Raw genomic sequence first — 219,883 nt, 5'->3', positions numbered from 1 at the left:
CCAGAAAGCAAAGCTCTTGATTTACCGGTCGATCTACGTCCCAATCCTCATGAGCTTTGGGTAACGACCGAAAAGAATGAGATCGCGGATACAATCAGCTGAAATGAGTTTTCTCCATAGGGTTAGCATGTGCAGCCTTAGAGATAAGTTGAGGAGCTAGGATATTCGGTAGGAACTCACGAGTAGAACCGCTGCTCTTCCACATCGAAAGAAGCCAGTTAAGGTGGTTCAGTCATCTGGTCAGGATGTCTCATGGACGTCTCCCTGGAGAGGTGTTTCGGGCATGTCCTGCCGGCAGGAGGCCCCCGGGTTGACCCACAACACGTTGGAGAAATTACATGTCCAATCTAGTCTGGAAACGCCTTGGGGTCCTGCTGGTGGAGGTGGCTGGGGAGAGGGCTGTCTGGGATTCTATACTTGGAATGCTGCCCCCGCGACACGGACCCGGATAAGCAGAGGAGGACGACAACGATGACAAAAAAAAAAATCTATTTCAGCAACAAAGAAAATTAGATATGTTTTGTACCTTGTGCATTTACTTGTGTGAAACGTTTACTCTGTGCTTTTTCAAAGCATCGGAATCAGGCAAAATTTAATTAGCCGTTAGACAAGAAGTTTAATGTTCCAAACGCCAACACAGTATTCCAAAAACTGAACAATGGTTTCGTCTCCACTGTTTGTTGAAAGACAACAGCACGTACTATTGCTCTGCAACAAGCACTTTTTTTTCCTCCACTAGATGCTTTTTGCAGATGATGTGGTCCTCCTAGCTTCATCAGGCTCTGACCTCCAGCTCTTGCTGGGTAGATTCTTAGCTGAGTGTGAAGCGGCTGGGATGAGGATCAGCACCTCCAAATCTGAAACCATGGTTCTTGACTTGAAAAGGGTGGCTTGCCAACTCAGGGTCGGGACAGAGGTCCTGCCTCAAGTGGAGGAGTTTAAGTATCTTGGTGTCCTGTTCACGGATAAAGGAGGAAGGGAGCAGGAAATCAACAGGCGGATTGGGGCAGCGTCTACAGTGATGCGGATATTGAACGATCTGTCGTGGTGAAGAGGGAGCTGAGCCAGAAAGCAAAGCTTTTGATTTACCGGTCGATCTATGTCCCAATCCTCATGAGCTTTGGGTAAAGACAACAGCACATACTATTGCTCTGCAACAAGCACTTTTTTTTCCTCCACTAGATGGCACTAACTATAATTTGGACTGGATTTGTCCTTTTTTTTGTCCTTTTTTAGTGCCACCAGATTGTTTATAAGGCTGGTAGTAGCCTAGTGGGTAACACTACTCGCATATGAACCAGAAGACCCAGGTTCAAATCCCTTTTACTACCATTGTGTCCCTGAGCAAGACACTGAAACCCAAGTTTCTCCAGGGGGGACTGTCCCTGTAACTACTGATTGTAAGTCGCTCTGGATAAGGGTGTCTGATAAATGCCGTAAATGTAAATGTGTCAAAAAATCCTTTTTAACACAACACAACACAATGCAATTTTCGACCTGTATATGCAATGTCAGAGTAACAAGGAGTTTTTCAGCACCATTTAGTGTTCAGGACACAGTTATGAGAATCTAGTGTCTCTCTCCAGGAAAAAAATATGGAACGCTTCACGAATTTGCGTGTCATCCTTGCGCAGGGGCCATGCTAATCTTCTCTGTATCGTTCCAATTTTAGTATATGTGCTGCCGAAGCAAGCACGAATGTGACCAGAAGAACGGTGGTATTTAACCGGGGCTTCTGGGTACTCGGTCACATGGACGGTGTAGACTGTGCATTCATTTAAAATGCTGTTTCTTCTATGATACCTTTTTAAACGTTTTATAACCTGTTACATGAATGTTTTTTTATATATATTTTATTACAGGGCTGTAATGAGTTGTTTATCTACACAATATTAAAAGTAAAACACACTACTGTACAAATGTGTCCCTTGAGCAGAGCACCATGGGAAGTTCTGATTGGGCAGCCTTGCAAGCCCCACCCATGTCTACATGCCCCCCCCCCCCTCTGCATTTAACTTCCTGTAAGACACTCTCCCAATGAAGCTTTGTCCAGCAAAAGCTTGCTCTTAGCTTCTAGCTGAAACAGAACTCAATTAAAGAGAGAAGACGACAAAGATTATGATGAAAAAATGAGTTAGTAGCTGCTCTCAGTCTAAATCTTGGAAAATGCCGCAGGCTCAATCTCTGTACAAAAGAATGCTAATATGCTAACAGCTAAATTGGTTTTGTGTTTGCAGTGTTCAGTGTTTTCGCTGTTTCTTTTTAATAGTTTGTTTATACAGACAATGTGTTCGTAATCATCACTACATGGCTCCTAAATTCCACCAATGCACATTCCGAGGAGGAACCAGAGCCGGGATAGCTGGGTATGGAGTGTCCAATCTCGGGGCAGAAGAGTGCTGAGGTAGTCAAACAGCTACATAGCAGCGGAGCCTTGGGGTGGATGAAATCCGTCCTTGGTATCTCATGGCTATGGGTGTTGTAGGGCTGTCGTGGTTGACACGTCTCTGCAACAATGCGTGGACATCGGGGGCAGTTCCGATGGAGTAGCAGACTGGGGTGGTGGTCTCCGTTTTTAAGAAGGGGGACAAGAGGGTGTGTTCCAACTATAGAGGGATCACTCTCCTCAGCCTCCCTGGAAAGGTCTACTCCAAGGTACTGGAAAGGAGGGTCCGGTCGATAGTTGAAACTCAGATTGAGGAGGAGCAATGTTATCTTGTCCTAGCCTTGGAACTGTGGACCAGCTCTTTACTCTTGCTAGGGTGATGGAGGGAACACGGGAGTTCACCCAACCAATCCACATGTGTTTTGTGGATTTGGAGAAGGCTTATGACCGTGTCCCTAGGGGCAACCTATTGGGGGAGCTCCAGGAGTATGCGGAGGATGGCCCTTTGTTAAGGGTCATCAGAGGAGAGTGAGCTTGGTCCGCATAGCCGGCAGTAAGTCTGACCTGTTCCCAGTGAGGGTTCGTGACCTATATGAACAGAATTTCTAGGCACAGCTGTGGTGTGAAGGGCGTCAAGTTTGGTGGCAGGAGAATCTCATCTGCTTTTTGCTTTTTGCAGATGATGTGGTCCTCCTAGCTTCATCAGGCTCTGACCTCCAGCTCTTGCTGGGTAGATTCTTAGCTGAGTGTGAAGCGGCTGGGATGAGGATAAGCACCTCCAAATCTGAAACCATGGTTCTTGACTTGAAAAGGGTGGCTTGCCAACTCAGGGTCGGGACAGAGGTCCTGCCTCAAGTGGAGGAGTTTAAGTATCTTGGTGTCCTGTTCACGGATAAAGGAGGAAGGGAGCAGGAAATCAACAGGCGGATTGGGGCAGCGTCTACAGTGATGCGGATATTGAACGATCTGTCGTGGTGAAGAGGGAGCTGAGCCAGAAAGCAAAGCTCTTGATTTACCGGTCGATCTACGTCCCAATCCTCATGAGCTTTGGGTAACGACCGAAAGAATGAGATTGCGGATACAATCAGCTGAAATGAGTTTTCTCCATAGGGTTAGCATGTGCAGCCTTAGAGATAAGTTGAGGAGCTAGGATATTCGGTAGGAACTCACGAGTAGAACCGCTGCTCTTCCACATCGAAAGAAGTCAGTTAAGGTGGTTCAGTCATCTGGTCAGGATGTCTCATGGACGTCTCCCTGGAGAGGTGTTTCGGGCATGTCCTGCCGGCAGGAGGCCCCCGGGTTGACCCACAACACGTTGGAGAAATTACATGTCCAATCTAGTCTGGAAACGCCTTAGGGTCCTGCTGGTGGAGGTGGCTGGGGAGAGGGCTGTCTGGGATTCTATACTTGGAATGCTGCCCCCGCGACACGGACCCGGATAAGCAGAGGAGGACGACAACGACGACAAAAAAAAAAATCTATTTCAGCAACAAATAAAATTAGATATGTTTTGTACCTTGTGCATTTACTTGTGTGAAACGTTTACTCTGTGCTTTTTCAAAGCATCGGAATCAGGCAAAATTTAATTAGCCGTTAGACAAGAAGTTTAATGTTCCAAACGCCAACACAGTATTCCAAAAACTGAACAATGGTTTCGTCTCCACTGTTTGTTGAAAGACAACAGCACGTACTATTGCTCTGCAACAAGCCCTTTTTTTTCCTCCACTAGATGCTTTTTGCAGATGATGTGGTCCTCCTAGCTTCATCAGGCTCTGACCTCCAGCTCTTGCTGGGTAGATTCTTAGCTGAGTGTGAAGCGGCTGGGATGAGGATCAGCACCTCCAAATCTGAAACCATGGTTCTTGACTTGAAAAGGGTGGCTTGCCAACTCAGGGTCGGGACAGAGGTCCTGCCTCAAGTGGAGGAGTTTAAGTATCTTGGTGTCCTGTTCACGGATAAAGGAGGAAGGGAGCAGGAAATCAACAGGCGGATTGGGGCAGCGTCTACAGTGATGCGGATATTGAACGATCTGTCGTGGTGAAGAGGGAGCTGAGCCAGAAAGCAAAGCTTTTGATTTACCGGTCGATCTATGTCCCAATCCTCATGAGCTTTGGGTAAAGACAACAGCACATACTATTGCTCTGCAACAAGCACTTTTTTTTCCTCCACTAGATGGCACTAACTATAATTTGGACTGGATTTGTCCTTTTTTTTGTCCTTTTTTAGTGCCACCAGATTGTTTATAAGGCTGGTAGTAGCCTAGTGGGTAACACTACTCGCATATGAACCAGAAGACCCAGGTTCAAATCCCTTTTACTACCATTGTGTCCCTGAGCAAGACACTGAAACCCAAGTTTCTCCAGGGGGGACTGTCCCTGTAACTACTGATTGTAAGTCGCTCTGGATAAGGGTGTCTGATAAATGCCGTAAATGTAAATGTGTCAAAAAATCCTTTTTAACACAACACAACACAATGCAATTTTCGACCTGTATATGCAATGTCAGAGTAACAAGGAGTTTTTCAGCACCATTTAGTGTTCAGGACACAGTTATGAGAATCTAGTGTCTCTCTCCAGGAAAAAAATATGGAACGCTTCACGAATTTGCGTGTCATCCTTGCGCAGGGGCCATGCTAATCTTCTCTGTATCGTTCCAATTTTAGTATATGTGCTGCCGAAGCAAGCACGAATGTGACCAGAAAAACAGTGGTATTTAACCGGGGCTTCTGGGTACTCGGTCACATGGACGGTGTAGAATGTGCATTCATTTAAAATGCTGTTTCTTCTATGATACCTTTTTAAACGTTTTATAACCTGTTACATGAATGTTTTTTTATATATATTTTATTACAGGGCTGTAATGAATTGTTTATCTACACAATATTAAAAGTAAAACACACTACTGTACAAATGTGTCCCTTGAGCAGAGCACCATGGGAAGTTCTGATTGGGCAGCCTTGCAAGCCCCACCCATGTCTACATGCACCCCCCCCCCCCCCCCCTCTGCATTTCACTTCCTGTAAGACACTCTCCCAATGAAGCTTTGTCCAGCAAAAGCTTGCTCTTAGCTTCTAGCTGAAACAGAACTCAATTAAAGAGAGAAGACGACAAAGATTATGATGAAAAAATGAGTTAGTAGCTGCTCTCAGTCTAAATCTTGGAAAATGCCGCAGGCTCAATCTCTGTACAAAAGAATGCTAATATGCTAACAGCTAAATTAGTTTTGTGTTTGCAGTGTTCAGTGTTTTCGCTGTTTCTTTTTAATAGTTTGTTTATACAGACAATGTGTTCGTAATCATCACTACATGGCTCCTCAATTCCACCAATGCACATTCCGAGGAGGAACCAGAGCCGGGATAGCTGGGTATGGAGTGTCCAATCTCGGGGCAGAAGGTGCTGAGGTAGTCAAACAGCTACACAGCAGCGGAGCCTTGGGGTGGATGAAATCCGTCCTTGGTATGTCATGGCTATGGGTGTTGTAGGGCTGTCGTGGTTGACACGTCTCTGCAACAATGCGTGGACATCGGGGGCAGTTCCGATGGAGTAGCAGACTGGGGTGGTGGTCTCCGTTTTTAAGAAGGGGGACAAGAGGGTGTGTTCCAACTATAAAGGGATCACTCTCCTCAGCCTCCCTGGAAAGTTCTACTCCAAGGTACTGGAAAGGAGGGTCCGGTCGATAGTTGAAACTCAGATTGAGGAGGAGCAATGTTATCTTGTCCTAGCCTTGGAACTGTGGACCAGCTCTTTACTCTTGCTAGGGTGATGGAGGGAACATGGGAGTTTACCAAACCAATCCACATGTGTTTTGTGGATTTGGAGAAGGCTTATGACCCTGTCCCTAGGGGCAACCTATTGGGGGAGCTCCAGGAGTATGCGGAGGATGGCCCTTTGTTAAGGGTCATCAGAGGAGAGTGAGCTTGGTCCGCATAGCCGGCAGTAAGTCTGACCTGTTCCCAGTGAGGGTTCGTGACCTATATGAACAGAATTTCTAGGCACAGCTGTGGTGTGAAGGGCGTCAAGTTTGGTGGCAGGAGAATCTCGTCTGCTTTTTGCTTTTTGCAGATGATGTGGTCCTCCTAGCTTCATCAGGCTCTGACCTCCAGCTCTTGCTGGGTAGATTCTTAGCTGAGTGTGAAGCGGCTGGGATGAGGATAAGCACCTCCAAATCTGAAACCATGGTTCTTGACTTGAAAAGGGTGGCTTGCCAACTCAGGGTCGGGACAGAGGTCCTGCCTCAAGCGGAGGAGTTTAAGTATCTTGGTGTCCTGTTCACGGATAAAGGAAGAAGGGAGCAGGAAATCAACAGGCGGATTGGGGCAGCGTCTACAGTGATGCGGATATTGAACGATCTGTCGTGGTGAAGAGGGAGCTGAGCCAGAAAGCAAAGCTCTTGATTTACCGGTCGATCTACGTCCCAATCCTCATGAGCTTTGGGTAACGACCGAAAGAATGAGATCGCGGATACAATCAGCTGAAATGAGTTTTCTCCATAGGGTTAGCATGTGCAGCCTTAGAGATAAGTTGAGGAGCTAGGATATTCGGTAGGAACTCACGAGTAGAACCGCTGCTCTTCCACATCGAAAGAAGCCAGTTAAGGTGGTTCAGTCATCTGGTCAGGATGTCTCATGGACGTCTCCCTGGAGAGGTGTTTCGGGCATGTCCTGCCGGCAGGAGGCCCCCGGGTTGACCCACAACACGTTGGAGAAATTACATGTCCAATCTAGTCTGGAAACGCCTTGGGGTCCTGCTGGTGGAGGTGGCTGGGGAGAGGGCTGTCTGGGATTCTATACTTGGAATGCTGCCCCCGCGACACGGACCCGGATAAGCAGAGGAGGACGACAACGATGACAAAAAAAAAAATCTATTTCAGCAACAAAGAAAATTAGATATGTTTTGTACCTTGTGCATTTACTTGTGTGAAACGTTTACTCTGTGCTTTTTCAAAGCATCGGAATCAGGCAAAATTTAATTAGCCGTTAGACAAGAAGTTTAATGTTCCAAACGCCAACACAGTATTCCAAAAACTGAACAATGGTTTCATCTCCACTGTTTGTTGAAAGACAACAGCACGTACTATTGCTCTGCAACAAGCACTTTTTTTTCCTCCACTAGATGCTTTTTGCAGATGATGTGGTCCTCCTAGCTTCATCAGGCTCTGACCTCCAGCTCTTGCTGGGTAGATTCTTAGCTGAGTGTGAAGCGGCTGGGATGAGGATCAGCACCTCCAAATCTGAAACCATGGTTCTTGACTTGAAAAGGGTGGCTTGCCAACTCAGGGTCGGGACAGAGGTCCTGCCTCAAGTGGAGGAGTTTAAGTATCTTGGTGTCCTGTTCACGGATAAAGGAGGAAGGGAGCAGGAAATCAACAGGCGGATTGGGGCAGCGTCTACAGTGATGCGGATATTGAACGATCTGTCGTGGTGAAGAGGGAGCTGAGCCAGAAAGCAAAGCTTTTGATTTACCGGTCGATCTATGTCCCAATCCTCATGAGCTTTGGGTAAAGACAACAGCACATACTATTGCTCTGCAACAAGCACTTTTTTTTCCTCCACTAGATGGCACTAACTATAATTTGGACTGGATTTGTCCTTTTTTTTGTCCTTTTTTAGTGCCACCAGATTGTTTATAAGGCTGGTAGTAGCCTAGTGGGTAACACTACTCGCATATGAACCAGAAGACCCAGGTTCAAATCCCTTTTACTACCATTGTGTCCCTGAGCAAGACACTGAAACCCAAGTTTCTCCAGGGGGGACTGTCCCTGTAACTACTGATTGTAAGTCGCTCTGGATAAGGGTGTCTGATAAATGCCGTAAATGTAAATGTGTCCAAAAATCCTTTTTAACACAACACAACACAATGCAATTTTCGACCTGTATATGCAATGTCAGAGTAACAAGGAGTTTTTCAGCACCATTTAGTGTTCAGGACACAGTTATGAGAATCTAGTGTCTCTCTCCAGGAAAAAAATATGGAACGCTTCACGAATTTGCGTGTCATCCTTGCGCAGGGGCCATGCTAATCTTCTCTGTATCGTTCCAATTTTAGTATATGTGCTGCCGAAGCAAGCACGAATGTGACCAGAAAAACAGTGGTATTTAACCGGGGCTTCTGGGTACTCGGTCACATGGACGGTGTAGAATGTGCATTCATTTAAAATGCTGTTTCTTCTATGATACCTTTTTAAACGTTTTATAACCTGTTACATGAATGTTTTTTTATATATATTTTATTACAGGGCTGTAATGAATTGTTTATCTACACAATATTAAAAGTAAAACACACTACTGTACAAATGTGTCCCTTGAGCAGAGCACCATGGGAAGTTCTGATTGGGCAGCCTTGCAAGCCCCACCCATGTCTACATGCACCCCCCCCCCCCCCTCTGCATTTCACTTCCTGTAAGACACTCTCCCAATGAAGCTTTGTCCAGCAAAAGCTTGCTCTTAGCTTCTAGCTGAAACAGAACTCAATTAAAGAGAGAAGACGACAAAGATTATGATGAAAAAATGAGTTAGTAGCTGCTCTCAGTCTAAATCTTGGAAAATGCCGCAGGCTCAATCTCTGTACAAAAGAATGCTAATATGCTAACAGCTAAATTAGTTTTGTGTTTGCAGTGTTCAGTGTTTTCGCTGTTTCTTTTTAATAGTTTGTTTATACAGACAATGTGTTCGTAATCATCACTACATGGCTCCTCAATTCCACCAATGCACATTCCGAGGAGGAACCAGAGCCGGGATAGCTGGGTATGGAGTGTCCAATCTCGGGGCAGAAGGTGCTGAGGTAGTCAAACAGCTACACAGCAGCGGAGCCTTGGGGTGGATGAAATCCGTCCTTGGTATGTCATGGCTATGGGTGTTGTAGGGCTGTCGTGGTTGACACGTCTCTGCAACAATGCGTGGACATCGGGGGCAGTTCCGATGGAGTAGCAGACTGGGGTGGTGGTCTCCGTTTTTAAGAAGGGGGACAAGAGGGTGTGTTCCAACTATAAAGGGATCACTCTCCTCAGCCTCCCTGGAAAGTTCTACTCCAAGGTACTGGAAAGGAGGGTCCGGTCGATAGTTGAAACTCAGATTGAGGAGGAGCAATGTTATCTTGTCCTAGCCTTGGAACTGTGGACCAGCTCTTTACTCTTGCTAGGGTGATGGAGGGAACATGGGAGTTTACCAAACCAATCCACATGTGTTTTGTGGATTTGGAGAAGGCTTATGACCCTGTCCCTAGGGGCAACCTATTGGGGGAGCTCCAGGAGTATGCGGAGGATGGCCCTTTGTTAAGGGTCATCAGAGGAGAGTGAGCTTGGTCCGCATAGCCGGCAGTAAGTCTGACCTGTTCCCAGTGAGGGTTCGTGACCTATATGAACAGAATTTCTAGGCACAGCTGTGGTGTGAAGGGCGTCAAGTTTGGTGGCAGGAGAATCTCGTCTGCTTTTTGCTTTTTGCAGATGATGTGGTCCTCCTAGCTTCATCAGGCTCTGACCTCCAGCTCTTGCTGGGTAGATTCTTAGCTGAGTGTGAAGCGGCTGGGATGAGGATAAGCACCTCCAAATCTGAAACCATGGTTCTTGACTTGAAAAGGGTGGCTTGCCAACTCAGGGTCGGGACAGAGGTCCTGCCTCAAGCGGAGGAGTTTAAGTATCTTGGTGTCCTGTTCACGGATAAAGGAAGAAGGGAGCAGGAAATCAACAGGCGGATTGGGGCAGCGTCTACAGTGATGCGGATATTGAACGATCTGTCGTGGTGAAGAGGGAGCTGAGCCAGAAAGCAAAGCTCTTGATTTACCGGTCGATCTACGTCCCAATCCTCATGAGCTTTGGGTAACGACCGAAAGAATGAGATCGCGGATACAATCAGCTGAAATGAGTTTTCTCCATAGGGTTAGCATGTGCAGCCTTAGAGATAAGTTGAGGAGCTAGGATATTCGGTAGGAACTCACGAGTAGAACCGCTGCTCTTCCACATCGAAAGAAGCCAGTTAAGGTGGTTCAGTCATCTGGTCAGGATGTCTCATGGACGTCTCCCTGGAGAGGTGTTTCGGGCATGTCCTGCCGGCAGGAGGCCCCCGGGTTGACCCACAACACGTTGGAGAAATTACATGTCCAATCTAGTCTGGAAACGCCTTGGGGTCCTGCTGGTGGAGGTGGCTGGGGAGAGGGCTGTCTGGGATTCTATACTTGGAATGCTGCCCCCGCGACACGGACCCGGATAAGCAGAGGAGGACGACAACGATGACAAAAAAAAAAATCTATTTCAGCAACAAAGAAAATTAGATATGTTTTGTACCTTGTGCATTTACTTGTGTGAAACGTTTACTCTGTGCTTTTTCAAAGCATCGGAATCAGGCAAAATTTAATTAGCCGTTAGACAAGAAGTTTAATGTTCCAAACGCCAACACAGTATTCCAAAAACTGAACAATGGTTTCGTCTCCACTGTTTGTTGAAAGACAACAGCACGTACTATTGCTCTGCAACAAGCACTTTTTTTTCCTCCACTAGATGCTTTTTGCAGATGATGTGGTCCTCCTAGCTTCATCAGGCTCTGACCTCCAGCTCTTGCTGGGTAGATTCTTAGCTGAGTGTGAAGCGGCTGGGATGAGGATCAGCACCTCCAAATCTGAAACCATGGTTCTTGACTTGAAAAGGGTGGCTTGCCAACTCAGGGTCGGGACAGAGGTCCTGCCTCAAGTGGAGGAGTTTAAGTATCTTGGTGTCCTGTTCACGGATAAAGGAGGAAGGGAGCAGGAAATCAACAGGCGGATTGGGGCAGCGTCTACAGTGATGCGGATATTGAACGATCTGTCGTGGTGAAGAGGGAGCTGAGCCAGAAAGCAAAGCTTTTGATTTACCGGTCGATCTATGTCCCAATCCTCATGAGCTTTGGGTAAAGACAACAGCACATACTATTGCTCTGCAACAAGCACTTTTTTTTCCTCCACTAGATGGCACTAACTATAATTTGGACTGGATTTGTCCTTTTTTTTGTCCTTTTTTAGTGCCACCAGATTGTTTATAAGGCTGGTAGTAGCCTAGTGGGTAACACTACTCGCATATGAACCAGAAGACCCAGGTTCAAATCCCTTTTACTACCATTGTGTCCCTGAGCAAGACACTGAAACCCAAGTTTCTCCAGGGGGGACTGTCCCTGTAACTACTGATTGTAAGTCGCTCTGGATAAGGGTGTCTGATAAATGCCGTAAATGTAAATGTGTCAAAAAATCCTTTTTAACACAACACAACACAATGCAATTTTCGACCTGTATATGCAATGTCAGAGTAACAAGGAGTTTTTCAGCACCATTTAGTGTTCAGGACACAGTTATGAGAATCTAGTGTCTCTCTCCAGGAAAAAAATATGGAACGCTTCACGAATTTGCGTGTCATCCTTGCGCAGGGGCCATGCTAATCTTCTCTGTATCGTTCCAATTTTAGTATATGTGCTGCCGAAGCAAGCACGAATGTGACCAGAAGAACGGTGGTATTTAACCGGGGCTTCTGGGTACTCGGTCACATGGACGGTGTAGACTGTGCATTCATTTAAAATGCTGTTTCTTCTATGATACCTTTTTAAACGTTTTATAACCTGTTACATGAATGTTTTTTTATATATATTTTATTACAGGGCTGTAATGAGTTGTTTATCTACACAATATTAAAAGTAAAACACACTACTGTACAAATGTGTCCCTTGAGCAGAGCACCATGGGAAGTTCTGATTGGGCAGCCTTGCAAGCCCCACCCATGTCTACATGCCCCCCCCCCCTCTGCATTTAACTTCCTGTAAGACACTCTCCCAATGAAGCTTTGTCCAGCAAAAGCTTGCTCTTAGCTTCTAGCTGAAACAGAACTCAATTAAAGAGAGAAGACGACAAAGATTATGATGAAAAAATGAGTTAGTAGCTGCTCTCAGTCTAAATCTTGGAAAATGCCGCAGGCTCAATCTCTGTACAAAAGAATGCTAATATGCTAACAGCTAAATTGGTTTTGTGTTTGCAGTGTTCAGTGTTTTCGCTGTTTCTTTTTAATAGTTTGTTTATACAGACAATGTGTTAGTAATCATCACTACATGGCTCCTAAATTCCACCAATGCACATTCCGAGGAGGAACCAGAGCCGGGATAGCTGGGTATGGAGTGTCCAATCTCGGGGCAGAAGAGTGCTGAGGTAGTCAAACAGCTACATAGCAGCGGAGCCTTGGGGTGGATGAAATCCGTCCTTGGTATCTCATGGCTATGGGTGTTGTAGGGCTGTCGTGGTTGACACGTCTCTGCAACAATGCGTGGACATCGGGGGCAGTTCCGATGGAGTAGCAGACTGGGGTGGTGGTCTCCGTTTTTAAGAAGGGGGACAAGAGGGTGTGTTCCAACTATAGAGGGATCACTCTCCTCAGCCTCCCTGGAAAGGTCTACTCCAAGGTACTGGAAAGGAGGGTCCGGTCGATAGTTGAAACTCAGATTGAGGAGGAGCAATGTTATCTTGTCCTAGCCTTGGAACTGTGGACCAGCTCTTTACTCTTGCTAGGGTGATGGAGGGAACACGGGAGTTCACCCAACCAATCCACATGTGTTTTGTGGATTTGGAGAAGGCTTATGACCGTGTCCCTAGGGGCAACCTATTGGGGGAGCTCCAGGAGTATGCGGAGGATGGCCCTTTGTTAAGGGTCATCAGAGGAGAGTGAGCTTGGTCCGCATAGCCGGCAGTAAGTCTGACCTGTTCCCAGTGAGGGTTCGTGACCTATATGAACAGAATTTCTAGGCACAGCTGTGGTGTGAAGGGCGTCAAGTTTGGTGGCAGGAGAATCTCATCTGCTTTTTGCTTTTTGCAGATGATGTGGTCCTCCTAGCTTCATCAGGCTCTGACCTCCAGCTCTTGCTGGGTAGATTCTTAGCTGAGTGTGAAGCGGCTGGGATGAGGATAAGCACCTCCAAATCTGAAACCATGGTTCTTGACTTGAAAAGGGTGGCTTGCCAACTCAGGGTCGGGACAGAGGTCCTGCCTCAAGTGGAGGAGTTTAAGTATCTTGGTGTCCTGTTCACGGATAAAGGAGGAAGGGAGCAGGAAATCAACAGGCGGATTGGGGCAGCGTCTACAGTGATGCGGATATTGAACGATCTGTCGTGGTGAAGAGGGAGCTGAGCCAGAAAGCAAAGCTCTTGATTTACCGGTCGATCTACGTCCCAATCCTCATGAGCTTTGGGTAACGACCGAAAGAATGAGATTGCGGATACAATCAGCTGAAATGAGTTTTCTCCATAGGGTTAGCATGTGCAGCCTTAGAGATAAGTTGAGGAGCTAGGATATTCGGTAGGAACTCACGAGTAGAACCGCTGCTCTTCCACATCGAAAGAAGTCAGTTAAGGTGGTTCAGTCATCTGGTCAGGATGTCTCATGGACGTCTCCCTGGAGAGGTGTTTCGGGCATGTCCTGCCGGCAGGAGGCCCCCGGGTTGACCCACAACACGTTGGAGAAATTACATGTCCAATCTAGTCTGGAAACGCCTTAGGGTCCTGCTGGTGGAGGTGGCTGGGGAGAGGGCTGTCTGGGATTCTATACTTGGAATGCTGCCCCCGCGACACGGACCCGGATAAGCAGAGGAGGACGACAACGACGACAAAAAAAAAATCTATTTCAGCAACAAAGAAAATTAGATATGTTTTGTACCTTGTGCATTTACTTGTGTGAAACGTTTACTCTGTGCTTTTTCAAAGCATCGGAATCAGGCAAAATTTAATTAGCCGTTAGACAAGAAGTTTAATGTTCCAAACGCCAACAGAGTATTCCAAAAACTGAACAATGGTTTCGTCTCCACTGTTTGTTGAAAGACAACAGCACGTACTATTGCTCTGCAACAAGCCCTTTTTTTTCCTCCACTAGATGCTTTTTGCAGATGATGTGGTCCTCCTAGCTTCATCAGGCTCTGACCTCCAGCTCTTGCTGGGTAGATTCTTAGCTGAGTGTGAAGCGGCTGGGATGAGGATCAGCACCTCCAAATCTGAAACCATGGTTCTTGACTTGAAAAGGGTGGCTTGCCAACTCAGGGTCGGGACAGAGGTCCTGCCTCAAGTGGAGGAGTTTAAGTATCTTGGTGTCCTGTTCACGGATAAAGGAGGAAGGGAGCAGGAAATCAACAGGCGGATTGGGGCAGCGTCTACAGTGATGCGGATATTGAACGATCTGTCGTGGTGAAGAGGGAGCTGAGCCAGAAAGCAAAGCTTTTGATTTACCGGTCGATCTATGTCCCAATCCTCATGAGCTTTGGGTAAAGACAACAGCACATACTATTGCTCTGCAACAAGCACTTTTTTTTCCTCCACTAGATGGCACTAACTATAATTTGGACTGGATTTGTCCTTTTTTTTGTCCTTTTTTAGTGCCACCAGATTGTTTATAAGGCTGGTAGTAGCCTAGTGGGTAACACTACTCGCATATGAACCAGAAGACCCAGGTTCAAATCCCTTTTACTACCATTGTGTCCCTGAGCAAGACACTGAAACCCAAGTTTCTCCAGGGGGGACTGTCCCTGTAACTACTGATTGTAAGTCGCTCTGGATAAGGGTGTCTGATAAATGCCGTAAATGTAAATGTGTCCAAAAATCCTTTTTAACACAACACAACACAATGCAATTTTCGACCTGTATATGCAATGTCAGAGTAACAAGGAGTTTTTCAGCACCATTTAGTGTTCAGGACACAGTTATGAGAATCTAGTGTCTCTCTCCAGGAAAAAAATATGGAACGCTTCACGAATTTGCGTGTCATCCTTGCGCAGGGGCCATGCTAATCTTCTCTGTATCGTTCCAATTTTAGTATATGTGCTGCCGAAGCAAGCACGAATGTGACCAGAAAAACAGTGGTATTTAACCGGGGCTTCTGGGTACTCGGTCACATGGACGGTGTAGAATGTGCATTCATTTAAAATGCTGTTTCTTCTATGATACCTTTTTAAACGTTTTATAACCTGTTACATGAATGTTTTTTTATATATATTTTATTACAGGGCTGTAATGAATTGTTTATCTACACAATATTAAAAGTAAAACACACTACTGTACAAATGTGTCCCTTGAGCAGAGCACCATGGGAAGTTCTGATTGGGCAGCCTTGCAAGCCCCACCCATGTCTACATGCACCCCCCCCCCCCCTCTGCATTTCACTTCCTGTAAGACACTCTCCCAATGAAGCTTTGTCCAGCAAAAGCTTGCTCTTAGCTTCTAGCTGAAACAGAACTCAATTAAAGAGAGAAGACGACAAAGATTATGATGAAAAAATGAGTTAGTAGCTGCTCTCAGTCTAAATCTTGGAAAATGCCGCAGGCTCAATCTCTGTACAAAAGAATGCTAATATGCTAACAGCTAAATTAGTTTTGTGTTTGCAGTGTTCAGTGTTTTCGCTGTTTCTTTTTAATAGTTTGTTTATACAGACAATGTGTTCGTAATCATCACTACATGGCTCCTCAATTCCACCAATGCACATTCCGAGGAGGAACCAGAGCCGGGATAGCTGGGTATGGAGTGTCCAATCTCGGGGCAGAAGGTGCTGAGGTAGTCAAACAGCTACACAGCAGCGGAGCCTTGGGGTGGATGAAATCCGTCCTTGGTATGTCATGGCTATGGGTGTTGTAGGGCTGTCGTGGTTGACACGTCTCTGCAACAATGCGTGGACATCGGGGGCAGTTCCGATGGAGTAGCAGACTGGGGTGGTGGTCTCCGTTTTTAAGAAGGGGGACAAGAGGGTGTGTTCCAACTATAAAGGGATCACTCTCCTCAGCCTCCCTGGAAAGTTCTACTCCAAGGTACTGGAAAGGAGGGTCCGGTCGATAGTTGAAACTCAGATTGAGGAGGAGCAATGTTATCTTGTCCTAGCCTTGGAACTGTGGACCAGCTCTTTACTCTTGCTAGGGTGATGGAGGGAACATGGGAGTTTACCAAACCAATCCACATGTGTTTTGTGGATTTGGAGAAGGCTTATGACCCTGTCCCTAGGGGCAACCTATTGGGGGAGCTCCAGGAGTATGCGGAGGATGGCCCTTTGTTAAGGGTCATCAGAGGAGAGTGAGCTTGGTCCGCATAGCCGGCAGTAAGTCTGACCTGTTCCCAGTGAGGGTTCGTGACCTATATGAACAGAATTTCTAGGCACAGCTGTGGTGTGAAGGGCGTCAAGTTTGGTGGCAGGAGAATCTCGTCTGCTTTTTGCTTTTTGCAGATGATGTGGTCCTCCTAGCTTCATCAGGCTCTGACCTCCAGCTCTTGCTGGGTAGATTCTTAGCTGAGTGTGAAGCGGCTGGGATGAGGATAAGCACCTCCAAATCTGAAACCATGGTTCTTGACTTGAAAAGGGTGGCTTGCCAACTCAGGGTCGGGACAGAGGTCCTGCCTCAAGCGGAGGAGTTTAAGTATCTTGGTGTCCTGTTCACGGATAAAGGAAGAAGGGAGCAGGAAATCAACAGGCGGATTGGGGCAGCGTCTACAGTGATGCGGATATTGAACGATCTGTCGTGGTGAAGAGGGAGCTGAGCCAGAAAGCAAAGCTCTTGATTTACCGGTCGATCTACGTCCCAATCCTCATGAGCTTTGGGTAACGACCGAAAGAATGAGATCGCGGATACAATCAGCTGAAATGAGTTTTCTCCATAGGGTTAGCATGTGCAGCCTTAGAGATAAGTTGAGGAGCTAGGATATTCGGTAGGAACTCACGAGTAGAACCGCTGCTCTTCCACATCGAAAGAAGCCAGTTAAGGTGGTTCAGTCATCTGGTCAGGATGTCTCATGGACGTCTCCCTGGAGAGGTGTTTCGGGCATTTCCTGCCGGCAGGAGGCCCCCGGGTTGACCCACAACACGTTGGAGAAATTACATGTCCAATCTAGTCTGGAAACGCCTTGGGGTCCTGCTGGTGGAGGTGGCTGGGGAGAGGGCTGTCTGGGATTCTATACTTGGAATGCTGCCCCCGCGACACGGACCCGGATAAGCAGAGGAGGACGACAACGACGACAAAAAAAAAATCTATTTCAGCAACAAAGAAAATTAGATATGTTTTGTACCTTGTGCATTTACTTGTGTGAAACGTTTACTCTGTGCTTTTTCAAAGCATCGGAATCAGGCAAAATTTAATTAGCCGTTAGACAAGAAGTTTAATGTTCCAAACGCCAACAGAGTATTCCAAAAACTGAACAATGGTTTCATCTCCACTGTTTGTTGAAAGACAACAGCACGTACTATTGCTCTGCAACAAGCACTTTTTTTTCCTCCACTAGATGCTTTTTGCAGATGATGTGGTCCTCCTAGCTTCATCAGGCTCTGACCTCCAGCTCTTGCTGGGTAGATTCTTAGCTGAGTGTGAAGCGGCTGGGATGAGGATCAGCACCTCCAAATCTGAAACCATGGTTCTTGACTTGAAAAGGGTGGCTTGCCAACTCAGGGTCGGGACAGAGGTCCTGCCTCAAGTGGAGGAGTTTAAGTATCTTGGTGTCCTGTTCACGGATAAAGGAGGAAGGGAGCAGGAAATCAACAGGCGGATTGGGGCAGCGTCTACAGTGATGCGGATATTGAACGATCTGTCGTGGTGAAGAGGGAGCTGAGCCAGAAAGCAAAGCTTTTGATTTACCGGTCGATCTATGTCCCAATCCTCATGAGCTTTGGGTAAAGACAACAGCACATACTATTGCTCTGCAACAAGCACTTTTTTTTCCTCCACTAGATGGCACTAACTATAATTTGGACTGGATTTGTCCTTTTTTTTGTCCTTTTTTAGTGCCACCAGATTGTTTATAAGGCTGGTAGTAGCCTAGTGGGTAACACTACTCGCATATGAACCAGAAGACCCAGGTTCAAATCCCTTTTACTACCATTGTGTCCCTGAGCAAGACACTGAAACCCAAGTTTCTCCAGGGGGGACTGTCCCTGTAACTACTGATTGTAAGTCGCTCTGGATAAGGGTGTCTGATAAATGCCGTAAATGTAAATGTGTCCAAAAATCCTTTTTAACACAACACAACACAATGCAATTTTCGACCTGTATATGCAATGTCAGAGTAACAAGGAGTTTTTCAGCACCATTTAGTGTTCAGGACACAGTTATGAGAATCTAGTGTCTCTCTCCAGGAAAAAAATATGGAACGCTTCACGAATTTGCGTGTCATCCTTGCGCAGGGGCCATGCTAATCTTCTCTGTATCGTTCCAATTTTAGTATATGTGCTGCCGAAGCAAGCACGAATGTGACCAGAAGAACGGTGGTATTTAACCGGGGCTTCTGGGTACTCGGTCAGATGGACGGTGTAGACTGTGCATTCATTTAAAATGCTGTTTCTTCTATGATACCTTTTTAAACGTTTTATAACCTGTTACATGAATGTTTTTTTATATATATTTTATTACAGGGCTGTAATGAGTTGTTTATCTACACAATATTAAAAGTAAAACACACTACTGTACAAATGTGTCCCTTGAGCAGAGCACCATGGGAAGTTCTGATTGGGCAGCCTTGCAAGCCCCACCCATGTCTACATGCCCCCCCCCCCCCCCCTGCATTTAACTTCCTGTAAGACACTCTCCCAATGAAGCTTTGTCCAGCAAAAGCTTGCTCTTAGCTTCTAGCTGAAACAGAACTCAATTAAAGAGAGAAGACGACAAAGATTATGATGAAAAAATGAGTTAGTAGCTGCTCTCAGTCTAAATCTTGGAAAATGCCGCAGGCTCAATCTCTGTACAAAAGAATGCTAATATGCTAACAGCTAAATTGGTTTTGTGTTTGCAGTGTTCAGTGTTTTCGCTGTTTCTTTTTAGTAGTTTGTTTATACAGACAATGTGTTCGTAATCATCACTACATGGCTCCTAAATTCCACCAATGCACATTCCGAGGAGGAACCAGAGCCGGGATAGCTGGGTATGGAGTGTCCAATCTCGGGGCAGAAGAGTGCTGAGGTAGTCAAACAGCTACATAGCAGCGGAGCCTTGGGGTGGATGATATCCGTCCTTGGTATCTCATGGCTATGGGTGTTGTAGGGCTGTCGTAGTTGACACGTCTCTGCAACAATGCGTGGACATCGGGGGCAGTTCCGATGGAGTAGCAGACTGGGGTGGTGGTCTCCGTTTTTAAGAAGGGGGACACGAGGGTGTGTTCCAACTATAGAGGGATCACTCTCCTCAGCCTCCCTGGAAAGGTCTACTCCAAGGTACTGGAAAGGAGGGTCCGGTCGATAGTTGAAACTCAGATTGAGGAGGAGCAATGTTATCTTGTCCTAGCCTTGGAACTGTGGACCAGCTCTTTACTCTTGCTAGGGTGATGGAGGGAACACGGGAGTTCACCCAACCAATCCACATGTGTTTTGTGGATTTGGAGAAGGCTTATGACCGTGTCCCTAGGGGCAACCTATTGGGGGAGCTCCAGGAGTATGCGGAGGATGGCCCTTTGTTAAGGGTCATCAGAGGAGAGTGAGCTTGGTCCGCATAGCCGGCAGTAAGTCTGACCTGTTCCCAGTGAGGGTTCGTGACCTATATGAACAGAATTTCTAGGCACAGCTGTGGTGTGAAGGGCGTCAAGTTTGGTGGCAGGAGAATCTCATCTGCTTTTTGCTTTTTGCAGATGATGTGGTCCTCCTAGCTTCATCAGGCTCTGACCTCCAGCTCTTGCTGGGTAGATTCTTAGCTGAGTGTGAAGCGGCTGGGATGAGGATAAGCACCTCCAAATCTGAAACCATGGTTCTTGACTTGAAAAGGGTGGCTTGCCAACTCAGGGTCGGGACAGAGGTCCTGCCTCAAGCGGAGGAGTTTAAGTATCTTGGTGTCCTGTTCACGGATAAAGGAGGAAGGGAGCAGGAAATCAACAGGCGGATTGGGGCAGCGTCTACAGTGATGCGGATATTGAACGATCTGTCGTGGTGAAGAGGGAGCTGAGCCAGAAAGCAAAGCTCTTGATTTACCGGTCGATCTACGTCCCAATCCTCATGAGCTTTGGGTAACGACCGAAAGAATGAGATCGCGGATACAATCAGCTGAAATGAGTTTTCTCCATAGGGTTAGCATGTGCAGCCTTAGAGATAAGTTGAGGAGCTAGGATATTCGGTAGGAACTCACGAGTAGAACCGCTGCTCTTTCACATCGAAAGAAGCCAGTTAAGGTGGTTCAGTCATCTGGTCAGGATGTCTCATGGACGTCTCCCTTGTTACGAACCGGTCTAGGGGCTCCGGCCCGTAACAAAAGAAAGGACACAAACGTAAACCTACTAAGACGAAACGGATAGTTTTAACAAGTATTTTATTAACTACTAAATTTATAAATAAAGAAGAAATACATACAAAACGAATTACAACGAATAACAGCAAACAAAACAGGAAAACAGAGAAAAACAGACAAACACCGAAGCAGGCCGACACAACAAGTTGCGTCGCCTCCTAGGGGAAGCGCAGGGGAAACCGGAAGTGATGTCAAAGGGAAAGGGTAGGAAGGCAGGTGGGTGGATGGCACGGCAAGCGCAGCCCCGAAAAAGGAGACTGAGGCTCCTTTTATTCTCTCTGTCCCACAGCAGGTACAGGTGGGCTCAATTTACAATCACCAGGCACCTGCAAACAGCACAAAACACAGAACAGAAACACACCCAAATTAACAGGACGTAACACCCCCACCACTAAAAATCAACATTTACTGTTGATCAAAAACATTTATTGGTAGGAGCGTGACAAGGTGTCCACCAAAACATTATCAGAGCCCCTTTTGTACCTGATCTCCAAATTAAACCCTTGTAGATATAAAGACCAGCGCATAAGACGCTGATTGGCGTTTTTCATCCTGGTGAGGAAGACAAGAGGGTTATGATCAATAAACACTTTAACTGGAATGGAAGTTGATCCCACATAAACTTCGAAATGTTGCAGTGACAGCAACAACGCCAAGGCTTCCTTCTCGATGGTACTGTAGTTCAGTTGATGTTTCAAGAATTTCTTAGAAAAATAACAAACGGGGTGATCAAATCCATTTGCATCTTCTTGTAAAAGTACAGCACCTGCTCCAGTAGCACTTGCATCCACCTCTAGTATGAATGGAACATTAAAGTTTGGAGCAGCAAGAACTGGAGAACTACAAAGCAATGCTTTGGCATGTTCAAATGCCTTCTGGCAATCTGCAGACCAAACAAAGACAGTGTTTTTACGGAGCAGATTCGTCAGTGGCAACACTACATCAGAGAAGTTTTTACAAAAACTACGGTAGTACCCAATCATCCCAAGGAACCTACGCAGCTCTCGCTGAGTGGTTGGTACGGGAAAGTCAAAGATGGCTACTACTTTAGCTGCAAGGGGACGAACTTGTCCCTGACCAACTTGTTTACCCAAATAACTCACAGTTGCTTTCGCAAACTCACACTTCGCCAAGTTTAGGGTGAGCGAAGCTTTACACAAGCGGTCAAACACAGTGTGGAGTGACTGCACATGGTCAGACCAGGTAGACGAATGAATGACTACATCATCGAGGTACGCCTCACAATTTGGCACTCCTGCCAACACTGTAGTCATAAGACGCTGAAAGGTTGCTGGTGCATTCCGCAACCCGAATGCCATTACAGAATACTGCATAAAACTATCTGGCGTCACGAATGCTGAGACCTCAGCAGCTCTAGGTGTCAGTGGCACCTGCCAATAGCCTTTCAACAAGTCCACCTTACTGACAAAGCTAGCTGAGCCCACACGGTCGACGCAATCCTCCATACGAGGCAGTGGAAACGAGTCAGGTCGTGTGACTGCATTCACTTTACGATAGTCAGTGCAGAACCGATGAGTGCCATCTGGTTTAGGAACCAGAATGCACGGAGAACTCCAGGCACTAGAACTGGGCACTGCTAATCCATGATCAGCAAGATAGGCCACCTCAGCTGCCATCGCGGCCCTCCTTGTGGGATTGAGGCGGTATGCATGCTGCTTTATGGGAGCATGGTCACCCACGTCAATGTCATGGCACAGGACATTACAACAAGATGGCACATCTGAAAACAAAGAAGGAAAGAGACCTATTAAAGTTTTAATCTCACAAGCATGCTGATCAGAGAGATGTGACAGAAACGAGTCCAGATCAGACATGATCTCAGAATTCTGGAGACGGGCACAAGTCACAGGAACGTCTCGCAGAGTAAGGCCATCCTCCTCAGGACTGTAACAGGGAATCACCGCAGTGGATATGGCTGCGACTGGAACGGCTCCAGCAGCTACTTTCTCCACATCCCTGGTAACATAAGACTTGAGCATATTAATGTGACACACTCTAGTTTTACGCCGTCTATCAGGCATACGAATGACATAATCTGTTTCACTCAGTTTAGACACAACTTCATAAGGGCCAGAAAACCTTGCTTGTAACGCAGATCCTACAACAGGCAAGAGCACAAGCACTTTTTCACCAGGCTGGAACTCCCGACTCACAGCCTTACGGTCATAACGCCCCTTCATCTTTAACTGAGATTTTTCTAAAGCGTTGCGTGCACACTCACATGCTCGATGCAAACGCTCACGAAATGAACTCACAAAATCAAGAATGTTCCGTGAATTCTCTTTGCCCTGAGATCCCCACTTCTCACGCAAAAGTTTCAATGGGCCCCGGATGGTGTGGCCAAAGATCAAATCCGCAGGACTAAAACCAAGTGACTCTTGGGGTGTTTCACGAACAGCGAACAATAAGAGTGGCAACCCATCATCCCACTCGTTAGTGTCATCACTGTACGTACGAAACATGGTCTTCAGCGTCTGATGAAATCTTTCCAAGGCTCCTTGAGACTCTGGATGATAAGCACTAGACACCACATGCTTAATGGACAACTCACTCAACACTTCCTTAAACAGGCGTGATAGAAAGTTAGAGCCCTGATCTGTCTGTACTACCTTTGGCAGTCCAAACGTAGAAAAGAACCGGATCAGTGCGCGTAAAACAGGTTTAGCTTTGAGTGAACGTAATGGGACTGCTTCAGGATAGCGTGTTGCAGCACACATAATAGTCAACAAATATCGATGCCCAGACTTTGTCGTAGGCAATGGGCCTACACAATCTAAAATAATTATCTCAAATGGCTCAGAAATTACTGGGATGGGACGGAGCGGAGCAGGGGGAATCACCTGATTTGGTTTTCCTGCTATTTGACAGCGATGGCATGACCGGCAGTATTTAACCACATCAGATTTTAAACCTGGCCAAAAGAAGTGACGTAAAATACGGTGGTATGTCTTATTTACCCCCAAATGACCAGCAAAGTCATGGTCGTGCCCGACGGCCAGTACCTGACCTCTAAATTTAGCAGGAACCACAAGCTGAATAACCGCATTCCACCCCAAATCTTCACTGTGTGGTGGAATCCACTTCCGCATTAAAAATCCATCTTCCCAGTAAAATGACGCTGATGTGTTAACTACACCTCTTTCTCTGGCAGCAGTACGGCACCGGGCCAGAGAAGGATCAGTCTTCTGTTCACCAGCAATCAACACTTTATCTACGCTCAGCCACACGTCATCAGCAGCTGCAGCATCACCGCATGTGGACATCTCCTCAGATACATGCGCAGAAATCACAGGCGAAGGGTCGAACGACATAAAAGTATCAGATAACCCAACTTCATCTTGATACCTACGAGCTTGCGCTCGCGTAACGACACACGCAGGGTAGACTGAAGCCAGACTTGAGTCCACATCCATAACCAACATCGGTACGTCTACAACCTCCGGAACTGGAAGGACTTTTCCTCCAGCGACATCATTTCCCAAAAGAAAGGAAACCCCTTTCACTGGAAGCTGAGAACAAACCGCAATCCTAAAAACACCCGAGACCAATTCACTTTTTAAGTGCAGAGTGTGCAATGGGACTCTCGCGAACCCCATTTCAATTCCCTGCACCAGCACATCGGAATCGCAACAACTCTCCGTAGAGAATGGGAGAACCGAATCTAAAATGAACGATTGTGCAGCACCAGTATCACGCAGAATTTTAATAGCAACATCATCTTCCACACGACCAGTAAGAGATACCGTTCCATTTAATACAAATGGCTCATAGCCAGGATCAACCTCATCGATAATGTTCTCCGAAGTGAACGTGTGCACCAGCCCAACTTTCTTTGGGAGTGATTTGGACGATGCTAGATTCTTTTTCTGCAACCGAGGACATGAAGCAATTAAATGACCGGCTCATGACAGTAAAAACACCCACGAGGGTCTTTGGGGGGTGAAGATTTTCTGGAATTCCTCCAGCTCTGTTTTGGGCTGGAAGGTGGCGAGCGAATGCAGCGTGAGGGAGACGAAGAGAAAGGGACGAAGACATTTTTATGTGTCAGAGCATACTGATCAGCACAAACAGCAGCTTGAGCCAAGGTGGTAACCTGTCTATCATGCAGATAGGTAGCGACAGAATCAGGAACACAGTTTTTAAACTCCTCCAACAGTATTAACTCTCTCAACTGTTCGCGGGATGTAACGTGCTCTGATGTACACCAGCGGTCGAACAGGTTCTCCTTCTCACGTGCAAATTCAACATATGTAATTCGGTCAGTTTTACTCAGTCGACGGAATTTTTGTCTGTATGCTTCAGGTACTAGTTCATATGCGTTTAAAATCGCAGTTTTAACAGTACTGTAGTTTGAACTCTGCTCAACTGTGAGGGCAGAGTAAACTTCCTGAGCTTTACCAGACAACACACACTGTAATAAAAGACTCCATGGCTAAAATACTTCTCGACCTCCCGTTCGTTGAACGGAGGGACGAGACGAATATTACGGGACACATCAAACCCATAATCACCTGTATCAGAAGAAGTCTGGTCCACAGGAGGGACGTGAGGAGGAGACACAGAGCCAGGAGGTAACAGCGACACGGGAGGAACAGAGGCCACCGCCGGAACTACGGCGTCTTTTCTAGCAGACAATTCTAATTCTAATTTCTTTAAAGCAAAATCCCGCTCTTCCCTTTCGCGCTGACTTTCATATTCCCGGTTCCGCTCTCTCTCGCGTTCCTCACACTCGAGTCGTTTTACTTCTAATTCGATTTCCATTTTACGAATCTGCAACTCCTTCTCAATTTCCTTCTCCCGCACAGCACGGCTGTCACGTTCAGATCTCCACTTCGCTGCTTCGTATTGCATCTGCCGCTCCCGAAAAGAATATTCGCGCATCTTTAATTCCATTTCAGAGACGCTACCGGCTGCAGATTGCGGGGACGCCGGACCCTCGGTCCCGCGCCGCAAGTACATTACTGCCCAATAAAGCGCGTTCTACGGCTTTAAAAAGAGATTCCTTCAACGTTTTATCTTCGCTTGTTAATTCAATCTCGTAGTTTTCTGCAATGTGCAACAAATTTTCTTTAGTGCAACGCGACAGGAGTTCGTACGAAGGGCTCTGAATAAACTCGTCTGCCAACGACATGTTGCCAAGAGACACGAGATGCAGCACCACAAAAAAAATTCCGACTGCGAACGGAGCGAAACGTGCGATTTCTCCACCGCAACAACGTATTCGTGAGGGAACTCTGATCCCTAAACCTGCCTAACTCTCCCACTAAATAAACCTTCGCTTCTTCAAAGAGCGTTACCAATTGAAGGTTCGTGGTCAGTCAGGAGACAAACCGCGAAGCTCCTCCCGGGGTTGCTCTTCAAAACACCACCCAAATAAAATCCCCAAACACAAACCAACAAAACAACAAATGCGCTCCGATGGAGGGATTACGAAAATCCGGCTGGAGACGCCTAACTTACCAGAGTTCCAAACGAACGTCGAACGCGAGTCTTCCCCAAAAATACAGATGTCCCGAAGATAAATCAAATTTGTCCTGAGAGAAAAAAAAACAGAACAAATCCCGGACGAAGCCACCAATTTTGTTACGAACCGGTCTAGGGGCTCCGGCCCGTAACAAAAGAAAGGACACAAACGTAAACCTACTAAGACGAAACGGATAGTTTTAACAAGTATTTTATTAACTACTAAATATATAAATAAAGAAGAAATACATACAAAACGAATTACAACGAATAACAGCAAACAAAACAGGAAAACAGAGAAAAACAGACAAACACCGAAGCAGGCCGACACAACAAGTTGCGTCGCCTCCTAGGGGAAGCGCAGGGGAAACCGGAAGTGATGTCAAAGGGAAAGGGTAGGAAGGCAGGTGGGTGGATGGCACGGCAAGCGCAGCCCCGAAAAAAGAAAACTGAGGCTCCTTTTATTCTCTCTGTCCCACAGCAGGTACAGGTGGGCTCAATTTACAATCACCAGGCACCTGCAAACAGCACAAAACACAGAACAGAAACACACCCAAATTAACAGGACGTAACACCCTGGAGAGGTGTTTCGGGCATGTCCTGCCGGCAGGAGGCCCCCGGGTTGACCCACAACACGTTGGAGAAATTACATGTCCAATCTAGTCTGGAAACGCCTTGGGGTCCTGCTGGTGGAGGTGGCTGGGGAGAGGGCTGTCTGGGATTCTATACTTGGAATGCTGCCCCCGCGACACGGACCCGGATAAGCAGAGGAGGACGACAACGACGACAAAAAAAAAAAATCTATTTCAGCAACAAAGAAAATTAGATATGTTTTGTACCTTGTGCATTTACTTGTGTGAAACGTTTACTCTGTGCTTTTTCAAAGCATCGGAATCAGGCAAAATTTAATTAGCCGTTAGACAAGAAGTTTAATGTTCCAAACGCCAACACAGTATTCCAAAAACTGAACAATGGTTTCATCTCCACTGTTTGTTGAAAGACAACAGCACGTACTATTGCTCTGCAACAAGCCCTTTTTTTTCCTCCACTAGATGCTTTTTGCAGATGATGTGGTCCTCCTAGCTTCATCAGGCTCTGACCTCCAGCTCTTGCTGGGTAGATTCTTAGCTGAGTGTGAAGCGGCTGGGATGAGGATCAGCACCTCCAAATCTGAAACCATGGTTCTTGACTTGAAAAGGGTGGCTTGCCAACTCAGGGTCGGGACAGAGGTCCTGCCTCAAGTGGAGGAGTTTAAGTATCTTGGTGTCCTGTTCACGGATAAAGGAGGAAGGGAGCAGGAAATCAACAGGCGGATTGGGGCAGCGTCTACAGTGATGCGGATATTGAACGATCTGTCGTGGTGAAGAGGGAGCTGAGCCAGAAAGCAAAGCTTTTGATTTACCGGTCGATCTATGTCCCAATCCTCATGAGCTTTGGGTAAAGACAACAGCACATACTATTGCTCTGCAACAAGCACTTTTTTTTCCTCCACTAGATGGCACTAACTATAATTTGGACTGGATTTGTCCTTTTTTAGTGCCACCAGATTGTTTATAAGGCTGGTAGTAGCCTAGTGGGTAACACTACTCGCATATGAACCAGAAGACCCAGGTTCAAATCCCTTTTACTACCATTGTGTCCCTGAGCAAGACACTGAAACCCAAGTTTCTCCAGGGGGGACTGTCCCTGTAACTACTGATTGTAAGTCGCTCTGGATAAGGGTGTCTGATAAATGCCGTAAATGTAAATGTGTCCAAAAATCCTTTTTAACACAACACAACACAATGCAATTTTCGACCTGTATATGCAATGTCAGAGTAACAAGGAGTTTTTCAGCACCATTTAGTGTTCAGGACACAGTTATGAGAATCTAGTGTCTCTCTCCAGGAAAAAAATATGGAACGCTTCACGAATTTGCGTGTCATCCTTGCGCAGGGGCCATGCTAATCTTCTCTGTATCGTTCCAATTTTAGTATATGTGCTGCCGAAGCAAGCACGAATGTGACCAGAAAAACAGTGGTATTTAACCGGGGCTTCTGGGTACTCGGTCACATGGACGGTGTAGAATGTGCATTCATTTAAAATGCTGTTTCTTCTATGATACCTTTTTAAACGTTTTATAACCTGTTACATGAATGTTTTTTTTATATATTTTATTACAGGTCTGTAATGAGTTGTTTATCTGCACAATATTAAAAGTAAAACACACTACTGTACAAATGTGTCCCTTGAGCAGAGGACCATGGGAAGTTCTGATTGGGCAGCCTTGCAAGGCCCCACCCATGTCTACATGCACCCCCCCCCTCTGCATTTCACTTCCTGTAAGACACTCTCCCAATGAAGCTTTGTCCAGCAAAAGCTTGCTCTTAGCTTCTAGCTGAAACAGAACTCAATTAAAGAGAGAAGACGACAAAGATTATGATGAAAAAATGAGTTAGTAGCTGCTCTCAGTCTAAATCTTGGAAAATGCCGCAGGCTCAATCTCTGTACAAAAGAATGCTAATATGCTAACAGCTAAATTAGTTTTGTGTTTGCAGTGTTCAGTGTTTTCGCTGTTTCTTTTTAATAGTTTGTTTATACAGACAATGTGTTCGTAATCATCACTACATGGCTCCTCAATTCCACCAATGCACATTCCGAGGAGGAACCAGAGCCGGGATAGCTGGGTATGGAGTGTCCAATCTCGGGGCAGAAGGTGCTGAGGTAGTCAAACAGCTACACAGCATCAGAGGAGAGTGAGCTTGGTCCGCATAGCCGGCAGTAAGTCTGACCTGTTCCCAGTGAGGGTTCGTGACCTATATGAACAGAATTTCTAGGCACAGCTGTGGTGTGAAGGGCGTCAAGTTTGGTGGCAGGAGAATCTCGTCTGCTTTTTGCTTTTTGCAGATGATGTGGTCCTCCTAGCTTCATCAGGCTCTGACCTCCAGCTCTTGCTGGGTAGATTCTTAGCTGAGTGTGAAGCGGCTGGGATGAGGATAAGCACCTCCAAATCTGAAACCATGGTTCTTGACTTGAAAAGGGTGGCTTGCCAACTCAGGGTCGGGACAGAGGTCCTGCCTCAAGCGGAGGAGTTTAAGTATCTTGGTGTCCTGTTCACGGATAAAGGAGGAAGGGAGCAGGAAATCAACAGGCGGATTGGGGCAGCGTCTACAGTGATGCGGATATTGAACGATCTGTCGTGGTGAAGAGGGAGCTGAGCCAGAAAGCAAAGCTCTTGATTTACCGGTCGATCTACGTCCCAATCCTCATGAGCTTTGGGTAACGACCGAAAGAATGAGATCGCGGATACAATCAGCTGAAATGAGTTTTCTCCATAGGGTTAGCATGTGCAGCCTTAGAGATAAGTTGAGGAGCTAGGATATTCGGTAGGAACTCACGAGTAGAACCGCTGCTCTTCCACATCGAAAGAAGCCAGTTAAGGTGGTTCAGTCATCTGGTCAGGATGTCTCATGGACGTCTCCCTGGAGAGGTGTTTCGGGCATGTCCTGCCGGCAGGAGGCCCCCGGGTTGACCCACAACACGTTGGAGAAATTACATGTCCAATCTAGTCTGGAAACGCCTTGGGGTCCTGCTGGTGGAGGTGGCTGGGGAGAGGGCTGTCTGGGATTCTATACTTGGAATGCTGCCCCCGCGACACGGACCCGGATAAGCAGAGGAGGACGACAACGACGGAAAAAAAAAAAATCTATTTCAGCAACAAAGAAAATTAGATATGTTTTGTACCTTGTGCATTTACTTGTGTGAAACGTTTACTCTGTGCTTTTTCAAAGCATCGGAATCAGGCAAAATTTAATTAGCCGTTAGACAAGAAGTTTAATGTTCCAAACGCCAACACAGTATTCCAAAAACTGAACAATGGTTTCATCTCCACTGTTTGTTGAAAGACAACAGCACGTACTATTGCTCTGCAACAAGCACTTTTTTTTCCTCCACTAGATGCTTTTTGCAGATGATGTGGTCCTCCTAGCTTCATCAGGCTCTGACCTCCAGCTCTTGCTGGGTAGATTCTTAGCTAAGTGTGAAGCGGCTGGGATGAGGATCAGCACCTCCAAATCTGAAACCATGGTTCTTGACTTGAAAAGGGTGGCTTGCCAACTCAGGGTCGGGACAGAGGTCCTGCCTCAAGTGGAGGAGTTTAAGTATCTTGGTGTCCTGTTCACGGATAAAGGAGGAAGGGAGCAGGAAATCAACAGGCGGATTGGGGCAGCGTCTACAGTGATGCGGATATTGAACGATCTGTCGTGGTGAAGAGGGAGCTGAGCCAGAAAGCAAAGCTTTTGATTTACCGGTCGATCTATGTCCCAATCCTCATGAGCTTTGGGTAAAGACAACAGCACATACTATTGCTCTGCAACAAGCACTTTTTTTTTCTCCACTAGATGGCACTAACTATAATTTGGACTGGATTTGTCCTTTTTTTTGTCCTTTTTTAGTGCCACCAGATTGTTTATAAGGCTGGTAGTAGCCTAGTGGGTAACACTACTCGCATATGAACCAGAAGACCCAGGTTCAAATCCCTTTTACTACCATTGTGTCCCTGAGCAAGACACTGAAACCCAAGTTTCTCCAGGGGGGACTGTCCCTGTAACTACTGATTGTAAGTCGCTCTGGATAAGGGTGTCTGATAAATGCCGTAAATGTAAATGTGTCCAAAAATCCTTTTTAACACAACACAATGCAATTTTCGACCTGTATATGCAATGTCAGAGTAACAAGGAGTTTTTCAGCACCATTTAGTGTTCAGGACACAGTTATGAGAATCTAGTGTCTCTCTCCAGGAAAAAAATATGGAACGCTTCACGAATTTGCGTGTCATCCTTGCGCAGGGGCCATGCTAATCTTCTCTGTATCGTTCCAATTTTAGTATATGTGCTGCCGAAGCAAGCACGAATGTGACCAGAAAAACAGTGGTATTTAACCGGGGCTTCTGGGTACTCGGTCACATGGACGGTGTAGAATGTGCATTCATTTAAAATGCTGTTTCTTCTATGATACCTTTTTAAACGTTTTATAACCTGTTACATGAATGTTTTTTTTATATATTTTATTACAGGTCTGTAATGAGTTGTTTATCTGCACAATATTAAGAGTAAAACACACTACTGTACAAATGTGTCCCTTGAGCAGAGCACCATGGGAAGTTCTGATTGGGCAGCCTTGCAAGGCCCCACCCATGTCTACATGCACCCCCCCCCCCCCCTCTGCATTTCACTTCCTGTAAGACACTCTCCCAATGAAGCTTTGTCCAGCAAAAGCTTGCTCTTAGCTTCTAGCTGAAACAGAACTCAATTAAAGAGAGAAGACGACAAAGATTATGATGAAAAAATGAGTTAGTAGCTGCTCTCAGTCTAAATCTTGGAAAATGCCGCAGGCTCAAACTCTGTACAAAGGAATGCTAATATGCTAACAGCTAAATTGGTTTTGTGTTTGCAGTGTTCAGTGTTTTTGCTGTTTCTTTTTAATAGTTTGTTTATACAGACAATGTGTTCGTAATCATCACTACATGGCTCCTCAATTCCACCAATGCACATTCCGAGGAGGAACCAGAGCCGGGATAGCTGGGTATGGAGTGTCCAATCTCGGGGCAGAAGGTGCTGAGGTAGTCAAACAGCTACACTGCAGCGGAGCCTTGGGGTGGATGATATCCGTCCTTGGTATCTCATGGCTATGGGTGTTGTAGGGCTGTCGTGGTTGACACGTCTCTGCAACAATGCGTGGACATCGGGGGCAGTTCCGATGGAGTAGCAGACTGGGGTGGTGGTCTCCGTTTTTAAGAAGGGGGACAAGAGGGTGTGTTCCAACTATAGAGGGATCACTCTCCTCAGCCTCCCTGGAAAGGTCTACTCCAAGGTACAGGAAAGGAGGGTCCGGTCGATAGTTGAAACTCAGACTGAGGAGGAGCAATGTTATCTTGTCCTAGCCTTGGAACTGTGGACCAGCTCTTTACTCTTGCTAGGGTTATGGAGGGAACATGGGACCCAACCAATCCACATGTGTTTTGTGGATTTGGAGAAGGCTTATGACCGTGTCCCTAGAGGCAACCTATTGGGGGAGCTCCAGGAGTATGCGGAGGATGGTCCTTTGTTAAGGGTCATCAGAGGAGAGAGAGCTTGGTCCGCATAGCCGGCAGTAAGTCTGACACAACACAATGCAATTTTCGACCTGTATATGCAAGGTCAGAGTAACAAGGAGTTTTTCAGCACCATTTAGTGTTCAGGACACAGCTGTAATCTTTCTCGCACGGTTCTCTGTAGAGGTGAGGGAATAAACTTTGACTCTGTCCTGGCTTAGCTGTTTTTTAAGAAGACGTGACGTGAATAGGCGAGCTAAGTTAATGTATTAGCTTTCGCTATTGTTATTGTTGTCAATCGGCGTCAGTTTCACCCGAACTAGATACACGCCCACTCTTGTGTAGTTGTGAAACAGGTGTAGTTAGCGGCACTTCAGGAGACTGGATAAAAAGCGGCTACCTGCAACAGTGACTTCAGCCACAGTCAACTCCACTACGTGTGGACCGCACCTGTAGCCACTTACAATTTGACCTGTACTTCTGGTACTACTCTCGCGCTACCGCGTCATTTCTGCTTTTGCAACAGAACGAAACCTCCAAGTACTCGCACTGACTGAGACCTGGATCCGCCCCCACGACTCCGCTACACCTGCAGCCCTTTCCACAGACTTCTACTTCTCTCATACCCCCCGCCCCACTGGCAGGGGAGGGGGCACAGGCTTGCTCAAGTGAAAATTCACTCCCGTTTCTGCTACTCAAACAACCAGTTTTGAATTCCATGCAGTAAATATTACACACCCAGTAAAAATGTCCATGGTTGCTGTATATCGTCCTCCAGGTCCGCTGGGGAACTTTGTAGAGGAACTAGACACAACTCTCTCCACCATTATAGATGAGGAACTGCCCCTTGTGCTACTAGGAGAGTTCAACCTCGATCTCCTCAAGCCACAAACAACTGACTTCCAACACTTAATCTCTGCTTCCAACTTCACACTTCTCTGCACGCCCGCAACGCACAGAGCTGGAAAATAACTAGATCTCGTACTTACACGCAAATGCTCCACAGCCAACACATCTGTCATTTCTCTACATCTATCCGATCACTCTTTTATTCACTTCAGACTATCCCCCCTGGCACGCACCACACCCACCTCACACTTAACACAATTTCGCCGTAATCTCCGCACCCTCTGCCCTACTCGACTGTCTTCTGCTGTTTCCTCTGAGCTCTCCCCCCTAGACATCCTCTCTATTCAGGACCCTAACTGTGCTACAGACATCCTCTGCTCCCCACTAACATCTTGCCTCAAGAGACTCTGCCCTCTAACCTCAAAACTGACACGTGCGACTCCACCCTCGGCGTGGATCTCTGACGAGGTTCGCCGCCACAGGACCCATCTTAGAGCAGCTGAAAGGCAGTGGAGGAAATCCAAGTGCCTGCTTCAAGTTAGTAAGTATCAATCTCTCCTGAAATCCTTCTCTGCTGCTGTCACTACAGCAAAGACCAGATACTTCCAGGACAAAGTAAGCAACTGCAATGACTCTCGCAAACTATTCTCTACTTTTAACCGCCTCCTGAATCCCCCCCCTCCCCCCTCCACTTCTCTCATCTGAAGACTTTGCTACCTTCTTCACAGAGAAGGTGGCTGACATTAGCAAACAATTCTCACCGCCTAACCCCAGACCCCGTCCTGCTGTTACCTCTGAAACCAGGACACTGTCTTCCTTTACTCCCCTCTCTGAATCGGACGTGTCTAAACTTCTCCAGTCTAGTCACCCCACCACCTGCTCCCTGGATCCAATCCCCTCACACCTCCTTCAGTCCATACAGCCCACCATAGTATCTGCTCTGACACACGTCTTAAACTCCTCACTCACAACAGGAACATTTCCCACTGCTTTCAAACAGGCTGTCATTGCTCCCCTGCTCAAAAAACCCACATTAAACCTGTCTCTACTGGATAGCTACTGCCCAATCCCCAACCTTCCTTTTCTTTCAAAAATTCTTGAAAGAGCAGTCCTGGCTCAACTTTCCTTTTCTCCACGAGCATGATCTTCTCGACCCTTTTCAGTCTGGTTTCAGGAAAGGGCATTCAACTGAAACCTCCCTCCTGGCAATGATGGGTGACCTTCGTGCTGCAAGAGCTGCCCGCAGATCATCTGTCCTTATCCTACTTGATCTATCTGCTGCCTTCGACACAGTTAACCATGAAATTCTTCTCACCTCACTCTCTGATTTAGGAGTTACAGTAACCGTACTAGATTGGTTCACCTCTTATCTTCAGGACAGGACTTTCAAGGTATCATGGGGAGGTGAGACATCTGTTGTCTCTAGGGTAACCACAGGGGTTGCACAAGGCTCTGTCCTTGGCCCCCTTCCATTCTCAATATACACTCGCTCACTTGGTCACATCATCCAATCACATGGCTTCTCCTATCACTCTTATTCTGATGACACCCAGCTCTATCTGTCATTCCCACCAGAAGATGCTACTATAGCAACAAAATTTCTGCCTGTCTCTCAGACATATCGGAATGGATGTCTGAGCGACACCTCCAACTCAACCTATCCAAAACCGAGATTCTGATCTTTCCGGGCAACAATTCCCCAAAACCTTTCAATTCAAATTGACTCGCTACTGTTAACACCCACGGCATCTGCAAAAAGCCTTGGAGTTTGACAAACTCTCCTGGCTGGAGCCTCTGCAGTCACCATAAAACACTCCAGATTATCCAAAATATGGCAGCCTGTCTCATCTTCAATCAGTCAAAATACACCTATGTTACACCTCTTCTTACCTCTCTCCACTGGCTCCCGGTAGCTGCTCGCATTGAGTTCAAATTCTTGATGCTTGCTTACAGGGCTGTAAATGGAACTGCACCCTCCTACATCAATACAATACTACCTAGCTACACTCCTGCACACTCTCTAAGATTAGCAAATGAAATGAGACTAAAAATTCCTTCTTCACGGGGTCTTCGATTCCAATCATCTCTGTTCTCCGTTGTTGTCCCTGGCTGGTGGAACAACCTGCCCTCCTCCACACGACTAGCCAAGACTATCACCACCTTTAAGAAGCAGGTGAAAACCCTCTTGTTCAAAAAGTATTACAGACAAATCTAACACTTACACACGCAAATGCATACACATTGCACAAAACAATACAAAAATGTATATATACATTATCATTTTTCTTCGTCTTGCACTTAACAATCTCTTCGCTGACAAGTTGAGCCCTATCAGGGCTCTTAGTTTGTAAACTCAATATTCTATAGAAATCGAACGAGAATTGCTGGTGTCTTCCTCTTGTAAGTCGCTTTGGATAAATAAAGGGAGACGTCCATGAGGCATCCTGACCAGATGCCTGAACCACCTCAACTGGCTCCTTTCGATGTGGAAGAGCAGCGGTTCTACTCTGCTAAATAAAGTAAAGTAAAGTAAAGTAAAGTAAAGTAAAGTAAAGTAAACAGTTATGAGAATCTAGTGTCCCTCTCCAGGAAAAAAAAATATGGAACGCTTCACGAATTTGCGTGTCATCCTTGCGCAGGGGCCATGCTAATCTTCTCTGTATCGTTCCAATTTTAGTATATGTGCTGCCGAAGCAAGCACGAATGTGACCAGAAAAACGGTGGTATTTAACCGGGGCTTCTGGGTACTCGGTCACATGGACGGCGTAGACTGTGCATTCGTTTAAAATGCTGTTTCTTTTATGATAAATTTTTTGATAAATTTTTTAACGTTTTATATCCTGTTACATGAATGTTTTTTTAATAAATTTTATTACAGGGCTGTAATGAGTTGTTTATCTGCACAATATTAACAGTAAAACAAACTACTGTATAAATGTGTCCCTTGAGCAGAGCACCATGGGAAGTTCTGATTGGGCAGCCTTGCAAGCCCCACCCATGTCCCCATGCACCCCCCCCCCCCCCCCCCCCCCCCCCGCATTTCACTTCCTGTAAGGCACTCTCCCAATGAAGCTTTGTCCAGCAAAAGCTTGCTCTTAGCTTCCAGCTGAAACAGAATTCACTAAAAGAGAGAAGACAATGAATATGATGATGATGAAGTGAGGTAGTAGCTGCTCTCAGTCTAGACCCAAAACCCTGTACAAAAGAATGCTAATGTGCTAATATTCTGTGTGTGCAGCGTTCAGTGTTTTCGCTGTTTCTATTTTATAGCTTGCTTATACAGATAATGTGTTCTGGATCGCCACATAACTCAGAAAAAGGCTTGTGTCATTTTTCAAAGTGTGTTTGTGTGCGAGGTCTTGTATTTTCTTAACAGAAGTAATGCACCCAAAATGTAGAGCATTAAAACCTAAAGCATGAAGGAAGTGTTTAATAGATTGTATTACAAACTTACAATCACAAAACATATAATTTTGTTTAGGAGTAAATACCCATGAGTTGTTCTTGTACGTTTTTTGTAGATAATGTAATTTACTTTTGTAATTAAATAAACATATCATGTAGTAAAACAATTAGATCTGATTAGACTTGTACTGTTCATATGAAATAAACAAGTCTGTTACATTTGACTTTTTATATAGCTTTATCTTTGAACCTTGAAAGTGGGAGCAGTATGAGCATGATGTCCTGGGAATGTGCTGTTGTCCAGGACAAGGTGGCAGCTAAGCAGCAGAATCAGAGGGACAGTTGCTACCTTGGAGTGCTGCTGCTGGGATGGAACAGGGGACTAAAGTAACAGAGGCAGAGGAAGGGTTTGGTTGCTCCTCACCTGGGCTGAGAAAGAAGTCTCCTCGGGGATATACCAGAATATGCCAGTTCCCTGCTCCAGGGCAAACTCACAACAGACCTGAAACACACAGATAAAGTGATTTAAATCACAAGACGAACCTCATGCATCGTATACTATATCTTAACAACTGCAACCAGGTCTCTAGGTCTGTCTCGAGGTGCTCCACACCACCTCCAATGGCTACGTAGTCCCTGAGTTTAGTCCGAGAATCCAGCTGAGAGATGAGCCGGCTTAAAACCTGGTTAAAACTTTCCTTCAAATGAGCACGGTGGCATTAGAAACTGTTTATTGTGAGTCTTATTCTCTTCCCCTTCACTGCCTCTCCTGCAATCTGGGATGGTAAATGACCCATTGGCCAGCTTCAGGACATGCTGGTATCCTGGTATTTCATCTGGACCCAGCAATTTCTCCTGATGAGAAGGGAGGCAGGTGGACAACCATTCAATAAATAAAGTGGGTGAGCAGCACATTTGATTTGTAATTAATTAAGGGTCTGAAGTGGGCTGGAGTGATTTTCATTGTGAAGCACAGCACATGGTGACACAAAGACATGGTCACCCTTAGTGAGCAGAGGGCAGCCATGACAGGCGCCCGGGAAGCAGGGCGTGGGGACTGTGCTTTGGTGCTTCGGGAATCGATCCTGCAACCTTCCCTTTATAAACCTGCATCCTTACCTGCTAGGCCACCACTGGCAATATGAATAATATGTATAGCGTAAACTGCAAATATGTACAGTATACATTGTATAAAAATATCTCTACTGATGACTGTACCTTTTATATGCATATAGGCCACCTACATTTGATACATTTCACATTTTAAAATGATTAAATGTACATTGTATAGATATATTAATCATATTTTTGAAGTTAGACATATATATATGAATACATTTATTATAATGCATTTATTTATTGCCTATAATATTATAATACATACTTTTATTTATTACTTTACCCCCTTGTTTTTTTGTACTTTGTCTGCACACACTGCACCCATCCATTATTGTGCTAATGCTGTACAGTAGTTTACAGTGATATATCCTATAATATAAATATTTTTAGTATATAATGCCTGTAGTTATACAATGTCTTATGCCTGTAATTTTAATACACTACCATGTGTATTAAAGAGAGGTGAGGTGACCAATTGCAAATGATTATTTTGTGACTGAAATTGTGAAACTGCAGCACAGCAGCACACTGCAACGAAATGTATCCTCAGCTTTTAACCCATCACCCTGGGTGGGCAGTGGGCAGCCATGACAGGCGTTCGGGGAGCAGTGAGTGGGGATGGTGCTTTGCTCAGTGGCCACTATGGGTCCGCTTCCTTACCCACTAGGCCATTCACTGCTACTCAAGCAATATATAGTGCATAAAAGTGTTTAAAATAATATGTGTAAAATATAGTGTGTGTATATATATTCCTTTATATACACCTTTATATTGTTCTATACACACACTTATTCTTTTTCTCCTTCCACTCATATGAGCAATTCAGCTGTATTTTACCGGTACATTCACTCATTATTGATGTTCCAGGAGTGTTATCCCACTCATGTGAGTGATGAGTGATTCAGATTTGGCTGCATGAGGAGCAAAATCTTTCATATTGTCAGCTGATAGCAATCACATAATGTGTAGAATCAGTTGAAACGTGAAGTGCTGTTTGGGGTGGCCAGGATTAAGCAGCCCCAGCCACTGCCCAGGAGACTGAGAACCGATCAGCTGCTGGAAGCCACCAGGACACCACGGGCCACCCCTGCTGGACAGTAAGAGAAAGAAGAGAGAGCAACAACGGACAGTGCAGACCAGCTGAGCCTAGAGATACTGGAGTACAAGTGGCAAGGTTTGACAACACATTATTTTGTGCCAAGGATGTGAGGAGTGGAAGGCCCAGCTAGAAAACCGTAGAGAACTGAATTATGTTTCTTAATTAAGCAGCCTGTGTCAATTTGTATGTTTTATTTGTTCATTTATTTATTTTTGAATACAGAAATTGAATACAGCACTTAAAAAATACTATTTTGTGTCATGAGGTGATCAAGTGACAATTGTTCAACTTTTCAAAGGTTCACAGCAAAAAAAAAAAAAAACAGACCACAGTTTGATCAGATTTAATGCTGTGCACATACATTTTGGTTCCTGTGGTTCTCAGGCTTCGTATACAATATTATATAAAATGCAATCTCAAGGTACTAAATATTTATATTGTCACTCCAAAGTTTCAGTGTCTTTTTGGGAGATGGCTACTTGCATGTCCTGTTTCCTGAGGTGAAATTGCAAGAGAAAAGGAATAATGTAAGAATTCCTCAAGGGCAACATGTAGCAGTTAAGGCCCCATAATCTGAAGGTTGCCACATTTCGTTGTGCCACCGTGTGCTGTGCTGCAGCGTTTCACTACACTTGGCAGGGTCCCATTGTGTGGACAAGATCTATTATTACTCCACAATGGGCTGCCTAAATCAATAAGGTTCCTTCTTAATTCAGGAATAAATCTTCATTTATTAGTGATTGTAATTGTGAGAGGCAACTGAAAGTGCTGAGGCTTTCTCTCCGAGATGATTATTAAAAACCTATTCACAAAGAGGGTCGGCACTAGAATCAATTTTGGGGAATGTTTAAGGAACAATATATATATAAAGTGATGTGGCAGATGCACTACCTTGTTGCTGAAGCTTTTTAAAAATGTTAATAATGAATTGACATTTAATACGCACCGTACTCTAGGACTTCTGCCTTCTGGCCGTGTCACGAGTTCAAAATCACCTGTAATAAATCTTACACTTGAGGACTCTGGGCATGAGGCGTTTTAAAACCATGCATGGGCCTAAAATTTCATTAACTATCAACAACTTGTTCTACAAAAAAAAAAAAAAAAAAAAGTCCCTGAGTGCTTTTTATCCGGCCAGCCGGCGCCCGCTTCTGCGTTGCCCCGTGATGATGGTTCTCCGACCCGAGCGGCCGCAGCGCCCCGCGTCCGCCATTTTCAGCCGTGTGCGAGCAGGTAGAGCGAAAAAAACCAAACCAAACAAACCGCGCACCGTGCCGGTCCGAACAGCAGCAGGTAAGTAGGACTGCGCCCCGCCACCTCCTCTCTGTGGTCCGTCACGCCGGGACGTGTGTAGGAGATCGTGTCGGCGGCTCCTCACGCCATCTCTCCATCTCCACTCCGTCCACCGGGTCAGAAAGGCGACATCAAACGAATATACGTTTTAAAGTTAAGCCTCTTTATATTTATTCTCGTCGTGATTAATACCACCTATCAGGTATACATCTGGTGTTTGTTTCTCTTCAACGCCAAGTCCTCTCCGTCGTCCTGTCCTCCGAGCCGCTGGCGAACTTGTACCTGTTCTGCGGGGACGGAGAGCCGGTGTCCTGACCAGCCTCCTCCGTGGGTTCCGTGGGATTTCGCCGGACGGTGAAGATTCTGGCGAATACATTTACGGGACAGTCCCCCCCCCCCATAATAGCGAATAGTTTCTCAACCAGAAGGCACAGCTTCCTTAGCTTTATGTTGCAATTGATATAACTGAAAACTGATCATATAAACGAATATATATTTATTTTATGACAAATTCTGATATTACAGACTGGTGTGGTCATGGAGGACAGAAGGACAACACGTGTGACCACAAGCCTCCATAGGAGAGCAGCCGATAATCACATCAGACCTTTAATACATTCCAACATTTTCCTGGAAGTAGTGTTAAGATGAGAAGTGATGGACATAGTAATGTTTTTTTGTTTTGTTCAAGTTTCAAGACTTTGGCACTGCCGGTTGTCGTATTTTATTTTGGGGCAGTGGTGGCCTAGCGGATAAGGAAGCGGCCCTGTAATCAGAAGGTTGCCGGTTCAAATTCAGGATTCCTGATCCACCAAGGTGCCACTGAGCAACCACACACTGCTCCCCGGGCGCCAGTCATGGCTGCCCACTGGTCGCCAAGGGCGATGGTTAAAAGCAGAGGACACATTTCATTGTGTCACCGTGTGCTGTGCTGCAGTGTTTCACAGTGACGACCACTTCACTTCCCCTTTTTCACTTTCGTTATATATTCTATTACCGTATTGACACTTTTTCAGACTCTTCCACCGCTGTAGACAGTTTATGCATGGTGCATGCTACACACTACGCATTCATAAGTAGTCACCTTCAAACCTAACAAAGTCTACGTCTGGTTCTGTTAGAAGGGGGGTCTGGGGAACAAACGTGTCTGCTTAAATATTAATGTCTGCTTTTGTTTTACTGAAGGCTTTTGAGCCAGTTAAAGAAATATTCGATGCGCTGGCTGGTTTCGTGTAAATTTGTCTGTGCAATTGAAGGCAAGTATTAAACGTAATCTCTGGATCACGGCTGAGAGAATGACTGCAATACCCCGGGTAACAGAGAACAGAAGAAGTGTTGGTACAGTCATCTGGGTGTAATCCATTGTCTTTGTGGGCTGGGCACAAGTTACAGGTAGCTGTTTTTTGTTTTTTTGCCTGAGGGCTGCCAGACAAAGCATCGTATTCAAGTTACGCCACTAGATCTTCTGTCCTTCTGCATGAGAGGGGAAAAATAGCAACATCCGTTCAAACACAGATGACACTAATTCTGTATGGCTAAATATTGTGTTTGAAGTGCAAATAATTCTGCAGTGCACAAATAATCTGGCATATTTTGTACGTTGCCTGAATCTAAAATGACCTAGAGCCTAGTTCTGAGCATTGGCTGTAGTTTCACAACGCCGAAAACAGTATATAACAGATCTATTTCTTTTTCAAAGTTTTATTGCCACAACGTAGAACGATTGGACTGTTGAATGCTTTCTTTAACAGGAAGGATATGTTTGTAGGAACTGATGGACGTGTCAGGAGCTACACTGGAAACCCTGGATGATATCCCACCACATGTGTGGAAGGGTCTGCCCGAGGACATGATGCTCAGGCCATCGGCTGTTGATGGAAACCGTATAGGTGAGTACATGTAAGGTTCAAATGCTAATATAATAATCATAGATCACCATTTAAAATTTGAAGTACTTAATGCTTTTGACCGTTGTAGAAAGTGTGCAAATTAAGTTTTGTTAAATTTAACATGGCTGGCCCCCGAAATCCATCGTTCAATTATGTGTATACATGAAGAGAAGTGAGGATTGAGGGTGTGAAGCATTTAGAGTCAAGGAGCATCCTAAAGCAATCCTGTTTGCAGTGTTTTGTGAAAACAGAAATAGTTGCCCTGGAGACTGCCGACAATCTGGCAAATACTGAGCATTAATGGTCAATTATGATGTATAGCTGTATATGCAGTTGTGATTCATTTATATAATCTTATATAGAAAGAATTCTTCATCATTTGCCAATATAATGTATTATAGTGAAATAAATTTTTGTATAGAGGAGGAAACAAATAGGAAGTTTACATTTTAATGAGTTCCATCCATGGATGTTGCAGCATTTCCTATGCACTACTTGAATTCCTCTTCTTTGGTGCTTTTTATTAATTCAGAAGGGTTGAAAATCTAGATTATTCACACACAGGACATGCTTTAAACTGCCTCTGAATTCATGGAACTGACTTCTGCGTGGAATAACTATCATTATTTCAGCACTGCTCATGATGTCTGCTGTGGTGTCCACTCAGGTGTCTGGGCTTCGAGAATCATTCCCAAGGGTAAAAGGTTTGGTCCTTTCATAGGCGAGAGGAAGAAGCGTTCCCAGGTGACCAGCAATGTATACATGTGGGAGGTAAGGCGGTAGATCTGAATTTCATATGAAAGATTAACAATTCTTCAATGTTATCAGGTTGTAGCTGGTAGGTGACGTTCAAAAAATGACATCTTAATGCTTTGAGTGAGTTCGCATGCTGCAATATACTGAATATGTCATTTGTGACTATGCTTTCTGCTTGTGATAGGTGTATTTTCCAACAAGGGGATGGATGTGCATTGATGCGACGGACCCTATGAAGGGAAATTGGTTGCGCTATGTCAACTGGGCTCGGTCTTCTCAAGAACAGAATTTGTTCCCCTTGGAGATCAACAGGGCCATTTACTACAAAGTGCTACGGGTAGTTTACTAACTGTTTTTAACTTTTTTTTTTTGTCAAACTAATTCTCCTAGTCTTTGTAAATGAAAAATGTAATGCTTTTTAATTTTTTTTTGCTTTTATTCACTGCTTTTATTCGAAACACCGAGACTGTATTCGCACCTTGTTTCTGTAATGTTGCATACGGCGTCCCATCTGTTTGCCACGCCCAACTTTTGCTAGCCGTCGTTAAACCCTTTACTGTCAAGGCAGCAGCTGTGGGAAGAACATTGTCGGGGTGGTGGACCACCCTCAACCCAGAGGTGACAACAGTATGTGCTTTTTTTTTTTTTTAAACGCTTAAGAATTTCTCAAGCACGCCTGGATTGTCCTTGAATTTGTTCCATTTCAGGATGTGCACAATGTCCTGGTATTCAAGGATATTATACACATCAGTTTTGGCCCTGAAGTGTAGACCACTGCTAGTGCAAAAAATATGGGGTCCAAAAAGCCCAAGGTTATGCGCGACACTGTGAATCGTTTGTCTAATAGAACTTTTTCCCATTTTATTTACTGTCGCCGCCTGCTGGCTCTCCCGAGTAGTTACTCTCCGGTGTCAGTACACGTTTTCCTCGTTCTTCCCATTTTTGACACACTGAACATTGATCAGCTCGGACCTCATTCTTCGGGCCGTTTAAACGCACGCGCAGTGCAGGCCGGTTTAAAACGACCTTTTCCCCAGCACGCCAGAATCGTAAATCTCAAAGTGTTCCGCAGGACTCCGGTGTGACTGAAGCAGGAAAAGGCCCGAGCGCTTCTTCCTCGCTCGTCCCAGCAAGGCCGCTTCCGATTGGTCCCTCACCCTTTTCCTCGCTCGTTGCAGCCAATCGGAGCCGGGGAAGAGCTGCTGGCCTGGTACAATGGGGAAGACGACCCAGAGATAGCAGCTGCATTAGAGGAAGAGCGAGCGAGCAGTTCGAGTAGGAAAAGTTCCCCGCGGGCCAAACGAGGTAAACGCGGTCGTTAGTTGTTTTTGCTCGTTTTGTTTTGCCCACAGCCGCGTATCAACGTTCGTCGTGCTCGTTAAGTGCGCCGGGACCGCCGCCTCTGCTAACGTTGCAGCCTGTGCGTGTGAAGCCGATTAGCCTCCAGTCGACATTCGCCGACGTCGCCGCTGCGCCTTCGAATGGAAGCGCGGCGTGCTGTCAGGCGGCCCGTTCGCGAAGTTGACTCTGCAGTTTACGGGCGTCTCCGACGCGTAAAAACAACTCGCAAGCTGGACGGGGGCTGCGCGTCTCTTTGCTAGGTGGCTAATGAGCCGAGTTGTGCTGGAGCGAGTGACCTTTCCAGGCTGCTGCTCGGTCGGCTCCATCGACTCGACTCGACCCGATCGCCGCGACCATTGCACCATTCGTCGTCTTTATTCCGCGGGAGAGCTTCGCCCAGCTCGGGCCGTCGGTGTGCGCCGAGTTGCCCTCGGCCAGCCACATCGGCAGCACCGTTTCGCCCATGTTGGGGAAGACGCCTCAGCCCCATGTTTGAAAAGTCTGCCAGATTGCGGGTTGACTAGATCCAATATGCGCAGTGTACATCCACCGGTGTGGTTTGGTACGAGATATTTACCCAGATATTTTATCATCAGTTAATGTTACAGGACAAGGAGCTGAAGCGACGCGCTTTCACCTTGCGGCTCGCTAGTCGGGGTTCCACCAGCCACACAACTAGCCAGCTTCACTCGTCACGCCTGTTACTGGAGAACTCGGGACTCGTTTCTTCTAAATACTCGGGCTCAAGGGTTTATAACTGGCCAAGTAATCTTTTATGCAGCGATTCTGCTCGCTCCGGTTTCTCGTTTCAATGCTCCATGTAAGTTTACACCAAGTCCTGTCTAAATAAAACACAGCTTTAGGCGCCGTTCGTCCCGTCGGGAAGCTCGGCCGCAGGTTTGACAGTAGAGGACACGATGCCATACATGTGACGGAATGTTTTTTTTTTTTTCTTTCTTCAGAATCCATGTTGAAAATGAACATAAAAATCTGTTAATTGTTTCTCTTTTAGCTGCTTAAAAATGTATAATTTGAGCTCTAGTCAATGCATCATATAATGTAACACGAGCAGATAATACTCTGACCTCATCCCTTCCTCTTATAGGAAATTCTTTAGCTAGACTGACAGACCGTTTTGAATATCTTTTCTAAGGTGGGTTTTCGTCAAGAAAATGGGCCATGGAGGGGATTTTTCTCTGTTGTAGCCTGTGTTTGAGTGTGCCAAAGTCATGTGTTTGTGCCATGAATCAGGCTTTGTAGAAGATGCTTCCGATGACCTTATTCCAGAGACACTAACTGACACACACGCATATATATATTTATGATCAGAAAAATCTAACTTTACATCACATCTTCATGGCTCAAATTCTTGTTGCTGCAGGGTTTCATTGTCACTTATGTTAAACACATGGAGAAGCAGGTCAAGTCAGTTTTTTAAGGCAGACTAGCAGGTAGCAGCACTTTTTGCAAAATTTGCAAAAGCTGTCAGTTTAGTTTTCTTTGTATTATTCCTATTGTCTAACTGTATTCCAGTATAGACAGAATGTTGTATTGACAACTGTTGCTTCTCCTTCTTTAAGGTTACTCTGTTTCTACACATCTATTCATTTTAGATCAGAATGTCAGCTGCATATGTACGTCAAAATGTGCACATGTACTGACAGCCTATTGACAAGGTTATTGTGGATGGGAGTGCTGCTTGTTACAAAGCTCTGTGAAAAGAACTGGGAAGGACTTGAAATAACCTTGTCTCTCTTCCCAAAGCCAGGAGGAAGTTGCTGGAAAAAGCCAGACAGGCTGGTTTGGGTGGAATCTGGTGTCCCAAGCAGACAGGTGGACCTAAACACACAGAGATGAGAGATTCTGAAGAAGGTGTGAATAGAGCAGTATTCAAATTAAAATAGTGCATTTTCACATAGGGCTGGGGCAATATGGCAAAAATTATATATATATATATATATAGTTTTTAAATCAGTTTAATCATGAATCACGTTGCTTCTATATTCCAGTACCTTAGCAGCCCAGACATCCAAAAATGCAAACCTTCAGTCTGAGGTGAAATGCATTTTATATTTTAGTTTTTGGGGTACTTTCCCTCTGCCATGCTCAGAAGTTTGGTTCTCGAGATGTTAAAAGCCTGCCCGCACTAAAATCTGATTTTTTTTTTTATATATATAAATCTTATTGTGCTAAGCAAAGAAATCAGGATTCTCTCTTTCTAGCACAGGCTACATGAACAGGCAACACACGTGCTAGTTTTCGCGATATTTTATTCAATTTGAGGGAGCTGTCATCAATATGTGGGAGATCCCTGGAACTTCTTGTCTTCATTTAAAATGAATTTAAATACTATAAATTTCTGCCATTATTATTGATCATGAAAAATGCCTAAACTGATCAAAGAATGATCATGCTAATATTAATCTCATCGATTGAGATTGTTATTGCCCAGCCCTACTATCACAGAGTCAGTATCAGTTGTTGAAATTTGGCGTCTGAGGTGAAGGAAAAAGTACTCTATGGCTAGGTTTAGATTTTCATAAATAATGATTTTTTTCTAAAGAGTTACTTTAATAGCAATGTACTTGTAGCTGCTTTTGCGTTCAGCTTTATATTGTATTTTTGTTTCTACTCTGCAGGGGTGAATGAGGAAGACGACAGGCCTGCTTCCTCTCTGGGGCTTGTGCAGGAGATTGCTTCTGCAGTGCATAAAGATCCCAAGGACTTTAAGTCACTCCCTGTTGAAGTTGAGGTGAACCAGGGACACACAGAGCAGTCCTGTGTCCAGCAAATCTCAGACCATCCCACTGACATGGAGAAGAATGAACCACCATTAAGAATCAGTACCCTTGATGAGGGCCCTGTTAGCCCTCCGTGTGATACTGAAAGTGCATCTCCTGCACTGAAGACTGACATTGATGCTGAACTTGATCCTGAGGTTGATGGCGACACTTTAGGACAGAACTATCCCTGTGAGCACTGTGAACGTCACTTCTCCACCAAACAAGGCCTAGAGCGTCATATTCACATACACAGCACAAGTCAACAGACCCACATCTTTAAATGCTGTTATTGTGGGAAATCCTTTGGTTCTCAGGTCGGCCGGCGCAGACATGAGCGAAGACACGAAAACGTGAAGAAAAAGCCTGGGTCTCTTGCTGGAACTGCTTGCTTGCATAGCCCTGTACAGGCAAAGGATGCATCTAGCCTTGACAGAGTTACTAGTCCACTACAAAACGGTGGGCCCTCCCAAAGCGCTGAAGCTCAGAGAAGGGATGCCACAGCCGAGACTGATCGGCTTATTGCTGATGAGAATGGGGAACCTAAAGACCTTCATATTTGCAAATATTGCAACAAGGCGTTTGGTTCTCACACAAATATGCGCAGACACCAACGCAGGATCCATGAGCGGCATCTCCTTCCAAAAGGTGTTCGTAGGAAAGAAATGCTGTTACCTGAAACACAGACTATACAACAGGGCCAACCAGCAGCGCTCCAGGAAGGCTCTCCAAGTCAAAGTCCTCCTACAGTGTATGTTCCCAGTGTGGATACAGAAGATGAGGGTGAGCGGGATGATTATATGGTGGACATCTCCAGCAACATTTCTGAGAACCTCAGTCTTTACATAGATGGGAAGATATTACCTACAAACACTGTCAGTAGCTGTGACGTGATTGAAGTTGATTCCAGCTCTGCGGCCTTATTTGGTCTTAATCCTGTAATAATCAGTCCTGAGCAAATCAACCAAGCTTTTAAATCAGAAATTCCCTCGTCTGCTGTGAAACTGGTTTCAAGCGTAAACCAAGCTGTTGGTAAGAGGAGAACTTCAACACCACCACTTTTACCAAATATAAAAACAGAATCCGATGTGTCTTTGTCATCTTCCTCTTCTGTCCTAGTTGGAAATCTGTTACCACAATCCACAGAGACACTAGCTTTTCAAAAGGAGAGAAATATTTACCTTTCTCCAAAGCTTAAACAGCTTCTGCAAACCCAAGACAGTCAGAAGCCTGCCGTTTCACTAATTGCAAACAGTCATCGATTGGCTCCTCCCCTATCAGTAACTACGCTACCTGGAGCATCTGGAAAGTATAAAAGAAGAACTGGGTCCCCACCCACCTCGCCACAGCAAAACCCAGGTCCAGACTCTGAAAATTTGAGGAGTGAATCGGTTGCCCCATTCATCCTAAAGGTGCCAAAGCTGGAAAAGCTTTCTGTGTCTCCTACCTGCAGTCCTTCTAGCCATGATGAGAAGGATGTCTTGGGTAAAGACTCATTCAAAAATTGGTCCGCTTCAAGGAGCGGCGGAAACTCGTGCAATCAGCAGCCTCTTGACCTGTCAAATTCAATCGGTCAGAAGAGCCCCAGTGTTAGCAAAGGACCTGGAGAATCTGTGTTGGACTTGAGTGTCCATCGGCAGAGCACAGCTGACCTTGACGGAAAGGGAAGCCTGACACTACAGTCTGCCACCAAGAAAAGGAAACCCAACACCAGCATGCTGGAGAAGGTGTTGATGAGCGAATATGCTGGCCTAAATCCAGTAGGGGAGGAGGCTCTAGGAAGCCCTGACACCAGTGCTTCACCAGCTAGTATCACTGGCACCTGTCCCACTAGCCCAGTTTCAAATTCTGAAAGGCTTCCTCCAGAGTCAGCACATCCGTCTCCACCTTCTTTGACCCCCATGACTCTAAACCCATCTTCTCCTTGTTCATCTATCTTAGCATCTCCTACGCCGCCACCACCTGTTCTGCCCACAGTTCCATCACCCCCTACTTTCCCCCATTACCAACAGTCAGATTGTCCATTGCTGTCGCCAAAAATGTCACCTAGGCCCACTGAGTATGAGGAAGTGGAGAGCTCGCCGAGTCAGCCACTGAGCACTCATGATGTAAACTCTTCAAGGGATCCCAGTCCCATCACAGAAGATTCCTTGTCAAATTCAGAAACGCTAGCCAGGCTTGTTTCCCTAACCTCTGAATCAGTTCTCTCTCTGACAGCAGAATTAGAGACCGATTCTGGTGGAGGTCCACAGTGTGTTGGTGACTTAGACTGTCTTTCTAAGAAAAGCCAAAGTGCTTCCACAGATGAAACAAGAAGTCAAGATCTGGTGCCATCAGAACGGAGCGTGAGTGACCACTCCCCTCATTCTCCTGTATCAAAACCTCAAAATGCAGAATGTTCTGTGGCTGACCCCTCAGGCTTATCGGATCAATCCTTTAAACTGAGGCAATCATTACTCAAAATTGAAAAAGAGGTTTGGAAAGTAGAAGAGGACCAAACACCTGTTTCTGTGGTTAATTCTGCATCCAACCCTCCTCCTCAGGATAATTGTTCCAAAGAGGTAGAAACTGATCAGGAGACATTTGCTAAGAATTTTGTTTGCAATGTCTGCCAGGACCTTTTCCACTCAATTAAGGAGCTTAGTTGTCACATCCCATTGCATGCTGAAGAGTGGCCATTTAAGTGTGAATTCTGCGTTCAGTTGTTCGGGAATGCCACTGCGTTGTTGGAACATCGCTCCTCTCTCCATGGTGTTGGTAGGATCTTTGTTTGTTCTGTGTGTAGCAAAGAATTTGCATTTCTCTGCAACCTCCAGCAGCATCAGAGGGACCTGCATCCAAAACAGTCATGCTCACATGCGGTTGTTGAAAATGGTAAGTTGAGGCCGCAGAACTACACCAACCCAGCTATGGCAGATGTGGAGACCAGCCCTTCAAACACGGCCTCTGATCCATGTGCGGAAGAGTCTCCTCAAGATTCTCCCATGACTAATAAGGATGATGGTATTCGTAATGAAGAAGAAATTGAGGAGCAGGAAGATCCCACTGAAGAACTGTACACTACAATAAAAATCATGGCTTCAGAAGCAGGCAAGCCCAGAGGTCCAGATGTACGTCTTGGCATTAATCAGCATTACCCCAGCTTCAAGCCCCCTCCATTCCCATACCATAACCGAACACCAGCGGGAACTGTGGCCTCTGCCACCAACTTCACAACTCATAATATCCCACAGACATTCAGCACAGCCATCCGTTGCACCAAGTGTGGCAATAGCTTTGACAACATGCCGGAGCTCCATAAGCACATACTGGCTTGTGCTAATGCGAGTGACAAGAAGCGCTACACTCCTAAGAAGAATCCAATTCCACTCCGGCAGATCGTGAAACCACAGAATGGACTAATTTCACCGGCATCTGGAGCCAGCTCAGGCCAGAATGCTTTCCGTCGAATGGGACAACCCAAGAGACTCAACTTTAACCAAGAGGCTACATCCAAAGTCAAGTTGAATGCACTTAAAAAGAAAAACCAATTAGTCCAGAGGGCTATATACCACAAGAACAAGTCTGCGTCCTCAGCCAAGAAAGTCCTTATTAAGAAGGAAGAGGAACAAGAAGTCCATGTATGTCCACACTGTAGCCGTGAGTTCACATACCCTGCAAGCCTCAGCAAGCACATAGCAGTCAGTTGCCCAATGAAACCTGTTCCAAAGAAAGGCAAAAAAGGGCCACCAGAAGTATTGGCTTCTCATGACAAAAATATGAACCTTCGTAGAAGAGCTGCAGAAGCTGAGATTAAGCAAGAGCTGGACCCTGGACCAAAGGCTCTTGGGAAAACGAGGGCTCGTAGCTCAGAGCTGTTGGAAGGCGATGCCTCTCTCACTGGTAAAGGAAAAGTTGGTAACTCACACATGCATGCCAAGAGGTCTGCCTCTCAGGCCCTTGTTACTGCACCCCCCATGAAAAAAGGCAAAAGGAGTGCGGGTCCATCTCCAACCCAACCCTCTGTTCTCACAGCAGAGGATGCTGCAGAACGTTCCTCTGTGAAAATGCAGCGAATGGGCCGTGACCCTCCACCTAAGAAACCAGCGGAGATGAAGGCTCAACTGCAGCCGCATCCCCAGGCTTTTTCTAAGAAAGAGGAGCGCATGAGGACTCGTGAAAGGGTTGGGGGACCAGTCACAAGAAGTCTCCAGATGTCCTGCTCTGTGGATCCAGTTGAAGTAAAGACGGAGGATCTCGCCAGTCAGGAATCAAGGGAATTGCAGGTAGATTTCATAGTGCAAAATTTTCACACATCCAGGAATGCTTTTGCACAGCAGTTTGCAGTAATGTATAGTTTTTTTTGTTTGTTTTTATTTCTCTAACAGGACTCAAAGTTATCCAGGTAAAATTATGTGGATACCTTGTTGGCCGGGGAAGCAACCTATCTCATGACGATCCTATGGATTCAGCACGCATGTGAAAAGGATTTGCTGTTGGACTAAAAAAGGACAAGACTGTCTGGACTGACACCATTTGGGAGCTTTTACCTCCGTTTAATTTGGGCTATTCTCTTAATGCACTTTGATAAACGAGCCTATGTTTGACATGTGCATCACTTAAACGGAACTGTAGATGATTAATAAATATGAATATATATATTCAAAGTAATTGATAATATTCACTAGGGTTCTGTTGTAGCTGTTGTATTGCAAGTGGCAATCATTTGAGTCATTACAGCAACTAGCATGGTTGTTTTTTTGTTTTTTTTCCTTCCCCTTCTTCACCCATTTTTTTCTGTTATGAGGACTTTAAAATGCATGTGTTGAGCATCAGCACACTGAGCCTTTTCCTGTTTTCATTTTTGTCTACCACTTTCTACAAACGTGTTGATTTTGAAAGAGAATAACGGTATTTAATTTATGATTTAAATAATCATGTAACATTTTTTTTCCTTTTTTAAAATAAACAATATTACATGTATAGTGGCTTGTCCGTAATGGAACAAACGTGAAAACGGTGAGCATGTGCGGCATGACCGTTTCCTTGTCTTAATCTGCCAGACATTAAGCCATGCCCTCCCCTATTTTTTATTTTTTTTTGAAAGCATTAATGTAAGACTACATGCCTTTAGTGCACGGACCTCTGTAGCACATGCTTCAAGTAAAAAAAAGAAAAAAAAATACATTATCACTCACAGAAGCATTGTCATAAACACTGATTGCAGGGACAAAACCTATGTTAATACATCTTCATAGTTAAATTGAAAACCTTGACTGAAAGCACTTTAACCATTTTGAAATTACATTTGGAGACATAACAAGGTTTTGGCGCTTTTATTGGAATTCATGTACACTGTTTCTGATTTATTTTTTATTTTTCCACAACATTCCATGGTTTAGTCCAAATGCGCTGTTTTCTTTGGACAAATAATGTAAATTGCTGCGTATTTTGAGTCCTTGATTGTCCAACACAGTGCCTGAAGGGAATATGATGGCTTACTATAGTTGCCATAACACTCATGTATTAACAAATAAATCATCACCGTTCAAAGAGTTTTGGAACCCTCACTGTTAAGCTCCGCAAATAAATGTCAAAATTGCAATAATGTGTTTCAAAGATTCATGGTCATGACAATGTAAGAACTGAAAACCAATTAATATAACATTTTCCTCTGCTGTGTTGTAAATTAATTGGATCATGGTAAGCAGCATATCTTATACAAAATGCCATTTCCTTTGTTATTATTGATTTAACTTTTTATCTGTTGAATTCCAACTAGCTTAAGGGCACAGATCATCTGTTTAGTCACTGGACAAAATTACAAATGAGAGTACATTCGTTATAACGTTGCAGTAAAACTGACATTTAATCTGCCGACAAGTGTCGTGGCATCTGTGTTGGAATTGGTCCACAAAACTAGGTTTTATGATCAGATTCAGTCTGTTCAGTAGTTGGCTGCTCAAAGTTCAATTCTATTGAATTGACAGTTTAAGTCCTTGAGAGCATACATATGGTGATATATATATATAAACATGAATTATAGTTCTATGAATATTGAATACAATTCAAAAGGAATTATATGCAATTATCATTGCTCAGTGGTATTTAGTGCATAGGGGGACATTATGTTTAATGCCAAGCGATGTTATTTAGAAATTCTATGAATAAAGTTAATCCACATGCAAAATTAATTCACATTCCACATGCAATTCTATGAATAAAGTTAATCCACAATCAGATCCATAAACTTAAATATAAACTCCTAGATGCACATGGACTGTTCTGAAAGATCTGCTTATATTACCAAGCCAGCAAACAGGGGGAGCACAGTGGGCCTTTTTGGTAATGGAGTTGATGTTGGTGGTCCAAGTGAGATCGTCTGAGATGTGGACTCCCAGGAACTTGGTGTCTTTTACAGTCTCAACCGTGGAGCCATGGATGCTGAGTGGGGTGTGTGTGGGGCGAGTTCTCCTGAAGTTGACGATCATTTCCTTTGTTTTGTCCACATTCAGCGACAGGTTGTTCTCACTGCACCAGGCAGCCAGCTGCTGTACCTCATCTCTGTAAGCCGACTCATCGTTGTTACTGATGAGCCCCACCACGGGCGTGTCGTCGGCGAATTTGATGATGTGGTTCGAGCTGTGCAGGGCGGTGCAGTCGTGAGTCAGGAGTGTGAACAGAAGTGGACTGAGAACGCAGCCCTGAGGGGCTCCGGTACTCAGCTTGATGGTGCTGGAAACGTTCTCGCCGATTCGGACGGACTGAGGTCTCTCTGACAGGAAATCCAGTATCCAATTACAGAGTGAGGTACTCAGTCCCAGCTCGGTCAGTTTCACACACAGTCTCTGGGGGATGATGGTGTTGAATGCTGAACTAAAGTCTATGAACAGCAATCTAACATAAGAGTCTTTATTGTCCAAGTGTGAGAGGGAAAGGTGAAGTGCAGTGGATATCGTGTCCTCAGTTGACCTGTTTGTGCGATAAGCAAACTGCAGAGGGTCCTTTTGGTGCTTTTCACCTGTGCCATGACAAGTCTCTCAAAGCACTTCATGGTGATGGGGGTCAGAGCGATGATTCTCATCTCTGCTGACCGATCTAAAGAAAACTAAATTTATACACAAAAACATATATATATATTTGATGTCCCTGTATTGATACAATATCACCACGTAAAAATATTGCTATATGTTGCTGTATCGATATTTCCCTAGTGTGTGTGTGTGTGTATGTGTGTGTGTGTGTGTGTGTGTGTATGTATGTATGTGTGTGTGTGTGTGTGTATATATATATATATATATATATATATATATATATATATATATATATATATATATATATATACACACACATATATATGCACACACATATATATACACACACGCGCACACACACACACACACACACACACATATATACACAGTTTGAGTAACATTAGTGTGTAAGTTACTTGACATAGTGTCAGTGTCATGTAAAGAGTTGTGTTCTACAACATTGCACACGATGAGGTGACAGAATGTTTATTGGCCAGAGGAAGAGTAGAAAAGCCTATCTTGTTACTGTGTGTTGAATAGTCTTACAGCACTGTGCCTGTGTGCATTGCCAGATGGCTCAAAAGTGACAGCGCATGATGCGCTTTGTCTTTCTGAGACATTGCGTGGCACAAATGTCCTTTATTGCAGAGAGTGGTGTGCCGATGATCCTCTTGGCCTTTTCTGCGCTGGAGGCGCAGAACCCATGTCATGGTAAAAAAAAAGATTTATAGTGAAAACACCAATGGAAACAAAAACCTGGAAGAATAAGAGGAACCAAAACAAACCCTAAGGCTTGAGACATATAAGATAAATTAAGATGATCATATTATCAGTCTCACAAGTGACAAACTATACAATACACGTCTGGATGGGAACAAACACAAGGTAAGTCTTCGTCCACATTAATGCGGCAGCGTTTTCGCTCCTCTCTTTTTTCAGGACGCTGGTCACTGGCTCCTTATCAGTGGCAGCGGTGCTTGATCATGGCCCTGTTTTCAGGCTCACAGGCGCTGGCTGTGCACCCAGCAGCAGCACTTGTAAACATTTTAAACATACAGCGTGTCTGGAATTCCATATTAATGTGCTGTTTAGTACACTTAAATATTTTTATATGTCTGAGATTTAAGTATGTACTGGACACTACGATGGTTTCAGCATTCCGCAGTGGAATGTAGTTGTGACAAGGACAGACAGAGGCCTTCGCGAAATGTTGTAGTGACAGGTCATTTACACAGACACAAAACACGCTCAATACATGATACACATGTGGAGTACGGTGTTACCATATGCTATTACACATGCACAGACTGTGTTGAGACATTTGGTTTGGTTGGGTTAGACCAGGGGTCAGCAACACACGGCTCTTTCATCCTTACAGTGCGACTACCTGTATCTTTGGGAAAAAACAATAATTGTTTTTTTTCAGTTGTAGTTTGAAATGTGAAGGTTACTGTGATCTTGTAACATTAAAATACAATGTGTTTAAGTTTTTTATCTCAAAATATGCCTCAGAAATGCCGTATGTGCGTATACACCCGCCACTACGCCTGGCCAAATATGACGCCTCTTGGGGTGAGTAAACAGTTGTTGTGTTTAATGATTTGCAAATATGTTGACTTTAAGTTGATAAGTAAGTTGTGTAGCAATGCTTTGCGCTTTTGGGTTTTTACAATAGTCTGGGTGATTAAACAATCATCGTGTCCTCTGAGTCTGCATGCATGTTCGTGTTCTAGTGAAAAAAAAAAAAACACGTGTTCTGGCAGCGTCTCCCCTGTGCAGACACGTGCAATCACCCCTCCGCCTATCAGAGTAGCAGAGATCAGACAACGCAATGGGCGAGTGACTGGTTAGGTCCTGTAGTCCTAGTTATGACTTTAGCACTTTTCAAAGCAGCATCCATGCATGCACACAACAGATCAAAAGTTTAGGGTCATTTAGTAATGTCATTTTTTTAGATGGTAAACTAGATTGTTTGCTATGAAAGTAATCAAAGACATCAAATGTGTCAAATACTGCAGTCCAGACATTGTTGATGGTGTAAATGACTTTGTTAGGTGTCAATCTCTGTTAGTGATGGAATATATGTGTACATGTAGATAGGATCTATAGAGAGCAACTACTATTCAAGGGTCAGTGGTGGCCCAGCAGTTAAGGAAGCGGCCCCGTAATCAGAAATCCCAATCCGTCCCCACACACTGCTCCCCCGGGCGCCTGTCATGGCAGCCCACTGCTCACCAAGGGTGATGGTTACAAGCACAGGACACATTTCGTTGTGGCACTATGTGCTGTGCTGCAGTGTTTCACAATGACAATCACTTCACTTTTCACTCTAAATCTTTTAAATCTTTTTTTAGTATAAACTGATTATCAAAGCAATAAATATGGCAAAATGTTACACTACAGTATCTCTAGTACATCAGCAGATATGGGTTTGTCATTTGTCAATGGAGATTTATCACCCTTTTGTCATTTTTCTATTCAATGTTAATTTTTTACATTTACATTTATGGCATTTATCAGACACCCTTATCCAGAGCGACTTACAATCAGTAGTTACAGGGACAGTCCCCCCCTGGAGACACTTAGGGTTTAGTGTCTTGCTTAGGGACACAATGGTAGTAAGCAGGATTTGAACCTGGGACTTCTGGTTCAAAGGTGTGTTAACCACTAGGCTACTACCACCCACATTTTTAAAATTTTTGAATGGTAGTGTATAACCAACTAAATTACTGGTCTGAGTGATCATGGTGATACGGCCTGAATTCTTCTATCTGACTTTTCTTTTATCAATTGCTTTATTTAAAACAGTTTACCAAAGTGCTTGCTGTGGCATTGCAGCTACACTATGCATTACAAATGACTTAAGCCCAGTCCTTGGGTGTGTGAGGGAGACAAGCTTTTCTGCAGTGCCTATTTTCAGAATGTCATACTTCAAAGTGCATTTGATGCATGTCACCTCAAAGTTGCAGGCACATTCCATTCGCCTACATATTGGGGATATTTACTTAGGCTCGAACAAATTGGAAGATTGTTCTTTCTGGTCCTCTCTTGTGAGGTGGCGGCTGTCACAGGCTGTGACAAACACGTCCCCTACTGACATCACTCTTGCAACTGATTTTTTGTTATCCTGAAAGATTCGGAATGTGGTGTTTATGGAAAAGCTACACGTTATATAACTTCGATTTTATTTTTAGGTGTGTCAGTGTGATGTGCCTATCCTGATTTGAGAGTATGCTGGTGTGGGTTGGATGTAAAATTGTTTTCAGCGTATGCAGTGTGCTCTGTAAAGGGTGTCGTAAGTGACTCACAGCAAGTCACAATATGCTTCTCTGACACTGAAGCGAGGTAACAGTCGTTGTCTGAAGTAATCCTTCAGATCTCACATCAGCTCAGGCTGTCTGAAAAATGACCTCTGATGTCCATCATTGCGACACTCACACTGTGCACTAGTGAACTCACTGTTCCTTCTGCTCTTTTGAGAAAGTGTCTTTCTCAGAGTGACAGCCATGGTTTCACCTTTTAAGAGTGACATGGGAGTGAATTGAATGTGCAAATAATCGACAGACAATCTTTACTGATTATGTTTTCACAGTGTGAGTGGAATGGGTCAAGCATGGTCTTCTAGACAATTTCATTCAACTGTTGGAAACCAAATACTCTAATACATTGTTCTCAGTTCGTTTAATCTATCAGATGTTTCCATGAATAACATTTTTCTGTGGTCTTGCTTGAGGCCTAGATTTAACTTGGCATGGAAGAACCTGGAGATTAGAATACATTATCATACTCCTTAGCACCAGGAGCACTGCTCTGCTTCAGTAATCCAAAATATGTTTGCTGTGCTGGTAGAGCTGTGTGCAGCCACAGCACATGCACTGCAAAATTGAATTACGGATGTGCATCTGATTTGGTGGAAAGGAAAGGGGTCTTTATACTGGGAAATTACCTGACTCTGTTACGCTTCCTTTATTTCACACTTCAGGTCCTGGTTCCTAAATGAAACATTTGTGTTTGTAAGGCCATGCACTCATTTTTTGTGAGTGTGTGTGTGTGTGTGTGTGTGTGTGTGTGTGTGTGTGTGTGTGTATGTATGTGAGTGTACCTAAACTAGCTCCCATTAGCTTCTCTGCTGCATCTCGGTTTATTTAATGCTGGAACCGACCACAGACCTGCATGGCACTGCATTTTTATTAATAGGGCTGTGGCACCTTGCACAGCAATTAAGTGCAGTGATATTTCATCCTGACAGTTTGAGCATGGCATGGTGCTCTCATAATGTTTGTGCACACACACACATACTAACACACATTCAATCTTCAATGCTGTGAATCACTTTGGAGATAGAACCTAACTTTATCTCACTGCTCCAGCTGCTGAGTTTCGTCACTTGAGTTAGTTCTTTAAATGAGGATGCTGACAGCAACAGTTTTTTATCAGGTTACTGGATTAGTTTGTTGTAGGACACCCTATGAAATCCTGTGTGTTTTGTAATATTCATGGACATAGGGATATTTCATCTCAATTTTTGTACAATACTGGGAGATTGGCAAAAAATGCAAGAAATTGGAGGGACATGATGGAAGTAAATTTCCACAGATTGGCTGTTGCCCTGGTGATTTTATATTGTATTACAGGTATTTACCACTTTACATTTTGAAGATGTAGCGTTATTACATCTTGAAAACAATATTCTGATGCATGGGAGTCACCAAAGACAGATGAGAAAACACCGAAGGTGGCGTGCATTTATCATATGAAAGTGAAAAAAACTGAAAACACTGAAATTTACCCATTAATGACTGCTCTCAAGTCATGTGACAGTGTTTGGTCCTGTTTTGGTGTGGTACACATTCTCACCAGATGGACCACACCAGAGTTTGTGATTTGTGAACACCTCTTTTACTGGGTCTCTGTGTGGTTCTTTTGGTGCATTGGTGCAAAAAAAAAAATGTCAGGGACTGGTAGAAAAACCTGGATTAGTCTTGGAATATGAAAAGAGAATTTTCCAGATCTTGAAAAGTTTTGGAATAAAAAATAAAAATATAAAGTTATGGAAATGTTATTGCACTCTGATTGATACATAAATGCAAAGTACATAGTTCCTGTAAGACTGGGTGAGAAATGTTTTTCTGCGTTTACAACTAGCGTAGGTCTACAGCAAGTTTGTTAGCTTTACCACGTCACAGTACCACAGTACAATGGCAGTGAACCATGTCATGTGGTGCTGTGTGCGTGGCTTTCATATTCCAGCACCTCCGCAGCCACGTGTGTCCCTTTAAAAGTCATAGAAATTACATCTGAAATCTTTGCCTAAAACTGATGGTGCCCATTTTACTCGTACTCAAGTTTGCGCAGTAAATGAGCGGTCACGTAATGTGTTATAAGTAGCAATGGAAACATGTATACTAATTGGGAGAGAAGGAGGCTTTGGTTGCATTAAGTGGTAATGATCAATACATGATACATATATGTGTGTGCTTGTGTGTGTACACACACAAACACACACACACACATCAAAATAAAAATAATTGAAAAGTCATGGAAATTCTTTTGCAAAAATGTTTAAAAATAGGATTCCTAATTTTTTCTTGTGATTGTATTTCACATGTATTCCTCTCCAGTGGTGTGGCGCCCCACCCAGCACATTAAACTGCGACCCAAATCTGTGTGCTGCATTTATGGATTGTGGTGGGTATGTGTATGGATATGGGATAGGCTATGGATAGGGTGGTAGTAGCCTAGTGGGTGACACACTCACCTATAAACCAGAAGTGTCCCTACCATTGTGTCCCGGAGTAAGACACTGTCCCTGTAAGTACTATTTGTAAGTCACATCAGAATTTTTCTCGTAAATATATTTATTTATATCAGAAATAAATATATTAAACATATATATATAAATATCACCATAAATATAAATGTAAAATGGATAGTGAGCAAGTGTGTAACAGTTGAAGGTGTGAGGGGTACCTTTAAGACTCTGTGTTATGTGGTGGAGTGGAGCTATCAGCCTTGTGTGTCCTAATTTGTCTTATGAATGGACAGATAGAAATGTTCCTCCAAGGGATAGTAAGCTTGAAAGTCAATAACTGAAGTAAGATGGAAATCACCAGCATCTGCGTGAGTTTGCCTTCTTCTCTCCATGCTCTCCAAAAACTACTTCAATCGGAATATTTGACAATTGAACTGTTTCAAGTGACATGGAGGTTTTTGTTCAGATGGACTGGAAGTCTGTCTGGCATGAGTTTCATGTACTGTGGGTGTTTTTATGAAGAGGGCTGGATATTTTTTGTCACTGTACAGCATTGATGTGTCATTATGTCTAGAGAAGTCTGAGACTATTCTCCCTTGTAGTTAATTAGCACCTCCATTTCAGACTGTGGTGCAGTCCAAATTTTATTTGCCTTATTATTTGAATTCAGTTGAGTTCATTTATAAAATGTTAGATCTGGGTAGTTATTTGATATATTTTTTGAAACTCTGCTTGCTCCCCATTCACAGAAGGACCTGCACAGTGGTGTTCAGCAGAACCCAGATCTCTCTTTCTCTGGTGACAGTATGCTGTCGCCACCGCTCAAAAGGAATAATATTAAAGTACGTGTGTATTTGGGAGGGTAATTAATTCCAGCGGGCCGCTCTGATGGGCATCTCGAGCTGTCAGTTGAAAGCCGCTTGCATTGTGCTGCTGCTGTCATGGACACGGTGATGTTGCTAAGAACCTTCTTCACGCTCCTTAAAAAAAACAATGTTGCTTTCCTGATTTTCTACTGCATGTGACTGTGGCTCATGGAGCCTTTAGGCACCTTTTTTCTCAAACTGGGGGGTTGCAAGATAGCGATGTTGAATCAGTCTTAAACATTAAGAGGATATATCATGGACCACACGGTGGCATGGCAGCAAGCATGGTCTGACAAGGTTGTTTGAAGCTGATATGAGGATATATGTCCTGTTTTGCAATGATCATCAATATGAAATACTTTTTTCATGGGGATATACTACAAATTGGCACATTGTGTTGAATTTATGAATGAACACTAAAACTGTCTAAGAAAGCGGAACAAAATCAAAGTATTTCCTAAACAGGAAGATTTTTATCTTGCATCTTAAGTGACTCATCTGTTTAAACATCCAATGGAAGTTCATTCCACCACCTAGGAGCCAGTTTAGATGAATGGTTTCCAGGTTCCTTGAGTGATGGTGGCACCAGTTGAGCAGTGCTGGAGGATCGGAAAGATCAAGGTACAAAGGGAGTAGTGATGAGAGATCTGAGGTAGGAGGGTGCTTGGCTCTGTAGGCAATCATCAGTATTTTGAACCTGATGCAGCCTGTGGAGGGAACATAGTTGTATGGGACAATTATTGGTTAATCAATTTGGGGATAATTGAATAAAAAGTGTTCAAAATTGTTAAGATAGTTTTGTGAGATTATATGTGTATTACCGGTAAATTATCTATATGTACATGTTCTTCAGTTACTATAGTTACCATCTGCATTATTTGGGTGAGTATGGTTTCAGTTTGACTCTTTACGTGTATTTTTAATGTCAGGTGATAAGTAAAGTGACTAATATCACATAATATTCTTTAATATCATGTAAATGAAGGGTTCAGGAAGACCAGGGCAACTCCTGAACACCACTTCTGTCTAATTATGTACATGACCCCTTCCAAGATGTCTTTTATGTAAATTGTACAAATGTACAGACCAAAGCAATAGCTAAATAATTTAGCTATGCCTAATAATTTAGTATTGTTGGTATGGAGTCTAGATTTTACCCAGAATTTAACAGATTCTGGATAATTCCACTGATGAGATTGTTACTCAAAAGAGCTGTCAGCTCCACCACCACCACAGCCTTCTTTCGTGGAATCGGTAAGGAGGTAGTGTACTCCGCAGTTCTATCTCCCCCGGGGGCCTTGCAGGTGAGAGGTACAAGGCAGAAAAAGAGCGGGCAGGATGACAGTGACAAGCAAAGTGCCTGGAAAAAGTTCTGCTAATGAGGAAAGTAAAGCTGTTAAAGTAGGAAACAGAGTTAGTACATCCTGCCTGGGGTCAAACGTAGAGGAGTCTAGTTTGCATGGAAATTGTTTTGTGCATCTGTGTCATCAACATTTTATTGGGTTTGTGAGTTCCCATGCCAGGTCATACAGCAACCAACTGCAAGATGGCTTTATTCCCCTACGTAAAATCAGTTCTAAACCGATAAATTCATACAAGGAGTGCAGAATTATTAGGCAAATGAGTATTTTGTCCACATCATCCTCTTCATGCATGTTGTCTTACTCCAAGCTGTATAGGCTTGAAAACCTACTACCAATTAAGCATATTAGGTGATGTGCATCTCTGTAATGAGAAGGGGTGTGGTCTAATGACATCAACACCCTATATCAGGTGTGCATAATTATTAGGCAACTTCCTTTCCTTTGGCAAAATGGGTCCAAAGAAGGACTTGACAGGCTCAGAAAAGTCAAAAATAGTGAGATATCTTGCAGAGGGATGCAGCACTCTTAAAATTGCAAAGCTTCTGAATCGTGATCATCGAACAATCAAGCGTTTCATTCAAAATAGTCAACAGGGTCGCAAGAAGCGTGTGGAAAAACCAAGGCGCAAAATAACTGCCCATGAACTGAGAAAAGTCAAGCGTGCAGCTGCCAAGATGCCACTTGCCACCAGTTTGGCCATATTTCAGAGCTGCAACATCACTGGAGTGCCCAAAAGCACAAGGTGTGCAATACTCAGAGACATGGCCAAGGTAAGAAAGGCTGAAAGATGACCACCACTGAACAAGACACACAAGCTGAAACGTCAAGACTGGGCCAAGAAATATCTCAAGACTGATGAAATGAGAGTGAGTCTTGATGGGCCAGATGGATGGGCCCGTGGCTGGATTGGTAAAGGGCAGAGAGCTCCAGTCCGACTCAGACACCAGCAAGGTGGAGGTGGAGTACTGGTTTGGGCTGGTATCATCAAAGATGAGCTTGTGGGGCCTTTTCGGGTTGAGAATGGAGTCAAGCTCAACTTCCAGTCCTACTGCCAGTTTCTGGAAGACACCTTCTTCAAGCAGTGGTACAGGAAGAAGTCTGCATCCTTCAAGAAAAACATGATTTTCATGCAGGACAATGCTCCATCACACGCATCCAAGTACTCCACAGCATGGCTGGCAAGAAAGGGTAAAAAGAAGAAAAACTAATGACATGGCCTCCTTGTTCACCTGATCTGAACCCCATTGAGAACCTGTGGTCTATCATCAAATGTGAGATTTACAAGGAGGGAAAACAGTACACCTCTCTGAACAGTGTCTGGGAGGCTGTGGTTGCTGCTGCACGCAATGTTGCTGGTGAACAGATCAAAACACTGACAGAATCCATGGATGGCAGGCTTTTGAGTGTCCTTGCAAAGACACTCGATGATTTGTTTTTGTTTTGTTTTTGAATGCCAGAAATGTATATTTGTGAATGTGGAGATGTTATATTTCATTGGTAAAAATAAATAATTGAAATGGGTATATATTTGTTTTTTGTTAAGTTGCCTAATAATTATGCACAGTAATAGTCACCTGCACACACAGATATCCCCCTAAAATAGCTAAAAATAAAAACAAACTAAAAACTACTTCCAAAAACATTCAGCTTTGATATTAATGAGTTTTTTGGGTTCATTGAGAACATGGTTGTTGTACAATAATAAAATTATTCCTCAAAAATACAACTTGCCTAATAATTCTGCACTCCCTGTATGCGTTGATGGGACTTACTCTTCAGGCAGGCTTTACGATGAATGGGGGGTGAATGTTAGAACTGGTGTTTTCACCAACCTCATCCAGAGCTCTCCTTGCCTGGTGGGAGGGGCGGTGAGATGGAGGAAAAGCTGGAGTTGCAGAAAATGATTTCCCTGCAGCGGCTCCTGCTCAGAGATGGATGGCAGGGGTTTTGCACACAGTGAGAACCAGGCGGAGAGAGACGGAGAGAGAGAGAGAGAGAGCAAGGTTGCCACTCAACCACGGCGAATGAGGGCAAGGAGAGAGGGGAACGTGGAGGAGTGTCTCTGAAGCGGAGGGTGGAGAAGACAGGGCATTCTCAACAGACCAGAGAACGACACTCAACGACACTGCGCCCCGCGCCCGAGGGACGCAGAGACTCCTCGCTCTCTGTCAGGAACTGAGAGAAAGAGAGAGAGAGAGAGAGAGAAAGAAGCTGTTATACCTGCCTGAACCACCAGCATCAGCCTCACCCACCAATCGTGCTGGAGTCTGCAGAGGGGGCTCCGGCGCAGCATCGCAGATCGCTGCTGAAACGGCGGGAAGCCCTCCTTTCCACCCACAAGCACACGCTTCTCCTATTTTCTTCCTCGCACACATGCGCCACATCAGACACACGTTCCTGAGCTTTGAAGACATTTCTTCCCTTTTCTTACACACACATGCACTGTCTCTCTGCACGCCTGTGGACATGCTCGCACACCCCCTCATTATCAGCCTGGTCTCCCTTTTGTGAGTGAGTCTTCATCAGCAGCGGCCACCCGGGGGCATCTGTCTACAGGAGCAGAGAACTTGTCGCCAGGACTCTGGGTCTCGTCTGCACGCTCCCTCTCTGCGTCCCAGAGGCGTCGCTACCCGACCTTCAGCTCTGTCGCACTGTGGGGCTCCGGCGGGACGGCCATGGAGGACACGCTCACCTGCAGCCCCGCCACCTTCTCCCAGGTGTTCGGCCGACAGGGGCAACTGATGCAAGCCAGTGAGTATCAGCGGCGGCTGCACGGTGTCTCCGGCACACAAATGATTATGAATTCATCCCTTTTAATGGCCCTTTCTCTCAAAAGGGACTCGCGTGCCTCCGCTTACCTCGTTCCTCTCTTTCCTTATATGGCATGATACTGTGTTTTCACAGCTGTTAGATATGAATTAAGCACAGACTGTTCTGGAATCATCTGGTGTGTGTGTGTGTGTGTGTGTGTGAGTTTGAAAAGGCACTATATTCTGTGGGGGAAGTGGGCTCCTGTATAGGACTCCTCAACTGCACACAGGGATCAAACACACTGGCACACAACACAGCATGCAGCAGTATATATTGAACACTGATCCTGTGCAGAGTTTCAAATATGTGAGCGTAACTTTTGTTATAAATTTTCTTCTGGTTAGAACAAACACTGAACATCACGCAACGGTATATTAAACATAGATTACCAGATTAACTCCACCCCACCCCTGAGTACGAGAGAAGACGCTTCCGCAGCCATGTCTTTTTATCGGATCGACCGCGTTCTGGCCCAGAGGAGACATATTTTCAGGCTCGTTGCCGAACTTGTTTCACCATCTTGCATCAGGAAACGCACTTGGTGGAGTTCTGCTTACTAACGTGTGCACCCCGCATGGTCCTTTGAGGCGAACCTCTACGCACGTTGCTGTAAACTGACCATTCGCACACAGGTTTAGTGCCGAGAGCTTCAGAAGAAGGTGACAGCCAGTCACATCTCTAAAGCCTCCCCCCTCTTGTAGTCCACTTTCCCAGCTGTGACAAACAAGTGACGAAAACCTCCAACCGTCTCCGATGGGAGCATCGTTCGTTTTTTTCCGTCTGCTTTCTTCCAACCTACCCTCTACATTGCCAGCGCGGAGAAGTTTCATCTGAAGGAGGAGTATAAATAATGCTCTTTGTTTGACTGGCTCCACGGACTCATTAGCCTCCCCGCGGTATTTGCTGAGCGGGAGTGTGTCAGTGTCTGCCGAGTGTGACATGACTGGTTAATATTCCGCATGTGGCTTTCGGTGGAGAGAAAGCCTCTTCGCTAAATGTGTGTTTTCCAAGAGCGCGAGACGAGGCTGCGTTGCCCTATCTTTGAGGGTGCTGTGAAACGTGCATTTGCATGCAATGTGTTGAAGTGTCGCCCTGTTTTTCCTTCTCCCTCCCACGACCTCGAAATTATAGAGATAGTTCAGTTTCAAATTCACAAATAAATATCACACCATTCACAAATATATTTCTCGATTAAGCAACGAATGTAATTTACATTACAATTTACAATTTATGACTTAATACAATTTAATACAATTTATGACTTAAATATAAATGTAACACCATTCACAAATGCATTTCTTGACACACATTTTTTTTACGTGATGCCCAAATCTCAGTGCAGTTACATTTATTCACAAACCTGCATTTACAAACCACCGTATATATTTGTGAATACCCTTACATGTATTTGTGGATTTTTGAAACGTCCCTGACAAGAGAAAAAGAGTCCGCCGTCAGGGAAGTTTCAAAAATCTATAAATGAACGTAAGGTAGCCACAGTGGTAGCGGCCCCATGATCAGAAGGTTGGTGGTTCGAATCCCGGTCCTGTCATGGCTGCCCACTGCTCACCAAGGGTGATGGTTAAAAGCAGAGTGCACCGTGTGATGTACTGCAGTGTATCACAATGACTTTCACTTCACAGTCACTACCAGCACTACTAACTAGAATGTTTATGCCACCGCCAGAAAATCACAAAGCAATGTTGTTATGATAAAATCGATGATGTTCTGCACTGCATTGATGCAGAATTGTCCACGTCTGCATCGCCATGCATGGATTATGAGATTCATTTCAACACCCCTAGTCCCCAGTGGCAGGGTTGGTGCTATAGCACCCTGTACTAAAACAAAAACACCAACGACCTTAGCGTTCCCTTGACGATTTCAGGATCCTTCTTTCCCTTTTCTTCAAGGGATGAATATGCTTGTGTAATTTTATTTCCTCCTGACTGCTTAGTGTTGGCGGTGCAGCAGGCAGAGAGTAAATCCAGGTTTAAGTGGACGTCACCGAGAGCATCGTTTGCAGCTTTGCTCACACACTGGCTCAGCTGGGAGGTGCAGGTGCGAGCCATTTTTGCTTTTTAAAGAGGAAAAATCTCAGTTATCCTTTTTCTTTGCCCATTACTGCAGCTGAGCTCTTTGCTCTGGGGATATTTTTGTGTGCATGAGAAAAGCCACCCCTATGTGCATTCACAGAAAATAATATATACCTCTTCGCTATTACATTCTAACAGGCTCTGTTTAAAGTTTGATACGTCCCCCTGACAGCGGAACTGCAGCCTCAACGTTCCACCGGATTTACTGCAGCAGAAAAATAGGATCAGCAATTTTCTTTTTTTCTCTTTGCCTTGTGCCCACCGGTCTGATGTGAGTCCCGTGGATGAGTAGCTGACAGGGTCCCTGCTAACCTGCCCACGATGTCCACTCAGCTTACTGCACATCCTCTACAGATGTCTGCCACAACATTATAACTACCTGTCTAATATTGTAGCAGGTCCTTTTTATTCACGATTTTGAGAGTGGTTTTGAGGTTACAAATGGCCACGGATCAAAATCCCAGATCAGAGGCAAATCAGCAGATGATTGCTGATTTTCAGTCTGTTAAGGTGAATGTGGTCAAAGATGCTTGGTGGTAAGGACTTGTTAAGGACCGCTTACTACCATTGTGTCCCTGATCAAGACACTTAACCCTAAGTTAATGAAGGGGGACTGTCCCTGTAACTACTGATTTTAAGTCGCTCTGGATAATGCCGTCTGAAAAATGCCATAAATGTAAATTACAGTCCATACTGCCACTGTGTGCCAAACCATTTATGGTCTCATAGTCAGTTACTTTCCAGTCCATGTGGTATTTCATCCATTTTTAAATTCCAGAGGGTTCTGTTCAGACCCGTCAGGGATGAAAGACTGTGTAGTGTGTGATCCACTCCATCACCAGTTGCTCGTGTGGTATAAGTCAGAGGGTTATGTACTGTGAATTGTACAGAGATCTCCCGACTTTGTAGTCTGTCCTGAAGCCTGTATTTTGTGAGTTGTAAGTCAACTGCTTTACTTACAATTTAAATCAAATTTTCAAAGACCACTGTCAAGAGTCTTCATGCCATTGGACCAGAAGAGCAAGCTCAACGGTCATTGTCACAAAAACAGAAATTCGGGTCTGAAGCCCAAAACATCAGTTGCAGTGACAGTAATTGACAGTGTCAGTGGTTCTTGACAATCTTCATCTTGTATAGTTTTGGCGATCCCATCAAATTACGATTTGACAGAATCATCTTCTATTGCTGTCACCCATTTTCTTGTTATGCTTCAGAAATGCCCTAGAGCATAACTTGCAGTCTTGTGGAAAACATCATCTCCATTTTTTCCAGCCTGCAGAACTGAAGCGGAACTTTGTTTTGCCACAGAATTCTCTGTAGCCCTAAACTCTGTGTGTGTGAGCATCTGAGAAGGTCAGCAGTTGATGAGATGCTGCAACTGTGTCTGGGAACAATAATCATTCTACTGTCAATGTCAATTTAATTGATGTTTGCGATTTATCTTTTACCAATTTTTCCGTAGCTTCTCTCCTTGCTACAAAAAAGAATCCCTAAATCATGATGCTGACACCATTGCGCTTCACAGTAGGGATGGCGTTTTCAGTATGATGCGCTGTGTACTCAAGCATAAAAGTTAAAGTGGTCTCATCAGACCACGCATTCATCTTGCAAATTGTTCTGTCTCTCACGTCAGATTTGAAAATGAGCTTTTTTTCTCTTCCTTTTTGTCACCCATCTGTTCACGTCACATGTGTTTGTGCTATTGTTGTCTGCCACCCTCATAACAGAGGACTGTATGTCTTTCTGAGTTGCTAAAGGCCTCACGGTAGCCTCTTTACCATGGCTCTCCTTGCCTGGGCACTCAGTTTTGAAGAACAGTCGGTTCAGATTCACTGTTTCTCCTCATTGTTAAAGTTAAACTTTACTCTTTTCCAAGCAATGGAGACTCTTACACTTTCTCCCTGCCTTATATTCGGTTTTCCAGGAACCCTGTCTGAGATCTGCTTGAAATAATCATTAGGCACCATGATGTTCAAACGAAGCTGTCAGACATTGGAGCATTCATTCCAAGGTCACATACTAAAAAAAAATAAAAATACAGTACAGAATAATTACATCATTGTTGATGCTAAGTGATTAATGCAGATGTTTCTCAACAAAAGGGGCATGCTGTTTTCTGATCCTGCCTCAGCTTATCTAAATTGTCTTATTGATCAGATTTACTGGAAATGATCGGATTTACTGGAGTCGAATTTACTGGAGTCAATATACTCCTAATTTAGGAGTATAATTTCACAATGAAGCAGAATTTGAGTCTGTTTTATCCTTGAGTGCTCCTCATTTCTCTATGTCTTAACTTCTACAGAACTAAGTGGTGGTACAGGGCGAATAGGGTCCTGTCTCACCTCTTCACTCCGATCAATAATCCAGTGAAGACACAACGGCTCAAACTGTTTCCAGACAGGCTCATGGGTGCGATGCTCCATGCTGACAAGAAAATCAACTAACCCAACGGTTTAACAGATAGGAAAAGAGGCTCTAACTGGAGACTGAGCAGACCTGCTGACATAAGGTCATGGAGTGATGGGCAGGAGGACCTCAGAGTGAGTCAGCACTGATGGGTATCATTAGAGATGAGAAACTCTTCATGCTAACATGAACTTGGAAAAAAAAAGAACTTTATGATGAGCCTAAATGAACCTCATTCTTAAATAGTGAAATATAGATTTATGGATCTACGAACAGAGAAAGACTAATTTGTGCGCCACTTGAGAGGGGTGAATTTTTTTATTTAATACTTTGTGTCTTTCAACCTCTATCTGTTTGGATCCTTGTAAGGAAAGAGATGCTTGGGGTTGCATCGCTCGCTTTCATTGCTACTTAGGGACAGTGATGCAAGAGAATATGAATATAAGTGATCTGTTGGGTGCTTGTTTTAAATTAATATGACACACTGACAATAAATCACAGAGCCATGCTGAGCATTATCACTCCTCCACCACATACGTTTTTATTTCATTTATCAATTGTGGTATTTACCAGATCCACTAACCCACAGGGACAGTCCCCCCTGGAGCAACTCTGACTTTGTGGTTTTCTGGTTCATAGGCAAGTGTGTTACCTAATAGTCTACTAATAATTTATTATTGTTACATATAATTTATGTTTAAAAACATACATTTGTAATATTTGTTTATATTTGCAATATTTGTAATATTGAGGTCAATAGCATTTTAGTGCATATCATACCATATATGACTGTGTACGTGACAAATAGAATTTGAATTTAACACTCCATACTGAATGATATGCTGCATACATACAACTTCATCAGATTCCATCTAAGAAAACCCTGGATTTTACCGAGCAGTCAACATTTTTACAGTTACAATTCTCGCCCCTCTACATTCTTGCAGACTGCAGCTTGTCATGAGATGAAATTGAAGTGTTTGTTGATTTATTTTACCACTGTTTCGAATAGGCCGAGCATGGCCTCTGTGCAAAAGCATCTCATTGAAAGTGAAAAGTGAATGTGAAGTGATTGTGATACACTGCAGCACAGCACACAGTTACACAACAAAATGTGTCCTCTGCTTTTAACCATCACCCTTAGTGAGCAGTTGGAAGCCATGACAGGCGCCCGGGGAGCAGTGCGTGGGGACGGTGCTTTGCTCAGTGGCACCTCGGCAGCTCGGGATTCGAACCTTCTGATTACTGCTAGGCCTCCACTGAGCATTGTGAACACCCTCACTGCATGTTCCCAATTTTTTCCATGAGAACATAAATGGACTAATATCTGCTGCTACAGAACGACACCCAGAGCATTGTGTTCTTCATTTGAATGTCGGCTATGTGGGCGGCAAATAGTGCTGTCAGACGTTAATGAAATTACGGCAACAGAACCCAACGGCGCTGTAAAAAAATTCGGGCTGTGTTGCTTTTTTATTTGGAGTTAACACTGTGCTAACACATTAGAGTGAGAGGTCTTTATCCATCATGGCACTTGTTTTGTTGCGGGTTAACCATATGCTTTTGTTTATTAAACATAATTTATCATTTTTTACATGAATGTTTCTGCCGGGAGAGGCAGACTCGTTTAAGCTGTCATTAGATTTTCATACAGATACACGCACACTCTCTGCGTTCCCATCTGAGTTCGGCTTGTGACTTGAATATTAAGAGGCTGCGTTGTGGATCATTTGCAGTACCCATGTTCCACAACATCAGAGACGCTAAGCTCCTGGCGAGTGTGCCGTCACCCACATTAGCCGTACTTTTGCTTTTCCTCTTTGTTCTGTTCTGTTTGGGAAAACTGCACCCTCACCATGTTTCTTTGCTTGTTGTTTTAGCCTCAAAGCTCCCTGAATATTTAATGGGCACGCCGCTTGAGTTTTCTTCAACTTTTTCCCTCCTCTTCTCCTCTTGTGCAGCTCCATTCAAGGTGGATCTGTGGAGCTGTCATTTGCGAGGGGAATGCCACGGCTTAGCAAACAATTCCGCTCGCATCCTCCGAGGGGATTGAGCCGCGCGGAACAACAAAAGGACAGGGATTTATTTTTGGTCAGATTAAGTGCGAACGAGGACGCTGCTATGGGCTGGCGTGACTTTTTTTAAAAATAAATTTTACAAACAGTTTCACACTGTGACACATCAGCAGTTAGACCTTCACGGGAAGAAGCGTATTACCAATTAGTCACACTTTGTAACCTCTCCAGGCAGTGCTCCATTTAGAAATTATTTGCAGGGTCGGAGCTGGCGGACATTTTAGAATGGGGGTTTTAGGCCTGGACACAGGCGTTGCTTTCGCACTTTGCTTTTCGCAAGTTGATTTGTGAAATGCAAGCAACAATCGCAAGTGCGTGAGTTTGCTGATCCAGAGAATAAAATGTCCACAGCACCATTTTACTGTATCTACACCAAAACCTCTATACATCTACATAATGCTTCATATATAGGTCCAAGACAAGGGGTTTCCAAATTATGGCCCGCATGCCAACTGCGGCCTGTGATTCATTTTTAATTGGCCTGCAGCTAATTCCAAAAATATAATGAAATATGGCTCACACATATAATTTGTTCTCAATAGTATTGCATTTCTTAGTTTCAACATAGGGTGGCGCTATTTAGGGGTGCTATGGAAGCATCAGCGTGCGCAAACTGGGAGTGGGGCTGAATGTACAGAACAGCAAAGCAGCCGCAGTTCACCACTTAATATGTCTTTTTTACAATTAAATGGCATAAATCAGGCAGTGATCAGGCATATAGGAAGTCCATGACGTGATGAATATTAAATCACAAAACACCTCAAGAAGGGGGGTGAGTAACATTACCTGATTATTAAACATGCTATTATGTTGTGGCAAATGAGATTAATGTAAAATTAGAAAATTAGAAATGGATGATAATTAAAATATTTATTTAGCAGAATTACCTAGTAGGAACAGGACCAGGATGGGTTTGGGAAAGGGGTTGTGAGACACACAAATGCTCAGCAGTAGGTGGATGGCGTGGATCTCCTCCCACCATGGCAGCCTAAAAGAGACACACAAACACAGGTGGAAGCATACAGCTCGACAACACTGGGACATAACAAACCCTTCACGTTTAGTGGGTGGCCCAGCCTTTCATATATTTTTCTATATGTGGCCCTCATTGGAAAAAGTTTGACACCCCCAATACAGACTATAAGGAAAGTAGTGTTTCATCCTGTGCTTCCTGCAAAAAACAATATAAATGTACTACTACTGCATTAGGGCCTAGTGGGTAAGGAAACAGACGTAATCAGAACCACTGAGCAAAGCACCGTCCCCACACACTGCTCCCCGGGCACCTGTCATGGCTGCCCACTGCTCACTAAGGGTGATGGTTAAAAGCAGAGGACACATTTCATTGTGTCATCGTGTGCTGTGCTGCAGTGTTTCACAGTGACAATCACTTCACTCATTACTTCAATCATTACAGTGTATTATTTTAACAATTTTCAAATAATCTGTGTTTTAATAAATTGTGATTTAAAACCTTTCATTATACGGAAGTTCCTCAGTTTAGACCAAAAAAAAGATTTTTCATGCCCAAAGATTTTTCATTTTTCGTACTCCTTGCCATGCTTGTATTATGTTCTATTTAATGTTGATTTACATTGGAATGACTCCTCCCTCGGAGTTAAGTGAGTTAAATAGCAGGTTGTTAGCTGACCTGAGTGATACATCAGGAACAGACTTGACAATGTCACTGAATTCGAAATCCTAAAGGACAATCCACTTGAAGAAAATAACTAGATTTTTCTGCTTCAAAGTCAAGACCTGTTCAGATTTTGAGGCTCACTCAGCAAGACATTTAAAAGAGTAGCACTTCAAAGCTGTTGGCCTTCAGCTCGTGTGGCACGGAGGAGAGGATTAAATATTCCTCCAGTGTATTGATGTCATTGCTGCTAACAGGTGTTCCAAGTCTGAATTGTGCAGTGTACTTCTCGCATTGCACTGTGAAGTGTTTCCGTCGCAATTCCTTTGACAACTCTAATATATACATATTTAAGGTTTTTTAAAATACTGACATAAATGTGACCAGATTCAAATATTTACTATTTTAATATTTTTATTTACTGCCAGTGTTTGTGGGGTCATCATCTCCTTGTCACTCCCCATTTGAGCCTTTTCCCCCACACTTTTAAAAATATAAAAAAATGCATTGTAGCAAACTGAAGTCTTAAGAATGAATCCTGATTAAGCATGATAAATTTGTTGCAAAATGTATGATTAATTAGCTTAGTTGACATATATATTGTAGCATAATGTGTGGTCTTGAAATTACATTTACAGAATTTACCAGACGCCCTATCCAGAGCGACTTACAATCAGTAGTTACAGGGACAGTCCCCCCTGGAGACACTCAGGGTTTAGTGTCTTGCTCCGGGACACAATGGTAGTAAGTGGGATTCAAACCCGGGTCTTCTGGGTCATAGGCGAGTGTGTTACCCGCTAGGCTACTACCACCCTAATTCTAAGTGAACTGTCAGCATACTCTTTCATGATAGACTATCACAATATAAATTCATGATTTTTTAAAAAATGTTTTTAGAGCGTATAGAGAAATTATTTGTTAGGCCGATAGATTGAACTATTTACTCAGAATGTTGTGCTCATTCAAAAATGCAGTGCAATCATTTCACCTTTTGAACAATTATATTCCTCCTGTAAGTCACTTTGGATAAAAGAGTCGGAAAAATAAAGTAAAGTAAAGTAAAGTATAGTTATTTTGTTTTCACAGTGCAGAAATGTGTCAATAATAAGACGTGTTATTCAATTCACATGTACATGATTTTGATATTGTGGCTGATTAGTATATGTGTAGTGCATAGTAATGTGGAGTCAGAATGCTGCAGTATTGTCAGCCACAGGAGTTCAGAAGACTGCAAGACTTTGTGCAGTAGGCATTGAAAACAGGAATTCATGTGAATAATTTAGAAGGTTTAGTTGTTAGACCCATTTTTATGGCTGCAGCCCATAGATCCCTACCCCATTCAGTCTGATCAATATGAGGCTCACATCTATACTCTGGCATGTGAGTGCAAGCTAGAGGGAAGTGAGAGAGAAGGCAGCAGAAAAGATGAAACGAAACAGACCCTCGTTTTGTCCCGGATGAGTGGCCCATTATATAATTGGGATCCTGGAACAGGGCACCTCGGCTGGCATTTGCTCCATCTCCCCCCCAACTCACTCGCCCGTCTTCCTCTGCCCTCTGATCAGGAGCCTCTGAAGTTCAGACAGGCAGAGCTTCGGCGAGACTCCGTCCGGGGTACCTGAAGACGCTCGAGCAGCACCAGACGTCAGACATCGCCCCTCAGTGCCGGTCTGAGCCTCAACATTAGGAGGCATGTAGAAGTGGAGACGTGACGGGCTCGTTCGCCCCTGATGATCCCAGTTCTAAAGACTACGCTGCGTCTTCCCTCTCCCTGGAATCATGATGGACCTGCTTAGGAATCAGCCTTCATTTTTTAACTAGTCATGTTATAGAGCTGTGCTCTTTCCCTGAGGCCTTATTTGTGAAAGCTGAAGGATTTTGGTGGGGCTGCTTTATTTCGACGGAGGTGCGGATGAGTACTGACCCACTTTCCTCCCTGAAGAAGACAGGCATTGGCATTTGCACACAAACACGTTTAATTGGCTGCAACCTTGTCACCACTTTTATTTTTTGCCCCCCCCATGTCCTCGCTCACTTAAAGCAACATCATCAAGGCATTACATTTGGCATACCAAGTGTCAGCTGTAAAGTGCCGTGGGGAATCTTTTAACAAGCAGATTGTTCCCCGGCTCCTTCAGAAAATCCCCTCCTTCTACATCAAGTGCTAAACTTGCAGACTGTGTGTGCGAGTGTGTTTATTTTTGTCACCTGTGCTTCCGGACACTGCATTCGCACTAGATTTGCAGAGGAGCCTTGGTCCCAAGTCAATTCTGGATCGCTGAACCCTTCGCACCCCCTGTCACAGCACCTTTTTCAGATACCCACCCGCCGAATTAAACGTTTCGCCTTCGGCTTCCGCTGCAATCAAGGCAATTAATTGAAAATCTTCTCAGTGTCTGTGTGTCTGTGTGTATTTGTAATGATATTCAAAGGCAGTGAATCAACCCGCGACTGTAGGTCCAAGGCAAATTATCAAAGGGTCATAGGAGGCTTTTATCTTCAAAAGCAGCATCGAAGGCTCAGTTTGAAATCTGTTTTCCAAAGGCTTAAACTGAACGAGACATCCCAGAGCTCCCAAAGCCTCTTTCAAAAGCCTCGCTAGGTGGCAGACTGATCAAAGATGTTACCTGAGGTTCACACTCTTTTTCTCCACACCTGCTAATAGACTGAGCAAACACTCTGTTTAATCTGTTTGAGTATTTATGGGATGTCTGGGATGTCTCACTCTCAGGGGTTTAATGATCTAATTATATAATTACATTACAGATTTTTAAACAAAGAATCAAGCTCTAATTAATAAGCACATCCTTATTATGAATGTTAACATTTATACATAATTGGTATTCTATTTCAGTAATATAAACTTTGATCATGCATTGTATTGAATTTTTATATACAATTTGAACAATAATGTGAATATAATATACATGCAGGGCTGATAGCATTCAGGTGCCACGCCGGATCTCCAGTGTACCAACGTGGCCCTAAAAAAATCAGGTTCGCCCCCTGATCTGACACTAGATCTGAGAGGCGCAGATCAGAACGCAGCTTTCACTCTCAAAATGTGTTTTGTGTTTCCCATACTGGAAATCTACACCGTAGTTAATGGACAGCGGAAGACAGCAAATATATCCTTAAAGGCATAAGGAATAATTGGCCCTTTGGAAGCTGGTGCCAAAAGCTCCAGCAACCAGGAGCAGGGTTGTGCACTCTGTGCACAAGGAAGCTGCTAAATGGAACTAGCCGTAAAAAAGTGCTGTCACAGGAACGATTTAGGCCCTAGTCATAAAGCAGCCGTCTGAGCCACTAGTGCTGTCACTGAACGTCTCTTTAAGCTGTACTAAAATGTCTCTTTGTTGACGAACACCTCACTCTCATTTAATTATTTTTATGCAGTATTTGTGTTTCCTCAATGTGACATTAATTTGATTTCAAGATACTTATGATGGGTGAACAGAACAGAGAAAATGATGAAGTGATGCACTTGCTTTATAAAGAAATTGAAAATGAAACAGAACACGTGGTTGCTAAACATGGAACACATGTAGTTTTTGTCTATTCTACTACAGTAGGTACTTGTACTATATTGACTGGGTTAAATAGAGTTAACCCAAACAACTATACAAGCAAAACTGGACTTTGACTCATAACACTAATGCACTTAGTGCACTTAGAGCGGAGGCTCAGGTCTTTTGGAGTACAGGGGCCACTCCTAAAGACTCTGACTCTGTAGTGGCATCAGCCATCTTTCACGGTGTGGTCTGCTGGGGTAGCAGCATCTCCGCTGGGGACAGGATGGGGACAGGAAGAGGCTGAACAGGCTGATCCGGAAGGCCAGCTCTGTTCTAGGATGCCCTCTGGACCCAGTGGAGGTGGTGAGTGACAGGAGAATGGTGGCTAAGCTGTCATCCCTGTTGGACAACATCTCCCACCCCATGCAGGAAACTCTGACAGCACTGAGCAGCTCCTTCAGTGGCAGACTACTGCACCCACGATGTGGGAAGGAGAGGTTCAGAAGGTCTTTTCTCCCAACCGCTGTCAGACTCTATAACAAAGACCTCACAGCTGACCACACATACACAGACAAACACACACACTTTGGCACATTCTGTTAAATACTTAACTGTTTAAATTGTAAATTTGTACATATATACAGATACATATTCATCTTATTTTTTGTGCTGCTATTACCTCTGTTTTTGCTGCTATTACCTTCTGCTTCTATCCACTTTCTGCCGTGACAAGTGCAATTTCACATTTGTGGGACTAATAAAGGTTTATCTTATCTTATCTTATCTTATAACACAACACACCTCACGTTTAGTGGGGGCAACAGCTATGGCAGATATTCCACCATTAATGACCGATTGTGTCACCCTCAGTGACATTCATACATCTGTCTGTCTCGATATAATGTGCACAATGTCTGACTAAGAAACTAAAGAATGTTATGTTGACACTCGTTATTGATGAGGCCATGGAGAAAAGTATGAATAACATTTTTGGAAAAAAGTTCAGGCTCAGCTATTTTTTTCATGATCAGCCCTGTATATGTATATTAAGAATTAAAAAAACGTTCCTGTTCTTGGCTTGTTACCTCCTGTGGAACCAGGTGGTGGCAGTGTTGTTATTTATTATTATTAATTTTTAAACGTGAGACCATGTTCACTCGTTTGATTTCAATACACTGATACATTGTTAGATCTTCAAGACGATAACGTCTGAGGAATTAATATTGGAATACACTAGAAAACAATTTATTATAATTTGTGAAGAAAAATTCTTATAGAAAATATATAGAGTAAAAATTCTTAATATACTCACCAGAACTGATCATGATTTGGACACAACCCTTAACAATTTACAAAAATAAATAATTCACTTCCTTAACCGCCAGGCCCCAGTGTATACTGATTGATAATAATTGTGCAGCGTAACTTCTACTATCTTCTACTGACCTTATGTCTGCGTCTGGTGCACTGACATGAAGCCTCTAGGCCCTGTCTCGATTGCTGCTGTCTGCAGATGATCCGAATCCTACTCCACAAAAGGTGAAGAGCTGACATTTACTAAATACCAAAACAAACACATTTCCCCAAAACTCATTTAGAAATGGCTGATTTCTTTAATAAGCTCTCAATATGATGCTGATTTCTCCATGGCTCACATTCAGGGTTTAATGTAATCTGAATATTTAAAAAACAAAACAGTGCTTGCATGGGCTAAGCATTGAGGCATTTCATTATTCCATTAGTATCCTGTTAAAAGTGATGCTTGATTATCCATGGTTATTTTTCAGATATTGTGCAGATCATGCATCACATTTCTTTCCCAGATGTCAGGAGAACTGCAGCAGAGCTGCCGGTTTACCAGATTGACTTCACTTCATTTCTTTATGTCACGAACTGTGGTTATGGGTCTTTAGCATAATCCCAGGATTACTCTCTTCCACCACAGGAAGCTGCTATCTTCTCTGCCCATGGTATGACACACTTGAAAAGTATAAAAGTGATTCACCTTACAGTGCCACTGTGTTGTACGAAACAGCGTGTTTTAAGTCACTGATGGTAAATGGAAAACCCTTCAATGTGAAAGTGATTAGTTGTTACATGTGACATAGCACCCAGTGCACACTGTGAAATGTGTCCTCTGCATTTAATCCATCCCCTGAGGTGCCCAGGTAGCAGTATGTGGGGATGGTGCTTGGGCTCAGAGGCACCTTGGAGGCTCGGGATTCGAACTGGCAAACGGGTCCATTTCCTTACCCGCTAGGCCATGTGTGACATTATGGCAGATCTCAGAAGGGAGAAGGAGTTCGGTAACAATCACCTTGGCAACCACCTTCAAGATGTACCAAGTTTAACCTTTCTTTACAAATGTAGGGATTTTGAACTTTTTTGATACTCTGTTTGAGAATTTATTCTTTCTCAGTATCTTCGGTTATATTTACATTTACAAGGCATTTGGCAGACACCCTTATCCAGAGCGACTTACAATTAGCCAGACATCCCCAATAAAGGCGTGGTTCTACAGGTGGTGACCACAGACCACTTCTCAGTTCTCATGCTTTCTGGCTGATATTTTGGTCACTTTTGAATGCTGGCGGTGCCTTCACTCTAATGGTATCATGATACTACAACCCACACAAGTGGCTTGTAGGAGGAGCACTGCCAGAACCATGTAAAATTACCTCCAGCCGGCCACAATTGTGCCTGTTTCTTCTCAACGATCATAAACAGACTCCGTGAGGGTGGTATGAGGGCCCGATGTACACAGGTGGGGGTTGTGCTTACAGCCAAACACCGTGCAGCACGTTTGCCATTTGCCAGAGAACACCAATATTGGCAAATTCGCCACTGGTACGCTGTGTTCTTCACAGATGAAAGCAATGAGCACATGTGACAAAGTCTGGAGACACTGTGGAGAACATTCTATTGCAACATCCTCCAGCATGACCAGTTTGGTAGTGGGTCAGTAATGATGTAGAGTGACATTTCTTTTGGGGGGATGCACAGCCCTCCATGTGCTCACCAGAGGTAGCCCGACTGCCATTAGGCACAGAGATGAGATCCTGAGACCCCCTGTGAGACCAAATATTGGTGCGGTTGGCCCTGGGTTCCTCCTAATGCAAGACAATGCTAGACCTCATGTGGCTGGATTGTGTCAGCATTTCCTGCAACACGAAGGCATTGATGCTATGGAATGGCCAGCCCGTTCCTCAGACCGGAATTCATTCTCCATCCACCAACGCCACGTTGCACCACAGACTGTGCAGGCATTGCTTTAGTCCAGGTCTGGGAGGAGCTCCCTCAGGAGACCATCCGCCACCTCATCAGGAGCATGACCAGGCATTGTAGGGAGGTCAAAAGGAGGCCACACACTCATTCAATATGAACCTTATATTGACTTCTTTTAAGGACATTACATCAAAGTTGGATCAATATGTAGTGTGTTTTTCCACTCTAATTTTGAGTGTGACTCCAAATCCAGACCTCCATGGGTTGATAAACTTTAATTTTCATCAATCATTTTGTGTAAAGAACAAAGTATTTAATAAGACTATTTCATTCATCTTGGATGTCTTATTTTTGTGTTCCCTTTTTTGAGCAATGTATATATAAGTGTGTATCAGAAAATATGAAAATATGCACTTTGCATGTCTGCCCACTGCTCACCAAGGGTGATTGGTTAAAAGCAGAGGACACATTTCATTGTGTGCACCGTGTGCCGTGCTGCAGCATATGACAAGTGACAATCACTTCACTTAGTATATTTTTTAAGAGTTCAACATTCTTTGACAAATAAGAATATGAATAAGCAATTTACCATTTGCACTCACTATCATTAAAAAATAAAAATATTCTGAGCATACATGGATGGTTTTTTTAAATGCAAGCCTCAGACTATTTTCCCACCCCATGACTGTTTGCATTCTGATAACGTGCTCAATGAATTGAGACTGTATTGTCAGTTGGCTGACTTAATTGAAGCAAGTGCATCTCAGGCACTGAAAATGTAACAGAAGTTGTTTCTGGAGGAGGTAAACGAGCAATAAAATAGTTCTTTTGTAGAAATTGATTTCAGTTTTATCAAGTTCAATTTCAGGGAGCTCTGGTAGAAAGTGAGGAGGTGGAGAAGCCAAAGAGATCCATCTTTGTTTCGTTCAGAGTGTTTATTGATTCCTTATGGCTTTTCACTTTATCCCACAATCTAACTTAGAGCAAGAATGACAGTGAGATCTCCTAATCCTGTTTTGTGGTCTCCAATTTGTCATCATGGGAATATCGTTTTGGACTTCTAACTCTGAATGAACAACTTATCACACTGTAGAGGAGCATAATTTCAAATTTGAAAGTAAATTATTTGGTTCATCCAGATGAAACAAAATGTTCCACTGAGGTCCCCTCAATTACATCGATACATGGCCCCATTCCATTTTTCCATGTGCCCATTGTAGGAGCTTAATATGGTGAACAGGGGTCAACAAGGTGCTCCGTAGATGCACAGTGGCCCAGTACCCATGTTCATTAAAAGGATTTTTTCAGTCCTACTGACCTACCATTGAACCAGACAGATATCAATGAATTCTTGTGTGCCCATGACCCTGTTCACCAGTTGATCCTTTTGCACAAACCACCCCACATAACCAGTCTGTTGCTCGTATGCAACCACATTCATTTTCAGGCAGTTAAGAAATTACTCATCTGTCTGTCATCTGTCTGTGGTTTTAATGCTGTGGCTGCCTGGATGTGTTGTGTATAGCATTTATACACAGTCTGTTAGATATGCAGGTACTCACTGGTGTGAGCGATACCTTAAAGCTGAGGCGCTGAGTGAGAAAGGTGTTAAATTATGCTGGAGAACAACAACTGAGAGACAATCAAGGATTAAATTGTGCGTTCCTCCGAATACCTTCACTTTACAGCATGTACACAACAAAATAGCAGGCTCCTGTGCCATCTCACAAATGCTAAGCAGTACTGTGTAATCACATGCAAAGCAAAACTTCACTGAACTACAATAGTAAGTAATCTGTGGTTCGAACAGCAATGCAATTATCATTATAGTTGCATTTATTCCAAAGCCCAGAGAATGTTCTAGCTCATTTTAATCACCTCTCAATTTTCCTGTGTCCTCAGTAGGATTCGTCTCTGCTTTGTTTTGAGCCACTGTTATTTTGTTCCTAGTGACTCTGTAATCGGGAGACCCTGAATGCGTTCCTGAGTGCTTTTAGACGCTCTTAAAGACCATTTATTCATCTAGCTCTGTTCATCATTTTTTAAGTGCAAAGTCTTTGGAACATCCTCAGATTTCACAGGCATACAGGATGCTTACAGTGACTCCTGGCATCCAGCGGCTTTCAAAGTCTCAAAGTGCTCCATCACCAGCCTTAATTTTGTTTTTGATGAAGCCTTAGTCATCAGTCTTAATTGTATGATGTGTATTAAAAACCTGATTAAGTGGAATTTTCAGTTTGACATACATTTGACATTCATTCATCTAATAAAATTTGATATATAACAAATTAACAAAATGCCTAATGTGATAATGTTGACTGTAATTTAACCATGACAAACATTTAGCATTTCTGTGTATAATCTGTGTCACACATGAAATATGGGAAATAAAATAATGTGTATCTGATATGTGGAGTTATTATCCATCTCATAGATCTCCTATACTATTCATTTATGTTTAATTTCTTCTTTCCCTTAAGCAACAATCTTGTATCACCCCCCATTCACCTTATTCTTGTTCACATGCACCCCTGGGACACTGCTAGACATTTTGGGCACTAAAAAAGAATATAAAATTTAACTAGAATTGGAATATAATACTGATTTCTAATGGCACCTACCAGTGCAGGGGCCATTGATGTGTAGTAAACCCCTCTCCCCCAGTCCACTTCATAATCTTTACTTCTGAGGTTTGCAGTTATGCACTGATACAGAACAAAAAGACCCACATTGGAAGCATTTTACAATTGTATTGATTTTTATTGACTGGGCTCATATACAGTGCTGTACTCCTCATTTGCATTTTATTTTTTTTTCTGATTAAATCTGTCATTGCTGTGGGAGGTTTTGATGCATAATCATAAAATAAATAATAATGCCACTGCAAATATATTTCAGCTATACGTGCTTATGGCCAGCAATAAATAAAAATTCTATGGATGCCTTCATTTCTAACCTGGGCTGACTGGTTAGAATTCTTTTCACTGGGTCCTTGGGAGAGATGAAATGTTTTGCCCAATCATACTGTGACTGTCACCACCATAACAGTGTGCAGAATTCCAATATTGTTTCAGACAAAGCTGACAGTATGTAACTACTTAGGTAGAACAAATTTGCTATGATTTGTCAGAACCTTTTCATTTTAAAATATCATTTCAAACTCCAATGTGCCCATATAACTTAACTTCAGCACTCCGGATCCACACAGGTTGCTTTCAAGGTAATGAGATGCAAAACCACATTAAGTGCATGTGCTGTATAACATCAGCATAGGTTTTCTGTGTGTGAAAATGAGAAATGGTCTCATAGATGGCCCGTATAAATCTCTGTGACTTTAATCCTGATGGATCAAAGGCCTCCATGACTAAAGCATGAGTCTCAGGACAAAGTATTAACTGTCAATATTACATTTAGAGGGATGTGGGCAGAGTAGATCGAAGGACGATCTGAGATTGGCACACTCTGTGACAGACCTGTTACTCACACAGAGACGGTTTCACACAGAAGGCGGTGAGCTCCTGTCTGGCTTCTGACATTCATTTCCTTGGGGTTTTGAAATTCCGTCTTCACTGGTTCATTCTTCCTTTGGTGGAGGGTGCGCTTTCATTTGCATGTTAATCTGCTCCTTGTGCTGTGCTATGCGGATGAACAGACATGCTGATGTTCACCAATCTTAGACTTGAAGACTATTCAGCTATTTTAAAATCTAATATTATATATTCTCCATATTGGGAAAGTTTTAGGCAGTAGTGAAACTAATTACATTTTTTTCATCTTCCCAACAGTAACTGTTCAGGACGGGACTATATGAAAGTGTAAAAAACTGGAGGTTGGTCTCTACCCAACAAATTAGCGATCTCCTACGAGCAAAAGTCTACATATGAACAATATTGTACTACTGCTCAGACAATCAATAGGATAACAGAGTCCTGATTAACGGGTCCTGATACCTTCAAGCTGATGCCAATTCATTTTGACACAGGTTTGCCTTCGGGTTGCTTTTTGTTTCTTCCCTTATTCCTGTTCTTTTTGGCCGTGGTTCCTTGTTTTGTTTCTCTTTAATAAAAACCCTATTCTCATGATGTCCCACCTCTGTGCATCATTTTCCCTATGACCCCAAGATGTGACAAGAAAAAAAAGCAGCTTAGATTGACAGTGGTTCTGTTTTCTCCGTTTTTTTGATGGTGCCAGTACCATGTGTGTCTATACATACAGCACAGGCCAAAAGTTTGGACACACCTTCTCATTCAATGTGTTTTCTTTATTTATGAGCATTTACATTGGTAGATTCTCACTGAAGGCATCAAAACTATGAATGAAGACATATGGAGTTATGTACTTAACAAAAAAAGGTGAAATAACTGAAAACATGTTTTATATTCTAGTTTCTTCAAAATAGCCGCCCTTTGCTCTGATTACTGCTTTGCACACTCTTGGCATTCTCTCAATGAGCTTCAAGAAGTTGTCATTTGAGATGGTTTTCCAACAGTCTTGAAGGAGTTCCCAGAGGTGTTTAGTACTTGTTGGTCCCTTTGCCTTCACTCTGTGGTCCAGCTCACTCCAAACCATCTCAACTGGGTTCAGGTCCGGTGACTGTGGAGACCAGGTCTCCACTTTGTGTTAAGTACATAACTCCACATGTGTTCATTCATAGTTTTGATGCCTTCAGTGAGAATCTACCAATGTAAATGATCATGACAATAAAGAAAACACATTGACTGAGAAGGTGTGTCCAAACTTTTGGCCTGTACTGTATATAAGTAAGTTTTGTGAACATTCACATTTGGACAGTGTAAATGTACTTTATTTGCTGTCCAATTCCAATTTTGGTCACTGATGGTGGGCCTAGTATCCCTGTTTCCTGATGGTTACACAGCATGTGAAAATGCTGGAAATGCCATAGCTCAGAGTGCAAGTATAAAAAAAAAAGCTTAGACAGGGGAAATTCATGTTAATTACAACCAGAACATGATTGGGCTTGACAGATCTTCTGTTATCCATTTGGAAGAACATATGATGGCAGTTTACATTGACCAGAATCTGATTGTCCCTTTGAAGTTGTGCAGCCATGGTGGTGAAATTGTTCATACTCTGAACCTTCCGGGAGCAATTGGCTGCATTTGTACAAGAGTTGATGTGTGATGCAACACCTTTGAAATCCCAGAGAAGTGACGGCAAACCTGATGTTTGTACCTCAGTTCCAATTAACCATTCCACATATATTTGTAAAACTTGCAAAACTTGTAAACAAGGTAAAGGACTGTTTTTCATCCGGATTGCATGAACTGCACAAAAAATAAAGTACACCAGCGCAGTTCTGTCACATTTCTTGCAAGAACTCTGTCCTCCCACATGAGGACAGGGTGCATTATTGTATTGTAACAGGCTGTCACATTTCATGTTTTCAAGTGACTGTTGATACATGGAACTGTGCAATTGAGGATTTTAGATTTCGTCACGTCAGCACACTGTGACTGGATTGTTACTGAATTACCTTAAAGAAATTGCTGCTCGGTGATGGCCATGCTACACTGCTGCATTGAGCCTGCGAATGAAAATTTAAAAACGCAGCAGAAGGTGGGTCTGACAGCCTGTCAATTTTAGCGTGATTTTCATTATCCACAGCTTTGTGTCTGATGATATTCACCGTAAAGCTACACCTTTTATTTTTGCCCTTACTTTCATCTGAAACCCACTGCAGTGAGCTGCGATCATAAATTGCTCCTTTGCACAATATGGGATGCTGTGACAGACCGGATGCCTGCCCCAAAGCAGTAGCCGTAAATCTCCTGCAGCAGCACACTGAGGTTGACCTTGATGCTTACCCACAGTTTTATGCAGCAACTCACATCTTATTATTTTTCTCACCTGGAGCACTAATAGTTCAGGGTTGCTCAGTCTAGGTCCTGCAGGTCCCCCTACCAGGAAGTTTGCCTTTTCATGTTGCCTTTTAATGAATGTGGCTTCTGGAAGGTTGTCCCATAATACCATGACTGATTTGTTAGAAGACATAGTCATCATCATTATCATCGTCATAAATCTGTCATTTGGGGGCAATGGTTGCTTAGCGGTTAAGGAAGCGGCCTCATGATCAAAAGGTTGCCGGTTCGAATGCCGATCTGCCAAAGTGCTACTGAGGTGACACTGAGCAAAATAATAAAATGAAGTGATTGTCACATGTGATACACAGCAGTACAGCACACGGTGAACACAGTGAAATTTGTCCTCCGCATTTAACCCATCACCCTGAGTGAGCAGTGGGCAGCCATGACAGGCGCCCGGGGAGCAGTGTGTGGGGATGGTGTGGGGATTGCAGTGATTCAATGGACACAAATGTGAGTGAAACAGAAATGGGTTTATTGACAAAGACAGATGTATATGGGACCAGCAGAAGGAACAGGCAAACAAGACCCTAAAGCAGGGGTGTCAAACTTGCGGCCTGTGGGGCCACATCCCATGAGATAACTTATATAAATCTATTAATATGTCCCAGCAATATGAAGTGCTGATAACACATAAACTGTAGATCCCAAAATGCAGTACTTCAGTTGCCTTGCTGAATGCAATCTTTAAACTGAAGCTGAATCTGCACAGCAGTTCCCACATTGACAGCTAATGGGTTGTGAAGCTGCTTCAAAGTCACCAAAGTTTTCAGCAAATTGCGCTGTGCATTATGGGATCTGTAGTTTGTGAGTTATCAGCGCTCCATATTGCCGGGCCATGATAATAGATCTATATAAAGTGATCTCATGGGATGTGGCCTAAAGCATCAGGCAATGGGGTGGATGATCCTGGGAGCTCTCACTGTTTGAAACCCTTGCTAACAATAGTTTCATTTTCTTTCTCAGACAACAGTGAACAGACTGAAGAACAATGTGATTTTCTCTGATTCACAGGCCAAAATTCATGTGACCTGAGTCCAGTTTTAGGACGCCTGCTTGAAATAACGAATAAGTAAAATGAATAAAAGTAGTTTTTTAATGATTCACTAAAAGTGCAGTGGTTTTATTTTATGTAGCAGATACCTAAGCAGAAGTATTTTATAGTGCACACGAAACACCACTTTTGCAGAAATGTCCATTCTCTCTGAAGGTGTTGAATATATTTCCATACTTAATGGTAATTAAAAAATACACATTGATTGTTTGATTGTTGTACTCAGCTGCTAAGACTAGATGTTTCTTTAATAAGGATAATAAGGAAACAACGGGGTTCCTGGCCCACAACTGCTGTATTGCCCTGTCAGCAAGAGCGCAGCAGAAATTCAGGCCTTTCCTGTAATGTGATTCGTTGCACAGGAAGAATCTTTCCAGCATGCTGTCCACAATGCTCGGTGGACTCTGGTGTACATGTGTGTGACACTTGGTAATGTGAAGAACACAACAAAAACTGTGTCTGCAAAACGTCTCTTTTCATTGAGGTCACGAACTGACACAGAACAAGACTTTAAGACTTTAATTTTGTCTTAAACAATAACATCGCCAATTTATTTCTAGATTAATAATACACCAAAAATACACAATTCAACAAAAAACCCTATTATACACCGGATTAAAATACTTCAATGTTTGCTGTGTAATTGTAAGAAAACCTGAAGACATAGAATTTCATCATTGAATGCCTTAAGTGTCTAGAACACACAGTAAAATTAAACAGTCTGACAGAGGACAAAAAACAGCAAATGTCAGTGGCAAGCACTGTATTGAAAAGATCTAGAACACCAGGCATATAAACTCAGTTTGAAAATGCAAAGAAATAAAAGCTTTCATGAGGATTGTTGAAGCTGTCATTCAGAGAACTTTACATTAAAAGCCAATGTTACATTAAAGAGCAAAACACTTTACCTAGAAAAAATATAATGATATGCTTCACAAAGCTGTGTGCTCAGCACAAATGAGCACAGAAAACTGAATCTCAAAGATAAAACACAAAAGGAAAAAAAAAACAGAAATGTAACCAAAAGCCTTGCTTTCTTATTTTAATGTGTTTGTATAACCTTAGCCCTGTGGATCCCTGAAAAGATCATCTGCACATACATCAAGAGTTTTATTACATACAAAGGCACCAGTTGAAGTACAGCAAATACAAATGCTCTAGAGAATATTGACACAAAAATGTTTCTGTTCATCTCAAGCAAGTTTTACTGTCACAGATGCTACTTTATTAATCATAATAAAACTGAGTGCCACCACACCTGTACATTTTGTTGTTATTTTGTTCAGACACTTTCATATTCATATATATAGAGCTCTCCAAAACGTCTTGCAATAGGAAGTGAACAAAATAGTGTACAAAGATGGTAGCATATGGCCCCATTGGTGTGGAAAATTAAGAGATCTGGAACGATAGTTTTCCATATGTCACTTAATGGATTTGTGATGAGCCTTTGCATGTTATTATAACTATCTTTTTAATGTTGCATTAGCTGTGAGCATTCAGACATATTGTGTGCTACTTTCAACCCACATATTACTTATTCCACGCCAGTTACAGCAGGTGACACAAACAGGGCAGTACAGTAACATGACTGTACTTCATATGTTTGTCCACTGATAATGTATTTTCTCTCCCTTCCCATAATATACTGAGTTTATAGTTTAGGACTCTAGGTCTAATAATTCCATTTGACTTTTGCCTGATTACAACATTACATCATCATGTCTCAAAAGACCAACATTTCACCATGTGTTATTATTATGTGAAACTTGGTGGTGCCTGGTGTTTGCTTATTGTACCATGGGTTGCCTTATAAACTTGAATTTAACTTTAATGAGAGTAACATGCTGGCAACTTGCTTTTCACTAACATGTCATGTAATTTAATTGAATACAAATTCATTAGATCAACATCTGTTTTTTAGTTAACATTTCAAAAGTAATCAGAACTGATATAATCACACAGAGTTTTAATGCAATGCGAGTTTAACAAATGCAGGCCTCATTTGAACCACAGAGTATTGGAAGGGAGCGGCCTGATGTTTTTCATTTGCAGAATGTGAATAGCCACGAGTGTGTGTATTGATGACCTGGGGAACGCATGGCACCAGGATGAAATATTGGAATTAGACAAGCTGTTGGAAGTTGTATGAAGCTTCAATGTCAGAAAACCTTGGGTGCTGCCAATCGTGTGAATGCCCATTGTACCTAAAGATTGTTGCTGACCAAGTATGCCCCTTCATGGAAACGATGTCCAATGATATCAAGATAATCCTGCAGAAATTGTTTGCAATTGATTAACAGTCCTGGAGGCACAAGCATGGTGATGTTTAACACAGGCTGCTGATGAAACATGCTTAATTGCTTACATTTTTTAAAGGTACAAATTTGTGGACTTCAGTAGTGGTAATGGAATGATTATGGTACTTCTGGGAGGATTAATGGTAAATGGAGGCATTCTGAGAGAACGGTGAGTGCTCATGGGATGAGGATTAGAGGAACGCCGGCCTCCTGCCAATGTGGGAAAATATGTGGCGGAAATGCTGGGCACATTGTTGGGTAACACAGCCACGCATAAACAGCTACTTCAGTTCATGAGCACCAGATGGGAATAATTCGCTTATTGACATTTTAAGAGAAACATTTATGAGGCTTTTAAAACCTCGTTTAAACATGCATAATACCTAACACCCTGCTTGTCCTGTTTGATTGAATATTTTTGGCAGAACACAGCGGGATGAATCATTGTATGAGCTTTTCAGATGAAGTGAGAATCTCCCTGTGGTGTATTTAAGTATTTTGTGGCATAAGCTTGGCATAAACTATGGAAACGCAACCCTCCACAGGGTTCTCTTTCTGTTGGAATTGAATATAAACTTTGCAATGCAGAAATCAGTTTTCTCGCTAAAGGTACTTCAAGTAACATCAAGGGCACATTATGGGTCTTCTGTGAATTAGCATAGCAAACCCGTCAGCTGTATCTATGGGTTTTTTTTGTGCCCCTAAAATTAATAAGAAATTCATCTTTTTCTTGCTTGCTTGACATTCTACAGAAAAAAAACATTAAATGAGTTTGAAAATGTTACTGAATTAATAAGTAGTCACTGAACAATGTGAAAAACTGAATGTGTTGTTGATTCTGTGCCATACACTGAACCAGTTGAGAAGAAGGTCAGTTTTCATTGCTTCTTTAATTGGTGCTGTTTTCAGCTGCACTAAGGCAATTGCGGAAGGGTTTTCTTGTAAGCTTTTATTGTCACAGACTTCATTTGTGCAGATATTAAATTCATTAACAGTTATTTTCAACTTGTCAAAAACAAGGGCATTTCTAAATATGCTTGTAAAACACTGAATTTGTTTATTTTAGCAACTGCCATGCTAGCAAACGTGTGCTAAATTGACATAGCCTGTTTGCTTGTATTTTATGCCTTACTTAAATGCATACTTTTGACTGACAGGCTGCTGCTGTGTTTTTACCCCCTACAGCGGTGCAGTCCCTGAACAGCCTGAACGACCAGATTGCCCATTTCATGGTAAACCGGCCCAACTCCCTGACCCATGCTGAAGAAGCTTTCTTGCCCACTGAGAAGGACACCCTGAAGCAGTCCATGGCTCTGATGAGGCATCTGCTCATGGACGCCCAGGTAGGCCTGTCAGTCACCTAGCACTATCGATTCTGGCACGTGATGACTGCAAGATGCTAATTATACCTGCAGACATACTAGCAGATGGTGCGGCTCATTCTCTGAAAACAAGAGAACGATGTATCTGCCTGTATAACAGGTTTCAGGGGTGATTTGATAATCTTTTGGACCAAATGGACCAAAGGTCCATTCTGGAGCACCCATTCAATGTGCATACAGATAAGAAAACAGCTCATTTCTACACCTGCCCTCTGAATTTGAAAGCGTTACATAATTTTGGAGGTAGCGTTTGACCTATGGTACACATTGTAATTATCTGAGCATCCACAGAAGAATCAGAAGGCCGAAGATCATTCAGGTCACCTCGATGTGAAAGAGGGGGCAGCCAAAAGAGTCTCGGCTTATTTCTTTATTCCACCATTTAATGCCATCGTCAGATAATGTAGGGTTACAGAGCTGTGTCTCTGGGTCGCTTGCGTTCTTCCTTCCTCTCTCATTTTCTGTTTTGCTGCCCCTCGTTCCCACATCCACAGGGGTAACAGCTACAGGTTCAGTGTACGCAGCACATGGTACGCAGGACCAGTTTTAAATGTCGGCATTTGAATAATTGAATGTCACCTCGTTCAAAGAAGAGTATAAATAATTTAATGTGTTTCATCCCTCTGAAGCTCTCGATTAAAATGAACTGTTCAAAACCATTAGCCGGATCCCCTGCCTTGACAACATGAGCGCTGCAGTCATGGGCATTATGTTGCTGGAAGTCGGGCTCTGAATAGAATATTCACAGGCGCAGGTCTCACTTTTCTGAGCAGGAACGCAGGGATGCGGGATACTGTAGCGAAAAACATAAAAATTCTCTCAACCATTACCTTTCTGTTCTGTTGTTCTGGAGGAATGCATGGTCCTCCTCTTGTGGAATCACTGAATCGTTTCCTCTCTTCATTCCCAGGATGTATGTTAAGGAAATGCCAGATCCCAACACAATGGCTGTCACTGCCTTTTTAAAAAGGCCGCTTCCTGAGCTCTGTAATCTGCCCTCTTGGTCTTCTGGAAATGTTTATGGGCTCGTACAGTATCTGACTGGCGAAAGACAGAGTGTTGTTGAAGACACGTTATTACAAAAAATCCCATGAGCCAGCCCAAGCGTTGCATTTGACAGATGAACATTTGCCTCAGCGCGCTTATACCTTATACCTGCTCTTTTTCTGTATTCTGATAAATGTTTGCGAGGCCATGTCACGGTGATGGATTGGGCTAATCAATTAACTGCATCATGATCCTGTGTGATTGATAAGGGCTCTTTCCCTCATTTTCCTGCAGATATTGTCTGAGTGGCGTCACCATTGATTAAAGTTGGAGCGATTCAGTGAGAGGCCTTTGCCTTCAGCTGTGCTAGAACATATGCAAAGCTGCACTGAAAGATTGTTAGCCTCCAGTCCGTCTGTTTTCAGGCAGGAAATGGTAAAAGTGTGATGATGGATGAGCAGACGTTTCCACTGCGACTCAACTTGTTAGACAACACTCTTTAAAGCAAAAAATGTCCAACGTGCAGGGGACATGCCAAGTCTTCAGCCTCCCACTCTGCTGGTGTAATAATTTCTATAATTAAATATTTTTCAGGGAGGGTTTCACTGATTTCACGATTTTCAGACAACAGATCGTATCCAAACTAAACACAAAAATTCACAATAGACAATAGTTGTGCAGCACTACACACTAACAATAGTGGTTTGTTCACTAGTGTAAGGTTAAAGGGTTCCTCAGGATCTACAGAAATAGATAAAAGCACCACGTATTACAGTTCAGGCCAGTATGATTAGCCCCCAGGAATTATTAACCATTTTCCTAAACTTCTTACCAGTGTTTGCAGCATTGATGAAACTTTCCACAGTGCTATTTCGTGGGTTTTGTTATATATAAACTCATTTTTAGGCTTGCTTTCTATCAAATATAGTGACAAAATGGGTTGGTGAAAAATACTTGCCCAATCTGAATGTTTGCTTCCTAAATACACCTACAGTAATTAACAAATCAGCATTGAAACCACACCTATGAAGTCAATTGGCTTCCTAACAACGTTCAATCAGCTTAAAAAGACTCCAAGGAAAAGGCGTGAGAGGGACGACTGTTACTCACCATGCCAAAGACAAAGGAAACCAGTTCCTGTGCCAACCTAGTAAAGAACTACTCTGAGAAACTAGTGTCAGTTTTGAGTCAGAAAGGTTACACTATTGATTACTAATGGCCAGGGAGCTAATAATTTGGGATGTCTCAATTTTGCCCTTTCTTTTTTCAACTCGGTGTAACAATCAAATATGCTAATTAAAATTAGTGGACATTGTTATTTGTTTTTTCTTCAAAACACTTATTGTTAATGGTCATTCTCATGGAGAAATTATCTAATTGGGTTGTCAAATTTCATAAGGGGGATAATAATTTTGGTGTAGAAGAGAAACTACCTTTGTTGTTGGTGTGTACTTCTTTCATCCACACTTTAATGCAAGTTCTGTCACCTCAGAAATCCATATTTACCATATTTAACAGCATACTGCTGAAAAAGGTCATTTTGTGTTTCCATTACACAGCAAAACAGATGTGACTTTTCTTCTGTGACCTTCACACACATGGCCAGTTGTTCAGCTTCACAATGACTGAATCCCTTGTTCAAGGTTGCATTTGCAAACTCTGTCCTCTGTACACTATTGTCAGGGATTTCGCTAATGTCTTGCTCTGTTGATGAATGTAGAAGGGGGTCTACATTCATATGTGATTTAGAATAGTTAATATCAGAAAACATTTTAAAGACCCCCCTGTACCGAGCGGCCATTTCTTTCTCTTCACCAGCTCTGCCCACTTACTTTGTGAAGAAAAGAGAGAAGCGAGTCTTTGCATCTGCCAGTCACTTTGAAGTGGCCCAACTGGATTTGCATCTGCAAGGGCCTGCAGCTTACTGCTCATGGTATTGTACCAACATGATTTATGTAAATGGAATACATTTTGACTTGCTTAAGTGAGAAAGTGAGCAATATCTGCTGCTGCTGCTATCTATGCTCATATGGGATTCTGCTGTTACACAACTTGAGGGCAACCACAACAGGAACAGGTCCTCTTTATGCCAGTCATCAAGCCATGGGCTCCTTACTGTAACAGCAAGGATTGGGGGTGCACTAAACAAATGAAACAGGTCTGTGCAATCAGCGAAGGCAAGTTGTTTAATCGAATAAGGCTGTTTGATACATATGTTCTTAGTGAATACTGAACTTGAGCTTGATTTACTTCATGAAAAAGATTGTTATTGCAATATGAAATTTTCGACATTAAATATATTTCTGAAATTGTGTGATCCTTACTAGAATGGGATTTTAATATGTATATATGTGTGTGTGTGTGTGTGTGTGTGTGTGTGTGTGTGTGTATATATATATATATATATATATATATATATATATATATATGTTGGTTCCATCTGTAATTAACCTGATGGTGCCTTGATTTTAGAATCTGTGTAATTGAAATTCAACCTCTTCTTCGAGCGGGGAAGCGAGGCTCGGAGGCTCTCTGTCCTTGGGTTGCACAGAGTGCGTGGAAAGCCAGTGCTCTCAGTGCTGGCTGAGTGTGATGTCATCTCCCAGCAGTGAGCATCACATGCAGATCAAAGACTACTTGGCCTGCCTTATCACCATGGCAGCGGGTGTCCATGTATAGAACAGAGGCGATGCCTCCGAGTCATGCAGGCACACAGTGGTGGAACAGGAAGCTGGGCCAAAAGACAGATGGAAGACCCTTTAGCTAAGCTGCTAGGATGCGGTCCCACGAATGCAAAGAGACTGAAATAGCCGATAGAACAAATTTAATTGGCTAGCTTATGTTCACTTGCCCATTGCACTGCACAAAATTATTCATAAAGTTAAAACATATATATATATATATATGAATTTCAATTACACAGATTCTAAAATCAAGGCACCATCAGGTTAATTACAGATGGAACCAACCGAACTGTCATGTCTATATGAATATTAACAAACTTCCAGAATCAAGAATCTCATATGAAAAGTTTTTCATGTCAGGCAGAAGATGGATAATGCTTTGGTATAATGTGAAAAAAAACATCATGAGCGTGCAATTTGGTTTCCACTGTTGCACAAGCTGATTTTGTGAGGAATTATTCAGTGCAAATTTTGTCAGGGATGAAAAACACTGAGGAAGTAATTCTGTTGACCATATTGTTCATCATTAATTGAAACAGTGTTGACAACCACTTTGCGGAATGAAATTGGTTTTCTTGGTTGCTGAGGGTCTGAATAAAGCAGTAATGTGCAAAATGGCTTCAAACAACAGGACATTAGCCAGCTATTTACTGAATAATTAAATTTATTTAGTACTAAATTATACTCTAATCAAAATTCCAGTTCTCATTACAAGCTGGAGAGGAGTCAAGTCATAGAAATAGTCCAGTCATAGGGGGTCGGCATGAAATCAAAGCAATGGAGGTAAGGCTTACAGCAAACATGAGACAAATCAGCGAATGAGTTTGCACTTGTTTCTGTCTTGTTCTGCCATTTTATACTGCCTGGTGATGTGGGTGTGGCGCTCTTCCAGTTTGTCCAGGGCGTGGTTCTCCGTGAGACCTCTGGTGGGCCGGAGGTCAGGTGGTGGCCATGACATATAGTTATACCTAATGACTATTTTAATATCATAATTGCCAAGGTTTACGGTTTTTCTCAGTTGCTTGTGCGCATTTATCGCATCAGAATTGCAGTTTTCAAAACAATTCCCACAGCCTTTAGTCATTGTGCACATGGCAGACCATCCGACCTTCCACCTCACTGGCCTCGGCAGGGTTCTTCTTTGTCTATAAGAAGGATGGTGTGTTAATAAAATCACTGTCAAAAAATTGACAATTTTGCCCCTCACCAACACCGCCCTCTTGAGCTCTTAGCGGTGGCATTGTGGCCCCTCACCACGACGCTCAAGCAGCTCCAATTTCTATCGTCGCTTCATCCATGACTACAGTGCATTTGCAGCCCTGCTCTTTGCTTTCACAAAGACCTCTGCATGCCCCTTCCACATGACTCTCACTGCCATCCAAGCCTTCCAGTCCTTGTGTCATCGTTTCACCACTCCACCCATTATGCAACACTTGGATCCTGCACTCCCATCTGTCATGGAAGTGGTTGCGTCAAATGTGGCCGCTGGTTATGTCCTATCCCAACGTGGTCCAGATCTGAAACTAGAACCATGCTGTTTCTTGTACTGACTCCACTCCAGGGGCCTTCGGGGGTCGGCCCTGGAGGGGCCACCGCCAGTGTCTTTATTTGCCTTCACCAGCATCCTACATACTAGTAAGACTGTTCCTGTTTTTTCCTTCATGCTTCTCTGCCTGCTTGTGTTGCCTTTCCCTCATCTCAAGATTCAAGAAAATTGTATATTTCAAACGGGACACAAGACAACACAAACATGGGCAAAATAAACATATTGAGGAGTTCTACCTTGGAGGTGGAAGGTATACACAAAGGACACTGCTTGCTGGCATGGAAGCTGCATGTGGGGATATAACACCAGAGGGTGTAGAAAGCATTGAAATATTTTTTTTGCAATTAATAAAATATTCTTCTCCCTCAATTAGTGTTTTGTATTTTTATATTTCCTGCCTTTGTCATTCAGATGTTTTGTGCATCAGAAAACTATTGGATTGTGGCAATTTTATATTGATAACATGACATTATGGCTGTCATGTCCATTGACGATGATTGATGGACCTGGCATTTTGATGGCACTGACATATTCGGCAATGTAAATACTTGCTTTTGAGGCATGGACAAATGATTTTGAAGAGGCTACTTGCTTTTGCTTGTCATCCATGATGTTTTTCCATTTGCATTAAGTATACCAAAAGAAATGCACCAAAGCAACTGAGAAAAACTGTAATAAAACAGATTAAGAATGCTAATTCTATCATTTCAATTAAAAAAGCTTGGGAAGAATATCTGCTTTAATTAGTTATTGACCTATCAAGATTAAAAAGAACTTTGTGAGACAAGGTCTGATGATTGAATAGATTGTACGGTCTTGATATTGATCTGGTGGGGTTTGAATTGCATCCTGCTTCCTCTGGGGCAGCTTGGCAGTACAGAGGAAACACCGGGGACTGTGTATCCAGAAATCTGCTAAATAAATCTATTTCATTATTATTTCTCCTGAAAATGTTATAAATTAGTATTTTAGAAAATGTGGAGGTGGGTAGAAGACTTCATTGGCTTGCATGTCTTGTTACAACTCTGTGACACTCCAGAAGAAATGCATTTCTGATCAAACCCTGCCATGCTTTCTTATTTAAGTCATGAGTCAGACAACCTGTTCATGCTGAATAATTTTGCCAACCAGCAAGGGGAAAATGGATCAATTCACAGCAGAAACCAATGAAGCTCATTAGCTTTTGCACAGCTGGATGCTGCTGCCGGGACGAGTTAGATGCTGTTGATGTAATAATGGTAGAATCCAAAGACATATTGTTTGAGACCCAAGTGACTGTCTGCTGCATTTACTACAAATTAAATCACTACGAATCCAACAAATTAACTTGCTCATCCATTTGTTTTCATTTACAAGCATTCCTACTACTTAATTAGGACAAGAACAGATAGAAACAGTGTGTTGTGCCATGCGTGGCTGAGGTGAGGGAGATGCAAAAACTTGACATTTTGAGCTAAATTGAGCTAAGTGTTATATGGAAAAAGAAACAGTGTCAGATCCACAATGAAACAGTGTCAGATCCCCAATGCATGACAAAGGCGGGCAGTACACAGTCTTACAATAACCCTGTGGGTGATTAGGACTCATGTGAATAGATGCCAGGGCACCGAGGCATCACACAGTGTACTGAACTGCATTTTAGCTGTTCAACTCCAATCCTTGGGCACATTGGCAATGTGGGTCTCTGGTTTGTGGATGTTTTTTGTTGTTTACAAATTTGTCATCTTGATTTTATTTACAGAGAAGTTGTTAATGATGGTTTTAGCATTTTTTGCTCTGTCCACCGTGTGTTCCAAGGAATCGTTTTAAACTGCGAATATTATACATGTGGAAAAAAAATTAGGCATGGCATATTTCAGGCTAAAGAATCATGGAAATGTTGTACTGATCCTGCTATTCATTCACTGTTTCTGGCCTAATTGAAGTTTTCAGATTGAGTGCACTAGTCAATCACACCTGGGTAAAGATAAGTGGAGAAATAATTAGTTCCTTGAATCTTTTCACTTTTCCTCTTTTCAGTCTTCCTTGCCACGATCAAGTCAATTTTCCAGACACGGAACCAATTCACAGGAGAATTCCTGAAGACCGGGGAGATTGGTGTTCGAGTGCATCACCCCCAGAACTTTCCCTTGACCCCACGGTGGGCTACAAAGTACTTCCTGCTGTCAGTCAGAAACAGCAAATGACACTCCCCCTCGATCAGATTCCCAGACAGAAGCAATCTGTTTAGGAGGCCAACCAGGCAGAGTCTAGCCTGAGGCGCTTCAATCTGAAGTGTACTCCTTTATCTGGAAATTATTCTGCTGAGGATGGCTGCGGACAACCAACTGATAAAAGTTTAATAGAAAGCTGTTTCCCTGTCCTCAGCCAGGCACTTGAGGAGTTTGTCAAACTATGTGTGAATCGGTTTGACAAATTTGTCTGCCATTTGCTCTGAAGGTATATCTTAATTGTGGCTGTTGGTAAAAATTTCTTTTAAATGGATTCATCATCCACAGTGTGGAGCTTTCGCTCATTTCTAGTACCTTGTATGCATAACCTCCATAGCTCTAGATGCCACCCACAAGTATCTAAATACCTTATCACACCCTCAACCATTTCAAAACAGTTTTTCCTTTTGCATATTTATATGCTGAATATGTAGCTTGGCATGAATATAAACCATTATATGCGCTACTTTTAATGAAGTTTATCAATGCACTGTACAAAATTTATATGGTGCAGTGGTGGCCTAGTGGTTAATGAAAGCGGCCCGTAATCAGAAAGTTGCCCGTTCGAATTCTGAACCGCCAAGGTGCCACTGAGGTGCCACTGAGCAAAGAACCGTCCCCACACACTGCTCCCCGGGCGCCTGTCATGACCTCCAACTGCTCACTAAAGTGATGGGTTAAAATCAGAGGACACATTTGTGTGCACTGTGTGCTGTGCTGCTGTGCATCATAATGGCAATCTCTTCACTTTCACTTAAAAAAAAGAAGGAATGCAGAACTGAGAAGAGTAGGATCAATGAAGACTCAGTCACAATAAACTTGTCTTTTTAAATCCAGTACATACACTCATTGAAATACAACTTGATGAATGGTCAAATATCTAAATTAAATTGATTATGTTTGTGCAGGTTTCCTCAAGGTTCTCTGGTTTCCTCCTGCCATCCAAAGGCAAGCACACTAGGTGAATTGGGAAGTCTAAATTGACAGTAGGTGTGAGTGTGTGAGCTGAGCTGAGTAACAGGACTAAGCAGTTAAGGATTGTGAGTTAGTGAGTGAATGAGGGATATATTAATATTTTTGACATAAATTGTGCATATAGATGAAAGCAAAACATGCACAATGTTGTTTGCAGTATTCGGTATATGCACTTCTAAACCATCATTTCAGCACCACTTTTGTCTTTATTGTGGAATTAATCGTCGGAACAGCAATCACACGTTTCATTTTTAATCAGTGGCCCCCATTCTCACTTCATCAAGGCTACTGGTTCTGCATATCGGAGGACTGACAGTGGAATTAAATATGCCTGCTCTTCCCTTAAGGCTGTGCTGTTAAGGACATGGGTGGTGTACTTTGTAATTTAATTTTTCAAAGACACTGTGCCCTGGAATATGAAATGAGCTCATGTGACTACACAAGGCAGTAAGTCCCAATGCCCTGGGGACAAATTTAATACGTTGCACTGAATCTTCACTTCTTCAGTCCATTAATACCTGCTGATGTTTTATCTCAGAGGGCTCATTTGCATAAACAGATAACCGGTGGTGAGATAAAAACAAAACGAGGAAATTTGTGCAATATCTTTTATAGCTCAGATTAGTGTAGAAATATTTTGTAATAATATAATTCAACAGAATGTCCAATTTGGGCATTCTTTGAAACTGACTTTAGTTGGGCCTAAGGCCTCCACTTCCGTCCTCGAATTGAGGCGTTGGCCAGTTAACCCAGACAACCTTTTATGTTGTGAATGCAACGTCATTCTCTTATTTTTACGGATGTTTTAAAATATTGCTCCCGGCAGCAGTAGTTAAATCTAGTTTTCCTTTCTTAATAACAGAGCTAATGATATAGAACCAAAGTACTCTTAGCAGTGTCTAATCTCCAGGGTTACTGTAATGGTTACTTCATAACTGCAATTGTTCCCTTCTGTTTCTAGTGTTTTGTTCATTTGCTTTTATTTTTAAGATCCAGTATAGGCTACTGGGTTGTAGTAGCCTAGAATGTAACAAACCTGCCCTTGGTCCAGAAGAATCAGGTTCAAACCCCACTTAGTACCTTTGTGTCCCTGAGGGGGACTCCAGGTGGATTGTCCCTGTAAATACTCATTGTAAGCTGCTCTGGATAAGGGCATCTGATTAATTCTGTAAATGTTCCAATACCCTATTTGCTACTGTATGACTTTACTGCAGTCTTACATTTCAGAGCACAATGGTCTGTAAGGTTATGCAACAGAGTTACAACACATTTCAATACACAGCAACTGAGCAAGCTGGAGTAATGATTGCATTCCTTGGTATTCTCATGTGCTTTGTTGCATTGGCTCAATACAAACCTTGTGCAGATAGTGTTTTATCTGGGTGTTTAGCCTTATCGGTCTACAATTCCTAATTATACATTCCTTATTGTGGTGCTTGTTTGTGCTGATAGCTTTTGGCTATCTTTCTTTTTATTTTTTTCAGTTCACATTAAAATGCAACCTTAATTGCAGGTTACATCACATTTGCATAGCACAAGCTCATCCAGGATGACCGGAACATTTCTTATGCTAGTGTCAAAAGCCGGTGGAAGGAGTCATGCTCCCTTTTTAGACAAACTACCTCATTAAACCGCTGTATTATTATGTTAACTGTATTTGCATATGACCAATTAACCTGGAGAGGAGTAAAGAGAAAATGATTCCAGAGGTACTGGAGCATCCAGGTTGGCTGTAATTTAAGCCTGTTATTACCTTTAATATTTAAAAGTCTATTTCCGACAGGTTCATGCTATTCCACTGCTTTTAACCTTTAGTCCAAGAGAACCTAATGTTCATAAAGAAATACAAATCAGTTTTGGCCAAGAGAAAGGTTGAAACTAAGCATATAAAATATACAACCTAGAAGTGGTATCCGATTATCATGCTCAATTAATGCCAAGGGATGGGGCACATGCAGCATTATATTTTTTTTACAGTTTTTAAAGTAGGATAATACTGGGTAAAACTTTTTGCTTAAACCCAGCCAGTGCAAAAAATGTGCAAATATTGTCTCTTCTTGGACCTTTCAGGAAATCTAGCATAAATCTTTAACCTCCAAAATATAAAAATATTACTGAATGAAGTTATGCGTATCTGAACTGAAAGAAGATTTATCTTTAATAGAAAAGTGCATTCCCACCAAGCAGGGAGTTGAATTGGCCCTGAATTGGTCAGGTAGGAGGCTGTGCAGGAACTCCTCGGCTGCTCCAAATCCCTGCTCTCATCCATCGACTGACAGACACACTGGTTACCCTGGAAGCCGACTGAGTGCAGTAGATCCGTAGGTGGTTCAGGACGAACTGGTCTCTATAATTCAGACGACACACACTACACTGCCTTTTACAGGCTAGCCTGACAGAAACCACACCCCACAAATCCACTCACCTCTGTATCAGAGCCATGCAGGTATATGAAATATTTGAAGCCTGTGTAGTTTACTGTCATGAAGTGAAGTGATTGTCATTGTGAAACACTGCACAGCACATGGTGCACACAACAAAATGTGTACTCTGCTTTTAATTCGTTACCCTTGGTGAGCAGGCATTTGGTGAGCGGGGACGGTGCTTTGCTCAGTGGCACCTTGGCAGTTCTGGATTCAATCTAGCAACCTTATGATTACGGGTCTGTTTCCTTACACGTAAACGATTGTGCAAAAAAATAAAAATGCGATTCACATCTCTGTCAATTTTTAATCAATGAATGTGTTCCAAAAATACTCAGTTACATTTTTAATACTCAAAAATACAGTTTTATAATGGCACAACTTTATTTATCCTGATTCCTTCAGCTCCGCTATCCTATAGACTGTATGAGTGGAATTATTCAGAAAGAATACAGCATGTGCTGAGTGCAGCATTTTATGATGCTTTCAGACTAAAAAGATGCACAACCTGGTTACATCAAAACCAAACGTACTGATGTGTTTTGTTTGGGTTTTTTTCTTCATTTTTTGTCTGTGAAAGTGTTTTTTGTTGTCACACCTTGCCTGCATATTAATGTGATATGGAGCGATTATTTCATTTACTAATGCTGTAGTCACAGGGCAAACAGATGCAATGTAGGAACAACATAATAATAAAAAGGCACAGGCCATTCAATAATGTATGGCATTATGCTTATAGCAGCAGCATTCTAAAATGATAAATAGTTTTTTTTTTTTTACTAAATTCAAAATAAACCTTTTGGGAGACAACAGGGTGAGCACCCATGGTGGTCAGCTCAAGACTCAAACTAACTGATTTTCCCTAATAAACAGTAAGTCAGCAGAATATTTACTATCCACCTGCTCATCTTAGGCTGGCTTTGCAGCAGGGTATACTTGACACATCATTCATTTATATCAGATTATATCAGATACATAGATTGATGTCTAGTTTTCCAACTGAAACACATTTACTACATGATATTAGACTTCTACCAAATTAGATACTTGCACAGCGTGTATCTTTTTTCTTCTTCTTCAGTGGCCTTCACTGCCACATCAATTACACGCAACTGTCTTCCAATTCATGCGCTGCGGGTACACTGGTGCATTAGTTGAGCCCTTACGCAGCTTGAATAGAAAGTGTGGGCCACAGCCCCCATGGTGAGATGTGAATATCATGCAGATGAGCCATTACAGAAATTAAATATTCCTTGCTAGCAAAAAAGATATTCATTTAGGAGAAATGTATATGCCTCTAAAAGTGATTCATCAGAAGATCAAAATGGTTAGACTAGGTGAAATATTTTTTTCTACAATCCAGTGTTCATTTCAATACAAACTAGTTCTACAGAGTGTTAAATGTATATGAATTATGTGAATGAATGACTCATTTACTCTACATTCTATTGACGAAAAACCGGATATAATGGTCTTGAGCAATACGTCATCTTAGCCATCATCTTACTCACAGGTGGCAGGTGAATATCAGCATTCAGCAAAATGGCCTGCAACATTTGTGATGTTGTGAATGGCTGCATTAGATTCTAGGCATCAGGCATAATGTGTGATCATTGTTATTCTTGTATCAATAATTTTTATTTAAGCTTTTGTTTCAAAATTAATTTTTTCTTACTGCTGAGCTCTTCTGACCAACTCTTCTGAGCTCTTCTCACTCTTCTGACCAAATTGACATCATGCCGCTCCACCCTGTAGTGAGACAGGCAAGAGCAGCTTTGTTGATTAGTTAATAAAAAAAATATATAAGTAATAAATCAAACTGGAAGGCTTTGTTACAGTATGGCAACGTTGAGCTCAGATTGATCATGGCTGGTCTCATGGGGAGGAGGGAGAGAATGACTCACCTCACATCAAGCAGAACTGATAGGATGATCATTAAAAATATCCTCGGAGATATCCACAGGGGTAATTGCCATTTATCCTTACTCCTTGCCCCTGACTGGTGCAGTAAATGATCCTTTCATCAGAGCAGACATCCCAGCAAATATACCAAAGAAGGCAGAATCTGATAAATGAGAGGAGCGGGAAGAAGCATCGGATGCTTATGGATGTTTTCAGTTGTGTTGCAATGCGGTATGACAGGGGAAGAGCAACAAGGTGCTCCGAAGTATTTCTGTTCCTTCTGGGGAAAAATTGATTTGATTCAGAGCTGGCTTTCATCAGCTGGTTCAGGGGGACAGGGTCTGGGGGCACTTTGATTTCCTGTATTAGTGGAAAGGAGGTGGACAGCCCTGCAGTCTTTGTTTTCAGACTAAGGAAAAAATGGTTAAAGAAATTGAGGGACAAATAAAACTGCCAGATTCAACAATTGTCTCTAATTTAGGTGTTTTTGTTCAAATGAACTGTAATATTCTTGGCAAATCCCTTCATCCATCTCTCTTTTGAAAGCTGGTGTCCGCAACCAGGATTCTTGCTGTACTAGTATCTATTCAGTATGGGGCTGAGGGGGGATAGATCAATGAGGGAAGCAAGAAAATCAATTAAACATTCCAGAGAAGGCTGAGTGGGCGTGGCGACACGTGCAGCTGGTGGCAACACCACTCACGATTGCTTCGGGACTCCGTCATTCTTAAACATCGCCTGTTGCTGTGACACGTGCTGACTGAGAAATAGAAAGTGGCAGTAGAAAGATGACGGGGGAAAATAGCCTGAGACTGATGGCTGAATGAAGGGTTTCGTGATGGGTGATCCAGCAGGGGGCAGTAAAAAGTGCCACCCCGCAGTACTCCTGCCTTGTAGAGTGTGTGCAATGTGTGTGTGTTTGCATCTGAACATGACTGCAGGGCTACACAAAGGGAATCTGCAGTGCAGTGAATTTCAGCATCGTCCACTAGTCCTCCCTTCACAGCTGAGCTTGAAAGTGTAGAAGCACTCATTGTACAGAACTTTGTGTTCTTTGTGCAGAAAGTGTTTATATACAGTACAGGCCAAAAGTTTGGACACACCTTCTCATTCAATGTGTTTTCTTTATTTTCATGACATTGGTAGATTCTCACTGTAGGCATCAAAACTATGAACTATATATATGAACTATATACATATAATTGCTCATTGGCACTGATCAGCCAATCACATGGTGGCAACTCCATTCATATAGGCATGTTGACATGGTCAAGAAAAACCGTTGCAGTTGAAACCAAGCTTCAGAATGGGAATGTGATTTAAGTGACTTTGAACGTGGCATGGTTGTCTGTGCCAGACTGGCTGGTCTGAATATTTCAGAAACTGCTGATCTTCTGAGATTGTCATGCAAAACCATCTCTGGGGTTTACAGAGAATGGTGCGAAAAAGGGAAATTATCCAGTGAGCGGCGGTTCTGTGGGCAAAAATGCCTTGTTGATGCCAGAGGTCAGAGGAGAACGGCCAGAGTGGTTCAAGCTGATAGAAAGGCAACAGTAACTCAAATAACCTCTCGTTACAACCAAGGTATGCAGAAGCATCTCTGAACGCACAATACGTCGAACCTTGAGGCAGATGGGCTACAGCAGCAGAAGACCACAACGGGTGCCACTCCTGTCAGCTAAGAACAGGAAACTGAGGCTACAGTTCACACAGGCTCACCAAAATTGGACAATAGAAGATTGGAAAAATGTTGCCTGGTCTGATGAGTCTCGATTTCTGCTGTGACAGGGTCAGAATTTGGCATCAACAACATGAAAGCATGGATCCATCCTGCCCCCCACATTTTCTTGGCACACTTTGGGCCCTTTGGTACTAATTGATCATCGTTGCAATGCCACAGTCTACCGGAGTATTGTTGCTGACCATGTCCGTCCCTTTATGACCCAGAGAGCACCAGACCAGCCAGAGAGATGACGACCCGGAAGCGGAAATGAGAGAGATTCTACATCGAGACCACGACCTTCGCCTCCCATTGACATTGAGTTTGCCTGCCCCTTTTGCCAAGACGATCTCCCCGCTACCCCCCACGAAGCCCGAGTTCCCTCCCTGCCGCGCTGCGGCGTGTCCATGGCTACAATCCCATCCCATCCCAACTCACCTCCGGCCTCCCTCTCCTCGACCAAACGCCTCCGGTCCTCCTCCCCAGCGCCTCCAGTGTCTACTCCCCGTGTGACGACTTGTCCCCTTGCTCCAAGCATGCCTGCAAATACGTCCCCAAAATCCTCCAGTGACACATTGTTATTCTTGTATTAATAGAATTATTATTTTTATTTAAGCTTTTGTTTCAAAAGTCATGAAAACCTCATTGTGGACTTTTGCATTATAAATCATTTTTTTCATTGTATCTATCATTTTTTAATAATTTCAAATTCTACATTGCTAAATTTTATTATAAATCAGCCATGGTCATCAAAATTAACTGCATATAAATTACCTTTTGCGCACCGAACAACTAATTCTTTGCACCGAACAACTAATTTCCCAGTCTTTTTAGCTCATTGCACAGCTCTTAGATGTATTGCTGGAATCAGACATATACCAGTCCATTTCCTTCCTTTAATGGTCCTCAGTGGAGGTCACAGATGTTCAGATGTCTGACTGTGAACTTTGTCCTCTTGAATCACCGGCTCTGAGCGCATCCCGTTGCCATCGGCGAGGGTCTTTTCACAGTATTGATTTTTTTTCTGTAAACCCACAGTTTACAATTCACACAAGTTTTAATAGAGCTATCCATACACACAATGCCACTGAGGAGACAGTTCTCATTCTGTGAGGGAAGGTTATCTTTAGGTCGTCTTGATGGAACATTTGAAATATTTTCTGCGGGGTGTGGGTTTCTTTTGTCTGCCACACAGCACTTATATTTCTTTTATTAATATCGGACGTCAGTTAGCATCAGCCCTCTGAAAATGGTTCCACCGGATAAGTGTGGAGAACCACGTGCAGCAGCTGTAAATTCTCTCTGCCTTTTCTGCTGGTATCTTGTCATCTTGTTGTCAGTAGCAGCCACACATCTCGCACATCTCAATTGAGCAATTACACCGCGGCAGCGACCATAATAAGACTGAGGATCTATTGCTGACATGTCCTTGTTACCACACCTACACCAGCATAGCAAATGCACCATTATAGCCCATTATTCTCAACCTGCTCCCTGTGCCATACATCTGACAGACAGACAGAGAGAATAATGTGAGAAGGCAAGGGCTGAGTCTTGTTCAAAATTTGTAGACAACCGTTCCTTTTTTATAAACTATTATGTTTTAAAATAAATTACGTGAAATGGCTGAAATTCATCATTTCAACACAACAGCTCCATGCCAGATTCAGGTTCTAGAAATACGTCAGTTCCCATGGTGAAAGGAGAACAAGCTCAAGTGTTCTCCTTCTTCATTACCTCACATGCAGTTCTGCTTTATCTTAATCCTCATCGAAGCCTCCGGTCTTTCCCTTGGTGGCAGCACCTGTTATCGGTGGTGGAGAGGCCGTGTCACCGGTGTGGTGATATCTGACGCTCTGCCCAGGATGTGTGAAAAATGTGGGAATGTGGAAAGAGAGGATAGTCTGAGGCGACAGATCCTTGGGGGGAAGAAGCTATTATCTCCTGTCAGGCTGAAGCGCTTATCAGAGTCAACATTGAGCTCCTGCTTTGAAGTTGTGTTTATCTGTGTCTGAGTGGAAGCTGCGCTGTCGGGGAGACGGGTGTTTCGTTTGATGCATCAATACCCCGTCGATGATGTTTGCTCGTGGTATGAAACCACAGGCCCTCCTGGATTTGGGTATGGACTATGTCCATGATGATGGGATGACTGCGTATACAGTAACTAAGGAACCATTCACGCATCTCCTCACAACTGTCATTCCTGTCTAAATGAGATAAATGGTGAGTTCTTACACACCTGAAACACAAACTAATGAATGAATGGACTTGGAATTCCCATCAACCCTTGATGGTCACTTTGGCCCACTCTTTGTTACTTGTGTGTGTTATTTTAAGAATTATGTCATTGGGGTGGAGGGAAACAGGGCCAGAAGAGAGAAATGAAGAATTGGAGCCCAGTTTCTGTCCTCCATCCCTTCCTCATCCTTCCATTGGCCAGTGTTTCTCCATCAATGCTCCTCTGTCTGCCTCTGTATTTCCTCGGGCCATGGGAACCAAACAACAGCCTCCCCCCACCCGTGCTGTACATTATATCCCCGACAAGCGCAGGCCTCTGCAGAGAAATCTCAATGAATTCTTGTTCTGCATGGAGGGAGTTTCCTGCCGAAAGCTCTGTTTAATAAAAGCATCAGTCTTCACTGTTTGAATGCAGATGTGCACTCATGGGAATTGGCATGAATGGGGTCAATGAGTTCCCTTGGACTATGGTTTACTTTTTGTACTCACACTGTAGAAGCTGTAAGAGTAACATTTTACACCCATAGCAGCATTTTCTTAGATGCAAATAACAGCTCATCTGAGACGATTATCTGGCAGAAGAAAGTGCTCCTCAACCAACTCCCCCATTTTTATCATGAGTGTTAGCAAGATGATCAGAGGCACCAACTAGTGTGTTCAAATCTGGGGTCAGGCTTTGTGTGTGTTGAGTTTGCATGCTCTTCCCATGTTGGCATAGGTTTCCTCTGGGTTCTCTGGTTTCCTGCCACTCTAAGGGATGCACACTTGATGGATTGGTGACCATATATTGGCCATAGGTACTAACACTCCCACTTATGCACTTGCTGGGGAAAGGGCTGCAGTTGGATTTTCTCAGGCAGACCATATTAGAGTTGGTATAAACAGAGGACCACACTGGTACATCACGTAGCCATTTGGGAAGGAAGGGGGGGGTTGGTGTTCTGGAGAGGAGTCAATATTCAATTAACTTAGCCAGACGGTTATGGTGACTGTTTATCAATACTCCTTTCTAACTGCACACATTTCTGGCAAATTTAATTACATTTTCCATTAATAACACCTAAAAAAAATATCTAAACAAAAAGTAATAGAAGAATCGGGAAAGGTAGAGCATGTGCTCTGAGCAGATATGAACTCTGTAACAAAAAAAACGGCTGTTCAAAATATATGCTGTTTATTGTTTGATTTTTATTCTACAATCAGTTTTTTTGGTGTCATTATTTCTGAAATCCCTGAAGATGAACTGGAGGTGATGCTAGAGAACTATATAGTGAATAAACCATTATTTGGCTTGGAATATGTAGTGAACAAGTGAATGTTTTTAAAAGAAAATGATAAAAGTCAGTATGTTAAATAAATTTTTTTGCAGTGTTAGAAATTAACAATAAGCCAGCTGTGAGGCAAGTCACATCACAAAATGTATTGCCACACTGCCCCCATTGGCTGTCCATCTTCAGCGCGTTTGTCTTGTGCTGGGGGGCATCTTCCTCCACTCTGAAAGGGGGTGGTGTGTCCTGCTCAGAAGACAAGAGTCCCAGTGGCTTTTTCTGTGCCCTCTGATAACATGGCATCCCAACCACAAAACTTCTTACGTACCCCCACCCTCTCTAGCCGCCCCACCCTGCTCTTTTACAGAGAGCGCACTGGCGCAGGGAGGGATGAGAAGACAAGGGAAGAAAGAGAGCAGGGTGATGCAGGCATGTATATCCACCATTCTCCTTGCTGCAGTGTGAAGGTGGGTCGCTGTACCACTGGCGGTGTGTAAGATTCTCCCATTTTAAGACCTTTCAGCTCTGTCTGTGCAAGTATGTGAAAAAGGCCAATTATGGTGCTCTGTAATGCAGGAAGGTTGAAAGGTAGCAGCCCATTAGATCCAGTCTGATCTACACAATGTTAAACGTCAACAGCAGAACCAGAAGACCAGAAGTCACAGGTTCAAATCCCACTTACTACCATTGTGTCCCTGAGCAAGACACTTAACCCTGAGTGTCTCCAGGGGGGACTGCCCCTGCAACTGCAAGTCGCTCTGGAAAAGGGCATCCGATAAATGCCATAGATGTAAATGTTTTTTGTTCATTGAAGTAAAATGTTTCGATCCGCCTTTGTAATTTTGAAAAGATGTGTCTTCACAAAGATCCATTATCTGCGTGTTTTTATTTAGTTCTGGGGGAAAAAATTAATAAATGAAAGTAGAAACAGACTTGACATTCATGGTGCGATATTGATTCCCCCTCTGGTCATACAGTCGCTGGAAAGCCGCACGCACCCGTGACCCCAAGCTCATTGATTAGCTCCATTCTAGTTCAAGTTCCCATTTCCTGTTGGTCCGGCTAACAGAGTGCCGCTGTGTGCGCTGCAAAGTTGAGCTGTCCACGCTGCAGCATTCCCCCCTCCCTACCTCTGCGCTGAGATGTGCCATCCCCCAATCCCCGGCCTCTGGTGTGGAGGGGGGGGGGAGCTTTCTAGGGACAAAGGGATGAATATGTAATTAAGAGAATTGGGGGAACTAGGTGGGACAGTGAAGGACAGGGAGAGAGAAGCACAGATTTTCTGTTAAGATCTTCCAGCCACACCAGTAGAATTACAGAACCGGACTGTGGGCCCTGGGAATGAGAAGACCCGGATTCCGCACTCATTACGAACCTCATCGGGAGTCTGGGGTGTACGAAGCTGAGAGTTTTGGAGAGAGCTGCACTCTGCTACTCACTCCCCATGCTCCCCCACAGTCTCACAGCACATGGTACGTTCCGTTTAAAAGGGTCCATGTCATCTCTCAATGCACTGTGTCCTTTCTAGGAGCAGCTGCATCGAGCACACTTTTTTTCTCTCTCTCTCCTGCAGGCGCACTCTCACTTTCCCCTTCTCCCCGCTGGGCTTCTCTCTCTCTCTCTGTAGAACTGTTTCACACGCTCTGTCCTCTGCTCGCTCTCTCTCTCTCTCTCTCTCCCCCCTCTCTTCCTCACTTATGCTGAAACATTTAGGCAGGCGGCACTTTATCTCCAGTCGGCTGAAACAGTTGCGGCGTTAGACAACAGGTTGATCTCCAGCCCTCCGGACGGAACCAAGAGGAACTAACAGCTGGGAGTTTACTTTACAGAGAGATTTCATTTATATGTTTCACGGAAACTGGGACAGAGGAGGTGGAGAGAAACAAACTGGGGAAGGGGGGGAAGAGCCAGAGAGTTTCTTCCTCTTTCCCCTTTTGACGGCCCACTTGACACCATGCTGCTCTGTGTGGATTTGGTCCTCAGGGGAAAATCCTTAAAATGATGGAAGACAACAAGCAGCTGGCTCAGCGGATCGATGGGGCCATCCAGTCTGCCAGCCAGGAGGTGACCAACCTGCGCTCCGAGCTGTCCGCCACCAGCCGCAGGCTGGCCGAACTGGGCGCCAACCACCCCCCTCTCCTGGAGAACAACCAGCACAACCATCACGGTGAGGGCCGCACTGCTGCAACGTGTGTGTGTGTGTGTGTTATCAAAACAGAGTCTGGGAAAGTGTGTGTGTGCTTGCACTGGAACAATGAAAGTAGTCATTTAGAACAGAGGGGACCAACGCTGTGGACGACAGGGGGAGAGGGCTTTTTTAAGGGGTGTCCTGCTGCTTGTTCTGTTTCCCAGGCAGCTTGAACACTTCCTCTCTCTGTGCCTCTGTAGTGGCGGGAGAGAGAGGGCTGTCGTCACAGCGAAGCCACTTAATGATTTGCAGGAAGAGATGTGAGAAGCACGTGTTGATGTTGCACACATTTCTCCTCAATTAGTGGTCTGGTGTTGGTGGAAAGTGGTGGCCTAGCGGTTAAGGAAACGGCCCTGTAATCAGAAGGTTGCCGGTTCGAATCCCGATCCGCCAAGGTGCCACTGAGGTGCCACCGAGCAAAGCACCGTCCCGACACACTGCTCCCCGGGTGCCTGTCATGGCTGCCCACTGCTCACCAAGGGTGATGGTTAAATGCAGAGGACACATATCTTTGTGTACTGTGTGCTGTGCTGTGCTTCTGTGTTTCAATTTCACTACAAGTCAATATGTCATCATGACACATAGTTTTAGGGGTAATCCTGTCACTCTAGAGCTGGGTGACAGTAACTTGTTTGCTAATCACAGCTTAGGGTGGCTTCTGCTAATTCGCTTTGGGGCACCTGAGGGCACTGAAGCTGTGTCAGTGCCAGAGCTCTTGAGTCAGCAGGTGACCTCCACTGCCTTCGACTGACCTCGCAGGTTAAGGGGACAGTGTGAAGTGCTCAAGCCTCCCTAAGGAAGCCACCTTATTTGAACAGGTGTCGTTAGCACCGGCGCGCTAAAGTGGAGGCGGCGGAGGCTGTTGGGCAGATGTGGTCACAGTTCCAACAGTGATGTAATGCCACCTCACCCTCGCCAGCTGGTCATGTGACACGAGCACACGCTGTGACAGAGACTGAACGGGGAGAATGCAATCACACGCACATTCCTGTGCCCTGCGGGGTGAGGGGGAGCGGCCGTGGGACCGTTTACAAAGTCAGTTCCTCTGGGTTCAGACCAGCATTCCAGAGAGTGTGGTTGAGATTTATTTTCTCCATTTCAGCTGTGTGTGTGTGTGTGTGTTGCATCAAAGTGACTCAGTATGTTTCCCAAAATTTGATAAACATGCAAATTGGTGAAACATTTTAAATGAAAAATTAAGTTATTTGTGGAGCGTCTCTGATGCCGTGGTTTGGATCCAGTTGTCCCACACATTTCTATCTGGGTGGGTTTGTGTCTTTTAGGGTGACATCCAAAGACGCAATTATGAAAATAATGCAATTCATATGTCCCTGCAGACCAAGTTTAATAGACATATGTTGAATGTTGTCCATGGTGCGACAACTCAGACTTTAACCAACATGCACGTTAGAAAACAGGATCAGCAGGATCATGCCTCCCCAGCTGGCTCTAATACAAGAGCTGCACAAACAAGAAGAGGGTCAGGAAACACACGCCAGGGACCTTCTAATCAGTCTAACTGTGCCAGCCTCTGCACCAGAGCAGCAAACTTCTCCTGTGTGCGCAAACAGTCCCAATAGGCAACTTTTAGAGAATGAGCGATCGATAGAGATGCAATCAGTTATTTACACTGCTCAGTGTAAAACACTTGCATTTTGCTGTTCATCTCTGGTTAAAAAAATTACATAACGTTGCATCAGTCTATAATGCATGGGGTCTGTTTTGCAAAGGTCTGCATTTTTGGCAATTGTCCATTCATTGTCCATGCTACATGATTTATGAATGACTTCCCAGTAACAGTCCAAGGCCGGCCTTTGCCCTTGTTTGACTGCCCTGTATGTATAAAGTCACTCCAATAAATGCCCTGTACCACAGTGTGGTGCGTTTTACTGTGTTTTACCTCTGCTGAACGACAGAACCACCCCTCTCCCATTGACAAATGTCCTGTGTAAAAGCAGTGCCTGTTGGATGCCTGAAGGTAATTGTTTGCTGGTAGTCTAAAGACTTTCTCTCATTTTGTCCTTTGGCCTGTATTTGTCCTATGTTCAGAGAACAATGGTGGTTGTACAGAACAGTCATACCCAGCAGAGAACAGAAACCCGAGGGAAAGTGACATGTCTGATGAGCTCCTGCGCCTCCGCTCCTTGAACTTATTGACATTCACAGACGAAGCGATGACATCATCACACTTGCCAACCACTTAGTCCATCGCTTTACAACGCCTTAGCATTTCTAAATGCTGCTGATGTGCCTTTCCTCAACGGACTACATTACAGTCATCCTTAACATGTTTAGATAATGGTGAAGGTGGGGTAGACAAGCTGAAATATTCTTTCCCCCTTTAGAATAAAAACATTTTGCTCTCTAAGATCAATGCTCTCAAAGCCTGTTAAATTATTTATGACTCTGAATTATCGGCATCCAAGTGCCATTCAGATGGGTTTGGTTTAACATATGAAAATAGACTCCTTCCAGCAATGTTAAGCAATGAGATTGCAGACTTTTGTAGGAGAACATCACAACACAACATCCTCGTATTGTGTTTCTAACCAATGAATCTTTCACTTTTGCTTAGCTAATGGAGGCTTTTACTTTGGTAAAAGTAACAAAAGTGGTTCTATCTACAGGGGTTTCCCTATCCATTTCTGTTTTTGATGTATGACATTCACTAGCTGCCTATAAATAGCAGGAGAGAGATTCTAGGCCCAGTCACAGATGCATCTGTGGTTCTTGCTTAGAAATGCTGTGTTTTTTTTTTAATATATTTCTTTTTATTGTTAACATGAAAGTCCCCCAAAATATTAAGAGATAATTTTTTCCATTATTGTACACATTCATAACCCAATCGAGATTGATGAAGGAACATATTGGAAAGACATATAATTAATCAGTTGTTTTGCTTCCATCTCATTTTGCATTTGTTCTTAATTATGTGCTGCATGTTATCATATGCAGATTTACTATTGTTTGTATTTGATAAATACTTTTTTTGGTGTAAAATGGCCAATTTTAGCAAAAATTAGCAGCTCAATAATAAATAGCTCAGTAAATGGTCATCATTGTTGACTCACATCAACAGATGCCATCTGGAGAGCGCTGGGATCTAATGGGCAAATCACTATTCTACAAACGACTTTGGGAATGTGTATTACTTGGCCACTAGTAAACACAATAAACAGTGTTTATAAAAAGAAGACGTGATTTACACGACTTACTGTATACCCCTCGAAATACATTTAAAAGCCCTTCAGAATGCATTTAACATTAAAGACACAGAGCCACAGTCCAGCTCCCATCCAGAGTTTATCTTGAGTGATGGGTGCTGGCACATTACCACGGCAAGAGCTCCTCAGAAAACGGTGGCGCCCTGGCAAAGGTTTCCTGGAGAGAGACCCCCTCAGACGGTGAAATGAGAAAACTCTGAAGCGCAGACATCTGTGCCCTCTTCTCTCATTCGTGGTGATAGGCACAATAGATTAAGCTGGGCTTTGTGAGTGCCTGCATTTGCGACTCGTCCAGATACCGCTGTGTGGCGGTGGGCTAGAAACCACTTTACAGTTAAATATAGGGTGGGTGGTGGAGAGACCAAAGCAGAGAGATGGGTGAGATGAGGATATCTGAACCAGTGACGACTCTACTCTACAGGCCACATTATATGAGGACTTCTCCAGCATTTTAGAGCCTGAGATAAAATAAATAAAAAATAGATAAAGATGATAAAGTAAGCATTTCATAGGATAACATTTCAAGAATATGAGCCAAAAACATTATAGTAATTGTATAGTATGGCCTGGTGGGCCAATTTTGTGAAGATCTTCCTCCATCATACTGTGTTTTGTGCAAAAAATCTTTACAGTGTCTGGACACTAATAAAAACTTGGCACCAATGTGCCAGGATATGAAGCATTTCTTTCTTGAATTTAAAGTATAATGTCAGCAAATCTTCAATGAAAACAGGTTGGCTTTGCCATTTTCTTATCCCTATTTAGTAGAAAACGGTCAGAGCGGGAAGGAATGGACGCAACTGTACGACTAACAAACAAAAGATTTAATGAAACTCAACAGACCAAGACACAGAATTGGTTAAACAGGGACAGAGCAGGTGTAAAACAATTAATGACCAGACACGGACATGGCACAGCAGGATACATTTATACTCATAAACACAGACACAAACAATCAGGGAATTGGGCCAACATTAGAGGAACACGGACCTGTGGCACACCATGAAGTCAGGATCATAACAAAACAATTTCAGTTTTAATTGAATGAACGCAATGTTTGCTTGTGAAATACAGTTTTATATTTTCATTATCTTTATAATCAAGAAGTTGATGCAGACATGGTAATTTTGGAACCTTCAGAATCCTAATTAAGAGCTTCTGAAAGCAGCTCACTTTGCACAGAGGATATAAAATATTACCCAATTTCTAAAATATGAATGCATATTATACCACTGCCACTCAGTTTGAAACTGCAGAGCAGTCCACAGAGCGAAGGTGAAGAATGACTTTTCTTCAGACAGATGCTCAAAGCACACAGCCTCTGAAGGCTTCATTAATGCTTTCTCCTGAACAGACGATTGATCTAACACCACAGACAGAAAAATGTGATTTCTGTCACATATTTGTGTTTAAAATCTGTATGCCTAACCTTATGGTCACACCCGAGGTGTGGAGGGAGACGATAGAGACCAAAAAAAATTTACAAAGTTAAAGTTTGGGGTTACAAGACTGCAGAAATAATCCACCATGCCTATGCATTGAAGAGAGTACTCGGTTGAATCCCAACAATTGTTCTTAGATCGTGAATCCTCCCGACTCACCAGTAGCAAGGCAGCCCTGGACACAGCAGAAGTCACACACGGTCCTGTATGGCACAGAGGCACATAGGCAACTCCGGTATCGTGAGGGAGAACAGCTCTGATGATCTCCGGATCGTGCAACAGGTCGCACCTGACATTTGTTACACAGTAAGGATCCCTATCCGTGCCGCAGGATACTATGGAGGAAATGTGATTCGGGGCGCCTTGGTATTTCCACACGCTTCTTGCGACCCTGTTGACTATTTTGAATGAAACGCTTGATTGTTCGATGATCACGCTTCAGAAGCTTTGCAATTTTAAGAGTGCTGCATCCCTCTGCAAGATATCTCACTATTTCTGAGCCTGTCAAGTCCTTCTTTTGACCCCTTTTGCCAAAGGAAAGGAAGTTGCCTAATAATTATGCACACCTGATATAGGGTGTTGATGTCATTAGACCACACCCCTTCTCATTACAGAGATGCACATCACCTAATATGTTTAATTGGTAGTAGGCTTTCGAGCTTATACAGCTTGGAGTAAGACAACATGCATGAAGAGGATGATGTGGACAAAATACTCATTTGCCTAATAATTCTGCACTCCCTATATTCTCTACATATCTACATCTACATTTACAGCATTTATCAGACGCCCTTATCCAGAGCGACTTACAATCAGTAGTTACAGGGACAGTCCCCCCCTGGAGCAACTTAGGGTTAAGTGTCTTGCTCAGGGACACAAAGGTAGTAAATGGGATTTGAACCTGGGCCTTCTGGTTCATAGGCAAGTGTGTTACCCACTAGGCTACTACCACCCACCATTACCTATCATTCTCATTTACGAAGACACTTAACAAGCTAATCTGGTATTAAATACAGTCCAGAAAGGCCTTGACAAGGGGGCGTACATATTAACATGAGGAAATTCAGTGTAGCCCAGGGGTGTTCTGTCTGTCATGGCAGCGGGGAGGTGTCTCTGCAGTGCCCTTATGATTTATGCAAATGCTGGCAGGACCTGTGGAGGCTGGCACTTGGAAAATGCGATGAAGGGGGTAGGACCTCTCAGCCGAGCACCTGAGGCCAGAGGTACATTTGTAAACGTGTGCAGTTTTAAATATGTAATTTTTCAAATTGATCTTGTATTGCTCTGACCTACTTTTACTCTATGGTCTTTCTAGGACCATAGAAAATCACCCACTTTGACCTCTCTATTAGCCTCCCGTCCCTTTCTTCCCGTCTCCCAGAACCTCCCTCATTTTGTCACGTATCCACTACAAGGAAAAAGTATGTGCTCGGCCCAAGTGGAGCCACCCCTCACCCCCAATGCCTTCAGTCCCCTCTTCCAAAACCGCAGCTTGGCCTCATCACACCACGCCCTGTCTGCAGCCAATGCGGCGTGAGAGGAACTGTGTCCAGACAATAGCCCCAGGCAGGCCTCTCACTCTCCAAGCGAAGAGCAGTAACCCGGAAAAAAAAAAAAAAAGACCTCGGGGGTGTCCGTTACAAACCCCCAAACAGACTCACATTCCCTCCTCCACACATTCCTAAACTCCTTTCTTAATGAACTTGAATAGAACAGTAGAACTGTATCTGCCTGCTGTCCGTGTTTTCAGGACCTGTACGTGAGGGACTGTAAAGACTGAGTCGTGTAGTACAGTACGAGGCTCTGACAGGGCCAAGCCATAGCCGGTGTCGGAAGGGACATGCATAATTAATCCATTGTTTGCCGCCTCGGCCCACTGTCACCGTGGTGATGAGGGCAGGCCCATTAACGAGTCTGTTAGGACCAGGCCAGCTGCCTGGCTCTGTCACCCGCTGCACAATGATTGTCAGACAGAAGGGGACGGCCCCTCCTGGATCTGTCGGCGTGGGACAGTCGAGCGATGGAGGAGAGAAATGGCCCTTTTATTCCTCCTTTTCTTAGACATCATTTCTGCAATGTGGGCTAAAGGTCCTTGTTGTTTACCATGGAGGTTCTGGTTCTCCAGCTGCCGAGGGGCGCCCTTCCTTGCACTGTAACTGGTGACAGCGAGCCCCCAGGACAGCAGATGGTTCCAGTGCTGATGCCAGGCAATCAGTGACATAAAACTGTCCTTTATGAAGCTCCGGGCGCAGTGGAGAAATATGCTGTGGCAGGGACGTCACTACATGAACAGAAAAGTTTCTGTTCTAGATACCGGGTTCTTGGGATTCCCATTAAAATAAAAAATTTGAGAAGGATAAAAAAAAAAAAAAGCCGTCATGTGATGGCAGTTCAGCTCTCAAATTGGGCCGGATGAGAAATCAATTCTGTCGTCTTAATCGTATTTCCCACTGCCTCTGCTGTGATTTCTTAACGTCTGATCTAATTTTCTTCTTCCTCTGGCTAACCTGGTTGTCCCAGAGGCCAGGGCCCCAGAGTAGAACCCCCTACAGTCTTGTAGGGCGGGGCTTTGTGGTTCTCACAGTCTGTTTCATGGACCAGTCCCACTCTTTTTCTGCCATAGGGTCTTCTTTGCTCACTTTGTCTTTCCGCCATATAGTACTGAATGCCACTTTACAGCCCACCTCCCAGGCCCCCGTCTCATCATAACGCAATAAGTAGTGACACACGGCATATTTTCTTTTCTCTCTGGACGATAGCAACAGGGCCCTGGTTCAGGAAATGAGGTATTTTACATCTATCTCATCGCTCATACTGCTTTGTGGGAACCTGGGGTTTATTAAGGCCATATGTCAAGGATTCTGAGGTTCCATTTTATGGATTGTGTAAAATAGTTCTTCTTGCCTTCCATCCCAAACATCGGTCTGACTTGTCAGATGCAAAGGCTCCATCTGGAGAAGATCAGGGGAGGGTCCTGTAGAGGACAAATAAGCATTTTTTAAAAATGCACCACGGAACACTATGAAACATGTTTTGTGTGTGTATGTGTGACACACATATATACATACACATATGTGTGTGTTTGTGTATATATATATATATATATATATATACACACACACACACACACACACACACACACACACACACACACACACACACACATATATATATATTTAAATATAATACACCACATCCAGTATTTACAGTCGGGCACCACCTGGCACAGGTGAATGGAGAATGTGATCACAGCTGGAAACACTCTCGGCCTGTGATTTGTGGGATGTGAGAGGGCGGGTGGAGCTGGGCTGGGTGGTTTCTGTCTGCCGCGAATTTGGCCAGTGATCCATTCCATGGCTCTGTTCCCTTTCTGCTGCTCGGCGCTGATGAAGAGACATAGCTCTGCAGCTTCATGTGGTTGTTTTGACAACAGAATGTGGAAAGGCTTCAAGCAGGAGTTGATTTATATGCAACATGTTAGGGGAGGGTGCAGTGAAACTTGCCAGAGAGGCAGTACATGTGAGGCCCGAGAGAAATGAAGGGACGCTGAGAGAGAAATTGGTTTGTAAATTGGGTAAAGTCAGTGCACCTCTATGTGAGCAGAAAAGGGGAACTTCACTATTCTGTATTTTTTCTACCTTATTTTCCATGCACCCCATGCACATTGGTGCCAAGTTGGTTACCAGTTATAAAAAAGAATTGTGCCCTCTGATTATATTACACAATACACTTGGGAATAAATAATTGCTGCTGTGTAAATTAATTGTTCATTGTGTTCAAAGACACAGAATCTATTAGTACTATGTGGCCAACATAACAGTAACACATCTTGCCATGGAATATTAATGTTAATGCCAGAGGTATAATGTGCCACAGTCCCTGAAAAAGCATATTTGCAATGATACAAAAATTCACTTGAACACAATAATAATGTTATTATCTAACTGGATTCTGATTCTTTTGTTATGCGATTTAGAAATTTGATAAGGTTTTTTCATCCTGTACTTAAAGACCACTTTTCTGTATGTCTCTGTATGTTTCTGTATGTCTCTTTCTGAGCAAGACACTTAACCCCGAGTGTCTCCAGGGGTTTATTTATACAAATATAAATGTGTTTAAGAAGCAATCTACCAAGCCATTCCTATGTCATGAAGTTGTCCCGAAGTTTTCACCTTAAATCAGCAGAGTTGAATCCTCATTGTCTTCAAATGAGCGTAACTCCCTCTGAGAGAGATAGAGTGTGCGAGAGAAAGGGGGGTGGGGGCAGAAGGCTGACTGTCCTGGTTCATCCTATTAAAATGCCTCATTGCTCCAGCAGAGAGAGGCAGTGGGGGCTTACTGATGTTACATATTGTTGCTTTCACCTCGCAAGATAAATGTGCTCTCCGAGTGGCAGCGACTTACAGCAGTGGGAGAATAACAGCGAGTGAGCGCAGCAGTGCATTACTTGGTGTGGTATGAAGTGTGGCTTTTCAGTAAGGAGAGAGAAATGCAACTGCTGTTCCAGTATCTGTAGCCCAGCATTTCATCTGAATCATCTTCTGTGTTATTTCTATTCATTTATGGCTTTAATAACCAAACCTCCAGGAAGGATAGATTCCCTAGGCAGAGACAGGATATCCACCTACCACCCCTTTTACTTTCACCCTACTTTTAGGGTGATTTTGCCTCTACATAACAAGTAATTCTGATTACTAAAAAAACATGCAGTGCAATAAGATTACCAGAGTTGGTACATGAAATGGTTAAAAAAACATTTCTCATCTTGTTTAACCTTGTGGTTACCATCTTGCCAAACTGGAACTGGGATGTTTTTATTAGAATATTTTTTTATTAGAATAATTACACACCTCATCATTTACAAAATTGTTTGAGCTTCTGATTCTCTTGAGATAAAGCCTAAGGATTTAGTGATTGGGATTTCCAAAAATCTGCACACTTAAATCTGTGTGGAATAATGCTGGTCTTTTCCAAAACAAGGAACTACGAGGCCACAAATATTTAACCTGTAGACACAAAAAGTGGAATGTTGCGTGTCAATCACTCTTAGGAATTTTCCTCTGCACTGTGCTTAATATACACTACCTTAATAATTATTACATTTTTATGCTGGGAGGAAACACAGTCTGTCATAGTGTGCATTCCAGCAAAGTAATATTTTAGAAAAAAAAAAAAAAACTATGCCAGTCACTCCAAATGGCTCTGTTAAAAAACAGACCGGGTCTTGGGTAGATGACCGTAATGCTGGACTAGAGCATCACATAGTAAAACCCAAGACTTGGCGTTTACTTGGCGCATGCCAACATCGGCATGACATGCAAACACTAAGCCCAGACATCTCACACAGTTTTTCCTAAATAATTCCCACCGTCCTCCCAACTCTACAGGCAAAGCAATGTTAGCCCTGCTCACAGGCGTTTTTCACGGACACTCACAGCCCTTAACGTATTCTGACTCCGCCTCAACAGACTCAGAAATTGTTTGCCCACATATTCTATTGAAGTGTCTCTTTAGGAATCAACTGGTCAGAATTGTCTTTCCTGGCATCTTAACAATAAAACACATTCAAGTTGTATATTGAGGATGTGTGGTTTTGGGGAGGAGGCTGAGGATGAGGGTGTGAACTAAGACCTGACCAAGAGTGGAGCCTCCTCTTTTTTTTTTTCTTTTTCTTTTCCGCCCCCCCCAAAACCATGAACTCCCTTCTTCCACTTTCAACCTGTGCAAAAGCCAACCATCACAGGCTTGGGTTTGAATATCACACTGAAACCTGCATAGTTGGAGCTTGAACTGTGTTTGCTTCATGAATGCCGAAGGGTTGCTGAGATGGATGATGTTTAGGTGGAGAGCAAAATGAGTTTCAGCAGGGAAGAAAAATCATGGTCGAAACACAAAGAAATAGAGAAAGAGTGAGAGATGAAGAGAGGGTTGGTGTTTACCTGCCTCACAGATTGAAAGGTGCTGGGAAGTGCGGATAAATTCTTCCATTGTTATTGCACACTACACGTCAGCTCAAGCTGGCTCTATTACTTTTCCTTTATAAGGCTAATATCTACCCAGAGGCCAGGGAAGAACTGGACCTCTCCACCCCCCAACCCCAGTGTAGGGTAATTTACTGTGGAGCGCACTGCATTGCACCAGCTATAAGGGAAGCAGACAGGGCTCTGTTTGCTCCAGTAGGCAGGAGCAGACAGTGGAAGCCATTGATTTCTGAAATAACCCATAAAAGTCATCACCCCTGCACTAATAGAGAGACAAGATGGGCCACTTAAAACCAAAACTGGGGGGAGAGAGGGACATTTGACTGGAATTGTAAAGGACGTGATATTTGAGGTTTACCTTATAGTTCAGCAAACATGTTTTTTTTCCTCTAAGGGATATTGAGCCAACTGCCTACTGTGCAAAGGTTGAAATCCAAGAGTGACTCTTGCCAAGAGTGGCACTTGGAGTAGCAATCAGGATCTTAGCATAGGACAGTGCTTTCGGTTTATTGATTTATTAAAGCTAACAAAGGAAAGGAAAAAGCAACATATTTTACACCTCTTAATAAGTGACCTAAATGAAAGGCCTCCTCTTTGTGGACGCTGATATTTTGCGTTGCTCTAACCCCAAAGCCTGCAGACTTAATAAAACATTTATAGCTGTACATTTAACATAAGAATGCATTTAGGCACACTTCAATTCCATGGCATTACGAAAAAACCTTGAAGATGAGCCCTTATGAAGTTTCAGATATTTTTTAAAAATTGCAGTCGTCTTCATTTTTTTTTTTTTTTTGAAGTCATCAATTTCACATTTGCATGCAGAATAATAAAATGTATGGTTTCATTCATCCATGCCTAGTCTATGCAACTTTATGGCAATAAACCAGTCCCTGCACCTGGCCAAATACCATTAGGAAGACCTTCTTGAATTTTGTAATTCCAATGGCAACTCCAATTTGAACATTTGGTAAATATGTACATATCACATTATACCCGTTAGTGATATGTCTTTAAAAGCAAATATGAACAGTGGGCTTGAAAAAATTATATTTGGGCTTGCAAAATTAATTATTTTTAATTATAACAGGCAGACTTGTTATGGCTGTCTGCACTACCCTTGGGTTCTTTCATTTTGTTCCTGTCCCATCATCCACAGCGGTGTTTTGGATAAGAGTGTGAGCCATAGTGCATTAGCTTTGTTACAGACTATAGAATGTCATCTACAAAGTTGTAAGAAAATGTTCTGAAAGCAAAAGTTGAACCATGTGTAGTTACATTCATGAGATTCATGATAGAGAAGGCAGTGAAAGAGGAGAGCTGTTTAACTAACTCGACCTCGCAAACCCATTACCTGGATCATCCTGGAGTCTGGAACAGAGTCATGCTGAAGATTGTCCAAGTCCTCATACGCCACAGGGAGAAGACCTTGGACAAGTTCGCAATCCTGCTGCCAACAGCTACAAAGTGTCTGGCTCTAAAGGGCACTCAAATGCATCCGCTTCGTTCGTGAAGACATCCAGGTACTTCAGGTACATCTCTCCAACTGCCATTCCTCAGATTATAAATAAGATCATTATATATAAAATAATCGCCTCAGCCTAGCACACGTACTGTGTCTGTCTCAAGGTGGATCCAATCCGCTGGAATCCCAGGTTGGGGGCGGCTGTTGTAATGCTCCAGGACTTTTATTAAGTAGTTCCATTTGGATGTTAGGAGATGCACGTGCACTGCTGTTCTGGTGCCGCGAGCGCTGATATTGCTTCAAAATCCCAGCAACCTCAAGTGTTTAGTCACTTGTTTGAAATAATCATTGCCTGGGATTTGCATACATTTCGTTGACCTACATCTCATAGTCATCCTTGTGTTCTTACCAACGCACCATCATGTTCATCATGTTAGCCCCCTAAATGAACTAAGCTCTCCTTACATTATCCTCCTGAACAGTGTCCCCTGAGCAAGGCACTTAACCCTGAGCTACTCTAGGGGGACTGTCCATGTAACTACTGATAATATATCACTTTGGTTTAAGGTGATTTTTCAATGCCATAAATGTAATGTAATCTTGGGTGCTAGTAGTAGGGTGTTAGTAGCCTAGTGAACCAGAACCCCCAGGTTCAAACCCCACTTACTACCATTGCGTCCCAGGGGGACTGTCCCTGTAACTACTGACTGTAAGTCGCTCTGAATAAGGGCGTCTGATAAATGCTGTAAATGTAAATGTAATTTTATGATATGTCACCAGTTTGTCAGTATCTCAGTTCATAAGACAGGCAAAAACATTTGAGAGACACCCCTTGTTTTTTGTTCAGTTCTACCTGTCATTTTGTATTCTCCAGTTCTCTGTGACCTTTTCGCTACTGATCAATTCATAGGCGCAGCTCTGTTCTAATCGGTTCAAAGCTTGGCCTTTTCAGAAAGCCTTTGAGATCTGGGGAACATCAGTGCGCTTCAGTGTCGCTGCCTCACATTCTGGGTATTTTGAATTATAAAACAGCAACCATCTGCAGCGCACAACGGGCCTAATTGGCAATTTTGTGGGTAGTTATATTTTCACATAGCGCTCCAGAAGATGTTTTCTTCTCTCTGACTGACTCTGATGCTGCTTGGCTTGGCTCTTCCTCCATGCACTGGAGACACGTGCTGAGTGCCCAGACGGGCGTGTTGTTTTTACAGAGCTAAACACTTTATACTGATACGAGTAAACCGACATGCTGTGTTAATGAATGGCTCACACAATGCATTTTCTCTCCCGCATCCACACACTCACGGAAGCGCCAGACCTATTCTTTCCCTAAATGCAATCACTCACAGATTCCCTGGGATCCTCGAGTGCTTATCATGCCTGATATGGCGGTGTTTTCAGTACAGTTATAGTATATATACTTATGGAGTCCAAACATGCCATATGAAGTCAGATACTGTACTTCCCCTCCCATTTTCAGATAGGATTCGTAACACTCCCTCACCTACATGTGTCAGAGATATTGAGCTGTTGTTTATTTATATTGTTGTTTATTTGTATTTCAAATTTCTCTCCATGCCAGAATTAAGAAATTCATGCAACGTGAGTGAGGAGTGACAAATATAAAACATTTACAATGTCAAGTATTCCTCAGGGATGGATGGACAGTAGGTTAAATGTAGCATTGGTTACCTCAGGAAAAGAACAGGCTCAATATCTAAGATTAGAAACAGTTCAGATTATGAATATTAAAAACAGCATCCTTTTCATGATCTTCAGAACAAAAGTATGTGCATTTTGTACATTTAACACAATTATCTTTAGGATGCTTGTTCCATTAAGTTACTGCATTAACAAAATGTAGTTAGTGAATAATAAATAACGGCTCTGTGGTACGGATTCCTTAGGCTTTAGTGAAAGTGAAAAGATTATTACAGTAAGAATGAATAGCAGTATAGCTTTTCCACTTCTTCAAACTAAGCTGTGATGCATGATATGAAATGGAGTTGGAGAAGTCTCATGGTCATGTCATGTGAGAAAAGCAGGAGGCACAATTTTCACACGTCATTACACACCCACCATATGCAGTTTTAACAGTTTGTTACAATGGCATTAACGATGATAAATTGACACGGCAGGCTGTAATAATCAATTGATGCTCTTATAAGTAATGTTGGCCTAGCCCAGTGTTAAAAACATAACTGGCTAACTACTTATAGCTGTAGCTCTGTTTAAATGAAGTTTTGCAGGTTTGGAGACCCAGATGTGTTGAATTACGAACACGAGTTGATTTTGTTCTAGCCTGTAACCAACTGGAAAAGAGGATGTCGGTAATGTTAAGGCGATTTCTTTTTTAATTCCCGGGTGGGATGTGGCTCAGTGTGTTTTACTAACACTCTCAAAACACGCTGTGGGTTCTGTGGACATGGCAGGATGTGAGGGTAGATTTCATCAAATGTTCCAGATCACAGGCACCATGTCCACTCTTTTTTGTTCTTTCAGTTGTACTTGTCTGCTTCTTTATTTTTGTACTTCTTCCTTCCAAGTGTCCAAGAGAGCCTTTTAAACAAGAGCACTGTCTAAACTTGATTTATAATCCCTAACCAGCACAGATGGTATTTGTTCTGTTAGCTGGGAAAATATTTTTGGCTGTGGTCCGTCTCCTCTGTTGTTGCCTAGATGGCAGGAGTGAGATATAGAATGGAGAAACCGGGGGAGCATGAAAGATAAAGAAAACGGGTGAAAGAGGGAGAGATAAACACAACGACTGCCTTGCATACAAGCCTGGTTTCGAAATGGTCAGCTCCGTACTTCCCATGCGGAGCCACGTACGTCCCCGTCCGGCTACCACAGGCCCGGCAAAGTTTTGTCCAAAGTTGGTTTGGCCTTTGCACCCCTGCACATGTGCATGGAGGGGGTGGAATAAAAAAAACTCTCATAAATATTTCATCCCCTGGTGGTCTTTTTACGGGGGGGTTGGCGCTTTCCTGTGTCTGTTAAGCAGAATTTCGCCTTTGATGATCCCGCACCCGTTGTTTGTGCAGAGTGCCTCTTCAGCTCGAGGCTGCCGCGCTGCCTCTTGACTAATTGATGAGTGAATGGGGTTTATGAAAGGGCGTCCCCAGACCCCAGCGCACACCGCAGGTCTGATGGCGGCATGCGGGCCTGCTTAATTATAAAAGGCAGGTAATGAGAGTGCGGTAATGTGCATTTTAGGCAGTAATTGGCTTCATTGAGGGGACTGGAGGAGGCCACTCCGTCATGATATATATCACAAAAAAAGTCTAGTGGGTGGCAGGTGTGGAGGAGAACAGATGATTGGTTTTCTCCATCTATCTCATCCTCCTCTCACTAATGCTACATGCATTGTTTGTGACAAGCAGAATTGCTACATGATTAGTATCATGTTGCTTTATATGAGGTACCATCCAGTTCGTGGACACAGAACTCAAATGATTTTGCTCTTATCCTCCTGCAGTAGAAACAACATTGTTTTTTTTTTGTTTTTGTTTTTTTGGGGGGGGGTTTGTTGGGGGGGTGCGTCACTCGACTGTTCTGGGACCTGCAGAGATTGATTGTTGGAGAAGCCAAAGGACCAAAACAAGACAGCCACTTAAACTCAGCCTATAAGACTGTCAGACTGGAGCCGGTTCATTTTCCTTTGTCCCTCCAGAGTGCAGGACACATTCTGCAGACCCTGCCCTCAAACGCCCACAGCAGCTGCAGGCAGTGCCATCTAACCCACCAACAAGAGGGGTAATGGGGCCAGGGAGGTGGAGATAAACAGGTGAAGGACAGGGGAGTTTTCCTGAGGGGGGGGGCTGTCTTTTTTTAACCAGATATTCTGATTCTAAAATTTACCACAATACCGACATGGTACTGAAACCTGCAGTATCTTAAAACTAGTTCACTGCTGCTGGCACGAGACCCTTGTATGGCAGAGCTTTGTCAGAGACCTTGCTGATCCCAGCTGGTTTTTGGTTGTGCAGAGCTCTCTAGCGTCGTCTCTGGGGGGACGAGTGAGGAAACTGCAGCTTGTACTGCCCTAGCCTAATTGTGTCAATAGAGGCACTACTGTAGTTTTGAAAGATGTCTTCCCAGGCAGGTAATTCACAGGCCCATGAGCTGAAGCATGAATAGGGTTCTGAGTTCAACACTTGTAACATACTTATCCATGTAAGTAAATGAATAACTGACTGTATTGCTGAATTGTTCTGGTTTTACTTATTTCCCACATCTGTATTTATTGATCCATTTGTATTTGGTCAACACCACAGTCTGCCTGTTTTATTCTCTGGGAGTCAGATTCATGGGAAGGCCCAAAGAGCGGAAGCACAGGCCATCTGCTGCAAATGTTGCTGCATTATTGCCAGCACCAGGCACCAAGCAGGGCAGCGGGGAGAGTGCGGGGTTCTGGTGGGGAGGGGCCCAGGGGCAGATGTTTGGGTGTGTCTCGATTGCAGAAGGAGAAGAGAGATTTATGGTAAGCCTCATCCCTCATCTGGGATAAGTGCTCAGGAGCCTCTGTATCCAAGACAGAGGAGAAGATGGTGAGAGATGGAGCAGACATGGTACTGGGCCGAGAAAGTGACGGTCCGGCCGAGCTGCGTTCCATGGGAGGGATCTGGAGTGGACCTACTGGAAGGTAAAGGTGGGCTCTACAAACATAATGATCAGTAACTCTGACTATGTCCTTGGCTTTGTCCTATGTCTTTGGTATATGTGGTGTATCATTGGTATTTTGGACATTCGAGACTAGAGTCAGATTTGTTCTGGATGCCACTACTGGTGTATTTTAGGGTGCGGATAATCAGTCGCATTATTACTCATTGTTCTTAAACAGTCACCAGCAGTAGCATTTGACGCTAACTTATTTTTCCCTCCCCTGAGAGATTTCTTGGAGGTGTCTTTCAGTCTTATGTGAAGTGGACAACTTCCTAAATTTGTGTCTTTTATTCTCATTGAAGCCCGTTTAAAAAAAATGATTTTGCACTCCCCCAGTGTCATTTAACCAAAATTATGGAGACATTTCTGGGCCAGGGTTTGATGTGACAGAATGTTGCTTAAATAAAAGCTGCATAATCTAACATGGGTCGATCAGCATCCTGGTCGTGCTATTCCATAGAAGACATATTCAATGCCCGCCTCTCATTTTTTACTGCCTCATGTCAGACGTTAACGCTTAATCCGTTGTCTTAGAAACTATGGAATGTTCTGTTAGCTTTCGCTTCCCTTTTCATTTCTGACACTTTCTTTTTGGAAAAGGGGATTAAAATTTAAGCCTATGGATTCTCAAGCAGCAGTTGCCTGGCAACAGCCGTGCATCGGGTACGCTGCAGAAAAGCTGCAGTTAAATGTAGGCCTCACTTGGAGGGGGTCACAGTATTTGTAAGTGTTCATCTGTGTATGTGTTGTGTGTCTGCATGATCTTTCATCTTTTTGTCTCAATTATGTACTCTCTGCTCAAGTAAAATTACTGTTACGCTGAAGAAAGTAATCATGCAAATGACTAATGAGGTTTTGTCTTAGCGTGTTTTTTCTTTCTTTCATTGTTTTTTTTTATATTTTATATTGATAAAAGTGGCAAGACAAATGAACAGAGATGCAGTATCATGGCCACTGTAAATAGATGGATATCGTTGATAAAATGTCTTGACATCCGTGTCTTGGAACGCGAAATAAGGTAAAGAGTGTCGAGATGGACAACATGAATACCATGCAACTACCCTACATTAAGACACCTTTTACAGTTGCTGTAAGTGCCACTTAAGTAAGTGTAGCCTGTTGCTACCCATCCCGGCTGCACAGTATTATGGGTATGGACTGGTATTATGGGTAAGTTTACTGGTGCTATTACTGTAGCAGGAGGTGCTCCATTAAAATCCACAGTTAAGCTTTCAGATGTTGAGCCAAAACATGGCTTACAGTGATGCATACAGCCCAAAGCTTTTTATCTTTGTCAGACTCACTCTAGTGACAATAATAACTTTGACCCACTCTCAGAGCTGGGTGCGCAGCTCCGCTTCCCTCAAAGGTCTATTTCAAAGCGGGAGGTGTCCAACCCAGAGACCAAAATAAGCCTCTGGGATAACGAACAAGAGTAATTAAAAGTAGATGGATGGCAGTAATTTTGCAGGAGTGCAGGAAGAAAATAAGGTTTCTTCGTTGACATTGGAAACTCACCCCAGCATGCTCAGAGAGCCTTTGGATTTGCATTTGACCTTTTGAAGATTTATTTACATATTGCAGTCTATTTGTCTTCCATCTTAGTTTCCACCAGCTGCTCTGCATGGTCTCCTGAGAACCCCTTGGTGCAATCTTTCTTAAAAAATTGGCACTCTTAATTAATCAAGACTCAGGGACACAGGGCCGCGGTGGGAATTCAGTCCTGCCACTGGGGAGATGGAGCCACAGTTCTTTACACTGTGGAGTACTGACACAAGACATAGTTATTGGATTATCAAAATCAAAACATTCTTTTAGCCATCTATGTGTTCTGGGTTTGCATGTGTGACCCCCTGGACAGCTAAATAGTGACCCTGCCTGGTAAAACTGATCTGAACTACATGACGTAGAAAATTCATCCTGTTGAAACCGCAAAAGTCCATCACCATTGCTTCTTGTTTCATCTTCAACCTTCCACTCACTCTCAGTACTGAACTCTCAGTTCACAGCAGTGTGCATGTTCAATGTTAAGCATCCATGTCATCTGTTCATGACATTTGCTGTATGTGGTGGCCTAGTGGTCCAGGAAGCTCTGCCACTGAGCAAAGCACCCTCCCCACACACTGCTCCCCGTGCCCCTGTCATGGCTGCCCACTGCTTACCAAGGGTGATGGTTAAAAGCAGAGAACACATGTTTTTACACAGTGTATCACAATGACAATCATTTTCACTTCACTTCACTTAGTTCTTACTTTGCACACAATTCATATCAGGGTCACAGGAGCCAGAGTCTGTCCTGGAAGACTGGGTCAGGACAGGGCCAGTCCACCACAGGCCACACACACACTTTACACCCCATACACTCACACCTATGGCCAGTCATCAATCCACCCAGTGTGCATGGCTGTGGGAAGAAACCCGAGAACACGGATGAAAGCTGCAGGAACACAGGAAGAGCACACACTCACAAAGCCAAAGCCAGGATTCAACCCCATGATCTTAGACGTATGAAGCCACAGTGATATCTGCCGTATCAGCACTGTCGCTGATCTCTATTGAAGCTGTCTGTACGAGTCGCAGTCTGAACGGAAGGGAAGATGGCCAGGGTTAGATTGGGAGAGGCAGGAGTTGGCCTTTCCAGGAGGTGAAGGTGGATGCTGACAGTGAGCTCTGGTGCACTTATCTCTCGTAAGGAGGTTAAATCAATCACTCTGTCGGACGCCGCTGTCTGCACTTCGCATAACTCATACGTGTGTCAGGCCTGAGTGGCATTAAAAGCCATTCCTTTCTGTGAGCGTTGGGAATGCCAACCGAGCGTCAGAATGTACCATACAAAGCCTGCCCTGAAGAACAGACAGACTGTCCAGAAATCAGATCTACGAGCCAGTAGATCCAGTTAGTGCCGCTTCCTTTGTGACCTCCACCAAATCTCTGCAGAGCGTTTAATTAGGGAGCGGGCGGAAAGTTTTTCAGCTGCCTATGAGCATGTGGAGTCCGCCGAATAATCCTGGTGTTAATTCTCATTAATGATCTGACCATTTGTTGTTGTAATTGTCTCGTTGGGCATGGCAGAGTGTCGTCTAGGCGTGTTAGAGTGAACAGGGGAGGTGGGAGGGGTATGAGGCTTGTATGGCTGAAGATCCTCTCACCATGGTAGCGCTGGTCGGGTGGTGTGCTCCAGAGTTTTTTAATTTAATTATATGTGGATTTATAGTAGAATCAAATCATTTTAAGAGAAAGGAGGGAAAAGGAATAGGCAGCATCTATGACTAAATTTGTTGGATGGAATTTCTAAAAAAAAAAGAAAAGTGAAGTGATTGTCACATGTGATACACAGCAGCACAGCACACGGTGCACACAGTGAAATTTGTCCTCTGCATTTAACCCATCACCCTGAGTGAGCAGTGGGCAGCCATGACCGGCGCCCGGGGAGCAGTGTGTGGGGACGGTGCTTTTGCTCAGTGGCACCTCAGTGGTAACTTGGCGGATCGGGATTCGAACCGGCAACCTTCTGATTACGGGGCCGTTTCCTTAACCGCTAGGCCACCACTGCCCATGTCACCAAAATCAGGCCTGTAGACTATCAAGGACTGGGTGGCTATTCAACCTGTGCTGCCAAAACAGAAACCAAGCACTTGCTTTCATTTCTCCAGTGAACATGACATGCACCAGATCAACTTTTTTAGTTATTTTGTCTGACAAATTGTCTTTCAATAAGTGCACATACGTCACAGTTGGAGATTAACATATCTAATAGTCTACACCATCCTCTGGAGTAGACACTGGTGTAGACACCAGCCCTGAGAATGATTCATGTAAAACAACACCACACAATAGTGTGCATTGTGGATAATGAGGTTTCAATATGATGCAAAATATTTCACTCTCAGCTATACCTCACTCCCTGTCACATGTAGGGCTGCATATTTACAGCCATTTTAACATAGTAAAGGGGTGGGAGCAAAATGGTTGAGCATGTCTTTTCTCAATTCTGTGTGTCTGTTGAACATAAATATCTTTGCTTGCATTATAGCTTACTAGCCTTTCCATTTTATTTTATTTTAAAACCTTACTCTATTTTATTTATTTCTATAACTGTGACTTTAACCATGCTCAGTCATAACAGAGTAGTTCAGGATGCATTTCACTACGTGTTGTGCGATGTGTGATGTAACTATGCATGTGACAAATAAAAATCTTAAATCAGGAATACATCTGGAAATTGGAACCTTTTTGATTTTCAGATTGCGACTTTCGTCCACTCCAGTCTGATTACTATGTATCATCAGCCAGAATCCTTTTTACGAATGCTGCCTTTATGGGCTATTGGAGCATAGTAATTATCATATCATGTGAATGGCATATGAACAAAGTCGTATTTGCAAGTGGAATATTTCTGATTATATCCTGTTTGCCATGTTATGATGTGGAAACATGGCATGGGGAAAGACATCAGATGGCAGGACGTTAAATGAAGTGGTCTATTCCAGTCTGTTTCATAAGCAGAAAGTGAATCATGCCTTTTCTCTCTGAAGACTGCTTTGTTTAAGTTTTTCTTCATAAACATTAGCCACAAATAGGGTTTTGGACCTTTTTTATCATAATTTCAGCAAATTTGTTCAATAAGCACTTGAATGCATGATTAGTCTTAACTGGAAAGTAGGATCATATGATAAGCACTTGAAGGCAGCATGACTAACTAGGAAACATCTCTTGGTTAAATCATGTCTTCTGATGGTTAATGCTCCATAGCAAGATGTGAAATACATGGAACACACAACATTTGCTTATGATCAACAAAGACCGACATTCCACTGTTTTTAAAAAGCATTAGGCATTGCAAAAAAAGTTCCAACATCAACAATAATTGATTTATCTCTCGTGTAGGCACTTATTAAACACCAAAAAACACATGAGCACACTCATTGCCCAGTGACTGCAAAACATGTAATATAACAAGTAGACACTCCCTCCTTTCTTGTGCCTAAAAGGGTTCCCTGACAGCCTCGCTGCTTTGATGCTAATTAGCAGCACTGCTAACCAGCCCACTAATTACAGGATGCTTTAACGAGAGCCTGCAGTAGCGGCAGTTTGTGTGCACTGTTGAGCGTGTGCCAAGGCTCTGGTGTGACCTTGTGCTCCTGAATAAGTGCACGTTGTTTGGAATGGGCTTGGACCTGTGATATGTGGCCTGTCATGATTGAGTTAAGTCCCCCCACCCCTTTTATCCGCCCTACACCAAGGTTGTTAAATGTATGTTGATGTTATACCAGGGCATGTGCATTCTGCATGTTTTGAGGTCAAATACATTTTTTTTTTATAAAATTACATTTTAACATATTTGGACTTGAGAGTTCATGTAGAAGCAATGTGTGTTTAATACCGTCAGTGCAGTCTTGACATACTGAACGGTGCAGAAACGCTACTCATTCAAAGACCATCAGTTATAAAGACAAACTTTTGTTTCAGTGTAGAAACTATGAAAGGATCTTTTTGAAGATTTTAGAAACTGGGGGTGCCATATGCAGAATGTCCCAAATGCATATTTTACTTATGATGCTAAATGCCCTCCATAAAAAGTGCTGGAAAGACATTTTATAATCCTCCTTTAAGTGAGTGGCAGCTTCATTGTACGCCGATGCATGCCGACTCTAATATAAGGATGAATTGAAAATTAAATGCAAATAATTGTTTTTCTAATTTCTTTAATATGGTCATACAATATGCACAATAAAGGTTGTAATATGCACATATTTCATATGCTGAATATTTTCAAGGCAAAATTTTACCACTTGCTTGAGGCTTCTGCAGAAGACACAATACACCTTTCTTTTCTAAGGGTCTGGATTAATTTGAGACAGTCGGTGGTCTTAACTTTACTTTCAGAACTTTTATTATGTCAGAAACAGATTGGCATAGATATATACAAATATGCAATCACACTACAGTAGCAAGATGATCTGCAACCATGACACATTTTTTTACTGGTGGTAGTAGCCTAATGGGTAACACAATCGCCTATGAACCAGATGACCGCAAAGTTACAGTTTCAAACCCCACTTACTACCATTGTGTTCCTGAGCAAGACACTTAACCCTGAGTTACTCCCGCTGCGTGTGAGGAAACACTATGGGAAGGAGTTTGAGGTATTGACTATCTTATCAAGCATATCATTGTACACGCCCAGAGAATGCAGAATGAATTTATTTTATGTGTCCCTTAAGAAGCATTGCTAAGTTCAGAACCACCCCTGTCTTTCACATTGATTTAAACAAAAAGCAGCCATGTGTTCCTCTAATGGGACATGCACTGGGAAGGATTGAGTCATCTCTCTCCCAGAAGGCTCTGGTTTATTTTCCCTCACGTCTCAACGTTTGGCGCTGCTCTCTCGCACTGGACAGTGTCTGCTGGTCGTAGCTTCAGTTTGTTTTGTTAATAAGGTCGACTGAGTGGAAGCTGGATTTGAGCCATGATCCACAAATGGGTAACGATGGAGGCCAGCAGTTTCCACTTGGCGGCAGTGACAATGCAGCGGCTTGCAGAAGAAACGTCCTGCGCTGCGTTGTAGCTACACTTTACACCAGACTCCCTGTTTCCCTGTGGGAATCGTACTGTCTGAGGTGCTGAAAGGTGGAGCTGTACTGATGTTGTGGAGCTGTACTACTGTTAACTGACAGGAGACACTGTACAGTAATGGTTGTGTTCCATTATTCATCACTGTGGTGATCATCATGTTCTGTTGACAGTCACAGTCCCCCCATCCCAAGAAAAGAAAAAGAACGAAAAAATAGCTCTGTTCTATTATTTAAAGCTGCTGAGGAACTCTTTTTCTCCAGAGAGGCTCTTCAACACCTCCCAGGTGTGCCTTTAAACTTTCATGCTGTTGTTTTTTTGTTGGGTTTTTGAGTGTGTGTGTGTGTGTGTGTGTGTGTGTGTGTGTGTGTGTGTGTGTGTGTGTGTGTGTGTGTGTGTGTGTGTGTGTGTGTGTATGTGTGTGTATTTTTTTTTTCTCTGAAATGAAAATGTTTGACAGCAGACACAAACCAAAGTACAAGAAATAAGTATGGCCAGCGGGCAGCATTGTGCCATTCCCTTCTTCGTTCACACAATCAATTTAGTTTTCTTTATTTTGCCCATTTTTGCTTCTCTCTTTGAACCCTAGTCTGTGAGTGTACTTGTAGTTTGCGGTTAAACATAAATGAAGAATTGTGAAGGTTTTCCTAAATAGAGACAACGCTTTAAGCAAATATTCAGAGTGGTTATCCATCCTGCCCTGCGGCACCACTGCGGTATGAGTTTAATGGCTGTTGGACAGCAGAGGTGGGGAGGCTTTGATGGCCGAGAGCTTTTCTCGCTGGGCCTGACTTAGAGGTAATCTCTCACAGTACAAGTTTGTGTGTGTGTGTGTGTGTGTCTGACATACACACAGGCTTGAGGAGTTGGTGGCTGTCCAGATTGTGTGATGGGGAAACTAATCTGATGCATGCTACTGGGAAGCAGAGGTCACCTGAAAGCGGGTCGCATGCCGAACGTCCCCTCTCACCGGGCGAATTTTAAACAGCCTTGCGCCATGCAGGTCTGCTGCTCCCATACTGCTGTCATCAACAGTTTTTCAACCTTTTTTATAGGTGAGGAGGTCCTTGGCACCGCTTTTCAAGGAGCTCTGTGCTGCCCCAGAGGCTATTTTCACCCTGTGCACTCTGGATTTCTTCCAGACAGATTTTCATGCCCAATCTTCGTTTTAAATCCAACCTCATCTCCGGCAAAGCCCCTAGGTCAGAGAGATGAGTGGACAGTCCAGCTGTGGCTGGGAGTCTGAAATTGGTGACATGCGGGTAGGTTTGCGTGAGAGAAAGCAAAGACTGAGACCAAAGAAAACCTTATTGATTGCTTTGAAAATGCTGCATGAAATCAGCCACCAATAAAGTAAGACTTTATAAAGCGAGACTCAAATTGAAGCAAAAGTGAGAGACAAAGTAGGTGAGAATGAGAGATGGAGAGAGAGAGGGCAAAATGACAGAAAGAAGGGTGTGTGCTGAGCCCAATGCAGTTCACCTTGCACACCAGGACTGCCCAATAGCAACACAATATTCAACTTTGCTTATGATACAACACTGGTGGGGATACGTCTGCCTATAGGCATGAGTTTGAGTGATGGCTGGCTCTGAACACTGGGCACCACAATCTCTGTAATTGAAAGGGATTAGTACAGCACAGTGAATGTGGTCTCTGCATTTAACCCATGCGCTGATGGAGCAGTTGGTATTTGCAGCACCCAGGGAGCAGTCCACCATCAAGGACATACAGCATCCGAATATAGCTGTCCCACTGCTCAGAGTCAGACCAGAAGAAGCTCAAATTTTTTGGGTTTTCCCAACTTTTTAACAGCTTCTGTTACTGCTGCATTCTATTAGAAAATAAACCATGAAGCTCTGCTGGATGTGCTACATTAGGATTTTGTGAGCACAGGAAATCTGTTTAATAAAGAAGCCTTGTCAGGCAAGCCAGGCTGGCTCTTTCAGAAATTGCTCAGTATGTGATATCATATTTAAAACAGACGCTTGCATATTCTTCGGTCGTCCTGCCATAGCCATAGATCGGCCCAAGTGAAACCATGGCACAGATTCTTAACCTGCTTAAACATTGCTGATGGTCTGGCATCTTCAACTACATCTGTTTTTTTTTTACACCATTGGTTAATTGCACACAAAATTGCACTTATTTCTACAGAATACTTGAAGTCATTGAAAGATAATGTCATTTTAAAGCAGTGTGATACTGAATGTGTCTGAGGAAATTTTTTGTCAGCTACCCCTTTTAAATGATAATGAGTTCTGTCACATGAATATGCAAATTGAGGAGTGGGTAGGAGTGGCCGGCTGGGAATGCTAAGCAGATCAGAGATGCCCCAGGTTAGTTATAGATTCACCAGATGTTGAAGTGCTTGGATTACATGAATGATGTGCCACTGAGCCTGTCTCCTGTGGGTGATACTGACAGCTGTCGGCACGGATAACTGTGAGGTTCATGCCACAGATTCTTCTCCTCATTTAGCCAATCGTACTTCAATAACAGTCATCCTGCTTCCAAAATATAATATATCTTGCCTTGATTTCTACATTTCTGTTAAAAATATACTTTGGATGGAAAACATGTCTACAACACATCTCAAAATCTGCTGAAGATTTGCCATGGCCCTCACAATCCTCTGACCTCAATATCACTGATAATCTGTTGATATATTTCATGCCATGCGTGCAAGAAACTTTCAGATTTAGAATAATTTTGAAAGGTTTTAGAAAAGATAAGTGACCAAATGTTCTTTGCTGGCTACAAGTGCGGTGAGACATTTAAGCAAATTCCTTCATGCCACAGTGAAAGAGTGGTGACCTAGCAGCTAAGAAAGCAGACTCATAGGGTTGCGGGTTCAAATCCTGAACAGTTAAGGTCCCACTGAGGTCCCCTTGAGCAAAGCACCGTCCCAACACATTGCTCCCTGGGCGCCTGTCATGGCTGCCCACTTCTCAGTAAGGGTAATTGGTTGAAAGCAGAGGCAATATTTCGAGGTGTGCACCATGTACTGTGTATCACTTTAACTGTACTAAGCTAATAGTAATATCTGGAATATAAAAATATAAGTTGTCTTTAAATATTTTACCTTGTTTGTCACGCTGGTTTGACATGGTGAGGCAGTAGATCTGGAACAATGGCTGGACATGAAGGACGCATACACACAATGTCACGAAACAGGGGTTTAATACATGATGAACAGGACCGGGGAGACATCCAGTAATCAGTAACAATGACCCAGACGGTGAACAGACATGAACAGGGCAGCTTTATACACTCTTACACAGGTGAACACGATCAGGAAACTTTACACAGGACAAACGTGAACCCCTTCTGGACCAGATCATGACAGTTTAATTGTTTTAAATTAGAAACATAACATCCCAATCTATTGCATGAATGGGTTTGGACAATGGCATTAAAAATTAGGGTTTTTTTATTTTTAAAATAACACTGAAATTGGTCCAAAAACTTTGTTTTGTAAATGACTATGGTAGCTGGAATTGGAATAACTGCATAAATTATCAGTAGCAATCAGTCTTGTGTGGAGTGCTGTGTTCACTAATTCAAAAGGTTGATCAATTATTAGAAATCAGCTGCAGTGATTGAAGAGGAAATTCAGTGCAACTATAGTTTTGTTGGTGTGCCTTCTTTTTTTTTTGGCGGGGGGGGGTGTTACATGATCTCTCCTGATCCACAGCTGCTGCTATTCTGCGGGGTGATCAGGGGTAATGCCATCTTTGGCCCCTTACATTATCAGATGGCACTCTCCAAGGAGTGTAATCCTCTAACGCCTGCTCTGTGGCTGGCCTGATCAATCCGCTCTGATCGTCTCGAGATGCATTCGGGCTTTTAATATTCAAGTGCAGACTATTTCCACAGAGGGCATTTGTGTGCAGTGTGTTTGTGTGGATGTCACTGAGAGAGAAAGGGAGAGAGAGAGAAAAACAGATCTCAAAAGTTTGCATTATTTTGCATTCGCCAGTTTATTGTAACAGTAGCTGCAGCAGTGCTTCTTTTAATCATCAAAAGCTGCCCTTTTGCTGGTTCTGATGTTATATAATCCTTAGTTCCATCACAACCCATCTCTTAATCCACTTCTCCAGGGCATCCAAGATCCAGAAGCTTCTGTGTAACACAAAAGAGAACCCCAGCCAAAACACAAAAGAACCCAAAGACCTCAATCTTATTCTGCCCCACCTCATGTCACGCCATTGCACACCTCCACAAATGGGAATAGAATGCAAAAGATTTTCCTTTATTCTCCTGTCATAGAAATTACATCAGATTTTTTCTGGCCTATGGGTCAGAAATAAATTGCAAGGTCAGAGTGGACTGGTATTATCATGCAGTCTTGTACAAGTTCCCAGTTTGGAGACAATGTGAAGTTGCAGTATGAAGACAACTCTGTTGCACCCACAACACCCAGATCTGTATCAGCGCTCAGAACGACCAGGGCTGCCCTGGTGCTGAACTCATTTAAATTAACTCATGCTGTGTATTGCTTATGCAATGCTGCCTATTTTGCTCATTAGGCTGCACTGGGTAAAAGCCGGCATGATTCATAGGTTATGAATGGAGTAATTTAACGGCGTTATTACATGGAAGCTACAGGGCAAATTGAGTCTCTGCGCATCTGTAAAACAATCTATTTGTCTGATGCTGTTAGTCTTCTAATCAGTGAATGGTGGGACCTCATCCACAAAGACGTTTTTATGCTTTCAGTAAATGTACATTTACTCTAGAATGAAATGAAGTGAGTCTTTTCAGGGCATGTTGGGGGTAAGGCTAGTTCCTGGTAGATTAACCAGGGACCAGCATATAGTCAAAAGTCATTGCTTATTAAAATGAGCAAAAGACAGACCATTGGGAAACATCTTATATTTATCTCAATTTCTAATCCAGTTGTTTCAGATTAGGTTCTACCTCTTTCTGGCGGAGGTGCTAATGGACTGATGGAGGTGCTGCAGGACCTGTAGATATGTCTCAACTCAGGGATCCATATTCAGTGGCTGCATTGATTTTCTAACCTGTGGATCATCTCCAGTTGTCACTGAATCTTTGGATGTGTTTGATCTGAGAATGATCTTACAAATTTCTGGGCCTCATCTAAAGGGGCTTTGAGTTGTTTGGTCATCAAATATGCAGCTTCTGAACTGAGTGAATCACAGTTTAATGAGAGGCCACCTAAGAGTGTTAGACATCAGTGGAAGGGTTCAACGCGGGAGGTGGGTGACAGAACACCTAGTCCCATTTACTACCATTGTGTCCCTGAGCAAGACACTTAACCCTAAATTGCTCCAGTGGGACTGTCCCTGTAACTACTGATTGTAAGTCACTCTGGATAAGAGCGTCTGATAAATGCCATAAATGTAACAAAGCAACCTGAATGTAAATGTAGTGTATGCTACGGAGAGAGCAGGAACGCATGATGTCCTGTCCTACCACACTCACTGACAGTGAACCCCTGATTAATATCAACTTGTCATAGGTGTGGTGCCATTGGCCACAGGAAAAAGGAAATACCAAATAAATAACTAACTAAATACATTTTATTATCTTGGTTTGGATGTATCCTCGTGAAGTGCAAATGATGCTGAGAGGCTCAACTACACATCAAAAAGTTGGGGTATTATTAATATTTTAGTCAGCGACCCCTCTTCTCACCTGATACAAAGAATCAAGAAAGTCAAGGAACCACTTGGAACAAATAAACTCAGTTTCTTGTTTTTTCACCCAGTTGTGTATGGTGGGTAGTACAGGGTCTCGCTCTGGCTGCTACCAGAGCCTGGAAGGCAGCGATGAATCACCCTGAAGCAGGCATTTTCAGGCCTAATGCTCTGTGAATGCAGCTGCTATCGATTTCCTCGTGTTCTCTGTGACTGGAGATACGGATTAATAAGCAACATTTTTTCCCTGCTGTCGGCATGCTGCTGTGGGACACTGCCAATGCTTTTCTGGAGGATGATGAAAAGGTGAAGCTCTCGTCTGTCTGTACTATTGTCCTTCACATTACTGCCACAACTGTATCGACAATTTCACCTGTCCGGGTGACTAGCAAATATATGGCAATTTTTTCCAAATGGTACTTGCCTGGCCATGAAGCAAATGATAAATTTATTTAATATATTGTTTGGTGAATATAAGTACATATTTCTGTGTTTTAGTCATGAATTTCAGGAACCTCTCAGTTTTGACCTGTTTACATTGCCTCTATTTTTTTACATTTAAAGCATTTGGCAGACGCTCTTATCCAGAGCGACTTACATGAGTACTTTAAAATCCCTCATTTGGTTCACTAGGGACCAATCTGTAAATACCATTTGCCTAATAACCCAGGACTCAACTGTGTTTATTTATTTAAAAAATAAATAATAATTTACACAAGAGGTCTTTTTAATCTAAGTATTTCCTGAAAAGGAAGGTTTTTAGCTTTTGTTCGGAGATCTTTAGTGACTCAGCTGTTTGAACAACAGTAAGCAACAGGAAGCCAGTGGAGGGAACGTAGCAGTGGAGTGGTGTGGGAGAATTTGGAAAGGTTAAAAACAAGTCATGCTGCATCAGCATTCTGGATCATCTAGAGAGGTCAAAGTTTTTATCCATTTAAAATGAAATGGATCCTTCCACAATGTAGAAAAAAGTACAATATTTGAAATCTTCTACAGATTGAAAAAAAGGTTAATAAAGTATAATGTATGGATACATAAAAAAAACGCACTGTAATGAATTACATTTGCTTCATTGCCATCCACCACTGGATGTATTTTTTTAATTAGATCTCTGTGTTTATGAACAATCTCCTTAATCTACTCTACTCTGTTTGGAGACATTTTCTTGTTTTAATTAGGTCGTTTTTTCCCAGTCCCAGAGAAGATTGTTTCAGTTCGTCGTGCGTGTTTCTTTTCATTTTGTCGACACTCCCTGCGTCGGAATTTGGATGAGTTCCACTTGTCAGGCTACAGTAGCCTGAGACGGGAGAAAGAGAGAGGGAAAAGGATGGTAAAACTCTGTGTAATTTGATTCAATGGATCAAAGTATGAGAGTGGCCACTGATAAATATTAATTTATACAGTTCCACCGATATGATCACTATCCAGAGTTTTCTATTACGGTTGATTAAATAACGCAAATCTATTTTGATTTCAGTCAAATGTCATTGCAAGGCAAAATTTTATTTCTGATTACCAATTACGCCTACATGGTTTGAATAAGTGAAGCACTTAAATTGCTCATTCTGGCAAATGATAATGAATTTAGGGTGGAGATATTTGCACAACCAGAAAACAATGAGCACACATTTTGGACATCACATTAATAGACTAAGTGTCCAGGTTCTTTGTTTGTTTGTTTGTTTGTTTGTTTGTTTGTTGACCACCACACCTGTTTTGGACCAGAGTACTGAGAAAGACCTCAAACAACTGAATTTTTAAAAAACGTTTTAAAATCCCAAACAAAATTGCATGTGCATATTAATAAGTGCATTATACAATTTCCATAATTGTGTTTAGGCTTGGTAGATTAAATTGGACTTAATATTTAATACTTTTTTCCACCCGAGGTTTTGCACATTCCATAGATTTGCATATTCATATTCTCCTCAACCTGCAAAAAAAGAGCAGTTCTTAGTATTTTCCATGCAGTCCTTGGTACATGGTATAAGTAGATAAGCTTGGACATTTTTCAGCATGTGGTATCTGTTTTACATGTGGTTTTACCTACGAAATCCTTTAGCAGATTAACATGCGGACCAGGGAGCAGAATTTAGCGGACAGGTTTCGGCAACTGTCAGCACAAGCTTTGCACTTGTATAGCTTATAAAGAACAAATGGTTTATGCCTGTAATACAGAGAACATTATCTTATTCGCTCTCAGGATATTAATAGGTCATCTTGAATCTGTGCCAAATTGCAGCAATCTCTCAGCCGCTCTCTTGCCCTTTTCCTTTCTCTTTCTTGGTTAAACATGTCGTTTGAATTATCAGACAAAGAATGCAAGACCAGCATATGCTGGTCCAATAAGATGTAATGTTGAGAAGCTGTGCTACAGAATGGCAAATACTAGCCTTAGAGATTTTTAATGCATCATTCCTGGTTGTTTTGGGGATTTTAAAGCACTCCAAATCCATTCATAGTAGAGTTCTTTCCTCAGATTAACCTAGGAGGCTGAAGCCCTGACATTTCATGGTAAACGAGCAGTGTGAACAAAAATTCATCAGGGTGCCTCAGATGATGATTATTCGGTGCTAATGAGGCAGACTCTGGGGACAAGTAACCACCACTGGTTGAACGAGGTGCACTGCTGGCATCCATCACCTTCACTGCTGGGTAGACCCGCTCCACCTGAAGCCACACATTGCACACATTGATGGACAGTCTGTCACCACGGACACGCAGGCAGCTAAAGGGCAGCTTGTTGCTGTGTTTCTCAGAGTGCTTCATTGAGGTAGGAGTGGAGTAGGTAGTGGCTGTTGGAAGTGACCAGAGCTGTCACTGCATGAACATGATGTGACCCACAAGGGGGCCATGATGGCTTGTTTAATTGTGTGCGTTATATAATTGTACTTTTCAGATCCCTGACCTACAGTACTCCATTGAGTGACGGGAAAAACTGCTGTGGCCGGAAAAAAGTCACAGAAGAAGAAGGCCTGTGTCAAGCTCCTTGTAAATATTAATGTGACTGGTGTTAGTGTTTTGTTGACATGAAGTATGTCCCAGTGTTTACCAAAAACTGTCCACTTGATTTGCACTTATGTTGCATCTCCCATCCTTTCACTGGAGTATGTAGGTATCTAAGTGCTGACAAATGGGTTTGCTTTCTGCAGTGCCGTTGCTCCACAGGCCACACTGATATATTTAAAACTGTGTCTGGAGGAAGAACAGTGCAGGATAAAGTAGAAGACGAGGAGCAAACTGTACACTAGTGAAATGTACAGCTGAAACGGAGGTGCGAGGGAGGCAACAGCCCTGATATCAGGTTTAACAAGTTAATGGGTGTTGTGAGAACTTTGCTACACCACTGTGAACTGACTTGGTTTTTGTCTCCATAGCGCTGCCTATTGTAACTGAAGCATGAATAACCTGGTTATAACATATCTTGTAACAGTGCATACACCAGCATAAATAATATGGTTGCTCACATCACCTCTCACAAACAAGAAAGGGCTGAATTGCATATCTAAAAAACAATATAACAAAGGAACAAAGCATTTTGAAGTAAGAACTGATAAGCCAGTGAAATTTGCAAGTGGCCTATTTACTTTTTCGCAACAGAGTGATTTATGGCCTCATGTTTTTTTTAAAACCCTAATGGGATTAACCGGTTCTGCTGAGCTTGAACATGACCAGGGGCCTGAAGTCTATCATTTGTTTATTTATCATTTGGTTATAAATTAATCAACCAGAGTTTGGCATGAGGATGTTCCCCAATAGTTCTGGCTTTGGGAGGAGGGCAGAATAATACTTGCTGAGACGGGCAGTTTTGAAAAAGAGAGAGGTTTAATTTAAACCTTGCAGAGGGCAAATTCGTCATATAACTGCTTTTTTGGGATTGCAGGGAATAATTAAACTGAACAGGAAAAGGCTGATTAGGTTTGTTAGCTTTAGGCAATATTTAACTTGAGCAAACTTCTAACTACTTACTACAGTCAGTACTGTTTACTTGCTTTATGTGTCCTTCATGTGTTCTTGGTGAATACGCCCTTTCTGCTAACCCTTAATTTAGTGCCATTGCAATAGAATCCAGATGCTGTAAATGAACAGTGGCTTATTATTATTGACACCAAAAGCAAATAGAAAAGCGTAGCTCTGTGGTTTACAGGACTGTTTTTGCTCATCGGTGTTTGAACATCTGAATCATCAGTCTTTAATCCCACAAATGCTGCTTGATATAAAAGATTAATTTTTTTTTTGTCTTCAATTTTATGGGCAAAGTTTTCATAAGGATTAAGGGATGTATTTCTGATTGGATATCCCCATGTTGCTGTTTGTCCTGGAATAACTGTAATCCTATACCACTATCCTTAAACCATCATAATATTGATGCTCTTCCATCAGCATTGTGTTTCATCAAATGATTCATGTTGAAAAGCAATGGAGCTCTATTATTCCGGCAATATGAAAGCGTCATATGAACTGGTAAAGCTAACAGATGCAGCAAATTTCCTGTGATATTAGAAAAGGTGGATTTTCCCATCAACCTTACATATATGACAGTCAGTGTAGGATGACAAGGATGGTTAGATATATTATGAGACACAAATTACAAGTATGTGCTGTAAAACAGTGATGCCCAGAGGCCATTGGACAGACTCTGCTGTTGAGGAACCTGATTAAGGAGCAAATAATGGCAGATGAAGCCACTTGGGCATGATCGCTCAGGACTCCTTCAAAACAGTGCAACAGCACCCAGTGGATGCTGCTGCATTAATGTGGACTCGCCCTTGATTGTATATTGGTTTTGTTGCTGGCCTTATGCCACATGCCTGCAGGTTTGTTTAATGTCTTTATCCTTTCATGTTCTGTTCGGCCCTCGCGCCAGGTTTGAGTTTCTCTTTGTGTCGATGTCCTTCTCATGCGCATCCTTGCCCTGTCAGCCCTCAGACCTGACCGATGGTGATGATGGATTTTGGTTTTAAAAGGATAACATGCCTGGGTTTGTATTTTTATAACCTGTAAATGAAATTATATCTGATTTTAATTGCTTGCTGCAGTGAAAGTGAAATGATTGTCATTGTGATAAACAGCACAGCACACCGTGACACAACAAAACATGTCCTCTACTTTTAACCATCACTCTTGGTGAGCAGTGGGCAGCCATGACAGGCGCCCGGGGACCTTTGCTCAGCACCTTGGCAGATCGGTCCTTTTGATTACGGGGCCGTTTCCTTAACCACTAGGCCACCACTGCCCACCACTGCAGGATAATAAAGTTATTTAAAACTATGTGTGCAAGAGGATGGGAAGGTTAAGTAAATCAGCCAGAAAAACTGCACTTCTGACAAAGCAATGTCACAGGTCACCAATTTATGAGAACGGCCTACTCAGCTAAAAATCATTAACTCTTTCATGGCGTGTCTTTGACATATATGACCCAGTACACACAGACAAGATCACTTATGTGGATGTCCCAGTGATTAATACCTGGTGTGAATTTGGTTTCATTACCAATCAGGCAATGCAGTGTGTGTGTGTGTGTGTGTGTGTGTGTTTTAATGTGTGTCAGGGTGAGAGAAAGAGGCATTATATTAGATTCAGTCTAAGCTGGTGACCAGGCTGATCTTCGTGACCTTCTAAAATGATGTGTGGAAATGGTTTATGACCTGGATTGGCTTGTGACTGTGAATGTCTCTTTCACAGAGGCATAGAACAGAGTTCTGAGTTATGAAAAGTACATTTTTCTGCACTTTAGAGGAGCTTTAAATTGAAACAAGAACACTATATTTTAAAATAATGGATGTTCAAATGCACTTTATTTCTCCATTTAGAGCCTTTTCAACATCTGAAATAATTTGGAAATAATTGGCCAACCGGGAATGTTCAATAGCCAACATGTTTAATTTTTTAATTAAACTTAACATGTGTGGTTCTAGGCTCACCATGGTATTTTTGTTGCATTGAGCAGAGCAAAATAAAATAAAAAGTATAGATGCACATTGTATTATATTGTAGTAATTGTTTGCTGATGATGGTCATATGTTCTTTTTGCCAAATATAATCTTTGCAATTTTTCATTTAACATTTGATATGATTCACTTCACCAGACATTACCCCGTTAATGTGTCTTCTTGCAAAATATCAGTATATATACAGAGTATATGTTCATTCCTCCTGCCATCCTACTACATAAGTCAGTTTTATGGGGAACATACTCATTTAGAAAAAGATGTTATGCATCCTACCTACTGTCCTCTTGATTTCATTTACATTTACAGCATTTGCCAGACGCCCTTACTCAGAGCAATGTAAGTGCTTTAAAATGTCCATCACTGAAATCCATCTTTTAGTCGAAATATTTTCTAAACAGGAAGGTTTTTATCTTGCGTTTGAAGAGTTATAATAACTCTTCTGTTTGGACGTCAAGTGTAAGTTTATTCCACCACCTAGTTTCTAAGTCAGAGAAGAGTCTAGATTAATGCTTTCCTTGTACCTTGAGAGTTGGTGGTACCAGTGGAGCAGTGGATCGGATTGATCGAGGTGCAGAGCGAGGGGTGATCTGAGGTAGGAGGGCATGGCCCTTCCTTGGCTTTGTAGACAAGCATCAGAATTTTAAATCTGATTTGGGGTCAGCTACAAAAAAGTCAGTGGAGAGAATATGGTGTGGTGTAAGAGAATTTGGGAAGGTGTCATACTGCAGCGGACTGGATCAGCTGGAGAGGTCATGTAGCGCTAAAAGGCAGAGCAGCCAGGAGTGAGTTACAATAGTCCAGTTTGGAGATGACCAGCCATTGGACTATCTTAGTAGCCTGTAAAAATGGATGAATCCTTCTAATGTTGTAGAGAAGGAATCGACATGAGCAAGAGATTGGCAGTGTCAAAGGAGTAGGAGAGGGACTTGTCCATGGTTACCCCAAGGTTGCATGGAGTGACAGATAGAGATTGGAGAATTGTCCAGGTAGATTTTAATGTTCTGTTAAACAGATATGTTCAACCATGAAACAATAATATGTACAGAATAGATTTAAATAAAATGTATATTAAATATGTACAGATGTGGCCAAAAGATTTGAGAATGACACAAATTGGTTTTCACAAAGTTTGATTCTTTTTATTGTTTTTATTATGGCAATTTTCATATACTCCAGAATGTCATGAAGTGTGATCAGATTAACTGCAAAGTGTCACAACCATGATGGCATGACAAGGCAGGTGAACAGAGACAATGAGAATAGATGACGAGGAAGAAGGACGCATTCACATGACGTCACAAAACCAGGGTTTAATTTGTGCAGAACAGGACAGGGAAGACATCTGGTAACAGGTGGACGTGTAACACAACAAAGACCCGATGAAGTGAAATGAACAGGGCAGCTTTATACAATGTGCTCCTCACCTTCAACACCACCAGACACGGAACTGAGAGGCAGGGGTCAGGACCCTGCGGAAAATTAAGCTAACTTTGGCCAGGGACAAGGAAGCTGGCGGTGCCCTCCCAGCGAGTCGCGGCTTCTTTGATCTCAGTGGGGCGGCGTCGGCTGCGTCCAAATGCGGGTCGGGTCTTTCTGTCACAACTATGGTGGCATGACAAGGCAGGTGAACGGACACGATGAGAATAGATGACGAGGAAGAAGGACGCATTCACATGACGTCACGAAACCGGGGTTTAGTTTGTGCAGAACAGGACAGGGTTAGACTGGTTATAAGATCTGGTAACAGGTGAACGTGTAACACAACAAAGACCCGACCGCGAACAGAAAAAAACAGGGCAGCTTTATGCTATAAGACACAGGTGAAAACGATTAGGAAACATTACACATGACAAACGTGAAACCTTTGAACCCCTTCCGGACCGGATCATGACACAAATTCCCTCTTTGCCACTTAATCCCAAAAAAAACATTTCCACTGCATTTCAGCCCTGCCACAAAAGTACCTGCTGAGATCATTTCAGTGATCCTTCTTGTTAACACAAGTGAGAGTGTTGAAGATCACAAGACTGGAGATCATTCTGTCATGCTGATGGAGTCAGAATAGCAGACTGAAGGCTTTAAAAAGAAGGGTGATGCTTCAAATCCTCTGTTTACCATGGCTACTTGCAAAGAAACACATGCATTCATCATTGAAAAGGTGAGCACTACAATCAGTCCTGTCTCATGCCAACAGTAAAGCATTCTGAGAACATTCATGTGTGGTGCTGCTTCTCATCCAAGCGAGTGGGCTCACTCACACTTTTGCACAAAAACACAGCCATGAATAAAGAATGGTACCAAAACATCCTCCGACAGCAACTTCTCCCAACCACCCAAGAACAGTTTGGTGAATAACAAAGCCTTTTCCAGCATGATGGAGCACTGTGCCATAAGGCCAAACTGGCAACTAAGTGGCTTGGGGAACAAAACATTGAAATTTTGGGTCCACGGCCAGGAACTCCCCGAAACTTAATCCAATTGAGAATTTGTGGTCAAACAAAAACCCACAAATTCTGACAAACTTCAAGCACTGATTATGTAGGAATGGGTCGCCATCAGTCTGGATTTGAACCAGAAGTTGATTGACAGCATGACATGGTGAATTGCAGAGGTCTTGGGAAAAAAACGGCCAACACTGCAAAAATTGACTCTTTGCAAGAACCTGATGTAATTGTCAATAAAAGCATTGGAAACTTCAGAAACAACTGAGAAAAAGATCTAAAAACACTGAAGCAGCAAACTTTGTGAGAACCAGTATCTGTGTCATTCTCAAAGGTTTTGGCCACGACTGTATGAATATTAGGGTTTATTAATGTGTAAGGTGGTAATAGCCTTAGTGGGTAACACACTCAATTATGAATCCCACTTACTACCATTATGTCCCTGAGCAAAACACTTAACCCTGAGTGTCTCCAGGGAGACTCTCCCTGTCACTACTGATCGTAAGTCGCTCTGGGTAAGGGCGTCTGATAAATGCCATAAATGTAAATGTAATGTAATGACTCATGTCTATAATTGAATTGATGCCAAGACATTTGACCTCCACTGTGTTGCATACATGTTATGTGGGAGAATGTCAACCTTGAGTGATGTAAGTTAGAATCATTAGAAGAGGTTTATTCGATTATGGCCACCGGACAGCACCATTTGCACAGGAGAGAGGCAAAAAACACAGAGGAAGATATGGACAGATACAGTACAGTACAATCCCCACACATAATATCTTGACAAATTGGAGCTTACTGACCTGGGCTGCTGTTAATGTTGGCTGAGGCAGATATATGGGTGACTGATGGATGCTAGTCAGGAGCTCTACTATTTTGGTACAAAGTACTGTGTCAGCTCCCATTCATCTGCTGTAATACTAAAAGTAGCAAAATGATTCAATCAGCGACATTGTTCTTTAAAATTGTCGTAAGTGGCAGACGTGGATCACTGTGATGCCGCTGGCTTGTTTCCCTGAAACGTTTTCTGAACATCATCACGGTGATGCTGTGTATTTTGTTGGGGGGTATAATTGTGGATTAACAATTAAAGTGACTCAGTGGGTTTGAGTGCTCAGATGTGCATGCGTACCCCACGCTCGCTCCCACACACAGACACACCCACCCTTCGGGCGCAATTAAAAAGTTCTCTGCAGCAGAGCTGCTCTCTGAAGTACGTGAGGAGCGGCAGCGTGATCCATTCGCTGCTTGTGTTAAATATAAATCTCGACACCTGCTCACGCCTCTCTCTTCCCTCCCTCCAGATCCAGCTGTCCATCACAGGCAGAAGGGAGTGGTCACCGACATCTGCTTTCAGACAGACATGTCCACTCTGATGGATTTTGGGACACCAGACTCTTCGCTTGATAAAGGTATTGTAGAAGGAAAAACAGGAAATGTATCCAATTTGTCCTAAAGGCACATTTATGGCATATGACATTTATGGGACCATAATGTTATTTCACCCTAAACCAGACTTCGCAAAAGAGGCTGTTTGAACTCAGAAGTGAGCTTTGCGCATATGTCATAAACCAATCAGAAAGGCTCATCATCGCACCTTTAAAAGGCAGGGGCGTATTGCTATTGTGATGGCATGTTACCTGAAAAAGCATATTTTCAGGTTTTCAGTCATAGAAAGAGACCTGCTCAAAATGAAAATGCACACCATACATGGTAGCGACACTGTTCCACCTCATTACAACAGTATGTGTGTGTGTGTGTATGTGTGTGTGTGTGTGTGTGTGTAAGTGTAATTAATGCAATCTTAAGAATCCACCTGCTGCTTTGCAGTCCAACCCAAGCACTGTGCCTTTGTGTGCTTTTAAAACACATTATATATTTATTTTTTCTTCATAATGTTGTATTCAGTAAAACAGCAGCAGACAAAATGATACCTACTCATTGCTTCCAGCATGCTTGTGAGCAGTTTAGGCCTGTGAGGATGCTGTGGATGTTCTGGGTGCAGGTTAAGGTGAGCTGGTGGTGCTGAGGGAGTGGAGCTATGGAAGGCTGCAACAGCACTGGTTTTAATGCTCACGGGCAAACATGATTATTGAGACTGAGCAGCACTGTCATGGCGTGTCTCATCACACCGCTCTTAATGGAGATTTCTGTTTCGAGCGTGAAGCTGGGTTCTGGGGGAAGAGCCAGACAGAGGCAAGGTTGTGAAAATTATCCCTACATTCACTTTCCCTCCAAGTGGAACGTTGTGGGAAGCGGAATGTTAAGAGCTTTACAGATGCAGGCAGGTTGGCAGCAGGATCAGAGTGCGAGGGAGAAAGAGTCCATATTAATATGAACTACTCCGGAACTTTTCCAAACGGCTTTACCTGTTGTGTACATTAGACAATCATAATTAATTACAACCTTTTTTTTTTTTTAAGCTGAATCGTTTTAATCAATTGACGACAATAATTACAATGCTATGTTTCTATACTTTAGCCCCATCTCTTCCTCTGTCACTTTCCCATGTGCATTTTTTTTTATTTCCCTTCCTTTGCTCACATCATTTCACCTTTCCCTTGCTTTCTTATTTCGTCATTCTTTTCCTCTTGTTTCCTTTCCTTCCCTGTGTCCCGCTGCTTTTCAGTACTGGTCCTTTCATCATCTGAACACCACTCGCTTTCTGACATGCCATCCCCCAGGCCCCACGTACAAGAACACCAGAGTGTCTTCTGCCCTTGAGAATGAGGGCACACAGCTGTAAGACGTGACACAGCAACACTTATTAACCTGCTAGACATGTGACAGATAATCCCTGGGAGGTTACACATCCCACACCGCTGGAATCAGTTTAAACAGCAGGTGGCGAGAAAGAGCCGCGATTGGGGAGGAACCCACCTGAGAAGTCACCTGAGCTGAGAGGTATGCGAATTGTCCCTCCCCTCTCCCTTGGTCTAAAGGTGGAGCAAATAGCTACGGCTTCTATAACGCTCTTCTGCTGCCTTACTGCTTTGGAAGTGTGAGTAGATGTTGGGAAACCCAGAACAGGTACAATGGAGGCAAAAACAAATACCAACCCACACATCCACAATCGCTTAGTAACCTAACTAGGAGGGGACAAGGCCCAGCTCGGAGGCGGGGTTGTGTGAGGCTACATGTGTGAGTAATTTACATGTGCGTCAGCTCTGCTTACCACGTGCACACACACACACACACACATACACACACAGATACACCCTGGCTTAGCCAGCAGAGCCAATGCTTTCGGGGACATGAGGTCTGACCGGGATGAAACCAAACCTGGTGAGTAACCTGAGGGACAGCAGAAAACTGTCTAGCACGGGTAACACTCTAGGCAGTAGGACAGGGTCTCTTTAGTAACAAGTGTGTTTGGAATGGGCATGAGTAAAACTACGTGCGAGCACGTGTGCTTTTCCCCCCAGTAAATGTCAGAGACAGACATGGCGAAAGATTCGAATGAACTCTGTAAACCAGTGATTTGTCAGATGTTGTAGAGCTGTCACTCAGTTTTAGACTTTGACAAGTGGAACAGGTTTGACATTTGGCTTTAAAAAAAGGACCTGGCTTTGGTATCATCGTGACGTACACATTGTTGGTTTTACATACCAGAAGAGTCTGATAACTTCTAAGGAACGAGCTTTGTAAGGGGTCCACAATGCAGCATGGCATCTTTTGACTGTTTAGGATCGCTCTGCACAATTTTGTACATCATCAAAGGTGACTTTAGTTGGTTTGTTTTTCAGGCTCCTAAATCCGCTTGTTAATCTAAAATGATGTCCTCTAAACGTATGCCAGCCCCAGAGGGAACCGTCACCTTAATAGCGATGCTGTAGTGTCAGCTCTGATCACGTCACTGGGCTGAATAAACGTTTCAGTGTCTCCTGCCCCTTTGGCTTGTCAGCCCGAGCACCTGTGGGTTTTTTTTTTTTTTTTTTTTCCGTGTGTCAGAGGCCACCTGACGTAATCTGAGACTGACCAGTCTTAACAGTAACGTTTAAGGCCACATCTGGTAGAGTAGAGTAAGCCGTTCTCATTTGAATACTGAACAGATGTCACTCTTTCGCTCTCCAGTTGAGGCATTGAGGTTTAAAGGACCTGCTGTTTGCAGAATGTCTGTGAACCCACAGCCGTCCCCACACCCTGCTAAATCAACAGTGATTACACGAAGGTGAGACACGGCTCTGTGGGTTTCTAGGCTGCCCACTTCACACAAAAAAAAAACACTCCCGCAAAAACAACTTGCACCTGCTGTGCTGTGGTCAAGTGCCTCTTTTGCGATTTCATTTTATGGATTGGAGGTTATCTTCAGGACCACTTAGTGACACTTCATTTGCATAGTCCACTTGTAGTCAGTTAAGAAAATCTGTTTATTTTGAAATGTTTTCTCTCCATCAACAGTCTTAACTATACAGAATAAACCAGCAGCAGGCCAGCAATGAATTATATTAACAGTAATTATTCTGATTAATCTAAGAATATGTGAATTTCATATTTCACAGCACTGTGAATGCTTTCGGTAGGTTTTACCATTATCTGCCACAGATATCATGTGATTGTCAACAACCACACATACATAGACAAACACATACATCCAATACACCATAATCTAGGACAAGTGGAGTATATGAAGAAAAACATGAAGCCAAGGAGCTGCCTTTATGTAAGATATGCAGCACCAAGTACACACTGTACATTTTCAACTTCACCAGAGTCTACATCAAGTGATGGTTTACATTTACATTTACATTTACATTTACATTTATGGCATTTATCAGACGCCCTTATCCAGAGCGACTTACAATCAGTAGTTACAGGGGACAATCCCCCGGGAGAAATTTAGGGTTAAGTGTCTTGCTCAGGGACACAATTGTAGTAAGCGGGATTTGAACCTGGGTCTTAAATAGCAGGCTAGCATCTGAAGATGCTGCAAACATGCAAAATGCTATATGCAAGGGTTAGAACAGGGAAAATTTCCTTGATTTCCATAAACAAAAAAAAAACTGAAAAAGTGATAATGATGTAGTTGATCCCACCCATGTTTGCTGTTGCAACAGACACTAGACTGTTTGTAATTGTTTTCAGATAAGATCATTGCAAAAGGGTTTACTAATATTTAGATAACCTTTTAAGGTGACAGACTTGCAGTAGAGAAGACAACATTCCACTGGAACCTAAGACTAATTGCTGCTGATAGAGGGTTCTCTCTCTCTCTCTCTCTCTCTCTATATATATATATATATATATATATATATATATATATACACACACACACACACACACACACACACACACACACACACACACACACACACACACACACACACAGTTCTATTAATTATCAGCCATTTACAGCTACCACAGTCTGAGCAGCTTGCTGTTATTTTAAATGGACAATAACACAAAAAGAGGACATTTGTAAATGGAAACTTTCTGCCGTGACATTGCAAATTCCCCATTTGTGAGACTAATAAAAGATTATCTTATCTTATTCAGCCTCATTTATTTAGTGTTTATAAATGGCTGTACATTGTATGTGTTACTGGCAAATTAGTTTGTTCTCAAGAGATCTGCTTAGTGTCATACTTCTTACCCGCATTTGATGTTTATGTTGTCAGGGTATTTTCATACTAATGGTGATTATTGACAGTTTGGGATGAGGTTTTTTATATTTAAGTCAAAAGTGAACATTTGCATAAACAATAAAAATCATTTTTAAATTATTCTCATATTTTGTTCAATGCTATGATCTCTCTTTTTTGTGCCTTTGTGGTGCTGCTGTTTCTGCTCTTCAGCTCTCATGCCCGGTGGTTGCATTTTCCATTAATGAGTCCAAGCCATTGATCTGCTAAAGCCAGATGACCACATCAATACAAGCCCTCACTGACTATATATGCCTAAATATACAGTGCATGGTAGGTTAAAGCAGGCAGCCTGTCACAGCTCCACCTCCACCCACTATCACAACATGACACATTACATCACAAACTGTGACGTTTTCATAGTAATAAACCAGCTGGCCATGGATATTGGCCATTCTGATGCAGGGCTGCCAACTCTCACGCAATGACCATGAGACACTCTCTTCATACCTCCAAATTCTCAATTAATCTGATTTGGCTGTTCAATGCATTGGTTCAAACACCACGTCCGATTGCTCAATATTATTGCACATGTAATATATTGTGAAAGTGAAGTGATTGTCATTATGAAACACTGCAACATACATGAAAAAAGAATTGGTGTCCTAGAGTTTGACACTTACCAGCTAATCAAAATAAGAATGGGCCTACACAACAGCCAATCAAAAAATAGCAGTAGTATCTGCAACACAACAATGCAACACAACAACCAATGAAAAGGCATCCTGGATTTGTTCCCCGTTCTCTGCTGCTTACATCACTGTTTTAAAACTAATTCATAACTGGTTTGACACAAACAATGACAACTTAGTAGTCTCAGTCATATTTCACAGAATCTCTTTCTCCAAATAGTGTTGAATAATTTTCATTCTCTTTATAATAATCTCCATAACGTTTGTGTGGAACATACATTCCATATTTAATAGCCATTTTATATATTCAGTGAACTCAAATATTGTGTATGTTTGTGAGCCTATGATGACTCTGAAGCTTCAGTTTTACGGTAAACTTTCTGGGTTTTTGGAACACATTTGACACTATGAGCTCACAGCAGTTTCAGGTTAAGCAGATCAAATATGGTAACCACTTGGCATGATGCGACAGCGACTTGGCATGATGGGATATCTACAGAGATATCCCATGTTTGGTCTAGTTCATTAAAAGGGATAAGTGATATGTCATATGATGGGATGTGACAGAGATTGACATGGTCTTCGATTCTTCTTCTGATCTGGACATTTAAAAGTGATTGAATGCATGGTGATTGCAGAAGCTCTTGCTTGTTTGCAGAAGCTCTCACTAAGAGTGCATGTGTGCATCAGAGAGCCACCATGTTTCAATGGCCACACCTAGTACATAGTGATGGCCAGCCCAACAAGGGACAAATCAATAAGTTGGAAATATTGGGGGAATGCTCACTGAAGGATGTAACTATGGTAATTAGTATTATACCATGTTGAGATGAGCATAGGGCATGTTTCGCCCATTTGACTTCTTCATCTTTATTTAAAAGGCTCGCTGAATATCACTCTCACTTGTCCTCAAAGCTTGAAAGCTTAAATGCCATGTGGAGAGCTAAAGTGTTACTTTGAGTACAGGGCATTACCCCCAACGTCATGTGGTATGGGAGGTTACACAGGTCACGTTAACTTTTCCTTTTAACCAATGAATCTTTATTGTCTTGTGTGTCACGTTTCCTGCAGATGAAAAATTTGCTGGGTTTACATCCAGAAATGTTACAAAAATTCTCCTTGTGGTGCAGACAGAGCCTTAAATCTGATGGATGCTCATTCATCTGACAGCCCCTACCCTGTGTTTGTGATGAGACTGCAGTATGTTTGTCTGCCTCAGGATCTTTCTGGGCACCTGGGCTTCATCTCTTGTCTGGCACGTATCTGCACACTGCCATAACGTCACTGGCATACGACCCAATCTGCTTATAAATCAAAAGGGGACCATTTTTAAAAATCAATTACCATCTTCTCCAGTTGGCATGAGTACGCTGACCTTGGTTGTAGTGCAAATCAGTGTAGCTGTCCACCACAGACAGATGCTGATACTCCCAAAGCATCTCTGTGTATGTCACTACAGCTCTTTCACACCCCCACACATTTGTACTCCTAGCTTGTAGTCAACACTGTCAAAATTATGCTCAGACTTATGAAAAGTTTAATCCTAACTGGCTGGGAAGGCATTCCCATTTATGTTTATAGCTGTATTGTCTTGTAAAACGTCCATAATTATTTCTATCTGTATTCTAATTTGCATTACACCCTAAAAGGTATAAAATTAACACACTGTACAGAAATTGCAGAAATACAAGTGCTGACCTTGGATCAGAGGATGCTACTGACGCATCACTACTGACCCCACCGTGGAGAACATTGGTTGATAATGGTTGTGCAGATGAGCAATCTTTGCTGCTGTGCTCTTAAGCTCCCGACGGAAGAAACAAACAGAAGAAAAACGCCATGCCAGCACTCCTCGCTGAGAGGGCCTTGTAATGCGTTTATATATGGGAGCATTAAAGAGCTGGCACTAACTGTCATCCACTGCTGCGTCCCACGCATGCACACCCCACTACATCTTTCTGGTGTTGTTGTTGGCAGTTTGACACGGAGGAATTTTTTTTTTATCATGGTCCCTTTTTTCCATTATTTGGGCTAACGTCACGAGATGAAATTTTTTTGTAAATAATAACCATTTTTCTCACTGATTATTAGCTGCATTGCTTGGTTATCTGGTGCTTGTACTGCAACTGCTGTGTTAAGGGAATCTGTGACGTTTTGTACATATGGTTGCTGATCGTCTTTTCTGCCATTTTGATTCTGTCCATTGGGCAGGGTGGTTAACAGATAATGATCCTGACATTATTAGATCTGCATCCAACACTTTCAAATGATTGCAACAACCACAGCCCACCAGTCACCAGAGGGTGTAACAGTTTGTGTAAAATGGTGTGTTTAGAGCAAACCCACCAGAGCAAAGCCACCTTGCTAAATGTGCTTTCTGACACTTAACATTAAGCCAGAGAAGCCATGTTATTCTATAGGCCCTTCGTCCCTAATACAATTATTGCCCTGCTTTCCATTTTAATACATGAATACATGAAGCCTCCTGTGTCATCCTGTTGAAAACCTCCTAAGTTAAAGTGTGATTGTCATTTTAAGGTGCATTTAAACTTGTTTAGTTCATTGTTTTGCATTAATGTAATGTAATTGTTTCAGCTAATAAAGATATTTTGGTGATAATTGGAATCTTACAATATGGCAGCTGTGACAATATGTGATCAGTAGTTTATTGAAGAATATAAAGAACATTTTACATACATTTTTTAAAACTGGCACAAATTGAGTAATAAGTAAAAAATAAAATGTTTTTACAGGGTTGTACATTGGCCTCTCTGTTGGTGTTTGGGAAGAATGTATATATAATACATAAATTTTTTTTAATTGCTGTGCAAATAAGTGGAGTGCACATTTCCCAGTAGGTGGTCACACTCTCTTTCGTTGCGTGTCAAGGTTAGAGTAATACATTCCAATGAATCAGGGCTGTATTTTGCTCCATGAAACCGATCCTTTGACAGTGATGGGCCAGGAATCTTTGGCCCAGTCCAACGTGTAAGAAACTTGGAGAAGTTGCCCTAAAACTGACCTCTGATGAAAGATACATTACCCACTTTTAATTCCCACCATGTGCGGCAGTGACAACCTCGTACCATCAAAGATGGATGTTGAATTTGATGGCGCTGAAATGACTCAGCTGTCTAACTCTACTGCTTTATTCTTCTTGCTGTTTTTTTATGATTTCCAAAGCAGAAGATAAGAGAATTGAAGGGGAGTATTTGAGCAAATTTCGCCCAGCTAGGGTGCTGCAAGGATTCGATGGGTGACTGCAGGGCTGGAGAAATGCTCTCCAGTGCATCCTGACACTTATGTTGTTTTCAAAATAGTGTTACACAGATTTTGGAAGTATTGAGTCCATGAATGATTCATGGACATATTCTACACAAATTCCTTTATTTCCTCAGTACAAAGCAGCAGTGGGTTGATGTGAAGTCCTGTGTATAGTTTTTTTAATTATCCATTGAAAATTCATTGTTTGCTCTTCCTACCCTGACTCACAAAGAGACCTGTCTTCTCTTGTCTGAATGTTCTCAGTTTAAATCTGCTTTTTTTGTTTTTGTAACCATCAATCGGCGTTTTGAAGTGTTCCCCTGTTGGATATACAGCCAGGTGTAACCGTGAAAAATGGTCAGTGGATCCAGGGACATGTAACGGTCTTTCCCTGCTCCTCCTGTGTGCCTCAGTGTATCATTAGTCTAAATACCTTTCCCTGCAGAAGAGAATGTCCATAAGCGTATGTCATAGCCAGTCTTTTCTGGGTGCTCTGCTTCCATGTTCTGGGAGAGAGTTTGATCTTCATTGTGCGTGTTCCAGATGCCCTGATTGTGTGCATCTATTCTCATACGTTTAATTGCGTCCTCATTGTGTCTCATCTGTGTCTGGTTGTTGTCTTTTACTATGCTCCCTGGGCTCCCTGTCATGGCTGCCCACTGCTCACCAAGGGTGATGAGTTAAAAGCAGAGAACACATTTCGTTGTGCTGCAGTGTATCATTTCACTTTCACTTTTATATGTGTCCAAGACATTGTGATTTTTCAGTATTGACTATTTCCCCTTAATGTATCCTGACAATCTATAATACCTAATTAGCCATGATGGCTAGCTAGACACATCATGTGTCTAGTCAATCATGTCAATCACAGTCAATCATGTCTGTCCAGAACTCAGGATGTGTTATTAATTTTATTTTTGTTGGTGCTTTCAGGTCACAATGGACCCCAACTAACCCTACACGTACTGTATGGTTTTCCTAAGTTCCTCAATGGTGACGATGTACAATGCGAACGTGTCTGGCATTCGGAGTGCTCTGCTGCTTCTGTTTCATAAAACCCCCCAGCACATCACAACAGAGACGTGACAATAGGCCGAGGCTGACCCCGCACATTGTCCGCTGATCTGGGCCGCACACTTGCCAGGACCTGCCCTCTCATTTCCTGATCTTGGCTGTTTCTTTTCTGAGCTCTCCTGCCTGCTAACGCTAATAACAATGTGGATCTGGGGTCACAGTTTTCAGTCATCGGAGGAATTACAAATGTTGAGATGTATCTTGAGGATGCAGCCAGCAGGCAACGAGTGGGAGGAAGGCAGGCTCCGTAGTTTTATTCTCATGTCATTGGGTTGAAAAGATGAATTCCCGCAGTGCTTTCATCATGTTTGTCAGGTTATGGAAAAAGTCATTTACAGTGAAGGTTGTCACGTAGGCACATCTGAAGTACATTCAAGTATTACATGGACTGCGCTAATTGAAATCGTTTTAAGTTATGTGAGGAGTGTACAGATATAACTGTATTTATGTGAAGTTTTCTGAGAATTGTAGCGTTAATTTTGTGTTGCTGTTTTTCTGTTTTTTACCGTCACAGTAAACAAATGAATCTTACCACGACTCCTCATTCATCGCTCTCCGTGGTTTATCTGAGTGTTGTTTTGCAATCCTGCATGAGTTAACATGGACGTATTGAGTTAGCATGATTAGTTATTCTGAGCTGTATCCCAGTTGTTCCCATTTTCTCACAAGCTAGGCTAATTAAAGCCTCTGTTTTCAGTTCATTGTTTTAAATATTGATCACATTTTCCCCTCACCTTTCATATCATTATCGTTCAGTCTGAACTACATGCTGCTGGGCCTAGAAACAAACACAAGGGAAGACAAGACAAATGTCATGCTGACCAGTACGCCTGACTTGGAGGAGATTTATAGACAAGGATGTGAATAACTCAGTCCACTAGCCTACAGATCTTATTATCCATTTATGTCCAATTTATCATAATTATTTACAGAAAAATTGAAGATAGTGAACACAACCTGCCTTTTCTCCACTGTTAATACATACATTGCATCGTGCTCACTATTTTTTTAACTAAAGCTACTTGCTAAGCATGCCACTTGTCTGCTAATGTACGGTCAAAGAGGTCCTCCGGTTTTACAAAAACAAATTATATAAAATAATTAGAAGATTATAAGTAATTACAACAGAAAGTAGTGAGCTGTCAATCATCTGGCTCCTCCCATTTTAAACTCTTTTTCATGATAGCAGCCAGTTCTTGTAAATCCCGAGGATGCCTCACCATACACTAGTGAACATGCCCAGTGTCCTGTGTCGGACCGGGGGGCTAGTAAACCTGTGCAACATGGGTGCGTAGTGGTGCCTGGCTGAACAGAGAGGAGATCGCCTTCACCTCATCTGAGTTAATGACAGAGGCTGCAGTAATGATGTGTGGGAGGTTACAGCACAATAACCCCCCAGCCAGAAAATGTGTTTTTTAGTTTTCCAGCTCTGTTTAGAGGGAGATGGCGAGCTGCTTTTCTTCTGAAGCCATTGTAAACAGGCCCTCAGATCCCTGTATGAGTAAAGATGATTCAAAAAGGCTTTGTCTAGCTTTGATTTTATCCAGGGAACCAAAGAGGCAAATGATTACGGAGTCTTGGACTTGATAAGAGACGGAGAGAACTATGGGCAGCGATGAGAATCGATTCTAAAGTATATTTACGGGAATTACATTCTTGATTGCTTTTGTGTAGATCGGCTTCTGTTCTCACTGCACCATCACAGAGACACTTACGTGTCTTTTGTGTCTGTTCTTTTTCTTTTATCCAGCAAAAGAAGAAGAAGAAGCTTCAGTAGCATATAAAGTACATAGTGGTGAAAAAGTACATAGTTTTGATATTTTTTACTTGTAAACTAAATTTGGATCAGTAGAAATATATTGTTTGATAACAAATTATTAAAATTATTTTGTAAACCCTCCCAAAATATTAGAATTTACTCAAATAGATTATATGTTAGTTGTATGTAAAAAATGAATCTACTGAATTTTTTTGTGTGATAGTAGACAGTTTTCAAAGAATTGAAAGTGAAGTGACTGTGATACACTGCAGCACAGCACACGTTCACACAATGAAACGTGTCCTCTGCTTTTAATCATCACCCTTGGTGAGCAGTGTGTGGGGACGGTACTTTGCTCAGTGGCACCTCGGCGGATCGGGAGTCAAACCGACAACCTTCTGGTTACGGGGGCCACTTCCTTAACCGCTAGGCCACCACTGCGCCAGGTAGCTGTCCACTAAATCAGGTTGCCGTCCAGTGTTGCCAGTCATCATGTCTGGCTCTTCATAGCGGTGTGACAATTGCCATCGTTTTAGGACTGGGCCGAACAGTGAACCAGGCAACAATCCTGCCATCAGGTTCTTTGGGTAACCTGTTGTTTATTTGTGCAGTTTTATTTCATGGACATCACTGTAATATTTGCAAGAGGCTGCTACTGGAAGTTTGTATGGGTGGTGGACCTATTTGGGGAAAAACAAAAAGTACAGGATAGTTTTTATGTCCAGTTCCATCCCAACTTGAGGAGGAATATTCATAAGATACAAGCCACACAAACACTCTCATGCAGGAACACATTCAATAAACTATGCACTGGTCACCGATGGCTACACCTCTGCCATCTGTCCCAAATATATTTGCTGAAACATGATTATTTGCAGAGATTTGTCCAGATATCCAGAGGTTCCACCATTCAAGAAACCAGCATGATGGAGATGGGCCCCATCGTGCTCATTGGGCTCAGCGGAGATGTGCCTGGCAGGGCTGTCCTCCAACTGGGACCAGACAGTGACTGATGGCCCGTTGCTCCTTCTGCCTTGTCAACCTCCCAGCAGCCGGGTACAAGGTTACAGCCACGGGGAGTAAAAAACTCGCAGTTGTACAGGGAACTGTGAAGTGTGTAGCGATAAGTGATCAGCGGTTCTACAGTAGCAGCAGCAAGTACTTGTAACCCAGGTAACTGGTTGATTCTGCAGTTTTCTTAAGAAAGGTCCCCTAATTTGACATTGAGTGACCAGGGAGTGAGGAATACTGTCTATGTACACTGAAGAAAGGAACATAGCTAAAGGGTTTTTCAGGGTGCAGTAAATTACACTATTCTCTCTGCTGAATACATCAAGCAAGTCAGGAAAGTCATGTTTTGGTGATCTTTGTAGGTTCTCATGCCATCTCCAAGAATATTTGTCTCTCTGAAAACCACCATTATGACCGGCATTGAAATACAGGAGGAAAGGCCTGTTTAACTAGCTAGCACAGGAGGCAGTTTTATTCCCATTGTGAATGCTATTTATTCTTTACTGTCATCCTCTGTAAATACTGCCGACACACAGCAAATATTAACTGCACTAAATTGAGGAGGTTGAGAATAATAATTAGACTTAATTTAGACACACAGCTGCTGTGAACATTAACAATAATATCTCTGCATACCAAGGGTGTGAACCAATGGTGTAACAAGATACTGCACTGAAGGTCTGCAAGTGATGACAGTGTGTGGGGGTCTTCTGACTGTTTCATAATGACGTTTTTTTAATTATCGGTCTGTTTTTATGCAGTTTAAGATAATTCTGTGAGTCACAGGGACTTTGGTTTAGTTATTTGAGGCATATCAACATTGTAACTTGTCATGAGCTATGAAAAAGGCACAATTAAATACACAAAACATCATAATAACAGTAATAGTCTATAGTGTAATACGTCTAAAGATTATGGCTGCCTAGAAATGTAACTGCAGGCCTTAGGTGCATTCATATATAGTTGAAGTGAAATATAGTAATAAAAGAAAAAATGTTTTACCACATGCATTATAAATTGGTTAGCACATAATGCTTTTCAGTGTTGGTGCAATTATAAATAACTCATTAATAAGGTGATCATTACTGCTCATAAGAACCTTGACTCTGGCTGTAAGTCCTTTTGATTATCAGATAATTAGTATTCAAGAACATTGTACTTTAATTTCTTTTAATTAATTTTAAAAAAAAATCATTACTTTTTGTGTATTCCAGACTTTATGCTGGGCACAGCTGGTCAAAGAGAAAAGCTTCACTCCATCTCATTAAAACCCACACAGAACATGCTTTGTCCTCTGAGTCTCTCTTTGCAAATATGCCTGTGCATTAGCTGATATTTTGCCAATTATGTCGGCGTTCTTTGATTCATTGTTGCAGTTGTTGCCGTTGTTGTTTATCGGGGTTCCACCCAGCCTGCAGTGGCTCTGTGAAGCCTGTGTGAGGAGGAACTCGACTGAACAGCGGGTCTTTACCTAGGGGCACAATTGCTTTTTTTCCAGACTGCCTTTCTTTGCTAACCCTTCTTTTTAAAATATACAGATGGGGTTGTTCAATTGCTGCGATTGTAATCCTCCTTTCCTCGTTCAGTCCTTCCAGCTATCTTATTTTCATTATTTCCTTTTCTCTTGTAGAGATGCATGCACTTTTGTTTAATTAAATAGATTGTATTGACCTTATTTTAAGTATGTTTTTTATGCCATCTGAATGCGGCACACTCACAGTAAGCATAATTAAAAACATCTTCTCCACATCTTCTCTCTCTGCAGCGTTGCTACGGGAAGAGGTGCTGCAGCTGCAGGAGGAGGTTCACCTGTTGAGGCAGATGAAGGACATGTTGAGGAAGGACCTGGAGGAGTCCCACGGGGGCGGCTCGGCCGACCTGCTCTCAGCCACCGAGCTCAGGGTGCAGCTGGGGGAGAAGGAGCAGGAGCTGGACAGAGCCAAGGAGGCCTTACAAGGTCTGAGCCCACCCAAATCATAACCGAACACAGACCCAACACTCAAACACTGAAAAGAAGGGCTAACATACCAACACAACTGATACTATTTATCAGAAAAAGAACTAGTTTAAAGTTTTTAAAAAATGAACAATTTCTATTGCTATTCTTTTCCTGTGCTCATGTCTGATCCAAATGTTGAACTCAAGTGATTTCAGCAGATGCATCTGTACTGCTGGCACCAGTCATGTTAAGTGATCCAAGTAAACTAGGCCTTCATACAAGGTAGACCTAAAGAGGGCAGGAGTTGACAGTGGGTCAGCGTGTCATTGTGCTGGTATTTGCAGTATCTCATTCCAACATTCCCCAGTGTGTAGTGCGTGATCACATGACGCTGCAGTTATGCCACTCTCCCTGCCAAAAAAATCCTCCCGCTCCACTAACCCACTGCATTTCTCCCTCCTCTGTGGGAGAGGGGGGTAACAGGTGGTGGATCACCTGCTGATGAATGCTGAGTGTTCTCGAGTATGAATAGATCCAGATTTTGAGAAATGAGAGCTTAAGGAAAAGAGGTAGCGCGCTCTGCATAAACAGCACATGATGAAGGTTGTGCCTGGGGCACAGGTGGTCTTTCGTTGACACTCCTATCTCAGCCTGAACAACTCTTGGATTGCGCCATAGAACCTTAAGAGAATGCATTTACATTTATATCACTTAGTAAGTGCTCTTATCTGGTAGTTACAGGTCTACATGAAGCAACACAGGGTTAACCTGCTCAGGGACACAATGGTACCTGCCACATTTGTGGTCAGTGTGTGTGTGTGTGTTTTTATTTATATATATATATATATATATATATATACACACACACACACACACACACACACACACACACACACTCTCTAAAAAAATGGTTTAAATAGAAATGTAACTTTGCTTTTATTTTTATACTGATACACAATGCCATCTGGTGGAACAGTACTGGCAGTACCTCTGAAAGGACCTTCTTCCACCAAACCAGCATGTGAATGTTACTATGTGAATTAGCAAAAGAAGTTAAAACATAATGTATATCCCCTGTGCAGCTCTGTAATTTGCGCGAAATGGCTCCCAAGTGTGTACTATGTGTACAGTCATGGCCAAATATTTTGGGAATGACACAAATATTGTTTTTTGCTGCATCCATTTTTATTATGCCAATTTGCATATACTCCAGAATGTTATGAAGAGTGATTAGATGAATTGCAAAGTCCCTCTTTGCCATGAAAATGAACTCAATCCCCAAAAAACTTTTCAGCCCTGCCACAAAAGGGCCTGCTGAGATCATTTCAGTGATCCTCTCATTAACACAAGTGTTGACAAGCACAAGGCTGGAGATCATTCTGTCATGCTGACTGAGTTAGAATAGCAGACTGGAGGTTTTAAAAGGAAGGTGATGCTTGAAATCCTTGTTCTTCCTCTGCTAACCACCTCTGCAAGGAAAAACATTCAGTCATCATTGTGTTGCATAAAAAGAGCTTCACAGGCAAGACGATCAACCATTTATAAGATCATCAAAAACTTCGGTGAAGAAGGTTTCAGGGTGCCCAAGAAAGTCCAGCAAGTGCACATTAAATTTTACAAATTTACATTTACAGCATTTATCAGACGCCCTTATCCAGAGCGACTTACAATCAGTAGTTACAGGGACAGTAGTTACTACGATCAGTCCTGTCTCGTGGCAAAAAATAAAGCATTCCGAGACCATTCATGTGTGGTGCTGCTTCTCCTCCAGGGGAGTGGCCTCAATCACAAATTTGCTTAAGAACACAGCCATGAATAACGCATGGTACCAAAACATCCTCCTACAGCAACTTGCTCAGGAGGCGGGTGGACAAATACCCAGACTTTCTGACAAACCCCAAGCACTGATTATGAAGGAATGGGTTACCATCAGTCACGATTTGGCCCAGAAGTTGATTGACAGCATGACAGGGCGAATTGCAGAGGTCTTGGAAAAAAGGGCCAAATATTGACTCTTTGCATAAACTTTATGTAGGTCTCAATAACAGCAATTGAAACTTGAACCTCGATGTCTTGAAATTGTTTGTAATTATACTTCAATACCCCTGAAACAACTGACAAAAAGATCTAAAAACACAGAAGCAGCAAACTTTGTGAAGACCAGTATTTGTGTAACGCACGTGTATGTGTGTTTGCTCTCCAGCGATGAAGGCGGACCGCAAGCGGTTGAAGGCAGAGAAGGCGGAGCTTGTGAACCAGATGCAGCAGTTGTACTCCACCCTGGAGAGTAGAGAGGAGCAGCTGCGGGACTTCATCAGGAATTACGACCAACACAGAAAGGTGCGTGTTCCATTCACTCTGCACGGACGGTGTACTGCGTCCTCCAGAAAAAATATCTGAATTGCCTGCTCTAATGTCCATGTGTGAAGACAAGAATTGCACAGATGAATAAATGGAGGTATGCAGCAATGATGGGAGGGAACTATAAAAAGAGAGGGACATGTTTTGAGTATTGAAAAGCTCTCTGGGTGTGTATGTAGGAGAGTGAGGATGCGGTAAAGGCCCTGGCTAAAGAGAAGGATCAGCTGGAGAGGGAGAAATGGGACCTGAGGAGACAGACCAAAGAGGCCACAGAGCACGCTACGGCGCTGCGCTCCCAGCTGGACCTGAAGGAGAACAGGATCAAGGAGCTGGAGGCTGAGCTCACCATGGTAACACAGTGAGCCCTGTATTTTACTGCCGGCGTATTTCACTCTTTATCCTTAACCTCCTTCTTTCGTTCTTTCTTTCTTCATCGTGACACACACACACACACATGTTCTCACGTTATACCCCCCCCCAGATAAGCTGCTACACTTGCGCCTGTCAGTCAAAGATATGAATCTTTCCCCTTGACTTCTCCGCACCCTCCCAGTGCCAGTCAACTGAGTCGCCACGCTGTTCGCGCTGCCACTCTGCCAGGCCTGATGCCCCGCAGAGCGCCTGCTGCTCACTGAAGGCCTCATTATTCCCTACATCCCCATAATCCTTCTCTCTCCCCCCGCCTGCCTCTCCCGCTCTGTCGGTAAAAGAACTCTGACGCGCTTGCTGTGTGTGACAGAGATCTACCAGAGACGGTCTTGTCAAACACTGGTGCCAAACTAGTGGGAGAACACGATTCTTCATGTAATCATTTCATGTTTTTTTTTTGTATGCAATAACAGTTTTCATTTTCTGTTTGGACGACATTGCACATGAGCAAATGACCACTGAAGTGTCTGATGGTGCATGTGTGTGTATTTGTAGGCAAAGCAGTCTTTGGCCACGCTGACAAAGGACGTGCCAAAGCGGCACTCACTAGCGATGCCCACAGAGCCGGTGGTGAACGGAAGTCAGGAGTGGGTGATGCAGGCGGACCTGCCACTAACAGCAGCCATCAGACAGAGCCAGCAGACCCTCTACCATAATCACCCTGCTGACCGTCAAGGTACACACACACACACACACACGCACATGCACACACTGTCAACGGGCACACGCTTTAATGTGCGTTGTGCGTTTAGCTGCTCTCAGGATCAGCCCCTGCCACTCACGGCAGCCTTCCGTCATCTCTGATGCCTCTGCTGCCGACGGCGACCGCTCCTCCACGCCCAGCGACATCAACTCCCCTCGCCACCGGACACACTCACTCTGCAATGTAAGAGCTGCCTGGCACCCGCGACCAAGTAATCATCTTCCGCAATTCTCTCCATTTCTCCTTTTTTACTCTTCACGTGGTCTAACTCTGCCCTCCTTTTTATAAATGAAGCAGGGCACTGGGGGCCATATAAACCTGTCACTGATCTGTGTCTGTCCCCCATGCCCCCCTCTGTTTCTCTCTGTCCCTCGCGCGTTCCCCCTTCTCTCCTGGTTCACTCAGTCCATGGAGGATCTAGAGGACCAGAAGCGTAAGAAGAAGAAGGAGAAGATGACCCTGGGATCCCTGTCTCGGGTCTTCGCCCGTGGCAAGCAGCGCAAGTCTCTGGACCCCGGCCTTTTCGACGGTACTGCCACCACTGATTACTACATAGAGGAGGATGCTGACTGGTGATGGATCTGATGTGTGTGTGAGTGAGTGAGAGAGAGAGAGAGAGAGAGAGAGAGAGAGAGTGAAAGAGAAAGAGAACTGCTGCCTCTTAAAACTGTACATACAAAAAGTGAAGACTATATGTACATATGTAAATGAAATTATATATTTATATATGTATGCATATGTAGATATGTTTACATGCATATAAATATATACATTGAATAATTCCATGTTGGTAAGTTCATGCTGTGCTATAATGCTTTATTTGTCTTAATATATGTTGCTTTTTTTTTATAACTGGAAACTTGAAAAATACTTCTGTGCATTTGTAAATAGGAGTGTTTTTGTTCACCTTGTGATTGCAAGTGTTTTTGTCCACATTGCTTTTAAAAAAAGAAAAAATGTTAATTGTTACAGTTGGCCTTACCATGCTTTTTTTTTTTTTCTTAAGAAGGTTCTTTTGGATTATCTTTCTGTTTGCGACATCATTTGGCCTATCACTTGCATTTCGTGATAAAACGTTTGTTGGCTATAGGCTCTGCACTTTAGGCCCCAGCACTGAAAGGTGTACCACACAGCAGCAGCACCTCACTAACTAGCCCACCCTCACTATGTTTCGCTCTGTTATTAAAGAATGAGACAATCTTCTTGAAATGGCCATTAACCATTTGACCCTGACATCTGTTTAACCTGTAGTTCTGTGTTTAACAGTCTTTATACATTAACAGTAGAGCATCTCTTTGTGCAGGGGTGCGGGCTAATGGATCCATGGGTTTTCTCTTGATGTTATCTCATGGCTTGTAGCTGCAAATGGCCACGTTAACCTAGTACTGATTTTAGATCCCTACCTTGAAGTGCTATTCCTTTTGCACATGTTTGTGACTGGAAGAGTGTTTGTCACCTACTGCATGGCAGAAAGGAGGGCCGAATAAAAGAGGGCGGCTGTGAACATCCATCCTGTCTGCATGGGCTGTAGCATGTCCAGCTATGAGTGCTGTACACCCCGTCACTCTGTCTGTGTGCTTTTCTGTTCTGCCATTGAATAACACAACCTACTATAGTCCACCTACTATATAAAAATGCAATGTAGCTACTCAGTTCATTTTTTGCCTTAAAAAGACCTATTTTAGCAGACACGTGGAGATAAAATTAGCTTAAACATGATTTGATTTTAATATTTTCCATTGAAAATATGTCTGGCACTACACTTTCTTTCCTGGGGGCACAAGTTAAAGACAGCAAACTATTTGAAAAAGGCTCCTTAACCCTGCAAGCGTCCCAAAGCTTCATTAAAAGCAGCTCTCAGAGAACAATGGACCCACACAGAGTGTGTGCTGCCTGCCAAATACCATACTGCTCATCTCTAATTAAAGACTGTCGGCAATGCAATTTTGGATTGTGTTAGTAATATGAATGTCTGTATTGACAACGTAACAAGCACACTATCCATGCCGTTTTGGTAGAGCTTTTCACAGTTCTTATAGGAACTCTTCGCTTGTGCTTTGCCTCATTCATTTTGCTACCGTGCTCACCCTCTTCTTTTCTTTTTTGGGGGGATGAGGGAATGGGTTTGGGTTTGTTTTATATTTTTGGCGCAAAAGGCACTGATTCAATTTGAAATGAACTTGCTCTTTACAATGTTGTATGGTTTGTAATTTAGAACATGTCAGAGTAAATCTATTAAAATGTATTTAAAAGAAGTAGAAGGAAACTCAGAGCAAAAGAGGTGTCAAAAAGTCTGAAAGCAAATATGATATTTAAAAAGACTGAAGTTTTAAACTAATTTTAAAATAAAATTAATAACAAAAAATGAAAAAAATCCATGTCTCTCTTCTTTGCCCTGTGTGAATGCTTCCATGTAATGGTGTCCTCCCTAACCCCCACACATCCAAGTAACAATTCTCCTCCTACTGTCTATGTTTGACCTCCAGCCATCTGTCTCACCTCGCTGTGTCTTTAACACCGATGTCTGACCCCGATGGGCGAATTAAACCCTCACCTGCACCAAACCACATCACTGCAGCAAACCTGTAGCCATCAGACTGGGACTACAATCTTCTTCTGGCCACATTGCTACTGTTATGTCAGCAGAGCATTACAAATAAGGGAACTTCCTTTAAAACGGTCTGACTGCATGGTTTTCCTGGCATGTATGTGGACGTCGTACTTCAGTCCAGTCCCACTGGAATGCACCTTCTCGATGCTGCCCTGAACAGGTTTTCCTCACCCTGTACCCTTGTATCACTTTGAAAATACCACTATATTACTTTGACCTTCCATCTGTCACTCCCAGATACTGCTCCTGTGCATTTTATGTACAGTTGCTCTTTTTATTATCATTACTGATGATAAAACAGATTTGTGGTCTTGTCTGTCTTCCCTTGAATCATTTTTCCTTCTCTCTGAAGCCAGCTGACGAGCACATGGCCATTGCAACAAGCCATTGACGTGCAACAAGGTCATTGCGCTACCCTTGGTCTCTGCAGAAAATCCCCAAATCCATTAAAACCCACTGGTTTTAAATACGTGCCCTGTCCCCGTTGTCTTCTGATAATGGCTTTCATTACGCTTCTGCTACAGCTAATTAAAGCCTGACTTCTGAAAATGAGATGAAGCTGGACTCATACTGGGTCGCAAAGGTTCAATTAGATTGATGAAGGCACTTGTTGTATTTATCTCTCTTTGACTCATAGTCAGCACAGGATAATAATAATAATAATAATAATAATGTTTCTGGCCAAAAGGTGTTTGGAATCATTCTGACAGGAGTCGTACCGGTTGAAGTATTGCTTACAACAGGGCTAATGGTCCACATCCCAAAAATCTGTACTTTCAAACTGATCAATTCTGAACATAAACTACTCGGGCCGTAGATCTTGGGAAAATAAAGCTGGTTAGTATGCTTGTAAAAGGAGGGCCTCAGGAGAAATAAGGCCCAAAGACAATAAAACCAATATCTGACTACTAATGGCCATTTCTCACCTCCTTACTCCCCTCTTCACGGTTAGTGCATGACACAGATTAACACGGCCTGGAACGGGATTTATATCCTCTCAGGTTAAGCGAGAAAGACGAGATTCCCTCTGTGGGGGACGTGTTATCGGAGGAAGTAGGGAAATTGGGTTGATGAATAGTGTGTAATTTGACTCGATGTGTGTGTGTTGCGTGGCAGCTGGGCAGACGCGAGTCAGGATGAAAGATGAGGCGGCTGGGAGAGGTAACAGTAAAGTAAAGGGTTACAGGATACATCCATTAAAACGGGACTAGATTGTCTTTGCCGAATGTGATTGTGCACAATTTAAATGCTGTGGGGGAATAAGTATTATTCTAGAAACCTTTCTAGACCACTCTGTACTTGCTTTTTTGAAAAGCAAATATTACATATTTGTCTGCAGTCCCAATCACTTTTAAACTAATATTTTAAAGTGAATCATTTGTAATTAATTCTTAAGACTGAAGCTGGCTATAGCGGAAATGTAAAGTTATAGAGCTATCTAAATCTTTCAATGGTAGAAAAAGGGGCTCAGACTGGCAAAACAGGGAGATGATCTGGTCCTCCAGATCCATTTGACAAATGAAATGGAAATGAAATTTAGTATATATTTTTACATTTTGAATATTTATAAATGGGTTGCAGTGATTAACATGTTAATATTGAAAGCCCTTATAATAATAATGTTATTACTATTATAAAAAAAATCAGCATGCAACCTGAAAAGTTCAAATGTCTCTTTCACAGATGAGTTGTTTTTTTTTTTTTTTTGCTTCTGAATCCCTTTGATCCCTCTGCCACCCTGTTCCCTGAAACCCCAACCTGTCCTTGTCCTGCTGCACCTCCTATTTGTTCCTCCTCTTCTGTTTTCCTGCCTATCCTCTTTCCTCCTTGTCTCCCCAAACCCCTCTCCATCTCTCCAGACTCAGACAGTCAGTCCAGTCAGACTCCCCACAGTCTGTCGGACGGCGAGGAGCAGCTGGACCGGCTGCAGCATGCAGAGCTCAGCCGCTCCATGCCCATTTCTCTGTGGAAGGCTGGCACTGTGCAGGCCTGGCTGGAAGTGGTCATGGCCATGCCAATGTACGCCCGAGCCTGTGCTGAGAATGTCAAGAGTGGGAAGGTGAGACAATATTTCCCTTAACCTTGTTTTCTCAGCAGATGCCATATAAACATATCTGGCCCAGGATGGTTTGTTGGTCGAGAAGTGTCCCCTCAAAGATTATAAGCCAGCCTGATATAGCATCTTCTTGCTATTTTTCATGTTAAGATTTTTTCATTCTATTTACATTAGTGCGTTACTGAAATTTGATAGGACATTCACAACCGAGGTAAATATTCATAGTTCCCAATTATAATAAAAATACAGAACAACAGTAAATGACACATGGACAAGGACAGGTCTTTATTCTTCAAAAGGAACTCATTATATTTAATGATTTGGACAAGGGTTATTGCAGCCTCATAACATTTTTAGCTGTCATTAAATCAATACAATGAAAGAAATTGTTATATTAAACACATTTTTTAAATATGTAAGCATTATAACATTTAATTCAAACATTTTTAGCACACGGTTTTGTGTAGAGAGGTTGGGGGCTTCAGGTGAGTTTTATTTTAAGTAATAAAAAAAAAAATAAAAACATTCCAACAAGAATAGCATTGTAGCAATGCGTGAACAGTACAAACGTGAAATAGCACAATAATTACTCCATCAAATTCAAATTTTATTTGTCACATACACAGTCATACACGGTATGATGTGCAGTGAAATGCTTTCTGCAACTGCTACAGACCACAGTATTGCAAATGTTGCAAGTAAACAATGAACCAATAAACAAATATTGCAAACATAACCAAGTATTACACTTTTACGTCTTTAACATAAAATATGTGTAACTGGTAGGGTGAAGGTGTGCAAATGAGTTACAGTTTTTACAACGTTTAAAGAAAGAAGAACGAGCCATAAAAGAAAGAGCAGTAAGGACCTAGAAAGCGCAGAGTCATTTTGTGCAAAGTGATTTTGTGCAAAGTGGTTTTGTGCAAGTGTTTGCAGCACAAGGATCCCCCCAAATGATATGACAAGGCTGCAGACTAGGGTCCAGAGTTTTTCATTGTTCTAACCCTGTACTGTATGTCTGGTGATGATGATGAAGATGTGGCTCTTTGCAGGTGCTACTGGGATTGACAGATGAAGAGCTTGAGTTGGTCTTGGGCATCACCAATCCTGTGCACCGCAGGAAGATTTGTCTTGCAATTGAGGACTACAAGGAAGCAGAAACAGGGCAGGGGTGAGCAGCAGGCCAGGCACACATACTTACACTCCTACTCTCCTTAGTCTGTATATGAATCAAATAAAGCTAGTCATCAGAGTAGTAAGTTTATTCAACTTAAAAGCATTTAATAGTTCAAAGGACCTCTTTACTGCAGTCTGTCCATGGCAGCAGATATGGATCACCACTGGGTGGCCAAATCCTGGCTGAGTGAGGTTGGGCTGTCACAGTATTCCCAAATCTTCCAAAGCCAGTTGGTGGACGGTCGCGTTCTCAACTCCCTCACACGCAGAGACCTGGAGAAGCTCCTCAACATCACCAACAAGTTCCACCAAACCAGCCTTCTCCTGGCCATCCAGCTGCTACAGATGGTCAAGTTTGACAAAGAGGTAACGGCACCACAAGCTTTAATATGTGCAGTGTAGTGCAGGGTTTCAGTGCAGAATGGATGTGCCAGTTTGCTTGAGCATTTGATAAATATGAAATGAACTAGAAAATGAAATGATCTTTTTGAGAAGTATGAACTGGACTGGCACAACACTGAACCAATCTAGATAGATTGGTTTGTAGGATGTTTTTAAATGGTTCTTACTTTACGTAAGTAAGAATTAGAAATATGAACTATAACTCTGGGTTCTTTCAACAAGGTCCAGTCAGTGCAGGAACTGAGGTTGATTAGTTGGATGTGAGTCCATATGCTTTCAGATTTATCATCTCTCAGGTTCTCCAGGCTCGGCGAGCTCAGTGTGAGCAGCAGAGTGTTGACCCTCTGGTGTGGACCAACCACCGCGTGATGCAGTGGGTCAGAGAAATAGACCTGAAGGTGAGAATGAAAGTGTGAGGGGAAGGCTTTGTTTTCTGTTTGAAACTGAAGGATGTTATGCAGGGTGCATCTCGGCCCACGTTAAAAGTACTGTGGTCTGTTGTTGCTCTCAGCTGTCTAAAGCTGGCAGATTCTGAGAAGAGAAGAGTGAAAGTTGACATTCATCCTGTCAACAGCTCTGCGTGGATGAGTCAGTCTCTAAAACACATTTTCTCTACAAAACACGGTGCCATTCTGAGCAAAAAGATGTGTTTGAATTCGACAGGCTCATCACATTCAGGCTTTAGTCCCTTTTCTTCTCTGCCCTTGGCCTTCTATCAGCTGAAAAGGACTTTGCACCATCCTTGCCACAATGAGGCAAATCAAGTGGTCACACCCTTGTGCACATCTCCAGCCTCCATCAGTCATCAATTCAACCTTTTATGTGTTTTTTCTTCTCGGCAGGAATTTGCGGATGCACTGCAGAACAGTGGTATCCATGGTGCTTTGATGGTCCTGGACCTCTCCTTCAATGCAGATGCCATGGCTGCAGCCCTGGACATCCCCAGCAGCAAGCACATGATCCACAGGCACCTGAATGAAGAGCTGCGGTCTCTCATCCTTCCTGCCAGGCAAGAACTTCACTGTGCGACCCCTGCAAGTCATAATGCGGGAAAGAAATAATAAACATGTCAATACTGTAGAAAGAATATAGATTTGCTGGCAAATGTGTTGACAAGCACATGCATAGCCATGGCATGATTCGGGGTGAAATTGGTGTCAGGATGAAAATCAATATGCTGCTATCCGGTAATAATCCTGCCAGTCTAGCAGCAGTCGTTCATTTATTGCCGCGCTCAAATGGGCTGAGCATTGACAGCTGGGCGTGAGACTGACTGATGTGGCCGTTCCGCAGGGCTAGTCAAAAGCAGGAGAACGAGAAGCAAGTGGTCCACACGTATTCCCCCTCCTCGCCCTGCCGCTACGCCGAAGACAGAGCTGCCCTCAGACAAGGCCCGGGCAAGGTAAGCGGCGCAAGTTCAGCCCGTTCTGTCCACCTGACATGAGATAAAAAAATTCACACAGGTTTCCTTATCCTTATCAAAAAACTTGATGACTAATTAACAAATTAACATGTAAGTTAATACTGAATGGTTATATATGTAGCATATTGTTATACGTGGCACATATTTTGTAGGGAAGGGTAAATTTTACAATTCATTTGATATTCATATTCAGTATTCTTATGCTCTATACGCATCCATGTACACATTTATGGCTATTGATTTTGAGCAAATTCACTCACTCACTCAAGCTCCATAACCCATATCCAGATCTGGGTCATGGCTTCTGGGGCCCATCCCAGGAGATTGGGCGCAGGGCGAGGTCTCACCCAGTATGGGACCCTAGCACAGCACAGTGAGCGCACAGCATTCACACTCACGTGGACTGCCAGCTTAGAGAAGCATGCAATCTCCATACACACACAGATATAGAGGCCAGATTCAAACTTGTGATCAGGCCCTAATGTTACTGATCATTAATGAAAATGATCAGCTGTTATATGACTGAACCTCAGTGCTGTCTAACGTCTCTAATGTCATGGTGTCTAATTTACCATTCCTTCACATCTCAGAGTCCCATGAGGTTCAACCCCAAGTTTCCTGGTGGGCGTGACTTGAGTTTCCATGGCAGCTGTGGATCCTTGCCCAGAGAGGAGAGACTGAAGGCTTTGCCTCGAACCAAAGGCAGCCCCATGCACAGTTACTCAGGCATTGAAATCACTAATGTCTGAGGCCTGAAGCCTTGAACCACATCTGGATGGAACACACTGGAAACCCTTTTTTGTTTTTCTAGAATAATATCACAAGGAACTTGATGTCTTGATAATTTCTGCAACACATTCAAATTCTAAATAATGTAATCTTTACTGTGGTCATGTCAAACCATGTGGTCATGGGGCATCAGCATGCTTCATCCTCCTCCACACTAATCTTTAATTCAATGCAGTATAATAATCCATTGCTATACAATAACAACTGGACACTTGTCAGGGAGATCTTCAATTAAATTTTTAATTAAATGTATTGAACAATATAACAAATAATATTGTGATATGTACTGTTGTGTTGGTCTTTGTCAACATTTTTATTCATCTTTTTAAAAGCAATCATGAAAAAAAAATTAAAAAGAGAACCGGGTTTCCAGATGTTGACTGTCACCTGGGGCAGGAATATGCCGATGCGATTTTGAAATGACGTACTGATTCTGGTGTTTGTATTGTTTTCTGAAGCTCGCTGCAGTTCACCTCATCTCTGTGACTCATTATTTCTTGGCTGAAATCAATTTCAGATGTCCACTAAGTATTAAGCCTCTAGACAAACCCTGTTGGCTCAGTCCAGTTCATGCTCTTGGGGGACATTCTGTTGCGTGAGTTGCCTCAGGTTGCGACAAGGTCAAAAAATGAAATATGTGTGTTAAGATGGAATGCTTGTGAGACTGCAAATGCTTTGGTAAACGACTCCATGAACACTTTGCCCAAATCTCAACCTGGATATCCAACAGAAGTGAACTGTGCCATGAACTGTAGAATGAACCAATCATAAAACCTACAGTTTAAAAAATTATACGGGTCACGAAATGCCAACTGACTGTTTGCACTATATGTGACAAATCTCATCTTCTAAACTGTAATATGGCTTTCAACTGTTATGCATGGTTATGATCTTAGCAGATAAACAGTTGTCTAATACATATTATATTTGTACATAGTAGAGTATTGGATGCAAGTGGGACTGGGTGCATATTTCAAAGGTCTGTCAAGATTGCCTAATTTGCACCACAATCTGTAAAGGGAAATCATATTTTCTTTCTATTACTTCCCCATTTGAATGTAACATTCATTAAAAACAATTTCTTCATTTTAAATGTGTGTTGCTGAGGTTGTTTCAATGCAAGTGGTAAAAAAAAACTTGAATGGCCAGGTATTTTTATAAGTAAAATCTGCATCAATACATGCCTGTCAAAGCACCACTTATCTATTAACTCAATAAAGGGAGTGAAAGCAAAAAAATAAGAACTTGCAATTCACCCTGTCATGCTGTCAAACACCTTCTGGGCCAAATCCTGACTGATGGCAACCCATTCCTTCATAACCAGTGCTTGGAGTTTATCAGAATATGTGTGGTTTGGTTTGTTCATCCACTTCTTGAGGATTGACCACAAATTCTCAATTGCATTAATAAATTGTTCTTCGCCAAACTGTTCTAGGATGGTTGGGAGAAGTTGCTGTCAGAGGATTTTGGTACCATTCTTTATTCATGGCTGTGGCAAAATTGAGAGTGAGCCCACTCCCTTTGATGAGAAGCTTCCCCACACATGAATGGTCTCAGGATGCTTTACTGTTGACATGAGACAGGACTGATGGTAGCCCTCAGCTTTTCCTCTCCAGACAATCATTTTTCCAGATGCCCCAAACAATTGGAAAGAGGCTTGATCAGAGAAAATTACTTTAGCCCAGTCCTCAGCAGTCCAATCCCTGTCCTTGATGTTTTTCTCAGAGAGAAGTGGCTTCTTTGCGGCCCTTCTTGACACCAGGCCATCCTCCAAAAATCTTCACCTCACTGTACATGCAGATACACTCACATCTGCCTGCTGCCATTCCTGAGCAAGCTCTGCACTGGTGGCACCCCGATCCTGCATCCTGTAGCCAGCACATCTTCACCCGGAGTCTGTGGGCGGTCCTCCAGGAGATAAAGTCCCCAACTATCCAGGAGTCCATCAGGATTGAAAGAGAGGGATTGAACACCAAAGCCAGCTTCCATATGTGCACACATAGAAAATTGTGGCTTCATGAAGGGTAGGCTTACCTCTGGTGATGTCCCTTCTCTGGTTCAGTGCTTTTCCCTGCCGGGGTCCCACCAGGCACTGGTCTCACACATGCCCTTCCTCCCCACAGCGCAGGCCCATACCAGGCACCCCCAGATTGGAGACTGGAGTTGCTCAGGTCCACAGGCTCTGTGGTGCTGACCACAGTGGTGGCGACTCAGTCTAAATCTTGTAACAAGCTGTACTAGATCATCCAGAGTCTTCGTCGTGTCGCTACATGCCAGTTCCTCTGGTAGATCAGGGCACAACAATAATATTTAGTATTTCCCATGAAGTACTGAAATTGTTATATTGATAGTGTATATATAAAAATGAAATATAAATGTAAACTATGAACTATGTATTAGTCTTACACCATGTCATTTAACACTTTACAGGCAATCAAAAGTCATGCCATTCTTTACAAAGCAAAATATTTTTCAGTTCTTTAATTTACAGACTTTTGCATATACCCTCATTCAGAGCAACTTGTTGTTATTATTATTATGTGTCATGTCTAATTTATATAACGCCTGTCATAAACCCACACTGTAAAAAACAATTCTGGAGGTTGGTAAATATTTTTAATTTAAGTTTAGTAAAAAATACCTAATTATGTTAGTGAATGAACCCATTTGTGTATTGTAACAGCAGTTACATAAAAAAAACAACTGAATAAAATTTACACAAATTGAATGTGTTCTGAACCACAATGAGCTCATGCATGATGTGGGGCGCGATTTTTTTGTTGTTGCATGGGTTAATTTGAATGTGCCCACCGTTTGGGTTATTGCTGGTTCGGCTGATGGGTTGGTGACTGTGTGCTAATACAATGAGGAAAGTGCAGGGATTGTTGTGATAATTTGGAGTGCCCCATCTGTCCCACTAATTATATGGCTGTAGCTGAAATATGCATTTGTCTGCCTAAATTGTAGCTTATTGTGTGTTTAATTATTTTGTTGATTCAAATGTAGACCTCATCAGCTGCATTTGAAAATATGTTTGGGGGTAAATCTAAAACTCCCTAAACAGGTGGGGGCTAAATTAAACAGATTAGTTATTAGTAAATGTTACTAAGTAGGGTTATTTTCTATTAGTTTCATAGGGTTATTGTTAGTTAGATTTTACCTAATTTGTTTATGTATTTATGTATTTCTTAACTTTGTAAATAAGATACTATTTACTAAATATGTGTAGAAAGTGGAACATCTGGGACTACACTAATGGAGTAGGGACTACACTAATGGATTTTTTTTTGTAATTATTAATTACAAAAGGCAAAAAGGGCATCTGATAAATATGAATATATGATCATTTTAATACTTATCAGTGGCAGAGTAATTAATGGCATTCCACAAAAAAAGTATGTAAATATATCTAAATGAATTGATTTAACTAGTAAATTAAAATTAGAAATTAGAGCCACAATAAATCACTGTACGTTTACTTTTGATACTTAAGTACATTTGAAGGCAAATTCCTTTGTACTTTTACTCAAGTAGATATTTAAACGGAGGACTTCAACTGGAGTAAAATTTTACCCTGGTTAAGTACTTTTTCCTCATGTTCCTAGTTTGTGTACTTCATCCACCACTGGTGAGTAGTTTAGGGTGTTAGTAGCCTAGTAGGTAAAATGCAGATTCTCACATTTAATTCACAAACGGACCAGTAACCAATGAAGTTGGGAAAGTATAGGAGTGGTAGGGTGAGATAGGGGTGAATGGGTAAGGAGGGAATTGCAGTAATCAATATGAGACATTATAAAACCAGTGATCTTATATGTAAGTCAAAGTTGGGTGATTAATTTAAGAGATTTTCAGTCAAATGACATTAAAATGTCTATCGAACCGCCGCTGAGCCGCCCACACACTGCTACCCATCTTTCATGGCTGCGGACTGCTCACCAAGGGTGATGGGTTAAATGCAGAGGACACATTTCGTTGTGTGCACCGAGTGCTGTGCAGTGTCATAATAACAATCATTTCACTCTCACTTCCTGATCTATAAATACAATGCAGGCAGCTACAGGGAAGGAACATAGCAGTGGAGTGGCTCTGGATGAGCTCAGACATTCACTCACCGCTATGAACAACATAGAGTCTCCAGCGCACCTATTGTACATGCCTTGGGGCGGGAACAGGAGAACCTGGGGTAACTTAGGGTTAAGTGTCTTGCACAGGGACACAATGGTAGTAAGTGGGATTTGAACCTGGGTCTTCTGGTTCAGAGGCGAGTGTGTTACCTGCTAGGCTACTATCACCCTACTACCAACGCAGGGAGACTATGCAAATTCCACACATGCAAAGCAGGGAGGGACAATCCTCGCCTGTTTGGTGCCCTGGCGGTCACTCTTATTGCCCAGTCCTGTACACTGGGCATTACACATGCACACTCCATTCCCCTAGCGGTCGCAAAGCATGCCAGTTGCGTTTTATATACACATGTATCCATACAGTACAGGCCAAAAGTTTGGACACACCTTCTCATTCAATGTGTTTTCTTTATGTTCATGACCATTTACGTTGGTAGATTCTCACTGAAGGCATCAAAACTATGAATGAACACATATGGAGTTATGTACTTAACGAAAAAACTGAAATAACTGAAAACATGTTTTATATTCTAGTTTCTTCTAAATAGCCGCCCTTTGCTCTGATTACTGCTTTGCACACTCTTGGCATTCTCTCAATGAGCTTCAAGAGGTCGTCACCTGAGATGGTTTTCCAACAGTCTTGAAGGAGTTCCCAGAGGTGTTTAGCACTTGTTGGCCCCTTTGCCTTCACTCTGCAGTCCAGCTCACCCCAAACCATCTGGATTGGGTTCAGGTCCGGTGACTGTGGAGACCAGGTCTCCACTTTTTGTTAAGTACATAACTCCACATGTGTTCATTCATAGTTTTGATGCCTTCAGTGAGAATCTACCAATGTAAATGGTCATGAAAATAAAGAAAACACCTTGAATGAGAAGGTGTTTCCAAACTTTTGGCCTGTAGAACAACCCCACACCAAACTTTTTCAATTACAGGCTGATCTTCGTTAAAAACAGAAGTCTTGGTGCGTAGAGGTTATGGATCAAGGTTTACAACCCAGACGAGCCCTTCTATCCCACGAGCACTAGGACCTGGGGGGGGAGCAACTCCAAAGGTAGGCCATGTGGGGAAGCCCGGTTTGAGATTTGAGTATTAAAAAAAAAAAAAAACTTTTAACTTTTAACTTTCACCCCATCCTTTCAGCGATCCGCTCCAGGTTCAGATCGAGAACATTTCATTGTGTTATCACGTGTAGGTTTTATACGGGCGTTTACAGACACACCTGCCTCCCAGGTGCCTTTAACCCGCGTAATTACCGGACGGGCGGATCCCGGACACTCACGTAAGTTCCCTTCTCTCTGGTTTTCCGCGGAGATTAAACCGGCAAGTTATGTTTCCGTGGCCGCAAATCACACGCGGCTCAGGTGGTGAAGGTTACCTGGTGCCTGGAGTTTCCTCCGGAGCAGGTGCGCTTCACGGGTCCGCCCAGCCAAACCCGCCTAAACGGCACCGAACATGGCGGAGTTGGTCAGGGACCCGCGACCGGAGGGCGAATTTCCCCTCCGTGATGGCGCGTCGGTGCCTTCATAACGCTACGTGCGACGTAATGACAGTCAGTAGCGCGTGTCGTTGTCCTTATTCCCGCCAGGAACGATCCCGAAATACGTAAACCAGTATAAGTAAAATGCCTGCACACTTTGTAAGAGAGACTTCTAATTCTACGCCGCTTAAGGTAAAGGGGTGTGCCTTAAAAGCACCGATGCCGATATTCGCCTAATTACAAACCACACACACACACATTCATGTAAAGTCTTGTGAAGTTGTGATTTAGTTCTGTTTAAAATTCTACCTAAATAGCAGCTCACCAGACCCCCCAATCAGTTCTCTTCCCGTTTCCGATGCCGTGCAGGTACCTACGATGTGCGATCGGGCAGAGCATTTTTACATTTACATCATTTATCTGACGCCCTTATCCAGAGCGACTTACAATCAGTAGTTAGAGGGACAGTCCCCCGCTGGAGACACTCGGGGTTAAGTGTCTAGCTCAGGGACACAATGGTAGTAAGTGGGGTTTGAACCTGGGTCTTCTGGCACAGAGCAGCAGCTCCTGTGCGTGTCTGTGTCTTGAGATTAACATTAAACAAAAGTTAAGACCCGTTGTGGAAGACCTCGGTGTCTTTGTTTGCTTTCACAACACTTCCTGGCCTCCTGTCCAATTTCCCCATTTTGCATTCGGCAAAGTCCATATCTTCACTGCAGATGACTGTGTGAGTGAGTGAATACAACTGTGAACACTGCTGCATTCATTTGAAATTTAATCATTCGCTGTAATCATTTCATAAACTGTAATACAGAGAAGTTCTACTGAGAAGACAGTAGCTTTAAGGCAGAGCAGCGCGGGTTTCATGGTATGTTGTAGCATGTCATAATATTCGAACTATTCTGATACTAGGAATGGTAAATCTGATTAATCACAGGGTTAATGTATCACGATTAAATTTCATTCATATTTAATACATTCATATATTAATTGCATTTAGTTTTGCAAACACTCATAAATAGTCAGTCAGTTTGTCTGAGGTAGACTTACTGAAACCCCGACACTACGTGAGAGTGGCTTGTCGCTAGCAGGGTGACGCGTTAGCAGCACCCCCGACTAATGTATTGGTGAAAAGAAAGTTCCTGCACACTGTGCATGTGCTTTGTGTTTCATCTTGGGGTTTTTTTTTGCCCCATTGAGAGTGAAAATGTACTGTTTTATCATCTTCCATATTGAGTTGCTGCCTGTCACTACCAGATCAGCTGTCCTTTTGCACATGTGCGAAAATAAGTCTGCTTGGACCAACTGGCCGAAATGCATTTCAAGGATTTTAGGGACATACTGAAATAAATATATAGATTTAAAAAAACGAATGAAAATTTTTTTTTTACCCAAAACTAAAAAAAATAGCAGTCCTCGCTTCTCATGCCGCAGAAGTGAAAAATATATGCACGTTGTGCAATTAGATAATGAGGAAATGCTGAGAGAGAAGCTTGCTTTGATGGTGACTACTGTGAAGCACTTCTTGCAAATGGGTTTGTCCACACATTTTATTTCCCCTGTTTATCCGGTTGATATACGAAATACTTCCAGACATTGCTCTTTCTTTTAACATTTTCTAGCAAGCTTGGTGCTGCAGAATTATGTTTAAAGTGCAAACACTCGATGAAAGTGTTTGGTAGCCAAGCGGAGTGATTTCCATGAACCAGCAGATGCGAAACTAGCATTTAATTATAGATAATTATCATACTAAATTTTAGTATTGATTTCTATTTGAGAATCATTTTGTTTTTTTAACAACCCTAGAAGTTGGACCAGCTCAGAGTTTTGCAACATCTGAGATTGCAGCTCCCACTACTGCTGTTTTGTGGACTTTTATAAAGACATCACAGGACTAGTAGACTTTGCGCATGTTAAAGTGAAAGTGGCTAATTTTCATATTTGAAATACCACAGCACTGCACACAAATGCCTCTGCATAACCAATCCCCTAATTGGTGTGTGGGGATGGTACCTTGCTCAAGGGGATTTCAATTGCCGGTCTGATTCTTTAGCCGCATGGCCACCAATACGTCATATCTGGCAAACACATATCAGTCATTGTGACTAGAAGGATGTGCAGTATTACTGCTGTACTGTACTGCTGAGTTCAACACATTTATTTGTGGCTCCTAAAAATATGTTTACATGGAAACTTAAGTCACAGACAAAAGTATGTTTTTAAAAAAAACTTTTTTTCAGCATTAATGTCCTGTTTCGTAATGCAGCAACAGACATCATAATGACAAGATTGAATTGTACTTTGAATGTGAGTTGCTTTTCAGTCAGGATACCATCAGTGGTGGTCTATCGGTTAAGGAAGTGGCCCCGTATCAGTAGGTTGCAGGTCGAATCCCGATCCACCAAGGTGCCACTGAGCAAAGCACCGTCCCCACACACTGCTCCCTGGGTGCCTGTCATGGCTGCCCACTGCTCACTCAGGGTGATTGTTAAATAGAGGACACATTTCATTGTACCACAAGGATAAACCAATCTCTTTCACTTCACCTTAGCATGGTGTTCTCAGTAGATTCTCTGAGTTCAGGTGTAAAAGTACAGTACAGACCAAAAGTTTGGACACACCTTCTCATTCAATGTGTTTTCTTTATTTTCCTGACCATTTACATTGGTAGATTCTCACTGAAGGCATCAGAACTATGAATGAACACATGTGGAGTTATGTACTTGAGAAGGTGTGTCCGAACATTTGGCTTGTACTGTATATAGAGGCTACACCCTCATAAGCCCTTCTGCACCATTTAGCATTCAGGCATGTCATGTAGCCACAAGAACCGGTTCTGTTCTGAGCAGTGACTTTTCATCATCCAATAAAGTAAAATATTACTGTGACCTCTGACAGTTCATCTGGTTCTTTTTTGTCATGCTTTGAATGGCCAATGTTAGGACATTATAAAACCCACAATGTCACAATTTTCTTATATATAATATAAAATATGAATCAACAGAACTTTTTTTCATATGTATGTGAAATGTTTTTGAGTTTGGGACAACCACTAGTTCAAAAAACATTTATTTTTTGTTGTCAAATTTGAATAATGTCTGTGTGTTCATGTATGTGGGATTTTAATATATATATTTGTGATTTGTCACAGGTTAGTTGTTCTGGGCGGGTCTGCTCTCACCTCTTTGCATAAGTGTTGGGGTCTCTGGCAGTCCGGGTGCGGCTATGTGCTCTAGAGGGCGCCATCTGTGCGCTGGTAGCCAGCAGTCACCTTCCAGGTCAACTGGCAGAAGGGCTGGCAGCTCTGTGTCACACTATGCCCTCTGTGCCCTGGGAGTAGGCATGATTGGCCTGGGGATCGTCATGATCGTGTGGACCGTAGTGCCGCTTGGCACCAACTCCACATATGCTACAGTGGTGGATACTGCTGGAACAACAAAGGGGACGACCTCCTCTGTGGCCTTCGTGCTGGTGGGCTCTGGCGTCGCTATGCTGCTGCTCTCCATATGTTTGGGTATAAGACACAAGAGGAGGTTCCAGCGTGGCGAGAACCAGACTGCTGTTGGAAACCAGTTAATGGACCACATCCCACAGCAGCAGTGAGTCTTGCTATCAGTTTTATTACATGTGTGTTCATGCACCAGTTTTCACTCAACATAATCCTCATGCAAAATGTGCAAGAGAATTGGGTTTAAGCATGGATAAGAATAATGCATGGTTTACTTTTATTTAGTTGTTGTGGTTTTCATTAGGGCTGCAACTAACGATTATTTTAATAATCGATTAATCTAACGATTATTGTTTTTATTAATCGTAGAATCGGATAAACAAAAAACAAGAAAAGCATTCATTTCCGACCCTTTATTCAAAAACAGAACCAAAATTTTTAGAAAGTGCACAAACATGTTGCTCCTTGAGCTGTTATAATAATAATAATAATAAAATAAAATAAAAATGGACTAACACAAAAACATACATACAGATGTATGCGTTACATCTGCCAAATATACTTTTTTTTTTTTTTTTTTAAATAAAGTGCCACCTGAGCTGCCAGAACGATAAATCATTTATAAAAAAATAAAGAACAATACAAATCAGAAAATTTAACAGGATTTGTTTGAATGTCAGAACTTGTTCTCTACACTGCACTGCAGATGCACACACTCGCAAACGCACACACTCACAAACTCTCACACTGACACACACACAAAACACACTGATTTCAGTCCAAATATCTAAAAAATCTGCTGTAACTGTGTTTCTGCTCAATTTAAATGCAAGTTTCGCTGCTCGCTCGTCTCAAGTTGTCTCCGTCGGTCACATTTCAACACCGACAGCCCTGGCGTCTGGACTAACCCTGGATACAAGAATACGATCGGAAATTCTCTGAACAGGTTAACAGCAAAATCCTTCCAACCCACTGAAAAGGGAAGTTCAGGTGCAGCTGTCCGAAATGAGTGTAAATCACCAGACCACTTTATATCGCACGGCACCGCGTCTCTGTGCGTGCAGGGTGACCAGATTAACACGGGCGGCAGGGACCGCCCACAGCTTGATTCCTTGTCGGCGAGTCTGTGGCTCAGCATGAAGAGTCGCAGCTTTTTTGAGTGCTGCTGCATTTTAGGCCGTGCTGTAAATTTGCTGTGAAGCAGCAAAGCAGAGGACACATTTCGATGTGTGCACTGTGTGCTGTGCTGTGTTTCACAGTGACCATCACTTCCAAGCCAACACTTCTCACCTGTCTGACTTTCTTCACCTCTCTTTCACACTTCTCCTTGCACAGGACCGTTGGATCTGAGTATCTGAACTATTTGCATTATTGTCATGGTAATCACTTTTTAGTTTGTGTTTTGTGCATATTGCACTGTTATCTCAATCTTCTGATACACGTGAAGTCAGCTGACTGGCCATGTCTGGTCATGTGTTTTGATTGTGTACAGAACTGAAGAACCAGCTCCCAATTACGATGTGCCCAGCTACGAGGAGGCGGTGGGTAGTGGGCAGTACCCGGTCCGGCAGAGCAACCTGCGGCAAAGCACGACCCATCTGCCATCTTATGAGGACCTCATTACTGCAGTTGAGAATGAAGGTGAAGCACCAGCTTCCAGCGAGGGCCCCACGTCCCCGGACACAGGCCCCAAACCCCAGCCTGCTTCAGCCATCACTGCCCCGCCCCGTCGTAGCAGCAGCCGTGCCAGTCGCATCTTCCGGCCACTGAGGGTGCGACGAATTGTTTCTGACAAGCTCCATCAAAAAGACTTCCGGCTCAAAATCCAAAGTCCCAGCCAAGGGCGGGTGACCATTGAACCCCTTACTCCTCCTCCACAGTATGAAGACAAGCCACCTGAATTCTGAGAGTGGAGTGCAGGCACAGTGTTTGTTTTTAAGATGTTTTATAGTTGGGGTGTTGTGTTTGTTATGGGGTGCATAATTTATTTACACAAACAGGGTTGTCTGGAAATTTGTCCAATGGGAGTAATGCTTTTAAGAACCAATGTTAACCAGTTTTGCTGGCTGATGCAGTGGCCTAAAATTATGACAATCCATGTAAGTGTGGGGTATTTATTCCTAAATTGATGTTAGAAAATTATTATTTTTATTTGTGATTACTGCTGTCTACATATGCAGGACCTGGAAAGATTTCATAATTTTCTTCTTAAGTTGATTTAAATAATTATCTTTCTTAAATTACCTTTTAGGTAATTTAGCACACAATCTGCTGCTTTAGAGTGAGGCAAATAATGTGAAAGAGATTTAGAATGTTTGTTTGAATGGAAACACTAAAACCTTAATACTTTTATAACAACAATTTCTCACTTCTTATGATTAATAGTTTGTACAATTAGCAATAGTACAATTTGCTCCTAAACTGTCCACTTTCTAGATGTTGTTGTGCTGTTCCAGATGTCATCTCCATGTTTTGTTAAGTAGTCAGAAGTAATTATCATTAAGCCTTGTTATATCTATATGTTTTTTCAACCTGTATCATTTCCTTAGCTTTTACTGTATTTTGTGCAGAAGTGCTTTCAGTCATCACATCGTATTACACAATTATATGTTTGCCTTGATCTTTGAAAAGGAATGTGTAAACTACAAAAGCTTTGATCATTTCAATTGATTATTCTGTTACTGTATATTAATCTAGTGTGTTCACTACTTCAAGCTTGTCATTTAAAAAAAAGAATAATTAAAATGGCTTGTGTATATATTGATAATGTATTTATATTAACAAGATGTCCTGGAAAAATAAGAGTAATAAAGTATTCTGAATATGTGTGGGCATTTTTTTTTGCCCAAGGATTGTTTAACCACCTAGTTTTTACATATTTAACTGTAATAAATGAATATACAGTACCCTCTAGTGGCTGCTCGGTCTGATCTAGGTGGCGGAAAATTACACAGTCTACATATTCAGCAAGATGAGCTTGTCTATCTAATAAAGTCTTTGTACTAACTGATATTAGACTGACTGTTAATATGAAGACGAAACCAACCTGTCTCTTGGTTATAGACACATCAGTATTTTGTTGGTGCTTGCTGGAGGCTGGTATTAAAAATATCTTTGGCAATATCATTTTATGGCTTTTTCTTAAGCACTCCATGTCATGAAAAATGGCTCAGAGTTCCCTGTGACCTGCACGATGACCAGGGAACAGAATGTCCAGAAATTTGAAATTAAATCTCAGTACACAAAACCTATCCAGAGGGCCTTCAATTAATTAAATAGATCCGCTTCATGTACAGTTCTATTTTCAAGTGTTTTCATGCAGTTCACGCTCTGTACTCTCATGGATTCATGTATTTTATATATATATATATATATATATATATATATATCAACAATCATTTATGAAGGTACCAGCACACAAATTATTTCTGCAAATTTGGCACTCTGCCTGTTATTTGACCAATATGAGGTTTTAATTTGTTGTTTTTAAGTCATTCTTGTTGGCATGTTGCAGACAGCCGAACTGTTTATCACGGCTGGTAAATTGGATGCTAATACCATCCAACATATTTGAAACATGGTCGCTAAACTACCACTGATCATGTCATCACATGGATTTGCATTTTTGAAACCATTTAACTTTTACAGTCAACTCATCAATTGTCAACTCCAGATTTTATTCACCTCTGAACTGAAATAAATGGTGTGACATTTCATATGTTTAACAGGCAGACTGTGTATTTTGCTGTGTCACCGTCCATACCACAAAATAAGCTGTAACACTCGTGCAACATCACTTTTCCACCAAGCATAAGTAGCAGGGTGTCAGTTTTATAGAAAATGTATGTTTATGCCATACATAAGGCAAAGCAATTTCAGGCCAGTTTTTTAAAACTCTCAACATTTTGACCCCATTAAATTAGGGTTAAAATCAATTAATTAAAGAAATTTGAGTTGGAAAAATCGATTAAATGACATTAAGTGCCGTGATGGCGGCAGTTGGAACAGGTCGTGATCGGGATGTGAGGCGTCCTTTATTCTGTGCTCTTGAGGCAGCGAGAGCTGCGCAGTTCGTCCAGAGAGGGTCGAGAACAGCCAGCGATTTCCTCTGCGCTGTTGTGCAGCTAGAAAACCTCCACACAGTCCACACTGATGCACAGTGGTTTGGGGTGCAGTTGTCTGTGTGCAGTGTGAAGAGAGGAGAGCCAGTACTGACACTGATGGATGAGGAGATGTGAGGGCCCATCCTGACCCTTTGCGTGCGGCCTGTCAGGAGGTCCTTAATCCAGATACAGATGGAATATGGGAGTCCCAGATCTGACAGATTACCCCAATCTGTGAGGAAGGACGGCATGAAAGGCGGAGCTAAAGTCTAGAAAAAAGGGGGCGTGCGTAGCTCCCCTGGTGCTCCAGGTGGGACAGGGTAGCATGGAGAGCAACAACTACACCATCCTCTGTAGACCTATTAGCCCTGTAGGCAAATTGGTGCATGTCAAAGGTGGGAGGGATGAAGGACATGATATGACTCTTCATCAGCTACTGGCCGATAGACATTCAGGCAAGTTATGGATGTTTTTATTTTTTTGTAAAGGGTCTATGGTAGAGGATTTGAGGCAGGGTGGGACAGTGACAGGCTGAAGATCTTTATGAAGACCCCGGTCAGTTGCTCTGCACAGTCCAGGAGCACTGTTGGGACTTGCTGCCTTCCTGGGGTTGACAGGCTGGAGCGAGCGTCTCACCTCCTGTCCCTCCACTCTTCAGGGTGGAGGTGAAGTTGATGTGAGCTGCTGCTGCTGCTGCTGCTGCTGCTGCATTTCGAACAGCTGCCTCTGGTGGCTCCACATCAAAGCGGCGAAAGAAGTGGTTCAACTCCTCTGCCATTTAGGCAGGGTGGTAGTAGCCTAGTGGGTAACACTCGCCTGTGAACCAGAAGACCCAGGTTCCAATCCCACTTACTACCATTGTGTCCCTGAGCAAGACACTTAACCCTAAGTTGCTCCAGGGGGACTGTCCCTGTAAATACTGATTATAAGTCGCTCTGGATAAGGGCGTCTGATAAATGCTGTAAATGAGGCAGCTCCATGACTGGTCCTGTAGTTGGTGATGTGTTGGACTCCCTGCCAGACCTGCCTGCTGTTGTTGCTGTCCAGGTGCTTCTTGATCCTCCTCCTGTAGTCCCTCTTGGCCTTCCTGATGCCTCTCTTCAGGTTGTTACGTGCCATAATATATACGGCCTTTTCTTCAGGCCTGTGCAACCTGAAGGTGGATTTTTCTCCTTTAGAAGCTGCTGGACCTCCCTTATCATCCAAGGTTTCTGTATACATTTCTCCACTGTGACAGTGTCCGTGCAGGTCTTGATGTAGCACAGGACACTAACAATGTGGAGTTCCAGGTCGCGATGTTCAGAAATGTCCCAGTTGGTCCTGTTAAAGCAGCCCTGCAGCTGCAGAGAGGCATCAGGGGGGGTGTATGCAGAAACCAACAGCAGTGACATGTGGTCAGACTGGGCCAGGTCAGGGGTGGGAGCTGCTTAGCTCTGTAGCCTAGCTTGATGTTCGTGTAGACCTTTATCTAGTGTGTTAGCTCCTCTGGTAGCAAGCTTTACATGGTTGATGGAATTTTGGGGAGCATGCGGTTAAGGTCCCCTGTGATGATGAACACTGCGTCAGGATGCCGCAGGCTGGGTCTACATTTAACTTACAGCATTTATCAGACGCCCTTATCCAGAGCGACTTACAATCAGTATTTACAGGGACAGTCCCCATGGAGCAACTTAGGGTGCTCAGGGACAAAATGGTAGTAAGCGGGATTTGAACCTGGGTCTCCTGGTTCATAGGCGAGTGGGTTATCCGCTAGGCTACTACCACCCTACATTTCACAGTCATGTGCTCCAGGTCTGGAGAGCAATAGCTATTAGTGTATTTTGGTAGCGGCGTGTCACTCAACGCAGATAAGCTATGTCCATTTATTAATTATGAAGGTTTTTGCAGCTTTATTAAACTGGTACAACAAGACATGTTTCATAACCACCAGAGGAAGAATTCAACTCAGAACTAGAAGGAAGATAATTATCGTTTTTGCAAGGTAGCAACATGTATTACTGACTAGCATAACCGGGTTATCGATTGTTAGCAGAGCAAATCACCATCCTTGGTAAATTTAAATGAGGCCACTGGTGTAAAAACTGTGAAAGAAGCAGTGATGCTAATGCAAGCTGGCTTTTTATAGCAATACAGTGTAAACGTATCGAATATAGTCAAGTATAAAGAACAAACTGTATGATTTAAGATTAATTGCAGACAACACACAATGTACCGTTGGTGGAATATGGAGGATGTATAATAATTATAAAATGGGGTGGTAGTAGCCTAGTGGGTAACACACTCGCCTATGAACCAGAAGACCCAGGTTCAAATCCCACTTACTACCATTGTGTCCCTGAGCAAGACACTTGACCCTAAGTTGCTCCAGGGAGACTGTCCCTGTAACTACTGACTGTAAGTCGCTCTGGATAAGGGCGTCTGATAAATGCCATAAATGTAAATGTAAATGTAAATAATGCATTATTCAGTGATGTATGTGTGTGTGTGTGTGTGTGTGTGTGTGTGTGTGTGTATACAGTACAGGCCAAATGTCTGGACACACCTTCTCATTCAATGTGTTTTGGTTGATTCTCACTGAAGGCATCAAAACTATGAATGAACACATATGGAGTAATGTACTTAACAAAAGGAGGTGAAAAAAAAGGTGTTTTAAATTCTAGTTTCTTCAACTTTTCCAACAGTCTTGAAGGAGTTCCCAGAGGTGTTTAGCACTTGTTTGCCCCTTTGCCTTCACTCTGTGGTCCAGCTCACCCCAAACCATCTGGATTGGGTTCAGGTCCGGTGACTGTGGAGACCAGGTCTCCACTTTTTGTTAAGTACGTAACTCCACATGTGTTCATTCATAGTTTTGATGCCTTCAGTGAGAATCTACCAACGTAAATGGTCATGAAAATAAAGAAAACACATTGAATGAGAAGGTGTGGTGTGTGTGTGTGTGTGTGTGTGTGTGTATATATATATATATATCGGGAGTTGTGTAAAGTTGTCTGCCGGAGCTCCGCCCTCCTCTGCCGCCGGTACTGCGGCGCTGTTGGGCCGCGCAGCTCCGCGCAGCTGCTGCCCTGCTGGTGGAGGGAGGGACGGCGGTTCAGGGAAGAGCCTCCCCGCCCGGGGAGTCAGTCGCATTCTTGGCCGGGATTCAATGACCGAACCAGACACAGACAAACAGAGAGAGAGAGAGCGAGAGAAGGAGGGAGGGAGAGAGAGAGAAGAAGAGAGAGAGAGAGCGAAGAGGGAGGGAGGTAGAGAGAGAAGAAAAGAGAGAGAGAGAGAGAGAGAGAGAGAGAGAGAGAGAGCGAAGAGGGAGGGAGAGAGAGAGAGAAGAAGAGAGAGAGAGCGAAGGAGGGAGAGAGAGAGAGAGAGAGAGTCCAGACACATTGAGAGGAGTGAGAGAGACGGACGAATAGATTTTTAGGTCTCGTTACATGGAGGCGCGTTTAGCGCTCATTTCACGAAGTGACCCGCTTTGCGTGTTTTTTTATGCTATTGTGTCGTGTTCGTGTCTTTACGCGGAATGAGAGAAACTGTGCGCCGTGTACAGTTTAGCTAAAACTGTTCAAACTCGTTTCGAGCCTGGATGGATTACGCAGCGGTGTTGTGCACGGACTGTGTCGGACTTCAGTGAAGAAGAAGAAGAAAAAGAAAAAAACTCCTTTTTTTCCGTAAGTTTCTGCTTTTTTCGAGCGCCCACTCCAGCGCGCTGCTGAGTGGAGATTAAAAACATGGAAGCTGCCCCGTCCAGCTTCCAGCCCCACGCGGGACTTCAGCAAACTCTGCAGCAGTTCCACCTGAGCGCCGTCACCTCGCTGGGCGGACCGGCGGCTTTCTCGGCGCGATGGCACCAGAAAATGCTCCTGAAGAAAGACCTCCTCAGCCTGCCCGCCCAGACGCCCCCGGTGATGCCCGGCCCGCTCTTCATCCCGTCCGACCGCTCCACCGAGCGCTGCGAGACGCTGCTGGAGCGGGAGCCCATCTCCTGCTTCGTGGTGGGCGGCGAGAAGCGCCTGTGCCTGCCGCAGATCCTCAACAGCGTCCTGCGGGACTTCTCGCTGCAGCAGATCAACTCGGTGTGCGACGAGCTGCACATCTACTGCTCCCGCTGCACCGCCGACCAGCTGGAGATCCTCAAAGTCATGGGCGTCCTGCCCTTCTCCGCGCCGTCCTGCGGCCTCATCACGCAGACGGACGCCGAGCGCCTGTGCAACGCGCTCGTCCACGGCGGCTCGTACCCGGCCGGCGCCGCGGAGCTGGAGCGCACGGAGAGGAGCTTCCGGGTGTACCACGAGTGCTTCGGGAAGTGCGAGGGGCTGCTGGTGCCGGAGCTGTACGGCGGCCCGGCCGCGGCCTGCATCCAGTGCGCGGACTGCAGGCTCATGTTCCCCACGCACAAGTTCGTGGTGCACAGCCACAAGCGCCTGGAGAACCGGACCTGCCACTGGGGCTTCGACTCGGCCAACTGGAGGTCGTACATCCTCCTGGACCGGGACTACACCGACAAAGAGGAGAGGGGCCGCCTGCAGCGGCTGCTCGACGACGTCAAGGCCAAATTCAGCCTGGTGAACAAGTACAAGCACAGCTCGTACGGGGTGAGTCCCTCCGTCCAGCCCCAAAACCCGCCCGGGGAGTACTCGTACCTGTACCCGCCCCGGAGCATACGCGTACCCGCCCGGGGAGTACCCGTACCCGTCCCGGAGCGTACGCGTACCTGCCCGGGGAGTACCCGTACCTGTACCCGTCCCGGAGCGTACGCGTACCTGCCCGGGGAGTACCCGTACCCGTCCCGGAGCGTACGCGTACCCGTACCCGCACAGGGAGTACCCGTCCCGGAGCGTACCCGTACCCGACCGGGGAGTACCCGTACCTGTACCCGCCCCGGAGCATACGCGTACCCGCCCGGGGAGTACCCGTACCTGTACCCGCCCCGGAGCGTACGTGTACCCGACCGGGGAGTACCCGTACCCGCCCTGGAGCGTACCCGTACCCGCCCGGGGAGTTCCCGTACCCGTCCCGGAGCGTACGCGTACCCGCCCGGGGAGTACCCGTACCCGTCCCGGAGCGTACGCGTACCCGACCGGGGAGTACCCATACCCGCCTGGGGAGTACCTGTACCCGCCCCGGAGCATACCCGTACCTGTACCCGCCCCGGAGCATACCCGTACCCGCCCCGGGGAGTACCCGTCCCGGAGCGTACGCGTACCCGCCCAGGGAGTACCCGTACCTGTACCCGCCCCGGGGAGTACCCGTCCCGGAGCGTACGCGTACCCGCCCAGGGAGTACCCGTACCCGCCAGGGTACCGGGACTCACGCTTCCCAATGTAGTCCCGCAGCCTGTGCTGGCTCTTTAACCTTAGAAAGAAACTAGAGCCTCAGACGTGTCTTCACCCATCGTCTCATTTTCGTTAAAACTGTCATTTTGTCCAGGAATCACTATTATGCAATCTGTGTCCTTGAATAGGGTTTCCTGGCCTTTATTCCGAATCGGTTGGCAAATGTCTGACGTTTTTTGGGGCCATATTCTCCCTGGTTCAAAGAGGACTCTTTGAGATTTAACATTTGATGTGTATACACACACGCACATACACACATGCACACACACACACACTTGACTTTACTGGTCTGGAGATGATTCAAGGGCATCTGCATATGACAAATGGAGGCTCAGCGGTGTGGTTTATGAGCGTCCGTGATGGCGAGGGCTTGGGGGAAAACCATTAACCAGCCTTCAAGGCGGGTGAGGGGGGATACGGGCGCCGTGTTTTGTGTGTGACAATTGGGTGCGTGGGGGAGGCAGGGTCTCCGGGGGGCGGGGAGGGGTGGTCTCCTTCCCAAAGCGGTTCACGTGGGGGTTACCACTGGCCTTGGGTCCCTGTCTGCCTGGCTCCCATGCCCGGGGTCAGACACACAGTTGGAGTGGACAAAGGTCGAAGACGTGGGACCGGGCCGGACCCCCGCGCCACCCGGCAGCTGTTCAATGCGCCAGAGCTAATGGGCCCGCATCCGTGTGCATGCGGTGTCATAAGGGTTCTTCCATGGAGTTTTGGGACGTCCAGTGGAGTCTCATCGGAAGTCACATTTTGCGGCCCAGGGGCGGCATGAGAGGGCCGAGCTGACGTTTATTACGTCGGAGATAAACCGCGGCGGCGCCACGTGCTTCTGGACCACTTTTACCCAGTATTACGCCTTTTGGAGAAACAAACTAAAAGCGACTCCTGACCACACTAGTAATTAATCATCTCTCTGCTGTGAAAAGTTGCTGTTTATTTACGGAAAGTAAGCGCGGACGCCGGGACTTCCAACACCTGTGGCTTAAACCGCGGCAAGACGGATGTTATCGGGATTCATCGCGTCCTCCGAAAATGTGTGGTCTCTTCAAACGCGCGCTCGTACGACGGCTGTGGTTCATTGTCAGAGGTGTCCCAGTTAGCAGACAGGCCCGGTCCCAGGGGGGCGGCGCAGCGGCGTGGCCATATATCACCCTGACAGGGGAAGCCGCTGAAAGCGGCCCGTCTCGGCTCGCTTACCCGCGGAGCGACTCAATGTTATCTCGGCGGCCCCGGCGCGGCGTTTTACCCATCAGGCCCTCCTCCCCCAGACCCTGCAGCGGCACCCAGGACGTCCAATTCTAACGCGGTTTGGCACTTGTCCCTGGACTAATTAAAACACCGGTTACAATAGATCACATTCGACATTCTGAATTCCGTTTTCTTTTTTTCTCTTTAGACCCGGGGAAGTAAAGCGGTACCACTTTTTCCGCCAAAATAAAAAAATAAAATTATACTCTGGCCAATATGCTAGTAAAGCATACACACACACACACACACACACACACACAAGAAACGTCTCTACCTGCACACCCTGATCACATCACTTCAGAAGGTCCAGCGTGGTCCTCACTGTGTCAACCTGAGAACCGCGCTGCCGCGAGGACACCTAAAAAAGCGGGGGACCCTTTTTACCGACCTCGTCCCGTCTGTCTTTTTGTTGTTGGGTTTTTTTTGTGTTTCGGCGTGTACGTGAACAGCGGTGTCAATCCTTCGCATCTGCTCTTCCCCTCGGCGAGGCCGAAAAATGGAAAAGTGACAGAAGATAGGAGCGGCGAAGATTTAGCGCCGCATCTGTACCTCCGCCGAGCACACAAACAAACAGATTGCGGGGAGGAGGGGAGCTCCTCATTCAGAGATTGTCTGCCCTGTCAGCCGGGGCCTTGACATGGGTAGTCAAAAGGCCATGACACATGACCCCTCACCAAAGCTGCTGACCCCGCCCTGCCCCCGGCCCTCTCTTTTCAAATGGCACAGCCAATCACCTGCAGCCCCTGCCTCTTCCACCGGGACAGATGGTTGTCTGATAAAGGACAGGGGTGTGAAAAGAAGCATCCCCAACAAACCAATCCCGTCTTCTGGGCAGCTCCACTCGCGTTATAAATGTTCGGTGTTTATGGGGAAACGGCGCGGCCGGTCCTTGGTCTGTTTAAGTCTGTGTGTTTATTTAAAAAGAGTGAAATATTCTGTCGGAATAACTGGCTAGTAAATAAGCGGGAGTTTAAAAAGCGCGCATACACCCCCTTATAAATGGCCGCACGGTTCAGGGGCTTTCTTTGTCCTATCACCTTTGCTCCATCAAATTACAGTCAAACCTGGACATTCAATCATGGGGACAGCAGGCAAATAGGCTGTGTGTGTGTGTGTGTGTGTGTGTGTTGCAATGGGGGGGTGCTTCCCTTCACACGTTTGCATCTATAATGCTAGGATCAGCTGTGGGGGCAGATTAATATATGCTTGCCGCATTCTCATTTCCATTCCCATCTGTCTGATGACCTCTGGGATGCGGGCGCTCTGCTCCCCTAAAAAGGGGCCGGTCAGCTGTTAGAAGAGCCGTACTTTTGTACCCCGGCGCGCTTTAACGCATCCTTCTTTTCTGCAGAAGTGGCAGATATATTGGAAAGTTGCTGATGTTCCTGGCCCGGGCGGAGGGGTCCGGCTCGGCGGCGTAACGGCTCCCCGGAGGAGCCTGGCCGCGGTCCCGGGTCAGGCTGGAGTGAGGAGGGGGTGTGAGGGGTCGCGGCCTCCATTCTCCTCCGCGCGACCCCTTGTTCAAAGGGCGTCGTCAGCTTGAGTCCTCTGCTGGGTGATGCTGGGGTTGAGGACGGGCCTCCTCCTTTGTCTGAAATGTCTGGTTTTTTTCGCAGGACATTTTTCATTGTGTTTACAACCGGTTCATCTTCATAATGAGATTTTTTTTTTTTTTTTTTTACCTTCCAAGGAACAATAGCTGTCTAAGGATGATCGTCAAATTACAGCAAAACCTATTAAAATGGGGGAAAAGTGAGTCGTTCCTTTTAGCGAGTTAGTCGATCGGTGGAGTCAGTCAATGTGCAGTACAGTCAGAAAAGCGGGATGTGGGGACAGACGTGGCATCGCGTCACCGGGACCAGATGGCCGCGCTGCTCCATGATCAATTCCTCAGATCAGAAGTGTCGTCGATAGCGATCATCGGCCCCGTGATTAACACCGTATCCCATCTGCCGCGGCACGAGGGAAGTCCTGCAGCGCGCGGCCTCGACTTCCTCAACTGAGCCGGGATGGAAAAGAAAAAAGTGACTCCGGCTACGCGCTGCGGCCCCACTGCGTTGGGATTTATTTCATGTTGGTGTGTACTTACTTCTTTATTTCCACGCGCTCTTTCTAGATCTCGCTCCTTAATCCTCTGTGACGAGCTGGGGGGTCGTTTTCTACCATCCTGGGGCGATTTTAATGAATTTTATGTTATTCCAAAATTAGGAGTATCGCAACGCGGATTGGGGATGGTGCCGAAAAGTGCAGCTCCACTACCGCCGCCCACAATGCCACAATTTGAGGATTCGGCCTCGGATTAGATGTTGGACGTGGCCCCGACGCTGTCCCGGGTTTCCAGGGAAATAGGGGCCGGAGGAGACGTCAGCGAGACGAGAAGTGTGTGGAGTTTCGCAGCGTTCGACGCCATTTCTGAAAAGTCCGGTCCTGTGAGCGCGGGCATGGGGGGGCTTTGGCACCTTTCGACTCCTGACGGGGGTTGAATGTGCGAGGGCTGGCGAAGTGGGGTGCTGTCTGGTCGGCTGCGATTACAGACGGCGGTGGGTTTTGTGTGTGTGTGTGTGTGTGTGTTTTTTTTTGTTTAATTTCTGTGTGATTGATGCGGCTCTCATCGGCCTCTCGTGGAGCAGAAGGCGACTCGCAGACGGCTCGCCCCCCCCACGCCCAGCCTGCATTATCCATTAAACTTCAGCGATTGGAGAAGCAACGTAGTTGCTAAGCAAAGCCGCTCTTCCTGTGCTAAATAAGGAGCGAATGCTTCCTGGCTGGTGGGCTGAGTGGAGTAGGCCAGAGACGGCACCGACACACACACACACACACACACACACACCTCAGCTACAGTCATTCAGGCAGATGGTGGATGTTGTGCACGCTGCTCTTTGACTGTGATTGTGTTACCGGAGGAGGCTGCGCCTCCATCAGACCTCTGCAAAGTGATGATGTCAGGACGACCTGATATTCAGCCTCCATTTCCCCCCACGCCCAGACCAAACCCCGCCAGGGAGAGAGCGAGAGAGCCTGTGTGGGACGGAAGGTTCGGGCTTTGGGCTCGCGACCGCCTTCCTCACGAGCACAAAAGACGCCGGGGGTTCGTTTCGCATTTTTTCCAGCGCGCCTCACACAGCTGGCAAGCCGCTCCATTTTCCGAGCGGTGCGATGGTCCGCTGCAACAGTTGTGTTTTAGCAAAATGGCTGTTCACTCACTAATTCTCTTTGTCTGATACGCCGCCCTCGTGTACTTCATTACATCCAAATTTTACCTAAATCATCTAAGCTAAGAAAATGTTCCTGATGGCGAAAAAAGTACTAGAATCACCAGATAAGTTCAGCAACATTTACATTTACAGCATTCATCCAGAGCGACTTACAATCAGTAGTTACAGGGACAGTCCCCCTCCTGGAGACACTCAGGGTTAAGTGTCTTGCTCACGGACACAATGGTAGCAAGTGTGCTACCCGCTAGGCTACTACCACCCAATGGCTCCACCCTAATATTTACTCCACATCGCTTCATGTCGCAGAAGACGTGACCCAGAGCAGGCCAGCTGTCCGGTATGTCATGCATGAGACGTGAGATGGACGTCCTCTCCGGATCGTCTGCCGAACGGCGTATAAAAGCTCTTAAAAAGCTCGTACCGAGTTTCGCCACTTTCGCTTGTTCAAGCCCTTCACGATTTTCTTACCCACTAAAGCATCCGCCGTGCCCCCCTTTGCTCCCCTTGTCTGTTCTGTTTTTCTTGTAGGAAGGAGGGTTTGCTGAAAAGGGCCCGACGTGTCGTTACAGACGTGTCACCCCCAATTACTCAGCGGCGCGGGGCTCTCCCTCTCTTTCCCTGCGTCCTTCTCCCCCTTCCTAATCCCCTTTTTTCATTCCGTCTAGGAAACCTGGGCATGTGGGGTGGAAGGGAGTAAGAATGTGGTGCTAATTGCTTAAGGTAACTTGTTGGTCGTTGATCCAAAACTTCGTAATGTTGTGTATATATATATAAAAAAAAAAAATAATTATTCTTGCACAGATGAAGGCAAAGACAGTAACGGTGGGAGCAATGTTGGCATAAGTTACGTTTTTTTTTTTTTTTTTGATCACTTTAATTGATTAAATTTAATTTAAAGTGACGTGATTGTCATTGTGATACCCAGCACTGCACATGGTGCACACAACAAAATGTGTCCTCTGTATTTAACCATCACCCTTGGTGAGCAGTGGGCAGCCATGACAGGCGCCCGGGGAGCAGTGTGTGGGGACGGTGCTTTGCTCTGTGGCACCTTGGCGCTTCGGGATTCGAACCGCCTATCTTCTGATTACAGGGCCACTTCCTTAACCGCTAGGCCACCACTGCCCCTTGATAAGATGGCCCCTCTTTTTTGAAATTTAATTAAAACTCTTGTCACAAATGATTGTATTTGGCGCAGGTCTTGAATTCTTTGTCCCTGGTTGTAGGACATTGTATCTGGTTCATTCGGTCACCATACAGCTGCGTCAACAAAATTTTGAAGAGTTCATGGCCGGCCATGCTTTTTCGCAGGTCGACGAGAAGCCCGCGGTAAATGTGCGTTTGACTTTGACAACTTTCGAAACAGCCACGGCACCGCGCTGTAAAGAGCCGGCTCGCAGATTACCGCCGGACTCCGGACCACCGGCCGCCTAGTTATCCGCAGAGTGGATCGGTTCGGTTTAGATGCTGAGTTCGCTGATCTCGCCTTTCGCTTGCCTCCTCGCAGACCTTCCTGCAGAAACGCGGGCCGGTGCGGAACACGGGAACACGCCGCCACCGTCACCCTGTCACTGTTCAAGCCTTTCACGTGGACTTGAACTCGGCGCCGTCTTGTGTGTGTTTGCGAGCTACTACAGATGCTGGACTTCCTTTTAAAAGTCCACATAACATCGGTTAAGGGTCTCCACTCGTCAGACAGTACAATTTAATTTCATCACAACACAGACAGAGGAGACTAGCGATCATTTCACTTTGAAAATAGACCTTTTAGTTCTTCTGCAGGCGTTCAGACGTCATTACAGTGTTATAACACGGTGACATTATAAATGTAACTTCCCGGTGCCAGTCAGCTCATTCAACCTGTGCATTATATGTAGAGAAAAATAAGAAAGAAAGAAAGAAAAGTTTTTTTTTTTTTTTGGTCACTCCTCCTGACAAAGGCCCAAGAATCCAAGCATGTCCGTATTTTAATTCACACATTTCATCTGCCAAACTGTACGAGCTGCCGATACAAGCAGTCTTTCCAAAGGGATTAGTCGCGCTATCATCAGCCCTGCTCCCTAATTTATCTCCCTTTGTTGCGGTGCAGCCTGCATTAAATGGGATGAAGGGCCCTGGCTGGACTCGGTGGGAGGAAGTGGCCTTTGTGTCCCTGGCAGGTGCAGTGGCGTGTGGAGTGACAGTGGCATTTGCTCTGTGGGGGGACGCTTCTGTGCAGCACTGCCCGAATTTGTGTGTGTGTGTGTGTCTGGAAGAGAAGTCCAGCGATGGGGTGTGTTGGTGAGGGCTCACGATGTGTCTCCAGCCAGGCCTTCTTTTCTGGTTCCCTTGCTCCCTGACGAACCCCACCTCTGGCAGAGTGCTGCTGAGATACCCCAGAAACCTATGGACCTCCACTTGAACCCTCAATCATAGGACTCCTCGGGGGTCGGCAGTAAATTCTTCAGGCGAATGTTTTTTTGCGCTCTCGCTCCCTGCGCTCGTTCTCGTCTTCCCTCCCCGTCCTTCCTTCTATCCCCTTTTGTTCACATCTGGTGTGCAGCACTTGCACTCCTGTCTGGTTTTTACTGCACTGAGGTCATTTTCATCCTATTGGTAAAGTGGAAACACAAGAGCGGACCTGGTCTCTTTTGTGTGTGGCACCACAGCTGCAAACAGCTTCTTCTTCTTTTTCTGCCACCAAATGAGACAGATCGGAAGTGTGTCCATATTAGTTTTTTTGTCCATTAGGTTTTAATCATCTTCAAAAGAGAGGGGGGAAAAACCAGGGAAAGGACGTTCTTTCGGTCAGCTGTCGGTCTTTAAAACCATTTTCAAGGTCCGCTGTCACATTCCATTTTCATTCAAATTATTCTGAGACCTTTGTCCCGGTCGTCACAGCCGTTTCATCGCGAACCGTGCGTTCCAGGACCATGTGAGACCTTGAATTTGGACTCTTCACACAGGATGGACACTAGCGTTTTTTTTGTTTGTTTTTTGTTTTTTACATTGCATGGTTAACATGCAGCATTGTACGTGGAGTTTCTGTTTTCTTCTCATCTGTCTGCATGCATTTGACCTCATGCAATATGCCCCATTTTTCAAACGAAGAGATGATGTGGTCTCAGTCTCAGAGACAGTCTGGTGCTTTTTTGGTTTTCAGTCGGCCTTTTATTAGTACAGTATTACACAGTGTAATAGATTCACTTTTAATAACTCTACATTAACCCATTAAATGAATGTACAAGAACAAAATCATTATTAATGAAACCGTTTTCATTCATTCCAAAATGTAGATTAATTCATGAAGATGGAGAAAAACCTTTTATAGCCGCATTCCATTCATCAAACCTTTGAATTGGACGATGTTTTGAATGGCCTCTCTATAATATTGATGTGTGTGTGTGTGTGTGTGTGTGCTGACCAGTTGACCAGCTTTAAAAGCTTCAGTGATCTTTTGGCATAGCCTCCTGTGTTTTTACAGTGGCCTTGTCAAGTCACCGAGGAGACTGTTAACCTTTATTACCCCAATAGCCTGAAGTCACAGCTCCCCTAATGGCCAGGAAGCTGGGGCTGGGGTTGCCAGGAGGTCAGGTTGAATTGCAGGACGTAAACGTCAGTCTTTGGCGTGGTAAAGGATCACCATTTGCTTTTGCAGGAGTAGCCAATCAGTTTAATTGATAAGTGGTGAAAGGAAGTCATTGATTGAGTCGTTTCTTCTTCTTGCATTTGGGAACCTTGTCCTCTTAACCTCTTGTAAATGCTCAGAGACTCGTATGAAAATGCCAAGGACTTGGACGCTGCGTCTGTGCTGTTTGTTCTGAGCGGCTTAATTAAATCAACGCCGTTTAAAAACGGAATTCAGTCAACATTTGCTTTGCAAGCCGGGGCTTTTGGGCCAAAGCTGAATTTCAGTTTCATAAAACTGAATACAGGGTAAAAAAAAAAAAAAAAAGGATTTTCCAACATTTCTGTGAATGGAGGTCAGAAGTAAATTATGGGGGAAACTCCACGGCCCTCCTCGTGCTCAGTGGCACTCCTAGGTGTGCAAACAGACACAGTGTTGAAACTCCTGATGACTGCTACTCTCAGTAAATTGGGTTGGGAATGTGTGTGTGTGTGTGTGTGCAAACACTGCAGGGCATATTGTGATTAAAATTGTTGATTAAGTGCATGTACAGATTAAGCATTGTTCTGAATAATTTGACATGTTTTTAGGTGTTTTGAACCTAACTGTAACCTTTTCTCCTTTTTCCTCTCATGAATGTCGGCTTCATGCTGCTGAGGGCCACTGGTTTAACTGGAGAACAGGCAGGTCCCGAGATGGCGCGTCTCAGAGCCGGACGGGCCCGCTCCGCCATATGGCAGCCATAAAAGGGGCAGAGAGGGAGTTTTACTGGGGGGTTTTTTATGGGACTGCAGGGTGAGACGTGGAAGTGGGGAGACGGAGACAGAATGCACGGTGGACTTTGGTTGCCCCCGAGACCCCTAGCCTTCACTAAAGCCTATATTGGCCTAAATGGCGGGTCAGAAGTTCATTGCCTTGTGCCCCGGCCACCTCCACCACCCCCCCGTCCACGTCCTGCTCAGTATGGAGAGATGATTGAAGGGTGGTGGGAAGCGAAAGTTTGTAACAGGCGGGCATGTGGAGCGGAGTGACGCGGTTCGACTGGGCAAAGATGAGACTTCGAATCACACAGATGGCGCTGAATTATACAGGCCCAGATGACTCAGTGGATAAATGCTGCGCAAGTGCGTCATCGGCATAGGCGGTGTGGGTCTCAGCCTGCTTTGTTTTGGCCGCCGCATTTGTGTTTATGATGGAGGAGTTGCGTGCGCCGTACGGGATAACCGTTCGGAAGGGCTCATGCGTTGCTGCCGAGCGGGTTCTTGAATGAGCTGAATGAGAAATTGGTCCCTTTCCTCAGAGCAAGTCTCGCTTTCTGTGAATGAGGAGGCTTTTCCACCCTCTCAGAGCACAGTGACATTCTGTATCATTCTGCCATTTGGAGAACTTGAAGAACTTTCTCAGATGTGGGGTTTTGTAACGATTGCTGTTCACAAATGGTCGAAGGTTTAGGGTAATTTAGAAAAGCAGTCCAGACGTTGGTCATGTTGTAAATGACTCTGGTAGCTGGAAATGTCTGTTAATGACGCAATACCTTTATCAGCCACAATCCGTTATCTTGATTATTAGAAAAGCCTCTCTGGTGATCAATATTTTTTCTATTCATTTCCTTTCGTTTTTAATTGTCCCTATACTATAAGAACTATAACGATCATAATGTTTGAAAATGTCAAATTATATATAATATTTTCCTCTGGATGTTATGTTTTTAAGATTTTTCCTATTCTGTCTCAAGTATCATGAATCCCTGACATAAAAAAAGCGAAACAACGTGAAACAGTCATTATATGTATTTAGCTTGAAACGCTAAACGCAGCCTCCACCACGCCACTTCCTTCCCCGTTTTATTTCATTTTTACGTCTCTCAATGGGATCGTATTTCCAGACTCCAGAATACCCCACCTCACACACACACACACACACACACACAGACACACACATTCTGCATCATCCAGAGCAAAGGAGAAACGCTGACAGCAGAAGAAAGAAAGCGTGTTTGGCAGGCACGCCCTTGAAGGTTTCTGTGTCACTCAAGCCTATTAAATTTTTAATTATTTCCTCACTGTGGTGAGCAGCTCTGCCCCACTAGTTGGGTTGCCCGCCTCCAGTCCCACATCCCGAAATTTAGTCTCAAGCGGAGAGATGTCCTGCTTCAGAATTTTCCAGTTTCCACGAGCACACAGACACACAAAAACCTGAATAAAGACAACTTGGCTTATCTTTATTTTTCAGAAAAGAACTGTCTCATACTTCAGCGTGCTCCATGTTCACGGTGCGGGATGCACTTAGCATCCAGATGCATTATGAGCAACCGCAGAGCAGACGGCAGTAATGCAATCGCTTTTGATTTATGAGAGGGCCACCCCGGCTAACCTCATGGCGGCAGCAGCTCTTTTTGAACCCGGCCTGATTGGGTTCATTTGATTTGCCTCTAATAATTATCTTGATAATGGCTGCAAATACGTTTCCAGCGCCAATGCCCATGGGTCGTGCTCGACTGCCTCTTTACCTGTTTTCTACAGATCGCGTCAAAGCCGCCTTCACCCAAGCCTGTCATTTTATCCCTAGATCAAAAAATATTTTATTAAAAAATGGAGATGGAGGTATAGGGAAGGAAAGGCGAGAAAAGAACCGGTGTGGGGAAATGTGCACGCTGTCTCTTTAAGAGCCCCGGGCTGTCTGCAGAATGCATTAGTCGTGCGGAACAGACACAGGCCGGGTGGAAGGGCAGAGGGAGGAGTCCTGGAGCGCGGAGGGGGCGGATGGAGGGAGGGCGCGAGGACGGAACAGCCGCAGTCTGGGCCTCCAGCCTGCTGGCTAGACTGTTGAAAGTTATTATTGAGTTCCTGTGTAGGGCCTCCCCTCACCGCCTCACTGGTGTCTGTTCCCTGTCTCCGAGGAAGAGACGACGAAAGACTGCAAAGCCTGTACGCCCTTTTACAGTAACATTACCTCTAATCTACACATTCCGGTCATTGTATTTCCAACTCTAAATATATGGTCTGGCTGCAGTAAAGCCGTGGTTTAGTTTTTTTTGTTCTACTCTATATTGCAATGGGTTTTTTTAAGGTTATAGTAAACATTCTACATTATTATATTATTAGGTTATGGTTTACCAGGGGTATTTAAAAAACAAATAACATTTTATATGTATGAAAAATCTTTGAGCCATTTGGAGAGGAGAAATAATTAGACCATGTACTAAACGACCCTTTGTGAAGGACCAACATGGGAATTATAATTTAAATCTTTATACTTTACTGACCTTACATGTATGGGCACTCGGTAATAATGCCAGGCTGGGACGACAGGGCTGGACCCAGACATGGTATTGTGGTGCCAGCGAGGGCAGATTTGACGGGCACTGGGTGGGCAGAGGCGATGGGAGCTGCTGGGAGATTACACGCTAACACCGTGCCCTCTTAGCAGCCCTGCAATAGGAGCACAGCCCATAATCTGCTGACCGGATCAGACTGAACGACTTTAACGCGCTGAGCAGGGCATCTCCTGGGAGCTGAGCACCCAAAGGAGACACTTATGTAACACACTGGCCCCTATTTCTGACCATCTTGCTGGCCGGTTTCACGCCAGATCTGGCAAATCCAGAACCTATTAGGTCGTCCAATGACCCCGCCCTTCGTCAGCGGCCCAAGGGCGATGGTAATGACAACATCCTCTTGTCATCTCCACCACTTCTCAGGAGGCTAATAGCTGCCAATGTTCATGTGTTTAATACGAGTCAGCTGTGCTATGTACATTTTTACAGCCATTCTGCATCCTCCAGGCGGTGTAAAGTCACTTTGGGTGTTGGGAGTGGGCCTCGCATGGGGAAAACCCTGGCGCTGAGATGTCCAATTCTCTCTTTTCTCGGGGTTCTGTTTGTTGAGTCAGAGCTTAGCTGTGCCTGCATCCTTCGGTGGCTGTTGCTATGGAGAAAAACATTGGCCTCTTTAAATTCAGAGGAGTGTAATAAAATCGTCCAGGAAAAAGACATTTCCAGGAATTTTCAGGGTCACAAAACAGACAGCATGCTGGAGTGAATGAAATAATGCAGTATGTAACACCTTACCTCATTATGTTCTGTATGGGACATTCAGCTAACCATTCTCAAATCTCGTTTTTTGAATGCTTATCAATATCTTATAGACAATAGACAATATTAATAATATGTGTGATATAATATTCTGACCGTATATAGACATATACATTATTATGATTAAATTGTATTAGCAAGACATTTGTGTAGAACAGTGGATAGATGGAATAAGTACAAATAGAGCAATTGACGGCACAAAAATTGCATGAAAATTATTCATAATGTCGAGCAAGTTTGGACAGAAACTTTTTTTTAGCCCCCCTTTGATATATTTATTCTCCATTTCCACATAATCCTGTTTTTTTTTATATATATTTTTTTTGTTGCTGCACTCTCGTTGTTTCTAATGCTTCCTGTCATTCTGTCTACCTCCATTAGCGACTCCCGCCACGCTCGCGTTTGTTTTGACGAATGCAGAGGGAACATTGGGCTTTTAAAGTGGTCGTGCGTAAAGCAGGGCAAAATAAATACATTCCAAGGCCGGCTCTAGCGAACCTCAATTAGAGGCGACCCCCCCCCCTCCCGCCCTCTCTCACCAACACCTCCCACCACCCCCCCAAACATGGAATGTGTTTCACAGAACTGCAGCAAGATCCATTAGTCCGGGGTGATTACCCGCGTCCTTAGCTGGACGGATGCTGGAATTATTACATATTAAGGAGTGACCTCATATACGGATGGATGGCTTGACTGGTTGGATTGTTTTGGCTTGACTGTAATTTTAGTGACTGTGCGTGTGTGTGTGTGTGTGTGTGTCTGTGTGTGAGAGAGTCCAGACTAAATGTGCCTGACGCCATTCTGTGTTTAGAGAGAGCTTTGTTTTGGTTTTGTTTAGTTTTTTTTAGTTGGGGAATTTTGTTCCATGTGCAGATATGTAACAGTAGAGGACAAGCACGAGGCACGAGTATCGGGACCTGGCGAGCACCCTGGCATCTTTACAATAAAACAATTTATCACCGCCCGCACCGTTCACTGCCACCGTCCTCCCAGGCCAGACACAGTGTCGGTGAAGTGACATCACATGGGACCCTAAACAGTGACCCTAACTTCACCCCACTCTTTCAGAGCACTTTTTTTTCTTTAAACAATCACCCCATCCCCCAGCACCCCTCAGCTGAACCCTCATACCTTTTAACCTCTCCTTGGCATTCAGCCCCCCTTTCATCCTCCAAATAAAACCCACCACCTGCCCCCCTCTCTGCCTGGCGGCCTTATTTGGCTGGAGGAGGGTGTGTTTTACCTGCCGGTGTCATTCCCAGACCCAGCAGAGTACAATGCACATCAGCAGTTTCAGGTAGACGTGTGTGTGTGTGTGTGTGTGTGTGTGTGTGTGTGTCTGTAAATTGTCTGGACAGGTTGATTATTGACAGGAAGGACAGTGAGATCTGAACAGACAGCAGAGGGAATTGCTGCAACAGCTGAGAGTGAAGCTGAAGGATTATTTGGAGTCTGCTTCCTCAGAAATTACTTTTTTTGTTCGTTAGGTCTAATACACAAGGAGCTTGATTACCTTTTGGCACGTTATTGTGTACAATTTTTCTGTCATTTAAATGTACAGTGTATGTTTTAATGTACATTAAAAGGGCAGTGGCGGCCTAGTGGGTAAGGAAGTGGACCCATAACGAAAGTGAAGTGATTGTCATTGTATAGCACAGCACACGGTGACACAACAATATGTGTCCTCTGCTTTTAGCCATCACCCTTGGTGACAGGCAGTGTGTGAGGATGGTGCTTTGCTCAGTGGCACCTTGGTGGATCGGGATTCGAACGCTCTGATTACGGGGCCGCTTTCTTAACCGCTAGGCCACCACTGCCCCCTACAAAGTCTTACTTCAGTCGATCGATGCGTGGTAGTTGCTCTGCAACATAGGAAACCCTGACCCAGAATCAGGTCGTCTACGAATGCTTTAGCGCCAGGTTCTCCACAAACATTCGGTGTGACTCAGGAGAGGGGTGGCATTCGTCTGGCCGCCCCCAAACCCAGTCCCGAATGACTCTTATCGCTGACATGGCAGTTACCCAGGCTTAACCAAAGCTCCAGCACTGCAATATCGCTGCAGTATCATCAGGTTGCTGACCAAAGTACCGTCACCACACATACGCTGCCTACTGCCCTACAAGGTGATGGGATAAATGCGTAGAACACATTTAACTGTGTGCACCATATGCTGTGCTGCACTCTATCACATTGACAATCACTCCACTTTCACCGATGCAGCACAAGCTAGATGATGTTGTACTCTCTCTCTCTCTCTCTATGGAGAGCAAATTGTTGTCAGCGCAAACGAGATGGGGCTTTTCAGCGAGAGCACTGTTGACGTGAAACTCGCCATTTTGGAAGAGCTGATTGTCCATCTGCTCCCTCAATCACACTGTCGTGGGAGGGCAACCGCCCCGGTCTTCTGAGAATGTCCACAGATGGAGAGTCTCCCTTGTCCCTCGAGAAAAGGTCAGCTCCCAGCACTCTTGATTCCCGGAGTCGTTCTTGTTCCCCACTGCCGTTCGGATCTCGCTGTGTGCATTACGCAGTGTTATGGCCTCTTTATTTAGAGCCGGTTCTGTTTGGGCTGGAGAGGTTATCCATTGATACTTTAATCGTCTTTCTGTCCTCTCTGCCTAAGCTTGAGCACTAATCTTGCAGATTAAAAATGTAGGCAGTCCGACACTTGAGTTACAGTCTCACGTCTGCGTGGAATGACTGTCTTGTCACCCCACACTCCACTTCACTCGTTTTAAAATGACAGGATGTAATTAAATATGGATCACATGGTTCTATAAGAGTCTAGGAATTATGGCATCTATGATGGAAGTTTGAGCTGTGGTAACGATGTAGCATCCCTGCTAAATCTCACGCATAACATGGAGGGGAGAGTGCGGTTTATAGCTGTCTCTTGTTACCCATCATGCCCTCCAGCTTCCTGTTTGGCTCTGCAGCTGTTCCTCCATTAATAGTGTGCTAGATGTGAAGAGGAGCAGAAAGGCATTGTGTGTGTGTGTGTGTGTGTGTGTGTGTGTGTGTGTGTGTGCGCGTGCATGCATATCTGCAGTGGTGGTAGAACTGTGCCATAGTTTTGCTTCACGCCCTGAGTGCAGGAGTGGAGCTTTAAATCCCGTGTCAGCAATTTGCACAGATGACCTGAAGAGGTTCCTGTAAATCAGCAGCTCCATGAATACAAATTCACAAACTTTCATATCAATGTGCCCAGACCTAATCCCAACCCAACTCAAAACATCTAGCACAGTCAGCAGTGTTTGGGTCTGACTCATCCAAGTTCTGATTTATGCCAATTTTATACATTAGATTTCAAAATTGAGTTTTAAACGAATTGATGCTAGATGATTGGTTCAGACCATCTGCAACACGGCAGGTCTACCAGAAAAGGGTTCAAGGAAGAATATCTGGTGAGGTGAGGTATCAAATTTTGCCATGGTGTATGGGACGGTTTCTTCAGACCAGTCAGATGACCCGTTTCAAACAGAATGGGAGCATGGAGCAATGGAAGGTGAAGTGGTATGTTGAATCCTCTCAAATCTTGTGGACCGTTGGATGTTTGTTCATTGTAAAGCTATAGAAGAGATTTGGTTTGGATAATGCGGCCTGCCACACTGAAGAATGATTTGAGGGACGACGAGGTTGAAGCCATGGGCTGTTGAAATTATGCTCATAATCAATGCATCGCGATGCAGACGTTAATCGATTATATCATAATGACGTTGCTTGGTGATTTTTTGGCAGCTAATTAAAATGTAGTGCCATTAGTTACTGTGGCTGCTTGATCTGAGTACAGCACTGCTCCAGGTTGGAAAAACTCTCATCTCACTGACATATCTGAAAACATAATGTGAAGTAATGTAGAAAAATAAATGGGATGCATCAAGGTATCGAATTGAATCGCTGACATGATATTCGTAATCAAATCGTGAGACCAGTGAAGGTTCACACCTCTAATGGAGACATCATCTTGTTACTTACTTACTCAAAAGATCTGCTGCTAGAGGACTATTCTCTGTGATGCCCCGTACATTTTGATTACACAAGTAACTTTATCCCCATAACTAGCGGTCAGTCCTATGAACAAGTGTGACATGTATGTAGTACTTGTCGTGCCTTATTACTGCGTAGTTCAATTATAAAATTATGGCAAAAGCCGTACGAGCAGTTTGAAAACTTGCCACGGGACGCAGAAAACTAGTCTCACTTCTGTAAACACTATAAGCATTCAGAGAAAACTCCTGTAACAAATATTTCAATGTATAATGGGTGTCAAAACTGTGCAACATTTCAATAAAATAATGTTTATGCAAAACCAATATATGCAACTAAAACGACCAAGATGGTGTGATGCGCAGGACAACGTGGTTACTGGTGTAAAAGCTACATGCTTTCATTGCAATTAGTAAACATGTTACATCGCGACATTATGTTTCAAATGTCTACAAAACCTTCAGTTTTTCTAAACACATTGAAATTAAATTACGTTCCACATGATCTGAGTGCTCATCTTAAATCCAAGTAAAAGTACAAATATTACTTTCCAGAGAATAGCCCTAATGTCTTGGTGTTTCTTTTGGACTCCATGATCGTTTTAGTGTCGCGAAGGGAACCTACACAATATTCGACTGGTTTTAATGTTGTGGCTGATCAGTGAGCTGGCCCCAGGTTTTCGAACCCTAACCGCATTTTGGGCGCAGGTGCTCCGTTTTCACTGCTAGCCCTGACCTGAATTAGATTTGACCGTCTTTGACTGGCAAACAATGCGCCGGTTCATGCCTGCTGTTTTTTTATAATTATTCACGCTTGGGACGCAAGTGGAGAAAGCCTGCCTGACCAGCAGGCATGAAGTTCGTAGAGACGCCCCACACCTCCACTCCAGCTCCATTCAGCCCCAGTCCAGTGGCGAGAAAGGAAGACAATGGAACTTATTATTATTATTATTAATACGGAGCAGGCAGTTTTCTGTTAGGATTTCCAGGAATGCATCGTTCAGTATGGAACTGTCCGCCTTTTTCTTTTCTTTTTTTTTTTTTTTGGTTTGTTAGCATTGACCCCGTTTAACTCCTTGGTACCCCCACAAACAAGTCCTCAGCTCAGTTCGCTCACAGCCTCGGTGCGAAAGGCTATTTGGACAATCCAATCAACGCTGCTTTTCTCTGAGCTTGTCCTCACGCTAGTGCGTCCAGTCCTTCCTGGCTGGTGTCTGGCCTAAGCTGCTTGAGGCTTAGCCAAGTGGAATCTGAAAAGCAAGCAAAGTCGGTGAAATTGACCCGATAACGAGGAAAAGTGTTGCGATACACCGAGATTTCCGTCTCGTGCTGCAGCTGTTTGTGGAAAAGGGCAGGATGTGTGTGTGTGTGTGTGTGTGTGTGTGTGTGTGCAGTTACCACTGGGAAAATGTGACTCCAACGACTGAGGCTTGCACGAGCTTTTGTAAGGCGTCCCACTGTCCTTTACGTGGCCCAGGCCGACTTGTTGCAACGCCCCTTCGTGAGGTTACTCGGGTGATCTCTCTCTGCCAACTGTTGTGCCCTTGATTCGGACAGAGCGGCGTTAAGATCCGCACACAGATTTCGGGATTACGGTTGGGATTTCGGGGAGGAAAGCAGCCTGTAACGTGAAACTGTTGTTCCCGCTGCCGTTGCTATGCGCCGTTATTAATACAGCGCTCTCGCACAACTGTCATTGGGCCACTTAGGGGCTGTTTGTAGCCAGAGGAAGTTCAATAGGCGAGACCTATTTTTGTTCCAGGCTGCGTGTACACACTCTCGTCTTTTGTTTCTGAGTGATGATGCTGGGTTATGCACACTCGAGAAACTGCCGTTGCCAGCATAGCAATGACCAGTTTCACATTCGAGATTCTCTATGGCACCAGTGGGCGATGGTTTTTGCCATTGTGATGCGCAGCACGCGGTGTCACAACGAAATGTGTCCTCTGCATGTAACCCATCATCTTAGTGAGCAGTGGCACCATGACCATTCATTATATTTCACAAAATGTAACGTGTGTGCGTGCATGTGCATGTGCATGTGCATGTGCATGCGTGTTAAATAAAAAAAACATTTGAAACATGCATGTCAGTGTCTGGGCAGGTAGAAAGTTAGCAAACCCTCTTGAAAAGTGCTAACTTGTCCGTTTTGGAACTGTGTGGTTCTTCATCATAGTAATAATGGGCTCTTCCTCTGTACATGTTAGGAATGGCTACTGTCTGCTGTGAATTGCTGCCACAGATCAGAAGATTCAAATTAAATAGCAATTGATTCGTGCTTGAGTCACAATTTGGTTCAATTTCCATTTTTGGAACTCGATTATGACTTTAGGCCCCATGTAACTAAGCAAGAGTACGTATTACACATAGCTCCCAATGAGAAGAAAACTACTGAAATATAAATTTGAGAAATGTGGAAGCAAACTTTCAGACCACCTTGGAACTTTTTTTTTTTATTTTTATATCTTTTGTAGAACAGTGCCGAGCACAACATTCTTTTTTTTTACAATGGTGCCGCTCCTCTGCAGCCCGAGGGTTGCTGTAATGTACCAGCAGAAAGGAAACTGCTGAAACATGCAGGGATTCATGAAAACCTGCTGCCCTGTACAAGGAAACTGAAACTGGGAAGGAAGTTTACGTGACCGTGAGTCAAAACACACAACCCGAGTAGCGGCGAAGTGGCCAAAAGCACAGAAAGGCAAACATCCTTTTGTGCCGTGACCTCAGGCCAGTTGGGAAAAGCGAAGGGCGATTGGCGGGGAGGGGCGGGCTTTGGGCCTGCCGGCTGCGTATGTATGTACGTACACATGCATAAACAAGTTTTTTTCTGTTTGTTTGTTTTATAATACGTTTCAGTGACTCGAACTGCAGGGATTTGAAGGTTAAAATTTTCCTTCTCCCATTTACACACACACATACAGTGTCACCTAGGCTGTCTGACACTAAACAGTGGCAGTACATTATCATGCTCTAATTAGTATCCACAGGAAACGGCCGAGTGCAGTTGAGACGGTGGAGTCGGGGCTCTGTCTTTGCCGGAGAGCCGCTCCGCGTACGTCCCATTTCCTAATGGGAGAGGTTCTTACGTGCACTTAAAATATATATATATATATATATATGTATGTATGTGTGTGTGTGTGTGTGTAGACGGCGGGAATGGAAACGTCTGAATGGACACTTTTTAAAAGGGGGAGGCTGTACTTGGCCTTCCAGTGTACATTCCTCCTGTCTTTGTGCTTCCTCTGCGGCCCGGCTCCCACCCCCACCGTATATACCTCGTTTCCCCCCCCCCCCTCCCAAGGCCCTCCTCATCACGCCCTCTCACATTCAGGAGCCAGACTCGCTGGGTTCCCACAGGGGCGCCTGCCAAAGCAAACTGCAGAGAGGAAACGTGGCCCTCCTGCTCCCGCTCTGTCTCTCGGCGACGGCACAGGCCCCGGCTGGATGTATGTAGCCTGCATGGCACTGAATGGTCCCTTATGGAACGCCGTGGAATAGTGCCAAGCTTGTCTCTGGCACTGGGCGCCCGCGAGCTTCATTCGGAGAGGTGTTGTTTTTTGCGAGGTTCCGTTGCTGCTGTCTCTTTGACCAGTCACACAGGGCGACTTGTGCGTATGCTTCTCCGCCAGTGTCGATAGGACATCGCAACAACACGAGTCCCCGCGTCTGATGAAGTCTCGGTTAACAATGCGGGATGCGATTCGGAGCCCGGGCCTCGGCGTGTTGCAGCGGCGAGGGCCGTGGCGAGCCCGCCCCGCCTGGAGACCCGGCCAGCACGTCGCTTGTGGTGTCTGCGAGGGTGGTGCAGTCGGAGGCTATTATGTCTGGGGCGCATGGCCTTCCTGGAACTGCAAACCTCAGGGAAGTAACAGAACCAGACAGACAGCCTTTGTTGGGAGAGCGGGGCGGCGCGGCCATTGACGAGCTCGGCTCAAGTTTCTGCCGGGCCGCCGTTTAATGAAAGGCTGCTGCCCTGCGCCCTACATTCCGCAGGTGAGGCGATGGTCACAATGGAGATTAGCTTGGTTTACCTGCAACGCTTAAGTGCCTGTAAGATTAGACCCATCAAAGGTGTCGAAAAAGGACAGAACCGTGAAGTCGGAACGATTTAAAAGAAAACCAGTGCTTCATAATTTGAAGAACTTTCTGACGTTCTGAGTCTCAGAGCCCCCACTTCCACTTGCTAGTTATCTGTATAACGAAGAGGAGGATCTCACGATCCCTTTTGTTAGTGTTATTTTTTTCTGTCACCAACTGTAATCAAAATTAACTACGTTTTTTTTTTTCAATACATCACGAGCGCAAAATAGCGCACGACGTGCTGCCAAACACACAAATCTGCCAGAACTATCTGATGACTAGGAACTGGTGGGGCTCACCATAGTCATTTTCGGCCGGCTTTACAGCTCGCGGCAGGGTCATTTCCCGTGTTTCTTCTTGACGTGACAGAATGTGGTTTTGGCCACCCAACAAACCAGTTGGGACATCATGTTGTGTCTCAGCCCCCTTCACTGATCGGTTGTCCAAGTAAGAACCCTCACTAGTTAGAAGTTGTGCAGTATGAACGACTTTGAAGGCTGTGTAGCCTGAACTTAACGTGTCTCAAATTATAGGCCTTGATTCTGGGGACGCACAATGGTAGAGTGTAGAAAAACACACACGCGCGCAAACACACATAATTGCCTCTGTAGCGCCTGCTGTGCAGGAGGCTTTGAAAGAGCTGTAGAAAAGTGGCGGGTCAAGAGTCCTTGGGCGCTGAAGAGGGTGTGTATGCGCGCTGTGGGCCGGTCGGGACTCCAGACAGCCGCAGTCACGCCACGCGCTTACGCTGCTACAGCCCTGTGCGCAGGAACGCAGAGTAGAAGCGGCGCGATTTGCGAGCATGTGGCGCTCTGCGTGGCGTGGCGTGGCGGGGAGCGCGGAGGTGCCAGGCCTACACCTCCCCCATCGCACCGCGCTTTGGAGCCAGAATGACGGTTATCTTGGCCTTCAGCTGCTAGACGCGAATCGCGCTTCCCACTGAAGCATTCGCGGCCCGATTCATCACCAGACTCCCACAAAGCACCGGTACAGCCGGCGGGTTCGCAGGGTTGCAGCCTCCAGGGCAGAAGAAGGTGGAGGGTTCAAAAGTCCGCAGATAAGCTGTCGGCGAGTGTTCGGGGGGAGGGTTCCGAGGAGCAGTCTTTGGTTACAGGAGCGTTGCGGATTCCTGAATGTTCAGTGCAAGCATCGCAGGCCTAGGCAGGCCTCTCGTTCAGCTAAAGTAAACACGTCCCCGCGCCGACACGCACCGACCTGAGGGCACGCTGGCTACCTGCCGGGCCTCAGTTCCTGCTGTTATCTGTGCATTTGCCTATAGGCCCACTGCCGCGGAATGCTGTTGGTTTTGTAGATGGAGAGCTGGTTTTGCTGCTTTGTTGTTTAGTCCACTGTCGTAACCTCCTTTATTGTCTCTCTTCACAGACGTACAGCCCAATTCCAGCTAAGAAGTCCAAGTATGAATACGCACACTCGCCTTCAGAGGAGAAGGAGAAACCTGACTGGCTGCAGGCGCTCTCAGATTCTGCTAACAAGGTTGGGGTTTTTTTTTTGGTTTCTTTTTTCCCCAGTTTGTTAAGTTGAAGGGAATCTTGGGAAAGGAAGGCACAGCAGTTTATTCGAACACTGCTTTCATCATCTAAATCCCAGATAGAAGATAGCACTCCTGCCGCCTGAACACAGGGTAGCTTTGTTGGGCTCTTTCTGCGGCGGAGGTAATTGCATTGTGCTGAATGGGTTCCTAATGAGCTCTGTGTTTGTGTGTTCTCTGTAGGATCTCAAACAGCTTCAGTTCAAACAGAGGCCCTCTGCCTTCCGGCCCTGGTCCCCCAGAATCCCATCTGGTGATAAAGAGACATCCAGTCATCTGCATGAGAGGTGAGCTTGGTGGGCACCACAAAATAAAATGGTAAAAGATGATTAGGGCGCGGTTTTGTGTTTTTCGTCTGGTCAATGTGTGTTTCAGGCTTTGAGGAACAATAGAAGCTTGAAGCAATTAACCTACTTTAACCAACTTTAACCTACTTTGCAAAATAATAAAAAAAAAAAATTATTTCATTTTTTTTTTTTAGTAGAACCCATTGCAAAAGTACTGAGAGCTCGGTGGTCTCAAAAGTCTCTGCAACCCCACGACAAGCTCAGAAGAACGAACACCCATCACTGTCAAACCACCAAGTCTCCCATTTCAGTGAAATCAAGACACCGGTTAAGAGTGCAGGCAATGACTTCAGGCCCCCGAAGAAATGGGCAGCGAGGGAAACGCCACAGCCGACAGCCAAACCAAGACCCAGCACAGACTCAGATGGAGAGATTGAGGTTGACAACTGCGAAGCACGTACGTCTTCTCTTTTAGACGCAACATAACACACTCACAGACACCAGGGGACGGGTTAATGTGTCCAAACGTGACACTGGAAAGTTGATTGCCTGCACAACCGCTCAGATTTTCTTTGTAAGAGCGACACCTTCTGGTGAACATGAGGAATGAAAACTCATCCCTGGTGGCTCATGAAAAATATGTATGAGACACTGCCATTCTTGCGCCACTTTATTTATTTATTATATTTTTATTAAACATTTAGTGTTGTAATGAATGTAATGTAGTGAAGTAATGAAGATATTAACAAATTCAGTTTTCAAATTTCAATTTTGGTTGTCATATATATAGATTCCAGTTCAGCATAAATGAAATGGTTAGACTCAACCTTAAGCCACCTCAACTTCAATTTATTAAAAAAATATATACAATAGGATAGTAAATTAGATAAATGGTAACTATATATCTCTGAATTCTTCTATTTCAATGTTATCATCAGAAAATTACTTAATATTTTAATGCAACATTGAGTACATATTGCATACACACACATATACTTGTTTGTGAATGTAAGTATACAACCTAAAGCATTGATTCATATTATACCTCACATTGTGGATATTTTCTAAAAAAAGATTCTTGCTTTTTTCCCCCACAGCAGCCCCTCAGTCCCTCTCAGCCCTGGCATCTCCTCCATTCACCTCCACCTCTGCTGGTCGACCCATCAACCTCACCGCACAGAGGAGCCAGGAGGGCCGTGAGGAGAGACTGCAGCCACTCGCGCTTCCCTGCTCTGACCTGGAGGCCCTGAGACAGACGCTGTACAGTGACCTGACTTCCAAGGAGGCCAGAGACCGCTTCCTGCAGGAGATCGTGAGGATGAGGGTGAAACAGGAAGAGAAGCTGAGTGCAGCGCTGCAGGCAAAACGCAGCCTCCAGCAGGTATATTCATAATAGCACATCTTTCCCCCTAGTTACCACTATGAAGTTTGATTAATGACTTATGACTATGATGTTGTATCGTTTTATTAAACAACAATGCCAATATCTGAATAATGGCTGGATGGAGGTTTTGTGCATCATATGACCATATATATTATATAACAATATTTGTTTTATTGAAGATATGACCTTTCCATGTTCCACCTGTACTTTATTAAGCTCCTCAGTCAGATTACACTGCAGATTTTTTCTTCCATAAATGTCAGTATTTCCATCTCACAGAAAGAGCCACCAATTTGAGACTCAAGCTCTCAGTATAATTGTCCTATGATTGGTTTCAGATGCATTTTATTGCTTTAATGTATTTAAATATCATTAAACATACATGCTAACACGCTCGTTTCCAATGTTGTCTACTTTTAACTGTGTTCTCGGTCAGGAGCTGGAGTTTGTGAGAGTGACTAAGAAAGGGCGTCTGAGAGAGGCAATTGAGGCCAAGCGCAACCTGAGAAAAGAGATCGAGCGGCTGCGTGCAGAGTGCGAGAAGAAGGTGCGAGACGCCAATGAGTCATGTGGCCGGCTGAAGCGAGAACTGGACCGGGAGCGGCAGCTGCGAGTGTGCGATAAGGGCTGCGAGGCCGGCAACCTACGGGCCAAGTATTCCACTCAGGTGAGGCACGCCCCCGCACCTTAGCAGCCAAGTCATGCAATTTTATACCTGGCATTTCCACTTAAGGGTCCGATGCACCATTCTCACCGTTCGTCTTCCTTCTGGCCGTGCTGTAGATCGAGGAGCTGCAAGTGAAACTGCAGCAGGCAGAGGTGGACCGGGAGCAGCTGAGGACAGACCTGCAGAGGGAGCGTGAGGCCAGGCAGAGCCTGGAGAGGGTGGTGAGCGAGCTACAGGACCAGCTGGGGATCAAACATCTCAGCACGGAGGAGCCTGTGGTCCTGGGCCCAAACTCAGAGAATGGGAGGATGAAAGAGAAGGTGGACGTGTCCTAGACATGATGGAAGCAGAGTGTGATGAGCGCTTTTCTGTCCCTGTCTGTCTGTCTGTGTGTGAGTGAGTGGAAGGCTTGAACGTATTACCCTGGGGGTGGATGTGTGATTTATGTACTGCAGTACTGCACCTCTGAAGAACCGAACAAAGGAGAAAAAAAAAAAAAAGCGTTGGAAGTCAAAAATCACTTCATCAGTGTGGGAATTGTAACATAAATATGTGAATATTACAAAACTGGAAGAAGCATGGTTAGGCATGTCAACTAGTACAACCCAAAGGACAAGACAGTTAAACTCCAGGACCGACTCTTCAAATGGGACTTCTCTACCCTCCGTCAGCTTCATAAGCTATCAGAGGATTTTTGTTATAAGCTATTTAAATGTTTTTTTTTTCTTGCAAAAGGTATATACTTGAATATATAGGGAAAAACAAAACTTTGTGGAACGACAGTAGCAGAAGAAAATCCTGCTAGTGCCACTGATTCTAATGTAAACGGTATCAAACAACAGGACCTTCATACTGTAGGATGGTCGTATCAATTACATTTACATGGTTTTGCTTACTTGCGTAATTTTTTTGTAACTTTATCGGACTTTGTTGCATGAACGCAGGCTACTATTATAGGTACATGTTTATGGATTAGCTTCTCGTATTTCTGTTTTTGTTCTTATGTGCTTAAAACCGGAAGTATCAGCAAGTATTAATCTAGGATCTGTCCCGCCGTTTGTCCTTAACATCAATATTTTATGCAAGTATTACTCATTACCAGTTTTAACGTCTTGGAATATATTTTACAGAAAATATTTCACCTAATTTAAATCGAAAGGTCTTTTAAATTTTGCAGATGGGCGAAAATGGCATTGCAGTCAAAGATTCTACAACCTTTTTATTTTAGAAATTGGATTTAAATCGGATGTCTCCTCAAATAGTTAAAAATAAAACTATAGTTTGCTGCTTTAGTTAGTTACAAACATTCATTTTAGTCAATGGTTTTAGAGCTCACTTCAATAAACATGCTATTTCTAACGTAACATTTCTATGTATAAAATAAGGATATATATTTTTTTACTCAACAGAAAAAAATTGCACTTTTGAGAAAAGAGTTGTATTTTGCATTTTACTCCCATTTATGTTTTCAAATTACATTAAGCAAACATGGAAAAAGATTTTCATACTTTTTGGTTTTTATTCCACACTTACGTGAATACCACTTATTATGTTTAAGAAAAAAAAACGTGTGAATAAAATAGCTGTTGATATATTTGCTTGTTATATACCTGTTATATAAATGGCTTCTATTTTTACTGCCACTTGAAACAATACACAGTAAACATTTGGATTCTTGATTATGTAAATCTTATAACTTTCTTCTTTCTTATTTTCTACCTTTGGGCATTTATATATAGATAAACAATATGACATTATGAACAGATTGAAAGCAACTGATGCAAAAATGGTCAGGTCATTTTTATATCCATATTCGATCACCTAAAAATCAACAGACTAAATTACAAAGAGTATTGAGGAGGAATTGAGGCAGCATGTATGTGATGTATAGTATAGAATTATATATATATATATATATATATATATATATATATATATATATATATATAAGCTTGATATATAATTCGATATATTTGTAGCCCCTCTTTTATCAAATTACATTTTCAGGAGAGAAAAACATATTCTTGAAGCAACACATCTTTCATTGTTTAATTTATTATTTCTTTGTTTCCCTTTAATATAGAGTAAGAAAATAGAGATTTATGTTTAAAGGTATGAATCCCTGTTCTATGTCACCTTGGCAAAACGATTTGATAACAGTGTAATAAAATTCTGCATTGTTTCATTATGATGTACATTATTTGCCGCTTGTTTCAATACTTTTTCCAATTAAAATTCCATATAATATATCATTAAAACAAATAAACAAAATGCATTTCTTTGCAGGGTCTTTTTTGTGTGGGTGTGTTTGTATTTACTGCCTATTGCATACTACTGGACCATTGAACAAGAAAACACAATATAAGAAGATAAAGTTAAGAAGATAAGGTATATAAA

General features: G+C 43.6%; 5 protein-coding genes, 1 long non-coding RNA gene and 9 other non-coding genes across 23 annotated transcripts; 5 read left to right on the top strand and 10 right to left on the bottom strand.

The window, feature by feature from the left end:
• Positions 1–1,589: 1,589 nt before the first annotated feature.
• Positions 1,590–1,696, bottom strand: LOC114801514 (U6 spliceosomal RNA). Its single transcript, XR_003751551.1, has one exon. It is a non-coding gene; the product is annotated as a U6 spliceosomal RNA (small nuclear RNA).
• A 3,269-nt stretch (positions 1,697–4,965) lies between these two features.
• LOC114801513 (U6 spliceosomal RNA) lies at positions 4,966–5,072 on the bottom strand. Its single transcript, XR_003751550.1, has one exon. It is a non-coding gene; the product is annotated as a U6 spliceosomal RNA (small nuclear RNA).
• A 3,275-nt stretch (positions 5,073–8,347) lies between these two features.
• LOC114801512 (U6 spliceosomal RNA) lies at positions 8,348–8,454 on the bottom strand. Its single transcript, XR_003751549.1, has one exon. It is a non-coding gene; the product is annotated as a U6 spliceosomal RNA (small nuclear RNA).
• A 3,272-nt stretch (positions 8,455–11,726) lies between these two features.
• On the bottom strand, positions 11,727–11,833 carry LOC114801510 (U6 spliceosomal RNA). Its single transcript, XR_003751548.1, has one exon. It is a non-coding gene; the product is annotated as a U6 spliceosomal RNA (small nuclear RNA).
• A 3,267-nt stretch (positions 11,834–15,100) lies between these two features.
• LOC114801509 (U6 spliceosomal RNA) lies at positions 15,101–15,207 on the bottom strand. The gene has a single exon (XR_003751547.1). It is a non-coding gene; the product is annotated as a U6 spliceosomal RNA (small nuclear RNA).
• Positions 15,208–18,477: 3,270 nt separating this feature from the next.
• Positions 18,478–18,584, bottom strand: LOC114801508 (U6 spliceosomal RNA). Its single transcript, XR_003751546.1, has one exon. It is a non-coding gene; the product is annotated as a U6 spliceosomal RNA (small nuclear RNA).
• A 9,395-nt stretch (positions 18,585–27,979) lies between these two features.
• LOC114801507 (U6 spliceosomal RNA) lies at positions 27,980–28,086 on the bottom strand. The gene has a single exon (XR_003751545.1). It is a non-coding gene; the product is annotated as a U6 spliceosomal RNA (small nuclear RNA).
• Positions 28,087–30,870: 2,784 nt separating this feature from the next.
• LOC114801506 (U6 spliceosomal RNA) lies at positions 30,871–30,977 on the bottom strand. Its single transcript, XR_003751544.1, has one exon. It is a non-coding gene; the product is annotated as a U6 spliceosomal RNA (small nuclear RNA).
• Positions 30,978–35,602: 4,625 nt separating this feature from the next.
• On the bottom strand, positions 35,603–35,709 carry LOC114801504 (U6 spliceosomal RNA). Its single transcript, XR_003751542.1, has one exon. It is a non-coding gene; the product is annotated as a U6 spliceosomal RNA (small nuclear RNA).
• A 5,983-nt stretch (positions 35,710–41,692) lies between these two features.
• Positions 41,693–51,196, top strand: prdm2b (PR domain containing 2, with ZNF domain b). The gene is made up of 7 exons (XM_028999414.1): positions 41,693–41,813; positions 42,481–42,584; positions 42,754–42,906; positions 43,748–43,874; positions 45,675–45,782; positions 46,550–50,955; positions 51,058–51,196. The coding sequence occupies exons 1-7, from the start codon at positions 41,699–41,701 to the stop codon at positions 51,076–51,078; spliced, it is 5,034 nt and encodes a 1,677-aa protein (XP_028855247.1). The 5' UTR covers positions 41,693–41,698; the 3' UTR covers positions 51,079–51,196.
• A 12,441-nt stretch (positions 51,197–63,637) lies between these two features.
• kaznb (kazrin, periplakin interacting protein b) lies at positions 63,638–171,044 on the top strand. Of its 5 annotated transcripts, none has more exons than XM_028998144.1 (11): positions 63,638–64,436; positions 89,871–90,028; positions 110,004–110,187; positions 148,927–149,034; positions 162,770–162,961; positions 165,147–165,283; positions 165,484–165,654; positions 166,229–166,409; positions 166,486–166,619; positions 166,842–166,965; positions 168,923–170,338. In XM_028998144.1, exons 1-11 carry the CDS (start codon positions 64,361–64,363, stop codon positions 168,949–168,951), a joined length of 1,494 nt encoding a protein of 497 aa, XP_028853977.1. In that variant the 5' UTR covers positions 63,638–64,360; the 3' UTR covers positions 168,952–170,338. The 5 variants fall into 5 exon arrangements, 3 of the variants coding, with proteins under 3 accessions (XP_028853977.1, XP_028853976.1, XP_028853978.1); XR_003751410.1 differs by having other exon boundaries at positions 63,640–64,436; positions 166,486–166,647; XR_003751409.1 differs by lacking the exon at positions 168,923–170,338 and adding an exon at positions 170,907–171,044 and having other exon boundaries at positions 63,641–64,436; positions 166,486–166,647.
• On the top strand, positions 170,776–175,986 carry LOC114800588 (kazrin-like). Its single transcript, XM_028998146.1, has 7 exons — positions 170,776–171,106; positions 172,156–172,274; positions 172,414–172,645; positions 172,978–173,079; positions 173,524–173,690; positions 173,975–174,083; positions 174,695–175,986. Exons 1-7 carry the CDS (start codon positions 170,999–171,001, stop codon positions 174,851–174,853), a joined length of 996 nt encoding a protein of 331 aa, XP_028853979.1. The 5' UTR covers positions 170,776–170,998; the 3' UTR covers positions 174,854–175,986.
• A 592-nt stretch (positions 175,987–176,578) lies between these two features.
• LOC114800758 (uncharacterized) lies at positions 176,579–180,729 on the bottom strand. The gene is made up of 3 exons (XR_003751430.1): positions 180,393–180,729; positions 176,928–177,175; positions 176,579–176,823 (listed from the first exon to the last, which is right to left on the bottom strand). It is a non-coding gene; the product is annotated as an uncharacterized LOC114800758 (long non-coding RNA).
• On the top strand, positions 180,177–186,864 carry tmem51b (transmembrane protein 51b). 4 transcript variants are annotated; one of them, XM_028998521.1, is made up of 4 exons: positions 180,177–180,296; positions 183,646–184,093; positions 185,278–185,321; positions 185,435–185,844. In XM_028998521.1, the coding sequence occupies exons 2-4, from the start codon at positions 183,720–183,722 to the stop codon at positions 185,710–185,712; spliced, it is 696 nt and encodes a 231-aa protein (XP_028854354.1). In that variant the 5' UTR covers positions 180,177–180,296; positions 183,646–183,719; the 3' UTR covers positions 185,713–185,844. The 4 variants fall into 4 exon arrangements, with proteins under 4 accessions (XP_028854354.1, XP_028854350.1, XP_028854353.1 ...); XM_028998517.1 differs by lacking the exon at positions 185,278–185,321 and having other exon boundaries at positions 185,435–186,864; XM_028998520.1 differs by lacking the exons at positions 180,177–180,296; positions 185,278–185,321 and adding an exon at positions 180,330–180,686 and having other exon boundaries at positions 185,435–186,864.
• A 4,521-nt stretch (positions 186,865–191,385) lies between these two features.
• Positions 191,386–217,996, top strand: skib (v-ski avian sarcoma viral oncogene homolog b). 2 transcript variants are annotated; one of them, XM_028999540.1, is made up of 7 exons: positions 191,386–192,631; positions 214,983–215,093; positions 215,332–215,435; positions 215,633–215,892; positions 216,533–216,816; positions 217,256–217,486; positions 217,603–217,996. In XM_028999540.1, exons 1-7 carry the CDS (start codon positions 191,768–191,770, stop codon positions 217,819–217,821), a joined length of 2,073 nt encoding a protein of 690 aa, XP_028855373.1. In that variant the 5' UTR covers positions 191,386–191,767; the 3' UTR covers positions 217,822–217,996. The 2 variants fall into 2 exon arrangements, with proteins under 2 accessions (XP_028855373.1, XP_028855372.1); XM_028999539.1 differs by having other exon boundaries at positions 191,388–192,631; positions 215,630–215,892.
• Positions 217,997–219,883: the final 1,887 nt, after the last annotated feature.

Source organism: Denticeps clupeoides, chromosome 12 (genome assembly GCF_900700375.1).
Source record: "Denticeps clupeoides chromosome 12, fDenClu1.1, whole genome shotgun sequence".
NCBI lineage: Eukaryota > Metazoa > Chordata > Actinopteri > Clupeiformes > Denticipitidae > Denticeps > Denticeps clupeoides.
The sequence above is the reverse complement of the archived record's forward strand: the minus strand, read 5'-3'. Positions and strand labels throughout refer to the sequence as shown.

What these genes read in the sequence shown, in the direction of transcription:
- LOC114800588 (XM_028998146.1), top strand. Translation starts at nt 170,999, where the DNA reads ATGCCCATTTCTCTGTGGAAGGCTGGCACTGTGCAGGCCTGGCTGGAA. An exon ending in GAAGCAGAAACAGGGCAGGG is followed by an intron (nt 172,275 to 172,413) that starts GTGAGCAGCAGG and finishes TCTTTACTGCAG; the next exon opens with TCTGTCCATGGCAGCAGATA. An exon ending in TCTCTCATCCTTCCTGCCAG is followed by an intron (nt 173,691 to 173,974) that starts GCAAGAACTTCA and finishes GCCGTTCCGCAG; the next exon opens with GGCTAGTCAAAAGCAGGAGA.
- prdm2b (XM_028999414.1), top strand. Translation starts at nt 41,699, where the DNA reads ATGGACGTGTCAGGAGCTACACTGGAAACCCTGGATGATATCCCACCA. An exon ending in TTCCCCGCGGGCCAAACGAG is followed by an intron (nt 43,875 to 45,674) that starts GTAAACGCGGTC and finishes CTCTTCCCAAAG; the next exon opens with CCAGGAGGAAGTTGCTGGAA. An exon ending in AGGAATCAAGGGAATTGCAG is followed by an intron (nt 50,956 to 51,057) that starts GTAGATTTCATA and finishes TTTCTCTAACAG; the next exon opens with GACTCAAAGTTATCCAGGTA.
- skib (XM_028999539.1), top strand. Translation starts at nt 191,768, where the DNA reads ATGGAAGCTGCCCCGTCCAGCTTCCAGCCCCACGCGGGACTTCAGCAA. An exon ending in TCCAGTCATCTGCATGAGAG is followed by an intron (nt 215,436 to 215,629) that starts GTGAGCTTGGTG and finishes TTTTTTTTTTAG; the next exon opens with TAGAACCCATTGCAAAAGTA. An exon ending in CAAAACGCAGCCTCCAGCAG is followed by an intron (nt 216,817 to 217,255) that starts GTATATTCATAA and finishes GTTCTCGGTCAG; the next exon opens with GAGCTGGAGTTTGTGAGAGT.
- tmem51b (XM_028998517.1), top strand. Translation starts at nt 183,720, where the DNA reads ATGTGCTCTAGAGGGCGCCATCTGTGCGCTGGTAGCCAGCAGTCACCT. An exon ending in GACCACATCCCACAGCAGCA is followed by an intron (nt 184,094 to 185,434) that starts GTGAGTCTTGCT and finishes GATTGTGTACAG; the next exon opens with AACTGAAGAACCAGCTCCCA.
- kaznb (XM_028998143.1), top strand. Translation starts at nt 64,361, where the DNA reads ATGGAGGACACGCTCACCTGCAGCCCCGCCACCTTCTCCCAGGTGTTC. An exon ending in GGGGCAACTGATGCAAGCCA is followed by an intron (nt 64,437 to 89,870) that starts GTGAGTATCAGC and finishes TACCCCCTACAG; the next exon opens with CGGTGCAGTCCCTGAACAGC. An exon ending in CAACCAGCACAACCATCACG is followed by an intron (nt 110,188 to 148,926) that starts GTGAGGGCCGCA and finishes CCCTCCCTCCAG; the next exon opens with ATCCAGCTGTCCATCACAGG.